Source organism: Emys orbicularis, chromosome 10, assembly GCF_028017835.1.
Source record: "Emys orbicularis isolate rEmyOrb1 chromosome 10, rEmyOrb1.hap1, whole genome shotgun sequence".
Classification (NCBI taxonomy): Eukaryota; Metazoa; Chordata; order Testudines; family Emydidae; genus Emys; species Emys orbicularis.
The window spans coordinates 71,589,818-71,832,183 of record NC_088692.1 but is presented as its reverse complement, the minus strand read 5'-3'; the positions used below and the strand labels follow the sequence as shown (position 1 = coordinate 71,832,183).

The window sequence follows — 242,366 nt, the reverse complement described above, 5'->3', positions numbered from 1 at the left end:
CGGCCCTGGGGATGCTGCCCTGGCTGGGAGAGGCAGAGGCGTGTGGTGTGGGTTCAGCTGGCCCCGGCCAGGCGGGCGGTGACAGCGGCAGGGAGGGGGCAAAACCCCTGTAAAAGCACAACCACGAAGGGGGCTCCCTGCGAGTCTGGCGGGCCGAGGGCATTCGCCGCCCACAGACTTGCTAAGGCGGGGTCGGCGTTGCCAGCCCTCGGTACAGCCGGAGAGCTCCCCCTACGAGTGCCCGCGGACACCGGGCGCGGGTAGTGTGCACCTCACTGTAGCTGTCGACGCTATGCCCCAGAGGGGTTTGCCGAGGCTCAGTCCGTCTAAGCAAAGCCTGCGAGGCCTTGTCTGCCCGTGGATTTGCAGTGAGTTCCCTGTATGGCTGTAAAAACGCACCGCTGAACGTGCGGTGAAGATAGCGCCTGAGCGGTGAACATACTGCACGGACCTCCGCTCCAGAATGAGCCAGTCCTGCTCTCCCCTCTGACTGCTGGACCTCCGCCCCAGGTCCTCAAACTGCTTCTCCCAAAATCTCCTGCCCTTCAAGCCCTGACCCCCAACTACTCTGAGTCTTGAACTCTTGCTACCACAATTGCACCAGTTCCTAGCCCCTATAGCTACCAGGAAAAGATACCTGAATCACAGGGTTATGTTGCTTTTTTTGAGAGAGAGAAGTGGGTGATCTTTTATTGGACCAACTTCTGTTGGTGAGAGAAAAGCTTTTGAGCGACACAGAACTCTTCAGGTCTGGAATAAAGGTACTTAGCGTGTCACAGCAAAATAGAAGGTGGAACAGATTATTAAGCATAAATAGTTAACACACAAGAGACCATTCAAGGTGAAGTCTCCTGTTAACACCTATAAAATCAGAACAAAAAAGGGGGAATTAATGGGTTACAGGTTGTTGTAATAAACTATAAATCCAGTGTCGTTATTAAGGATTTATAGTGGCTAGAAAAATTATGAATTTAAGCTCCCACGATCATCTTTTGAAGGTATTGTGCAGGTTTCCTTTGAAGATGAGGCCTGACGTCAGGTCTACACTTGAAACGCTGCATCAGCACAGCTGCACTGATGCAGCTGTGTCTCTGTAGCACTTAAGTGAAGATGCTCCTACGCTGATGTGAGAGCTTCTGTCAGCATAGTTAATCCATCTCCCTGAGAGGAGGTAGCTATGTTGATGGGAGCAGCTCTCCCATAGTGCTGTCTATGCGGTAGGGCTGGGTTGATATAACTATGTTGCTTAGAGGTATGGATTTTTTCACACCCCTGAGTGTGATAGTTATACCAATATAGGTCTAGTGTAGACCTGGCCTGAGAAGTCAGCTATGGAGTGATAATTTTGTGAAAAGTGTTTGCCACTTTATTTTTTTTTATTTTTGTAGCCATTAATAATAACTAGATTTCCTTTGTTAAAAGATCATCTTTTTATTGGAATTATAATAATATTTTTCAGAGTGGTCTTTCTTTTGTTCTATAAATTGCCTCGGACACTTCAGGGAAAAGTACAAATCATCATCATCCAAAGATCTGAAATCGCCTCAGAAACGTTAATGAATTAAACTTCACTATGCCTCTGTGAAATACTGTAGGTCAGTTTAGTATCCCCATTTTACAGATGAGGAACTATATTACAGAGAAAATAAGGGAGTTGCCTTACTGGCAGATGTGCAAACAAAACCCAAGGGCCTTGCCTAAGCATATTATGCTCAGACCACTACACCATACTGTCAGACTTGCACATTTCCTGCCTGCGGAGTCCTCCACACTTATCTTAAAACCCCATGAATCCCATTTTACTAGGGTTACCATACGTCCGTTTTTTCCCGGACATGTCCGGCTTTTCGGCAATCAAACCCCCGTCGGGGGGAATTGCCAAAAAGCCGAACATGTCCGGGAAAATGCCGGCCGGGCACTTCCCCTCCCGCGGCTGCTCTGCTCCTCCCCTGACTCTTCGGCTCTGTTTAAGAGCCGAGCTGCCTGAGCGCTATGGGCTTCAGGCAGCCCCCTTGCCTCCGGACCCCAGCCGCCGGCCGGGCACTTCCCCTCCCGGGCTCCGGCGGCGCAGGGTCCGGAGGCATGGGGGCTGCCCGAAGCCGGTAGCGCTCGGGCAGCTCGGCTCTTAAACAGAGCCGAAGAGTCAGGGGAGGAGCAGAGCCTCCGGCCGCGGCGGCTCTGCTCCTCCCCGACTCTTCGGCTCTGTTTAAGAGCCGAGCGCTACGGGCTTCGGGCAGCCCCCTTGCCTCCGGACCCCAGCCGCCGGCCGGGCACTTCCCCTCCCGGGCTCCGGCGGCGCAGGGTCCGGAGGCATGGGGGCTGCCCGAAGCCGGTAGCGCTCGGGCAGCTCGGCTCTTAAACAGAGCCGAAGAGTCAGGGGAGGAGCAGAGCCTCCGGCCGCGGCGGCTCTGCTCCTCCCCGACTCTTCGGCTCTGTTTAAGAGCCGAGCGCTACGGGCTTCGGGCAGCCCCCATGCCTCTGGACCCTGCGCCGCCGGAGCCCGGGAGGGGAAGTGCCCGGCCGGGGGCGCAGGGTCCGGAGGCATGGGGGCTGCCCGAAGCCCGAGCGCTACCGGCTTCACGGTTTGCCGGGCAGCCTCCAGACCCTGCGCCCCCGGCTGGGCGCTTCCCCTCCCGGGCTCCGCTGCGCTGGGGAAGCGCCGGCCGGGGGCGCAGGGTCTGGGGGCTGCCCGGCAAACCGTGAAGCCGGTAGCGCTCGGGCAGCCCTTTTCGCGTGGCTGGAAGTGGGAGGGAGGAGGGGGCGGAGTTGGGGCGGGGAAGGGGCGGGGCTGGGGGTGGGAAATGGGCGGGGCCAGGGCCCCATGGAGGGTCCTCTTTTTTTATTTGTTTAATATGGTAACCCTACATTTTACTCCACCACATTCAAAGGCCTTCCATTGTGTTGACACTCATTCTGATGAAAGAGGACCCAGTTGCTTGTCTTTCTAGAGCTCATCAGTGCTGCTCCAGGCATCTGCCAGAAGGGGTCACTACAAAGCAACATGAGATACCCCCTTCCTTTTGGGGGGTTGCAATGCTTGCAAGCAGAATGAGGAAACAACAGGTCCAACCTTAATTGAATTTTTAAACTAAGGGCTGAGGGAAAGCTGACAGGTACGGAAAAACACACGGTTCAGATGGAGACATCCCTTAGGGTTGAATTTATTAAAGAGGGAACTTTATATCCTAGTATAGAGGATAGGAAAGAAATTGGTAAAGTACAGATAGGAGCTAGCAAGGGACAGTCAAACACTAAAGAGTCCCATTTAAACAAAACATGAAGGCATGCAATTAAATATTGACAAAATGTACAAGTTCTTATATACAAATGCTAGAAGTCTAAATGGTAAGATGGGTGAACTAGACTGCTTGGCATTAAATGAGGATATTAATATGATAAGCATCACAGAAATTTGTGGAATGAGGATACTCAATAGGACACAGTAATACCATGGTACAAAATATATAGGAATGACAGAGTAGGTCATGCTGGTGGGGAGTTGCACTATATGCTAAAAAAAGCATAGAGTCAATAAGATGAAAATCTTAAATGTATCAAAAACTATACCATAGAATCTCTATGGATAGAAATTCCATGCTTCAATAATCAGAGTATAGCAGTAGGAGTATATTACTGACCGCCTGACCAGGATGGTGAGAGTGATTGTTAAATGCTAACAGAGGTTAGAGAGGCTACAAAATCCAGCAATAATGGGTGATTTCAACTATCCTCATATCGACTGGATAAATGTCACCTCAGGATGTGATGCACAGATATAAATGACCCTTGGAGCAGCTAGTTCTGGAACCTACAAGGGGAGAGGCAACTCTTGATTTAGTTCTAAGTGCAACACAGGATTTGATCCAAGAGGTAAGTATAGCTGAACCGCTCAGAAATATGACCATGAAGTAATTAAATTTAGCATCCTTGAGGGGGGGAGAGTCAATACCAAAAGGGGTAACTACACAAGAATGAGGACACTAGACAGAAATTAAAAAGAGCAGTCACAAGGGTAAAATGTGTGCAAGTAGCATGGAGACTACTTCAAAACACCTTAGTAGAGGCTCAGACAAAATGTATACCCCAAATCAAAAAAGACAGTAGGAGGACCAAAAGAATGCCACCATCATTACTCTGCTAGAGACCAAAAATCATGGACTGAACAGAGGTAGTGGATTTATGGTGTCTTCTTAGCGTATGCGCAATGTGCCTCATGTGATTTATGGCTTATTACAGCAATCTGTAATCCACTAACCCCCTCTTTTTATCCTATGACTGCAGAGGTGTTAACAGGCCACTCTACCTTGAATAGTCCTTTACAATATGTGCTAACTACTTACGGTAAACGATCTGTTCCACCTTGCATTTTGCTGTGTTGCTAGGAGTTCCTTTCCCAGATATGAAGAGCCATGTGTAGCTCAAAAACTTGTCTCTCTCACCAACTGAAGTTGGTCCAATAACCAGGGCCGGCGCAACCCATTAGGCGACCTAGGTAGGGCCTAGGGCACTACAATTTGGGGGGCGGCGACCGCGGCGGTATTTCAGCGGTGGGACCTTCCGCCGCCTCTGTGGGGGGAGGCATTTCGGGGCGGGACCTTCCGCCGCCTAGGGCGGCAGAAAAGCTGGCAGCGCTCCTGCCAATAACAGATATTACCTCACCCACCTTGTCCCTCTAATATCCTGGGACTGACAGGGCTACAGCTACGCTTCACACAACCATGGCTAAACAGCAGAGCAATGGAGGCCATTAGAGGCAGAAAGGGCTCGAAAGGAGATCCTGGCAATTACAGGCTAGTGAGCCTAACTTCAGTACTGGGCAAATTGGTAGAAACTATAGTAAAGAAAAGATAAACATGATTTGTTGGGGAAGAGTCAACGTGGCTTTTGTAACGGAAAGTCATGCCTCACCAATCTAATAAAATTCTTTGAGGGAGTCAAGAAGCATGTGGCTAAGGGTGATCCAGTAGATATAGTGTACTTGGATTTTCAGAAAGCCTTGGACAAAGTCCCTCACTTAAGGAAACTCAGGGCTTGGCTACACTTGCAAGTTAGAGCGCATTAAAGCAGCCCCGGGTGCCCTAACTCATGACACATTCACACTGGCAAGGCACGTAGAGTGCCTGGACTCCACGGCTGGAGCGCTCCTGGTAATCCACCTCCACGAGAAGCATAATGCTTGCTGCGCCACAGCTGGAGCGCCACGGCGCCAGTGTGGACGCCCTGGTCTATTAATGCACTCTGATCGGCCTCCAGAAGTGTCCCACAATGCCTGTTCTAGCCACTCTGGTCATCACTTTGAACTCTACTGCCCTGGCCTCAGGTGACCAACCGTGAGACCCGCCCATTAAATTCTCTGGGAATTTTGAAAATCCCCTTCCTGTTTGCTCAGCAAGGCATGGAGTGCTCTCAGCGAATCTTTCCAGGTGACCGTGCCTCCACGCGCCAGGCGATCCCCAGTATGGAGCAATGGTGAGGTGCTGGACCTCATCAGTGTTTGAGGGGAGGAAGCTGTCCAGTCCCAGCTGCGCTCCAGCCATAGGAATTACGATAGCTTCGGGCAGATATCAAGGGACATGATGGAAAGGGGCCATGACTGGGATGCAGTGCAGTGCAGGGTTAAAGTGAAGGATCTGCGGAATGCATACCGCAAAGCGTGCGAGGCAAACTACCGCTCCGGTGCTGCCCCCGCGACTGCTGTTTCTACGAAGAGCTGGACGCAATACTTGGGGGCAACCCCATCTCCACTCAGAAGACCACCATGGACACTTCAGAGCCCAGTTCAACAAGACAGCAGGAGGAGGAAAGCAGGAGCCAGGGTGCTGAGGAGGAGGGAGTCAGCCCGGCATCCCTAGATGCATGCAGCCAGGAGCTGTTTTCAAGCCAGGAGGAAGGTAGCCAGTTGCAGCGGACGGTGCTTGGGGAAGAACAAACACCAGAGGAGGTGCCCGGTAAGCGGCTTTTATTTTGGGGAGGAAGTTGTTCGGTGCGGGCTCTTGGGGTGAGGACGGTTAAGGCTGCATGCATGCCTAGATGTAGAATAGGGCACTGATGTGCTCTCTCACATCATGGTAATCAGCCTCAGTGATCTCTTCAAAGGTCTCATGCAGAAGCTGGGAAATCCGCTTGCACAGGTTCCTTGGCAGAGCTACTGTGCTCCTTGTCCCAGAAAGGCTAACGTGTCCACGCCACTGTGCCATGACGGGCGGGGGGACCATTGCTGCACACAGGCAAGCTGCATATGGGCCAGGGGCCCAGGGCGGAAGCCACATTGTAGTAGAAGGCCCTCCCTTGCTTCCCAGGTCACCCTCAGCAGCGAGATATCTTCCAGGATGAACTCATCCTGTGAAAAATGTGGGGACAGTGTTCAGTATGGAGCCCCTGCAGCTGTTGGCTCTCCCCAAGGCACAGAACCCCAGAGGACAGTACGGCCGTGAAACAATCAGTCCCTCTTGCCCCTGTGCTTACTCACCATTTTGGGGCTCCTGTGGGTTATGTGCACTCACTTTGGGACGGGCAATTTCTGCTATTGTGTACACTGTACTTGTCTTTAAGTATGGCTGAATCATTGCTCTGCCTGGTGTGAACAATGCTGCCTCTGTTAAGTGTTGCATTTTGGCTTTACAGATGCAACCTTGAGATCCCACCCTTCCTTGTTATCAATGGCAGAAAGACTCCAAAGAATCAGGAAGTGTCCACGAAGAAGCAAAGAGGACATGCTGCATGAAATCATGCAGCAGTCCCTTAATGAAAATCAAAAAGTACAGAAGTGGCGGGAGAGTGAAAGGAGGGCCCGCCAGCAGAATGCTGATCACCGGCACCAAAGCACAGAGCGACTGCTAAGCATCATGGAGCACCAAGCAGACTCGATACAGGCACTCATAGCAATGCAGGCGGAGCACTTCCACGCCCGCCCCGTAGCCCTTGTCCCCAAACTCTTTCCCTTGTGCCCCCATGTCACCTCCAACCCACTTTCCCCAACATCCGGGTTCTTATCGCCACCAGCTGTCTCCAACACCTGTAGCTTCACCACCCAGCCCTGCAAACTACGACCCTTCCCCACTACACTCAACCCGCATCACCATGCGTTTTAGCCAGCCTGAAGTGCAGCACTCATTGCACAGCACTCCAGACAGGAAGGCTGAGTATGATAACAGGCCATACGCAAATCTGTGATTGTCCTGTTCCCCACCCCACCCCCTTCCCTTGTCCCAAACAGTACAGATGTGTCATGCCCTTTCTGTTTCCCAACCAGTTGTGTTTCTTTTCAATAAATTAATTTTATTTTCAATAAATGAATTTTTAGGCTTTGAAAACATTCTTTATTATTGCATTAAGTAAAAGATACTGTAGCCCAGGAAAGCAACAAGCACTGCAAGTCAGTGCATCATACGTAGCAAACACAGATTCCTACTAACATTGGAACCACTGCACTTCACTCCCGTGCAGGGCACCAAACATTACTGGTGGCTTTCAGCATCAAATTGCTCCCTCAAGGCATCCCTAATCCTTGCAGCCCTGCACTGGACCCCTCTAATAGCCCTGCTCTCTGGCTGTTCAAATTCAGCCTCCAGGTGTTGAACCTCCAAGGTCCATGCCTGAGTGAATCTTTCACCCTTCCCTTCACAAATGTTCTGGAGGGTACAGCACGTGGGTATAACCGTGGGGATGTTGTCATCGGCCAGGTCCAGCTTCCCATACAGACAGCGCCAGCGGCCCTTTAAACAGCCAAAAGCACACTCCACAGTCATTCTGACCAACTCAGCCTGTTGTTGAACCGCTCCTTGCTGCTCTCAAGGGTTTCATGAGCCATGGCATTAAAGGGTAAGCAGGGTTTCCAATGATCACAATGGGCATTTCGACTTCCCCTACGGTGATCTTTTGGTCTGGGAAAAAAAGTCCCGGCTTGCAGCTTCCTGAACAGGCCTGTGTTCCGAAAGATTCATGCACCTTTCTGGACCAGCCTGCATTAATGTCAATGAAACGCCCACGGTGATCCACGAGCGCCTAGAGAACCATAGAGAAATACCCCTTCCGATTTATGTACTCGGAGGCTAGGTGGTCTGGTGCCAGAATTGGAATATGCGTCCCATCTATCGCCCCTCTGCAGTTAGGGAAACCCATTTGTGCAAAACCAGCCACAATGTCATGCACGTTACCCAAAGTCACGGTTCTTCTGAGCTGGATGCGATTAATGGCCCTGCAAACTTGCATCAACACGATTACAATGGTCGACTTTCCCACTCCAAACTGGTTAGCGACCGATCGGTAGCTGTCTGGAGTTGCCAGCTTCCAGATTGCAATAGCCACCCACTTCTCCACCGGCAGGGCAGCTCTCAATCTCGTGTCCTTGTGCCGCAGGGTGGGGGCGAGCTCCTCACACAGTCCCATGAAAGTGTCTTTTCTCATCTGAAAGTTCTGCAGCCACTGCTCGTCATCCCAGACTTGCATGGCGATGTGATCCCACCACTCAGTGCTTGTTTCCCGAGCCCAAAAGCGGCGTTCCACTGTGGTGAGCATGCCCATGAATGCCACAAGCAATCTTGTGTCGTAAGCATTATGCGAGTCAACATCATCATTGGCCTCCTCACTGTCAGTTTGTAGCTTTAGGAGTAGCTCGACTGCAATTCGTGACATGCTGGCGAGATGCATCCTCATATTCCTCAGCAGTTCGGAATCCATTCCCACAGACTGAAAGGGAAGAGAGAGCGCGCAGTACAAAAACCGTTGAAAGATGGCACCAAATGTGGACGGAAGCACAGGGATTGCTGGGATTCGAAGCGATGCATCACGGGGCATTGGGACAGGACCCAGAATGCCCCGCCCCCGCGCCTCCTTCCCACAAGTCACAGCGCCAGAATGGGAAGAGGTGCTCTGTGGGATAGCTGCCCATAATGCACCGCTCCCAATGCTGTTGCAAGTGCCGCAAATGTGGCCACGGCAGTGCGCTTGCAGCTGACAGTGTGAACACACGGCAGCGCTTTCCCTGCTGCGGTCTCCAAGGGCTGGTTTAATTCACAGCGCTCTACATCTGCAAGTGTAGCCATGCCCTAAGTAGCCATGGGATAAGAGGGCAGGTTCTTTCATGGATCAGTAACTGGTTAAAAGATAGGAAACAAAGGGTAGGGCTAAATGGGCAGTTTTAACAACGAAGAGAGGTGAACAGCAGGATCACCCATGGATCTGTTCTGGAACCTGTGCTGTGCAACATATTCATAAATCATCTGGAAAAGGGGATGAATAATAAAGTGGCAAAGTTTGCAGATGATACAAAATTATTCAAGACAGTTAAGTCCAAAGCAGACTGTGAGGAGATACAGAGGGATCTCACAAAACTAGGTGACTGGACAACAAAATGGCAGATGAAATTCAACATTGGTTGTGTAAAGTAATGCACATCGGAAAAAATAATCCCAACTATACATATGCAATGATGGGTTCTAAATTAGCTGTTACTACCCAAGAAAGAGTCACTGTGGATAGTTCTTTGAAAACTTCCATTCAAGTGCAGCAGCAGTCAAAAAGAATGATAGGAACTATTAGGAAGGGGATAGAAAATAATACAGAAAATATCCTAATGCCACCATATAAATCCATGGTGTGCCCACACCTTGAATACTATGGCCAGTTCTGGTTGCCCTATCTCAAAAAAGATATAGTGGAATGGGGAAAGGTTCAGAGAAGGGCAACAAAGATGATCACAGGAATAGAACGGCTTCCATACAAAGAGAGACTGAAAAGACTGAGTCTGTTCAGCTTGGAAAGGAGACAACTAATGGGGGCTACGATAGAGGTTTATACCAGTGTATCCCAAACTTGGGACGCCGCTTGTGTAGGGAAAGCCCCTGGCAGGCTGGGCCGGTTTGTTTACCTGCCGCGTCCGCAGGTTCGGCCGATCGCGGCTCCCACTGGCCGCGGTTCGCTGCTCCAGGCCAATGGGGCTGCTGGAAGCGGCGCGGGCTGAGGGACGTACTGGCCCCCGCTTCCAGAAACTATATCGGGGTAGAGGTGTATGTAATATATTCCCTACTGAAATTATGCAAATCTTTGAGGATTTGATTACATCCCCATTTTATTCAACTGAGCAGGGGAGTAAATGGGAACAAGCCACTTACCCCACCCAAGTATGATCTATCACTAGCTTGGGTCTGGTGTGGAGCAAAGCCCCTGATCCCAGGATACTTCTCCTGTGAGCAAATGAGTGAGGCGAGATGGAGAGGAGGTGGAGCTTTGGCCCATCCGCCACCATATAGTGACTGGCCATGCATGAATGGGGGAAGTAAGCTTCACCTTTTCAAGGGGTGTAGTAAGTTACAGCCACTCCCCACTCCAAATACATACTCCCTGGAACAAGAGGAAGAATTATGTATCAGAAGGTTTCTCTGGGACTACACCTAGGACGATGCTATTTACACACTAACCTTGGTCAGGGATAAAGACATAACCTAAGCTTGACTGCCAAGTCAGTATTATTTTTTCAAAATAGAACAGCTGTTATTCAGAATACACATTGTTCTAGCTGAGAGGAAAATGTTTGTCTGTAAAACATCTAGTACATTTTGGCTCTTTATAAATACTAAATTTCAAATGATCTGGTCAACAAAGAAGTTGCTACAGAAAGGGAAGAGGCTTTTAGTGCATAAACTGGACATCTTTGCCTGCCTCAGTCGAAATATGGACATGAAGAAATTGTGGGTGAATGTTAAGACTCTTTCCTCTCCATGCCCATGTAATAATTCAGACCTAAATCTAAAATAAAAGATACAAATAGAAATAAATACAAAACTGAGAAAAGGTTGAGAATAGCAAGTTTCCGCACAATTCAGCAGGCTGAATCTTGCTAGTCTATGGCGGTTCTTTTTTTCCATGAAGATCATTCTATTAATAAATTAACTAGAATATATTCTAGTAAAAAGCACTCTTTGTTCTCTAACTTTCTATACTCTCTACTCGGTTATTTTTTTTAATGTTATATTTTCAGGGCTGCAATACATTAACATTCTTATAACACAATTTGTCACTGCTATACAGACAACACCAAAGCATGTTATAACACAGTCAGGATATTACCATGTTTTAACAGATCACCCCACATGGTAAAATTAATTATATAGACAGGTTGTAACATAAGTCCATAACTTGGTTTGGTCATGTCCGTGCAAGCAAGACCAAACTATTTTATATCACAACTCACAATCCCTCTATATGGTAACATTTTCTGTGTAGATGGGCTCTCTTACCCTCTTTAATAAATTTATTTATTTGTAAAATTAGCATATTATTTCCAGAGATACTATAAAGCTTAATTTGTGTTTTTAATGTGCTTTGTGATCCTTGGATGAGGAATGTTAAATAGCTGCATTTTATTATATTGTTGCTGTCATAACACAGGAGTATTAATTTAATTCAGCACCATAAGTAATGATGTTTGTGGTTCCCATAAAACTTTGTAATGGATGACCTCAGTTTGAAAAAGTCCTGCTTCTAATCCTGTTCTGTTATCTCTATTTGGGGATAGATTATGCCCTGCCCTTTCTCCACCTTGCAGTAAGGAAAGACAGAGAGAGAGAGTAAAGAATCCCCTCCACCAACACCCTTGGCACAACACACATTAGGGCAACCTGAAATCATAGCCTCTGCATTCAGCTGGGGTACACAAAGCCTATGCCCTACTTAAACTATCAAAACAGGGCTTAAGTGGGATTTATGTGGTGTGCAGCCTTATGCTATTCCTCTGACATTGGTGACCGTCACCCATAATGCATACTAGCCCTCAATTAGCAGTGAAGCAGGCTCAAGAAGCAAGTGTAAAGGAAGGCGATAGACTGAAGCAGCAAGAATACTACAGCAACTGACCTCACTGCACAGGGTGTCACTCACTGCAAATGTTAGGGAACACCAGTTCCCTTTGATGTTTGGTAGCATGCTGTGTATACCAAGAAGCTGAAGGTAAACACTATAGGCACTCTAAGCATTAGGCTCTCCAGGCTCTAGCCCTTAGTAGGTTCCTTTAAAGAACTGCACATTTTGAGTAACACACAATTTCACTAGTGCTGCTAGACTCAAAAAGGTGCAAATACGTTCAGCACAATTACTTTAATGATTACAACAAAAAGATTAAAACAACAGTTTCCAGATCAGGCCCTAAATGCAGTCCAGGATAGAGGTATGAAGTTAGGACTACATGGGCCTAGTGCTAGGGGTACTTCCTCCAGCCTACCCTTCTCCCTCGGCCTACCCTTCTCCCGCTTTTGTTCATAACCCATGGCCTTGTTCAGGTCTAGCCACATGATCCTATTGCAAGCCACTCCCAGGTATCTGCTTGGCTTGCTTCTCTGCCTGGCTTTCAACATTTAGCCCTAGCTCCCAAGCTGTTACCTCCAGCCCACTGCTTTCCTCCTGTGCAGCCTTTGGCTCTCTCCCGGTTCCCTCTGACTTGAAATTGTTACTTGCCTTTTCTGTACAGGAGGGATTATGGAGCCAGAGGTAATGAGCCAGCAGTTTCATTATGGTATTTCGTGTTTCAAAATTAATATTATTTTGGAAGCACGGCTGCTCCAATACCCAAAATGGAATGGGAGTGGGGCAGGAGTGGGAAGAGGTGGGGCCTCATGGAAGGGGTGGAGTGGGGGTGGGGCTGGGGGCAGAGGGGATCAAGCACCCACGGGAAAGAGGGGAAGTCAGCGCCTATGGTCAAACTGGCTTTTTTCTTTAAATAACCAGTCAAAGCAGTATTTCCTTCTTTCTCCCCAAATGTGGAAGTTCCCCCCTAACTCGTCCCCACCAATCACACTGGTCCAAGGCAGGCAATATTCAGTCTTGTACCAGTGACAAATGTAAGGTTCAGTACTTAGGACCCATCAGGCATAGAAATGAAAGTTTTCTATTATTGGAAAGGAGAGTTCTTCTTCGAGTGGTGTCCCTGTGGTGTTCCACTTCAGGTGTCGGTGCGTCCCTGCGCCATTGATCGGAGATCTTCAGTAGCAGTGCCTGGTCGGGATGCATGTGCACAGTTGGTGTCTTGCGGCGTCATAGGAGTCTGTTTGGCGCACGCGCATTCCGACCCCCTCAGTTCCTTCTCAACCGTCCTCAGCTGAAGACTGAACTCGGGGCAGTGCTGAACCTCTTCCCCTATTTTGAGAGAAAATTAGTTTTAGTTAGATAAAAACTCCCCTATAAACCTTTAAATAGTTGCATATAGTTCGTTTAAAAACAAAAACAAAAAACTAGTTTTTTCTTAACCCATTTTCCCTCTTTGGGAGTAAACCCCACTAAGGTCTCGTTCTTAAACCTTCTTGAGTGGGTCACATTAAAGATGCTGGGGTCTCCTGGTTTTAAAAAATGCGACTCTTGCAAGGACCCCACACCACGCTCAGACATTCCCAGTGTGTCAAATGCCTCGGTGAGATGCACATCCCAACTAAGTGCGTCCACTGCAATAATCTAAAAGCCAGAGCTCACCGTGACCGAGACCTGCGTTTAAAGATGATTCTTATGGAGAAATCCCCCCAACCTGATTTGGAGACGGGTAGAACAAAACCCTCTCCTAGGTGCTCTCCGACCAGGCCGGAACTGACCAAGAGCAGGGCTCCACCCTCTCATGAGAAGAGGAAGAGAGCCTCAACCTCCCCACACAGGGAACCGGGCAAAAAGAAACGGTTCCCAGTGAGGTCCTTGCCAGCAGTACCGACTGCTTTAAGGGTAAGAACTCATTCCACTCAAGCTATGTCAACATCGGTAGTGTTCCTACAAAACGTACCCATTATTGACATATGCAAAGCGGCTACATGGTCATCAGACCATACGTTTGGCAAACAGTACTCCATCATACAAGACACCAGAGTGGACACTATAGTAGGTCATACAGTACTGTCTGCCACTGCCAAACCCACAACTCCAAAGTCTCCCCAACCATAGCAGGTACTACTCTACATTCACCTGAAGTGGCGCACCCACAGGGACACCACTCGAAGAAGAGAAGTTTACTCAGCCTGTGCAGTAACTGAGGTTCTTCGAGATATGTGTCCCTGTGGATGCTCCACTAGCCACCCTTCCAGGGCCGCCCAGAGGATTCAGGGGGCCTGGGGCAAAGCAATTTTGGGGGCCCCTTCCATTAAAAAAAAGTTGCAATACCATAGAATACTATATTCTCGTGGGGGCTCCTGTGGGGCCCCGAGCAAATGGCCCCCCTTGCCCCCCCCCCGGGAGGCCCTGCACCCTCCTCCCCTCTACTTTGGAGTTTGACTTAAAGGACTCTATGGTGGAGATGGAACTGTGGGGGTCAGAACGCATGCACGCCAAGCAGACTCGAATGACGCCGCGAGACACCAACTGCGCACGTGCATCCCGACCGGGCACTGCTACCGAAGATCTCCAATGGATGGCGCCAGGACACACCGACACAGGGTGAGTAACCTTCTCTTTCATAGCTTTTCAGTGGGATACAACTGAATTTTCCACAGTGAAGAATTGCTTCTGTGTAGGGGAACTCTCTATGAGCAGAAAGCTGGCAGAGGCATCTCAGGCCTCTACTACCTCCTGTGACAGCTGCATGCCCACCCAGGCATGGGAGGCGGGATGGGAACTTGGGATAGTTGATTTATCTTATGCCTTTCCTCCACAGATATAAGGTCCCTGGGGAACTTTCTGCCAGTGCGTAAGTAGAGCTGCAGGGGAGCAGCTGTAAACTTGCACTAGGGCCAGGCTGAGCCCCCCACACTTGGAAAGAGCAGAGAATAATTTCAATGTTTTAATAGTCATATACACAATGAAGCCAATATATCTACAGACACTTAACTTCCTTCTTTGGTAGGCATGAGGCCTTGCAAAGTAATAAGTGCTACAAAGTGCACAGAAGTATAAACAGCAGTCAGTGGCGGTGAGAATTGAATTCATGGTATCCTGGCTCTAAGATCAGTGCATCTTCCCCTATGGTAAAGGGTGTTGTGAGTGTGGAGGTAAGGAGAGAACCCCACCCCTACCCCAATCACAATTGCCTGATTTGTCACTGCGGAACAGGTGGCCCAATTCTATTCAGCTGAAATGCTGGATGTCCCAGAAAAAAATGGTACATTTTAGAGCACTGTCTTTTAGCTATTTTGCTTTGGGAACATAAGCAGCTGGAAAACCAGGTGAAATAGCTACCTGGGGATTCCCCCTTTGAAGGGGAACCCCTGAATGGTGCAGAACTGGCATAGTGGTTCTATGGCAACCCTCCTTTCACCTGTAGTTTGACAGGAGTACCTAGGACAAAGGGAGCATGACCAGAGTGCTCTGGCAATCCTGCGTTGCTAACCAAATTAGGGAGGGAGTACAAAGGTGGCATAAGGCATAAAAAGACCTTTGCCCCTACACCTTCTCAGTTGCACTAAATGTATCCTCATGGGTGAAAAGCTAGCCCAAAGAATCCAATTTGTGGTATCTGACTTGTCTTGAGGTGATCTACTGATTTTCCACAAGCATGAGCGGGCTCAGGCAGCTGTGCTAGGGCAGCAGGCATGAAACAAAATTGCTGCATATATAAAAGGTCACACAAGGAGTGATGTTCTCTTTACTGTAATTCAGAAGTCCAAGTTGGCAATACAGTCAAAATATCTTGACTCCTAGTGCCGAACTCTGACCGAACTCCCTCAATATGGCTACACTGCATATTATGCCCAGGTCTGCGTGACTTGGGCTTGTGGACTTGGTGTTTATAAGCCAATGCTTGTGTGTCCACAGTGCATTGCAAATGGTTTACAATTGCTAGACGTGGGTCTCACAGCTGTGCTAACACGTCCATATTGCCCTACACAGACCTCCTGACTCAAGTCTGTGGCTTGAGCTGTGTCCACACTGAAAAATGACAAGGTTCGGACTTGAGTCACAGTTGGACTCGGGCTCTGATCCACTCCTCTAGCAGGGTCCTTAGTGCTTCCTAAGCCAAGTTGGGCTGTGTGCGGACGGAAGGGGGCTTTGTGCTCAAATCTGAGCCATGGACAACTTAGTGTGCAGTGTAAACATACACCACCCCCTGAGTCTGGAATCCTGAGTCCTAGTGCTCAGTTCTGACCAGGCGCCTTCCTACAGCCTGGTACAAGGCCCGGATCATTGGGCTAGACTAGCTCTGACAGCCTGACTCGCTCCGCCACACGCCTTCCCACAGCCTGGTACAAGGCCCGGATCATTGGGCTAGACTAGCTCTGACAGCCTGACTCGCTCCGCCACACGCCTTCCCACAGCCTGGCGCAGAGCCCAGGCCTCCTGACTCCTGCTCTCTCCAGATCAGCGCACGCTCCTTCCCACACGTCCTAGGGTCGCAACCCAGGGTCCTGACGCTGGTACCTGGCTGGTTCACCGGCCCCTAGCTTAGCCCGGGAGTGTCTCCCCGCCCTCGGGGGATGTGCCCCGGCTAGGCTGCCCGAGAGCGCCCGCCCTCGCAGGGGGAGTGGGAGGAGCCCACTCGAGTTCCGCCTCAGCAGTTATGGCCGCGTAGAGTCTCCTCAGCGGTAGTGCTCGGACATGGGCCTGCCCCGGGCCGGCAGCTTGAGGCAGCGAGTCTCTTCGGCGGTGAGTACGGATCCGGCCGCCCGCCTGCCTGGGCCTGGCGGCCGGGCTCGAGGGCAGAAAGCGAGTGAGAGGCCCGGATGGGAGACGGCCTCTTCCTCCGGCCGTAGAGCCGCTCGGACCACGGTGCGGACTCGGCTGTGAGGGCTGCAGGGCTCCCTTCTCAGCAGCCGGAGGCAGGTCCTGGCTCGGGGGCAGCCCATCGCGTACCCCGACTCCTGAGGCGATCCGAGGTCGGGGGCTGCCCAGGCCGGGCTGTGCAGGACAGTCGTGCGGGCTGGTGAGGGACAGGGGCTCAGTGTGGGCGCATGGGGGACAGCGGGGCTGGTCGGGGACCAGGAGGAGAGAATGGCTGGAGGCCCTTCAGGACAGGAGAGGGTGGTGGGGGTATTGGTTAGCGCAGGGGACTGGAATCCAGGCCTGTTCCTGACAGCCAGTAACTTGCTTGTGTGACCTTGTCACTTAATCCTCTTCAGCCTCAGTTTACCAGTAGGTAAAATGGAAATGGCTCTAGGCACCTGATCAGGAGGCTTAATATTTGTAAAGCACTGTAAGAGCTTCAGGTGAAGAGTACTGTGGAAACAGGTTATGATTTTATTTTGATAGTTTAACAAGCATTATGAATGTTTCATGCTGGGTGAAGTATGCAGATTCATAGTTTTGGGAGCTGCCATGGTGTGGTGTCTATTTTGAAGGGTTTGGGTGCCCACAGCTATATCAAAAGGAAACTGTCTGGTTAAAAAACAAAAATTAAAGTAGCCTTGTATTACCACTTTAGTGATTAAAAACCAAAACAGCTTACAATAAGTGGTAGAAAGTTAGATTTTATTGATTGATTTATGGCACCTCACGCAATTTGGATAAATATACAAGTTAGCCAGTTTCACTTTCTGGTTCTCTTATTTTTACAGTAACTTGTTTGGATTGAATTACTTTTCACTGAACTCCCCCCCTCCTTTTTTTTTTTTTTTAAAGTCACTAACTTTTTTAGTAGTTTGGTTTTGTAAACTATTGTTGTGTACACAAATCTAATTTTCTGGCCTAAACTACCTGACATGTATTCATCTAGCAGTCAAGTAAAGGGCTTCCTCAAAAGTGCTAGCGTGCTTTTGAACAGTTGATAGACATGAGCCCTGATCCTGCAATCTGAAATCTTTTCATGCGGATCAGTGGGACTCTGCACTGAAGGACCATATACCCATGTGGAGTTCCATTGGAATCAGTCTCTGTGACTCAGATTGCATGACTGTCCCTAAAACTGTAAAACGTTAATCTTGAAAATTTTAGGAGTAGATTCACAAATCTAATTCTAACGAAACAAGATCAAATATTTGCATGCAGAATGTAGGCAGTAAACTTCTTTTAAAATTGGGAGAAACCTGTCTCCCACTTACTGAATTCTTGGACATTAAATATGTATAAAAAGATTAATTCTTCACTACCTACCAGAACATGGTGTGCAATACTTGGCATGTCAATCTAGGTCAAAAAGACAGCACAGAGGGAGTCATGTTGCAAGTAGCATATTCCATTATTTCCACTGGTTATTCTAGTCACTGCTTACTCATATCCTCTGTAAATACAATCATGTTAATTAGCTATGTAAAAGATCTTTTACACGTAGGTTATTTAGTCTAGAGCTTGGGGTTGGGGTGGGAGGAGTCCACTTGAGTTCCGCCTCAGCAACTATGGCCACGTAGAGTCTCCTCAGCGGTACTGTTCGGACATGGGCCTGCCCCGGGTCAGCAGCCTGAGGCAGTGAGTCCCCTTGGAGGTGAGTACAGACCCTATCCTCCTAACTCTGTCAGTGCAGCATAGCTTCTGGGGGTGTTGTGCTATACTAGGGGAATCTTGGAGGAGCTAGTCAGTCTAGCAGATGTTCTGACATCTGCCAAATGGAGACCAAGGTCCTCCTTGGATGTTGAGCATCACTTCCTGTCTCGTTGAAAGGAACTTTTGGGGAACTTCAGTGAGGTGAACCTTGCCCAATTATGCTTTAAATATTTCCATTAGTAATACCCAAGCAAATTTTCCTGAGGTTTTGAGGTGAAGGGCCTGATCTTGGGATGTATTAAGTACCTGTATCACCCATTGACATCCATTCCTTGGATCTCAGTACCTCTTGGGATCAAGATCTAGATTAACAATCCTCAGGTGTGGAATTGGAGTACAATGTAATGCTCCATCTCCAAATTAATAAGTAAATAAAATAAAATGACTTGTTGAGAGCCATTTTTACTGAAAGTTCTAAAAATTCACAATCAACCTAAAGAAGTAAAAAAATAAATAAGTAAAAGTGGATTCAAATATTGCACTGGCTCCTGAGTTGTCCTGCTTTTCTTTGTGGTTTTGCAATCTCACGTTCCTTTCTTTAAAAAGAAAAAAAGTGTCTACTTTGTGGATGTGTGAAAAACCGAGACAAATGATTCTAAGTCCTTTGGGTTGTGGAGGGGAGCAAGAGAGTAAAGAGGCAGAAGAGGAAAGGCGCATGCACCCACCTTCATAAGAGCAGAGCGACTCCATGCACTCAGGTCTCTGCTATGTTGGGATCTAACAGCCATTCTGCCCAGCATGCTCTCCTCCCAACCTGGTGGGAGATTTCACTTAGCATTTAATATCTGTCTAAAAATGTAACATCTGTTTGAAAAATCAAGTAAAAATGCTTTTATTAGCAAATTGCTTTTGAACTGCACTGCCCACCACTAGGCGGATTGGCACTAGTACAGCAGAAATGGCCAAGACAGCAGAGCTTCTGGGGGTGTCGTGCTACAATAGGGGAATCTTGGAGGAGCTAGTCAGTCTAGCAGATGTTCTGACATCTGCCAAATGGAGACCAAGGTCCTCCTTGGATGTTGAGCATCACTTTCTGTCTCATTGAAAGGAACTTTTGGGGAACATCAGTGAGGTGAACTTTGTAGAGTTTCTAGAGGGTGTCTCAGCCATGCTTGGCCTTTACCATTAGAGCCAAGGATAGAATGTGACCTTTTAGTTTTAGTGGAGTGGTTAAATCAAAATTTAGTTTCCTGGTCATAACAGATTAAATGCTATTTACAAAATGAAGTGAAAACAGTATTCTATGAAAATGTTTGTTTACAAAAAAGTCCCATGCATTTCTTTGTTAACTATCCCCCTAGTTTTTGTAGTATTCAGATGCAGTAATATGGAAATTTGACAACAGCTCAGGTAAATGTTTAAAAAAAGGAGTGTTACTTGCATTAAATATTAAAATAAGATCAATACAGCTCCTGTATATATTATTATTTTAAATTCAGTTTTACTCTGCCCCTAAATTTTCAATATGCTGCAGTAACAACAACACAGAACTGCATTGTCAAAGTTGAAAGAGGGAAGTTTTAGCAAGTAGAGGCCCAATCCTAAAAGAGACGTTCACATGTTATTATTTATATTATTATTATTTTATTTTATTATTATATTATTTTATTATATTATCATGTTTAACTTTACTACTGGGAATAATCCCTTTGAAATCATTGGAACTACTCATGGTAGTAACAATAGGCACATGTGTAAATCTTTGCAGGATTGGGGCCTAAGTAGGCTCTTGGCACTTGGGATGACATTGGAGGGGGCTTAGGATAAACAAACACTAATTGGTTATCTTGTTAAGATGACAAGCAATTAAATAGTTAAAATGGACACTTGTTTTTCTTCAGTATTAACACCTATGATGAGTAGAGTAGTTTACAGCTCTTAGATCTATTGTTTTATACTGTCTGCAGACTCAGGAAGACACTTTACTGATTTAAGTCTAGTCTACATTCAGAGGGTTTTGCTGGTTTAACTATATCAGCGTAGTTAAATCAGTAAAAGCCTTCTAGTGTAGATGCAGATTATTGGTATTAGAGTGCTTATACTGCTGTCACTTATACTTTTATCATATCTCTTTTGACAAATAAAAGTCACACCCCTTACAGACATAACTATGCCTGCAAAACTTTAGAGTGGTAGTAGTGTTGATGTAATATTCTTAGACTTCTATAAGACGTTTGACTTGGTACTGCATGACATTTTAAATAAAAATCTAGAATATAAAATTAACATAGCACACATTAAATGAATTAAAAACTGACTAATTGATAGGTCTCAAGGTAACTAAACAGGGAATCGTCATTGTGTGGGGTGTGTTTCCAGGGAGGTCCTGCAGGGATTTAACATTTTAATCAATACTCTGGAAGAAAACATAAAATCATCACTAATAAAGTATTCAAATGACACAAATTGGGGACGTGGTAAATAATGAAGAGGACAGGTGATTGATTCAGAGCAATTTGGATTGCTTGGTAAACTGGGTGCAAGCAAACAATATGTATTTTAACATGGCTAAATGTAAATGTATACATCTAGGAACAAAGAATGTAGGCCATACTTACAGGATGGTGGACTATCCCAGAAAGCAGTGATTCTGAAAAAGATTTGGGAGTTAAGGTGGATAATCAGCTGAACACGAGTTCACAGTGTGATGCTGTGGCCAAAAAAGGTGCTAATGCAATCCTGGGATGCATAAACGGGAATCTCGAGTAGGAGTAGAGAGGTTATTTTACATCTGTATTTGGCACTGGTGCGACCACTGCTAGAGTCCAGTTCTGGTGCCCACAATTTTAGAAGGATGTTGATAAGTCAGAGGGTTCAGAAAAGAGCCACTGGAATAAGTAGAGAATTAGAGAATGTGTTTTATAGTGATAAACTAATAGATTGAGCTCCCTGAGTCTAACAAAGAGAAGGTTAAGGGGTGACTTGACTACAGAATACAGTAAAAACTATGTTATCCGGCCCTGTACCAACTCCTTCCCAGAGCCTGCACTCCGCACCCCCTCCCATGCCCCAACCCCATGCCCTCAATCTCACTCCCTCTTAGTTAACTGGCATTTTTCACTTACCGGCACCCCCCAGTCCCCCAACATGTCAGATGAACAAAGCTTGTACTGTATAAGTATCTACGTAGGGAACAAATATTTAATAATGGGCTCTTCAATCTAGCAGAGAAAGGTATTACATGATCCTATGGCTGGAAGTTGAAGCTAGACAAATTCAGACTGATAATAAGACACAAATTTTTAATGGGGAGTGTAATTAACACTGGAACAATTTAGCAAGGGTCATGGTGGATTCTCCATCACCAACAATTTTTAAATCAAGATTGGATGTTTTTCTTAAAGATATGCTCTAGGAATTATTTTTGGGAAGCTTTATGGCCTGTGCCATATAGGTGGTCAGACTAGATAATCACAGTGGCCCCTTCTGGCCTTAGAATCTATGCAGCTAATGTACACTGGCTCTTACACTCGGTTCAAAAAATTGTGTTTTTTTGCAACTATAATATCTGGAAACAATTTTCTTAGTGAATGCTTAGACTCTGGAGATCAGTTATGCAGCAAGTGGTGTCTTCTGCGGCAAACTGTCTGTAGACAGGGACCCATGTATCCTGTAATTCCACAAAGGAATTTTGTAAGGGGAATAGCTAGGTCAGGGATTTGGTAATGGGTTATTCAGTTCTTCCCCTGTAGGCTATTAACGCAAATCTAGGATGGGTTGAAGCAGCAGAGTGGCACAAGTACCACTAGTGTTTTAATTGAAGTGGAGGTGGTGAGCTAGGAGTGATTGGGTGAAAGAGTGGGGAAGACACTGAGGGGAAATATTTTAAAAGTAGGAGACTGAAGGAGAGAAAAATTTTAGGAGAGGAGGTAGCATGGCTTGTCATGTTTCCACTCCTGAATGCCAAGCTGAATGCTCTTGTAACTGATCATAAATCAATTTTTCCCTCTGAGGGGATAGTAGCACCCTACCTAGTAACAGTAGTTAGGTAAGACAAGCTTCCGTAGCCAGCCCAATGGAGGGAAGGGAGCCAGTGAGACTTGTCAGCAGTCTGAATTAAATGGTTGACTTTGGGAGCACAGGGTGTGGTAGTGGTTCAGTTTGTCTGAAGAATTGCTGCTAGTCAAAGCAGCAGAGGAATAAATTGCGAACTCTAAACTGTACTGACATATTCCTCAGAGGTATGTAATCACAGGTGACTCTTTTGCAGGAGTGTCTTTCTTGTCACTTAGCTTTTTCTTGAAACTAGAACAAAATTTGAACTCCTTTCTCCAGTAAAGAGCCAATGACTGTTTTTAATCCCTGAAAAGAAGTGTTAAATTTAGGGCTGTCAAGCGATTAAAACAATTAATCATGATTAATCACGCAATTAATCGCACTGTTAAACAATAGAATACCATTTATTTAAATATTTTTGGATGTTTTCTACATTTTCAAATATATTGATTTAAATTACAACACAGAATACAAAGTGTACAGTGCTCACTTTATATTTTTGATTACAAGTATTTGCACTGTAAAAAACAGAAGAAATAGTATTTTTCAATTCACCTAATGCAAGTACTGTAGTGCAATCTCTTTATCATGTAAGTTGAACTTACAAATGTAGAATTATGTACAAAAAAAATTGCATTCAAAAATAAAACAATGTAAAATTTTAGATCCAGCAAGTCCACCGAGTACTACTACTTGTTCAGCCAAACAAGTTTGTTTACATTTGCAGGAGATAATGCTACCCACTTCCTGTTTACAATGTCACCTGAAAGTGAGAACAGGCATTCGCATGGCATTGTTGTAGCTGGTGTCACAAGATATTTACGTGCCAGATGCACTAAAGATTCAGACGTCCCTTCATGCATCAGCCACCATTCCAGAGGACATGCGTCCATACTGATGATGGGTTCTGCTCAATAATAATCCAAAGCAGTGCGAACCGACATGTTCATTTTCATTATCTGAGTCAGATGCCACCAGCAGAAGGTAGTGGTTTTCTTTTTTGGTGGTTCGAGTTCTGTAGTTTCTGCATCGGAGTGTTGCTCTTTTAAGACTTCTGAAAGCATGCGCCACATCTCGTCCCACTCAGATTTTGGAAGGCACTTCAGATTCTTAAACCTTGGGTCGAGTGCTGCGGCTATCTTTAGAAATCTCACATTAATACCTTCTTTGCAGTTTGTCAAATCTGCAGTGAAAGTGTTCTTAAAATGAACAAGATGTGCTGGGTCATCATCTGAGACTGCTATGACATGAAATATATGGCAGAATGTGGGTAAAACTGAGCAAGGGATGTACAATTCTCCCCCAAGGAGTTCAGTCACAAATTTAATTAACACATTTTTTTAACAAGCGTCATCAGCATGGAAGCACGTCCCCTGGAATGGTGGCGGAAGCATGAAGGGGCATACAAATGTTTAGCATATCTGGCATGTAAATACCTTGCATTGCCAGCTACAAAAGTGCCATGCAAATGCCTGTTCTCACTTTCTGGTGACATTGTAAATAAGAAGATGGCAGCATTATCTCCTGTAAATGTAAACAAACTTGTTTCTCTTAGTGATTGGCTGAACAAGAAGTAGGACTGAGTGGACTTGTAGGCTCTAAAGTTTTAAATCGTTTTGTTTGAGTGCAGTTATGTAACAAACAAACAAAAAAATCTACATTTGTAAGTTGTACTTTCACGATAGTGAAAGTCTTAAACCAGTGCCCCATGTACAGATAGAATCAAAGCCATTAATTGTTTGGCAACTAATTTACTCTTAAAAACATCTTGAAAAAAGATAAGGGGAGTGAAGAAACATTTCTGATAGGAAAAGAAAACTAAATCTAGCACTGTGGTGTACATGGCATGATCTTGAGGCTCATAACCACAGCAGAAGAATAGTAAAATCTGGGGAAACATTTGCTTCACTACTGAGAAATTGTACAAATGAATAAGTGGCTCGACTGCTACTCACCTTATTTTCTCATAAAAAACTCTTTAGAATAATTGTGGACCAGATAGAACTCTATATTTATGTAGATTAGATCCCAAATAGAAATTCTAATGTCAATTATTGGGAGATTTTATTAGCATCTTTCCCATTTTACAAATAATTGTCTATTTTCCATATTGTTGTTTTCTAGACTAGGGTTGTTTTCATACCAGTGTCAGAATTCACACTTAAAGTTATAATACTTGTAAGACAGTTTATAATACTCAATTACCTGCTACTGCTAAGAGTTTCAGAGAACATAAAAGTTATGTAACATATTGAACCTTGAAGGTATATTTAGAAAGGACTTAAAGCTTCAGGGAAATGAAGTCTTTATTTACAGTCTTTAGAAAAAAACAGAAGCCAGCTAAGGCTGTCCTCTGAAGATGGATTGAACAAGTAATTTGAAAATCCTATTAAAAAGAGAATGAAATCTTCTCACGTAACTGCAGCATTACCCAAAATTTGCTCCACCCTGTGCAGAAAAGGCTGTTACCTTGCAAGAAGTACTTTTGTGTGTGTGGTATCCAAACCTATCACATTCTTTCAAAGCAATATTTTAAAAGTATTGAATATCTCTGCATCTCTGCATATGCCTTTTAGGGGAAGGTTCTTATTTCTGTATTTCACTTAAACTAAACATTTGATGGATTCTTAAATTTTGATGCCTTCAAATCAAAACTGGATGCCTTTGGGAAGTTATGCTTTAGCCAAACACAAATTATACTTAGTCAAACACAAATTGTTCAAAACAAGGGTAATTGGGTGAAGTTTTATAGCCTCTACAGTATATACAGGAGTTCAGACTAGGTGATTTAATGATCCTTTCTGGCTTTAAACCCTATGAATTTTTGTTGTCGTTAGTGAAATGTGCTCGTTTGAGAACACAGGCATCTGAAGTCTTCCATTTATCCACATCTGAGAATGAGGGGGTAGTTCATTCTCCTTTCCCATTCAATCTTAAGATCACTGCTAAGACTTACAATTGGGGCTTTTAATGTTGTTAGTTTTCTGATATAAGCATCTGACTACTAGGAAATGGGTTGAGACCATCAACTAATTTCACATAGGCCATGAAACAGCCAGATGTGGTAACTACCATAGAACTCTTTATATCACATGATCATAACAATGAAGTAATTTCTGTTGATCACCAAGAGAAGTCAGGCTTTTAACTGACTTATTACTCAATTTTGATAGTAGCCATTCCTAAATTATGGCTGTAAGTTTGAAGAGATCAGTAACAAAGCTTCTTCCTGATGCCAGACCTTGAGGTGTTAAGGTACGTCCTTAACTATATTAAAGATGAATTTAAGCATTGCTTCAGATGACTGTCAGATTATCAAATCAGGAAATAAAAGCAAGAATGTGAAATTACCTCAAAATGATAATACTTAGCACAGAGCAATTTAGGAGATTTGTTTATTCCTTATACAGGGCTAACTAGTTTTCTTTTCTTGATAGTTAATTTTTATGCCCAGACCAGTGTAAGGGCAAGTTTTTAAGATTGGCCCCTTCTGAACCAGTATTCTCTGTGGTTAAATTAGCAAGTCAAGTTCTCCCCCCCGCTTCTTCTTTTTGAGTAAAGAAAAGATACCCTTAAAAAAAAAAAAGTATCGATCCGTATTTTCTCTTTCCATGAAAATTGAACAGTCTGATTTAATTCACAATAAAACAAATCATATTTACTGTAAAATACTAATACCGGATAAGGTGGACATGTGCAAGATGCCCAGCTGTTACGGTGATGGCTGCCTGGAGGAATCTTCCATATGAAAAACATAAAAGCAATTATGTCTAAGCTAGTTATTAATACCTAGAGAGGTGTGGCAAAGATGTTGCAAATTTATGGATTATTGCAGCTTGCCTTCTCTTGGTGTGAGCTCTCTCTGCTACCTGTGTATTACCAGTCACCTTTCTTGGGCAATGTCTATGTGCAGAGGTCAGCCATAAGCAAGTCATAAATCAATTATCCTTTTAAGATTATGAATACATAAAAAGTCAATTTCTTTCTGATATACTTACTGGCTTTACATTAAAATGAATCTTTGCAGGATAAAGTAGATTTTTCTCCTCCTAAATTTCAGAATTACTTTCTCTCTCCTCCTGTTGTGCCATGGAGACATCAGATTGCTCCCATTCCCAATTATTTTCCTAGAATTATATTTTAATAACTCCCCCATCATTTTTTGAGGGATTTATTTATATTCATACAAAAATTCAAATAAATCTGTCTGGCATTGGTAGCACATAAGACTAGTAACAGGACTCTGAGGCAATTAACATTTAAATGGTTATATCCTAAACTTCTATGGTAATGTTCCTCCTCTTCTGGAAGAGTATTAAAGCTCAGGGCAATACCAGACAAATTAACAAATCTCCTATTACAGATACAAAATGTAAAAGTATGATAGCTTCCTGTAGTACATGACAATTTGTTTTTTAAATTAAGAAAAAGCTTTTCTATGTAATTAGTAATTTAGTATTAATATTTTATTTAACAGGTTACACTTAACACTATTAAAATAATATAGATAAGTGTTAAAAAATAGCAGTGCCACAATTTTGTCAATTCTTTCCAATTCTATAATTGACAGATTAGGCACTACAGTTCTGTTTCATAAAATCCAAGTATGCCCAATGATTCAATTAAGTTAAAAACTGTGCTTTTACATTTCATTAGGTTTTCTTTATTGCATAATTTCCAGAGGGTTCTATTACTAATAAGCTCTTCATTTGAAGTTGAGCAAATCTGTATGTTAAGCTAATTAATCATGTAGATTTATTGCATTTAACTCCTTATGCTTCATGTTAAAAACCTATATTTTAAAAATCAGTTGAAGACATTAACAGAATGTGTTCAATAATATCCTCTTTTTCTATTTTCAGAAAAACATCAATATTGGAGACATTTAAACAGCCATACTATCCTTGAAGGGACATAAGTAACCATACATTAACATGCCTGCTGTGGCTTCTGTACCTAAGGAACTGTACCTCTGTACTTCACTGAAAGATCTTAACAAGAAAACAGAAATAAAAGCAGAGAAGACCAGTACAAAAAAGTATGTGAATTTCCTTGTTTAATTGGCTTTGTATTAATTGTTCAAATTCCACAGCTAAGTAACAAGTGATGCAGTGTTTAATACTCTTCTATACGGATGGTGATAATGTAGACCAGTTTTCTAAGTAAGCATTAACTCATTAAGTAGCAATGCTGCACTTCTGGCCAAATTCCAGCTCAGGTTGTGTACATAAATTCCCTCTGGAGTTTCAATTCAATAGCATAGCTTCCCTCAGTCCTATATAGTGTTGCTCTGGATTGTCAAACTAAATATGGAGAGATCATCCAAGAGATAATGTTTCAACAGTGAAGTGAACATGACATTTGTGAAAGATTTTAAAGTGCATTAGGATTCTTCGAGACAACAAGCTATATTAATGCAAGTTATTAACATCAGTTGAAAAATTCAGCCATCACATGGGAATAGAAACAGCCTAACTTTGGAATTTGTAGACTGAATCTTCATGCACTTCATTGTATGTTTTCATAGGACTAGTGCTTTAAAAGAACCAGTCCACTCTGCATTCTAGAGAGAAGTGGTTCTGAACAGTCCCTCTGTAGATGGGTTCTTGTTTGAAATGTTTTAAACTGCCATTTAATTTATTACTGAATAATTTCTTTTCAGTACTTTAATTAGCAAGCTAATAAACAATAGCAAAGAGAAATATAATTCAGGGGGGAAAAAGTAGCTGTGATTTATTTTAACTGTAAAGCTTGGATAGTGATGCCAAAGGGATGTTTAAACTACATGGGCACAGAATGTGAACATTTAAGTCAAGAATTCATTACACAACTAACTGTTCTTTTGAAAACTAGGTCAACAATTGTGGGTTTTTTTTAATTGACCCTTTCCCTCCAATTTCAAGTTATGTGCAGAGTGCCCTTAAGATCTTCAAGGCAGCGGAGGAATGCAGGTTGGACAGAGATGAAGAAAAGGCCTACGTCCTATATATGAAATATGTGACTGTATATAATCTTATTAAAAAAAGACCCGATTTCAAGCAACAACAGGTATATATCTTTCTGACTGCATTTTTTATATTGGTAGAAGTAAGAGAAGTACTTCGAATCAGTTGAGCTTTATATCTGAAGATTTTAGGGGCAGTTGAAAGAATTACATGTGTGCGCACTACTGAAACAGTAATTTCAGTAAAGGAATTATATTTATTTAAATAAACTTTTGTAGTTTGTGTTGATAAGTGAGGCGGTCCATTATTGTAAGCCTCCTTTATTACTTTCTAGTACAGTACACTTTGCTAATTACATTGGCATATCATCTACTGGACATTAAATAGTATGAGCCCCGTTGCTATCTTTCCAGTCCTTTTTCTGGTACAAAACTAAATTGCGTATTATTTATTCCTTTAATTAAGATAACCTTAGTTAAAAAGTGGATAAAATGTTTTTTTTACTCTCCCAACCTTGTGACCAGAGCTTGTTAACATTATAAAAATTAAATATTAACATACATATGAATATTTGCCTTGTTTATAAATAGTGTGGTATTTTTCTTAAAATATTTGAGAAGAACATCTCACTTTATTTACAGAGTAACTATGGCAATAATATAAAATTAGTTTTAGATTATTTTTCCCTTCAGTAGGTAAACTTTAGTGTGCTGTAAACTAGGTGCTAAATGTTGTTCTTGGTAGTGTCTGCAGAAGTATTCTATCCTGTATGCACATTGGACAGTATTAACTGTATGCTGGGGTGGTTCTTGTTGTTGTTTTAGGATTACTTTCATTCTATACTGGGACCTACAAACATAAAAAAAGCTATTGAAGAAGCTGAAAGACTCTCAGAGAGTCTGAAACTGAGGTATGTGCAACATTTTTTACAAAGCAATATGTAAATATTGCTGAATATCTGAAATTTGCGCATCTGGTGCTATAGTTTTGCCTTTGTTTAGACATTGTTTGCAGTAGTTGCTGATACCTGTAATCCAGAAAGATTAAACTTTCCGATTGAGCCTTTTATTCAAACTGGATTTCATTTGCCATCATTCATCCCAGTCACTTCAAACCCATGTGCTTAGACCTACCTTCAGTGTCTCTCTAACTTTTAAGTTTCTCTAACTTAATACCATCAACAAATGTCAGCTGTTGTTTTTCCATTAATGTATACACAAATCAGAGGCTCCAATGAAAACCTCTAGATAATTGCTGTTAGTCACTCTATTAAAAGTCCTTCCCTAGTATTCTTTCCTGTCACGTGATCATATTAAGGCCAAGTGTATGCCACAAGCATTTTGCCAGTATAGATCTACCAGTATATTATTCTGGGAAAGTGCTCCTAGTGTGGATGCAGTTTTTAGCAGGAAAACTGCACTTTTGCTCAAAGGCAGTGTTTTTGAAAGCTGCTTTTTTGGTAGCTTATGGATTGTCTCAAAGGAACAAAGTTTGAGGGTTGATACAGTGACTAATTATTTCAAGTGTATTGTGCAAATATGTACTTGAGCAATTAAAATATGTATTGACATGTTTAAAGATACTTAAAAAGAAAAAGCTCCCGTACGGTCACAGAAGCCACTTTACAATAAGTATATGAACCAATTTACTTTACTATTTTTCTGGCATAATTTTTTTTCTAGAGAGTAGTTAATTACCAAATTTAAAACTCTGGGAGGTTCAGGTAGTAAAACACCATTTGCCTTGAAGTAAGAGAATCCCAATATGGATAATCCAATTTGCACATCATAGAAGCAGTAGAAAAATTTGACTTAATTCACTTTGTAAGAATTGTATTCATATTTTTAAGTGGTGGCTAGACATTCAGTATTGCTGAGATTCAATAAAGCACTTAAGCATGTGTTTAAGTCTCACTTGAAGTTAAGGGGGCTGAAGCGTGTGCTTATGTGCTGTCTCAAATAGGGATGCTTCCTGAATCAGTGCTTGTGTCACTAACTAGAAAGTTACATAGAAACATCAGATTCTAAACTTGCAGCCTCATCCCTATGGAATGTCCATTACACTGATAGTGAACCAGGATGTGACAGGTACATTTCACATCAGTGATGTAGTTTACTAATTGAATGTCCCTGATTTGACTTGGGACAGTTCAGTGGTTGAATTGATGACTTTCAAGAAGTCCTAATTAGCTAACATCTCATTAAGGTAAATGGTCATTCATATGACTACTTCTTTACAATACTAGAGCTATCTTTACAATGAGAGGTAAAAAACTTCATATTTAAAAAAAATAGGTTAGGCCAAATGTCCAAAAAAAAAAAGCACCTAAATAACTGACCTGTTTGTTTGTTTGTTTTTTTCCAGAAGTCCTGAGTACCCAGTAACTCTTACTGATTTTATTGGAACTCCAGTGTTTGAATTCTTTAACGATGGCTACTGGGTGCTCAAAACGGTTGGAAAAAAAATCAGTCCATTTATTTAGGTACCTGATGCACATAATTAGTTGTGATTTTCTGATGCAGTCAGTCTTAAAAATATACTGACTAAAGACTAGGCTGAAGACTTATCTGGCTGAGAAAATATAGAAAACTATAGGTTCAGTTATTCTTACAGTAATTAGCTATTAGTGATACTGTTACTTATTAGATGCCAGAGTAGATTTTCTTAGCAAGAATGTGCCCAGGGAGAATGACTAATACATTTGGGTATCAACATTACTTAAATCTTATAAGTAAATCTTTACATGTAGTTGTACTTTGTACAAATGCAGAAGAGGGTGGGAAATTTAACATTTTCGGTGATGCCAGAGCAGAAGTATTTTACATAAACAGCTGAGGTTGAGGGAAAGAAATTGTAAGCCTCGAGAAGGGCAGAGGACATCAGTTGGTCCCAAAAAAACAAGGTTAGTTATGAAATGCAAGAAGCACAGAGAGGAATAATATCAAGCAGCTACTGAGGAAAATAGGAAGAATTTGGGAAGTCAGGAATTAAGTGTTGAGACCTCAACATTTAAATGTTTGGGGGGGAAATTGCACAAAGTTACTGAAGCACAAGTTAAAAACGTTTTTGAAAATGGACTTTTTCCTACTAGATATGAGGAAGCTGAAGTTCGGAAAAGGCTTGAAGAAAAAGAGAGACAAGAAGAGCAGCAGAAAAAGCAAGAAGTAAAAGATGATGGAAAGGCTTTAGCCAAACACACTTCAGAAAATGCAGTAGATTCCAAAGGAAAAAAACAAAGGGTAATGGAGGGAATATTTACAGACATGATAGTAAATCTGTAAATGCATGATGTTTAAATGGGCACTTCATTAAATCAACTGTTAATATGAGGCCACTTATTTTATTGAAGAAACTGAGTTAACTAGTAACATTGCACCCATGACTAGATTGTTTACCTTGTAGAAAGTTAAACATTATCATTTAAAGATAACCATTTTAAGTTTACTTCTACCATTTTTGGTAAAAGGCTTTATATTTTTTATGGCATAATATGAAACTTTTGAAAGATATGAATTTTTATTAAACAATTTTTGTCATAGACCTTTGTGGACATATTTGATACCTGCGGAACTCCACAAAACTCTTAAAGCTCAACAGAATAGACCTCAATTCTTCCGTAAAGCTCAATTTTTTTCCTTAAATTAAAAATTGTTATTCATTAGTGTATAACACTTGTGCCTTCATATACTTTGAGGTTTAGTGGTAACAAAATTGAGCAAGTTCAAGTGAAAGCTGTGTTCCGTCCTTCAAGTCCTCTTAAAGGCAGGCTACTGGCTCTCCACCTGGCTGATGATGACACCATCAAATGGCTGGGCACATTGCCCATGTGCAGAGAGAGAGTCAGTCCTCTTATGTCTGGATAAATGCATGAGTGGACATTGTTTTTGCTGCTCTGTCTAGATATTACAAGCTTTCATGATGAATTCCTTTGCTTTATCATTTTATGTCAGATTGTTATTTAAACACAGTGAATGGAATTGTATCCCTGGCTTTGTGCATGGAAATGATCCTCCATGCTGCAGATCTTATGCTTCTTGTTTGAGAGGGTGCTGGCAATCTATGGACAAATTTCAGTTGGGCCTGGAATCTGTGATTTGAGTGGGCAAAAGTAGTGTCCCAGGGAGTCATGCATCATTTCTCTCCCCTGCCTTCCTCCCCCAAAAATCACCCAGCAGCAACTCCACCTAACAAGCATTGCAGTCCTAGGCTGTGTTACATCTTCCACAACTCCCCTCTGTTATGGGCAACTGCCCTCCTATCCTCTTTCTTGGGACTTCTGGACATCTGACAGCAGATCTTTGTAGCGATTTCCCTCTAGTGGGTCCCTTCCTGTTGTATTCATGTTTTGCGAGTCAGGGTCACTTACTGAACTTGTTACTTTATATTAGAAAATAAAAACAGCAACTTAACACTTTTTTATAATAATATAGATCAATGGTGAGAAGAAGGGTTCAGTGGAAAGAAAAGATCAAGTTGACAGATTGAGTGGTAAGTGATGCAATGTTTCACAGGAAAAGTCTTCATTGTTTAACTGGAAACAAAGCTTCATACAATTTAGTTAAACAGTGAGAGTAACTAACCATTGGAACAACTTACATAGAGGCATCATGGATTTTCCATTATTGGCCATTTTTAAATTGTGATTGCATATTTTTCTAAAACATAGTCTCCAGAAATTATTTTTGGGACGTTTTATGGCCTGTTTTATGCAGACTAGACAAGAGGTTCTTAAACTGGGGGAATTTCTTTGGGAGGAGGTGGGGGGCGGCCTGAGAAACGTTAGGAGAGCAGCGGCTACTGTCCAAGTACCCAGCTCTGAAGGCAGCGCCACCGCCACAGCAGAGAAGTAAGGGTGGCATGGTATAGTATTACCACCCTTACTTCTGTGCTGCTGGCAGCGGCGCTGCCTTCCGAGCCGGCCAGCAGCCGCCACTCTCCACTCTGCCTTCATAGCTGGGTGGCCATAGATGTACTTGTGTAGCAGAAGCACAGGAGAGAGGGACATAAACAACCACAGACACAAGAAGGAGGGTGCGGTCTAATAGGTTTGAGAACCCCTGGACTAGACGGATTCTCTGATAGCTTCCTTCACTTCCCCCTGTTATGATTTCCTCTCTTTAAAATCAAAATTAGTGCACCATCTTAATTTAGCATTGTACTTGTTAATTATGACACTTTAGTATATCAGTTGAGCCTCCCCAGTCTGCTTTTTTGTTAAAATTACATTTGACACTGAGGTTTTTTATGATGACTTTGCTCACTTCCCCATGACTTTCATAAAAGTTGTCTTCAATTTATGTGTCATCAGGTGATTTGGTAATGGTTACTTTTAGGAATTACTGAATTTTGATCATTACACAATATTTCAAATGTAAACTGAACTAACCGTGGCATGGTCAAACAGGACAAAAAAAAAAAGAAGTCACCAGCTACAACTGGTATGAAATATTCAAGGCATATTTCTCAGAGACTTTTGTAAGAAAATTTTGATTTAAATAAAGGACCCTTTTCCCCAGGCTCCATTTCTACACTGTACAAATGTGAAATTCTTCTCCTGAATTCTCCTTCAAACTATAAACCAGTGCAGACTAGTGTGACAATACTGATCATTTTAAGCTGATGGTTTTTAAATATTGTATAAAATCAAAGAACAGCTACTGACTGTTACAGTGGAAGCCAAGAGCTGTAGATATTCATATCGGATGTCCCACCTTCACGATTTTGTGGGCAGAATTTCACATGGGAGATGAGCCTCAATGTTCAAATTCAGTTTTTCCTGAAACTATATTATTCTGTGGTCTTATTTATTTGCAAACAAGAGTCTTGACCTCTCCCATGAGATATTATCACAAATGATTTCTGTTTCTCTTTGTAATATATTTTTGCATATAATAGTTCCTGTATCTCAAGGAGCAATCACTGCTGAGAAACTGTTTCCAATGATGATGGACAAAAACATCGAATTGCTCATAATGGATGCTCGAAGCTTGAAAGATTATCAGGAATCCTGTATTCCAAATTCCATCAGTGTTCCAGAAGAGGCTATCAGTCCTGGGTATGGAATAACCTTTGTGTGGTAGAATCTTGTGACTATGCACTGATATTAATGAACTCTAACCATTTGGTGGAAGAGAAATAAAATATATTTCTCCGGTTTACTTACTATATTCCATTTTAGGCTGACTGAAAACCATTTCCTTATACAAGAGTTATGAACAACTTGTTAAAGTGAAGTAAGCTTGTGCTTTCAGTTTCAGAAAGTAACTAGCATGAGTGAATGAATGAGTTGTGAACATTTGGCCAGTTTAAGCTTCTAGGTGCACTAATATAAGAACAGATCTAGGTTCATTGTTTTTTTGATATATGTATTGCATATAATCATATCTTTATCATCTATACACAGTCTAAAAAATGTTTTTAGGCATTCTTGGACAAAATGTCGTGTTTGTACTCAAACACATTTTCCTATATTCCAGAGTCACTGCTAATTGGATTGAAGCTAAACTCCCAGATAGTTCTAAAGATCCATGGAAGAAGAGGGGACATGTTGATTATGTTGTACTGCTTGACTGGTTTAGTTCTGCAAGAGACTTGCAGCTAGGAACAACTCTACAGAGCCTGAAAGATGCACTTTTTAAGGTACACAAGTTTGGCATTTTATTTGTCTAACTTTATTATCCTGGTTGATGAGAAGTGGTTTTTAAGTAACTGTAATTCTAAAATGCAGGAAAAACAGATAAAACATTCTTAGCATCTCTTCCTATGGTTTTCAACGAGACTGTGTGGTTTTGATACCACAAATGTGTGTCTAACATTTTTCGCTTGCTTCCTCTTTCTGGTTGAAGACAACATAGCTAACTGTGTGGGGAGGGTAAGTGTAATAAATGTTGTGAACCATCTCTTTAAAAATTCTTATCTGCCTGACCTACAGATCATTTGGGGAAGTGGCTGTCCTTGTATTAGTACATGGGTGGGCAAACTTTTTGGCCCAAGGGCCACATCTGGAAATAGAAATTGTATGGCAGGCCATGAATGCTCACAAAATTGGGGTTGGGGTACAGGAGGGGGTGAGGGCTCTGGTTGGGGGTGTGGGCTGGAGTGGGGCTGGGGATGAGGAATTTGTGGTGCAGGAGGGTGCTCTGGGCTGGGATTCAGGGGTTCAGAGGGTGGGAGAAGGATAAGGGATGGGGCAGGGGGTTGGGGCGCAGGGAGAGGCTCAGGGGTGCAGGCTCCAGATGGTGCTTACCTCAAGTGGCTCCCAGAAGCAGCAGCATGTCCCCTCTCCGGCTCCTATGCAGAGGCGCGGCCAGGCAGCTCTGCGCACTGCCCCGTCCACAGGCACCGCCCCCACAGATCCCATTGGCTGCGGTTCCCGGCCAATAGGAGCTGCGGGGGCAGCGTGCAGAGCAGAGCCCCCTCGCTGCCTCTACGCATAGGAGCAGGAGTGGGGACATGCCACTGCTTCCGGGAGCCACGTGGAGTGGCCCCCGATCCTGCATCCCAACTGGAGTGCCAGAGCACCGAAGTGGGGCAAGCCCCAGACCCTGCTCCCAAGCAGGAGCTTGAGGGCTGAATTAAAACGGCTGGCGGGCCGGATTCGGCCCCCGGGCCGTAGTTTGCCCACCCCTGTATTAGTATGTCAAGGACACGTTCAGTCAGTCTCTCTCCTCTCTCTTGCTAACTCATAATAAATACATCATTCCTTGGAGCTCTGGGAAGTGGTCCACTACCAAATGTCTAATGAGGCAATCCATGGCTGCCAAAGTGGAGGTAAATCTCTGTGAGCCAGAAGCCTCCAAGATTGGAGGAGTTGGGAGAAAGTGAGAAGCCCCCCACCCATCAACACTCTTGGCCATCTTCTCTGGTTCTATTTACTGGGGGAGCACAGATTAGATTGGCTTGAGTTTCAGCTACAATAAGAGTTTAGAAATTGAACAGTTCTATTTTAAAATGGTTCAATGGTGAAAGATAAACTTGATAGAATTTACATACTACAATTTTAAGTGTTTCCCCTCTCTGCTTTCTTGAAATAGATTGAGATTGTAAAAGGACTCTTGTGCACACAACACTTTCTGTCACCTAAAGCTGCACAGTTAGAAGGACTGAGAATTAGTGCCGGCATAGCTTGTTTTCTATATGTATTGCTACACACGTTTCGTGAACCCCACAAAGCTCTCTGGTCATACTAGTGAGCTCAGGACTGGATGGCAGGCTCAAGTCTGAAATTCTGGGCTTTTGTTTTGTTGATGGCAGATTTTTAAAATGTTAAAGCTAATACACCTATTCACAGAACAAAGTTAACCCATGAGGCATTAGCAAGCATATGCTTACTATAAATGGCATACTTTCAGAATTCAAGGGTTGCTGCTAATACTAGTAAGTATTTATATTATGGTGGTGCCTAAAGGCTCCAGTTGGGATTAGAGCCCCATTGTGCTGGGTGCTGTACAAAGATAGGAGAGAGAATCTTTTCACTAAAGGGTTTGTGTTAGGGGGCTTATTCCTTCACCCTCTCACTTCCCTGGTCCTTCTCGCATGAACAGAGAGCAACAATACCCAAAGTCCAAAGGCACAAACAATTCGATGTTTATTGGGGTGAACTTCCAGCAAGCATGATTCCAGTTTCCTTCCTCAGTGTCCCCCTTCCCAGCTCTGACACCACAGAGCCATCCCTGTTCCCATTCCCTGTTCCCATTCCCCCCTTAGCAAAACATAATTCCAATTTCCCCACCCCCAGTCCCCATTCCCCCCCCTTACTTCCTGATTGACTGCAGACTATATACTTAAAAAACTTAAGTTCTGCTTAGCTATACCTTAACCAATTATTTTACTAAAATTTAACTAACCAATTCTAACATACTGTAATATGGTTATTTAACCAATTATATTCCACCACCTTAATTGGTTTACACCCAACAAAATTAATTACACAGCAGACAAACAATTACAGAACCAGACAGAGACCAGGCAAATAAACATACAAAACAATACAGAAGTCAGGATTTTACAACTACATCTATAAGACATAAGGGTTTTACAACTACATCTATACAGACATAAGGGTTTTCCAGCTGTGTCTATTAATAAGTAAGTTCTTACCAGACAGGAAATTTAGTTTGATAGTTTTCTTTTACATGTTCTAGGCTTTTCTCTTTATCTGGAGGTGATAAATCGGATCACCTCCCTAACAGCCCCAGATTCCAAACTACTCACATTAAAATAAGGCAATGTGAGGATGTGACCGTTCACTTCGCAGCTTATGGCTGCCTCTGCTGCTTAGCCAAAGGCCTTACTTAGCCTAAGAACAGAGCCTCAGACTGTCCCTTACACATGCAAAGAGTAATTTTGATTCTTTCTTTCTTTCCTCTATAACTAGCTAAGTGATAAAAATATACCTAAATTCTTAAAGTATAGGTCTTTGCAGACAGGCCTGAATATCTATATCCTAACAGTTTGCAATCTAAATAATAACGATTTTACTGATTGATTGTCAATCTGAACAATACATTTTAGCAGACAAGTTAACAGCCAGGCATGTAAGTTTTTTCAGCATAATTGGAGTTGTAATTTAAAGGCTCTGTTGCTACATTCAGAATGTCTGTCTCATTTTAACTTTTTCCAGTGGGAAAGTAAAACTATACTGCGGAGTGAGCCTTTAGTCTTAGAAGGAGGTTATGAGACCTGGCTTCTTTGCTATCCCCAACACACCACAAATGCTAAAGTAACTCCACCCCCACGTGGCAAGAGTGAAGCTGTGTCTGTCTCTTGTAAGTATAAGGAAGACATTTTAAATACATTTAAAAGAATAAATAAGCAATCTAAGATTATATACAGTAATTTAAATATATATTAAATTTAAGTCTGCTCCTGCTTTTGCTTTAGATTAGGATGCTAATTACATACATAATCTGTTTTTGTTTTTAAAAAAGCACTATATTTCTGTGCTTTTCAGTGAATTTTACTTATCCCTCTCTGGAAGAGCCAGCTCCTCCTCCACCACCTATTGTCCACGTAAAGCCCACTCCAGTAGAAGTGACTGAGAATGATGAAATGGGAAGTAATCAAGAGGGGAGGACAGGATCGCATAACACACCAACTCCAAGTGCACCAGTTGCTACCCCTCAAACTGATGGTTCACATGTAGTCCACCCAGTATATGCGGTGATAAATATCCCACAGGTAAGATATGTTCTTTCTTGTTGAAGCTTTTATTTAAAAGAAAACTTATATGTAGCTCTGTATTGTCCATGTTAATTATATTTTATTAAAAAGAGACCTGTAAATGGGAAAAGTCTAGTTTTACTGTTTCCTCACAGCTTTCTGCATTTGATTGAGCATTGCTGACTTAATACAATTAAATTCCCAATTACTCTGATCAAACAGCCTGTGGTGAACTTTAGCAGTTTGGTTCACGTCAGGGCATGGCTTACCTCTTAGTTATCTCAAACCTCAGTTTCCCAGTTGCCATGCCTCTGGAGCCTGTCTTCCCAGGCTATTAAGGTGCCTTAGTAGTCTGTGTGCCTTGGTCTTCTAACTGAAGCAAGAATGTTCCCCATATGGACAATCAAAAATAAAAAGCACTGATTTGCTCTTCTCACTGCAGGGGGCTCACAAGGTTCTTTGCTTTCCTGTTGTCACAGCCCTTTCTCCTGGTTCTCTACTTTCTCCTCTTTTGGCAGGAGCTTACAGCAGTCCTGTTCCCCCTTCATCACAGGAGCATTAGCTTCCTTCTCCTGGCAATGTAGTTGAGGCATAAGGGGAAACTGGGTCTTCCCTCTAATTTAGACTTCAACCCAGGAACCCTAAACCATGAAATGGCTCTCACTTTTTCTTTTCCCTAGGCTACTTTCTATACTTTGCTCATAGCCTCAAGGGTCTTCCCTAGGCAGCCATGAAAAGACTCCTCAGACACTCTGTTCTTCCCTTAGTCTCTCCCTGGTCTGAGCCACATGCAGCTCTTAAATACCTGCTCCCCCACTCAGTCACATGCTCTGTCACATGGTCAAAAGAAAGGGAAGAATATGCCCAAGTCAGAGCTGGGGCTTAACCACCTTAAAGGTCCAGCTCACCTTGTGACAATTTGAGAACTAGGGTTGAGTTCTAATAATAATCAGTTTTAACCCTACTTACCTTCAAAGTGCTGTACAAACTGTTAATGCTCACCTAATATCCTAGTTTTATTAATGGGTAAACTGAAACACGCATGGTGTGTGATTTGCCTGAGGCCACTCAAAACTCTTAACACTGAGTTCTCTGCTCTAGTCCTGTTCCCCAACTACTAAACAACATTGCCTTCTGGTTTCTGGTGGAATATGCAGGTCAAGAAGAATTATGCAAAACCATTTAAAAATCAAATGGATGGTCAAACAAAATGGATGACACAACAGTCTGCTTGCTTCCATCATGTTTGTTTTATCTGGCAGAAGTAGACTTTTTTAAGTTGTCTTTCAGTATTGCCCTTTCACATATCTTTCCTTAAACAATTTTTTTTTTTACATTGAAGAAACATTATTATTTTGATTTCTATTCAGGGCTTTCTACTGAACGCTTCATTATTATAAATCTAAAGCATAGCAGCCAAGATGTTAAAAGTGAGGAGTACAAATCTAAGGTGGGTTCCCCCACCCTTGAAAATGTCTCCTTCAGCCCTCAAGGAATATTAATAAAGACCAGGAGTAACTGAAGTCTGCACAGAACTTTGATGGAACATTTTTCACTAATAGGTTCCATAAATGGAAGTTTTGAAAAGCAAGATGGCTAAAACAATGTGGTAGGCTTTACTCATACAAGTCCAAAGGCAGTTTAGTTAAAGAAGGTAGTGTTGCTAGAGGATCCTAGTGCTATGTGATATTAGGGACTGTAACAAATGTTTCTAGTTGACATTTTATTCTCATTTTATACTTCGTTTTTATTATTTCAGATTGATCGTACTAAAAAGCCTTCAGCAAAATTTCTTGATGATGATGATAATAGTCCAAAATCTGAAGGTACAACTCTTGACAAACATCCTATTCAGAATGGAAGAATGATTCCAGATCGTTCCACAAAGCCACCGTTTGAAGCAAAGCCCATGCTGACAGAAGAAGAGAAAAGCCTCATACACGCAGAAACAGCTTCCATGTTGGAGAAGAGCAAACGGGAAAAAGAATTGCGGGAAAGACAACAAGAGAAACAAAGAGATAAGCTCAAATTGGAGAAGCAGGAACAGGAAGAAAAGGAGCACCGAGAAAAGCTACAGCAAGCAAAAGAAGAGAGAGAAAGGAGACAGGAGGAAGATCAGGCAATTAGGGAACAAAAGGAAAAGGAAGAGCAAGAGAGAGCGTGCAAAGAAGTATTAGAAGCAAAAAGACAAAATAAAACTGAACATGAAAACACTGCTGCAAAAAAATCTGAGCTTGATAAAGTATCCGCGGAAGAAAGAGAAAAGGGGACTCGAACACCAGAAATGCAGAGGCGTGCGTTAGGAGATACATCTGTGACAGGGGTGTCAGTCTCAAGCAAGGTTAGTAAACGAGCAGTTCAACAGCCACAAAATGAAAATAGAGTAATCATTTGGCACAGTTTTGTCAGTGTGTATCAGATTGCTTACATTGGGAAAATGCCAGCGCTGAGGGATTTAACTGCAAGTAACTGGGTTTTGTTTGGGACCTGACATTTTTAATTTAAAACTAGTGGAAAAATGCAAAACAAACCCCAAAGGGGCAGATCCTCATTCCCACTTTGTGCTATTTGAGCAACATAAAATGGCCAGATTCTGCCCAGAGCTGGGCAGCAGGGAATGCCCTTTGGGGCTGGGGAAATCCCTGCTGATATAGAGCCAATAGAACTGACTCATGTTCTGTCTATCCTTTCATCCCCAGCATAGGCGGCATTTCAGAGGCATGGTGGCACTCTACTCTGTTATACCAATCCTCTATTTACTGCTGTAACTTGTGCTGGGGAAGGACAGAATCACAGCCATAATTGGTTCCCAAATGCCCCAGGTTAGACAGAACTCTTGCAGGAGAGGATAAAGGTCATAGTATTGTTAACAAGTGTGGGAAGGACAAGTAGTCTACTACCCCCATCCAGTGTTCTGTTTGAGAGCAGGGCTCCCCACTCCCTCTTCTGGCATCATATCTCCTTCCTTTATCCCACTAAAGCCTAAGAAAAGTGAACAAGATCAGTCACATTTACTCTCCTGTGGTCATAAAATAGAATCAGCTAATCGGAAGATCTGAAGAAATAGGTTGGGCTTCACCGCAGATTAATAGCCACATTTACAGCTTGAAAATGCACCATAAAAAGATGTTGAAATTTTCTCTAAACTTCAGATTAGGGGGGAGTGGAATTCATGCCTAACATCAGTGATATTAATGCAAAGGAAGTCTTTAATCACTCAGAAGCTCCATAAACTCAGATGAACAAATCTAGTGTCTTTTAATTTTGACATACATTTTGCGCAGCTCTAATAACAGTGGGATGTTAGAAGTAAACATTTCTACTTTTTATATAGAAATATAAAACCCCCTACTTTTAAACTTTCTATACCATATTAAATGAAAGCAATTAGTCCATCAGATCCCTTTTTGTTTATCCTTTTTTTCTTTATCAATATTGTGAAGGTGTGCTTGCAGCTCCATAATTAGACTTGCGCCATGATTTTGTCTTAGATGGGACAAGAAGCAATGGGCTTAAATTGCAACAAGGGATGTTTAGGTTAGACATTAGGAAAAACTTCTTAATTGTCAGGGTAGTTCGGCAATGGAACAGATTGCCTGGGGAGGTTGTGGGATCTCCGTCACTGGAGGTTTTTTAAGAACAGGTTAGACAAACACCTGTCAGGAATGGTCTAGTTCAGGGATCGGCAACCTTTGGCATGCAGCCCATTAGGGAAAGCTGCTGGCGGGCCGGGCCGGTTTGTTTACCTGCAGTGTCCGCAGGTTCGGCCGATCGCAGCTCCCACTGGCTGCGGTTTGCCGTCCCAGGCCAATGGGGGCTGCGGAAAGCAGCGCGGGCCGAGGGATGTGCTGGCTGCTGACCTATTGAGGTTCTGTCCAGTCCTACATTTCTATGATTCTCTATTTCATGCTTTGTATGGAATATATCATAATTATATGACAGGAGTGAATATGGGGGTTCCAGGGTGCTGATTTGAGGTACAGAGTGCCACAGTATGTATCTGTTGTAGTCACTGAAACAAACTGAGGTTTACCCTTCAATCTTTTGCTATAGCGTAATTTAGGGAACACTTCCTATAGCGAAGTGCCACTCACTCACTGACACTCAGTAATTCCATATGAAAATTGAAAGTCTCTTTTCAAAATCTTTTACAGCACACTGGGGTTAAAGGACAACCAGAAAGTGGAGCTCAAAGAGAGGATACTGAACAAGATACTGAAAGACTTAAAGTAAATACAGAGTGTTGTATGTAGCTGAAAGAAACCCAGAGCAGATGTCATATTGTTGTAATTTTATCTCATGTTAAATTCCACCTCATTTATTTTTAAGATCTTCTCTTTAGGAGGAATCTGTGCTGTGTTCTGCAGCTGTTTGTGTTACTTTACATACATTTTTCATTTTTTCCTGTAAAAAGCAAAACATATTTAACACTTTCAAGTGAAAGTACCTTTTATTTCCTATGGGATTAACAAGTGTTTCATGACTTATTTTGTTATCCCACTGTTTTCCTTTTTTTCCTTTTTGTGGTGGAGGTTTTTTTTTTGCTTTTGGTTTTTTTGGGGTTTTTTTTGAGGAGTGGGAGAGTCATTCATAAATATTTAGTGAGAACACACAAACACACACATACCTAAAGTGATTTTGATAATAAAGGAATTGGAGAATCAAATTGTTTTATATGTGCAATTAGATGGATTTGCATTATTTTGGTGTGTGACAATAAATGTCATTCATTTAGATCAATTGATGCTAAATAATAGAAACATACTATCAGTTTTCTGCCCTAGACAAAAAAAAAATATCCAAATTTCTACTTAGAACACTAGTGGTTCTTATTGAATTGTTCTATGTGTAACCTTTTAGCTACATGGAGAATTTACAGAATACTAAAGACAAACTAGACATGCTGCTCTGCATAACAATAACTTCATGTGCCTTTATATTTTAATTGTATTGTATTAGTCCCAGCGGGAGCCGTTGATGAGAGCACGAAGTGAGGAAATGGGGAGGATAGTACCAGGATTGCCTGCAGGCTGGGCAAAGGTAATTATAATTTCCAAAAATCTAGACACCCCAGGGCCGCCCAGAGGATTCAGGGGGCCTGGGGCAAAGCAATTTCGGGGGCCCCTTCCATAAAAAAAAGTTGCAATACCATAGAATACTATATTCTCGTGGGGGCCCCTGTGGGGCCTGGGGTAATTTGCCCCACTTGCGCCCCCCCCCCCCCCCCGGGCGGCCCTGAGTCACCCACCTGAATGTGGTAATGGCTTTTATTTGCACATTCATTATAAAATAGTTTTGGGTTGACTTCCCCCCCCTTTAAATTTCTACGTGATTGTTCTTATTTTCTAAACTTTAAGATTATTGTTAATGAAATGACTGGAGCTTTATCAGCAATATTTAATGCATACTTTGGGAAGAATGATGCTATTCACTAGATATTGAGATCAAGTCACATTACTGTAGTCTGCAATCTCTTCATATTAGAATTATTCTGGCCAGTAGTTTTAGTAGTTTAATAGTATTAATCAACTAGTCTATTGAGGGATTTTACACCGTTTTTAAACTTTAATTTTTATCACCCAAGTTTCTGGATCCAATCACTGGAACCTTTCGTTATTACCACTCGCCAACAAATACTGTTCAGCTGTATCCCCCGGAAATGGCTCCTTCATCCACCCTTCCATCCACTCCACCAACTCATAAAGCCAAGCCACAGGTGACTTCTGAACGGGACAGAGAACACTCCAAATTGAAGCGATCCTACTCTTCACCAGACATAACCCAAGCCATTCAGGAGGAAGAGAAGAAAAAAATTCCTGTAACTCCTGCAATCAGTCGTGAAAATAAGTATGTTTGATAAATTAAGTCAAAACATCACAGCTAGTACAATATTATAGGGTCTCGAGTTTGCCCACCTGAATTCTATTAACTCTTTCCCATTGGTTTACATGGAACGTTTCTGATAGATTGAAACTACATAGCTGCAGAGCTCAAAGCTGAACACCGTATACAGTGATCCCCATTGCACAGTGATTTCTCCTTGTTTACCAACAATAACATATAGAGATTTTAGACACCATTATGTGGGGAGCGTTGGTAAATGCTGACTTTTAAAAGGCAGCCGTTTGTTTGTCTGCGTGCTGTCAGGCCTTAGGCTGCTGTTTATTGTGAAATGGGAAGATGTTCCATTTCTAAATTATAGTAGGTTTAATTCCTTGACCCAACCGTTTGGAAACATTGATCTAGTCTATCCCTGTGCATCACTGCAGGCCAGTATTTATAAATTGCTACAGAATCTCCCATGATTCCCTTGTCTAGTCTTGAATACCTTAAATGATGGCATTTTATGGCTTCCTCAGGGAGGATATTTTATTTCTTAGTGAGGAGGGTGGGTCTGTTGATATTCTATGTGCTTTGAGCATACGGATCTGCATCTCTGGCCAAGGACCGGTATCTCTTCAGAGCTAGTCAGTACCACGTGGTTGGAGAAGTCTGTTAAATGATATGAGGCACACTGTTTAACTCAGGGGTGGCCAAACGTTTTGGGCCGAGGGCCACATCTGGGTGGGGAAATTGTATGGAGGGCCGGGGCGGGGGGTTGGGGTGTGGGAGCGGGTGCAGTGTGCAGGAAGGGGCTCAGGGCAAGGGATTAGGGCAGAGGAGGGGTGTCGGTATATGAGGGGGCTCAGGGAAGGGGGTTGGGGTACAGGAGGGGTGTGGACTGTGGGAGGGGACTCAGGGCAGGGGGTTGGGGTGCAGGAGGTGTGTGGGGTGCGGCAGGGGGCTCAGGGCAGGGAGTTGGGGCGCAGGAGGGCTTCGGGCTCTAGCCCGGCGCCGCTTACCTAAAGCGGCTCCGGAGTGGCAGCGGTGCTCACCGGGGCCAGGGCAGGCTCCCTACATGCCTGCCCTGCCCTGTCCCGGGCCCGCACCTGCGGCCCCTGGGGGAGGGCGGGTGGAGGGCTTAGCGTGCACTGCCCTTGCCGTGCTTCCAGGTACCTCCCCCAAAGCTCCCCTTGGCAGCAGTTCCCCGTTCCCGGCCAATGGGAGCTGCGGGGGCGGTGCCTGGAGGCAAACGCAATGCACGGAGCCCTCCCCCAGCCCGGGGGCCGCAGGGACGTGGTGCCAGCCACTTTTGAGAGCGGCGCCCGCAGCGCCACAGGGGGCATTCCCGCAGGCCGGATCCAAAGCCCTGAGGGCCCGGATCCGGCCCGCGGGCCATAGTTTGCCCACTCCTGGTTTAACTGCAAGGGCTAAAACTCACTGGCTTCTCAGAGCTCCCAATTTATTCTGACCTACGATATGAGGGAAGGATAGGGTGCCCGCATGACAGAACGGAGCATTATGATAGGCCATAAGGCAAGCGTAGTAATAAGAATAGAAAACTCCAGTTTGCTAACAACAGTTTCTTCCTTACAGACCATTATGTTACACTAAAGCTGAAATCTCAAGGCTCTCTGCACCACAGATTCGTAATCTTAACCCTGTGTTTGGGGGATCGGGACCAGCTCTCACGGGGCTTCGTAATTTAGGGAACACTTGCTATATGAACTCCATATTACAGTGTCTCTGCAATGCACCACTTCTGGCTGATTATTTCAATAGAAATTTGTATCAGGATGACATTAACAGGTAATAAATATTCTTCTTCTATCTTGGATTATTTTAATTAATCCATGGCCGAATTCCAAATGTGTATTTACCACTGTTACTATTTTTCATTCAAAACATAGAAAATGGGGCCATTATGTTTTTAAAGCCTCAGTCATATTAAAAGTAACAAATGTTATAAATTTGTGAGGGTTTTTCGAACATTTGGATATGTGAGTATGCGCTTTGCCAGGAACTTTCTATTGCACCCACCATCTCGGTGCCTGGGTGTATTGCAGAGATTAAAAAGAGCAAGTCTTGCTAACAGTTGGTACAAATCAGAGAAGTGGAAAATTGCCGCATCTACCTCCAATGAACCCTCTGGCTGTGAGCAGCAAAATGTCAAAGTAAATAAAAGTTTTAACTGCTTCAGCCTGGTGTACTTAAACTGTATCACATAAGCCTCTCAGTAAGACCCCAGTCCAGCAAACATTTGTCTGTGTGCGTGTAAAGTTAAACATATGCATGAGGGTTTGCAGGATCGAGACATAAGTGATTGTCTAATCTTGGGAAAATTTACTTCATCTTCACACAATCTTGGATTAAAAAAAGGAAATTAATATTTTGTCTTGTTTTAATGGCTTAATATAATATTTAGTATTTCTATTTAACTGTGTAGGTTAAATCTCTTGGGGCATAAAGGCGAAGTGGCAGAAGAGTTTGGCATCATAATGAAAGCATTGTGGACAGGACAATACCGATATATCAGTCCAAAAGATTTTAAAATTACAATTGGGAAGATCAATGACCAGTTTTCGGGATACAGTCAGCAAGACTCCCAAGAATTGCTCCTGTTCTTAATGGACGGACTGCATGAAGACCTAAATAAAGTAAGTAATCCCCTGCTGATAAATCACACATCTCAGTCAGATTGTAGAACAGAAATATAAAATGTTTAGTGGCAGAAGTTTTGTGCTATTATGAAGATGGAAATAGGTGGTACACCTCTACCTCGATATAACGTGACCCAATATAACACAAATTCGGATATAACGCGGTAAAGCAATGCTCCGGGGGGGCGGGGCTGCGCACTCCAGTGGATCAAAGCAAGTTCAATATAACGCGGTTTCACCTATAACGCAGTAAGATTTTTTGGCTCCCGTTCTATCGAGGTAGAGGTGTACAATGTAAGGACTCGATTGAAAAATTTCTATGTATGCAATTGCATACCTGCTTTATGCACACGGGGCTCAAATTCTCTGCTGTGCTGAGTTTACACTTGACTCGGGTGGGTGGGTGTTTTGTTTTGTTGTTGTTTTTTTTCAAAGCCACCTTTCCCATCCCCTGATCTTGGGCTGCCCGAGCTGTATCCAGACACTGTGTGCCCTGCCCCGGGCCCACCTCCTGTATAGAGCAGATGGGACAGGTGGTGTAGAGTCAGCTACGCTAGCTTTGCGCTACCAAGAACTCCCTTGTATCGGGGGAATCCTGAGCTGCCCTGTTAGGGGTAGCTTTTTGGCTGCTTTAGGACAAAGTAGCTGGAGGAGGAGCCAAGAATTGAGCCTAAAGATACTGCAATTGAGAGGTTAAATGAGTAATTAGACACACGAATGGCCATTTAGATACAAGTGGCAATTTGCATATTGTTACCCAGGTGTAGCATGAGCCCATTTGTAATTTTAAGAAGAGTGTTTCCATGATTTAAAAATGGTGATCTCTCCAAGAGCCTTATTTGATTAAAGTGAAGTCCTTTGAAAAATGTTGTCTTTTCTCACACTTAAAAAGGATATTGTTTAAGATAATTATGGATCATTTTCTTTTTTATACTTTTTCCCTACACTTGTTTTTTCCTGAGTTAAATGTATAATAAAGCCAGCAATACAGTAATATGTATTCAGATGTTTCTTCATTTTAAAGTGTTGTCTTCAGTCTGTCTTTTTTACTTATTTTTATGGCCCATTAGGAAGTAAGTAAATTGCAGCATAATACTTGTTCCTTTGTGTGTCTAGTGATGTTTATACATTCTCCATATCATGATCGTGAGTTAAACTACTTTACCTCATCTTATTTTAAATTAATATCCCTGTTTTCAGAATTTTGTTGTTGCATTTAAATCTATATGTCTCCCACACCCGACCCCACCCACGCAGATATTGGAGGCATAGGTTGCCAGAAAGGGAGACATTTTCATGCAATAATTATTGGCTTTTGGGGGAAAACGATGATTTGTTGCTCCTAATTGGATTCCATCACAGTTGATATTCACAATGGGGATGTTGTAAATCTTTTTAAAGTATATAAACCAGAATGTTTCAAATATATTATCTGTACGGCAAATTATTTGTGCAAGAATCCTTCAGTAAACTCCTGAAATACAGGTTAACTATCTAAATCAACTTCCATTTTATGCACTTGTGCTAATATTGAAGCATGTGCTGCCATTGGTTATGGGGTGTTCTACAGGTGGCAGTAAAATGAGGGGTGAAATCCCAACAATAAGTGTTTATCCTGGTACTAAAGAGGACAACACAGAAATATGACCAGATACCAATTATATAGCTTGTTGGCATGCTTAAAATTTTTTGCATAGTGTATAAAACCTTATCATACAGCTTCCCATCTTTGTACTTACATATAAAGTGATGCTATATGGTGATAAGATATTTTAATTTTATAATATCCAGGCTGACAATCGGAAGAGGTATAAGGAAGAAAATAATGATCATCTTGATGACTTCAAAGCAGCAGAACTAGCCTGGCACAAACACAAGCAGCTCAATGAATCTATTATTGTGGCACTTTTTCAAGGCCAGTTCAAATCTACAGTGCAATGTCTTACGTGTCACAAAAAGTCCCGAACGTTTGAGGCTTTCATGTATTTGTCATTGCCACTTGCATCCACTAGTAAATGTACACTACAGGTAAGTTAGTAATAGAGAGGGAATGTGTGCTTTTACTGCAATCCAAATAATTACGCTTTAGGGTTTTTGTATGGTGCTACTTCTGCTTCAGCCTTTTTGGTTGGGGGTATGTCAATCTGGCCAGTGTAACTTGCTCTAGGATGAACCATGGTATATATGGTTGTCTTTTTCTTTCAATTATTTTTATTTGGGAAGGATTTAAAAAAAAATCAATTTTACATATATGACTACACTGACAGATGTAGGTGCCTTTTGTGCTACTGTAGTTTAAACAACTTTTTTGTAGTAACTAAACTCTTGATTGCAGGTCATAGTAGGATACTTGCTTTTTTTATTATTATTAACAAAGCAGTAGCAACATTTCGAAACATAACTACTACCTATGTGGAGTAAAAGTTATTTTCATGAATAGATTCATGAACTAAAGTTTCCTAATTATTCTTATGAAACATGGTGCACATGTAGCTCCTGTACAATAGCAGACAGGTATTTGAGCTACATCTTTATTTTTATAAACACCAGGCTTTTAAGTGTGTTTTCTATGTTTTGTCCTAGGAATGCCTTAGATTATTCTCCAAAGAGGAGAAACTTACAGATAACAACAGATTTTACTGTAGCCATTGCAAAACACGAAGGGATTCTTTGAAAAAATTAGAGATTTGGAAACTGCCACCCGTTCTTCTGGTGCACTTGAAACGGTAAGACAATACGTTGTGAACATGTATCTATAAATGCAGTTAACTTGGCCTTAATGGAGACTTTAGGGGTAGTAAAGCCACAGACTTTTTAAAAATACAGAATGTTATACAGACAACCTGAGCCCATGGATATCAAGAATTTACATCTAGTTTTCATCTGCTTCCTATTTTCTTAGGCCCCCATTCTGGAAACGCTGATATGAGTTGTCACATGTGTGTGTGTAACTTTACCTACTGAACTCAATGGAAGTATTTGCAGTATTGCAGCCTTAAATTGTAAGGTATCCCTGACACTCTGCTTAGCTGTGAAACTTACTGTTTAGTCTTATTTAGCTCAGCTCCCAGTTAAAATTAGTGAGTAAGAAATAATTATAAACATGGAATCAATTTGGGACATCTCTTGAAGCATTGCTCTGGCTAGTGCTGATTTGTGCTCTCTCTAGATTCTCCTATGATGGAAGGTGGAAGCAAAAGCTACAAACATCTGTAGATTTCCCTTTGGAAAGTCTTGACCTGTCACAATATGTTATTGGGCCAAAGAGTAATTTGAAGAGATACAACCTATTTTCAGTATCGGTAAGTAACCACAGCCAACTTTAAAACTTAGCGGTAAATCCATCTTGTTTAAAAAACGTTTATCTGTATGTCCAGTATTACAAGGTCACTTTGAGTCACGTGGATTTCTATGCCTCCTGCCTGGATACAAATTAAACTGTAGAAAAAAGGAAGGAGAGCGAGTCTGATATTTACTGCAATGGGATTTCATGTTGGTCAAAGTATGGCATTCAAGTTTATTATTCTAGCTAAGGGCAGAAGTGGTAGCAAAGCACAGATTGGTTAAATCATGAAGCAGGCTACAAGAGAGGCTCTTGCCAAAAAGTAGTAGTATTCTTTTAATCTCTTTCCACTTTTTTTCTCCCCCCAGAATCATTATGGAGGGTTGGATGGAGGGCACTACACCGCTTACTGCAGAAATGCTACAAAACAGCGCTGGTATAAGTTTGATGATCATGAAGTATCTGAGATCTCAGGATCCTCTGTGAAGTCCTCAGCTGCATATATTCTCTTTTACACTTCTATTGAACTGCGAGGAGCAGATATAGCCACATAAAGTGTTTTGAGTGAAGAAAATTGGTTCTCTTTATAAATGTACAACACAGGTATTGAAATGCATATTAATATGCAAAACAGTGACAAATATATAGCCACTTAGTAAGGTTGCAGCAGCTTCTCTGCAACAGGGTCTTTCTGGTCAGTGCTATTGCTTAAGTCAGAAGACTGATTGATAATGCTTTTGGTAACAGCAACTTCTATGAACCCATAACAACAAGCATACTTAAGTTATAGCTTATTTCAGAATTATATTTTTAGTCTGCTCCAAAATGAAATTCTAGCTTAATTAGCAAGTAAATGTCCTAAAAAATCCCACCGCGTATCTTGATTTGTTTTCTTTTCTATCACTGTTATGGCCTTTTCACATTTCTAATCTTACGCTTGATTCTACTGTGAATACTCTAGAATGATGGAAACAGTTAGGAATGTAAGTGTACATATTGATTGCATACTTGCACATCAGAGCTATGTATATAATAAAATGTGGTCCTTTTGTGAAAATCTCTAGAACTCAGAGGATTGCTTTTATTTGCCAGTTCTAAATAACTGCAATACTTTTAATTCTTATAGGTATAGAAAAAGCAGAGCTGTATTTTTGTTAGCCTTTGTGAATATTTCTGCATTTAAAATTACTTCTAAAGAAATGAGATTTTCTTTAATTTTTTAATACAAGATTTCATGTACACATGCATTAAGAATATTAACAAAGAAATTATTTAAAATACACTATCCTGTTAAATGTTTGTTTGGGGGATTTGTTTTTTCTTGGACATCTACAAAATTTGATTATCAGTGGCAACATTTTGTACTCTTCCACAGAGTCCAGGCGCGCCACCTGGAAGGACAACCATCTGCTCAGAGTGAATTAGTTTAGGAGCCATTTTTGGTTCAATTCTACACATTTCCATTATCTGGCAACAGTTCATAGTTTCCACTCCTGATTTGCATTGGTCTTGGAAGTCTGTCCTCTGTAGTGAGCTTTTATCAATATATGTCACTCTGGTTTATTTAAGAGCAGGTTTGACTCTTGTCCAAAAGTTAGGGACCGGTAGCTTCTGGGATGAGTTCAAGTGCTAACACAGCAGCACAGTACTAGGGAATACCACTCTCTTACCTGTTGATGGGGTTGTAAACACTTCCAAAGAGTAGGGGATAAACTGGTGCTCTGGTCAACATTGCCACCATTTTTACTGAGAAAGGCAATGACTTAAGGCTGTTTGAGAGCAAACAGTTGAGTGAACCAGGGAAACGCAATTTTACAGATGCTAAACTACTGTCTACAGTGTGTTTGGCAAGCTGAACTCTGCATTCCACAGGTGCATACGTGAGGTTAGTCATGAAAAAATGTTAAGGCAATGTTAACGTTCAATCAAGCACCCAAAACCCAGGCAATGTAGAATTAAGGTTGAAAACTGACTTAATTGTGCCTTCGGCCTTGATACAACTTCATAACGTATCCATGTTAAACCTGCATAAGATATCAAAAAGGGTTCTTTTGCTGAATCCAGCCTAGGAGACCTTCAGCCAGCATTAGCAAGGAGTGATTGCCCTAAGGAAAGGCAGTTAATGTTTTTCATGTTTACTCCAGCCAGGCTAATTAAGCTTTAATTGCTTGTTTCTCCTGTTTGATGCTGTTCTGACTCTGACAGGGCACAAGCACACACATGGCATGAGCACGATCTATCCTGCCCTAATGCTGAGAGTGCCTCCAAGTACTTAACTTTGCAACATTTAAAGAATAAATCCTCCTTCTAAGCTCTTAGCAGAATAAGCAAAGTCTTTGAGGCAAACAGGGACCAAGAGTAGAGAGAAGGGCTTTGTGTCAGATGCTACCCTAGTCATGCTTCTGCACCTCACTTGACACAAAGAGGATGCCGGATGCCACCCTGTCACAGGCACTACTGTGCTCTTTAATTTTGTACAATGCTGAGATATTACACTGATGGTGGGCTGTGTGGACTCCATATGTCCTGCTGCAACTTAAATTATTCCAGCACCATGAAATACCCTTCATTTCATGCCTTCCCACCCGCTCCAGCCGATCTTTCCACCTCGCAAGGTACAAGCATTAATGGAACATGAATTCAGTGAAAATGACCTCTGATTCTCTCTATATGAAATAGTGAGACTGCTAGGGGACCATGGTGAGCGTACCCAAAAAAGTAGCTATGCTATTGTGGGACTTCCAGGCAAAGTTGCATTGTGTTTAAAGGCACAGTCTCAATAACAGATGCCTCTGTCAAACTCACATACTTGCTCCCATTGTATAGTCTGCAAGTGTTGGTATTTCACCTGACATGACCACAGGGAGACTGAAATCTTCTATATCATGACAATGTCTGTCGTATTTAACTTCTGTGCTATTAAACCTCTGAATAAGCATATTAATAGTAATAATAATAATAAATATTCACATTTTAAAAGGGTCATAGTCAGGCTTCATCATTTACAACCAGTGATGAATTGGGAAGTTCAGATCACTGCGACCATCTAAATCTCTCTAGCCACAGCTCCAGAAAGACAACACAGCATATGTTCACATGTGGCAGGCTTCCTTCACACCTACAGGGGCTAGAAACAATTTTAAAACAAAGTTAAAATTTTGCATAAATCGGGGAGAGGGAGGCATATAGACCCTGGATTCTGTGCCCCAACATTAACTATTGAGCCATTGGAATTGTCCATTAAATGTACCAGTTAGCTGGAATTAGGTTATTTCAACATTTTTCATTTGAATGTAGACTTGGAACACTTCACTCTGTTTTCCGGTGGGGGAAGCATGGAGACAGCAATAATAAACCTAGGCAAGAGGCCGTAGTAAAAACATTCTTGTCAGTTCGATGCGTAGTTTAGGCACTGGCTTCTGTGGGGTTATTTTTATTATTTTCATTTGATAAAGTGCAACTAGCTATATAAAAAAAGAATACGTACCATCCCAGTACAACTCAGGTGCTTCTCCCCAGCCATCTGCTGCATTCATGCTTTTTATGCAGGACCCGAGTGAGAAAAAAAGCAGTCGGCGGGGGAGAGGGAAATGGCTTTTTCTTGGAGTGAGCCCACCTTGGAGTTCTGGTGCTCTGTGCCACTAATGGACAATTTTATGCTGCATAGGGGAAGGGACTAGGGAGTGAAAGCAGTAGGGGACAAGTGAGGCCATGTGTGGGCTCTTGTTCCTACACACACACAACTACAAAGAGGAAGTAGGGCGGGGGGTAGAGCAACGAGTGTAGGACAGGGGTGAGGCCATGTGAGCTCTTTCCTCAAGGGAGCCCCCTGCCTTTAAACACTGTCATTAATATCAGCACTATCAACTGGCTGTTGTTTTTGCCCATAGGCTTTCATACTGAACCTGCTCCAAATGCTATGGGGTGGGCAGGGTGGAAGGAGGATATATTTGGGAAACTACGGCAGAGCAAATGGACTGGGGCACCTGGAGAGTAGAGAAGAGGGAGGGAAGAGCTTATCTGGAGGAAGCTATCATATATTTGATTTGTCTTGTCCATATAGATTGAAGGGTCTCTAAGCAAGCTCCATATCTCCCCTATGTTTAGAATGGGTGCTGCCGTAGTGCAAACCAAAATAATAATAATGGTGCTAAGAATATTAGTGAGAGGCTTTTTAGAAATAACTTAATAGAGGGAAGTGATGGGCTTTGTAGAGGGACACTCTGCCGCTTATTACACTGAAAGTTGTGCTGCAGAAGTCAACTTTCAGATTTCTCCCTTGAAATCAATTCCTAAGCATAATCAGAAAGATCTCAATAGACAGTCAAGCAATGCAGATGCACTAGTTTAATGGCAAAACAGGACTTAGCTACCATTGTCAGTGAATTCTAATAATTGGACTGTTCTCACAGAGACATTTTCCTAGTACTTATGGGTTTTGGTAGGTACAGAGAAGGCTTTACAGCTGTAGAATAGGAGATAAGCTGCAGCAGTCTGCACTGAGGCTTGTGGAATCTCGCTGACCTGTGCGTCATCGAAGCTGTACCAGTTCTGGGTGAGCGTGTGCTTGCAGAATGCCGTATAATGGCCACAATCCACATAACCAAAATGGTTCTACAACAACAAAGTTGAGAGAGAGAGAGATCACTTTCAATTTTAGCAAAGACTCAAAGCCAGGAATCTGGTGATCATTTTCATTTGCACTCAGCTATGACAATGATGGGGAAAAATAAGATTCCAGTTTCCCTTTACCCCAAAGAAACACTTGAAATAGGTAGAGCTCTGTGGCAGGAAGAGCAAGTAAATGCTGTCTGGACAATAATTACATTTTTTTTCACGTTGGGGGATCAAACTTACAGCCCAGCTAGCAGCTCGGACCTGGCAATCCATCTCCCAGCAAAACTCACATTGACCAGGCCCAGAAACTGCACGTTGTTTACCCACACTCAACAGCTGGAGGAGCTGTTCTTGTGTTTAGAAGCTTTCAGGTGGAAGCACTTTCAATCAGAGTGAGGAAAAGACAAAGGGTCCTTGAATGAAGGGCATTTACTAAACAGCCTGCATCAAGTGTTGGACAAAAATGTGCAATTAGCTTGAAGGGATCACTGACCTGTTCTCTCTTTCAGTGTTTGCCCTGTATTTAATTATTTCATTGGCTTGACACAGGATCTATCTACCCAGGAATTGGCACGCTGAGGGGCACTGCATAATAATACAATAGTACCATGCCCGAATAATAAAATAGATTTGATATCACTGTACAAGTAGTACTAAATTGTGTTAATCATTGTACAGACCTGTAACACAATTATAAACCAGTAACAGTTAAAGAACAAAAACAACGAGGAATCCTTGTGGCACCTTAGAGGCTTTTGTGGGCTTGTTTTTGCTGATACAGACTAACACGGCTACCACTCTGAAACCAGTTAAAGAGCAATTTGGCTCCATCTACATCAGGGGTGGGCAAACGTTTTGGGCCGAGGGCCACATCTGGGTGGGGAAATTGTATGCAGGGCCAGGACAGGGGGTTGGGGTGCAGGAGGGAGTGTGGTGTGCAGGAAGGGGCTCAGGGCAAGGGATTGGGCGGAGGAGCGGTGCGGGGTGTATGAGGGGGCTCAGGGAAGGGGGTTGGGGTGCAGGAGGGGGCTCAGGTCAGGGGTGCAGACTGCGGGAGGGGGCTCAGGGCAGGGGTTGGGGTGCAGGAGGGGTGCAAGGTGCAGGTAGGGGGCTTAGGGCAGGGAGTTGGGGGCCAGGGTGCAGGAGGCATTCGGGCTCCGGGGTGGCAGTGGCGCGCACTGGGACCAGGACAGGCTCCCTGCATGCCTGCCCTGGCCCTGCACCGCTCCAGGAAGCGCTGCGGCCCCTGGGGAAGTTGGGGGCGGAGGGCTCTGCATGTGCTGCCCTTGCCACGCCTCCAGGTACCTCCCCCAAAGCTCCCATTGGCCAGGGTTCCCCATTCCCGGCCAATGGGAGCTGTGGAGGGGGGCGGTGCCTGGAGGCAAAGGCAACGCACGTGGAGCCCTCTGCCACCCGCCCGAGGGCCACTTCTGAGAACGGCGCCAGGCCTGCAGCGCCATGGGAGGCAATCCCACGGGCCAGATCCAAAGCCCTGAGGGCCCGGATCCGGCCCGCAGTTTGCCCACCCCTGATCTACACAGACAAAACCAAGCCATGTTATAACAGGGTTGGGGACTAGTGTGTTACAATTTGAGTATCAGGGCATCATGGAATGTATCTGTGTACAGGCCTGTAACTATAATTCAATCCTGACAGCCAGATAATTTTCAGTCGCGGTACCCTGCCATCTTCCATTAGCCAATGAAAAATGTGTTAATGGGTTAGTTGAGGAGGCATCTCCTAACTCTGAAATGCCAGCTGTGTATAAGTCAGTGATGGTTGTATCTGTACCATTTTTTTTTCCTGTTCTGTAAACTTTGGGTGCTGAGTCAGAGGTGACTGTTGCCTGCTTAGGACCAAGATCAATCACTGATTTCATTCAAACAACCATTCATAGTATTACCAATAAAGCTAGGCTATAACTTTGCATCCAACTTACCACCACAGCACACAAGTTGTATTTTGGATTCTTCCGAAAGAGTGGATAAATATAAGGCGAAAGATCCAAGTTGCTTAGTGGATAGTATATGTTAGTCCCCAGTTTCCTTTTGTAGCTGCCTTGATAGTCAAACCTGAAAATAAAACATTTTGAGACAGTATTTTCCACTACAAATGCTTTCCGTTATTGTAATGCTGCATTTGCTTACCTTCACATGGGCCTGCACAGTTCTTTGAAATGTAAAGTGCTCTCTTAATGCTAAGTATTATTGTAAATTACTGCCCCGAACAAAGATTAAACAAACAGACTGCAAGAGACATTTTGCAGTAAGAACAAGCAGGTCCTTGCTTTGTGTTGGGAGTGAAAGGAAGGCCCCAATGAGTGCACGGTCAATCTGTCACAAGATGCATGCTCAACAGGGGACGCTAAATCCATCTTTAGCACTAAAGCTGATTCTGGCCATTGCAGCACTAACCATGCCAGAGTAATACTAGCTGAGGAGCTAGTGAGAAGAACGGAAGGAGTAAGATGGATACATGGAAGGAGTAGGAAATGATCACTTTAAAAAAATAATTGATACATGATCAAACTTAACAAGAAGTGCTGGGCACTGAAGTAAGGCAACTATGAAGTTGTAGAGCCTACTTGCAGATTCCTTGATTTCCTCACCCGCTTCCACTGTTGAGTGCAAAATGGCTACAGAACACATCATTTTAAAATCTTGGGCTCAAATGCAATTGTAGATCTCTGAGCTTTGTAAAGGGATGGGTAGAGGAATAATGCCCTATCTGCATTGTTGATGTGGCAGAACACTATTCTCTATTTTTGTCCATCACAGTCGTTAGTAGCTCTGTAAGTAGCTAACAGGACTAGCATCATCTGTACTGTAAAATTCCATTTATTAGTGTGATCCAGTTTTACAACAAACACCCTTCTTTCTTAATTTATTCCACAATTCTATCACTTTCCCCTCTATGACCAACCCCTCCCCTTTCAGAATTGCCTCTATTGCAGAGGGAGAAGCGGTACAAAAATGCACTGAGAGTGCAAATTGATGGCTTGGATAAAGTAACACATTCTCTGGGTTGATCAGGAGTCTGACTCACATGCTTTTCCTGTTTTGTAACTATCCAGGTACTGTATGTGCAAAAAAACTACGTGCACTGATTTTCCTTTGCGTCTGAATGCAAGTGACCTTCCTACATCCCATGTAAATCAGAGGAGATGTAGCTGTCCTACCAGATGCAGGCTGTACCTCTTTAAGTGAAAAATAACCATCTTTGGCGCCTTGCCTATGTTGGCCTTTACTGCAGCATCTTGCTTAGTTCCACAGAAGGAGCAGTGAATTTGATTGTTCCATGTCAGTGTGTCTTGTTGAAAGAAACATTCAAGACAGTCCTGTGAAAGGAAAACATGTTTGGTAAAACAAACACCATACCTCTGTATAGAGAGGTGAATTTCTGACCACTAAGCCGGGTTAGGGAGGGTCTCTCAATAAGCCTGTGTGCGGAAGTGCAACTTGTGTTTGTACACCACAGAGGAAATTGTGCCACATGATTCAGTGAGGTTGTGACATGATGAGTGCACAGGGCCATAACTAGGGCAGGGCAAGCGGGGCAGCCGCCCATGAAGCAGAGCCACCAAGGGTGCAAAAATGGGGTGGCCCACAGGATCGGGCCCAGCAGCATCCGGTCGGAGCCCAGGGCCCCCCCTCCCTGTAGGACTGCAGGTCCAGTGACCCCTGATGGAGCAGGCTCCCAGCACTAGGCCCCTGGTGGGGCAGGTGCTGAGTGCTGATTGGCTCCCGTTGAGCATGCTCATTGCTCAGTAACATCTGCTGAAGCTGCTGCCCTCACTGGGGATTTAAAAGGTTAAAGGGGGCAAATTGGGGGGGGGCAGTGGGCAGGCTCTGAGCAAGGGGTGGAAACTGACTGTGCGGGGAAGGGGGTCAAACAGCTGGAGGCAGGGGCAGGAGAGGGACCAAGGAGCCAGGGGTGAGGCACTGCCAGATGGCGGTAGAGGGCAAAGCCCCAGCACAGAGAGGGGCAGAAAGGGTAACAGTTATCCTAATGGGATGAGCCACCTGCCCTGTTTGCAAAAATATTGGTGGGGGGGGGGGCAGCAAAGGGACTTCCATGCTTAGGAGGAAGTGTTCAGAGAGGAAAATGAAGACGGCCTGGGCTGCTTGTGATTTACAGTTGGGGGAAGCAACAGTAGAAACAAAGAAAGTTAACATTGCCCAAGTAAAACAGGCCTTTTTAGTCAACACTCAGTAGGGGTAAAACACGCCCTGCTCCCGCCTTTAGCTGTTTTTCTGTTACTGTGACTGACCCTGACTTGTTGCTGCCCAGCCTGATTCAGACTTTATTACAGAGAACAGAATAAGGAGCCTCCCTCTGATCCACTTGTCACAATGCTCCATTCACTGGCCAGCAATTGCACTCACACATCGGGGAATTGACACCTTCAGGGCAGACTGGCCCAGGATGCTGAACATACCTTGGCTCTTTCTTTTAAAAGGCCTCTAATTTTGGGCTAGGGACAATTTTCAGTTGCCCAGACAGGTAAAAACACAGGCCATTTACGATACAGGGGAAGAGACCAATAGGGAAATGTGCATTGGGTGCAGATCTGGAGTGGGGCTGCTGGTGAGATATGCACTGGCAAAGAAACATGTCAGCTGTGACCTGTGCTTGTAGCATTCTGGACTGTGACCCAGCTAGTCTGTTCCTGACTCCCTTCTCTACGAGACCAGGGCCATCACTTCGCTGTATGTCCATCTAGCCACTATAACCATGGCATTGGCATTGTCTCACACTAAAGCACAGTGTAATCTGATTTCAGTCACCACAGCCCTATACTTTCTTCTGTCTCCACACTTAGGCCTTGTCTACACCGCAAAGTTTTGTTGGCAAAAGGCAGCTTTTGGCGGCAAAACGGTGGAGGCCTAAACACTGCAATGCCACTTTCGGCGACAAAACTCCACTGTTTTGCCGACAAAATAAAACCACCTCTATGAGAGGCGTAGAGCGTTTTGAGGCAAAGTTAAAGAGACAAAGCGTCAGTGTAAACGCTGCCGTTCGTTATATCAACAGAACTGGCCTCCCCCAGTATCCCACAATGCCCACCGTGACCACTCTGCTCATTGTTTTGAACTCGGCTGCCCTGCAGGCATGCATCTCTCCCTTTTCAGAGCTCCGGGAAGCTTTGCCATTTTGCAGCCTGGAGAGCTCACAGAGCTGCTGAGGATGCTGCTCCCGCTCCCGGCAGCTGAGGAGGCTGTGAGAGAACTGGGAGGGAATCACAGAACCATTAATGTGGAATGCAGGTAGGCAGAGCGGGCTGCTGCTGCGCGGGCGGGTTAGGGGGTGGAGATACTGTGCAAGCTGCTGTCTGAATTTAAAGAGACAGCATGCCGTGCCAATGCACACTTCCCCAACGTACATTCTGTCTCTCTCACATATACACCCCCCCAAAGCCTCTCACACACTTCTGCAACACAAACAGTCTCTCCCCCCACCCCACACACACACCCTCTGTCACACACTCTCCCTGTCCCCTGCACACACACTTCAGTTGAAAAGTGGCTGGCAATCTACTAGGACAAGGGTGGGGCAAACTACGGCCCAAGGGCTGCATCCAGCCCTCCAGACATTTTAATCCAGCCCTCGAGCTCCTGCTGGGGAGCGGGCTCCGGGGCTTGCCCCGTTCCAGCTCTCCAGCCGGGGAGCGGGGTTGGGGGCTTGCCCCACTCCGCACGGCTCCCAGAAGCAGTGGCATGTCCCCCCTCTGGCTCCTACACGTAGGGGCAGCCAAGGGGCTCCGCACACTGCCTCCGCCCCAAGCGCTGCCCCCACAGCTCCCATTGGCCGGGAACCAAGGCCAATGGGAGCTGCCGGGGCGGCCCCTGTGGACAGGGCAGGGTGCAGAGCCACCTGGCCGTGCCTCCGCATAGCAGCCGAAAGGGGACATGCCGCTGCTTCTGCGAGCTGCTTGTGGTAAGCGCCACCCAGAGTCTTCACCCCTGACCCCTTCCCACATCCCAACCCCCTGCCCCAGCCCTGATCCCCCCTCCTGCCCTCTGAACCCGCACAGCCAGCTGGAACCCTCACCCCCTCCCACACCCCAACCCCCAATTTCGTGAGCATTCATGGCCTGCCATACAATTTCCATACCCAGATGTGGCCCTTGGGCCAAAAAGTTTGCCCTCCCCTGTACTAGGATGCCCCTGGAACGATGCAATTGAGAAACTGCATCGTGGGATGTTGTACCTGCCCCACGAGGCATTGCAAACCTTTCCCAAAGCATCCTGCAGCCAGTTGCACAGTGGGATAACTACCCACAGTGCACTGCTCTCTGTGTCGATGCAAGAGCTGCTAGTGCGGATGCGCTCTGCCAACACAAGGAACATAGTGTGGACATGCACCAGCAGTTTATTTAAAGCGTCTTAATTAAACATTTGTCAACAAAACTCTGCAGTGTAGTAGACAAAGCCCTAGGTGTGCGTTGCCTCGCCTGGCCAGAAGTCAAATGTCATACAACCACAGAGTTAAAAGGGACCACAAGGGTCATCTAGTCTAACCCCCTGCCAAGATGCAGGATGTGTCGTGCCTCTTATGAACTATGACAACATAGCTTCCCCAACTGAATGCTACTTCCCACACTGGCCTTATACAAACAAGCCATGCTGCTATCATCCTTCACCTTTAAAGGGGATAATCACAATTTGCTTGGCAGGATTCAGCAGGAGAAATGATCAGGTATAAGCCAATCATAATATTATACCAGGGAGCAATAATCAATACTCTTAGAAAAATACAATCACAATGCAAAAGGTAAAAGACAGAAATCTTACAACCCCCCGCCCATCCCCCATAGCTGTTTTCCTTATATAAAGGCCAGAAAAAGGATGGCTTCTGCTTATACAGAGTCAGATGCTATCGTGGTAATTCAATCGCTAGATAATCCACCTCCATGGTAAATTCATTCTTTGTTTACTTTTGAGTCCCTTTTATTCTCCATTGAGAGAGGTGGCTGTTTATTCTAGCCACAGTCTCACTGTGGGATGGAAAACCATCAGTATCACTTCTTTTTATATAAACAGAAATACAAGTTTATGTCTTTCTGAATATGTTTTATGCCATTAAGTCATTGCAGTATCCATATTTAAGGTACGGTTATTTTCAGTCCATTTTATTTTCAGTACCTATCGAGTTTACTTCTTAAAGGTTGTATAGAAGGAGACTATAGAGATGTTAAAGGATTGTGTGAAAATTAATGTGGCACCTAAAAGAATCAGGCAGTAGCTTTTATTGTCTACGTATTGTACCAATATGCAAAAATAAATGCATTATCATTACTCGACAATATCCTAACTCATATCATCTAAAAAAAACAGTAGGGGGCATAAATATGCTAGGGTGCCAAAATGCCTAGCTACAGCTCTGTGAGTGCACTTAGACTACAAAGCAACTAAAATTTAATGTGTTTTCCTCTAAGGAAGCATTTTGATAAGTGAGAATTTGAAAGAAAATGCCTCACAGTTGCTTTCTATACAATACAAAATAAAATAGACATGTCTCTGGCCATCCCTCACTCCACAGCAATTCAGGGGCATTTCCAAACAACACAAGCTACACGAATTAACAGCCAAAAGGACAATGTAAGTCTGATCTAGCATCTCCTCTAGCCCTAGGGCCAAATTCTCTACTGAAAAGAATGTATCCCTTTTAGATGATGCCCTGGAACTGGCGGGCGCTGGGAACGTATTTCCGTAAGATGGTCTATTAACATAAACCTTCCACCACTATACTGAACAGAGACCACCAAAAGCTGGGCGGAGCTCTTAGAAACCCTACCTGTAGAGAGCAGGCACTCTCAGAAGGGATGGGAAGAGAAAGAACTGTAAAGACCTCGTTCTTATCGGTGGTGGTCTGACACGCCAGGCATGTAATGTCATAACTGAGCTGCCCCTCAAATAGTTGGGTGATGATTGATGTTTCACTGCCAGTTCCCCTATCTTCCCTAGAAGTGGATGTGTTCCCATAGCATCTCCTTTTGCATGACTGTAAGGAAAAAAAAAAAAAAACCTAACAAACTACTGACACCAACCCTTACAAAAACATCTAAACATGCTTTGTACCGGTTGTCAAGGAAGCACACATGATCCCAGGTGGCAGTAAAAACATATTATTTATAATAATCCATTATTTATTCTGCTTCTTTATAAGACATTGCATTCCATATTTATAAGTAGGGCCCTAGTTGAATAGTGATTCATGAATAAAAGCATCTCTGTCGAGTTCACTCTGACTCTTGGGGAGAGATTAGTTAAATTGTGAGAATTCCATTAACAAATTCCAAAGTTTTCATGAGTTTTAGCATGAAGTTGTCTGAAAAGCCAAACCAGAAGTTTATTAGTCATATGTTTAAAAAAATCTTCAGTCATTCATTCAGGAAGCAGAAGCTAGATCAGTCACATAAACACAAATAATGAACAGTTGAGGTCAACAGTTTGGGAAGAGCTTATCGACAGAAAATTATTCTTCAGAACTTCTAGCAAATACTTACAGATGAGAAAATACCTTCCTGGAATGAGGACTGGTTTGTAAAGGATGAGCTAATCAAGAAAGGGGGAATATTTGTAATGAATACTATTTGAAATGTATGGTTCAGCCAGCTCCATTTATCAGCACCTCCAGCCATCAGCCCATCGCCGTTTGAAGCCTTTATTAGGCCAAGTCATAAGCAAGCGCTTAACATTGTACACTGAGTAGCGCCACTGACATCAATAGGGCTACTCATGGTGCGTAGAGTTGAGCAAATGCCTAAGTCTTTGCAGGGTCAAGGCCTTGTTAAGATCTCTTTAGCTACAGCCATGCATTGTTTTCTTTTGTAAAAATTTCAAACACCTCCCCAGTCTCATGTGCCAAACACCCCGCCCCTCTCTTCCTTCCAATAGTGCTTCCCTGGGAGGCATATTCTTTTATTTTCTCTGCATGAAGGAACCACTCTCTATTTGCTTCTCACAATAGGGTCCAGCATTGAGCACTCCCTTGTTCCACCACCTTCAGGATTCTCAACCCCAGAGCAAACAATGAAGGTGCCAATTCTAAACTGGAGCTCTAGGGCTGAGCTAACTGAACTGACCCCCCTGCCCGAGCCTCACATAGCAGGGATCGAATCCAGAGACTGTCAAAGTTTTCCTGAACTGCAGTAACACTTGACGTCGCCATGGACTTTCTAGCTTCTAACTTGCTGTCCGAGCTAAGTAATCACAGTGCTGAGATGCCTAACCTGGAATTGTAAATGGGGTAAGAAAAATCATCTGATTTCCCCTCTACGATCATTCTAAAGCAGAGCTTTGGTACACAGATAACTTCTGTGAGAGCACTTGGTGCATTTACAAATCAGATTGCCTGGCAATTGGCTACATAAGTTAGCATTTGGTATTAATGATGATTTAAAATGATGTATAGAACCCTGTTACTATGCAGCACTTTATATATCCACAGTAAGCCATGCCCCCATCGCAAAGGGCACAGAACCAAAGGGAGATGAGAAACCGCTGCACAGTGCTCAGAGCAGATAGGTTGGAGGGACTTATTGCTGGTAGAGTGGTTTAAGGAAGGATTTGAAGGAAGAGAGAAGCAGAGGTGGATCTGGGCAGACAAGATTCTTGGCACAGGGAGGAAGCATGATAGGGAAGAATATAGAAACTAGAGGGTGAGGAGGAGGAAATGACAGCAGAGGTGTAGATGGGGGATTAGGTAGGGCCTTGGTGATGTAGATACGGAGCTTGAATGGGATGTGGTAACAGGAAGCTAATGAAGGGGTTAAAGGTTGCACTGTGTAGTAGTTGGAGAAAATGGAGAGGAGGATGATTTTACAGCACCATTTTGTACAGTATGGAGGGAGAAAAGAGACAATTATTGTATTCCATGCTATGCAGTAATGAACTCAGAGAGGAGACAGATGTGCACTGACACTTCGCAGCCCCAGAAGGCCATAGCTGCAGTCTTACCTTCTTAAGCGCCTCATGTAATTCGTTCAGTACATAAATCAGAAACTCCTGGGCATCCTGCTGAGTCTTCTTGGTAAAAGCCGGGCATAAGTCGCCGATGACTGAACGAAACACCTCTGGTGAGACGCACTCAAACTCTCCCAGCCACATATCGGTCATCAAATAGGCAAAGGCGGTAGCAACCTCACCGTTTTCCCTGAAGTAGCATAAAAGGGGCTTTAGTTGGAGTACAAAGATGTGGTGGCGGTGCTTAAAATGTGAACACAAAAGCCAAGCTGAATGGGCAGAAGAAACATTGTGAGGAGACCATAGCCACAGTGCAGACTCTGTTTGTTGAAGGGTCACACTCACAATAGGCTATTTCAGTCTGTAGTCTAGGAGTACTCTTGGATTCCTCGCTGATGCGAAGCTCTCACTTAGCAGCATCCATGAGTAATTCTTTCTATCGTCTGGTTCACTAGGAGACTCCATCCTTTGCTGGCGAATGACCTAACCTCAGTTATTCATGCCTTGGTCCCTTCTCAGCTGGACTACAGCAATGCCACATACCTGGGCATGAAGTCTTCAGCACTCAGGAAACTCCGGTTAGTACAGAACGCTGCAGCCAGTCTCCTCATTAACACCTCAGACCTGCCCTCAGCTCTCTACACTGGTTTTCCATAGAATAGCAAATCAAAGACAAGGTCTCGATCCTTATCTTTGCAGTGCTCCATGGCCTGGCCCCAGGATATCTGAAAGATGGTCTTAAGCTCTGGGACCAAGACCCTGGTCAACAACTTCACTCTTTTGGCATGACAGAACTCTCCACGGGAAGGGACAGCTCATTTGTGCTGGAGACAGAACTTTCTCAGGGGCCAGTCTAAGACTGTGGAACGAACTCCCCCAGGAACTAAGAATTATTATAAACCTCACCACCTTCCAAAGCTCCAAGTGTAAGTTGCATTGCTTTGACCGCAGTAGCACGTATATTCATACCAAACCAACCAACCAAAACCAACTGCCTCCAATAAATACATAAGTAAATAAATAAACAGAACGCAATGCACTGCACATGCTTCACCCCAGTGGAGGGGATGAGAGAACAAATGGGTGACACGTTAGTCACATTGCTTACTGCACCACAGAAAGGCACTCAGATCCTACGAGTGTGGTATAAAAGCCCACATAGGACAGAAAAGAGGGAATTCAGAGAGAAGCCAGAAGGTGAACATTGGCTAGGAAAAGCAAGTTGAGGCAGAGGCAGAGATGGTGTGTGGGGCCTGGGAAGTCAGAGCAAAGTGTGCTGCTTTTGGTTTCCTTGTACAGAGGAGTATTTCTGTGCTTTCTAATGCCAGGCTCCAATTGAAACTTCATTTCTTTTGGAAAAACTTTAAATATTGAGACAGAAAAATACATCCCAAATATTTTGCTTGTAAGCGGCTTGGCACCTGCACAGTCTTTTTGTTCTGTGTTTGTACAGCACCTGGCACAATGGGGTCCTGGTCCATGACTCCTCAGGACACTGCCAGGCCTTTCCTTGCCTTCCAGGGAACTCTTAGTGCACCTACTTCCCAAACCCTCAAATAATGAATAGTAATAAGAAAACAGAGAGCAAATAAATCAACTTACTTGTGTAGGGCAGTTACATACTTCCCTGAGAGAAAATACTCCACCAATGGGGATATACTGCAGAGGCACTGCAAAACTGCATTCATGTAGCAAGTGTTCCCCAAGTTGCGCAGGCCAGTGAGGCCTTGGTACGGTTGGCTTGTCTCATTGTTGGATTCCTCACTAGAATCCTTTGAATGCTCCAGGTGCACCGTTTCAGAGCTGCATTTCCAACAAGAACAAAATCCAAAATTGTATTTGCGTCACCTAAAATGCAACAGTCTCTTTATTATCACATTCAAATCAGCCTTATCTCAAAGAAAGCCATTTCCTGCTGTGTCCAGGTCTCTTTTGCAAGAATACTCAGTCATAGTCATAACTGTGGTTTATTTATTGAATCTAATAATAGCACCATACGTCCACTGATCACACGCAAAATAAAACTGGCAAATTCAGAGCAAGTCGAGTAGTTGCTACCAAATGTATTGGACAGATCAGCACTGAACGTTGTGCATATTGTTATATCTGCAAAATTAACACAAGTTGGGGACCAAGGCTATGCTTACGTTGTCTCTGTCTTCTTGGAATGTTAAATTGGGATGTTAGTGACCCAACCTCAGCTTGGAAGGGATTCAGATAATTCGTTTGCAATTATCTGTTTTACTTGCCATTACTCTCAACCTTGCACACCCTCTACTCCTGGAGCTCCCACTGACATTACTAGGAGTTTGCAGGAGACTTGAAGGATCAAGCTCACTGTTTGGAGCACCCTGCTAGAATTTTGGAAATACATTTTTTCATATCAATTTTCCCCTCTGCTTTGGCAGGTGGATAGACATTTCCCCATGTGATTCCCATGAAGCTTGGCATTGGGCATTTTAGGGTTTGTTTTTTGTTGTTTTATTTTTTTGGTTACTTCTTTGTTGGGGCACCAGTGTTACTAATGACAAGTCCTATTGGATGAGGGATCGATCACCCGCTGGACAGTACTGACTGCACCTTTCAGGATTGGGCATAGAGGGTGGCAGCAGGGCCTGCCTCTACCATCTATCTGCTCCACATTTCTCCCACCAGGTCATCCTATCCCCTGCCTTCCACATTCAGTGCCCAGGGCCATGTTTCTCCCTGCCTCTGATTACTTGTCTCTATCCCTGTTCCCTGCCCAGTTTCACATGTGTCTCTAGTCTCTGAGCACAACTAGCACTGTGGGTTGGGTTGGATATGGCTGATCAGGGCTAGCGGGTAGTAACATGAGTGGAGAGAGCAAATCCATCATTAATGAGGGATGTGCTGACAGGGACCTAACAACATCCAGGGCAGCTCAATGTTGGTGGAACAGGACTACAGTTATTTCCATTTCAACCCAGCTAGACACACACGGTACTTGTGTCAGTTTGGCAGAGGTGGGGAAGTCCGGCCCTCCTCCTCACCCAAATGCCAGTGGGATGCCGCAGCCAAACCTTATTTCCGTCCCTTCCCACACAGTCAAAATGGAGGACTCGTTCGCTAGAGCAACTCAGTCAGTTCACACAAAAGGTAGAATAGAAGCACTCAGACATTACCAACCTGGGAGGGCGTGTGGGTCGCGCTAGGAAGTGCCTAGATCGGATGTAAGGAAACACAGGTCAGCATCAAATACTTGCAGGTGTCAAATCCTGTAAAAATGTAGGGACCGTGTTTGGCCTGCTCTATAATTGAGGAGAGGAGATGCTGGAGAATCACATTAGAGCCAAGAATGTCTGATTTGAGGGGTACTTCCACAGAAGAGAAAAACATGGCCCATCTGCTTTCAGAGAGAAATTGAGGCCCTTCTGGTTAAAGTCCTAGATTCTAAGGCCAGAAGGGACCAGTGTGTTAGTCTAGTCTGGCTTCCTATATCACACAGGCCATTGAGCTTCCCCAGAATAATTCCTACAGCAGATCTTTTGGAAACGCATCCAATCTTGATTGAAAACTCACCAGTGGTGGAGAATCTACCACAACCCTTCGCAATAAAACCAACAGCAAGCGCAGCAACTGGTGTTGAGAATGCAGCAGATGAAGGAGACTGAGATGGTGACTAGGGTTGCCAACTTTCTAATAGCACAGAACCGAACACCCCTGACCCTTCCCCACCCCTGAGGCCCCGCCCCTACCCCACTCCTTCTACGAGGCTCCGCCCCCCCTCGCTCCATCCCCCCTCCCTCCGTCGCTCATTCTCCCCCACCCTCATTCACTTTCACCAGGCTGAAGCAGGGGTTGGGTTGTGGGAGGGGAGGGAGGGCTCTCACTGGGGGTGTGGGCTCTGGGGTGAGGCCAGGGATGAGAGGTTTGGGGTGTGGGAAAGGGCTCTGTACTGGGACAGGAGATTGGAGTGCAGGGGACGGGGTATGGGCTCTGGGCTGGGGGTGCAGACTCCAGATGGGGCCAGAAATTAGGGGTTCCGAGTGTGGGAGAGGGATACGGGCTGGGGCAGAGGGTTGGGGTGTAGGGTGGTGAGGGCGAGGGCTGGGGGTACAGGCTCTGGGGTGGGTCCCAGGGATGAATGGTTTGGGGTGCAGGAGGGGCCTCAGGCTGGGGCCAAGGGTTTCAGAGTGCAGGAGGGGTTGCGGGCTCTGGGGTGGGGCCAGGGATGAGGGGTTTGGGGTGCAGAAGCTCAGGGCTGGGGCAGGAGGTTGTGGTGTGGGGGGTGAGGGCTCTGGCTGGGGGTGTGGGCTCTAGGGTGGGGCCAGGGATGAGGGCTTTGGGGTATAGGAGCAGGCTCAGGGCTGGGACAGGGGGTTGTGGGGTGCGGTCTCCGGGAGGGAGTTGCAGTGCAGGAGGGGACTCCAGGCTGGAGCAGGAGGTTGGGGTGTGTGTGTGGGGGGGTGAGGGCTCCAGGGTAGGGCCGGGGATGAGGGGTTTGGAGTGCAGGTGGGGGCTGAGGCAGGAGGTATTGGGGGGGGTGCAGGCTCCATGAGGGAGTTTGGGTGCAGGAGAGGACTCTAGGCTGGGGCAGGGTTTCAGGGTCCCGGCAGTGCTTACCGCGGCACCCAGGAAGGGGTCACCAGGTCCCTACAGTGCAGCCCAGAGGCACATTGGCGGCCAGTGAGGCTCCGCCCGCTGCCCTCCTGTCTGCAGGCGCTGCCCCCGCAGCTCCCTTTGGTTGCAGTTCCCAGTCAATAGGAGCTGCTTAGCTAGCACTGGGGGCGGGCGCAGCGCACGGAGCCTCCCTGGCCCCCCATGCGCCTGGGGGCTGCAGGGTCCCTGCTGTGCCGCCCACCAGACTTTTAATGGCTGATAACCGGATGCCTCGCACTCCTTGGTGATGACAGAATAATCTTAAGGTTGATCATTAAAAATGCTATGGGGTGAAGGGGGGTCAGTGCTGTGCCCCCCGCCCCACCCCAATTGGGGCTACATGTGAAGTCTCACACTTTCACAGCTGGCTAACCAGGGAAAAGTCTTCCAAGCCAGTTAGCAGTAAGCTGCCCCTAGGCGGATCTATATACTTAGCTGGGCCCAGCTCTCACCTCCCGCTAGCTACTCACACAACTGATTCTGAATCAAAGCGTTAGAACAAATAGCAAGAAAGAGCCTGAACAGCCCCCCCTACCTCCACCCCAAGCAAGCTCTGAAAGCAGATTGCAACCTCACCATGAATGGCAAACAGGGTATCCTAGGGAGGCTACTCCATGCCATGCTATGGAGAGCTAACATGGGACCATCGATGGAGGTCTTGTTGGGCTAATATCAGAGGGGGACGATCATTCTCCTGGCTCACCTTTCTGTGCAGCCCTGCAAGGGACTGAGCACCCTCAACTCCCGTTGACTTTAACGGGAGTGGCGGGTGCCTCATAGCTCACAGGAGACCTCAGCAGCACCTTGTGTGGTTAGCCCTGAGGGATAAAGAGCCTAATGTGTTTCCCACAGGCTTGGTTTGTTGTGTCACCTGGGACGGCTCCTGCATGCTTCTTCCATGTCCATTCATGACATCTGCCTCCAAGGCTCCTAGAGACCATTTTCCAGGAGAGCGGATGGGTTCCCCTCTCTCCTGCTCTGTGGCAGGGCCCTTCCCTCCACATTATGGACCCTCTGTTGATTCTCTGCATTTTCCAGGCCTGAGCCCAGTGCTTTGTTTTTGTTAATGAATGAATGTTAGTCTTATCGTTTTACCCTAGGATACTCTCTGTGTTACTCCTACAGACAAGCCCAGCGGCAGCAGCATTGCTCAGGGTTTCCCTTCCATATTAGTCTGGTTCACAGTCAAAAGTTCCCACAATACTGTGGCAATCCTCTATCTGTTTTCTCTAGGATGCCTGCACGGAGACCTATGCAGGGTCATAGAAGTGCAAGAACGATAGCACATCTCCCTGGTGCCTCCTCTCACTTCCTCTCCATTTGGGAATGGTGCTACTTTAGCAGGGGTAGATAGAGGGGAATAACAAAGGAGTTTGGGAGCTTGTTTCCCTTGCTTTTGTTCTGTTAGCTCTATCCCCTTGCTCCTCTCCTCCCCCCACCTCCCAGCCAGTCCCAGGAGAGTAACTGATGTATCATTAAACGGTAACATACTAAAATGTGGGGTCTTGCCCTGACTCCATTTTATGTAATTCACTTGCTCTTTGAAGCCACATATGATGGAAAACCACCACTAGCTGGGACTGGTCGTACTGAACTTTCCTACAAACATATTTATTTCTAATACTATAGAATGTGTATTCTATCTTGTTACCTTAGCAATGTGGCACATACACATTTTTTTCCCCCCAAAACCTCCTCAAGCACACCAATACTCACAAACTGCTCTCGCATTTTTAAAAAATTCAATAACAAATGAGAAAATTGTTACCATTTTCTAATCAGCTCTGCCCATCGCCCCAGCTCCTTTTAAAATGCTCAGATGAATTCCATCTACTCTATTCAATGACAGTTCATCACTTCCTTCACAGATTAGGTTATAAAATGCAGACTCACAGGGAATAAAATATATTGAAATCATCAGGTGTCGATGTTGATTGGGAAGCCATCTCTTGGCTTGCAAAAGAGCTTGTTACTTCCACTGGCTTTGGGAAGCTACCTCTTACCCTCTTCTCTTCATTTCACCACCTCTTTTCTTTCCCTTTTCATACAGTCATTCCCTTATTTCATAGCATTTCTAGTACAATTGCGCAAAAGTATGTACTTCCCCTAGAGTTCTCATTGTACTTACCCTACAATTCCAGTTTGGATTCTTCTGGCATCATAAGACAACATTCTACCTTGTTGCTATGTGATGCTGCTGAGTTCCCATGAGTTCTAGTTAAGGTCAGAAAAATGACTATATTGCACGTTTGTTCACATGTATCTTCCAGTTCAGAGCTGCCGGTGGGTGGGTTGGGGTGGGTGGGTGGGTGTGTGTTTCAATCTTGTTCTCACAGATATGAATAGTAAAACTCCCTTTGGCTTTAATGTACGTAAGACCCAGCCCTGGTTTGTTAGCCCAAACTTTTTCACCCTGACAAAACTACTCACTGCGTTCTGATTGAAGAATTGTGCTGGTTGTTGTAAGTAGGAGGAAAAACAGAGCTTGGTTTTCAAACACCATTTTAGAGGATCTCTGAGGGTTAAGAAAAAATAACTGGTTTTTAAAACTGTTTATTAAAGTCACAATAAAACGTTAACATAGTACGTCCTGCAGGATCAGGTTAACATTCAAGAACCTGCCTAAAGAGTCTGGCTTGCTGGCTGGGGAGCCTCCTCCTCCGAGTAAACCACAAAGAGTGACACGCAGACTAAACTTTGGGATGTTCAAAATTCAATTTAGATATGAATTTTGTAAATGATCTGTAATTTTGTAATGGACAGAACCAAAACCTTCAGATGTTGGAAATCTAGATCCAAATTTTGCAAGTTAAGCCATCTTCTTCAATAGATATATGTAGTTGTAAATAAACACACACATTCTCATGTGCATTCACACTTTGTTTACACTTATTTTTTAAAAAATATTTCAAAAAGACAAACTAACATGGACTTCCTTCATCTGTAAAAACTGTTCTGTTCAAATGTGCAAAAATGGAGGGTTGACTGAAGTAAAATGCATTCATTCCCCAAGGCAGAGATTTTGTGAACTCACCAAGAGATCCTTTCCTAGAAGACTGGGACAGATGCAGAGAATACAGAAGACAAACATTGATGCAAACAATGTGGATGAGAAGCCAAAAGGCCTGCAGGTAAATGAATGGAGAGGCATCTTTTCCTTTGGATAATGGAAATACTGCAGGCATGTCCAGCCCTTCAGCTGATCTGCAGCTGAAGAATGTTCATACATTCTATAGTTATCCCTGTGTAGATTACGTCCTGGAGATGATACATACCCAGAGTTATGAGGGTCTTCCCAATAGACAGTAAACAGCAATCTTATATCACAGGCAGAACATTCCTCTCTTATTCCCTTAATGGAAGCAGAACTCTCCAACTTCACAACATATCTCTTATAGTAATAAGCTGCAAGAAGTTTGAGTAGGACATAAATCAGGGGGATATTTCCCTCCATAGTAAGTAAATATGTAACAGAATAAATACAGATATTTCATATATACCCAGTTTCCAGATCGAGAGCCAGGTGCAAGTCACTATAGGACTGTTTACCACTCATCTGCACTGGGCATTTTTTGACACACAGGGTCTATGCACAAGTGTAGACTTTCTGGAAATTCCTTGTAAGCCTGGCTTGCAGTAGGTGGATTTCTTGAAACACCTTTACATCAGCATCTTTCCGATTCATCTCACACAGATGGTGCAGAATGTCCTGATAGCAGACCCTGGGAAAACTTTTCCACTCTAGCTTGGAAAGACGCAAGAACCATAGCCTCTCGTGGACTTCCTTGGAAGTCTTCAGACAAGGCACATTGAAGAATAATGTCAATTCAAGCAAGAAGTTCCTTTCATTCAACTGCCTTCCAAATTACTGGGCCCTTTTTATGTGAGCTTTACTATTAATCTTCTTCCTAACTTTATCCAGTATTAAAATCATCTACCAGTAGTAAGTAGTACTCTCTCTTCATTAGCTTCTGATGAGAGTTAGGCCCGGGTTTTGCATTAAAATGTTCTACTTCCCTGAAAGCTGCTGCTTTCACTTTATTGGTCTTAAAAGTAATGAACTTGGCATAGAAATTCCCTAAGTCAGGCATCATTTCGACACCTTGACACTCCTCAGGGACCCACTGCACCTCCTGGATTGTTACAAATGCAGTGTCCATATTAGGACCAGCATAGTTTTATTGCCTGTGAACCAGGTCCCAACCTTTCAGCAGTGTCACAAAAGTTACTGCACATTTATACTAACTAAACCACAGTAGCAACTGTTCATTGAAAGAATCATGTGCATCCGTTGACTCCCAACTATACAAATAATGACTAAGCTAGTTTAGACTAACATGATCCGGAGTACAACACCTTACACACCACAGGATCAAAGCATGAGCCCTAGAACTCATCAACAAAAGAGCAAATCCAAACAAGGGAAAAGAACCCCTTCATAATGAGTAATAAATGGTCATTGAGCATGATAGGTTCATTCTTTCTTATACAATTCATAAATATCTGACAAAAATTGGCACTTTCTAGTAATCATAGAATATCAGGGTTGGAAGGGACCTCAGGAGGTCATCTAGTCCAACCCCGTGCTCAAAGCAGGACCAATCCCCAGACAGATTTTTGCCCCCGATCCCTAAATGGCCCCCTCAAGGTTGAACTCAGAACCCTGGGTTTAATAGGCCAATGCTCAAACCATATGAAAGGCATAAATATTTCACATTTATCCATTGTGCTAGATGCTGTACAAACCTAGGAAGAGATGGTCCCTGTATCAAAGAGCTGTCTCAGTGTCATGTTAGCAGTATCTGGTCATTGGCTCTTCTTAGAGTATGTCTACACTGCAGCTGGGAGTGAGCTTCCCAGCCTGGGTAGACAGACTCATACTAATAGGGCTTGTGCATGCTAAAAATAGCAATGTGGCCCTTGCTGAGTCCAAGCTTGGGTGGCTAGCCCGAGCCTCTGCTGGTGCAGCAACATTGACACTGCTATTTTTTAGCCTGCTAGCTCAAGCTCCACTTGTGCAAGTCTGTCTACCCAGGCTTCATCCTTGCTGCAGTGTAGACATACCAGTAGAGGGCAGAATACTGGGGAGGACAGATGGACAGGCACTCAGTAGAATCCTCAGGTGTCTTTTGCAGGCGTTGTTTTATCTTGGCTATTTGTGCCAGCTCATTTTTTTCTGCATCAGATATTTCCTTCCTAATTTTTTTATATTATGGTAGCGCATAACCCCAGTCAAGGTTCAGGGTCCCATTGCAACAACAAAAGACAATGACTGCCCAGACAGCTTACGGTCTAGGTATCAGATAAAACAGGATAGGTGGATGAAACAAAAGTAGGGCACGGATGATCCACCTTTCATACCCCCTGTGACTGGGGTCCTAGTGGGGGCCAGCTGTGATCACTCAATTAGGATGAACTGCAAAGAATGGGGCAGCTAAACCCCAAAAACCTGGTGGATATTCCAATACTTAGATTTACCAAGCCAGCATAAAACAGCTTCTTTATTACCTTACTGGTTACTCAGAAGCCCAAACAACACAGTTCCCTTAAAGTGATCCAACCTCAAGCTCCATCCAGGTACCCGTGTCAAATATGATGAAAATTTCTGTAAATCTTATTTCATCATGTAAAAGAAAAGGTTCTACCAATCCCAAAGGATCGGACACATTACCTCCCAGGTTAATGAATGTTTCCGATCTTACTGTTCTGTGAACTCCTATCAGGCTTGACACACTTACTACACCTAACACACTACTGTATAGTATTTATCTGTAAAGCTGTCATGTGTAGTATCAAATAAAAGCTGGTGATATCTGGTCAATAATATCATTGTGTGATGTATGTATGGATGCTCACTGGAGGACATCACCGTCTGAACGCCCGTGGGTCAACTTGACTCTTGAAATGAAGACTTTTGGAGAATATAAGGAAAAGAAAAAGGGCATCTCGTTCCCCATCACTTAGGGAACAAAGAGGTCAGCGCTCTTTGCATCTATGAACTTTGCAGCTATGAGGGTTGGTGATGCTAAAAAAGGGACTGTAGAGGTGAGAAAACTGCTTCAGACTTGGAGCCTGCTAAGGCTCCAAGTAAGTTCTTAGAAGTGTGTTATTCTTTGGTTTGATTTACCAGTTTCTGTGTCTATGATCTCTGCTTAGTATCACTTAAATCTCTGTCTTTATTAATGAACTTCTCGTTGGTTTATTATAAATTCCACTCAGTGCTGTTTTACTAAAGCAAGGCGGGCATCCTTCGCTGAGCCAGCAGACTGGTTTCTCTGCTGTCTCTTTGAGACAGCGGACTTGGTATTCTGTGGCCATCCAGTGCCGGGGCTGGATGCTGCAGAGGAATGCTCTTCCAGAGGGTTTGGGAAGTAGGTGCACTACGAGTTCCCTGCAAGGCAAGGAAAGGCCTGGCAGTGTCCTGAGGAGTTTGTTGGATGCCAACACCCAGTCTAGCTGCAGCAAATCTCTCTCTCGCTTAGGCCGAAGGGTAACAAGGTGACTTATCATTCTGGACAACTCAATAAAACATCACAAGGACACTACGTAGAAACAGAAGTTACCGAGTGGAAGATAAATAATGAAGTTATAAGGAGAGTCACCTCTCAGCTGCTGGCAGGTAGGGCCAGGATTGAGCCTAAAGGACACTCATAATGCCAGATTCAAGGAAAAGTCGAAGTAAAATTCTGGTAGTTGAATTCCAACAGCATAAAAATCTTTCATGTAGTGAACCTCCTTTCTGTTTCATTTTATTGGGAGTTGTGCTGTTGTGTGATCAAACTGCACAAGCACCTCTCTCCGCCCCCCCACCCTGCCCCCAAGAATGACATGAAAGCCATCACTTTACTGGGTTATGTAGCTGTGCCGACAAAAACCTTAACAAATCGGAAAACTGCCCCTAACAATGGGTCTATTTACCCTCACATAAATCACAGATCCCTTCAGAGCACTGGTAAATTTTTTGTTGATGTTCCTGCTGTTTTTGTTTTGTTTTAAACACAAAAGCAGAAATGGAAGATATTCCTAATTATCTGACCTGAGAATAATGATTTTGAAGTGTGAAAAAATGTGCTAGGCCCTTGTCACAACAACATGTGAAAAACGATGCCTTATCTTGGATTGGTAAAATAAACATTGTAATTTGTTGTGAGATTTGTTTGAATGCAGAGAATGTACCATGAGGATTGATTCTTTAAGTTAACTTGGAGATATGGTTTAAAAGTATCAGGATTTGATGTTTATTTAACAGCCTAAAAACCATTAATCTTTGTAGCCAGAAGTCTGAGTACAGTTTCAAGCAGCCATTTATGTATGGTTATTGTGACATTGCACTCTATATGATTTTATGAAAGTATGCTGATGAGTGTGAACATAATGTAACTAAAATATGCTTTGTGCAAAAGGTCTCTTGTAAGGTATCATTACAAAGCTTATAATCTACTGAGTGTGGTCATCCTATTTGTATAAATGTATCACTCTTGTATCTGAAACTAGAAATATGAACTATAACTCTGAGGGCCTATTGTAGTTATGCAAAGTGTGGGCCATTCATGGTGGTTTGGAATCTTGATGGCTCCCATCAACCAGGACAATTGACTGTAGATGGCTGTGTTTTACTTGTAAGTCTTCCTGTATACGTGTGTGCTGGCAAGTGGGTAATGAAGTCTTACAGTGACATGTGATCATGTCACCTGAACTGGAATCCATCTTTAACTTGCTGCTTTTCCATTGAGAAGGAGGGGGTGGGAACCCAGAGAGGGACAAAGGATTCCCACCTTATGCAAAAGATATATAAGTGGGTGGAACAGAACAAAGGAGGAGCCATCATGAGAAACCCCCTAGCTACCACCTGAGCTGTAACAAGGGCTGTACTAGGGGAAAGGATTGTGCCCAGTCTGTGAAAGAAACTTATTGAAACATCTCTGAGGGTTAGATTTTATCTATATTCAGTTTCATTACTGTACTAAGCTTAGATTTGTGTGTTTTATTTTATTTTACTTGGTAATCCACTTTATGTCATGTCTGTTACTACTTGGAACCACTTAAATCCTACTTTCTGTAGTTAATAAAATCACTTTTTACTTATTAATTAACCCAGAGTATGTATTAATACCTGGGGGGGGGGGGGAGAGAGGGAGAAAAGGGCCGTGCATAGCTCTCTATCAGTGTTATAGAGGGCGAACAATTTATGAGTTTACCCTGTATAAGCTTTATACAGGGTAAAACTGATTTATTTGGGGTTTGGACCCCATTGGGAGTTGGGCATCTGAGTGTTAAAGACAGGAACACTTCTTAAGTTGCTTTCAGTTAAGTCTGCAGCTTTGGGGCACATGGTTCAGACCCTGGGTCTGTGTTGGAGCAGACTGGTGTGTCTGGTTCAACAAGACAGGTTGCTGGAGTCCCAAGTTGGGAGGGAAAGCAGGGGCAGAAGTAGTCTTGGCACATCAGTTGGCAGTTCCCAAGGGGATTTCTGTGATCGAAACCCATCACAGTTATTCTTTGCTAAAAAAATTGTCTGTCTATTTTGGTTTTGCTTTCTTCACACTAGAGCAGGTTTCCTGAATCCTGGATAACTAAAAATCCAGGATTTTTATTATGGAAGTCAGTTTGATGGTGATGTAGAGTTACATTTCCTGCTTCGTCACCCAATGATTGCTATATTTTTAAGCAAATGGAGGAAAATTCTACCAATCAGTCCCATATGAAAGTCACATCACACTGCATGAAAGAGGTCACTGTAATAACGATGGACTTTTCCAGAACACATTTACCAGTGCACTTCCTTTAGGTGTCATCTCAATGACACAGGATATACAGCAATTGTTCTGGGGAACCAGAGGAGTGATGCTTCAGATGACTCAATGCCCTACTGCTAGACAACTCAAGAGCAGTCAGTCAGGGGAGAGCAACCTCGTAAGATACCTGAATCAAGAACGCCTCAGAATAAAGAAGAATTTTGCAAGTTAATATCAGGTTTGTACAGGATAAGCTAGAGGGGCGTTCATCTGTGCTCTGCAATTGACTGGGCTGGGCAACTTATTAAAAGAGAGGGAATAGAATGCCCTAGACACCCACTGCTCATCCAGGAGCTTAGTTTGTAAAGTTCTATGGCAGTATCCGTTGCTGCTGCTCCTGACACTAGATAAGTAGAAACTATATATTCATTTCAATGTCCCTTACTAAACTACAAGATGGAAGGCTTTCCCTTAAGTAATATGCAAAGCCCCATCTGTTCCATGATTCTGTGACTGCACAATTTGCCACAAATTTCACTGCCAGCCACAGTCCTGTGCTTCAGAATCTAAGGTTTTAGTTAAAAAAATAAATAAATAAAATAAAATTAAAAAAAAAAAGTTTCAGCCCTCATGGTTGTGAAGAAAATATTGAAAAAATGAATAAAGTGTAACTAAGGCAGATGTTGTCTTCCTGAGCCTGCAAACTGTTGGAAGCAATAGCTCCAAGAGGTGTGAATTTCCTCATTCATCTCAGTGGGTTAATGCAATGATGACAATCTAAATATTAACACTTAGCTATCTCACTGCTGATCAGTCTTCATTTTAGCAAGAACATCCACTTAATACGATTAAACAATTCCAAACTGCCTCCCCAAATGCCAAAACTCCAACATGTCCCTTCCCAGTTGCCAAAAAATACAGCTTGTCCTCAGTGGCTTACATGATGCAAATCTGAATTGTCAGGATATAAGTCTACATGATACTGAAATAAGAAAGGGGGGTGAGGAGAGTGTAAAACTAAACTGAATTTAGTATCAAGATAAATAGGCGCTACTGATCCTACTGTATTATTCACCCTCACATTTAACTGCTTTAAAAAAGCACTTTCTAACATTTATCTGGAGCTGCTACATAATTTTGAGTCTGCCACACCAGAATGCTGCAGAATCCAGAGGCCCTGCCACAGAATTCTGGTCCAGCTTGCTGGAGTGTGCTCATGCCTTGGCTACGTAGAGTAAAAGGTGGCTCTTTTTAACAGCATCTACTGGATTTCTTACTAAGCATTTCTAGAAAATGTATTCTCTACAATTATGTCGTATGTAAATATTCTGAATAATTCTGTCACCAGTTCTAAACAAATCAGGAGAATTGGGGTTTTTTAAAATTAAATTAGACTAAAATATGCAGTTCTCCAGTTGCCTGTAAGCCTGACTTCAGTACCAGGCAAACTGGTTGAAATAATAAGGAACAATATTGTCAGATATATAGATGAACATAATTTGTTGAAGAAGAGTCAACATAGTTTTAGTAAAAGGAAATCATGCCTCACCAATCTATTAGAATTTTTTGAGGGGGTCAACAAGCATGTGGACCAAGGGGATCCAGTGGATATAAGTGTACTTAGATTTTCAGAAAGCCTTTGACAAAGTCCCTCACCAAAGGCTCTTACGCAAAGTAAGCTGCCACGGGATAAGAGGAAAGGTGCTCTCATGGATTGGTAACTGGTTAAAAGATAGGAAACAAAGGGTAGGTATAAATGGTCAGTTTTCAGAATGGAGAGTGGTGTCCCCCATGGGACCAGTCCTATTCAACATATTCATAAATGATCTGGAAAAAGGGGTAAACAGTGAGGTGGCAAAATTTGCAGATGATACAAAATTACTAAAGATAGTTAAGTCCCAGGCAGACTGCAAAGAGCTACAAAAAGATCTCTCAAAACTGGGTGACTGGGCAACAAAATTTAATGTTGATAAATTCAAAGTAATTGCACATTGGAAAGCATAATCCCAACTATAAATATAAAATGATGGGGTCTAAATGACCTGTTACCACTCAAGAAAAAGATCTTGGTGTCATTGTGGATAGTTTCTGAAAACATCCACTCAATGTGCAGTGGCAGTCAAAAAAGGAAACAGAATGCTGGGAATAATTAAGAAAGGGATAGATAATAGGATAGAAAATATCATGTTGCCTCTATATAAATCCATGGTACGCCTACATCTTGAATACTGTGTGCAGATATGGTCGCCCCATCTCAAAAAAGCTATATTGGAATTGGAAAAGGTTCAGAAAAGGGCAACAAAAATGATTAGAGGTATGGAACAGCTTCCGTATGAGGAGAGATTAATAAGATTGGGACTTTTCAGCTTGGAAAAGAGACTGCTAAGGGGAGATATGATTGAGGTCTATAAAATCATGACTGGTGTAGAGAAAGTAGAAAAAGAAGTTTGTTTACTACTTCTCATAACACAAGAACTAGGGGCCCCCAAATGAAATTAATAGGCAGCAGGTTTAAAACAAATAAAAGGAAGTATTTCTTCACACAACGTACAGTCAACCTGTGGAACTCCTTGCCAGAGGATGTTGTGAAGGCCAAGACCATAACAGGGTTAAAAAAAGAACTAGATAATTCATGGAGGATAGGTCCATCAATGGCTATTAGCCAGGATAGGCAGGAACGGTGTCCCTAGCCTCCGTTTGCCAGAAGCTTGGAATGAGCAACAGAGGAATGGATCACTTGATGATTACCTGTTCTGTTTATTCCCTCTGGGGCACCTGGCACTGGCCACTGTCAGAAGACAGGATACTGGGCTAGATGGACCTTTGGTCTGACCCAGTACGGCCGTTCTTATGCTTGCGGTATCTGGTGATCCTGATGTGAATAATTTTAAGATACAAGAGGCACCTGAGTCCCTAATTGGCTCTTCTACCTTAATGTCACACCTGCTGGCTCTGCTTTTGGAAATGAGAAATTTCATTTAGGACTGTAACTACTGACGTATGAACTTGTAAAACAACCAACATTGGACTTCACTTTCAGGAAGAGAGATTAAAAAAAAAAAAAAAAAAAAGACTTGCCATATCTGTAAATGGGAAAACCTGTTGCACAATAGCGCTTAACTCCATGAACTCCTTCAACATGCATTCCTTTCTATGCAAACATACTAGAGTGCAGGCATCACCAGATATGTGACTGCTCTAGCATAAGGTTCTCGAATTGTCTGCAGTGCTTTGATTTAAGTTAAGCACAGCCATGGAGCATCTCAGTGATCAGGGAATCTATGATGGAGCCATCCACTCTCAGTGACAATCACAGTTCAGTTTGTCTGTTTCTCCCATTATCTGTGATTATCCCTTTAATCTCCTTGCAAATTAAGCCCACTGAAATAAAACAACAAGCTTCTGAGAGCAATGCATAGTATAGGAATGCTATACATAATATAGCCGTTCAAGCAGTAATTAGGGTAAACAAACGTTAAGGGAAAAAACCACAGGTGGAAATAAAATTGCAAAGAACTCATTTCTCTTTATTGTAGTTCAGTAAGACACACTTGAGCTCTGCATCCCAGGGAACAGTTTCTTGGTTTTTTCCTGATTTTTATCATCTTTTTGACAAAAACAGTCATTAAAAGAATCTATTCCCAACTTGGAATCCAGGTGCCATTTCCAGTGGTTTAAATTCCGTGGTTCCTTCTACTGAAGGATGCAAATTTTTTTGTTCCTTATGATCTTCTCACAGCTTCCTCCATCCCTAATTTTTTTGACTGCTTCCACAATCTAAAAATCAAACCAAGGCAGTAATACATCAGAATCAAAACTGCTATAGTTTTAGTGACGGGGTGGGAAGCCCCCACGTCGTCGGGCAGGAAGGGGTTAATGAACTGCCATGAGTTCCAGAAATTAGACTAGCCCCGGCTTCATTTACTGAAGTTCCTTTGGAATTAAGATATCTATGAATATTCTAAAACATTGCTCTCCATTTGGATTCCAGGGACTTTTCCCACCATTACTATCTAATTCACCTGCCTACACACCTGCCAATGCGCTTAGCGGTCCTAATCTGGGCCTCCTCTCCCCTCACTGTGATGGAATCCCTTGAAGACACTTCTGGTTCAGTGTAACAGCACACAGCGTTGACAGCTTAATGCATCAAGTGCTAAGTAGCAGCACTATTTTTTAAATCTCACCTTATAAAACATCCTTTCTTCTTCAGCCTGGGACTAAGGTGTATACAGCATTTTGTGATGTATGCATAATAAAAATAACTACTTATTGTGATTGGCCAGGAGACAATTAGAGCTAGCTGCTAAGCTGAATGCTACTGGTAGGGGCAGGAATGGCAGTGAGAAGAGCACGTGGTGTAGCTGACACTGGGAAGGAGGCTGTGCACAGGCTATGGTGGGAGGTGAAGTAGCCACCATCAAATGCTGCCGGGGGGAAGGACAGAACTCTGCTGAAAGGGAGGGGAAAGCAGCCTGCAACATCTGGTTTGAGGAGATTGGCTGCTCAGCTGCAACAGGAGTGTGGAACAGGAAAAGGCCTGCTTCTGCCTGGTAACATCTTTTAGGGGTGGCCACCAGTGCTTGTCAAAAGCACTGGAATTTACTGATGGTAACCCCCTCCTAGAAAGGGTGGGCTGCCATTGGCTAAGGGCTGCTGACACCCTTGCATGCAGGAATATGACTAACCCTTCTAGCGTCCCCCCACAATCTGGGCCCTTTATCTGTGACCATATTTTTTTTTTGGCAGTGGGTCAGTCAAGCTGCTGTCTTTCTGTGGGGTGATGCACAGGCACATTTGCTATCCGAGACCGTAGTATGCAGTCTAACACCAACATTCAGAACTTACATCTTCTGAAAAAGGAAAGCCAGAGGTTTCGATCTTAGAAAATATCAGCTTGCCATTTATCTTCACTTCAAAGCTTCCTGCAAGAGAGAGATTTTCAGGTGCTATTCTAACAACATTTGTTGGACCCATTTCTAATTAATAATGGTCTACCTCAATTGAAACCCCACCTCCCTGCCCAAAGTTTTGGGGAAAATCAGCTTTTGCATGTGAATCTGAACTCTGGGTTGGATCCGATCTTTCATACTACTAATACATTTTCCATGTGACCATCAGCAACTCTTACATGTTAACACACTAATGATGATGCAGCATTATGGCATAAACAGCAAAAGGCAAGATCAGGACTTCCCTATGTTTAATATACAGTTTAACTGAAACTCCAATTGACGATAGTGCTTATACATTTAGTAGCACTTAGTACTATTAATAAAGCCTGTGTATTATTGCAATATCTTACCTTTCCTGCCCACTTCATCTGAAATCTCCGCATCAGGAACTTGCTCCTTGATTTTCTTGGCAAGCTCCTGATAACGGGCTGCGTACCCTCATCCTCCACTATAAAACCAAAGAGACAAAAAAGGTTTAGCATCTATAAATTGCTAATTAGCTTTAGGTTGGCAATTATAGTTATATTGGAATTTCTAGCATAAATTTACAAAGTGAAATTCTGGCCCAGTTGAAGTCAGTGGCAAAACTTGCATCAACTTCAGTGGGGCCAGGATTTTACCCAAGTCTTTTCTTACAGTGAGATTATCATCTATGGTCAGTCACACTCTAGGATCAGCAATGTTGCTGTGCTACTAAACAGCACACTACTAAACGGATTTGGGAATTTCTAGTGCTGTATTTCTCCAGGGAGACACTTCTGTAAGCACAGACTGGTGATTACAAACCTGTAAATTTACCAGTAATCTGTAGGTTTAAGGTTCCTTTATTGTTGCAGGCTGTTATGTGCTAACTTACTAATTAATACAGCCCTTCTCAGATATTTCTTAAAACTACTTATAAATTCCCCTCCGGTAGGATTAAGTTTTATTTTTAAAGAGTGTGGGAGTAAATTATTTTCTTCACTATGAAAAAAGGTGTGGTTTTAAAATAAGCTAATTAACATGTGTTAAAACCCTACTGTGTTACGGCAATTTGTATTTTAACACATTCACCAGGTTTCTTGGAAACAGAGACTGCTTCATAAAAGGAGGAAATCTTAAATATGTTTCCAAACTGGTCTTCTGGAATTTGCGTATGAGCCTTCTTTTGTGGTGACCAGTTTAAGAGGTTTTCTGATTGCCTACTCCAATTCAAGAGTCATTGCTGGCTAAAAGAACAGGAGTACTTGTCTGTTCTTCCAGAGTACTGGCGTCTGATGAAGTGGGCATTCACCCCCGAAAGCTTATGCTCCAATACTTCTGTTAGTCTTAAAGGTGCCACAGGACTCTCTGTTGCTTTTTACAGGAGTACTTGTGGCACCTTAGAGACTAACAAATTTATTTGAGCATAAGCTTTTGGCTGTAGCCCACGAAAGCTTATACTCAAATAAATTTGTTAGTCTCTAAGGTGCCACAAGTACTCCTGTTCTTTTTGCGGATACAGACTAACACGGCTGCTACTCTGAAACCTGTCATTGCTGGCTGTCTTCTAAATTTTTGTGATTCTAGTCTAACAGGGGCAAAGATCTGAATATAGCAACGATGTTGCTCCTACTGCAACTTCTTGGGCAGGATATCAGGAGAGCCCAAAATTACATTGGTTATGGTTACCTTGTAATTGCCACACAAAATGCACTCTAATTTAGGGCAGTCTATTTCTGAGGTTCTCAAGAACCTCTCCCAAACAAGACATGCATGAGAAGAGTTACATAGGCAGGAATAAGCTGAGATAGACAAGAACAAGGACAAAACACAAAATGGGCAGAGGGAAGAGAAATGGAAAAGGGAAGGTGTTTTTAAACCACGTAGGATACACCTTAAATATAATACTTAGCATTAGCAGATCTGTTAACAAGTGATGTACCTACCAACTCTGATTCATCTTCAGAACGGTTCTGCTGAGATAGTTACGTGCTATAACTTCCATATTACAAATAGGGAAACTGAGGGAAAGAAGTGAAGTGATTTGGGACTAAGGGGCAGAGTGGGATTTTAACTCAGGATTTCCTGACTCCCATTCCTGTTTATTCCTCTAGCCCACACTGACACCACCTACATTTACATCAACCAAGCATGCAACATTATAGTGCAATTCTGGAGATATGCACAAAGTGACATGTTTTATTCAGCGTCTGCATTCCACACAAAAAGTATAGTCCTTTTATAGAGAGTCAAACACCCTGTTATTCATACTATATTCACACAATGACTCATGGCAGCCATAAAAACAAGGCATAGGGAGGAAGCAGAAATTAAGAGCGATACTGAAAGTTACTGTAGATTAAAAACTTTAAAATATGATTTTGTTCCTTGTACAAACTAGCAGAAGTCTTATTTCACATTCTTCTCAATGAACTGCTGCAAAATATATACTTTAAAAAAAATACAGCTAATATATATATATTGATAAATCAAAATTCTCATTGGCTGGTACTAATCTGAGATACTAAAATGTACAGAACCAGCATACATATTAATGTTAGATGTTTAACCCTATTTTGTGAAATCCAAACTAAGGCCCAGATCCAATCAATAGCATCTGGGCAGACAACAGAGCATGGGAGCAGCAAGTCCACCTCTATGCTGAAACCGACTGTTAATTTTCCACACAAAAAACTCATAAAAAGGAACAAACGTTAACTATAAAAAGAGAAACAGTTGCATAATATCCAGAAGCCTCTCCAGAAGTGTCATTAGTACAATACATTTTAAAAATCTAAGTGATATCTTACCAGTATTCAACATGCACTGTTACTCCCATGCTTTCTGTTAAAATCTCTTTTTCCTCTTGCGGTTATAAATTGTGTGGTACTGATTTAGAAACAACCAGAAAAAACTGGGTAGCTGTGGAAAAGTGCAGTCACAGGCTGAAAAACAAGTGCCGCTCCTCTCCCAGGTCACATGGCTGCTCATCGGTAGCTAGGGAACCAGCCCTCTCGGTGGACTCACCTTTTATGTACTTTCGTGACAGTGCAGTTAGATTGTTTAGCACTGACATACATCAGCACCTAAATACTGCAAGGGAACAGTCCTTAATACCTTCTGTTGCATTTGGCTGATTGTTTTATTTTAAATTAACAAATTAGTAACATTAAAAGGTTCTGGATGAAAGTGATATTGATGGCTGAAGAAGTGAGATTGCACTTTATTTTACAGGAAGTTGAGTCAACAGCAAAGAAAATGCCTAGTCATTTTATGATCACATTTTATGCAGATTAGTCCATCAGAATACTTTTAAAAAAATAAACAATGAAAAAATATTGGAAAATCTAGCTGAATGTGTCAGCTAAAGAATATATTCTGGGGAAAATATTTCTTTAATTGTGTCAACAACAAATGCTCCTTCAGTATGAAGATCAATTCAGGGTTCCATATTTTCATTATAAAGGAAAAGGGAAAATTTTAATACTTATATTTTAACAATAGTTTAAGAACATACTAAAATCAGTTAATTGCCATTTGTTTTCAGATGGTTCAGAACAGTTCTCCTGAATTATTGGAATAGATTTTAATCTTTTATTTTCAAAAATGTAGAAACTTGTTGAAAATATGGACTTTCAGTATTGTACCTATTTCTCCTATCTGATATTTTAAAGTATGCAGTGGATGGTTTAAAGCAGCGGCCTGAAACCTGAGGTAAAGGCACCAACTATGGTGAATTGTGAATCTGTTTTCGGGTATAGGGAAAGGATGTTGAATATACTTTGCTGAATCCTCTATTCAGTCATGGAGAAAAAGCAAACTTTACACACTTAAATTTAAACCTAGTCATTTTCCTAAGTTATGATCCTGATCTCCGCCCCCCCCTCTCTAAATTTAGCCCAAACCAAACCAATTAGCACGGAATATCATGCACGTTTCAACGGGGAGAATTAGGTTAGATAATTTGATGTTAGTGAGACAATGCATTTGGCACTTAAGAGTATTAAAAATTAAGGGCTATTCACTTTTGAAAAAGTCCTGCTATTTTTTCACCACATCTCAAACAGCTTGGGAAACAGTTTGCATTTAATTTTTGTTGTTGTTGTTGATCTCAATTAGCGCCTTAAGGACTATTTTTGAAATTGTGATTTTCTTTTCTTAATTCTGGAATTGGAGCCCCAGGCCCCGCGCTTCGGGACGCAGGGTCCAAGGCGGCCTAGGGAGTTAGCGGGGGACCTGGCGCCAGCAGCAGTGAGTGACCCGGCCCCACCCTGCCGGCTCCCGGTGTCGCTCGGGGGAGGGGGTAGAAGCCAGAAAGAGGCGGGGCGGGGGCTTGGGGGAAAGGGTGGAATGGGGGCGGGGAGGGGGCAGAGGGTGGGGTTGCCCCAGGCCCCACACCCTTCTAGGGATGGCCCTGTCTGGATTATTTTATATTTTATCTGGCACTTAGAAACCTGTAAATCTTATGACACAAATGTGTTCTCAAGCTGGCAATGTACGTGGGGTTAGACTCACCCACAGCTCAGTACTCAAACTCCTGCAGGGAATTCCAAGTCCTGCACATAACTTGCAAGCTCTGTGGGAGTCCTGGTCCTAATGCTTTCTCTGCTCCACAGTGGAGTGGCTATCTACTGTCACACATCAAGGTTTCAAAAGTTCAAAAATGGGTTTCAAAAAATAAATTCACTAGTTAAGTTGGTAAGAATAAAAACTCCATATTGTCAAATGTTTGTGTCGAACTCTCCTAGCCTGCAAATTTTGCGTGTACACATATGGACACACATACCCACAGTTCTATTACATTTTTTTCCCTGTAGTAACTGAAATGTTTTTATAATCTTGCTTCTATTATATATCCTTACAGGCCCTTGATCGTATCCCTGAAGAATTGCCTGTGGTAGACACTCCCTCTGAACTCTGAAAACGTCCTTATCTAGTCCATTAAATGTTAGTTTTGTTTGACTAAGAATATAATGATACAGGAATTAAAGTTGAAAGACTAGATTTACATATTAAAACTCGTCTTCCAGTTTACTTAACAGCAATAAGACAGAACTGCAATCATACCCACTGCTCAAACTACCCCATAATTTTATATTCATATAACTCTAATTAAAGGAATGTGTTCCTAATTCTAAATAAACATTTTAATTAGCTTAAAATTTTTATACTCATGTTTATTCATTACACAAGTTATTACATAGTTGTCCAATAGGGAAGTTTTTACACTCTCTTCAAGCTTCTGGCATTAGCCACCTTTGAACAAGGATACCTGACTAGATGGATCACTCGCCTGATCTAATATGGCAATTTCTATGCTCCTGCATAAACTCATATTTGCCCCAAGAAACTTTAAGACATCCCTTTCAGATAAGTACAGCAGAAGTCTGTAAACAAGAATAAATTTATTTTAGATTTAAAGATTTAATGATATACAAAATGTATACAGTATTGTATCTTTAATACACTTTACCTTTCCCCCATCAACATAAAACACGATTTAAACAGCTATTGTGTTCGTGCCTTAGGTCTGTATCTATAAGATACACTACTGAATAAAAAAAAAATTTAGAGAGCTTTATATTGCCCTTCAATTAAAAATTAAAAATTAGTACCTATGTAACAAACAAAATAAAAATCGCAGCATGAAACTTCAGTTGGACAACAGGTTTTTCTTGTTGAATACTCAACAAGACTTGGGACAGTTAAATTACATTTTATTGGCATAAAGTTGCATTGCAATCTCCCGTACTTTACATAATGCTAAACCAATCCTAGTCTTTTTTTAAATAAGTACCACAAACAACATAACATTAAAGATGTTTCTATACAATTTTAAATACATTTAAAAGTTCATGTGTACATTCTGCTTTGATATACTGGTTTTATGAGATTTTTGGAAGGCATAACTTCAGAAGCAGTCATTACAAGAAAAGCACTTCCCCGACTTGTTTCTTTTTTTTTTTCAACAAGGCAACTTCTTGTTTGGACCAGTATGTACTCTTTTCTACTATATGATGTAATTATACCAGTCTATCCTGGCTTTATTTGTTACTATTTGACAATGACTTGATAAAACTGAAATGTATAAAAACAAGAAATTTCATTACACAATTAAGGCTCTATTCCATAAAAACTGGCTTCACACCTGTGAAGCTGAATCCTGATTCAGGAGACAAACTCTTTATTGGAATAGATCCATTTCTGACTTCAACCTCAGCATACTGGCATGATATACACAGATCCTTTGGATCTGTTCCCTTCCAAAGGCCAGATGAAACTACATGGCATCTAATAAGATGGAACACTTCTGACAAAGCCCAGGGAAACCTCTGACAATGAAGAAGGATGCAGTCTCCCATTTCTCTAGCTGGCTGACAGTAAACCAGCTGCCAAACAGACACTTTGCCTTAAAACATCCAAAAAAGAGTCCTTTTAGTCAAGAGCCTATTGCACCACAGGATTAGAGGATTAGACGAACCTCCATTGGACAAAAGCAAAACTAAAAATAACCTTCTTCTAAAAAGACCCTTTAAAAACATTTCATAAATTCTTGTCATTCAACCCTTAAAATAATCAGCTGCCAGCTCATCTCTGTAGATGGTTACCACAAGTTGTTAGGTCCTTAGATTATGGACCAGACATCAACATTCCACTTATAACACTTGGTTCTTTGTTTTGATCTCTCTTTCATTTGATTTTAGTGGAAGACTGATAATCTACAACTTAGTGACACTGTGTAAAGCCAATGTTTGCTCATGTCATTACAGCATCAGATGAATAGAACTAGTTGATTCTGATTCTTTGGTGCAGCTTCCAGGCTGAATTGTCAATTCTGGAGAATCATCCTGAGGAAATATAATTTTGTCAGGCGTATAATCATTTCTCTTCAGATCTACATTGACAAAAGAAAAGACACAACAACAACAAAATGAATGTTAATATTTCTTGGTTTGGTAAAATGAAAGGGCCATTAAAATCTTTAAAACACATTTAAAGATCTATGTATGCTTATAACACAAACATCTCCCACCAGGCCCTCAATGTAAAAAAGGGAGTATAAAAATGGTTTGTTAACTGTTTAGGCTACATTAAGGAAACTCAGTTTTAAAGTCATTTTCAGAACCTCTCACTTCCTTTCTCTTCTGAACCCATTATATTATAGCAGAGTGCCAGCTATCATTAAGGTTAAGAGCAGCTTTTCTTTTCTAGCTTGACTCTTCCAAGTGCTCTAAAATCTACATGGTTACTTGGATTGCCCTGACATTTGGTATGCCTCATGCTGTGGTGGGGTTCTGTTAGTGACGCAAATTTGGGACCATTTGATACCATCCCTATAGAAAAAACAGCTTTTCTTAAAACTGACATGTTTTGGCAACCAATTTTTGCACAGAGATAGAGATCAACCAGGGCTGAAATCATCACACCAGAGTCTCAAACACCTTCAAGCAGAAATCTGGAAAACGTTGGAGGGCACATTGCTAAAATCTGTCTGTCAAGGTTTTATTATTATTTTGTACACAAAATAATGCTTGCTAGCATGGAAGAGGCACATTACAGGGTAGAGGAGTTGGAGGGAATAGGGGTTAGAGGGGGCTTGGGGCTGCACTGAGGGGAAGGGGGTTTATGGGAAAGGTGATTACAGGCAATGGGTGGTAGGAAAGGTGAAAGGGTTGTGGGGCTCACAGGGGCAGGGACACTAGGAAAGGAACATGGGGGTAAGTGACAGGGGGAGAATAGGAACAGTGACACCTGTCAGAACCACATTCTTCCCTTCTGTGATTGTGCCAGGATCTGCCCCCCCATCCCGCTATGCAGGATCTGAACCCCTCTTCATGCCCCCCATCATGGGATCTTGGAGGCCTTGCCTCTCGGGGGGGGGGGGGTATCTGAGCCCTACTCCTCCCCTTTCTCCTCCCTGTGAGAGCCAGGTTCTGGGGTCTTGTCTTTCTGGGTGGGTGTCTGAGTCCCTCTCCCTGTCACCCCCAGATCTTAGTTCACGTGAGGGAATGAGCCCATTGCCCTGCCTGTTCCCCCCCCCCCCGCAAAATGTGAGCTTGGGGAAGCTCTGCCCCTCTGGTGGAGAGCTTTGAACAATCATGCTCAGTCCATGCACCTGGAACACACTGCTGAGACTGAGGTGAGGAGTTGAGAATGGGTATGTAAGATACATACCACAAACTCTCCAGAACTGGGGAGGAGGAATGGGAACATCCACTGACAAAAATGAATTAGCTCACCCATCTCAGAGCTATTGTTTTAGGCTGTATGCACCTCTATAGAGTGTTCTCATTCATCTGAGACCATCACATTGAGATGAATGGTCCACTTCAGACCTCTTTGAGCCGCCTATGCCTTCAGGATTATCCTGTGCTGGATATCTGCATATTGCAAAGCAGCTGCTGCTGAATTATTTTATACAATATTATAGTGGAGCACTAGTTCTGCTACAGTTAAGATTGAGAAGATTTTTCTGTTTAAATAATTATTTTTCTAAGTGTTCCAAAATCCACACACACATCCTGATAGTCTTGAAATTTGTTGTGCCTTATAGGGGCTCAGGATAGGGTTAATGATCCAAATTTGGGGACATTTGCACAAGATTATTTTGTGGGAATGTAATCCAAGTATTTTTGATTACAAGAGATCCCTCCTCTCCCTGAAACTCCCCTTCCCCCCCCCCCCAGCTTTTCTTAAAATTCACAGATTCTACCAACTTTGTGTGCGCACACTTGGCTTCAAAAATGTTAATGGTTTAATGGGACAGGAAGGGGAGAGTGAGCTGGAAATGGTGGATGGATGAGGGAGGCGGAGAGACACCAGTCTTCTCTCACATGCTTAAAGTGACTGTAATCACCATGTAACAAAACAATCAAATACTGGAGACATAGACCGTCTGACCACATAGACCATGTCTACACTACCTGCCGGATCGGTGGGCACCTATTGATCCAGTGGGGATCGATTTATCGCATCTAGTCTAGAAGCGATAAATCGACCCCCGAGCGCTCTCCTGTCGACTCCTGTACTCCAGCGCCGCGAGAGGCACAGGCAGAGTCGACGGGGGAGCAGCAGCAGTTGACTCACCGCGGTGAAGACGCCACGGTAAGTCGATCTAAGTACGTCGACTTCAGCTACGTTATTCGCGTAGCTGAAGTTGCGTAACTTAGATCAAACCCCCTCGCCCCCCCCCCCCCCCAGTGTAGACCAGGGCTAAGATTTCTCTCATTGGCTATGTAAACAACTACACGCTCCAAACATTTCAAAATAAGAGTATTATTCCCATTCCACTTAAACAACAAAGCGTACCTGGGGGGTGGAGTGTGTGTGTGTTTGATGAGTGGGGGTACATTTAGGAACCACATAGCAACCATGTGACCTAATGGAGAAAAACAGTGAACTGGGAGCTCTATTCCTTGCTTGGTGACTGGCCAAGGCACGTCAGTGCTCTGTACCTCAGCTTCCCCATCTCTACAAGGGGAATAATGATGTGTCGCTCCTTGAGATCTACTGAAGACCTATGTAAGAGCTAGGTATTATTACCTGTTCACAGGAGCATCTGAACTTCACTCCTCCATGCCTAAATGACCACTAACGCCTACCAACATTTATCTTTCTAGTAAAAAACTAGGAAATTAAATGGCAAAAAACTCTTTGTTAATACAGCATTACGGTTGTCTGGCAATAGTTTGTGCCCTTCCAGAAGGTCAAGTTCAGCAAAACTCAAAGTTGTGAAAACCTGGAAATACAGAGTTAAGGTACATAGCCATGCAACCTTAATTCTGTCCTCTCTGAGTAATGGCCAATACACTCATTGCACACACACTCACATTCTGCCTTTGTCCTGTACTGAAGAGGAGTTCCCTACACTCATACACTTAGATTGCTCCACAGTAAAAACATCACCTTACTTATTTTTACAACTCCTTCAGCCTTTTACTACCTCTTCACCCTTATGCACACGATGCATAACACTTTCACTTATCCTTCATAAAACCCTCAGACCACACTAATCTCCCACCTATGACATCACAATCCACACAACAAGAAGACCCCTATGCAACACAGTACTGAAATGAGGCATACTGGATCTCTCAAGGTACACATGAACCTTTTTCCTTTGATCACACACTCAGGGAGAGGGGCTCTCATACGCCGCAGAAAGCCACAGCACCCCAGTTCATCTCAGATCACAATCACAGCTCTTCCACCATTCTAGCTACATTTAACACAGTGAAAGCAGGTGGAGTTCATGTAGATAATTCCCAGTGGCTGTTGCCAGCTCTGGGGAGGCAGAGTTATGGTTGCTTGGGTGTGTACCGTAACTCTGTATTTCCTGGTTTTCACAAGTTTGAGTTTTGCTGAATTCAACGTTCTAAAAGGGTGCAAGCTATCGCCGGATAACCTTAACTCTGCAGTAACAAAGTTTTGTGCCACTTAAAAATATTAACACAGCTGTTGGTGTCACTAGGCATCACCCTACGTAACTCGGGGGGTTGGAAGACCCGAGAGTCGATGAAGCCCCCCCGCTCTAGGCCACTAGGTAACTCGGGGGGTTGGAAGACCCGAGAGTCGATGAAGCCCCCCCGCTCTAGGCCAAAGTGAATCAAAGCCCCTGCATGTTAAACTTTACTAACCTCACAGGCCAGCAGCTGGGAAGCAGTAGTGCTAAGGGAAACCTACATGCTTCTAGCTAAAGGACAAGATTACTTGCAGAAAGAAACAGTGAGAACAAGCTGCACAGCCAAGGTCGTGTAATGTAGCCAGAGGGAGAAAGGGGGAGAGGTGGGAATGGAGGAGGGGGGGTGAGAAAGGGCAGGGGAAGAAGGGAAAGGCTAGCTGCAAACTGTATAAAAGATAAAGGCCGCTTATGTTGGTGTGCTTGATTTGAGACGTGCCAGTCTCCTTGCACCACTTTGAAATCTCAAATAAACTTTGATTGCTTCTCCACCCTGGTGTGTTTATTGGCGTGACGCACACCGGGCAACGGACCCCGCTGTTGCTGTCCTCGGGCACTCTGTGCCGGCAACACAGCCATTCTACTATGGAAATTGACTCCTTCTGTTGCCAATTACAGTATATGATATTAAAAGTTTCAGGACAAGCCTAGAAGGCAGAACTGAGATTTATCGGTTGCTAAAGTTTTCTAATTACCTGTAAAAGACATACAATACAGGCAGCAGTAGTGCAATCTTTCCTTCATTGCTTTACCAACCCTGACATGGAAGGACCATGTCTAGGATTGAGGACAGTTTAGATTCTATATCCATTTAATCCAAGACATGTCTATTGTGATAGTTGACAAAAGGAGTAAATTAGTTCCAATTATGGATGTGGGTTTTTTTGTGATATGGTCACCACTTCAGTACAAACTAGATAAGGAACACCAACTCATTTTACATAAGTCATCAAAACTGCTATTAGGCAGTGGTAGCTTTCAGTCACTACAAACTTAGACTGGATTTGAACTGGCAAATGAGACATGAAAGACTCCATTACACTATTACCCCAAACTGAATCTTTGTAGAATTAGAATACTTACGAATTAAAATAACTCCACCACCTAGTTTAACATGCCATAAGTTTTTGTGCTGATCTTATGCTACTTTTCCTGACTTTATACCTTCCCACAACCTTTCCCAATAATTTGTTTTTGCCAGACACTTCCTTTTACATGACCCAAGCTGGAGTGGGAAGGGGAAGAAGAGAGTCGGTCCCACAGGAACACATTCATCTCCAAAGCCTGAAATGGAACCCAAGATTCCTGAGTCTCACCATTCCTCTGCCATTAGCAAATATCTGTGAAACCCACTGGCAAAGGGTGTGTCTCATCCTCTTACTGCTCATCCACATAGAAGATGACAACCTGCTATTGTGATCAGTTATTCAATTACTTCCTGTGAAAGAGGTCTATGCAGTGGATCTAAGGTTTCCAATCCTGCTGATGAACCACGTGGGTGTCAATATGATGCCACATGGAGAGAATGGTTACTTACCCTACAGTAAATGTGTTTCTTTGAGATGTTGCAGCCAATATGGAGCTCCCTGTAGGTCCGCATGCACTTCTTGTGTACAAGATTGTTTTTTGAATAGCAGTGTGCACGTGGGCCATGCATGCCCCATGTCTCCTCATGCTCCTATACAAGGGCATAAAGGATGGGTCAGCCATGACCCTGCCTCAGTTCTCTCATAATTCAAAGCCTGGGGTAGCAGGGGACTGCAAAAAGCATAGATGGAGGGCAGGTCACGGGATCCATGCTGATTCTTTGAGTATGTGTCAGTGTAGGAGACCGACAAGCAGCATCTCTTCAGAATGGTGGGAATGAGAAGTTTCAGCTGCATCAGCTGAATGATGATTGTAGGACTAATATCTCAAATTTAGCATTAGATCTGGCAGCTAAATCTAATGAATAATACTTGACAAAGGTCAGTTGGTTACTCCACAATAACACCACCTTGCAGATCTCAGAATGTGACACATTTCTGAGGGAGGTAGAGGATGTTTCTTGAGCTCTAGTGGAGTGAGCCTTGCCAATTGTTAACACAAAAAGATATATTGCATTATCCATTTCAATGTCCTCTGAGAGATGGCTTCACCTTTAGGAATGCCCAGCCATGGCTATAAAACAGACAGGGAAACAGTCTGCTTTATTACATTGATAGCACCAAATCATTCAAAGTCTTGGATACACCTAGTGTGTAATTTCTTTTCTCCAGTCCAGAGTGTGACTTCATGAAGAAGACAGGCAAGCTAATCCACTTGGTTTAGATGAAATTCTGACACTATCTTCCAAATGAACTATAGGTGAGATCCACCATGTTCCTACTGAACGTAATATAAGGAGGCTCGGCCATAGGTGCCTGAAACTCTCTCTCTTGGCTGAAGTAATAGTCACTAGAAAGCCTGTCTTCAGTGTAAGTGATGCTGGGAGCAGTCCAACAGAGGTTTGAATGGAGGTTCCATTAGTTTCAGGAGGACCAGACTGAGGTCCCAGGCAGCGGTAGGTTCTCTGACTGGTGGGTAAACATGCAATAGTCCTTTGAGAAACTTTGATATTGTGGGGAGCAAAGACTGAACATGACTGTACTGGCAGATGGCAAGCTGAGACTGTTGTGAGGCAGACCTTAAGAGAGCTGAACAAGGGGCCAGCCTGTTTTAAGTGCAATAGGTAGTTGAGAATCTGTGGTATCTTGGCCTGGACCAGATCCAGACCATGTTGGGATACCCTTTTCAAGAACCACTTGCATTTAGATTAATACATTCTTCTGGAAGATGTCTTCCTGCTCCGTACTAAGATTTCCTGGACCTGCAGGGAGTGATCTGTGTCCATGTTACTCAGCCACCCAAATAGCCACATAGGTGCAGCAACTTCATGTCTGGATAGAGTATCTGACTATGGTATTGAGAGATCAGGTCTGGGTAGTCTGGGAGTTGGATTGGAGGCTGGGTGCACATTTGTAGTAGGTCTGTCAACCAAAACTGTCTCAGCCAATACACAGCTACAAGAATGATCATGATTCTGTCTCCTTTGATTTTGGAAATCACCCTGAGGAATCTGTGAAAAGGTACATAGAAGGCCTTGAGCCCACTGGAAGAAGGCAGGCACCAGTAACAACCTAGATTCAGAACTGCTCTGGATCAAAACCTCTTGCACTTGGTACTGATACTGGTGATCAACAGATCTATTACCAATATCCTCCAATGTAGGAATATTTGCTTTATGATGGATTTCTGCAACGACCCCTCATGAGTGGTGACGCTTTGCTCAGGAAATCTGCTAAGGTTGTTGATGACATTCGGGAGGTGAAGTACAATCAGGGTTATCCCATGTTCGTGGCACAATGTCCATTAGTTTGATGGCTTCTAGGCAGAGGGTAGATGCACATGCATTTCCTTGCCTGTTCATGTAGTGCGTTGTGGAGGTGTTTGTCAGGACCTGCACTGAAGAGTTTTGAAGAACTGGTAGGAAGGCCATGCAGGCTAGACTGATGGCTCTGAGTTCCAGAGCATAGATGTGAAGCCCCATGTCCTCTGGGGCCTAAGTCTCTTGCATTTGTAGGTGATCCAGATGGACTCCCCAGCCTGTTCCTGATGTGTCCATGTTAAGGTCTTTGTTAGGGAGGGGCTAGAGAACAGTCCCCCTCCACACACATTTCCAGGTTTCTTTCACCAGCTCAGTACTGTGACATGAGGTGAGACCACCACTTTCTTGTTCATCTGGTGTCTTGTTGGAGAACAAACTGAATTGGAACGATTGTGGGTAAAATCTGGCAAGAAGTGTCACATACGTGCACACCAACATATGGCCTAGCAGCTCCAGACACAGCCATACCGTCATAGTCAGGTTCGAGTCTATCTCACACACTAGCGACTGCATCAACAGGAACCTGTCTTTGGGAAGAACACTCTTGCTGAACGGGAGTCAATCAGGGCTCTGAACTCTATCATCTGTGATGGGATGAGACACTATTTTTTGTAGTTCACTAGGAAGCCTAATTGGGTGAAAATGGAAAGGGTAAAATTTGCAGCCTCCTGCTGGGATCTGCCCTGATGAACCAATTGTCCAGGTAATGATAAAAATGAATGCCTAAAAAGAAAAAGAAAAAAAAGTGTTCTGCTACCAACTCTAGGCATTTTTTGTGCCATGGAAAGTCCAGATGTCAGTACCTTGTACTGGCAATAGCTGGGTCCCACTATGAATCCTAGGTACTCCCTGTGGGCCAGATGGATGGCTGTGTGGAAATATGAATCTTGCGAGTTGAGACCCACGAGCCAATCTTGAGCTTGCAGATATGGAATGATGGAGGCAAGCATTACCATCCTGAATCTGAAGAAATATATATATTTGTTCAGTCTCCTCAGGTCTAGGATAGGAGAACCACCCCTTTCTTCTTTGGGATAAGGAATCATGGGGAGTGGAAGCATTTTCCCCATATACTCCCACAGTACTACTTCTATGGCTTCCAGATGAAGAGGTTATTTCTGTTTGTAACAGGCTCTCATGGATAGGGTCCCTAAGAAGGGTTGATGAGGGGGGCACGTAGGGAGTAGTAAATTAAACTATACAGGGTAGCCTTGAGTGGTCATGTCTAATGCCCATTTGTTGGCTGTGCTAGCAGCCCAGGCTCGGTGGAACATGGCAAGGCAGTTCCTGAAGATAGGTGTAGGCTTCTGATACCCAAAGTTGCTGATATTTTGGCTATGTCTACACTACGAAATTAGGTTGATTTTATAGAAGTCGATTTTTAGAAATCAATTTTATACAGTCGATTGCGTATGTCCACACTAAGCGCATTAAGTCGGCGGAGTGTGTCCTCACTACCGTGGCTAGCATCGACTTACGGAGCAGTGCACTGTGGGTAGCTATCCCACAGGTCTCCGCCGCCCATTGGAATTCTGAATTAAGCTCCCAATGCCTGATGGGGCAAAAACATTGTCGCGGGTGGTTTTGGGCACATGTCGTCAGTCGCCCCTCCCTCTGTGAAAGCAACGGCAGACAATCGTTTCACGCCTTTTTTTCTGGGTTACCCGTGCAGACACCATACCACGGCAAGCATGGAGCCCGCTCAGTTCAACTATAGGGTGAGCAAGTGCAGAATGTGCCTTTGGACATTTCAAAGCTCACTGGTGCTGCTGGTCAGACGTCAGCGCAACCAACATTCCCATTGTTATTGCTGCTTGCTGTATGCTCCATAATATCTGTGAGAGTAAGGGGGAGACGTTTATGGCAGGGTGGGAGGTTGAGGCAAATCACCTGGCATCCAATTTTGAGCAGCCAGACACCAGGGCAATTAGAAGAGCACAGCAAGGCGCACTGCACATCAGAAAGGCTTTGAAAACCAGTTTCATGACTGGCCAGGCTTCGGTGTGACAGTTGTGTGTGTTTCTCCTTGATGCAAACCCATCTCCTTTGTTGTTTTTAATTGCCTGTAAGCCAACCACCCTCCCCCCTTCGAAATAATGTAACTATTGTTTTGAAACCATGCATTCTTTCTTTATTAATTAAAAAAAAAAAAAAAGAGATAACAGACAAGGTAGCCCGGGTGGGGTGGGGGAGGAGGGAAGGACAAGGCCACATTGCTTATTGTAGCCACACTAAAAATCAAACTGTTTGAATGGCAGCCTTCTGTTGCTTGGGCCATCCTCTGGAGTGGAGTGGCTGGGTGCCCGGAGCCTCCCCCCACCCCACGTTCTTGGGCGTCTGTATGAGGCGGCTATGGAACATGGGGAGAGGGGAGGCGGTTATACAGTGGATGCAGCGGGGGGTCTGTGGTCTTGTTGGCTTTCCTGCAGCTCCAACAGACGCTTCATCATGTCCGTTTGTCCCCCGTTAGCCTCAGCATCGCGTCCTGCCTCCGCTCTTCGCGCTCACTTAATTCTTTCCAGGCCTCTGCCACTGAATGCCTCCATGCATTAAGCTGTGCCCTATCAGTGCGGGAGGACTGCATGAGCTCGGAAAACATGTCATCACGAGTGCGTTTTTTTCACCTTCTAATCTGCGATAACCTCAGGGACGGAGATGATAGGGGGACGATTCTGGGGGGACTGCATGGTCACCTGTGGTGCTGAGTTCACCATGCTGACCAAACAGGAAATGAAATTCAAAAGTTCCCGGGCCTTTTCCTGTGTACCTGGCTAGTGCATAGGAGTTCAAAGTGCTGTCCAGAGCGGTCACAATGGAGCACTCTGGGATAGCTCCCGGAGGCCAATACCGTCAATTTGCGTCCGCACTACCCCAAATTCGACCCAGCAAGATCGATTTTAGCATACTCCCCTCGCCGGAGAGAAGTACAGAAGTCGATTTTAAGAGCCCTTTAGGTTGACGGAACGGGGTTTGTTGTGTGAACGCAGTCATTTTTAAATTGACCTAATGTGGCTAAATTCGACCTAACCCTGTAGTGTAGACCAGTCCTAAGCCAATCACCTGAGGAATAAGATGGCATCCGCTGCCTTACAGGGATTGATATTTATAAGGCTTCCTGTAGAGACAGATAGACAGACCTGTGTAAATTCCTGGGGATCTTAATATAGCCCCTTGAGTCCTTGAGGGAATGGAGCACTTAATCTGTTTTCTGGCTAAAGAGCTCCATTCCCTTGAAAGGCAGGTCTTCTATTGTGGCCTGTACTTGACATGTTATACCTGTTGCCTGGAGCCATGAGACTGGTCTCATAGCAATGGCCATGGCCTTTGATCTTGCGGCCATATCAGAAGCATCCATGGCTGACTGCAGTGATGTTCTCAAAGCACGTGCCTCTCCTTGATGATACCTTCCATTTCATCCCTGCCATCCTGCAGGATTTTTGAAAGGAAGAGTGATGCTGTCCCACATGGGGTAATTGTATTTGGAAAACAGTGCTTGGTAGACCACCACACAAAGCAGCATGAGAATGATAAATATGAGTTTCGCCCATACAGGTCTTAATTTTTAGGGTCCTTATCCTAAGGATTGCCTTAAGTGGACTTCAGTTGCTCTTGTGCTGCAAAGATGACCAAAAACCCTGGGTTTGGGGGATTCAATCTTTCTGCAGCACCAGATATCTTTTTCTCCGCCTGTTTGGGGGAGGAAGAGTGGCCAGGGTCTGTCTGCCTTGGTCCTTTGGATAGTCCAACAATGCTTTCATTTTTCGGGGGAGCAATTCTGGCCTGTGTCATCATGCTCAGGACATCAAAGAGCTTATGAGACTTTTCCTGAATAAATATAATATTAATTTCAGCAATTTGGGACAGGAAGTCCTGGAAGATTTTAAAGTTGTCTATTGCTGGAACAGGTGCTAGTGTTACTGCCTGGCCCAGTGATAAGGAGGATCACTGGGAAGAGACTGGAGTTGTCCCTCTATTGACTCCTGTTCCTGTCGGCCCACATCCAGTTCCAGTGCAAGTGGTCTTGCCAGTGAAGCTGAACAATTTTTTTCTAGACATGTGGGAGGATGATCTGCTACTCAACAGATGGGAGGATGGTCCCCAGTAAGGTCAATATGGCCATAGTAGCATGCCATATGTGTATTAACCTGGTTGAGGCTGGCCAGCCCAGTGACACTCCCACACTGATACTCAATGCTGGCAACAAGTAGTATTTTAGTGATAGTGAGGAGCAAAGTATCTCCTCGTGGAAGGGCTGATATCCATCCACCTTTTTGGTACTGGCAACGTCGCTAGAGGTGATATGGAAGCTTCTACAACATATCTGAGTTTCTTGCTCAGCTCAGTCAGTAATGAGTCTATTGTTCTGCCCAAATGCTATGGGGCTTTGTGTTTTGAGGAGTGGTGTCTCAAGTCCGTCCTCCAGGAGCTACCTGCAGTCTTGGACCTACGCTTGTGTTTGGACTGACTATATAAATTGGTCTCCCCTTTACGGGACGGTGCAGGTGCTGGCTTTATAGTCTGTGGGTGGAGCAGTCTGTACAGGAACTGGAGTTATCTGCATCAGGTCTATGGTGCCAAGGTAATCAGTGCTGGACTGCTGACATTGAAGGGGCTGGTGCCGAGATTACTGGCACCAAGATCTTATGCATTGGTGACTTTGCTGATGTTAAGGTGGTCAGCATTGATGGTGCTGACTCTGCTCACGTACTCATCACCTTCTTTCCACTGCCTGATTCTGGAGTATGAAGAGAGCTTGAGGGATTAGTGGTCAATACTCATTCATCTGGCCTTGCTCTAGTCATAACTATCACCTTTGGGTCTGAAGTGATCCACATGGATCACTACAGTAGATGTACTTTGATCCTAACATACCTGAACTTGTGTGTACTGGCAGAGAAAAACTTGCACACAAAGCACTTATCCAGGATATGGCTCCCTCCTAGATAGGAGAAGCATTGGTTGTGCCCATTCTTTATGGGGATCAGTCCATTGCAGGATGGGCAGGATTTGAACTCAGAGTTTGGACTGCCATGCAGTGTGGTGGTTGGCACAAAGTGCCTCACCTCACTATATCGGGGGTGGGGGGCAGGATGAAGTTTGACAACCCTCTTGCAATCTATTTTCTTATTTTTAGAATGGTCCTTATACGTGAAATGTGAAGATAAGATTTCCTCACCAGGGATCGTAGTTTTCTGTGATTAAAAAAACCCCCTGAAATTCTCTGATAAAAAAACCCATAAAAATCCTTTTTTCCCCATGATTAAAATGAAACGCTGAACTTGAGTTTCCCTAGCCATAATATATATAGCTATCAGTTGAACACGTTTTATTGATATATTTACAATTTTTAAACAAGTTCAAAGCCTGCCAGTGCCAATCAGAATAATAAAATAAAATTAATAAACTGATCAAGTCACAGTGCAATTTTTTTACTGTTGTCGATGGCCATGCTGTTTCAGCCTCTTGTTTTCATTGCTTTTCATTCGGTTAATGTTTAGTGCTTTCAAGGTGTTCTACAATTGTCTGCCTTCAAACGTAATCTAAAGCCTTGCTGCATACAGTACAAAACAGCACATTACCATCAATGCGAAATTTGTCCTTGCCAAGTTCAGCAACACGGTCTTTAGAGGTGATTTTTAAAGTTTTCGGCATCTTTTCGTAACTTTAATTACTCACTTCTAGAGGCTGAAGTGAAATTTGAGATGCATTAAAACACGAACCCCTATACACCATTGAGAACCTCTATACCGGGGTGGGCAAACTTTTTGGCCTGAGGGCCACATTGGGGTTCCGAAACTGTATGGAGGGCCTGTAGTGTACTAAATTGCTCCCTGTAGGAATGTGCTACTTACGGCTGCCAGTCCTGGTGCTCTGAGTGGCATGGTAAGGGGGCGGGGAGTGGATAAGGGGCAGGGGGTCCCGGGAGGCAAAGCCTTCCCTACCCGTGAGTAGTGTATTAAATTACTCCCTGTAGGAATGTGCTACTTACGGTGTACTACTTACAGCTTCCAGTGCTGGTTCTCCCTAAGTAGCACATTCCTACGGGGAGCAATTTAATACAATGCTCTCGCAGCTGCGCTGCCCGGCAGGAGTTCGCAGCCCCACTGCCCAGAGCGCTGGGGCACGGCGAGTTGAGGCTGCGGGGGGATGGGGGGAGTGGGGACAGTGGGGAATGGGCCAGGGGATAACCTCCCGGGCCGGGAGCTCAAGGGCCGGGCAAGACAGTTCCGCGGGCCGCATGTGGCCCACGGACCGTAGTTTGCCCACCTTTGCTCTATACACTGGAAACAGTTGATTGGAGTATGTTTAGCTATGTAAATTTGAAGCACGTTCAAAAATAAACCACAAGAGGAGGAGGTTGCACACATTGAATAAGTAACACTGGTACTTTCACTAAAATTTAGTTAATAGTTAAGGCTAAGATTTGGGTCACAGAAGTCACGGATGTCACAGAATCTGTGACTTCCAGAGACCTCTGTGACTTCAGCCTCCGGTGGTCGGGAGCTGCAGGGTCCCCTGCCACCCGTGGGGGCAGGGAGCTGCGGAGTACATAAGAATGGCCATACTGGGTCAGACCAAAGATCCATCTAGCCCAGTATTCTGTCTTCCGACAGTGGCCAATGCCAGGTGCCCTAGAGGGAACAAACAGAACAGGTAATCATCAAGTGATCCACCCCGTTGCCCATTCCCAGCTTCTGGCAAACAGAGGCTAGGGACATGCCTGTCCATCCTGGCTAATAGCCATTGATGGACCTATCCTCCATGAATTTATCTAGCTCTTTTTTGAACCCTGTTATAGTCTTGGCTTTCACAACACCCACTTGAAAGGAGTTCCACAGGGTGACTGTGTGTTGTGTTAAAAAATACTTCCTTTTGTTTGTTTTAAATCTGCTGCCTATTAATTTCATCCCTAGTTCTTGTGTTATGAGGAGTAAATAACACTTCCTTATTTACTTTCCCCACACCAGTCATGATTTTATAAACCTCTATCATATCCACCCTTAGTCATCTCTTTCCCAAGCTGAAGAGTCCCAGTCTAAATTAATCTCTCCTCACATGGAAGCTGTTCCATACCCCTAATCATTTTTGTTGCCCTTTTCTGAACCTTTTCCAATTCCAATATATCTTTTTTGAGATGGGGCGACCACATCTGCACGCAGTATTCAAGATGTGGGCGTACCATGGATTTATATAGTCAATATGACATATTTTCTGTCTTATTATCTATCCCTTTCTTAATGATTCCCAACATTCTGTTTGCTTTTTTGACTGCCGCTGCACATTGAGTGGATGTTTTCAGAGAACTATCCGTGACTCCAAGATCTCTGTCTTGAGTGGTAACAGTGAATTTAGATCCCACCATTTTATACGTATAGTTGGGAATATGTTTTCCAATGTGAATTACTTTGCATTTATCAACACTGAATTTCATCTGCCATTTTATTGCCCAGTTTTGAGAGATCCTTTTGTAGCTCTTTGCAGTCTGCCTGGGACTTAACTATCTTGAGCAGTTTTGTATCATCTGCAAATTTTGCCACCTTACTGTTTACCCCTTTTTCCAGATAATTTATGAATATGTTGAATAGGACTTGGCCCAGTACAGACCCCTGGGGGACAACTATTTACCTCTCTCCATTCTGAAAACTGACCATTTATTCCTATCCTTGGTTTCCAATCTTTTAATCAGTTACCAATCCGTAAGAGGACCTTCCCTGTTATCTCATGACAGCTTAGCTTGCTTAAGAGCCTTTGGTGAGGGAACTTTTCAAAGGCTTTCTGAAAAATCTAAGTACACTATATCCACTGGATCCCCCCGTCCACATGCTTTTTGACCCCCTTCAAACAATTCCAGTAGATTGATGAGGCATGATTTCCCTTTACAAAAACCATGTTGACTCTTCCCCAACAAATTATGTCCATCTATATGTCTGACAGTTTTGTTCTTTACTATAGTTTCAACCAGTCTGCCTGGTACTGAAGTCAGGTTTATCAGCCTGCAATTGCCGGGATTACCTCTGGAGCCCTTTTTAAAAATTGGGTCACATTAGCTATCCTCCAGTCATTTGGTATAGAAGCTGATTTAAATGATAGGTTACAGACTAGTTAGTAGTTCTGCAATTTCACATTTGAGTTCCTTCAAAACTCTTGGGTGAATACCATCTGGTCCTGGTGACTTATTACTATTTAGTTTATCAATTTGTTCCAAAACCTCCTCTAATCTGTGACAGTTCCTCAGATTTGTCACCTAAAAAGAATGGCTCAGGTTTAGGAATCTCCCTCATATCCTCAGCCATGAAGACCGATGCAAAGAATTCATTTAGTTTCTCCGCAATGGCCTTATTGTCCTTGAGTGCTCCTTTAGCATCTCGATCATCCAGTGGCCCCACTGGTTGTTTATAGGAGGCTTCCTGCTTCTGACATACTTAAAAAATTTTTTGCTATTACTTTTTGAGTCTTTGGCTAGTTGTTGTTCAAATTTTTTCTTGGCCTTCCTAATAATATTTTTACACTTCATTTGCCAGAGTTTATGCTCCTTTCTATTTTCCTCACTAGGATTTAACATCCACTTTTTAAAGGATGCTTTTTTGCCTATCAATGCTTCTTTTACTTTGTTGTTTAGCCACGGTGGCACTTTTTTGGTTATTTTACTACATTTTTTTAATTTTGGGTATGCAAGTTGAGCCTCTACTATGGTGTCTTTAAGAAGTTTCCATGCAGCTTGCAAGGATTTCACTTTTTGCACCTGCAGCTCCTGGCCACCGTGGGCGCTGGGGTACCCCGCAGGTCCTGGCCGCTGTGGGAATCCTGAGACCTACCGTCCGCCACTGGTGGCGGGTGAACCCCATAGCCCTCAGCCACCGGAGGAACCCCCGAGGCTCCGCGGGTGTCGGGGGAACCCCCTGAGCTGCAGATTTTGTCAGGGATATTGTTAGTAAAAGTCACGGACAGGTCACGGTTTCCGTGAATTTTTCTTTTTTGCCTGTGACCTGTCCGTGAATTTTACTAACAATATCCCTGACAAAATCTTAGCCTTATTAACAGTTAACGTGTTTTTATTTTTTCAAAAAATGTAAAAACTAAAGATTCTCTGTAAAAATGCAAAATTCCGTATTTTTCTGCATTTTTCCATAGCAAAAGGATTTCTAGGATCCCTGATCATCACCAAATAGCTTGAAAAAGAACCAGTTTAGGGTCTCTGAAGAGAGTGGGTTGGACATTTGCTGTGTTCCATCTCACTGCCATGGGTGGCAAGAGGTAACTGAGGGACAGTCCAGGCTGCCCGAGCCTTTATGGCCTTGTATGGGAGCATAAGGAGACCTTGACACTGCTATTCAAAAAAATTCACTGTTGTGCTCATGAGGTGCATTCACACCTACATTGGGATCCATGAACTGACACATGCTTGAAGAATTTGTTTTTTCATTTTTGTTTTTTTTAAACCTAGGACATAACACACAAACTTGCATTACAAAATTACTATGGTGAAATGCTAGAATTAACGTTACTATTTCCCATATTCTTTAAATATTCAACTTGTGACATAGCTACACACAATTTAATGAATAGTAAGGGTAAAAAAACAAAACACAAACAAAACACACAACCTCCCCCCCCCCACATACCAGGAAGTTTAAGTTTCCTACAGCAAGAATTGCAATGGTGCTTAGCTCTGAAGTTTTTGATTGCATCTTCTCCTAAGTTGGCGGGACCAAACACCATATCATATGACCTTTAAAATAAAGCATACAAAAGAATGGTATGTATTTGTCCAAGTCAAACATTAAATACAAGTTAATTTTTCATAACAAAACCCATTAATCTTACCTTTTTTCTCCAGCTTTTATCACAGAGGGATCTGTCAAATTTTCACCCACACCTTCACACAAAATATAAGAGTTAAACTGGATACAGTACATGAATAAATTAACACTGTAAACCAGAATCCCTCAGCAGTAAGGATTTCCAAATTTGTCATCAAGAACATAAATCAAGATAGAAAGTCAAAATTTACAGGATGATATTCACTCCTGTACAGATGGCTCCCTCCCAAACTCTATGCACCACTTAAATCCCATTCGAGCCCTATTTTGAAATCTTAAGTGGTTCCTGAACAGCATGCAAGCCCACTACACAAGGTGAATTTTGCCCAGAGAGAATAAGATTCCTACATCTTAGCTGTGAGTGTTTTCATGTCTGATGGACACTTGAGGATAAATTAAGATACTACAGATATGGACTGAAGATGCCAACACATACATGTTAGCATTTTTTATTGTACACACCCTAAGAAAGAAAATAAGAATTCAACTTTTGTCCTAAGTTTTTCCTATAGCATTGTAATGGCATATCAACTAAGCCCACTGCTCATTCAAGTAAAGTGGACCAAAATTATTATGTAATGCTATGAACACTATTCACAATCATTCATTAAGGTGCTATTGTAAAGAGAATGTAAAGAGAATTGCCCCTAATCCCAATTTCAAAATAAGTATATTACCTTGCAGGTCAAGTACCAGCAACTCCCCTCTTGTATATTCATAAGTCCAGTGGCTGAATGCTAGCATGACCTCTTCTAGCATGTTAGTTGGAATTATTTCATCACCGTTGTTATTGTTGTATTTTCTAAATTCTCCAGTCATGCACTCCTCAACTGCAAACCACTGTCCAGCTGAGTGGCAATATAACAGGAAAACTTCCAGGAACCTTATAAAGAATATATTTCAGAATTATTACTAAAACCAATAAGATAAGGCAATTATGCAGTTGCTGCCTGATAAATCTTTTGGTTTGACAAACTTATTTTTAAATCTGGCTAGGTTCTAAAATACAAGTTAAGTCTAGTCCTTGTTAAGTACCAACAGGAAATATTCTTCCCCAAGGCAGTGGCTGAAGGTTTGCATGTTGACACTTCTTAAATAGTGTTTTTGCAAAGTGTACTGAATCCGAGGACACATTTTTTTCAAATGGTAATATGCATAAAAGTATACTTGGCTAGTAGAAAGTGTGCAGTGTCATGAATAATTTAACACCCTTACCTTGGAGAATATGGAATGGATTTAGGTTTCATTTGATTGAAAGCAAACGTGAGCTTCTGTGCTGCCCTCTGCTGTTGAATTTCCTACAATTGAAAGCCCATACTTCAGTAATGCATTAAATAATGTAGGGGAAAATTTGGGGAATAAAATATCAGCAAGAAGGTTAATGTCTATCCTTTTACTCTCTGTCAGAAGTTGTGTACAACTATACAACTGCTTTAATTCCTTCTGTGTCAAGAGATTGAACTATTTGACACAAAATAAAAATCTATTGAACAAGAAATATTTAAATTGGCCTTTGATTTGTGTAGAACATTAGAAGCATCAAAACTTCGTTGTATACTAGTTACTGAAAATGTATTTTTAATATTTTTGCCTGTCAATGTCTAATAATTGTCAAGAATAAAACTTACTCTCAAACAGAGGTGCAACACTGTCTCCTCTTTGTAAATGCTTGACCAAGTATTCACAACTTCAGGAAGAAAAGATTTGATGATATAAAGATGTCCTGATTTCAGGATATCATATTCTGACCATGTGCATGCTACTTTAACGGCTCGACGTAATCCACCTCCCATCTCCTCTTTACTTAAAAATTCAATTTTAGCACAGAGTCCTAGCTGTGACCAGGAAGACATGCTATTGTTCAAGATGTTGGGAGAACTTTCTTCAAGGCGATACACAGTGACTGGCTCACCTGTAACATCACAGTACAGAAATGTTAATTGTAATAAACTCTGAAAAGAAATATACTAACAAGGCTGCAAATATTTAAATATGTTTTAGACATGGATAAATCAAGCTGTTAAATTGCTAATGCAATTGGGAGCTCGTAACAGATTGGAAGAACCCTCTCTAATCTCTTTCTTAAACCAGCAGGGGACCATGATGTTTTTGCTTCTCTTATTGGAAGTATTAATCACTCAGTTTAAATCAAGCAAAGCATGCCTAGTTACCACAATGATGGAAACCTTATAAAATAAGCATAACAAGGCAGAAAAAAGGCAGTTTGAAGAGCTTTTCCACACAATTTACATAATGCTTTTCAGAGAAGTTTTATAACTAAGAAGAGTACTAGAATTAAGTCATACAGTTTCCTTTACGCAAACAAGCTGCATTAGTAAAGATGTGATATTATAATATTCTATGATTCTATGATAATTGAAGTCTGCATTTTGTGAGTGTCTTGTGAGATAATGATACTAGACTTCTATTTATTGTCCTGTAATCTATTTTTGAGATGCTGCCAAAATGGTTGATCAAGTTTGGTCTGCCCATTCTGTATTAAAAATAATTGAGCAATTTTTTAAAGTTTGCCAGAGTTCTTAATGAACCAACATTAAACCCTCATTCTGACCTCTCTTCTACCTACTCCAATTAAAAAGATTAAGCTTCTTACCTCTTGGAGGCACAGGAGTGAATGGAATGCTCTGTGATAATCTCATCAAGTTATTTCTTTCCACAGCTGTAGAGGAAAGTTATAGAAATCATGAACTCTCAGACCTAATAAAAAGAAATGCGAATTTTTAAACTTAAACTATTAGTTTTATGATACTGACCTGAGTAGTAGTAAGTGGTGTCCATGATCGGCTTGAAAGGAGAAGCAATACCTACAAAAGTCAAGAAAGATAAGAGATGCTGTATACTGCACGAGCGTGTGCTAAATCTTCATACGTGCAAAGGGTGCATTTCTTCTACTTTTTGCTTCCTATGTTCTCACAGTGAATACTGAGCTAAAAAAAAAAAAGTTGCTTTGCAAATCTCAGATATTACATTTAGTTCTTGAATATCTGATAAATTATGAAGCCTGTATGTGCAATATGAATGATTTTTTAAACCTTATGACAGTTATGGATTGTATTAGTCACTTATGTCTATAACTGAGGATAACTATTTAACACTCACTTTTACGCTTTCAAAAATACAAAAGAGCACACATTCCACAAGCAGAAAACAAAGAAATAGTTCTCTCACTAATTACTGCTTTCAAAATCCATAATTTACATTTTTTTTCTAGCACTCTAAAATAAAAGTCACTTTCTGTTTGGTTTTCACCTTCATTCATTTTCATATCCTATCATCTTATAATTCCTTTCTGCTACCAAATGTTAAATATATTCTCATATTAGAATATGCAGTACATGTGTTGTGTTTGTTGAAAATGTTCCTCCGCTTGTTTGCATTAAGGCAAAAAAAACTTACCATTCAAGGCATCTTCTTCAGAAGGCCTGTAAAAGAGAGAAAGAGAGTGTGACATACAAAAGTATTAGATGTCACTTGTAAGATAGCCACTTTTTTTTTTAATTCTTTATGATTTTGATACAGCAGCCTGGAGTCACTTTGTGGAGCTTGCAATATTGTTTTACTACTTTACTTTTCAAGGACAGTAGAAAGTTTCTTAATTATTAAAACACACACACCCCTACCCCCACCCTGATTAGGTATTTGTATGTTGTCAAAGCCTTACTATAAACTCCTCATGTATGACAGCATATCAACTTTTCATTACAAGAGCTAAATCCCATAGAGGTGTTGAATTGAAAACTACCTGTTCAGTTTCTATTTCAATTATCAGATTATTAAATCTATGGCTTTATTAAACAGTTAACTAAATGGAATCAATTACTAATGAATGTAATAACTGTGTAGTTTCAGGGGAGGATTCACAATAAAAAGGTAGGTTAAGGATCCAGAAAGCTAAAAATATATAGTTAAAAACACATTCACTAACTAGTGTCAAATTAGACCATGTATGCAGTGTAGTTGTAGCCCTTTCAGTCCCAGGATATTAGAGAGACACACAGAGATGTGACTCGAAAGCTTGTCACTCTCACCAATAGAAGTTGGTCCAATAAAAGATGTTACCTCACCACCCTGTCTCTCTAAATTAGACCATTTCATTTAGATGCAGATTCTACCCTCAGATGTGCATGTGTGGCTCCATTAACTTAAATAGAACTTGTCAATGCATTTCAATGAATAAAATTAGTCATTTATTAGGAAAAAAGGCCACAGGCCAGATCTTTTATTTAACTTACATATACACCTGTCATTCAAATAAAACAAATCATGTTTGTAAACAGTTTAATGAAAACATAATTTACTCGCTTTTTCACTTTATTTTGTTTAATTATTGCTCATTGAGTTGAAAGGAGCTGCTCTCCAGTGGCATATAAAAAATTTAAAAAAATATTAATGCAAGACTATTGTAAGACTTGATCTACTGCAAAATAGTTGACTATTTACAATATGGTGTTCCAGTTCTCCCTTTGATTTTTAAAATGCCTACCATTTTCTAGTTTTTAGAGATTACACTTCAGAGATTCATGCTCTCATATTCATTTTTTAAGTCAACTAGAATGTTTCAGAACCACTGCCATAATAACTTAAATGCCAAAATTAAAAACCAAAGCCCTAAAGAAAGATAACAGTGCATCAGAAAATATTTGGACAATTCTACCATCACTGATTAGAAAACTTACTTACATTTGATTGCTACTTGAAGGTCTACCTTGTAACCAATCCTTTAAATCAAAAAGAAAGAAAAAAAAATCACAAGTATTTTCCCCCAATACTGAAAGCAGAATGAGTTTACTTAACCTCTTTGTATAGTCTATGTTAAGATATGAAAATAAAAGGTACTACTAGCAGTATTTCTCAGGACTGTATTGATAAAGTAGTTGAAGTGAAAGATTCAAATATAGTGGAAGGATATCATAACATACTGCAAGGATAATATATTAAGATATACAAGAACAAATAACTGATTAACACAATAGAAAAGGTGATTATATCCATTATGATTATTTAGTGGATTATTTAAACCCTTTTACTCCTAAGTGAGAACATTCTTTATAAAAACAGTAAAGTATCACAAGTTAATGCTTATCCTCACAGAACTGTACTGAAGACAAATACACTAATCTTCAACTCCTTATCCTTCCTCCCACTCAAAACAGGACCTCTGCTGTTTCCTCCTGAACCTACTGGAGAACACCCCAAACTGAGCTTTACTCTTTCCATGTAGCCCATCTATTTTTCTCTCTCTGTACATCATCGTGGTTCAGCTTCATACTGATTTCCTAACAGTCATATGTTTCTAGCATTCCCATGATGATTTTTGACCAACTGTTGAGTATCAGTGGGGAATCTAGTTCTGCAGGGAGCATGTGTCCAGAGATTGGGGCAATGATGGATACAGTCAGATCTGGATTCCTTTCCTTTCACTCTCTATCAAAAGCCCTCTTTGAAATCCTGCACTGTATCTCTTACTGAGCATAATCTCCTCAGAAGACAGACAGATCCCAGTTTTATAGAGGTACATTTCTTTATTTTAACTAGGCAAGCAAGTTCACAGTGAATACCACCACTGGATGTCAATTGGTCTAAATCTGAAGTAAGTATTAAACTGTATCTTAATAAAATGTTTTATTTTAGTTATAATTTTATAGAAATTCTTTGAGAAATCTGATAAAACTGTCAACTGGTGTATACAAACCGTGAGCAATGCAGCCTTAGAGTCTACTTGCTGAGTATCTTCAGCTGATGCTCTTCTACTCTTGTTGTGAACTAGAAAAGAAATGAATTTACAAGCTTACAAGAGAATCAGACAAGTATGTGTTTACCAAAATAATCTTTCCTAACAAAGTGAGCAACTGAGCCATTTAATCTAGCCCCTAATAAAAGAATTTAAACACTCACAAAATTTACTTTGTGTTACTTGGCATGTCTTCCAAGAGGACAAAAAAAAAATGGTTTGAAACATATATTTAAAGTAAGTTTAAAAGGAAACACCCTCATGTTCAAATCTAGTAATTTGTAAGTAGAAGAATTATTAGTTTCAAGTAGTAACATCTATATCTCCCTGTAATTTTTGTCATTTTAAAGTAACATTTTCCATTTTTTATAAAAAACTTGATTCTCTCCTCTGTGTAACTATGTGAAAAAGCACATGAACAGGGGAACCTGACTATCTTGGAAAAAACAGTACAACTGACCAAACAAATGGACAAAGTTAAAAACCTTTAGAATATACAGAAGATTCTTCCCTACTCTCAGTTAAGAGTACTCTGGTGTTTCGGGTAACAGCAGGTTAAATGTATATTCAGAGACAAGTTTGATTTTTATGTTGATGCACCTTTGAAATAATGATGAAGTATTATGCATAATTTATAAAATTCAGAGATAACATTGGACTACCAGAAAAATTAGCACTTACATTGTTCTGAATGAATTGCCAAAGAGTTTTTGTGATATTCTGTAAATCCATCACAAGAATTAACCTGTCTTAGGTTGCCCTGTATTATAAACACATAGATTGTTATGAGTCATCATTCCTGAAGTACTTTGCCAAGCTGCAAGAGGGGGAATCTGCTTAGTGTTCAGCATATAACTATTATCTCTCTCTCTAGTACCATCTTTCAAATTTACAGCATAAATACATTTTAAGGGTACCTTTACAGCTTGCTAAATTCACAAATACTTTCTCGTTAATTCAGTACAAATTTTAAAGATGAACACCTACTTACAGCTATCTTGAGTCTAATAATTTTAGAATAAGTAATAAAAACTAGATATACGTTTGAGGAGAAATAAAGAGAGCTACAGTAAACAAAGATAACTGAAAAATATATTAAACATCTCACACCTTTAGAAATACTAAGTTCTGCTACTCATATCTGTACATATACGGTAATATTAATAGACTATTCAAGTATAATTTAATTATGGTACAATTTATAAGTTAATTAGCATTGTATTTTTCAAATTCTAACTCTTAAGATCTGTAAAATTAAACCAGGTTACATTTTGAAAGGAAATATGAATTTAGGATTTACTACCCCAGATTCTGAATATTTACTATTAAAGAAAAGTAAATTGACACTGATATTTCACTGCTGTAAATATACTGTAGCCATATGTGAAAATTGAATTATTAGCTCCCATTGTATAATTTAGTGTTACAAATTGAAGCTAATTTTCAAAGACATCAATAAGTCATTTAAATATTCTAAGTCATCTTCTCTAAAAAGCTAGAAAATCTTAACACTACTTCTCTACCTCTAATATGACAATTTAGAGGCTGCATATGTTTAACACATTTGATCACCAAGTAACAAGCAAAGAGAGGGTTAAAAAAAGCTTAAAATGGAATGAAAAGGAATATGCAAACTGGTTCTTAGTAGACCAAAGTGGAGGCATTTATTTGGGTTGATTACTAGAAAGTTTGGCATTGATCAATCCAATTGTTTAAATACCTTCTCCAGCAAAGACTAAAGGCTTGTGCTTCATCTTAAGGATGTGAGCAGTCCCACTATTCACATTACATCTTTGCAGCATCATGGCCTACGCAGGGAGTAAGTTCATCCTCAGTTTGTACAGGTGGTAGGTTTTAGAGATAATTAAATACTTCCTGAACACATGCAGAGCCACAGCCAGCCCTCAAAACAATACTCAACTTAAAGTTTTGTTTTTCTAGCAAAAATTAGAGATACAACCTAATCACAGAATATACTCATATATATTCATGCATTTCCGATCTAGAGCACACTACCAGCCACCTGAAAGCCAAAAATTACTTGAATAAAATCCACAGATCCATGATTCTAAAGAGCAGAGGCACAGAAGTTGAAAGGCTGTGAATTCGACTGATTTTCAGGCCTATGACTGTTGGGAAGTTGTAAGCCTTTTTAAAACCAGTTCTACTGCTAAGTTTGGCTTGACAAAGATGATTTCTTTCATATTCCTAAACAGAAATTTTATGTATGCACTCAGAGGGGGAATTGAGTGTCATCCATAGCTCCAGTCTCACTGCAGTATCTAGGCTTCAATTACTCACTATCATCATCATGTCATTTGGTGTCTTGCAGCCATAGCTTTGCAGTGCTTACATTAGAATTAGGAACCCATCTCCCAGTCAATCAAGCAAAGGGTAACTATTTTAAGTGTCCTGAAAATGCTGGTATGCTTAAAAAGGCAGCCATAGTACATGTCCTGATTCTACTGATATTGGAAACGCTCAGAACTGTCAATGTCAAGAAGTTGTTCAGTGGTGTTTGATTCCAGAAAACAGGTGTCCCTAGTTAAGTTCCTTCTAAGCTGCGCAGCAGCCTATCAAGGGCCACACAGGTGCTCACCTCTCCCCAAGTCCCGGAGCTGCCATGGCCGGGAGAAGCGGGGAGAGACACTCTCCCCCAGCCCTGGAGCTGCTGTGGTCGGGGAGAGGCACCTCTCCCAACCCCAGCCCAGGTGCTGCTGCGGTGAGAGAGGGCTGGGGGGAGTCCTCTCACCGTGCCGTGGCCCTGGGGAAGCCTGCAACCCAAATCCCTCATCCCCGGCCCCAGCCCAGAGCCTGCACCCCCAGCTGGAGCCCTCACCCCCCCCCACCTCAACCGTTTGCCCCAGCCCTGAGCCCCCTCCCGCACCCCAAGCTCCTCATCCCCGGCCCCAGCCCAGAGCCCGCACCCCCAGCTGGAGCCCTCCCTCCTTGCACTCCAACCCTTGGCCCCACCCTCGAGCCCCCTCCTGCACCCTGATCCCCTCATCCCCAGCCCCACCTCTGAGGCCACACCACCAGCCCGGAGCCCTCACCCCCCCGCACCCCAACCCTGAGCCCCCTTCCACACTTTGAATCCCTCGGCCCCACCCCCGCCACACATCACCTCCATATTGGTGCACATAACAAAACTCATTCCACACATGCATGGGAAAAATTAGAGGGAACATTGGTTCCTAGAGACTTGCAACTAGAGTGCTCCAGCCTGATGTGCTGAGCGGACTTTGGCGCCTCCAAAGGTGAAGAGGCAGCATTTGCCCACAGATAGAGCAGATGGAAACCAGCTTCAAGCACTTATACAGAATCTGTTGTCTATTTCCAGGCAGCCTCTGTTATTCAATATGCCCACAACTGCAGGCCCTCCTTCACCAAGGTAGAAGTTGTGCGCATCCAATCACCTGTGGTGCTTAAGAACCTCTAGTACTGCAGAGGACTTGCTAGCTCCCGGCTTTACAAAACTTGCTAGATTGCTGGGCCAGCTAAAATTCTCCAATGCTCCCAACAACAGTAAAGCCTGCAAGAGAAGGGATTCCCTCCTGAAGACAATCTAAGGGTCAGGGGTGTCAGGCACCTAACATCCTACTTGCAATTAAACATTAACTTTTAATTAGCTTGCCTGAGATCTGGCCTTGGTCAGTAAAACTTGAGATTAATTTATATCCTTTCAGATTTTTTGATTGTATATGGCAAACAATAATTAGAAGAATTTGCTAATTTTGGTTAAGTTTTTTTTTTTTTTTTTTAATAAAGGGCATAATAATTTATGAACAGTTTGTCAGATTAACTTCAAATTTGGTGGGGAAATTCTCGGTTGGTCATAGATCAGACTCCTATCTGAGGGGGTGTAAGGATTTGGGGTTTTTAAGGGGGAAGAAAGGGGAAAGGAAGTGGGAGTATTCAGAATGGAGTTATAATGGAAAGAAATTCAACCTTAACTATGGTGCAACTGCTACTAGCAATTGCGGGGAGTGGGTCTATGGACATGCAAATCAAAAAAGTGATTCACTCAGATAAGTATCAACGTGCTTCTGCTCTCTGGTGTAACCTCCACTATATCTCCAAAGTTTTCCTTTTCACACAAGGGATTTTTGAGGTTCTCTCATACTTCATTTTAGAACTCATGCATGAAAGAGTACCAAGCCAGATGCAATGGTTCCTCAACTGTAACAAAATCAAATGCTTCCCATATACCTGATGTTTGGTCATCTCCATGCCCTCCAGAATAGCTTTCTTAAAGTCCTCTTGTTGCTCCTGCGGAAGAAAGTGAAATAATGGACTGAGTTACACAAATTAAAAGGCTTCAAGGTCACATATTGTATTAATTGAGCGCTTCAGAAAAAAAAAAACTTTCAGAATTCCAGTTTTCTCGAAGTGTTATGAATGTACCCTAAACTGGAATTCTCCCAACTACGTATCTAAAGCCTCACCTCATCTATTTGAGAATCTGTTGACATAACTGCAAGTGGTACCCTATTCTCTCTCTGCTACAATGAGCAAGCTGGATCTTCCACATTATAGTAGCTGTAGATTAAGATATCCCTCCCATATCCACCTCTTACTTTCAGTGGAAATTCAAATTACCGTATATACCTCGTTCATAAGCCAAATATTTTTGGTAAAAAAATGACATCAAAGAGCAGGGGTCGGCTTATAAACGGGTCTACACCAAAATTTGATGATTTTAAACTCTATGGAATCATTGAATTGAATATCTAATACGTTGTCGTTTTGTTTACCTGGAGCGTCTGCAGGCATGGAGCCCCTGATCTCCATTATTTCACTGTGGCTGCAGTTCACCGTTCCCAGCCAATGGGAGCTGCGGGAAGTGGCGCGCCATTGACTGGGAACGGCAAACCGCCGACACTGGGAGCTGAGGGGCTCCGTGCCTGTGAACGCTCCAGGTATACAAAACATCCAGGCCCGCTAGCGGCTTACCCTAACGGGCCAGGAGCCAAAGTTTGCCAACCCCTGAAATATACGGTTGGCTTATGAAAGAGTCATACAGTTTTTGCTATATTTACCTAACCATCTTGGTGGGTCGGCTTATAAACAAACGGGCTAATGAACGAGTATATACGGTATGTCTTGAGTCTTGACTATTTAAAGTGGACATTTCCAGTACCATAAACAGATGCATACTTTATATCAGCATTCAGTGCAATCTTTTAGTAATACTCTTGGCTAGCTCAGTGCAAAGTACATCATCTATTCATGCTCTAACAGCAAGGGTCCATCACAAGGTTGGTCACAGATAACCATCTAATCTTGAAGTTAATTCAGAAGTAAGATTTTTCTCCTTGGAATTAGGTGTGAACAATTTAAAAAGAAACTGTCTGCCAGAGGAAGTGAATTACACTATGTCATCTTATTTTATAAGTTGTAAGACACGAAGACAAATAATGAATTTCAATCTTAAATACTGCAGTTTGCTTTTAAGTTATGAATTTCAAATTGGTAATGTTTCATTTTATAGCAATGTTGATAATGTAAATAAATCATGATTGGATGTTTTTCTAAAAGATGTAACTTCCCCAAAACAATCCCTAGAGTGTATGGCCTGTATTATACAGGGGTAAGAACAGATGATCACAGCAGTCCCTTCTGCCCTTGGAATCTATATTATTATTCTAATTAAAGTCAAGTATCATTTTTAATTTACTTTAATGGCTAGACTAATGTTGGCCTCTGTGAGGTTATATACTATCAAATCCTGTTAAATATTTACTAGTTTCATATTTTGCAGCAACAGTAGTTCCTCCATAGTTAAGGTTGCATTGTTACTGATTGTTAGTAAATTTCTTTTCATATTAGTTTTGCAAAAATCTATTCTTACATTTTCAAAAATCTACTGTAAGCTATACATGAAAAAGATGTCTATGTCCACATTAAACTACTGATTTGCAATTTGAAAGTAAAAATTTCAGTCTTACCTCAATATTAGCATTTTTTTCTTTAATTTTAATTGCTGACTCCTTAAATTGTTGTAACTCCATGCTGTCTCTGTGACCTTTGACCCAGTAAATTGAAAAATATAAAGTATTCAGTATCAAAGATAACACTGAAAAAATTTGGAACATGCCAGATATTGTTATTATGATGGGGACAAACTGTAATAAATGCTGCCAGTGTTTTCATTGAGAAAGACTTATAATGAAGAACTCTGAAGTAAATGGATATAAATGATAGGTTAGTAAAGATAAGGAACTGTTGCTTTTCCTATATTAAAACTAGTAGAACACCACCACAATAAAATTCATACAATTTAAAAATATTACTCCTTCAAGAAAATAAATTAGATTAGTTCCATATACCATTTTATTTGATATTCTGAGTCTCACTATTTTTACATAAATGTGCAAAGTATAGAAAAAGCAGAGTTTCCTGTGGTAGGTTTTTAAAATATACACTTCATCCTAATAGTTACAGGAAATATTTTCAGAATTCCACCAATGTGCATGGTTTTATAATGAAAACAAACATAATTGATTGACAACATATAGCTGCACCGCATCTGAATTTCTATAAAACATGTATATTATGGATGAAGAGTATATTCTAAATTCCAGAAGAGAAAGGACCATATAACGAAGGCATGGCTCAAGTAAAATAAGTATACTTAATACTTAACTTTATTAGTGCTGTGGTTAATTAAAGACCTGACTGAGCTATACAGTCAGATTTCAAATGCTTTGTGTTTTCTGCTTTAAAAAAACCAAACTAATAAAGTATAAATGTTTTTCTGTATTATAATGAGCCCTGTTAATGATTACACAATTAAATGGCTTGCCATCCCCCCTACAAGTCAAAAAAATATTACTTTTTGAGCACCTAAACATCATGGCATCAGAACAAAACTCTTGTCTAAATTTAAACTTAACTTTAAATAGTAAATATCACTTGGAAAATATGTTTTGGGATTCCCCTACACAATTGCTTTTGCAAGATAACACTTGCACAGGTGCCTGACAGATTAAGACTGTGATCCTCCACCTGTATTTGGGTCTAATTTAAAGTATTTGGTCTCTAATTTACGGTATTTAGTTAGTAAAACAACACCTACTTTCGAAATGAATCTGCCACTGTTTTATTAATCAAAGAGTGTCTAAAGAGTCTAATAAAAAACATGTACCTTTTTACTGTTATGCAAAAGTTGAAGAAGCATGTAACATTAGATTAAAAAAGGACTTTGGAAAGTTTTTAAAATATTACTGCACTACTACAGTATTACTGTAGGTAACAGTGGTAGATCCTGGTCACAGAAGTGTTGAGGAGGATAGCATAGTAAGGATCCCTGAGCTTGACACAGATACCACAAAGATATTTATTCATGATTCCATTAGCCAAAACAAGTCTTCCGCAATTTCTCAAAAAATAGACAATATTTTTTGCATGGGCAAAAAGTACGACCTTAAAATTAGTCCTTCTAGAGTTCACCTGAGCTGTAGAGCTGCTAACATTATTAAGAAGCTGTCATTTGTCAATAGCTATCTAATGTTTGTCTGAAAAATATTGTCTATGTGACAGAATTATAAAGAAATGATAATTTTAAAGTTAAAAAACATCCATACAGTTTAGAGAAAATAGAAAGGTTTAAAGCAAAATAGCAAAGCACAATGGTAGAATAAAGTCACCTGCAACCAGAATAAACCCAAAATACCATACAATTCTTGGTAAATCAAACCTTGTGGTTTCGATTTGGTCCACAGTTTTTGAAGTAGTCCTGTAATGATGTTAGAACTTAAATCTCTATTTGGTGGTTCCATTGCTTGAACATGCTGGCTTTTGGAAACTTCATCTTTAATATTCAATTTTTCACGTGAACCACCACTTGGGTCACAGTTTACTGTTGATGCTTGGTTGCTGGATGACAGAGGTAGCTTCTTTTGGATACTGTTCTCAGAGGACTGCTCATCAAATGTATCAACTCTGCTTCTGCAGTTGTAATCATTAGTGTCATCTTCATCATGAATAAAACCACAATTAACGTATCCTCCACTTTCAACACAAGGCTGGGTGAAAGCAAGGCAAGCAGAGCCAGAAGCAAGAGGATAAGAGCAGCTACTAATGACTTCAGGACATTCACAATCTACTTTGTTATACTTACCCACAAATGCACCAAATTCTACGTTACTATCTCCTTCTGTAGCCTTAGACAAAATTGCTGCTTCATTGTTTGCTGTAGATTCCAACTGACTTCTGCAACTCGGCTGAGATGGAGTGCTAACAAATAATTTAGCTGTTGGGGATGTTAGACGTGGCATGCTGTTCGATGAATTGCCTAATTTTTTATTTTTATTAATGGATTTTGAGATCTCTGAACCCTGTAATCTTTGTCGAAGTTCTGGAGGAGAAACAGCACTTGGAAAAAAGGCACTGCCTGAGGAACCTGCCTCTTGAAAGTTTAGTTCTTCCCCCCTGGAAACTGGAGCTAAATCCTGGCCAATTGTCTTATGTTGAATATCTCTTTCACTGTGCATAGAAATGTTACATAATAAAGCATTACTACTCTCGAGGTCTCCTTGTGGAAAAGAAGAACCAAACACATTTCCAATGTTGTGTTTTTTCCATACTGAAGATCTCAGAGAACCATCATCAATAAGGTTTTGTGCCAAATGTTTTGAAATGCTTAACTCCCGGGTAATTTCATTATGGACTTTGCTGGCTTCCGAAGCTTTTTGTGCAGTTAGTGTTTTTAGAGTATCCACAGTGAGAGCAGAGAGATCCTGTAGGTGGCCAATCTGAGAATCTAAAGAGTTCAATGACCGTTTGATGTAGTTGACTCGATCACCAACTTCTTTTATCTGAATGCACATTTGTTCAACCCTAAAAAATAATTTAAAAAGGATAAACTTTTTGTTCTCAAAAACTGTAAAGAAGAAACACTTTTGCTATACTTCTTTTTGCCAATTTGAGAAAGGAAAATGTATTATTTGTAATTTTAAAAGGCTTAGGGTGACAGTTGATTTCACTGGATTGTTGTAGAAAAAGGGATACTTGTACATACTTCGGCAACAAGGAACAAATGTACATCAGTGAACTACTGACAGTACTGTTTAACACCCATTCCAATACATTTGAGAAGACCTCTTTAAAGAGACTAAAAGTCTCAGTCTGCTATGCACTATTAAGTGTCAGGAGCTCTTCTACAACTCAAATACAGACAGCATAAAACAGTCTGTAATAATTTTTATGTAGCTAAGAAAGTGTCATGCAACATTGTCATGAATACTTTGTACAAGCAACTATATGCACTGTACCTTTTCCTGATAACAGGTTTTAATAAGTAAAAGGTTTTATTTAAATTTTTAAGTTTCTACATAAATTTTCTACCGTTCAAATGTGACTCGAATTCTCTCTTCACTTCCAGAGTGGAATTTATCATCTTTTTCATTGAAATACATCTCAACACACAACTCTTCAAAGTCATGAAGTTTCTTTTGGTCTTCTTCTGTTAGGAAGAGTTCTAATGAAAGAGAAAGCAACAATTCAGGAGATTAGTAGGCTACGCTACATCACAAGTGCTTGAAATAAGTAGCCACATTGATCAATGAGATGGGGTAAATGAGGATGCTCTCTAGAGCTGGTTGAAAAATGGGTTTTACCCATGGTGGAAAACTTCAACTTTTTAACAGGGGGGAAAAAGTTGAAATCTGAAAATTTTCAGCAAAAAACATTTTTTGGCTGGAGACCAAAAGTTTCAATTAGGAAATACCACTGAGGTTCCTCATGGGAGTTGTAGTTTGGGTACCTCATGTTGCCATTCCCTTCTTTTGGTTGGGCTCCCTGGCTAGACTATATCTCCCACAATACCATGGTCTCTGCTATTGCTGAGCCTCTGTCCACAGTGCATCATGGTAAATTCATTTTCTGTTTCTTGGGTGTTTTTATTTTTTAAAAAAAGTTGAAGTTTTCCAAGGAAATCAGTTACTATTCATGAAAAAATGTGTTTAACTGAAAACCCACACAGTTTCGATACAAAAAAAAAAAAAAAATTCAGCCAACCCTAAAAAAAAAGTAAGATGTCTTTGCAAGATTTATTTAAATCTAAATGGAATTAAAGCAGAGTGTAGAAATATAGCATTGTATAAAGTCAATATTTTTAAAACTACTTTAAAACAGGAAAACTGGACCAGTGCTTACAAGGAACTACTACTAGCAAAATGAAACAGGAGTGTGAAAAGACAGTAAATAATGAAATATATGAAAATAATCAGTAAACAAGATGGAAAAAAAAAAAAAAGATTGACCCTCATCAGAAAATTGGACACACTGATAAATAGGGCAAGGGACTATTTTATTTTACCTACACACAGTGTCATGCAAATAGGCAGCTATTTTCTCCAAGTTGTCCACTGCATTTACATTCAGTTTTAAAATAATGGGACTCTAGTGCTCAATTTACCAATATTAACTCCAAATGCTATAACAGAAGGATTATTTTAATTGATAAGGGACAGAACTGAAATCTGAGGCTTGGCATCGAATGTTACTGGTAACATGGCAGTAGAAATTGACAGATAGAATAGTTGTGGTTCAGTCCCATAAAACAAGACTTACAAACTAAGTTCTTTTAAGGTATTTGTTTTATCAGAATGCAGGAGTGCTCAACCACTTTCAATTAGTTAAATCGGTGTTTCCCAAATTTGGGACACTGCTTGTGTAGGTTTGTTTACCTGCCGCGTCCGCAGGTCTGGCCTATCGCAGCTCCCACTGGCCGCGGTTCGCTGCTTCAGGCCAATGGGAGCTGCAGGAAGCGGCGGCCAGTACGTCCCTCGGCCCACGTCGCTTCCAGCAGCTCCCATTGGCCTGGAGCAGCGAACCGCGGCCAGTGGGAGCCACGATCGGCTGGACCTGCGGACGCGGCAGGTAAACAAACCGGCCCAGCCCGCCAAAGGCTTTCCCTACACAAGTGGCGTCCCAAGTTTGGGAAACACTGAGTTAAATGATAATAAAATATACACAAGTTACCTGCTTCATTATTAATTAATTAAACATTATATTGTGCTCTCTGTGCATTATAATGAAGAGTAGTAACCAAACAGTAATTACCACTTTCTTGATAACTTATTTTAATAACAGAAAAACAAGAAAAACTAATAATTGCTTGGATAAAATTTGTTCTTACTTGGTCCATCTGAAGTCTTGTCTTTCTTTCTTCTTTTACATATACAACAACATAAGGAAGCCATGTGACTAAGAATAATAAGAGGTGGAGGCAGGACAGGTTTTTCATGGTAGGCCATAATGAAATGATAGCGCTGATACTTCCATACGATGTTTGAAATTGCCTTTACTTGTAAATACACATTGCTGAAGGGAGGAAAACGTAAAAATGTTTTAACACAAAGATTTTAGACGTTAGTTACTATCCGACGCAATTTTACTGCCTTCTGAATTTTACAAAGGCATAAATGTAGAGAAATGTACAGATTGTACATAACTGTATTTTCACTTTACAGAAGAAGTAACTCATTACATTTTTAAATGGGATTTAGAAGTGCATCAAGGGAAGGCTATATCAATATGGCAAGAAAGAATTATACTCCTCTCACACTCAGGTTCATTTGTGATAAACCATAACATTAACACTGTAGTAATTTCAGATTAAAATGACAGGAAAGTTGGCCCTATAAATGAGAGATTTCTTCTCTCTCACAAAGTTTGTTTTTTAAATAAAAACTTTGTGCATGTATTGGTTTTAATATGAAAACTTTGGAAGAGCAACAGGGATCCTCTCCAAAGCAGATGAACTGTTAGACCAGAGACTACGATTTCTTGATATATATTGCTAGGGATAAATGTGTCCTTTTTGTTACATTGCAACTCGATTGCAATTTTATCATTGTTTTAGAAGACCTATTTTTAACCTAATATCCTACATCCTGATGGTAGAGTTGTTCTTTCAGCTTATAGAATATTACAGTAAAAGCTTTTATATCTGGCATGTTGGGGGAATGGCAGGTGCCAGTAAGTGAAAAATTCCAGTTACTAAGAGGGAGGAAGTTTGGGTGGGGGGGGCTCTCGGAAGGAGTTTGGGTGTAGGAGGGGGCTTGGGGCAGGGGGTTGGGCCATGGGAGGGGGACAGGGTTCCAGATCTGTGCGATGCTCACCTCAGGCAGCTCCCCGCAAGCAGCGACATGACCAAGCTGTTCCTAGGCAGCTCTGTGCGCTGCCTCCGCCCACAGGCGCCGCCCCCGCAGCTCCCACTGGCCACAGTTCCCGGTCAATGGGAGCTGCGGAGCCCACGCTCAGGAAAGGGGCAGCGCACAGAGCCGCCTAGCTGCACCTCCGCCTAGGAGCTGCTGGGACACGTTGCCACTTGCGGTGAGCTGCCTGAAGTGAGCGTCACCCGGATCTGGCACTCCGAAACCCTTCCCGTGCCCCCAACCCCCTGTTCCGAGCCCCCTCCCATGCCCAAACTCCCTCCCAGAGCCCACGTCCTGCACCCCCACTCCTGCACTCCAAACCCCTCGAAGCTGTTCCTCCACCTAGGAGCAGCAGTGACATGTCGCTACTTCCGGGGACCCACACAGACCAGACTATAACCTGGACTTTCAATGAAGATCAGAAATGCCGGTTTATAGAGCTTTACGATTGGTAAAGTGCTGGATAACACAGCTTTTCGTGTATTTGGGAATGGTGTTCAGGATATTAATAATCACATGATTTTGCCTATTGGTTATTTGTTTGTGTAGACTGAGCTGATAGTGATGAAGTCATCAGGATCTGACTTCACTGCCCTATGGTTGTTTTCATTCTGTTCCTTATGGACAACTCTAACCACCAAAATTCGCAACTATGTTAGCAGTCTCATAAATGCTAAGGTCTGAAGCAGTGGAGAGAACACAGCAGGGGGCATATGTTTAGCCTCTCATCTCTAGGATCCCTTCTGTAATGTACTAAGAATAAGTCTATTGTGCAAATTTAAGTATCATAACATAACTGGTGATCACTGGGAAAGGAATAGCTATCTAGTCATAGTTACAATAATTATTTGCCAGTTGTTTGAGGCATTACAGAACTAGCTGCAGCAGTTTTGTAACTGCAAGGCAAAAATGCACATATGTTGGCATGCATATTTGTTGTGACTGTATGTGCAAACTAGATTAAACACACAATCAGTTAAATGTTTAACTAGCCAGTTGCACATGCAATCATCCTGTCTGCATGCACAAGTGCAGTTCACGGCGTGCACACACATACAATATCCCTGTAATTTGTGCAAATCTGGCCCCATAAACGTAATCATTGCTTGTAGTAGTTACTGTAGTAAGAGCACAATCTGAACCACCTAAAGCACACCTGCCCTTTATTTAAAAAAAGAAAGAAAGAAAGAAAACATCTAATCTTATTTCTTAAATTTGCAGCATGCAGTTTCTTAACAGGTATAAATAAAGCTCAATTTTTATGATTAAAAATACTGTCGGAACACTTTTATTGACTGAGAAAATGCCAGTTTTCATTATAAAAGTCTGCATTCTGTTCTTGAACTAAAATAGATGCAAAAAGCCTAAAGTGAAATAAGTTTGACAAATCAAACTTTTTTTGTAATGTTAGGTATGCAGATTGAGATGTAAAGTCAGAAATGTAAAACTTGTAGAGATTTGTTTCATGTGTAGGCATAAACTAGCAACAATGACTTGTTACAGATAAGTGTTTCTGCAAAAGTACAGCAGGACGTTACTAATCCATACATGTTACACAAAAATGGCACTCTTTTTGCACTTTCTAGTAACACAAGAACACAAAACAATGCTATTAAATCTTTGCTGAGACTTCATTGTATACTAGTAAACTTAGTATATTTGGAAAACTAATGAAGAATAAAATTGAACTAAGCTTATCAAGTTAAATTTAATGACATTACAGTTTACCATCTTTGCTTTTTATTAATTTTGATTGCTAATTAAACTGCATTAATTTACAACAGGTTCCCCGGTCAGTGTTAAAGTAAGAAATTTATAAGTAATATTTAAGTAGGAATTTTTTTTTTAAATTTACCTTTTATTTAGTATAGATCATATTTCTTAAAGTACTACACAGGGCACCATGCCCTGCCACCCGGTAAAAACAAGAATACAAGAAACTACATTAAAACATCAATGTGACTCTAAGGCACTTCCGTTATATTTGTAGTTCACTGTGCCTTCAGATATGTCAATTCAGTGAAAGAATTACAATTTCCCTGTAACATGCTATTCAAGTTATTAGTAATATAGATTTGCTTCATGCCTCCAGATAGAGTTAGTGCAAATTGTACTCCCCTGTGTTTGCAAGGTCAGCTGTGCCAGCAATTTTTACCTGTAGGCAGGACAGAATATTGCACCTCCTGGCATTCTGTCAGAGAAGAGCAGCTTTTAAACTTCAGCCAGGACTCCACAAGAGTCCTGCCAGTGGAGGATCCCAGACAGATGCACTGAATCAGCCCATCTCCCTCACCAGACCTATATACTTTCTGCGTAAAGCTAGCTGGTTCCAGGCCCAACAGTGAGACCAGGATTGTGGAGATCTTGCACTGTGGTGTATTGCCTGGTTTGCAGTTAAGGGGGGCAAGGGAAATCATTTCTCCTATTCCGCTTGGTCCCTTCCATCAGAAGGAAGTTCACTTAGGTCAAATTTCATGTTTTCAAATTAAAATTACTGGCTGAATTTAATGTGGTCTGGTATACTAACCCCCCTAATTATTGCAAATTGGGAGCAGGCCCACCAATCATGGATTAAGCAAGTCTTCAGTTTTAAATGAGCTGTGTACTATTATAAATGCTTTTTCAAAATAGTTTTTAATGGATTAGAAAGATAAACAAAATTTGATTTTAAACTTCTCTATAGCTATCCCTAGCCAAGCTCTTTATTTAAAAAAACAAAAACAAAAAACAAACAAACAAAAAAATAACGTTTGCACTTTCGAATAACATTCTGATATGAAGTTATGCCAGTGGAGCAATAAACACAAGAACCAATTTTGTTCTTTTTTATTTTTGAAAGGAGAGGAGGAAGGCAGGGATGCCCTCAAATTCTCCCTCCCTTAGCTTTCCCTCTGTTACATTTAGCCTCTCTGCAATTCTGGGCTGGACACGGTGCCTTCAGAAAGCATAGCATCATGGCAGGGTGTATCACAATCCCTCTGCCCTAGGAGCTGGGCAGACTGTCCCTACAGTGCTGAAGAGTAATGGATCAAGATTAGCACCTGAAGAACACACAGCCACCAAACAGCAGTGCCTTCCACTGCCATCAGGCCATCAAACTATTTTTAGTTAGTTTATTCACGTTAGATATGTACTTATCACCAGATTAACAATTATCTGAAAGTAACAATATACTTACTTGAAAAATGCAATAAGGAGATTAACCATAATAATGTACTGTACAAAGAGGTAGACAGCTTGAAGAAATGGGGTCAGCCATGTTCCAGGTCCACAGAGATGGCCAACTTGTGAATCATTTGCACATACTTTGGTGAGAAAACACAGAGACCATATTTTCTTTTAGAGAGGACTTTTAATACTTATAGCAGATATAGATGCTGAAAGAATCACTCAAAGATTGTGCAATAACTAGCTGTATGCATCTATCCTGTAATTTGTTCTTTTAAAAAAATACCATTAGGAACAGTTTTTAAAAAGTTACAGGAGAGAGAGGCATCCTGTAGTTACTGAGTGGTCTTTATCAGTTAAGTAAAATGCTTTTTCAGCTCACAGCAACAAAATCTTGGCACGATGGCTGCATATGCGATAAATACAGCTCTAGGATTAGCCCAATTGGAAGACACTTCCCCTTTTGGCCAAAAAAGGAACAAAAGTTCTCATTCTAGGTCATGTTTAAGCTTTTTTCAGCATAAGCAAGACAAAGGGTTCCCTACATTTGGACATCTGGGACTTAAATGGGTATACCTCAAGAAGAAAAGGTAATTCAATACAACTAACTAAATTCGTGTTTCATCAACACACCTCAATCTATCAGCATCTGGAAAAAAAATATCCTTAATCCTTGAGAGTCTCCATAAATTGTTCTAAAATTGCATCATCTTACCATCAATTTCATATGCATAAACTTCACCAAAAATCATCCAGTATGGATGAAACACAATATCTCTAGCAAGAGTCCAAGATGGTGCTTCATTAGGATAGAGTATTGCCTTCCTGGGAACACCAAAACTAAGCAGTACAAGTGCCATAATCACTACAATGTAGAACATGTTGGCGACCTGTTTAAAAAAAGTTCAAGTTAAGAAAACTCAAAAAGTTCACCAAATAAAAGCTTTGGCAATTATGGTTTCAAAACACTTGTGTAATTACTCTATCTCCAAAATGTATTAATATTTAACTTTGTGTGTTTCTATATCTATATAGATCAACAGATTTGGGGGTTAGCAAACTGAGGATAAGAATTTATTATACTTACTCCTTAAACTAAAAAGAATAAAACATACAATTCAGTTTTGCAGCAGTCTGACATGCTATTTTAATTCTTTTTATTTTTAAAGTACTGTATTAACCAGCACTGAAGTATACCCAGCTTCCATTTGATTAAAGCAAGCTTTTATACAGTTATAGCAGCAATTTCTAGTGCAAGCTTAAGGAATTTTGTGCATTTTGCAATTTTAAGCAGTTTTTGAGGAATTTATAATGGGGTTAGAGGATTCAGCCAGCTAAAATTCAGCACAAGACCACAAACCGTCATCTTCAGTTTTTCCTCCCACCAAACTATTGTATGCTCTTACAGCTTGGAACGCTGATTTACTGTACCCACCATTCTTTAGGAACGTGATATACTCCTTCTCCCTCCTACACTCTCTGTGAGGCTAAGCACAGTATAAGTAGTTTTCCCAAGCTCGGAAATTGAGTGTGACACAGAAATAGAACCAGGGCATACATCTTACTCCCCTAGTTCCTATTTTATCATCAATCAGTTCATATATCTCACAGCGAGATGATTTTATTTCCATTATTCACTATGGCAGAGTTATTTAGATGATCTTCATAACTCCTAACACTCTGTGCAAGTTCCAGATGTTATAGAAGAGGGAATGTATTGAAAAATTCAGTTTATGCTGTCTGATCAGGAGGAAGGAAATCTGCTTTGAGACGTGATTATTTGGGGAAACTGCCTATGCACAGTTTATGACTCATATTTGAGATTATGAACTTTGTATATTTGTATATTTATCTTTATCAAGCTGCAAACTCCATTTTGAGTATAAGGTTCTGTTTTTGCCTTCCTGCTGCCTTTTTACCCCCATCTTGGCTAAAATTCCAAAGAGTGGTGTTGCAAAGGGCTAACAATGGAAGGACACTAAACTTGGATGATTATCCGTTTAAATGGAGCACTCTTGGACAAATAGAAGGCTGCCATCCAGGGTAAACCAGTTTTCAAATCTGAACTTGAGGGGGTGATAACTAAGTAACAGAGCACCTGGTAGAGGTCTCTGATCACCTGATAAGGCTGATCAGCGAGTCACCTGACAAGGGGGCTGGAGGCTATAAAAGAAAGGGTTTCTCATCAATCATCTGAGAGACAAAGGGAGAACATGAACAGAAGGGTACTGACTATGTGGGTCTCCCTCTCTGACCTCATGTTTCAGAGGAGAAGCCATGAGAAGCAGGAGAAAGGGGCTTGGGCATTGCCTTCAGCCCCAGCAAGTCTAATGCCAGCCCTAGCGACCCTATTAGAACACGGTTGTGACCCACTTTGGGGTCGCGACCCACAGTTTGAGAACCGCTGATTTAAATCCTTTCGATTCCATAAATAAATTGAAAGTCTCTTTCCTTTAAGGAATAAGATCAGTAAGGCAGTTAGCAATAGAGCAGAGATTCCCACACTGTGGCTCACAACCACCTTGCCCCCTTCCCATATTGATAAGTACATGGGAGGTTCTGGTATGGAACAAGAACTACTGCATTAAAACAGTGTAGGGACAGAATATACAGATTTCCAAGAAACCCCAAAAGAATAAGAGTAATATCATCCTAACCCTACAAAAGAAAAAAAAAAGAAGCTAGATGGAAGGACTGCTGCCTTTTCTTCAGTTCTGAGAGATGTTTGTAAAAGAAGAGCAATAATAGCACCTATTCAACAAAATGGATTTTCTATATATCAGAAGGGCAGATATCACAGACTATAACCAAATGTTTGGGAAGCAACTCTCACCCCCCACTGTTCTGAGGATCTGTGAACAGAAATTATATCTTAATTAACCCATTTGCACATTTTGATTTGTGGAAAATTACCTCAGAGGTATGTTTTCAATAAAACAAAACTTACCATTTTGCCAATCATCATGACATAAGGGCCAGCCTGTTGATTTACAGCTAAAATATCCAGTAATCGCACATACCAAAATATAATATTTAGACAGTATGTTATTCTTCCAGCAACAAAAACATAATTTTCTCTGTAAGTATTGTCACCAAAGTTCCCTTTTGCTCCAAATCTTAGTGCAAACCCAATGAAGAAAGTAACAATGGCAATTGTATCACTGATGTTGAAGTAATCACTGAACCACACTTTAATCTTCTGATTAATTTTCCCAGCCTCTGACATAAAGATCTACATTAAGACGAAGAAGAAGAAAAAAAAAACAGTTATCTTCATATTTATCTCGTATCAAGACCATTGAACCATTTGAACATTTTATCAGTAAACAAAATTTTTATCCGCATGTTTGAGCATGCTTCCATGTTAAATTGATAAACTCTAATATAAAAATATTTAAAGGTCCAGATTTTTAGATTTACATATGTGATTACCATAACTGCATGTACAAACACAATTCCACATTAAAATGTATCAGTTTGATGGCTAACTGGTCATTTGTGTGTACTTTTATTGAGAGTCTATGCACAATACCATGCACATTTTTTAAAATCTCAGCTCTGCTCTGAGGTTACCACTTGCAGAACAAATGTGTTTCAGGACCAATGCTAAAAGACCATTCATTTTCACGTTTTAATGGTACTTCCGTATGACTGCTTAAAATATACCACATCCAAATCCATTAGCCTTTTTTGAATGACGAGGGATTTGATTATTGTAGTAAATTATTTGTTATATAAAAAGGAGATATTCATAATGCCTTTAATAGGATAAAATAGCTTAAAATGCAGATTTTAATCAGTGCACTATAATACTTTTAATCTGTATCACTTACATCAGAGGTCGGCAACCTATGGCACACGTGCCAAACACGGCACGCAAGCCGATTTTGAGTGGCACGCTGCTGCCTGCCGCGGTTCCGGCCCCCAGCCCCACTCAGCTCCCCCGCCCACTGCTCTCCCTCTGCCCTGACCCCTGAACCCCCCCCACACACAGCCTTCTGCCCTGCACCTCCACACACCCCCAGCCCTCTGCCCTGACCCCTGAACTCCCCCCAGACCCCCAGCCTTCTGCTCTGCACCCCCACACACCCCCAGCCCTCTGCCCTGACCCCCCCACACACCCAGCCTTCTGCCCTACACCCCCCACATTCCCACTGCCCTGACCCCTGAACCTCCCCCACCACCCAGCCTTCTGCCCTGCATCCCCCCCCACACACCTAGGCCTCTGCCCTGACCCCTGAACCCCCCCACACTCCCAGGCCTCTGCCCTGACCCCTGAACCCCCCCCCACACCCAGCCTTCTGCCCTGCACCCCCACAGCCCCCATCCCTCTGCCCTGACCCCTGAACCCCACACACACCCAGCCTTCTGCCCTGCACCCCCTACACACCCTCAGCCCTCTGCCCTGACCCCCGAACCCCCACACACACCCTCAGCCCTCTGCCCTGACCCCTGAACCCCCCCACACACCCAGCCCTCTGCCCTGACCCCTGAACCCCCCCCCCCCCCAGGTCTGGGGTCCCAGCTGCCAGCCCCTTGCCAGCCGGCGTCACGGCTGCAGGCCCCGCTCAGCCCGCTGCTGGCCTAGGTGAACAGAACCCCAGGCTGGCAGCGGGCTGAGCAGGCTGGTGGCATAAGATCAGCATTTTAAATGAAGCTTCTTAAACATTTTGAAAACCTTGTTTACTTTACATACAACAATAGTTTAGTTATATAATATAGACTTATAGAGAGAGACCTTCTAAAAAACGTTAAAATGTATTACCGGCACGCGAAACCTTAAATTAAAGTGAATAAATGAAGACTTGGCACACCACTTCTGAAAGGTTGCCTACCCCTGACTTACATTATCTTTTGATAAAGATCATTTAAAGCATACTGCTCTACTTGACATTAGTGAAGTAATTTAGAACACAAGTGAGATTACAAACATACCTCACGAATCTTCTCAATAGCTGATGTAAAAATATAAGCTATAACAATCCATTCTTGAACTGATGGTATTTCTTCCATTTTTACAAGGACTACAAATGTGTAAAGCATCAGAAATCCTAAGTATGCCAACTAAAAAAAAAAGCAAGTAAGCAAAAAAGTTAATTTTATATAGTTACACATCTTATTTTCAAGCGTGCGTGGATTATTTTTGATAATCTGATCGGATATAGTGTGCACCAAAACAGTAAGTAGGATAGCAGCACTTGCTTACAGGGACAAGGGTAGTAAATGCCAATAAATGGGAAAAATATTGTATATTGGCTTTATATATCCCTCAAGAGTGAAAGAAAAAAAGTAACAATAATCTACAATAATTTAGAATGTTAAATACAAATTTGTGTAAATTATCTAAAATGAATTACACACAACTTCGTCTAAATATGTTAGACTAATGAACAATTACGTAAGGTCTGCTAAACTGGATGAGGCAAAATAATACACCAAGATAAAAGAAATCTGAGTGCTAAGTATCCATCCCAAGTTACCTTGCAGGAGAACAACATATCAGGACAAATAGGCCGAAGTGCAAGTATGATATATTTTGCACACTGTGCATGCACTAGCCAGATTCTAAGACTCCAGTGATTCTCATTTCTTAGGAAGATAGTTTTAGAAGGACAAGAGCAGTTCAACTCTGGTGTTATTTATAACAACTGTATGCTGGCCAAAGAACCAGCCATAAATATGGACTATTTTTGAAAAGAGTTCTTGAGCATAAGTCATTTTACACAGCTTTTCTTCAAAAACTCACCGTATTGAACCAGAACTTCACAATTGGCGCATGATAGAATGCATAAAACTTTCGTGTAATTGGAAGTCGCTTAGGTTTTGTTGGCATCTCCATGTCATGTTTTCCTTCAGTACTGTCCAAGACCCTTACTTCTTTAAATACTTCCTAACATAAAAAGGATAGGTTATGAATTTATGTATAGAAATACTTCTTTGTTCTTTGGGTTTTTGTTTGTTTGTTTTATGTTACCATGGGTATCTCTTCTGCTGTATTCTGGAAGTTGTTTTCACTGTCTTCCATTGTCATCTGGTGTGCATCTTGAGACTGTGGAATATGGGACATTTCTGCCTTGGTTTTATATTCCAGCATTAGTATGGCAGGGGGTAGTAAGATGCTCAGTATCACCTACAAGAATTGAAGATGAGCAATTTTAAAAGTGTACTTCCACTTAACGTCAGCATATTAAAGTGTCAGACATATTGGTACACAGACTATCCCCTGTAAAAATATAATTTTATAATCCAAATTGTCCTTGTCAGGTAGTTAGTAGGAAAAAAATGGGGGTGGGGAGAGAAGATTTTTTGTTATTTATACATGTAACTTACAGGCCAAGTGTGAGCATATAAAGAATGTTTCATGAAATTCTTGGGGGGAAAAAAAAATCAGTGGGTTCCAAAACTAAGCATCACTGGACAGAATGTATTCCAAGATTAAATAACGGAGAGCTACAGCTTAACTGAATTCATAGGTCATTTCTTCTTCCCCTAATTTTGGCAAGAACATGGCTGTGGTCTTAGAGACAGGGCATGTTTAACTATATATGCGTCCGTTTTTCTAGTCATGGTAGAAAAATCATGAAGTCTGAAACATGTATAAAAAGTACTAGATCAAATAGCTGTTTATTGAAGTTAGACCACTGCAAGGCAAGAAAGGTCAACAGATAAGTTGGCGTGTAAGATTTTAGTAGGTCACATAGTAGATGATGCTTGCAGAAGTTTTGTATGAAAGTTGCACTTTTTAGGTGATTTTCCCTTTGTTACTCCAAATAATGGAGTAAATTTTCAGTGTGATGTCCATAATAGATATGCACTCTTGCAATTGTTAATTAGAACTGCATGACTTATTTTAGTGCACTGTTCTGAAAACTTACACCAACTGATCCTACAGATTTGTGTGCCAGTGTTCCACTGTATGCCCTCCATTTGTTCATCTTGGGCTTCCGAAATGAAAGCAAAAGCTTATTTCTACATCAAGTTTTACTTACTGCCTGTAGAAGGCAGAAGCATATGAAATTGTATTCTTACAGTGGATTTTCTGTTGTTAATTTTTTTCACCACTATAATTTTTAGTAGTGGATTAGTATTCACAGTAATCTACATATGCCTCTGATTAAGGGCTACTTGCCTGTTTTCTGCCTTCTACATTTCTGTACCTTATTTAAAAAGATAATAGAGCATCAAAAGAAGAGTTTATAATAACATGTCCAGACTTGATTAAGTTAAAAAAGTTACAGTAGAACAGTTTCACAACTTTTATTAAGGTAAATAAGGGTTACAGTGATACAAGTTTTATAGGAATAGTACTTTGTATACAACATGCTTTTCTTCCACTTCAGCATAAACACAATAAATAAGAATGGCAAGCAGGATTAACACTAATGGTGAATTGTAAGGATGTTTACCTTGTACCATGAATTCTTCCTCATGTTTAGTCTTCCCATCCACATATCAGACAACAACATCTGTGTACAAGTATGAGCTACGAATGGGCGGAGTCTTGAAGACACTGCTAGCTTAAGACAGGTTGAATTACTCCAGTTTTTCAGCTCATACATTAATAACTTCATAGCCATGGTTTCATCTTGTCGGAAGGACTGTTCTAGTAGTTCAACTGCGAGTTGTCCAAACTCACTAGAAAAAGGGGGAAAAAAACAAAAATATGGACTTACCAAGTTTAGGTTCTAGAGTTTCTTCTTTCATACACAATATCAGGGATTTTGAGGGGAGTTCCCTGCTTCCACTGCAACAACTGGGATATGTGATGGAGTGTTCAATTCACACCATCCTGGAAGTGGTTAATGAGGCTAAGAGGCCAATTAACCAGTTAGGCCACCTAATTCCCCTCAGATGTGCCCTAAATAATTCCCTGAATGATAGCACCCAGCTGAGAAGAAACAAGCAGGTACAATAAAGACAAGAAGTTGGCAGCAGAAAAGGGGGTGCCGGGAGATAATCTGCAGTCACTCCTTGGGAGCAGGGAGTTGTAGTCGAGGCTAATGAGTTCAGTAGTCTGCAGTTACTCCCCAGGAAGAGGGAGTTTGAGCTGGGACATCTAGAGAGAGGAGGAGCAAGAAGCTGTAGGAAGGAGTCCAGGGAAAGACAATAGGGTCTGAGGGAAAGCAGACCACAGTAGCCAGGTATAGGGTCCCTGGACTGGAACCCAGACTAGTGGAAAGGCCTAGGTTCCCCTACCAGCCACCGGGGGAAGTGGTACCATCAGGGCAATGCACAAGAAGATTGCCTTAGACCACTGGTATGGAAAGTCTTAGATATCCCAGAAGGGGAAGACTTTAATGACCTGGCTGGAAAGCCAAGCCACAAAGACAGAGTACCCTGAGTCACAGTGAGCGAGACAGATGGCAGGGCATACAGAAGGGGGCATCCATTTGGAGCCACAAGGAGGAGCCCCTAGAGGTGAATAGAGCACCCAGTGTCATGGTTATCCCTGGATCAAGTGACTATATCCCATATGATCAAATTCTTGTGAGCGCAAGAGGATGGGCTATACTGGGCATTGTTGGAATTTCAATCTGCCCTGTCATCTGATAGGTGTGCTTACATTATCTAATGCACACAAATTCACATAGTACATATGGCTTTCCTTAAAATGTATGAAGACTACATACGTAATACAATGAGTTTAGGGTAAAAACATCTCTGTCAAGGTGCTCAAAGTTCTTTTAATATAAACACCAGGTTTGCCAATTGCAATATAAGTAATGTGATGACATGCATCTTGTATTAGAATACAATCTAAACTTTGAGAAGATCTCTTTTCTTCAAGCATGCTAAGTAAACAAGTAGCAGAAAGGGGAAAGATGTTTTCTATTCATGTCTACTTTGCTAATGTTATAAGAAGGATTATAAGAAAGATTTAACAAAGATGAAAAGTAGATTACTTGGAGTACTGTTTCAGTTCTTCTGAGGTATCATCAACAAGGTCACTTTGTTTTGCCTCATGTGCCATTGAACGATACACCTTGCAGGCAACTAAGGCTTTAGCCATGGACTCTTCACCATGCTGCCAGAAGAAGAGGGCCATTTTCTGTCTTTTCATTAATACTGCCCAAAGTAAGAGTTCATTAAGAGGATAAGGAAAGCGTCTAGTTTCAGGATCATCAATGTCTACGACTTCATCTTTGGTTCTTTTCTTTTTTCCTTCTTCTGCACTTGTATCCATCTTTAAAAAACAAAGGAAAGGTTAGAAAATTACATTTTATCAGAACAAATTTAGATTTAAAGTATTGTTGACAGTGATAGAGCACCAATCACCATTTCTAGCTGTATAACACATTTGTAAGTCAGCTGGATTTTCCTTTTAAAACTCAAGTTAAATCTTGCTAATTCATGCTTACATCTGGGACACATTGCCCATATGTTTTGCAAATTATTGGACAAAGAAGCAATGAACAAAAAGATTCCTAAAGTAGGATAAAGAAACTCATTGATAACAGTTTTTTTTTTTACTAACCTAGAGTCAAATCCTGCTCACTTTACTAATGCAAGTAGTTTCAATGGGTCATATTCATCTCTGTTGTAACTGAGTTCAGTGATGTTACACCAAGGATGAGTTTTTCGCCCTTAAATACCACTGCTTATAAATGATATTTAAAATAAAATAAATGCATTATTTATATAGCCCTTGCAATGTGCTAAGCATTTTACAGAAAAGTATGAAGTCAGAGGATCTATTGACTATATTTTGCCACTAATTTCAGTGAGGCCAGGATTTCACTCCATGTTCTTACCTTGAAGAATTTATAATAAAAAAATGGTGAAATCCTATGACACAAACATACCTTTGGTTTGTAAGGCTGTGCAGTTTTGATGAAATGATTATGTCGCATTTTCTCTTTTTTATCTGCCCTGTTCCCAAAAGGCTCATGGCTTTTACGCAGTTGAGGAGTATTATTTGAAGGATTACGTCCAGATCTCTGGAAGTTAAAAAAAATAAAAATAAAAAAGAAGCTAAATGTTGTTTTTAAGTTTCTTAACACATTTGGATAAAAACACTATACAAGAAAGTTATAAAAAGCCGAATGTATGACTATTTAACTGAAAAATTATGTAACTGAAATGGTTATCATTGATTATAAATTTGATCTCCAAATGGTAGCTAAAAGCCTTAAATAGTAAAATATTTTTCACATGAGTAATTCTTAATCACACAGCTAGTCCCATTGCTCTTAATGGATTCAGTCCTGTAACAAAGATTTACAAGACTGGGCTATAATTTTCACAGGCAGTCAAGTGTTGTTTGTGTTTAGACATTTTAAAAACATGTTTTCCTAAATGTAAAGCATTTTAAGCAATTTCTCATTATCAAACTCCACATACCCGACTGTTCCCACTGAGACTGTTGTATATGACTCTAAAGCGTTTTCGCGTATAGGTGCATCTGTAGGTTCCTCCCATCAAATATTCAATAACAAGCCCTACGTCAATCAGGTTGATTTTATATCCTGGAGGAAGGTTTCCCTAGAAATATAAAACTGCTCTTAGCTTTGCAGATATATTACAACATAGTTAAACTTATTTATAGCACTTTCACATGTATGTCAATTCTAGATAACGAGTGAGTTAAGCCTTCTATTCTAAAAACCTGTTTGAGGTTGAATATATTAAACTATTTCAAAGCAGAGTAGATTGTACTTTGTCAGATACAGTAATTTTCCATCTGGAGGTTGTATGTGTTTTTTTGGTTTTGTAACTCAAGTGCTATTAACCTATTTTCATTTAAACAGCCAAAATAAGTTAAAACTGAAAACCTAAGGTTTTGTGGAGGACGAAACAGAAAATACTCTTTTTAAAAAGATCATTTTTGGATTCAAGCAGCTGCTTTCGGACAACAATTCAAGCTGTCTGACAATGAGACATGACTGATACAACTGCAGACTTTGGAAGGACAGGAGCTTGCTAGAGTGGCTCTATTCTTTCTTGCCAAGAGGATCCAAACATCATTTGTTTGCTTCAATAAGCCTTTGCATTGCGAGTGTATCTCACATCTTTATCGTTGTCTAGAATCCATTTATATTCCTCACAATACTCAGCAATTTTCTTCCAAATTCTGGAACTTGAACACAAAGTGTTTTCCCATGGAAGTTCCATTAACATTTGTTTTGGGTTGGCTTTTTTGTGGGGGTGAGATTAGAAAAGAAGGTGTTGGGGATGAATATGGGTGATGGTATCTTTTCTGCCCCTCTATGGCTTGAAGTGGAAGATTCCCCAAGTGCTGCTCTAGTCTCGCCTTCCCTCAGCAGGCTGTGAACTAGGGTGGAATAGGAATACATCATGTACTAGTCTCCTATTCGTGACCTTGCCCGACCAATTAGAAACCCTGTGTTAGGCCCTCCTGCTTCCCCCCTACATTGGTTTCACTGCCTACTGAGTCTTCAAAATTGCTAGAGATTATACATATAAGGGAAGGATAAGGATAAGTAGGACTTGCCCCAAAAGATCAGTGCCTTTATCTTATTGTTATGCTAGTTCTCAAGATCCTCATTTACACTACATCAGGGATACCATGTGTGTTGGCCAGCTAGAGCCAAGTTATACTTCTAATGAGACTCCATGGATTAAGTTAAGGCTATGGAAGACCCTTACCTCACAATGAAACATCTATTAACTTCAGTGGGAATTCTGGGGGCAATAGATCAGAATTCTCATTGCGCATCCCATGAGTACCCAGGTCATAATGGGGAAACGAATGATCCAACAGTGGACTGCATTCAAAGTCCTTTCTAGGGCTGAATCTCTGTCATTTATAAGCCAACTTTCCTATTGCAATTCCTCCTCCTCTCCCCCAATGTTTGAGACATTGGGCTAGCCCTGAGAGTATTGCAGTTCAACGTTGAGGGATTGTCAGCAGCCAAATGCAGCATTATCAGCTATTTATCCTGTCATCACACTGACATCATCTGCCTACAAGAGATGCACATCGCCACTGCAAGATGCTTCAAGATAATCAGTTTTGACCTGCTGTGCCACACCCCACATACCAAACACACCCGCACCATTTATATCCAGTGAAACACCGCAGATGCAGCTCCACTTATATCTACTATGATATGATTCAGGTGAGAGGTTTTCAAATCGCAAATGTTTACAAGCCAGTGAATGTTAACTGGGGCCAGCAAGTTCTGCCAAAACTAGCACACCCAGGTGTCTAAGTAGGTGACTTCAACAGCCACCATCCTGACGGGGGATACCCGGCATAGGGTGACCAGATGTCCCTATTTTATAGGGACAGTCCCAATATTTGGGGCTTTTTCTTATATAGCCGCCTATTACTCCCCAACCCCGTCCTGATTTTTCACACTTGCTGTCTGGTCACCCTAACCCAGCATCAGACACTAATGAAGACCAACTGGCAGTGTGGGCATCTAACAATGATCTTGCCCTCATCCATGATGCAAAGCAGTGAGGCACCTTTCACTCAGCCAGATGGTCTCATGAATATTTTCCTGATGTGAACTGGGTGTCATCTGTGGATAGTCACTCCCAACCTGTATCATGTCTGGTCTTGGAAGACTTCCCACATAGCCAACACAAAGCTTCCATTATCCACATAGGCACATCCACAACTCCCAATCATTAGATCCTTTAACAAATAGAAACAGAACTCCAGGAAGGCAGACTGGAAGAAGTACACAGATGCTCTAGTAAAAAGCGTCATCTCCATACCATCACACATCATCCTGGTCAATGAAGCTTTCGGTTGATTCCAAAAAGACATCTTCAAGCCGCCTGCATGTCCATAGTAGGTGGCCACCATCCAGTCTACATGCCATGCCTCGATGCTGAATGTGCTAAACTGCTCAGTCATTGTGAATCCTGTGGCAATCCAGATATTGCTGATCACCTAATCAGGTCACTGGATGCTGCCAGATGGGCACAACGGGAAGAGATGATTTGGAATTTAAACATCACTCAAACTGGAAACGCTGGAATTTGATTTGTCATCTTGGGACAGATCAGCAGCCAGTAGCCCTAAGCTGAACCACCTGTCACACCAAACCAAGCTGCCAGCCATCTGGTGAATGTGTCAAACAACCCAAATAAGAAGCATGTCATACAACAAGTCCATGACAATTAGCATCAAGTCCATTGGAGTAACATCACTAAGCAACACAGAGTTGTCCACAGCCACAGAGTTAGACAAAATTCTGATATTAGGAGCAGCACTGCTGCTGGCTATGACAACATATCGCCAGAGCTTCTAAACATGAGTACCAAGGTGCTTCATCAGTGGCTGGCACAGTTCTTCACAAGAATGGTCAACGGAGAGTAACTTATGAAGACATGGTGAATGTCAAAAGTCACTGCTCTCCTGAAGCCGGGGAAAGACCCCAATGTTGCAAGATATTGAACTATATCCCTGTTGACTGTGACATTCAGAGAGCTGGAGCGTCTTACTCTTCAGTGCAACTCTCCAGAAGTGGAGTCAATACTCAGCATTGAGCAAGCAGGCTTTCAGAAGGGGAAGAGCACCTGCAATCAAGTGCTAGCTTTGACAACATTCACTGAAAACAGTTTTAAGAAAAATCTGAAGCTGGGAGTTGTATTTCTGCACCTGAAAGCAGTATATGACAGAGTCTGGCACATAGTACTCTTAGTCAAATTGTCAAGAGTACTCCTAGCATGGGTAGTCAACATTGTTGACCTTCTAATCCGCGACAGATGTTCCCAGTATATATGGAAGACAGAGAAAGTGCTTGGAAAAGACAAACCAACCATCTACCCCAAGGTTCTGTGCTGGCCCCGACACTTTTCAACCTGTACACAAACAACCTTCTGTATACCCAGTCCTGCAAGTTCACATACCAGATGGCATTTGCCTTAAGTGTCCAAGCCGTTGCCAGTACTTGAACACGCCCTAAACACTGACTTGATTAAGATGGCCAAACACTGTAGCGGTTGGCATATACAACCAACAACATAAGAACAGCTATGCTGGGTCAGACCAATGGTCGATCTAGCCCAGTATCTTGTCTTCAGACAGCGGCCAATGCCAGGTGCTTCAGAGGGAATGAACAGAACAGCTAATAATCAAGTGATCCATCCCATCGTCCATCCCAGCTTCTGGCAAACAGAGGCTAGGGACGCCATTGATTGACCTATCCTCCATGTGTGACCAAGACACTTTTCAGTATGTTCCATCTTTACAACACCAGAGCAGTCCCAGAACTGAATATCTTTCTCAATGGATGCCACTTGAAACACAAATCCCACCTGGTCTACCTCGGAGTAACCCTACATAGATCTCTCACATATCCTAACCATCTGAGCATAACTATGACTAAGGTGAGGTAGCATAACAACCTTCCAAGCAAATTGGCTGGCACTTCACTGGGAGCAAATGCTCAAATGCTTTATCTGTTTTAGCCTTCTGTTACTCTGTAGCAGAATACAATGCTCCGGTCTGGCTCGATCCGTCTCACATCAAGTTGGCTGACACACAACTACACTTAACCATGTGCATTGTAACTGGGACGATTTGACCCACACCAGTACCATGGCTCCCTGTGTTAAGCAATGTCACTCCCCCACACATTCATCATGAGGATACTATGGCCAGAATGGTTGAGAAGATGAGGGCAAACCTGAGCCTACCACTATACACAGATCTCTTTGACCATCCAAGAGCACACTTGTTGTTGAGGCACCAGCGTGGGCCCATTTACCCTGTCCAGATTTCTCTGGGAAACTAATGATCCAACCAGTGGACTGCAGCTGACATCAGAAACTTGTCTCCATGCCGCTCATGGGCTCTTCTGAACTGATTTCAAAAAAGACCTGGGTCAATGTGCAGCCAGATTTCATACCTGGGGCCAACAAGAAGATCCCACATGCAGCTCTGGCCAAAGACAGACAATGTCACACATCACTGATGACTGCCCTCTGACCAGATTTGATGGTGGTCTAAGGGACTGCACTCCACTGATGAGGTTGCTGCAAATGACGTTGGCAAGCTCCACATCTGACAAGAAGAATGGGAGCTCTGCCTAATAGAACATGCTCCTTGGATACTAGCTTTACTACTGGTCCAATACACAGTGACTCTGTATGCAGAACTCTTACTGAGATCAATGGAGTTCTTCCCAGACATTTTACAAGACTGGGCCCTATTTAACTATTGGTGTAATTCAATCTCTGGGGGAAGAAAAATTGAACACTAAAGTACTACATACCAAGGGTAACAGACTAGGAACAGTCAGTCTTCTTTTGCCCAAAACTCTCTGAAGATGGTGCTTACTGCAAATGGAAACTGACTAATGTAGTTTGTAGTACTAGTATCTTCTCTTTTGGGAACAGAATCTTACAGAACAAAAACTAATCCTATTTCAGTTTCCTCTTTCATCAGGCTCAAAACTCTTTTAAACAAGGAGATGGCTGAAGCAGGTAGCTGACTAGGATGATCCTCATCCATTTTCCATTGCATATAGCTCTAGAATACCATTTCAGCCACTACTGCTGCTGTAATGGCAGGCGAGTCTTAAGTCTTAATACAATGACCACATGGCATAAGGCCTGTGGCTCTGGAGTTTTGCTTGGACTAAAATTTTATTATCCCACTGATTTTTACTTTAAGCGCTTTTGAAAATTTTACTCTTGATCTTTAATTATAGGTACACACCTACTAACTTATCACCACAGATCATCCTTCCAAAACGGTTGTGAAAATGCTTTTAGTATGGCCACAGTAATATCATCTACTTCTCAGAATCAATTCTCCCATCCTACCTGACTGTATGAGGTGCTCTTTCAAAATCTGGGTTTAAGATACTCATATGTAATTAATAAAATTAGGATTGGCTAACTGTTGTTGATATTAAAATAAACCTAACAGTCTAAAACACTAAGACTTAAATTGCTAGCAAAACATCTTATTTCATAGTTGTTTGATACAAGTTTAAAGCATACCTGTTTGACATCCCGAACAAGGTGAAAGAGTGTTGGGTTAGTTGGGCCTTGTTTCTTTACACACACACAAAGAAAAGAAAACACAGAATTTTGGACAGTTAAATTATAAGTGATCTTAAATATGCAAGATTGACATGAGAACATGGAAGCAAAAGCAAAAACTTGATATTTGCATATTGACCTTAATGAAAGACGTTCTCTCTCTAAACTGTGAGCAACCATCAGATACAAATATTCCACCATCTAGCAATACTATGTGCTAAGCATTTCCCCTTTGTTTCTGGTTTTCCTTTCTGATCTTGTAATCCTGAGATCAGACGTGAGAGAGAGAGAGAGAGAGAGCGTGTGTGTGTGTGTGAGAGAGAGAGAGAGAGAGATCAGGTCAATGTACTGTAGCTCTTGTCTCACACAAACAGAATGGAACACCACATTGATCAATGTATGGATTCATGTAAAATTTTATGTATCATTTTACTTTTTAGTTCTTTTAAACCACAGAAATCAATTCCATTCATATTTACAGAATTTAAAAATGAAAACAATTGAGTAAAGAATTTGTCATGTGGTAAGTTACTAAGTAAAAGTAGTTTTTACTTTGATACAAGAGTCTTCCTTTTCTAAACAGCTGTGTAGTATTGCTGTTAAAACATTTGCCATGCTCCATCCCAGAAGCGGCTGTACATCAGCAGTGTATGAAATCATCTCTGTACAATTCACTTAAAAGTGTGAAATGCTATATATTAAATATTTAAACATATTAAAAAATATTAATCGTTAACCATTTATTTACATATGGCAATAGTATATTGCCTAGGGTTACCATATTTAACAAATAAAAAAAGAGGACCCTCCACGGGGCCCTGGCCCCGCACATTTCCCCACCCCCAACTCCGCCCCTTCCCCGCCCCAACCCCGCCCCCTCCTCCCTCCCACTCCCAGCCACGCGAAAAGGGCTGCCCGAGCGCTACCGGCTTCACGGTTTGCCGGGCAGCCCCCAGACCCTGCGCCCCCGGCCAGCGCTTCCCCAGCGCAGTGGAGCCCGGGAGGGGAAGCGCCCAGCCGGGGGCGCAGGGTCTGGAGGCTGCCCGGCAAACCGTGAAGCCGGTAGCACTCGGGCTTCGGGCAGCCCCCATGCCTCCGGACCCTGCGCCCCCGGCCGGGCACTTCCCCTCCCGGGCTCCAGCGGCGCAGGGTCCGGAGGCATGGGGGCTGCCCGAAGCCCGTAGCGCTCGGCTCTTAAACAGAGCCGAAGAGTCGGGGAGGAGAAGAGCCGCCGCGGCCGAGCTGCCCGAGCGCTACAGGCTTCGGGCAGCCCCCATGCCTCCGGACCCTGCGCCGCCGGAGCCCGGGAGGGGAAGTGCCCGGCCGGCGGCTGGGGTCCGGAGGCAAGGGGGCTGCCTGAAGCCCATAGCGCTCGGGCGGCTCAGCTCTTAAACAGAGCCGAAGAGTCAGGGGAGGAGCAGAGCAGCTGCGGGAGGGGAAGTGCCCGGCCGGCATTTTCCCCAGACATGTTCGGCTTTTTGGCAATTCCCCCCGGACGGGGGTTTGATTGCCGAAAAGCTGGACATGTCCGGGAAAAACCGGACGTATGGTAACCCTAATATTGCCTTTATATAGTAACTTTTAGTTTGAAAGTGCTTTCTAAAGATAAATATTGTTCACATTTTACAGATGAGGAAACTGGGTACAGACAGATTAACTGATTTGTCCAAAAAAATAAAACAAAATTATTTACAGAATGGGGTGTAGAACCTGGTTTCCTAGTTCCTAATCCTTTGCTTTAATCACTAGACCACACCTCTCACTTACAGAAAAAGATTATTTTTGTGCTTTCTAAAACAAAATTCACATTATTTATACCCTCTAATTTCCCTTGAAAGATCCAAAAGTAACTGTCATACAGTTACCATACTGTTTGTAAAAACACTCTGAAGATGTAAAGCACATTAACTGCTAAAAAGCATAAAACATTGTTTCTTTCATTAGGTAGCTGTCCTCCATGGATGCCTCATCTTGGGTCACAGGGACTCCTGCACGCAACTTTGATAACAAGTGAGTTTCAAGGCTTCTTGTACTGATTAGTTGTCAAATGCTGACATTCAGAATGTTCTCATCTCCTTCAGTGCATGCCTAAAACTTTAGTTCTTTTATAATGGATCACCACAGAAATACATGGTTATATGTTGCACCTACTGTTCTGTATGATCACCTAGTAAAGTAGTTAAATATATGGAATAAATGCCCATGAAAACAACGTTTCTAGGTAATCTTTAAAAATAAGTACGTATACAAACCAGGAGTTTTCTACCAACTATTTTTACAAATTTTTCTAATTATGACAAGTTTACAGCTGTGACTTTATAAATTGAATACAGTATATAATATTATCTACAACTGTCATTAACTTACTGTGTTGTAAAGCTCTTCCAGCCTGGGAATTGTAAGGAACTTGTGCATGCTTACTCCATTTTCAATAAGAAGTTTCACAAATGCAACTCGATCCATCACAAGGGCATCTAACATAGCCTGTTCCAGGGATCCAACCTGAAGGGAGGGAAAGGAGGAGAAGGTGGTAAACTAATTACTTATTCAAAGACTATTACTGAGATAAATGTACCTCTACTTATCAAGCAGAACTAAATTAAAACACAGTCTCATTTATATACAGCAATAAAGTAAGCAAGGAAATAGTGAGAGGGTATTTAACAACTTTTAACAAGTTGCTTCAAAAACAAACAAGGTCAGAACTGCCATTATTCCAACAATGTCCCTGTGCTTTGACTGCAAAGTACTGTAAGGTTATTTTATTAATGGAAAAAGGAAAACCAAAATCTGAACCTTAGTACCCATGCCAATTTACAAGCCACAGACAATAGAAGAAAAAAAAGACGCTGCTGTTTAATACCCCATATATGTTTCTTCCAACTGACAGCAACAAGAATCTGTTCCACTGGCTTCTTTTTAAAGAGCTTTATAAGATCATGTAATATGAAAGCAGAAGAAGCCAATGAGTTGTGGTATCTTTAGATGTTACAGCTCCTGATAAATAAGAGAGTTAAGTTTTAATCTTTTGTATTGAATTTTTTCCCCTGGTACTTGGAACATTTAGCACATATCTAAAATTATTGGGTTTATTTTTTTAAGTAAACAAACAAAGTAGCCAACACAGCAGCTAAATGTCCAGAAATTGCTCTCCTAAAAATGTCAGTATTCTACTATTTCTACAGAATCAAAAAGTTCATTCTTTGCAATAATTTAGCTTCTGTTCTGTAAAATACCACTATGTTTAATCTAGAATATTTACATACCAGCCACTGTTGTCCATAAACAAAAACATGATTTTTGGCAATATCAACTCGGTCCCATGCCAGTGTAAGGACAAGCTGGTCAAATGCAGAAGCATTTGTACCTAAATCAAACAAACAAAGAATGTACATTTAGAATTTAAGTTGCTCATAAAATGAATCCTTATTTCACAAATTTTCAAATTTTAAGGTGGGATATTACACATTAAGACACCCCAAAACTGTTTGAAACAAATATTTTTACCTCAAAGAAAACACACAAATGTATAATATATTTTTTATTATTTAACACCATATATCCATGTCATAAGTAAGTAGCTGTAACAGAACAATTACTCACTTTGGAAAAAATTTAAACAAAAAATACATAAATATCACTCTACTATATAAACTGTTACATTTTCCCTCATATTGTGCAATTTTGGGGTTATTAAATGCCCTTAAATTTAAAACCTCACCTTTTAGCAGCGCTGTAAGTATTGCAACATCAATATCTTGATGTTCATCTGACCCAATATGGAATACGGTAATCTGTTTTATAAAAAAAAACAGCATAATACTGAAATAAGTATTCCATCTCACTTTTAAAAACAGTATCTCCCCTATATTTTGTAGCACAAGGGATAAGCCTTTCACCATAAAGAATATAAAAATCTAAAATCAGTTTGAGTTTATGAGAACTTTGTTAGCTCATGTGTTCAAATACTGACACAAGATTGGGATTAGAGTATGGGATGCTACTACTTGCCCTGATCCAGAAAAATACTTAAATATGTACTTAAACCCATCCTATTCAGTAAAGCAGTTTTCAAAACACCACCCCATAAGCAAAATGCCTAAATCCCATTGACTTCAATAGGAGTTTATGTTTGTGCTTAAAATTAAGAATGTGCTCAATTATCCTGCTGATTAGGGAATACTTTCCTGAATCATGGTCACTAAGACTAAACATTTTACCGTAATACTGACCAAATAACATTAAAAAATTATTTCAGTTTTTGGGCCTCTCTGAAGCAACAATATACTACTTTAATTACAACTTCTTGGGTTCATTTTATATTGTAAAGTATCTTTTATTACACCATTTTGTGTTGATGAAAGAGAAGCTATCAAGCTTACAACAAGCTCTTCTACACATCTTGTTACAAAAACATCATTGATCATCAGCTGTAATCACAGTAAGCAAAATCACTTGACCAAAGGTAAGAAAAATGAACAAGAAAATTGGAGTTTGACTTTTATTTGGGACCATTCTATCTTCCCAGTTGTTCAGATTCCATCCCATAAAGATAAACCCTGATTGATACAAACAATCTGAGATGAATCTAAAATTAGATCTTACAAGTGCACATGCTTGAAATAAAAGGCTTCCAATGCTGAAATCCACTTACAAGCTCTTTTTTTTTCATGCATTCCAACAACGTCTGAAACAGATGAACTGCCTCACTCTGACCGAAGTTAAATGTCTTTTTGATGGTTGAAATGATTTCAGGTTCTGCTCCATCAGGAATATTTCTAAGATTACAAAAACAATCAAAAGCCCATATTGTTATACATGAACTGTAAGCACGTCAATAAATATATTTCAAATGGTCTAAGACAGGGATCAGCAACCTTTCAGAAGTCTTCATTTATTCACTCTAATTTAAGGTTTCGTGTGCCAGTAATACATTTTAACATTTTTAGAAGGTCTCTTTCTATAAGTCTATAATATATAACTAAACTATTGTTGTATGTAAAGTAAATAAGGTTTTTAAAATGTTTAAGCAGCTTCATTTAAAATTAAATTAAAATGCAGAGCCCCCCAGACCGGTGGCCAGGATCTGGGCAGCATGAGTGCCACTGAAAATCAGCTCGCGTGCCGCCTTCGGCACGCGTGCCATAGGTTGCCTACCCCTGGTCTAAGACATTCCTATCCAAAAGCTCTGGGTACAAGTAGGAGCTTTACCAATATAATTATAACAATTGTCCAAAACTAAAGTAAGTTTCCCTTCTTCCTAAGGGCCATACAAACTAGGACTTTTCCCACAATCTCCGAAACCAGCTGAGCACCTCCACCACCCAATAACCTCCAGTAAAATCCTAAGAGAACAGCTAGGCTCCGTAGCATGACCAGATGATAAAATCTGGGCTTTGGCAGATCAACAGGACCAAAGTGAACGCAAAAATGGAACTCCCTCTCTCTGAGTATGTCCTGCCTCCTATCTCCTTCACAATTAAAACTAGCGGGCTCTTAGCTTTAGCACCTCAGCTCATCTCTACTGCCTCAGAATCACAATAGGAAAGGCAGTCTCTGACAAAGCATTAAATATGTAGGGTCCTATTTATGTATACCTGAAAACTAACTGGAAGCCAGTGAAGCTCATGGAACACAAATGAATTGTCTTTCCTGTATGGAACATCACTTCACAAGTAGGCAGCCACATCCCACACCATCAGAATAGTCTTAAAGTGACAACTGTTTTCAAACAAACAGTTTATACAGAATCATTTCCTCTCTCTCTTCAGTCAAGCTCTTACTATACATACAGCTCGTTAAATGAAACGGTCTGACAGCTAAAATACTTTCAAGTGGTATTTTCAGGTAGCTTGGTAACATAGTGGGACTACATTAGTCTTGTGTCTCTGAGAATTCTGGGTCAGTTCTGATTTCAGTCACAAGCAAAAATGAGTTTGAGAACTTCATCCTACTATCTCCTTGGAAGCATTACAAAAGCACCACACAATTTACAAAATCTGGCACGACTGGCAGTCTCTGCTCAGGAGGAATCCAGAAGCAAAACCGTGTGGCAGCTCAGAATTGAGGTTTACCGGTACAGCTGTGTGGGAAGTTTGGACAGAATGCATGATTGAAGTTATTGCTTGTAACCTCTGACTTTCATGGACACAAGGCTCCTACACAAGTTTGTTAATGGAAAGTGCTCGCAAACAAGTCTAGCACTATTAGTCAAAGTGTTAATCATATGTAGGCTTACCCTCCCTCTTCTGTTTGCTTATGAACATATGCCAGTATGTCTGCAGCTCTCCCAGTTCCCTCACATACTACTACTGGCACAGGAGGACTTTCTTGAAGGTATTCCAAAACTGTGAGGATAACATTGGGACCACCTTCAAATATCAGTGCTACCACAGGGACACCCTGGCCAATTCCTACAAAAAGGTAAAAAACATCAAATAAATATTGAAGCCAAAATTAATCTTCCTTTAAAAAAAATATTTCATGTTCTTTGATCCAAGCTTTACCAATATGCTGTGATGCAAACTTTTCCAAGTTTACTTCAGGTCAACAAGTAACATGAAAAAGTTACTACATCTCACATAAAATTGCTTTGCTACAGCAGTTGAGATCATTATGATATTTGTATGTGAATATACAGCCAACAAATTACACAGTGCATGAACACATCATATTAACGCCCACAGTCTTGCCTCACAGTATATCACACCACTTGTTAAAACAATAAGATTAGAAGATGAACCATAATCCTTTTCTGCATCACAAAAGCACATTGTCACTATGAAAAAACTGCATTATTTTGTAACAAGCTAATTTTTAAAAGATTAGTAACGAGTACAGGCACTATGTTTTTAATAAAGTACGGATTGTTTTGTCATTATATATAAGGAATATGGCATGATGTAAAAACTGTCGGGAATTCTTCAGAGAGGGAAAGATGTCAAAAACCAGAACAACATTTTCAGGGCCTTCAAGTACATTCTTATCAGTAATGGTTACATCACCAATGGTGCAGATCAGTCTTCATGTGACTAAGGATTATGAGTAGGGCTGCGAGTCTGTCACGGAAGTCACAGGTGACATGACTTTCCGAGACCTCCATGACTTCTGCACCTAAGATTTAGTCAGGAGTATTTATAGTACAAGTCATGGACAGGTGAGGGGCCCATGAATTTTTGTTTATTGCCCGTGACCTGTCCATGACTTTTACTAAAAATACCCATAACTAAATCTTAGCCTTAATTATGAGGCACTAACTACAGAAATATTCTTAAAGGACAGATACCGTTATGTTAATTTAATACAGGAGAGTGCAGATCAGTGCAAAATGCCTGGGCTTCCTTCCCTCAAATGGCAGTGACCCTTAATTCAAATTTCCCAGTCATCTCCTACCATGAAACTACAAGTGATCAACTTCAGAGGCAATGGCTAATCAGATCAGTGAGGGCTACCCGTACTTGTGGGGCAAGACATACAACCTATTCACTCCAAAGCCTTAAGTGATACATCCTGGCTTGATCTAGTGATGCTACACTGCCAATTCTAGAACTCGCAGGTGGCTAGTGCCAGCCCCAGAGGGCCATGAAAGAATCCTCCTAGCTGCAGCAGGGTCAGTAATACTCCATAAGCAGTGCCCAGGGTTCAAGGCAGCAGCTGAAGTGATGTCCAGAAAGGCCAAGACATGGATTTTGCATGGGCAACTGGGTTCCTGAAAGTGGCTTAAATTCAGGGCTTGTTTACACACATAAGTTGCACCAGTTTAACTTAGATCAGTTTAAAAACCAGTTTTGTTAAACTGGTGCGTATTCTTGTGTGGGGACATAGTTTAAAACTGGTTATATAGGTTTTGCTTGCACCTTTAAGTTTCCTTCGAGAGGGATCTTTGGTTTCCACTTTGGTTCAGTTAGATCAATTTATCAGACACAGTAATGGCTGTGAAGTAGGATACATTTTTAGAAAAAGTTAAAGAGGGGAGCTTAGCCTCAGGTGTTTCATTATACATGGAACTGGCGGCAGCACCACCTATTGGGGGCTTATAATGGGAATTGTTGGGCAACCTTGTTTGCAGTTGCTTACACCTTTGCCTAACTTCAACTGTTTGGGCTAAAATGTTCTATGCCAGGTGTCCACATCAGAATGATGATTGGGGGGGTGGGAAGAGAAGAGGGTATTTCAGCCAAAGGAGTTCAGCTATTTCTAACAGCCTTTTCTTTAAGACGCTTTAACGTCCCCATACTTTGGAAGCAGACCTGAAATTTTGCATGGATGGGCTTTGTGTGTGATGGTGTGTTTCTAATTTTCTGGATGCATGACTTGAGATTCTGCAGTCTGATTTGCAGAGGCAGGGCACTCACAACTACAAGTGAAATCAGTGGGAATTGTGTTTTCAACATATAAAGTACAGTACAATGTTATGTATTCTGAAAAATCAAGTCCTAAATGCCTCAAACTGGATACCAAAAATTAGCAGTTTGTTACAGATTTGGAAATATTTTAATTTATGAATACTGTATGTTGACCTAGCTATTGGGATGTTTACTATATGAATACAGTAGAACCTCAGAGTTATGAACACCAGAGTTTCGAACTGACCAGTCAACAACACACCTCATTTGGAACCAGAAGCACGCAATCAGGCAGCAGCAGAGAGAGAAAAAAAAAGGCAAATGCAGTACAGTACTGTGTTAAACGTAAACTACTAAAAAATAAAGGGAAAGCAGCATTTTTCTTCTGAACCCCACAACCTTAATAATGTGGGGGGGTTTTAAACCATAGTTTGTGTGCATGTAATATTTTTTTAATAGAACAGAGAAACATTAGTCATTGCCAGGACATTATGATCACTTACTTGCATGGATCCGCTGCAAATTGATATTTTTTTCCAGTTCTCTTCGCAAGTTAACTTCTGCTCCATACTTTCCAACTGTTCCATCATCCACCAGTATGAAATGGGAATGGAGATTATTTAGGACATTTAGTTTACTTAGAGGGTTTAACAGAGTTTGATATGGAGCAACAACCTAAAAAACAACAAACAACAGGCATGATTTGCCAAGTGCCAGACTGATCACCACAATTTTAGCTATTTGGTCTGGTTAAAAGTAAAAGGGACACCACTGAAAGCCAGCAGACCTAAAATGATACCTGCCAGCACACATGTCTTCACCCAGCAGCTCTGCCTACAGGCTGCATTCTTGCAGGAAAGTGGGTTACTGTACAACACAATAATTCTTCTCTAAAGTGCTATAGAGAGGAGGCCTCTAGCAAATTCAAACCCTGACTGCAGAAAAGAACAAAACAGACAGCAAAAAGTATATGCCTGAATCCATGAAGACATCTACCAAACTCTCCGTGTTATAGCTGCAGACAAATTGAAATATCATTTTCAGAGTTGAGTCTCAAGATGTAGGAGGACAATTTTAAAAAGTAGTTTACACAATGTCTGACTTTCCACTTAAAGTTACAACAGTGCAGTGGTGATTAGGCAGTTATGAAGGGGGAGAAAGAACTTTCATTCTGCGCAACTCATTCTCCATCCTGCCAAAACTCTACTCAGGCAATGGAGGGGGTGAAGAGCTCTAATCGGGGAGTCGCTCCCTCTCTGAATCCTGAGCTGCATGGCCCTGGCCCAAGCTAGAGCTGCAAGGAACTAGTTTATGCCAGGGAGAGGATCAGGCAAAGGGGTGCTCTGCTTTGCTGTGTCCATTCCCCACCTTGCTCCCCGAATCCTGTACCAAGTGTGAGGTGGGCAGCTAGCACAGGAGGCAGAAGAGCCACCTCTGCCAGTAGAGAGTTCCCCCACGTGGAAAGGGCTGGCCATTGACACTGGCCATTTCCCACTGCTTTAAGTCCACTTTGCTCCCTAATTAAAAGAATGGAGAGTCCAACCCTAAATCCCTAGATACTTGAAAAAACCCCTAAAGAGTTTAGGAAGACACGTTTCATTTACTTTCTATGGGACTTGTGCTCTTATATCTCTTTGCTACTTTTGAAGATCTCCCTACTACGGTATTGTCAGGTTTTGTAGCTTTTTGGAAACTTTTCCATAGACCTATAATTTCTTATGCTTGTTCTCAGATCACAGAGTAAGTTTTCTGGAAATTCTGTGGCTACTCTAACCTGTTCTTTGGGGCCATACAAGTGTACAACAGTCTATTCTATTGAATTAGCATTTATTAATTTCTTACAGCAGTACTCCTCTGTAAATCACAACAGATGTCCCTATATCTCCCAGAACAAAGATAGAAGTACCCAGTATCACAAAAGGCAGTGAGACCGCAAACCTGAGCAGATTATTAAAACACAAATACAAAAGATCATGCAGTTAAAAGTTATTTCAACTGGATAAGCCCATTCTTACATCTCTTCCAACAAGGTCATTTCTGTTTTCAATCACTCCCCATGGAGCTATCCCAATAGTGCAAATCTTTCGAGATGATCTGGAAGCATGTTCTCTCAGGGCGTCACCAACATGTTTTGCAACACCTGTTCATACACAAGAAAACATTCTATATATTGAAACTACATCCTATTAGCATTAACCTCCCCAATTACTGTGAAGATTAGAGAACTCATTTAGTTGACAGTATAAAGGAAGACCTACTGTGCACAAAACATACATTAACAGTAACAAAGTACTGAGAATTTCTAGTAACTTTACAACATATATGCCAGCCAGTCTTCTACGCTGACAAGACAAGTTGCACTATAGTACTGCATATTTTGAAGCAACTTACACTTTTTGCACAATTTACATGTTCTATATTATTACATAATATCACAAGATTTAAGTTCATATGCTCAAGATAAAATTCATGAACATTCATTTGTTTAATTGTAAAGTCAGTCAAACTTTAGACAGTATTTTAGAGATACAAATATTTTGTTCCTCCAACTAGACAGTCATTCTGGAATCTGCATACCTTTATTTAAGAACTAGAATGTGAGTAAACTGTGCACATGAGTCTGTACTGTTATTTGAAGGTTTATATTATATAAAATTTATACTTTATTTATTTACCTGTGTTCACTCCTCCAGTTATAATCCAAGCACCTGTTGTTACTGCAGCTTTAATAAGACCTTTGCCAAGCAATTGTTTGATGCGTGGATGAAGTTCAAATTTCTGCATCCCCCCATGTACAGAGATAACAAGTCTGGGCAGCTCCATTTGCCATTCTTTAAGAAGAAGTTGTAGAATGGCTTCAGGCTTAGTGTCATATGACAATCGCACATACTAAGACAAAAAAAAAGTTGTGAGGGTTAGTAGGTTCCTATAATAAACCATTACATAATTGATAAGGAAGATCCATGAGAAGAAATACTATTGAATCCTGAGCTACAGAAAACTATGCATCTGTCATACTTTATGAACAATGGATTTTAAGACCTGGTACAAGTATTTGCAGGTTCTCCAAAAATTCAAGTAGACAATGGCAATAAGATTTTGAAGCACTGACGAAGGCTGTAGGTAGATTACATGTAGGCCCATTCACAATAACATTGTGTTCTACAAAAAACTTTTGTGACAATTTCATGAGCATTTCTAAATTTGAGGATACACCTCTACCTCGATATAACGCTGTCCGCGGGAGCCAAAAAATCTTACCGCGTTATAGGTGAAACCGCGTTATATCAAACTTGCTTTGATCCACCGGAGTGCGCAGCCCCCCCCACCCCCCCTCCGGAGGGCTGCTTTACTGTGTTATATCAGAATTCGTGTTATATTGGGTCGCGTTATATCGGGGTAGAGGTGTATTAATGAAAATCTAGAATATTGCCAAAATAGGACCAGTTCAATTGCTGAGGCTGAATGTATTTTCTGTCTGTATATCCCATGTAAAAAGATACTCCAATTGTGGGGAAAAAAAAAAACAAAAAAACAAAAAAAACCCACAAAATTCTCCCCCTTCCCTTCCCCCACCATTACGCCCACGCCCTCCAGAGAGGAGGTGGGGGTAATGGAGTTAAGAATGATGCTACGTCCCTAACATAGGCCATACAGGGAAGAGGGAGCAAATGGGCAGAAGTGAAATCTTACTCAGACTAATTCCCAGTGGGCAGGGGTCCACACTAACACCACCATCACCACAATTGGTACTAATTAGTTGGCAGTCTCAGCAGAGGTGCCAAATAATGAAAGAACATGGAGACTGAACTATTTTTTCACTCCTAGAAGTGCTTCCTCCAGGACAGGGTTGAGGTACACTGCAAGCCAGGGAGAGGGAAACTTGCAGTGCTGTTATCCATGCTGTAGCTGTTTCTGTGGGTAAATGGAGTACTTCCGTCTCCATGACTTTCAATCCAGCACAAGCATTAACAGAAGAAATTTAGCAAAAGTTAATCATACCTTTCACAAAAAGAGAAAAATATGGTCTTTCTAGTAACCAACATCTGTGCACTCAGACTTTTCTTTTTTAAAGTTTCAGTTTACTTTGAGGCTTAGTTAGCAGATTTGAGACCTCATTAGCAGATTTGTTCAAAGGTTTGTTAAACAAAAACAAGCATGTTTCCCACTAACCCACAACGCCAAGTGGAGGTCACTTTTATGGCACAGTTTGAAAAGTGTTTAAATACAGGCTTTAGAATGGATGTGTTACAAAAATGTAACTATGATAGTGAGTGGCACAACCATAAGTAAATCAGATTTTCATTATGATTTACACAATTGGGAAGGGTGACGAACTAGGGACCTCACTTTCGTGAGTTTCAGAGTTGCAGCCGTGTTAGTCTGTATTCGCAAAAAGAACAGGAGTACTTGTGGCACCTTAGAGGCTAACACATTTATTTGAGCATAAGCTTTCATGGGCTACAGCCCACTTCATCTGATGCATGCAGTGGAAAATACAGTAGGAAGATACACACACACACACACACACACACACACACACACACACAGAACATGAAACAATGGGTGTTACCATACACACTATAAGGAGAGTGATCAGTTAAGGTGAGCTATTATCAGCAGGAGAGAAAAAGAACTGTTTGTAGTGGTAATGAAAATGGCCCATTTCCAGCAATTGACAAGAAGATGTGAGGAACCTTGGGGGGGGGGGGGGGGAGGCGGGAGGGGAAGGCATGGGGAAATTGTTTTACTTTGTGTAATGGCCCATCCACTCACAGTCTTTATTCAAGCCTAATTTAATGGTGTCCAGTTTGCAAATTAATTCCAATTCAGCAGTCTCTCGTTGGAGCCTGTTTTTGAAGTTTTTTTGTTGTAATATTGCAACTTTTAGGTCTGAAATCGAGTGGCCAGGGAGATTGAAGTGTTCTCCAACTGGTTTTTGAGTGTTATAATTCTTGACGTCTGATTTGTGTCCATTTATTCTTTTGCTTAGAGATTGTCCGGTTTGGCCAATGTACATGGCAGAGGGGCATTGCTGGCACATGATGGCATATATCACATTGGTAGATGTGCAGGTGAATGAGCCTCTGATAGTGTGGCTGATGTGATTAGGTCCTATGATGGTATCCCCTGAATAGATATGTGGACAGAGTTGGCAACGGGCTTTGTTGCAAGGATAAGTTCCAGGGTTAGTGTTTTTGTTGTGTGATTGCTGGTGAGTATTTGCTTCAGGTTTGGGGGCTGTCTGTAAGCAAGGACTGGCCTGTCTCCCAAGATCTGAGAGAGTGATGGATTGTCCTTCAGGATAGGTTGTAGATCCTTGATGATGCGCTGGAGAGGTTTTAGTTGGGGGCTGAAGGTGATGGCTAGTGGCGTTCTGTTACTTTTTTTGTTGGGCCTGTCCTGTAGTAGGTGACTTCTGGGTACTCTTCTGGCTCTGTCAATCTGTTTCTTCACTTCAGCAGGTGGGTATTGTAGTTGTAACGCTTGATAGAGATTTTGTAGGTGTTTGTCTCTGTCTGAGGGGTTGAAGCAAATGCGATTGTATCATAGAGCTTGGCTGTAGACAATGGATCGAGTGGTGTGGTCTGGAGGCATGTAGGTAAGTATAGCGGTCAGTAGGTTTCTGGTATAGGGTGGTGTTTATGTGGCCATCGTTTATTAGTACTGTAGTGTCCAAGAAGTGGCTCTCTTGTGTGGACTGGTCCAGGCTGAGGTTGATAGTGGGGTGGAAATTGTTGAAATCATGACGGAATTCCTCAAGGGCTTCTTTTCCATGGGTCCAGATGATGATGATGTCATCAGTGTAGCGCAAGTAGAGTAGGGGGAGATTTCACACACAAAAGGCTCAGACTATATAACGTTTTTTGTTTTTTTTCCCCTAAACCTACCAGCATTTGCTTATTTGCAGTGAAGACTTCACATGAAGCTAGCCAGCCTTTTGGTAAATCACATGGGTTGTCTTTGGTTTAAAAATTACTGACTAGAGCAGTAGTCCCCAGACTGTGGGGCATGCCCCCCTTCGGGGGGCGCGGAAGATCATCCAGGGTGTGCATGCAGTAGGGACCGGGCCAGCCCCCATGGGAGGCAGGGAGAGAGTGCCACCCAGCTCCGCTCTGCCTCCAGCCCAGCTCTGGCCCCAGCTGCAGCTCCACTCCGCCTCCCCAGCCCAGCTCTGCCCTCATTCCCTCTCTTCCCCCAGGCCAGCTCCGCCTCTAGCCCCAGCCCCTTCCCCACCCCCAGTTCTGCAGTCAGCCCAAGCTCCTCTGTGCAGTAATGGAGATGGGGCACAGATTGATTCCATTACTGGTAAGGGGGGGTGGAGGGGACGACAGGAAAAGTTTGGACACCACTGGACTAAAGAGAAGTCAACATTTGGGATAATACGACTCCTACTGATAGTAGGGAAGCTACTATCTCACAACACAGGTATAGGCATTTCATCTTTTTGCCAAACCTTTCATTTCAAGATTTAAATGGAGTATCCAAACATCTTTGGCAATGGGTCAAGGGAAGGGGAAGTAGTCTTTTGTACATACCTTTGCTCTGCACGAATGAGAGCCACCTTGAAAGTTAATGACACCATAAGCATCAGTTGAACTCTGTTCTGTGTGTTTTTCCACTGACCAGTCTTCTATTTCCTGATTAAAATTTTCACCCAGTTTGACATCTGTATATTTCATGGCAAGACTTGCAGTAAAGCAAGCATGTTGCCTGACCAAGCGACCACAGCAGCACCTGTACAAGATTATATATTACATTTTATTTTTACATTTGTAGTCATTAATTTCATTGTACTTGGATGCATGGAGTAATTAAAGGGGACAAACCTGTTTACAGCAGAGTCAGCGGAAAAAAGTTAGTTCATTTATAGGCATGGAAATTCTATCTGAACCTCAGTTACACCTTTCTAGGGTTATGTCTACATTAGCACATTTGTCGGTAAAACTTTTGTTGATCAGAGTGTGAAAAAAGCACACACCCCTCGACCAACAAACGTTTCATCGACAGAAGCACCCTTGTGAACAGCGCTACGTCGGCGGGACAGCATCTCCCTCTGACACAGGTACCGTTGGGGGTGGTTTAATTATGCCAGCAGGAGAGCTCTCTCCCGCCAGCATAGAGCCGCTACACAGGAGACCTTACAGTGGCACAGCTGCAGCGGTACAGCTGTGCCGCTGTAAGGTCTGTAGTGTCGAATGAGGAAGTATAGGAAAACCTTTGGATGAGTAACTCCTATCAAAAGGCTGGCAGGCTGATGTAATCAAACCTGGCGAGAGATTTTGGCACTTAGCACTAATTCCCCACCTATTTTCTTTAGCTTTCCAAAGACAAAAGTTCCCATAACATTCAGAGCAAAGTTATACAGATGATTCATAATTATGTCAAATACTGATGGCTCTTATTCAAAGCTAAAGAGTGCAGTGAATTGGAAGCCAAAACACATTAAGAGTAGCCAGCAGACTAGCAGTGTCCAGAAAGGTTTGATTATTTAAGTTACTTTTTCCTAAGTATTATAGGTAGGGCTGGTAGCGCTGCCTATTATTAAGGTTGCCCAACACTTTCCATTATAAGACCCTGTTTCCAGTTGCCTATATCTTTGCCACGTTAACCATTTGGACTGAAATTTTACATGCCAGCTGAAAGATTCAGCCAAAATGTCTCAGCCATTTCCAATAATGACCCCATGCCGGGGGCAGTGCTTGGACTTTGTTCAGACTTGGGAGCATCATGAATCAGTGATTAGAGCCCCACAGCAGTCTGGTGAGTATCCAAGAGGGTGGGGCTTGACCAAGTGTGTGACAGGGAGTGGAGAAACAGATTGGATGAAGGGCCTGGAAGGGGAGACGAAACATATTGGATGGAAGCTGGGAGAGGTGGTTGAAAGGGACAGGACAAAAAAGGCTATCCCCACTAAAGCACACTCCCCTCCAACGCCTGAAATGGAATCCCACACCCCCAAGTCTCAGCATTCTTCTGCTGTCAGGAAATATCTGTGAAACCCAATGGCAAAGTGTGTGTCTCATCCCCCTCTAGTGCTCGTCCACAGAGAACGACAACCAACTACTGCTCTCTGTTACTATGTTAACTCAAATGGCAGAGTTCTGTGCTGTGGAACCAAAAGCTCCAAACCTGTTGATGAAACTTCAGTGTCAATATAATACCACATCCTGGAATTTGTTTTTTTTAGTTCACTTTTATCAAAACCTAGGCAATTACACACAAAAAACTATGTTAAAAGAACATTATTAAGGTTGCAAAGTCAAGCATTCAACAGTTAGAAAATGCCAGAAATAAAGGTTGCCTTGTGTGCAGGGACATCCCTAGGGGGGTCCGGGGCAGAAGTGACAGATGCGTCTCCTCTGGGACCGACCACACTGCCCAATCGCACCGGCCTGCAGGGCCTCCCAAAGCGCGTGGCCTGGAGCGGTTGCCCCGACTCGCCTACCCAAGGGACAGCTCTGCTTGTATGTATGCATTATGATAGAGTCTTTAATTATGTAATCACATACTATTTTTTTTCCACATGATCCCTGCCTCATTCAGTGCACAGGATAGACCTGCGCTGGGAATGAACCAGATTGTGTAATGAAAGAGACTGTTGTCTTTAGGACCCTTACCTTATTTGTGGCAGAAGTTCAATGGGGCAGGAGATGGCAGGAAGACAGAGGATGGCCTCAAGGTTAAGGCAATTGAATGCTGCCCTGGCAAACTGGATTCTATCCCTGCCTCTTCCACAGAGTTCTTATGTGATGCTATTCAAGTTGCTTGAACAAAACTTTTCATGGGTGGCCACTAATGGTGTGTTCCTCATTTTCTGGGTACCTGATTTGATACCCTCAGATCTAATCTGCAGAAGTGCTGAGCACTCACAGCTGCAACTGAAGTCAATGGGATTTGTGCTTTCAATGTACACTGCTATGTAATGGTAAGTACTCTGAACAAAAAACAAAAAAACAAAAAACAAAAAAATCAGGTCCTAGTCATCTCAACTTTGTCACCCAGAATTAGTGAAAGCTTTTGACCTTGTTCTCTGTGCCTCAGCTCCCCACTGAAAATGGAAATACCACCACCTGACCTCACAGGGGGGTTGCAAAAAGAAATTAACACTTTTGAAGCACTCAGACACTGTCGTGATAAGCACCATAGAAGAGCCCATGAGGAAATTGATAATTCTGTTTTCAGAGTAGGGTTTGAATAGCATGTAGTAACATAAGAACAGTCATACTGGGTCAAACGAAAGGTCCATCTAGCGCAATATCCTGTCTTCTGCCAATGCCAGGTGTCCCACAGGGAATGACAGAACAGGTAATCATCAAGTGATCCATCCCCTGTCACCCATTCCCAGCTTTTGAAAAACAGAGGCTAGGGAGTCCATCCTGGCTAATAGCCATTGATGGACTTAACCTCCATGAACTTATCTAGTTCTTTTTTGAACCCTGTTATATAGTCTTGGCCTTCACAACATCCTCTGGCAAGGAGTTCCACAGGTTGACTGTACAGTGTGTGAAAAAATACTTCCTTTTGTTTGTTTTAAACCTGCTGCCTATTAATTTCATTTGGTGACCCCTAGTTCTTGTGTTATGAGAAAGAGTAAATAACACTTCCTTATTTACTTTCTCCACAGCAGTCATGATTTTATAGACCTTAATCATATCCCCCCTTAGTTGTCTCTTTTCCAAGCTGAAAAGTCGCAGTCTTATTAATCTCTACTCACATGGCAGCAGTTTCATATCCCTAATCATTTTTGTTGCCCTTTTCTGAACATTTTCCAATTCTAATATAATATAACTTATAATATAATAGTAAAGAGGGTTGAGGCCAGATGTTGAGCAACAAAGATTGAACAAAATATCGAATAGCTGCTCATAAAGTGAGCACAATCCATTCTGTACACTGAATGAGAAAGGGAAAAAATAATATGATCATGTAATTAAAGACTGCATCATAATGCATATGCATACAGTGGCTTTAATTCTGGTATTCTCTAACCGTTGAGGGTTTGACTTTCCAACCTTAATAATGTTTTTAATGTAATTGTATACAATATCTACCCCATAGTTAGGGCCCTACCAAATTCATGCTCCATTTTGGTCAATTTCATGGTCATAGGATTTTTTTTTTTTAATAAATTTCATGATTTCAGCTATTTAAAACTGAAATTTCATGGTGTTGTATTTGTAAGGGTCCTGACCCAAAAAGGAGGTGTGGTGGGGGGGGGGAGTGGGGGGGTGTCGCAAGGTACGAGGGGCTGTGGTACTGCTACCCTTACTTCTGCGCTGTTGCTGACGTTGGCGCTGCTTTCAGAGCTGGGCAGCTGGAGAGCGGCAGCTGCTGGCCGGGATCCCAGCTCTGAAGGCAGAGCCACTGCCAGCAGCAGCGCAGAAGTAAAGATGGCAAGGTATGGCATTGCCACCCTTACTTCTGCACTGCTGCCTGCAGAGCTGGGCCCTCAGTCAGCAGTTGTCACTCTCCAGCCACCCCCCTCTGATGGCAGCAACGCAGAAGTAAGGGTGGCAATACCGCGGCCCCCCTAAAATAACCTTGCGACCCCCCTGCAACTCCCTTTTGGGTCAGAATCCCCAGTTTAAGAAACGCTGGTCTCCCCCCTTAAATCTGTGTAGTGTAGGGTAAAAGCACACAAAAGGCCAGACTTCATGGGGGGAGACCAGATTTCACAGTCCGTGATGCGTTTTTCATAAACCGTGAATTTGGTAGGGCCCTACCCCTAGTGCATACAACTTCCATATAATTCTGTATATTTTACACAATCTTCTATTTCTAGTCTTTTGCTGGCTGGTCATTTTGTAATATTAAAATTCTTTAAAAAATGTTAAATATTTATTCAGAGACTTATTGTAACAAGCCAAAGTCATAATAATTATCACTAAAAATAAAGAGTTGCTTACCTGACAAGTTGTTGACAAATCTGACATCCTGGAAGGCATCTATGAAAAAGATTACACAGGTAAAGACAAGTTTAACATTTTTTGTACACTTCATATGTATACAGAACAAAGATTATTGAACAAAAAAAAAAACCCAGATCTATAATGATACGGAAAATGGGTACCTAACCTTTCACCAAATATATACGTTTCAAGCTTTTCTTCATTTATTTCTCTGATTAATATTAATATAGTAAAGCATGGCAACACAGGGATGGTTAGCACAAAAAATATATTCTCCACATCTATTTGTTAAGCTACAAAAGTCAACTTCTATTCAAAAAGTTTCTACCTGCACTCATTGAAACAATTATAAACAAACTGAGACCTTGTCTACATTACATAGTTTCATCGACAAAACGGTTGAGGTGTACACACAATGCTCCTTTGCTGATTTAACTCTCTTGCTACGCTGACATAAAACCACCTTGATGAGCCGCATAAAGCTTTTTGCAACAAAGTTAGAGCAACACAGTGTCAGTGTAGACCAGAGGAGGGCAAAACTTTCAATCTGGCCCACGGGATTGCCAGCCCTGTGGCGCAGCGGGACTAAGGCAGGCTCCCTGCCTGCCCGGGCCCCGCACCGCTCCCAGAAGCGGCTGGCACCAAGTCCCTGCGGCCCCTGGGGAATGGAGGGGGGCAGAGAGCTCCGTGCGCTGCCCTTGCCTGCAGGCATCGCCCCCCACAGCTCCCATTGGCTGGGAACAGGGAACCACAGCCAATGGGAGCTTTTGGAGTGGTACCCACAGATGAGGGGAGTGCGCAGCGGAGCCTCCTGCCCCACCTCACCCCACCCCCAGGAGCCACTGCTGGACAAGCTGGCCACTTCCGGGAGCAGCACGGGGCCAGGGCAGCCAGGGAGCTTGCCTTAGCCCCTCTGCCACCCTGGAGCTGCTCGAGGTAAGCGGCGTTGGGCCCCCGCACCCCAACCCTCTGCCCTGAGCCCCCTCCTGCACCCCAACCCCCTGCCCCAGCCTTACATTCATATGGCCCTGCGTACAATTTCTCCACCCAGATGTGGCCCTCGGGCCAAAAAGTTTGCCCACCCCTGGTATAGACGTTGCACTTGCTTATGTTTCCCTAAGTGGCCTCTAGGTGGTGTCCTAAAATGCCCATCATGACTGCTCTGCTAAGCAGTTTCTATTCTGCTGCCCTGCAGACAGGTACACAGGCATGCACCCCTCCCCCTTTAAAGCCCTAGGAATTTTTGAAATTCCACTTCCTGTTTGCTCAGCTTGGACAGCTCACATTGCATCTTCCCAGCTGACCGTGCCAGCTTTCCACACCAAACGGGCTCCCACGTGGAGTACTCCAGAGTTGCTGGATCTGTTGGGTCTGTGGGGGAGAGGAGGCTGTGCAGTTGCAGCTCGTAGGAACTCTGACACCTACAAGCAGATTGCTCGTGGCATGGATGAGAAGGGGCACAAAAGGGACATGCTGCAGTGCTGTGCGAAGATAATGGAGCTGAGACAGGCTACCAGAAGACAAAGGAGGCCAACCGTCACTCTGGTGTAGTACCAAAAATATGCCACTTCTACAAGGAGCTATATGCTATCCTCAGTGGTGACCCCACCTCCACTGCCAAGAGCCCTGTGGATACTTCGGGGGGGACTGAAGGCAGTACTCAGCAGAGTCAACCCGAGAACAAAGTAGTGGATGAGGAGGGTGAATTGGAGGAGGATGTGCGACAGGCAACAGGCTCGTCTGGTGGTGTAGCAAGCCAGGACCTCTTTCTGACTCAGGAGGGGGTCTAGCCAGTCCCAGAAGCAGTCCGGCAAAGGTGTGCCTGAAGCAGGAGAGGGGAGCTCCAGTAAGTACTCATTTTTCTTTGATAATTCATGGTTACATGAGGTAGAGGTGTCTTTTATTTTGTTTCATGGTGCATGTGGGAGAAGGGGTCAAAATTAACACTATTAGGTACTATTTGCATCTGCTTCGCATTTCCCTGTGCAGCTACATAATGGGGGCCCTGTGGAAAAGTTTGTTGATGCACACCGAGATCTTCTAAGAATCCTCCATAGAGAGCTCTACGAAACTTTCCTGCAGATACTCAGCAATCCTCCGCTGAAGGTTCCTTGGCAGAGCTACTTTGTTCCTTCCTCCATTGTAGGAAATTTTGGTGCGCCAATCAGCAGTTACTTCTGGAGGAATCAAAGCATCACACAGGCGAGCAACATATGGTACCGATCTGAAGTGATACATATGTAGGAGATGCACCCTTGCATCTTCAGTTACCCTCAATAGTATGATTTCAGCTTCGATCGCCCCCCACCTGTGGAAAACGGTGCTAGTATTCAGAATAATGTCTCAGGACACTTGTACTGATCCCCTTCTGAAACCACCCAGACCCTTTGTCCTGTCTTGCACCTTCTTCCCCCCCCACCCCCACCCCCAGGGCCAAACTCACCATGTTTAGTGCTCTGACCGTGCTGTGTGCTTAATAAGGGAAAGTGAGAAAGAGGTATATGTAACTTTTATGATTTAAGACTGAGTGCACATACAATAATTACTCTATGTATTGTTTCTTTTGCTTCTGCAGATGTGTCCTTAAGGGTCAGCTCCTACAAACCAGCGGAGCACCTCCATCAGATAAGGAGGTGAACAAGGAAGAGTAAGGAGGATATGTTTCGGGAATTGCTGCAATCATCAGATCAGGCCAATAGCAAGCACAGAACGTTGAGATAGACAAATGAGAAACTAGAGGAGAGGAGACAAAGTCAAGAGTGGGTAATAAAGTTCATGGAGGACCAAACAGAGATCCTGAGGTCCCTGATTGCTCTGCAAGCAGAACACGTGAGTGCTCGACTCCCCCTTACTCCTGGGGGAATTCTGCATCACTGAGCGTGTGCAGAATTAATGTCCCCCGCAGATTTCTTTGCTTCCCCACAGAAAAATGACTTCTGATGGAAGGCACAAGAGCAGTCATGTACGCCTCCCTGACAGCACAGGCAGGTTGGTTCGGGCGCCTGGAGCAGCTGGCAGAGACGTAAATGAGATGGTGATGGCCAGTCATGCATGTGAGAGAGAGAGAGAGAGAGAGAGAGAAGCTCTGTCCCTCTCGTTCGCTATTGCAGCATGGTTGGCGTGGAGGGGCAGGGCTTTGGGGTGTTTCTGAAGAGGTAGGCTTGGGCCAGGCTCTGTCCCCTCAGTTAGAGCAAAATGTAGCAGCCTGTCTGCTTAGTAATTGTTCCCATTGTCTTTGTGAATTCCTCCAGGAGCATAAAACAGGTGTAAAACTTTTAAGGCTCCTTTATATTGCCAGAGTTGTGTAAAGGACATGTGGCCTTATAAATGCTACGGTTACTTTAGTGATTAGAACTGATCTAAATTTTTGGACTTAAAAAAATTTCCTATCAAAATGTGCTCCATGAACTGTCTGCTACTAACCTTTCTGGAGATGGTCAGTAGCCAATATAAATTATGGGTTTGATTCCCCAGCTTCACTTGCCTATGATGTAACACTGAGCACATGACTGCATATATTTGTTGACTAATAATTAGAAATAAAGGGTGAAACCTAGCTACATTACTATAAGGCAAGGTGGGTTGGGGATTTCCTCCAATGCTTCCCACTCCCATTCTCCATCCACTGTATTGTAGTTTAAATAAATCACCAAAATAACTGAAACCAGCGTGATTATATTGTGTTAGTTTGACAAATAAAACATGTGGAATTTTGTAGATTTTTAAAATATTGTGCACAGAATTTTTAGGCGCAGAATTCCCCCAGGAATATCCTCCTGCAGCCCGTACAGAACTGTATTCCTTGCCCTCCCCAAACTCCCCACACACATTCCTGACCCGTAGCAGTACCCCTTGCACTCCACTGCAAGTACACCTTACACTCCACTGCAAGGGACATTTTCCATAATGACAGCTAGCCTTTCTGAAGTGAGGATCTCACAGCTACGTGTGAGTGCTGTTCACTGTCAGGTCTCTTGTAAGAAATATTAATCTGTGTATTACCTTTAATAAAAATTGAGTTTTACAAAGACAGTGCTTCTTTCTTTGTGACTTACACAGGATGGTTGCAACAGAAATTCAAACAGTGGCAACTGCCACATTTGCAGACTACAATTAATGCTCAGGCACAAATCATTACAGGGGTCACTCAAGGTGGCAAGTAAACAATGCCTGGCTTAATTCATTACAGAAAGACACATTACTGGGGCTCATTGTCAAAATGCTGCTTCAAAGCCTCCCTGATTCAAATAGCCCCCCATTGAGCCCCTCTAGTAACCCTGCTGTCTGGCTGCTCAAAATCAGCCACCTGGCAATCCACCTCATCGCTCCACCCCTGGGGAAACTTTTCTCTCTTAGCTTCATAAATGTTATACAGTGCACTGAGGTCTAACCTGCCAAAAAGGCAGTGCCAGCAACCCTTTAATCTGCCAAAGGCACATTCTACGGTCATTCTGTACTTGCTGAGCCTGTTATTGAAGTGCTCCTTGTTGCTGTCAAGATTTCAGGTGTATGGATTCATGAACCACAGGAGTGAGGGGTAGGTTGGGTCTCCCAGGATCACTATGGGCATTTCCACATCCTCTATTGGAAAGTCCCTACTTGTGGCTTTCTGTACAGGCGAGGGTTCGTGAAGATACATGTGTCATGCAACTTCCCTGACCACCTTGTGTTGATGTCAGTGACACGACCCTGGTGATCCACCAGCGCCTGCACTAGCATAGATAAGTAGCCCTTTCTGTTGATGTACTCTGTCGCAAGATGGTCTGGGGCCAAAATTGGGATGTGTGCGCCATCTATAGTCCTGCCGCAGTTAGGGAATCCCATTGCCGCACTAGCACAGATAAGTAGCCCTTTCTGTTGATGTACTCTGTCGCAAGATGGTCTGGGGCCAAAATTGGGATGTGTGCGCCATCTATAGCCCTGCCGCAGTTAGGGAATCCCATTGCCACAATGGCATCCACTATTTCCTGCACACTGCCCAGAATCACAGTCTTTCGTAGCAGGAGGTGATTCATGGCCCTGCACACTTGCATCAGCGCAACCCCCCCCTCCCCCCGTGGACTTCCCAACTCCAAACTGATTCATGACGGACCGGTAGCAGTCTGGAGTTGCCCACTTCCACACAGCAATCACCACTCGCTTTTCCACCATTAGGGCAGCTTTCATTTCTGTGTTCTGGCACCGGAGGGCAGGGGCGAGCTCCACATACAGTTCAAAGAAGGTGGCTTTGCACATACAAAAGTTCTGCAGCCACTGCTCATCATGCCATACCTGCATCACAATCTGATCCCACCACTCGGTGCTTGTTTCCCGAGCCCAATAGTGACGGTCCACCTTGTGCAGCTGCTTTGTGAATGCCAAATCAATTTTGAATTGTTTCTTTCCATGGCACACAGTAGTGCAGGCAGCACAGATGCCTGTTCAGATTAGCAATTTATGAAATACTGAAGGTCAGCCACATTGTGTTCATAATACTTATCAAAGACTGGTGAGCAGTGCAGGATCCATGCTTTCAGGCAGAGAGGGAAGGCACAAGGTTTACAGGGGCAGTTGAAAACGGTGCAAAACCCAGTCAGAAGCCCTTGGAATTATGGGATGGAGAAAACTGCATCAGAGGGGCGGTGATTTCGCCCCCATGATGCACTACGATCCATTCCTAGAACTCCTAACGGGAGGTGGAAGCGATTCGCACAGGGGGATAGCTACCAATGGTGCATACTCTCTTTGTCAGTGCTACAGCATCACCTGTGGACAAGTTCTACCGACACAAGGAGCATTGTGCGAAAATGCACAAGCAATGTAATTACAGCGGTTTATGATCATTGACGTAACTTAAGTCGACTTAACTCTATAGTGTAGACATGGCCTAAATTATATTTTTAGGCCCTGATTCATCAAAGTACTTAAGCACATGCATAGTCCTGTTGAAGTTAAATAATGGTCTTTATTCACCATTAACTTCAATGGGATTATTCACACTGTTTCAGGTTAAACCCATGCTTAAATGTTTGGTAAACTGGGGTCTTAAACTAGATAGTATGAAGCTTTTATATTTTTCTTCAACTCTTGGGAGGGGGGGTAATATGCTGTCTTTTTCTTTGACTCCATAGTTTAAATACTGTGGCATCTCTCCCTCAGAGTTGATCCTTCTCATTCCTGTGTCTTGTTGGGATTTTTTGCTTTGGGGTGAAGGTTATTTTGCCCTTCATGTGCATAAGGCTAAGCTGGGTCCTAATGAACTTGTACAATGTTCTATTAATTCAATTAATTCATTGTGAAACGATGCAGAAATTCTAATTCCATCTCCTTCCAAATCTCATTTTACACAGCTTTTCTTCTTTGTCTTTGCCTCTTACTTTCCCCTTCTGTATTTGCATCACAGTTTTCTGTAACTTTCATCATAAACAATTAACTAACCTGTATTATTCAAGTCCATAATAAATTTTGGTATAATTGTACAAAAATACACTATCTAAAATAAAATTATATTGTATATTCACATTTTATAACTATGCTGAAAATAAATTAAAGCATAAAGCAAGCTCTTTAAATTGTAGTTATTTTAGCCTTTTTTGAAGCTACATTAAGTTATAAATCTTCTGGATATTTAATATGAAACTAGATTTCAATAATTGCCAAACTAGGTTTTTAACTATAGATCACAACTTATGCTAAACAAAATTATTCTGCAAAACATCTAAAAAATGTTTTTTTCTCTTCTATATTTGATTCCTTCATGCATATTTCAGGAACTACAGTAAGATAAAATCTAAGGAATGGATTGGCCAAATGTGAAACTTCATTTGTAGGCTACAAATGGATTAAACTTAAAAAGACAAGTGTTGAAAGATTGTTTTGTTCCCTGGGAAATGCTCTGGAAATTTTAACAGCTTCCTAATTACTCTGCTTGCATTTGCAAGCTTTCCATGTGTTTCAATTGGATCGTGGCAGTAAATTTTAAAACCTTCTCAGGGTCCTATGGTTTCAAGGAATTTAATGAATCATTTGTGATACATTTCACAGACTAGAGCTCAGACTAGAGCTTTATTCTGCCTGAAACAAATTCTCAAAAGAAACTAATATTAGTCTGAATTTAGCAAAGTTATACAAGGGTTCTATGTGCAGGACTTGAACTAGCAGCTTTATGGATCTGAAAAGCAGAAGTTTAATTCTAAAAGTCATTGAAACTGTGTAACACTTAACTTGGGGCTGTAGAGGCAGTTAAATTGCAACTAGTATTTCTAATTTTAGCAATTTTTTTAATTGCCATGTAACATGAAGTAACAATAGATTTAATCTCATTTGTGATTGGAGGTGGGTTTATATCAGCAAGATGCTACAACATGTATAAATTAAATCCTGTTAAGAATCCTGTTAATTTATATCTGAATGACTTCTAGAACCAGTGAAATCCACAAACTAACTAGATGCTTGAGAGGTCATATTTCTAAGTTGACTGCACATTTTAATTTCACATCATCTTGTTTGGGTATTGTGAAAGACTAAGTTAAAAGCAGTATTTAATCAATTTTATTACACCCTGTATCGTTTCATATGCCTAAAGTCAGGTCTCTTACTCAATGCTTACTAAGCAAAATACTAATATTTGCAGATTTTCATCATACTTAATGCCCTCCAAAGTTGTAACCATTTTCAATGCCCTTTCTGACCTTTCCTCGTCTTTTCACACTGTTGTTTTTCCCCCCAAAGGTTTTGAATGATGAGGATGGAGTGGGGGGGAGGGGGAAAAGGGAGGGGAGGTATCACATGCCACATCCTGATATCAGAATTGAGTTTTCTGAAAACACAACTTTCCTCCACCTTTGAGTCTGTATGGCCCGTGTCAATTTTGGCTCTCTTGGATTTCTCTCTTTTCTCTTTCCATTGGATTCTTCATCTCTTTCTGCATCACACTCTCACATTTATTTCTCCCTATCTCCTTAATGTCAACTCTTCAGCATGAAAGGAAATGTATTTCTTGCAGGCTCACAGTCTTCTTTCCTCTACCAGTCTCTATATGAAGTGCATCTTTACAGTGCTTTCTGATCTAAAGAAATGTGCAACAAGAAGCATTGTAGATAGTTATGCCCACTACAGGGACTAGTAGAAAAAGGAAGAGGCAACATACTCAAATGAATAGGCATCTGTGGTATGTTGAGGGACTTTCAATGAAGTCAGAGAAACCTTACAGACACAGTTGTGATGCTTAGGCACTAAGGAGTGAACTAAAGGCAGAGAGTTTCATTTTATATAGATTAAAAAAATTGAGTTTACATGAATGTTTTAAGAACAGCAGTTACTGTACCAATCTATTTTATACCAATTTAATTAAGAAGTACTAAGGAAGCCATGCATAAAATTTCTAGTTACCTGTGAGGGTCCTTTGAACTTGGTATAATATACACACATTCCCTCTTGGTAAAAGTGTTTTCTATCCAGGATTTCTGGGACTGTAAAAATAAGAGTTATACAAGAATTATATTATAAAATTATCATATAAATCACTGTCAATATTCTTTAAAAAAAGAAAACTGTATGATACAATAGCCAAAAGTAGGCATTAAAGAAATATAATTCCCCATTTAAATATATTTCTATTTTTCATTGATGAAAGCATATATCTGCAGTATTGACAAGGACAAACAGTAAGGCCAAGATATTCAAAAGCAAGAGTGATTTTGAATGCCCATGTGAAGAGGTCTGATTGTCAATAAGAGCTTTCTCTCTGAAAATCAGGCCCCTTTAAAGTGCCTCATATTGGGCACCTAAAATTTGAAGCAACCAGAATCACTAGTCACTTTTTATGTATCCGGGGAGCCGTGTTAGTCTGTATCCACAAAAATAACAAGGAGTCCGGTGGCACCTTAAAGACTAGTCACTTTTCAAAAGTCTAAATGTTTTGATTAACTACATTCTGAAGTTAGTTTTGCAACAATCAGTTACTTATTATGAAAAAAAAAAATGATGTAACAAAAGAAGAAATATCCACTAGTGAAAAACAGATTACAACTACAGGTAATTTGGCCTAAATTATTGTCTGTTGCTAAAAGCTCTATCAAACTGCATTAACAAAACATCAAAAGATTATAAACTCTGTTATATTTTAATGATTACATAAAAAGAATAGGTTATAATTTTGAAAATCAGATAAGTGCGCTTACAGCATTTTCATGAAACTCTTTACTGTATATTCCAGATTGCAAGAGTATTTTGCACTTAACGATAGCACGCATTTTAAATGACACACACAAAACATGCAAATTGAGAAGCAAGATCATGCAAGCAAACATTCTGAAATAGTTCACTAAAGTGTGACCAAAATAGTTGCTATATGGTATTTTGAAGTTACAAAATATTCACTATTTATTTCATGAAGCTAGTTGGAAATTTATCACTGTTTCACTTATGTTTTAACTATTCTATTATAAAGTTGTCAGTCATTGATAATGGCAATAAAATAGGATAACTCTAGTTCTTTGTCAAGTAGCAAATCCTACCTTTTATTTCCACTTTTGATAAACAATTTAATGAGCATCCGCAAGAGATATTCCAAACTGAGTTCAAAATGTGCTTGAAAATCTTAAATTAGATGTTGACTTCCTTAAATGTTTACCTATTTTAATTGCTAGCCAAGATTCTGTTTAGCTTGCTTTAAAACAGGGACATAACATTATCTTACAGATCCAAACTTTACTTTTGCCAAGTGACTTGGATGATGCAGAGTCAGCCTGTCATTTCTGCTATTTGCTGGGAAGAGATTCAATTCAGTAGAATCTCAAGAAGTATATCCAGAAACAATATGCAACCTATGTTTCTTCTGTATTCTATGCAATATCATTATAAACCTTAATTAAATTAAGATGCTATTCTGATACTAAGTGAAATGCGTTGGAAATATTAGTATCATGTCCAGTTTTGGTCTGCATCTATTGAAGTCAATATAAGAAAAAAAAGTTAGCCATGCTTCCTTAGAAATGCTTTGTTAGGATGGAATGCTTCCTTCACTGGAAAAGGGGAGAAAATGGACCCTGAAGTATATTGCTGCTTTAGGATACCTACCTGAGTTCACTCAGAGTCTTTGCAGAAATGCTATTTTTCTTGACTTCTGGAAATAGAGGCCAGGAATACAGATACTTAAATTAAAGATGGTTTAGCTTCATTGATCAAAATTCCAATTTACTAGGAATCATACAACAAGCAAGTTACTACAAACAGTACTGTACAAGTTAATTCTCATGACTCATCTACCACTTCTTGTCCACCTCTTTCAAAGCCACATCTAAAATTGTTTTTCCTGTACATCTTTCCTACTTCAGTCTTCACAAGCACACCAGAGTCTTTTGTGTTGGCTGTATTTGATTGTGAGCTTGACAACACAGGGACTCTTTACTCTGTTAACTGCCATCCTCATTTTGGGCAATTTATAAATAGTTGGGGGGTTTTTTCTCAAAAAAAAAAAAAAAAAAAAAGAATATCCTGAAGCCACTTTGTGATGTGATCCTATCAGCTTTTACAGATTAGACAGGGCTGGGCTGGTTAATGATTGAATGGGAGGCATCTAAGAAACAAATAGATCTGGGGTACCCAACCTTTAAGGCATGCACACATCCCCAAAGGGGCACCAGGCTCCTCCAGAGGGCATTGGAAGCTGCAAGATTGCCACCATGGAACACATAAACCACTCTTCCTAATGGTGGCAGGGGATGGGGAGAGGAAAGAATGTATTCCTTACAGCAGAAACAGGTAAAGACCAGTATAAAGTAAGGGAGGGAGCGAGGGAATGGAGAAAGAACTAGGGGAAGTGAGATGGGAGGAATAGAAAAATAAGACAGAGTTGATGAGAACTGGGGAAAACAAACAGTGAAAAGAAAACGGTGGGGAAAAAAGGCAGAACTAGAATTGAGCAGAAGAAGTTAAAACCCAGAAGAGAGAGAAAAAAAAACCATTCAGAAGAGAGAAATAGAAGCCACAAGAAAGAATGATGAGGGAGACACAAGATGGGAGCCCAACCACTTATTTACAGTGCTTTCTGATCTAAAGAAATGTGCAACCAGAAGCAGTGTAGATAGTTATGCCCTCTACAGGGATTAGTAGAAGGTATTGAACCAATGACCTTTCTTGGTTGGCCCTTCAATTCCTCCCCCTCACAACAGAGTTAATTCTACTCCAAGTGGGAAACGGGAAACGGCCTGCCAAGAAAGATCAGTAGTTTCCAACCTAGGTGCTGAAAATAAGTGGTATCTGAGATAAAGAAGCATAGTGCTAGGAACTCAGTGAATCTGCTGTCCCAGGAAAGGAAAGGGCAAGAGAAGCATACAGCTGTCTCTTAGCAGCAGATGCTAAACATTCATTCAGTTAGCAGTGAACTTTATAGTGCTGCTATTCAAGAGACTATTAAACAAACTATGAAATCCAAAACAAGTGTTGCTTACAGTTTTTATTTAAATGAAATAAAATTACAAGTAATATTATGAAAAAGATATGCCAATCTTTACTGTGAATTTTATTTCATTTTCCTTTCACACTTGCAACTTGGTGAAATAAGACTGACCCATTGAAATAGCATGGAGAGTTAAACAATCTGAAGTTCTCAGACTAGGGAAATGCCCAAAGATTTACATGGGAAATACTCCTAGCAAGTATTAGTAGGATGAACCCTTCACTGACATACTGCACATTTTGCTCTACATTGACTTTTTTTCCTATTAAACTTTTCCAGATAAAGACCTCACATCTAGAGCCACCATACAAGATAAGATATACCTTGTGAAAGTAAAGACGTTTCAGCAGCACACAGATTCCTAATGCTCTAGTGGGCAAGATTGTTTTAATCTACTTCTTAACTCTCAGAGGATTATGCAATATACTGTATGTTTGCTGTGTACAAGGAATTTCAAGAATAGTGAAAAGACACAATGAGCCTTCATTATCAGTAGAGAAATTATTAAAACTATACGAAAAGTGACCTGGATTCTTTATGATTCAGTAAAGAAGTGTACTGGTATGTTCACACCATGACTCATTAAAAGATTTATTTGAAATATTCTCACAATTAGTGCTTTCTGAAAAATGTTACACAAACTAAAGATAGAAAGAGTCATAGAACAAACTACTACTAAATAGCATACACAAGTATTTTCTAAACCTTAATCTTAGAATATTTATCTTAACTGAAGCTTACATAGCTGTACGGTATTTCCAGACTGTAAAAAGTGTGTGTCAGTGCCAAAAAAGTGTGTTTTTTTAAAACAGGTGTGTAGCGGGGCAGTCACCCCGCTCCATTTTGGAAGGGGTTAAAACCAGGTCTGGGAAAGGGCTGCCCCGAGGAGCCAATCAGGCTCTGGGAAACCCAAGAGGGACTATGGGAGGTGCAGTGAGCCCTCCAAAAGCAGGTAGGGCAGATGGCAAGGGAGCAGCAGGCCCTGGTAAGATGCCTGAGAGGGGAGTTCAAGAAGAGTCACTGAGAGCGTGAGGGGAAACCGAGCGCCAGGGCCAGGAGGCCCTGGGCAGAGTGCAGGGCTTGTTACACCTGTGGGAGGCGGGGACATTTGAGAGGGGACTGTCCCTACTGGGCTGGGGGCAAGGAGCCTCACCCAGAACAGAGGAAGGGACAAAACCCTGGGAAGGCCCATTGGGTGAAGAAACCCAAGAGGGGACGGACATGTTGGGCCTGTGGGCAGTGAGGGCACCTATGGAGGGATTGCCCGGACCAAGGGAACACGGCCAGGGAACACAGGCAGCCCAGGGAGGGCTAGACCCAGGAAGGAGTTTGAAAGGCCTGAGGCTGGGAGGAGGCAAGGAGTTTGCTTCTTGTGCCAGGAGAGGGGCCATATTAAGAGACACCGCCCCCTCAAGGAACAAGGGGTGCAGGAAGAGATACTTCAGGACCCCAGGTGGTCGAAGGCGAGCAGGGTCGACGCTGCAGTAGACCTGCCAGGGAGCCCTGCCCAATGAAAGGTATCCGACAGAGGTACTGGGACAGAGGGGGCCCACCAGGAAGCTGGGACCCAGACTGTCGGGGAGCAGGCTGCAATGGGAACCCAGACCCTGAAGTTAGAGGGTCTGGAGGACGTTAGCCTATGTATGCGACTGGCGGCTGTGGAACAGGCCCGCTGGATGGTGGAGGTGGAGCTGCAGAAATCCCACAAGGAGAAGGAAGACCTGGCCCTGAAGTTGAATGAAAGTGAAGAGAAGCAAGTGTGACTGGCGGGACATCTCCAGGTCACACAGGCTAGAGAACCCCCCTACCCCAGGCATGGGATTTTGGGGGGAGGGAGGGTGGTGTAGCAGGGCGGTCACCCCGCTCCAGTTTGGAAGGAGTTAAAACAAGCTCTGGGAAAGGCCTACCCCGAGGAGCCAATCCGGCAAAGGCAGGTAGCAGCCAATCCAGGCCCAGTAGGGCTGGTATAAAAAGGGCTGTGAGCTAGGAGGCAGGGGGTCTCACTCCAGCCTTGGGGGTGGGAAGAACCTGGTTGCCTGGGAGCACAGGGTACCTTCAACAGAGCAGTGCTGGGGAAGGGGCAGGCTTAGCTGGGGAGCTCAGACCTGGCGACCTCCCAGGCTGAGGCCTGACAGGAAGGCCTTAGGAGGTACTGGGGCTGCAGGAAAAGACAACAGGTCCAACGCCATAGCCAATGATGAGTGGCCACTTCAGACTGCAGTTTGCTCCTTATTTTATCTTCAGTGAAATCCATGATGGACACTACTAGCAGGTTTCTTTGCGGAACCAATCTTATAACAGTTAACTTTAATTTAAGGTGTTGAAGATAGCAGGTTACAACAAGAAACCACTGCCAAAGTGCAGTATGAAATCAGGTCTCAAATTAAAAAAAAAAAAAAAAAAAGTCTTCATTTAACATAATATGGAACCTATAAATACTTTTATTTACCACACTATAACAGAGAGAAACATACTTTTGACAAATTCTATATCCTGCTTCATTGATAAAAAGCAGTATTTCATCATGCCAACATGGAATTCTTCAGAATTAGTGAACAAACTGTCTGGACTACTTTCCACATAAAAAGCTTTCCTATTCCACAAGATCCCTTAACAAAAATTAGTATTAATAAGTAATCTGTATAAAATTTTTTACAAAACAGCAAATTATATGTTTAATTTGGCTATATATTTTAAGACTACCAAAAAAATTGTTTTTTGCTATTTGTTTACTAGTTTTCTGAAGTACACAGCAGGATTCCAGTTTATTCTGCTTGACCTTTCATTTACTAATGATGTTACATGTTACTGCAGGCTTTCAAACTCTTAAATAAAACGATAACAAAATTAAGATTCTTCCCCAAGAACATTAGAGGATTAAGCCGTCTGTGCATTTATTTTTTAGTAAACTGCAGATTACATATTTTTGGAATGAATGTAAACAACTACTTTCAATATAGAAAATGCTTCTCAGTGTCAAGCACATAAAACATATTTAACATTTATTTATACAGAAAACATATTTAACTATACATAGGGTGAACAAGTGTCTGGTTTTCGACCAGAACCCCCGGTCGAAAAGGGACCCTGGGGACTCCGGTCAGCACCGAAGTCCGGGCAGTGGTACTGCAGAGATAAGGCAGGTTAGTCCCTACCTGTCCTGGCTCTGCGCTGCGCCTCAGAAGTGGCCAGCAGGTCCGGCTCCTAGGCAGGGGGGCCACAGGGCTCTGCATTCTGACCCCACCCCGAGCACCGGCTCCGCACTCCGCGGCCAATGGGAGCTGCAAGGACGGTGCCTGCGGGTGGGAACAGTGCGCAGAGCCGCCTGCCGTGCCTCTGCCTAGCAGCGCAGAGTCAGCACAGGCAGGAAGCCTGCCTTAGCCCCCCTGCTGCACCGCTGACCGGGAACCCCTGGAGGAAAGCCCGCACCCCAACCCCGAGCCCCTGCCCCAGCCCTGAGCCCCCGTCCAAAACCTGGAGTCCCCTCCTGCACCCCCAAACCCCTCATCCCCAGCCCCACCCCAGAGCCTCCATCCCCAGAGAGAGCTCTCACTCCCCCTGCACCCACCTCCAACACCCTGAACCCCCCAGCCCCACCCCAGAGCCTGCACCCCCAGATGGAGTCATCACCCCCTCCTGCAGCACTCTGCATCTGCCTTGATACACATTGACAGTTCATTAATGCTCTTTGATCTAGTCCTGTTTCAAAGACGACTAGATCCAATTGCATTAACAAACTATTATTGAGTAAGGCTGTGAGTTTGTCACAGAGATCCTGGAAGTCACGGATTCCGTGACTTTCTCGGACCTCTGTGACTTCTGCAGCGGCCGGTGTGGCTGGCCCAGGTGCTGCCTAACTCATGCAGCCTCTTGGCCAGTCACACTCGCCGCTGGTGGGGCAGTCCCAGGCCACTGCGCCCCACTCCCCCAGCAGCAGCAGGTGATTTGAGTGTGGGAGAGCGCTCAGGGCAGCGTTTACCTTGGGGGGCTCCCTGGAAGCAGCAACATCCCTCGGCTCCTACACAGAGGAGTGGTCAGGTGGCTCTGCATACTACCCCCGCCCACAAGCACCACCCCCGCAGTTCCCATTGGCCACGGTTCCTGGCGAATGGGAGCCGTGGAGCTAGCTCTCGGGGCAGAAGCAGCAAGTGGAGCCATCTGACCAGACCTCCACCTAGGAGGTGCAGGGGCATGTCGCCGCTTCCGGGAGCCACACAGAGCTGCTGGGTAGGGAGCTGCCAGCCCCAGCAAACCCACCCACCCCCACCAGCACAAGCAGGGGTCCTGGACCACCCTTCCCTCCCCTGAACATCTGAGCTGCCCCCTGAAGCTTCCCCCCCCGCCCCAAGATTTAGTCACGGGTATATAGTAGGGCTGCCAAGCGATTAAAAAAAAAAATATTCTGTTAAACAATAATAGAATACCATTTATTTAAATATTTTTTGGAGGTTTTCTACATTTTCAAATATATTGATTTCATTTACAAACACAGAATATAAAGTGAGCACTGTACACTTTGTATTTATTTTTTATTACAAATATTTGCACTGTAAAAAAAATACTATTTTTCAATTCACCTAATACAAGTACTGTAGTGCAATCTCTTTATCAGCAAAGTTGAAATTACAAATGTAGAATTATGTACAAAAAACCCCCTGCATTCAAAAATAAAACAATGTAAAACCTCAAGGCTTACAAGTCCAATCAGTCCTACTTCTTGTTCAGCCAATCGCTCATACAAACAAGTTTGTTTACATTTGCAGAAGATAATGTTGCCTGCTTCTTCTTTACAGTGTCACCTGAAAGTGAGAACAAACGTTTGCATGGCACTATTGTAGCCAGCGTCACAAGATATTTAAATGCCAGATATGCTAAAGCTTCATATGTCCCTGATGCTTCAACCACCATTCCGGAGGACATGCGTCCATGCTAATGATGGGTTCTCTTCGATAACAATCCAAAGCAGTGTGGATCGAAGCATGTTCATTTTCATTATGTGAGTCAGATGCCAACAGCAGAAGGCTGATTTTCTTTTTTGGTGGTTTGGGTTCTGTAGTTCCCACATCAGAGTGTTGCGCTTTTCAGACTTCTGAAAGCAAGCGCCACATCTCGTCTCTCTCAGATTTTGGAAGGCACTTCAGATTCTTAAATCTTAGGTCGAGTGCTGTAGCTATCTTTAGAAATTTCACATTGGCATCTTCTTTGAATTTTGTCAAATTTGCAGTGAAAGTGTTCTTAAAACGAACATGTGCTGGGTCATCATCCGAGACTGCTAGAACATGAAATATATGGCAGAATGTGGGTAAAACAGAGCAGGAGACATACAATTCTCCCCCAAGGAGTTCAGTCACAAATTTAATGAACGCATTTTTTTTTAAACGAGCATTATCCAGCATGGAAGTTTGTCCTCTGGAATGATGGCTGAAGTATAAAGAAGCACATGAATCTTTAGTGCATCTGGCACGTAAATATCTTGCAATGCCATCTACAACAGTGCCATGTGAACACCTGTTCTCACTTTCAGGTGACATTGTAAACAAGAAGCGGGCAGCATTATCTCCTGCAAATGTAAACTCACTTGTTTCTCTTAGCGATTGGCTGAACAAGAAGTAGGACTGAGTGGACTTGTAGGCTCTAAAGTTTTACTTTTTGTTTTGTTTTGAGTGCAGTTATGGAACAAACTACATTTGTAAGTTGTACTTTCATGATAAAGAGATTACACTACAGTACTTGTATGAGGTGAATTGAAAAATACTATTTCTTTTGATTGGAAATATTTGCACTGTAAAAATGATAATCAAAAATAATATAAAGTGAGCACTCTACACTTTGTATTATGTTGTAATTGAAATTAATATATCTGAACATGTAGAAAAACATCCAAAAACATTAAACAATAGAATACCAATTGAAATTAATCAGTGCGATTAATCACGATTAATTTTTTTATCGCAATTAATTGTTTTGAATTAATCGCGTGAGTTAACTGTGATTAATCGACAGCCCTAGTATATAGTACAAGTCATGTACAGGTCACGGGCCAAGAATTTTTGTTTACTGCCCGTGACCTGTTCATGACTTTTACTAAAAATACCCGTGACTAAAACGTAACCTTATTAATGAGCGTAAGCATGGTGTACATAGACAGTCTCTGCTCTGCAGCTTCATGCTTGGTTCCAAGGTGGAAAGTGAAATCCATCTCTCCAGCCTCAGTTTATCTATCACTCAAAATCCAATTACTCTAGTTTTACACCAAGTAGTAACTTTCAAAATTCAGTTGTTTAGATTGTATGGATGTTCAATCCATACAATGATTTCTTATATAGTGGGAAAGTAATTCTCTCCCCATTCTCCTCTTTCAGAAGCAGAAACCATTCCCCTCCTCACATACCCCAGCTTTCCAAGATGATTTTGCCTTAGGGCAGAGACCAAGTACAAAAAATTTCAGCAAGCTATGAAAGACGAAAACGGGGTTATAATGTAAACTGTTTCAACATGACTGTAGCAGTCAATACCATGCACCTACTATAATTCTCTTTCTTGTGTAAGACTTCTACAACTGAATATTGCAAGCTGATCTGTATCTGTTCTGTACAGAGTGTTTTTAAAAGTATCCAGTAGCTTGGCTCACAAGTTACTACTTTGTCTATACTCACGTATTTCCACTATTTACGAGATGTTGTCTGATCTAAGAAAGCAGTTTTCATTAGCCAAACATGTGCTATATCATGGGACTAAACCGTGATCCCTGCCCAGTTGACTGTAACACATCATGTACACCAGACTCCTGGAGCAATAGCCGAAAGGCAGAAATTCCAAATAAATCTCTATCTTCCATCACCATTTATATCCAATGAACCTCATTAAAAAAATGAACAGCCAGTTCAGACATACAAAGCAGCTTACTAGTCTTACAATGTATTTCTCTCCTCTGTTCACAAAAAAAAAGAAAAGAAAAAAAAAGAAGTATACATTTCATATATTTTTCTGCAAGTTCCAGACAAAACTTTAACAGTATTCTAAGTACTTAGGTGCCAAGGACAAGGTGGTAAAATCCTGTTGTCTGGCAAAAGTAGCCTAACTTGTCCTTAGTCCAAGTTAACCACAAAGTGTTCAATGTGGCCGTCCCAATAGAAAATGAACTATTTTTAAACAAAAAAGTTTTATATTAGGTGACAACTTATTTGGTTTGTTTGGAGGATAGTTTTACTTCCCAGGGACAATGCAGACCTTTTACATTTTATTAAAAAAAAATCCCAGACTGTGGACCACCACCCACCCCAAAAGGAAAACATTATTTCACATTAGTCATGTTATAAGAGTTAGAAAGTTAGAGATTTGTTTTTTGTTTGTTTATTTAGCTGTGGAGGAGGGAAGTAGCTGGGGGAAGAAAGGGAAGGTAGGAAGTTTGATACTATATATTTTCTAAAGTTGCTCAAAAGTCTTGGCTCCAGCAAACCCCACCAGACATTTAATTCACTTGCTTTCATTGCAATTTAAAACTGCATACCTCTATAACTACCAGCTTTTAGACAGGACAAAAGTTAGTCAGCTACTATTACAAGATATATTTAAAATCTCTCTCCAAATTTACTGCTGAAGGACTGCACAAGTGTCCAAGGAGCACCACCAAAAATTAGTTTTCAAAGAGTGTCATTAAACCAGACAAAGCCTTGTTATGAATACAGTAACTCCTCACTTAACGTTGTAGTTATGTTCCTGAAAAATGCAACTTTAAGCGAAACAATGTTAAGCGAATCCAATTTCCCCATAAGAATTAATGTAAATGAGGGGGTTAGGTTCCAGGGAATTTTTTTTTTACCAGACAAAAGACTATATTATACATACATACATACATACATACACAGTATAAGTTTTAAACAAACAATTTAATACTGGTACACAGTGATGATGATTGTGAAGCTTGGTTGAGGTAGAGGAGTCAGAGTGTGGGATATTTCCCTTACTGCTAAATGATGAACTAGCAATTGTCTGAGCCCTCAAGGGTTAACTCTCACTCTGCAAGGCAGCAGGAATGGAGGGAGATATGCGCATTTCCCTTAAGTACACTGCCTTGTTAATTAGATCAGCTTGCTGAGACCGCAGCTGCTGCAAGCTCCTTCAGTCCTGAGCCCTGCTCTATGGAAGATGGGGTAAGTGGGGTGCAGGAGCAGAGGGGAGGGGGACACCCTGACATTAGTTCCCCCTCTTCCTTCCCTCCCCCCGGCACAGCAAGCAGGAGTCTCGGGGAGCAGCTCCAAGGCAGAGGGCAGGAGCAGCACATGACAGTGGGGGGAGGGACACAGCTGAACTGCAGGCAGCTGCTGCACAGGGAACTTAGGGGAGCGGGGAGCTGATAGGGAGCTGCCAGTCCACCCTGGTTCCAAGCCCCCACCAGCTAGCTCCCACGGGCTGCTCTTCCTGCAACCAGTGGACTAAGCAGGTGGCTGCCAAACGATGTTAGAAGGGAGCATTGCACAACTTTAAACGAGCATGTTCCCTATTTGATCAGCTACGTAGCAACGAAACAACGTTAACCGAGACGACTTTAAGTGAGGAGTTACTGTACCTACAATTCAAATGGATGTGTCTAGTACTAGAAAAAGCTATGTTAAACAGTGACACCATCATTATATGATACTGTATTTATACACAGTGCTTCAGTGTAACCATACTGTAAAACCATCATACTTTGTTTCCATAGAGTGGTGGGGTTCACTGCCTGAATAAATATCAACTATGCATGATTAGATAACACAGGGGTCGGCAACCTTTCAGAAGTGGTGTGCCGAGTCTTCATTTATTCACTCTAATTTAAGGTTTTGCGTGCCAGTCATACATTGTAACGTTTTTAGAAGGTCTCTTTCTAGAAGTCTATAATATATAACTAAACTATTGTTGTATGTAAAGTTAATAAGATTTCAAAATGTTTAAGAAGCTTCATTTAAAATTAAATTAAAATGCAGAGCCCCCCGGACCGGTGGCCAGGACCCAGGCAGTGTGAGTGCCACTGAAAATCAGCTCACGTGCCGTCTTCGGCACCTGTGCCATAGGTTGCCTACCCCTGAGATAACAAATATCTCACTAACTCACCTAAAAACAAATGTGTAATATACACTCAGCGCTACTGGCTCGAGTCTCTATTTTAAGAGATCTGGTTCATTTGATTGTTTCATTGATCAAGGCTCAACCTTTTAAACACTTTTTCTTTATTCTGGGGACAAGTACTATGCAGATGAACAAACATATACCTAACTGTCAGCAGCAAAAAGAGTACAAATAATTCACGTATAGATAGACTATAGAAAAATCTCCATGCATGTACATAAATCATTCAGTTAAAATAAATAAAGTCAGTTAACTGATCCTATGTTTTCTTTCATAATAGAAATGATGCAAAGGACATCACATTTTGAAGGAAGACACATTGGCAGAAATAAGCGAACAATAGAGATAATAGCAGAATATTGCAACTCTGGATCTTTCACAGTCAAACTCAAACAGTTCTTAGACCATAATGAAAATATGGGTTGTAGTCAATATCTGGTGAAAGATCACAAATGAAGTATGACTGATTTGTGTTATTTCCAGCAACAGTGAATTTCATTTAATGAGCATGTACACACACAGTGTTGTGTGTCAGTTAAATTTGCTCTACACTTTATACTTTGTTCTTTAAATGAAGTTAAGGTTTCCAACAGTACATTTCCTCTGCCAAAGGCACACACACCTCATTACTAGCACACATCCATCACATACCATAATCTGAACTCTGCCCTAGTAGGGATGCCAGCCTTCCAGTGACCCCTAACCCAAAATAAGTCCACCCACCTCTACCACAAACCAGACCAGACTCCTTCCCTCTCCACCCTCACTGTCCCTTACAAACAAGCACAAGTTTACAAGGTTTTGCAGGTTTGGGCAATGAGGTGCTGGGAAGCCTACCAACACTACTTGGGTAGAGCTATGTTTGTGGTCTGCAGTGTATGGTGATTATGCTTGTGTTAAGGTGTGTGTCTCTGGGGAAGGGAGTAGATCAAACTGAAGTTGACAGCCTTAACTTTTAATTTCCTTGCTTTTTAGTTTTGTATGTGCGGTGCTGTGTGGTTTTTTTTTTAAATTTCCCAACTCCTGACTAGTTATTTCTTTTATAGAGAACAGAACCATTGGCCTCATCTACACAAGAAAATTGTACCAGCTTTACGTTAAAACTTAATCATTTTTTTTAAAATAGTCACATTTTAAGTTAAACCAGTGCCACTTTCGTGTTTAGACAAGACTTTTATCCAAGAACCCGACTGGTTCAGGAGCAAATGAAGATTCTGTCCTGCATGAAAGGAGCCATTGCTATGTTGAAGACTCTGTTCTTCATTAAACTGTACACAATTGGCTTAAGACTTCTGCTCATGAATCAACAGACCAGTGCAGCTGGTTTTTCACATAAAAATATTTTCCATCAAAAAACGGCCTTGCTCCTGAAACAGAATTTTCACAATTAGTTTTTTTCAATGTTCTCATTAAAAAGTCATTTTAAGAAAGGGGGGGGGGAAAAAGGAAAATTTTCAACCCCTTCTACTGTTCAACTGATTCACAGGCAGAGCTCACTCCAAATGAACAATTTAACCAAGACCGGGATCTTCAACATCACAACGGTTCCTTTAAACACAGAAAAGAATCTTTGTCAAAGCAACAGTGAATGGTTTGTTGACAAACCTGTTCTTCAGAAAACTGTTAAGGCCGGTTCAAGAGATTTGGTGAAGAACAGTTTCACAGAGATCCTGGCCTTTGACAAAAGTAACCATTATTTTGTCAAACATTTTCTCTGATGCAACACCCAAGTGCCACTTGACTTTGAGAAAAATACATCAGAAGGCAGTTTTATATTAATCTCCTAAACCATTTTAAAAAGCTTCTGCTACTGCATTAGTGAGCTGAAGTAGTTGTTGTGGAAAGTATTCTCCAGTTAATCACAGTGCATAAAATTCAGTTGTGACTAGGGCTGTTGATTAATCACAGTTAACTCATGCGATTAACTCAAAAAAATTAATCACAATTAATCGCAGTTTTAATCACACTGTTAACTAGAATACCAACTGAAATTTATTAAAATTTCATATATATTGTATTCTGTGTTGTAATTGAAATGAAAGTAAATATTATAAATATTTGCACTGTAAAAATGATGGAGAAATAGTATTTTTCAATTCACCTCATACAAATACTGTAGTGTAATCTCTATCATGAAAGTGAAACTTACAAATGTAGATTTTTTTTCTTACATAACTGCACTCAAAAACAAAACAATGTAAAACTTCAGAGCCTACAAGTCCACTCAGTCCTACTTCTTGTTCAGCCAATCGCTCAGACAAACAAGTGTGTTTGCATTTACAGGAAATAATGTTGCCCTCTTCTTGTTTACAATGTCGCCTGAAAGCAAGAACAGGCATTTGCTTCACACTTTTGTAGCCGGTATTGCAAGGTATTTACGTGCCAGATATGCTAAACGTTCGTATGCCCTTTCATGCTTTGGCCACCATTCCAGAGGACATGCTTCTATGATGATGGCACTCGTTAAAAAATAATGCGTTAATTAAATTTGTTACTGAACTCCTTGGGGGAGAATTGTATGTCCCCTGCTCTGTTTTACCTGCATTCTACCATATATTTCATGTTATAGCAGTCTCGGATGATGACCCAGCACATGTTGTTCATTTTAAGAACGCTTTCACTGCAGATTTGAAAAAACGCAAAGAAGGTACCAATGTGAGATTTCTAAAGATAGCTACAGCACTTGACCCAAGGTTTAAGAATCTGAAGTGCCTTCCAAAATCTGAGAGGGACGAGGTACAGCGCATGTTTTCAGAAGTCTGAAAAGAGCAACACTCCGATGCGGAAACTGCAGAACCCAAACCACCAAAAAAGAAAATCAACCTTCTGCTGTTGGCATCTGACTCACATAACGAAAATGAACATGCTTCGATCCGCACTGCTTTGGACTGTTATCGAACAGAACCCGCCATTAGCATGGACGAATGTCCCCTGGAATTATGGTTGAAGCATGAAGGGACATATGAATCTTTAGTGCATCTGGCACGTAAATATCTTGCTACGCCGGCTACAACAGTGCCATGCGAAAGCCTGTTCTCACTTTCAGGTGACACTGTAAACAAGAAGTGGGCAGCATTATCTCCTACAAATGTAAACAAACTTGTTTGTCTGAGTGATTGTCTGAACAAGAAGTAGGACTGAGTGGACTTGCAGGCTCTAAAATTTTACATTGTTTTATTTTTAAATGCAGGTTTTGGGGTTTTTTTACATAATTCTACATTTGTAAGTTCAACTTTGATGATTGATAAAGAGATTGCACTACAGTACTTGTATTAGGTGAATTGAAAAACACTATTTCTTTTGTTTTTTACAGTGCAAATATTTGTAATAAAAAATAAATACAAAGTGTACAGTGCTCACTTTATATTCTGTGTTGTAATAGAAATCAATATATTTGAAAATGTAGAAAATATCCAAAATATTTAAATAAATGGTATTCTATTATTGTTTAACACTGCAATTAACTGCGATTAATTTTTTTAATCGCTTGACAGCCTTAGTTGTGACACATAACGTGACTAATTTTATTTAAAAGTTTTACAGTTTGTAGTTTAAGATTGAAGGGGGGGGAGGGAATCAGACTCAGTGAATTTTTTACCCAATTTTTAATTGGATTAGAATTCAAACTATCCCAGCTATTATTTTTATATTCCTCAAAATTAAAGTTTAACTTAGATTGTGGGCAGATCCACTGCATTTTTCATTTATGAGACTGAACTTCCACTTGATGTTAAAAACAGAATGTAACCTTAACTATGGCATTGCAGTGGCTCCACCATAGTGAGAAGAGTCATGCTTCCAATATTAATCTTAATGAGTATGCCACCCATTAAATAGTTGTAGGGAACTAAAGTTTTAAAAGAGCTTTATAGACCACTTTCATAATTGAGCTCATACTATGAGATAAGACTTTCTGGGGTCACACAAAGTAAGTTGTTCGATGATTCCAGAAGGACAAGTGTTGGATGAACAAAATTCCAAAATGGCCATTAATTTGGATTTTTCAGGGTTTTTTTTTTTTTTTTCTTTCTAATAGTCAAAAAAATGTCAACGTTAAATGATCAAAACTTTAGTAACTAACAGCTTCATTAAAAATGAAGAGCCCTTAGATTACTCAGCAAGTTAAACAATAGCAGCTATAGAATTGCTTCTCTAAGGCTAATTATTTCCCTAAAACTGAGTTTTGTTTGCTATGTTTTTACCTTTTATTTCAGAGGGCATGTCTACACCATGAATTTTTGCCAACACAAGTTACAATCGGCATAAAGCTGCTGCAGTTGGTATGTCATTTGCACGCATGCATACTTTGCTCCTTGCTTTGACGCTGTGCATATTCACGGCAGTGAATATGTCAATGCATGGTGCAGGTATCCCAGAGTGCAACCATCGCTGTCCAACACACTATATTTTGGGAATTTTTGGCAATGCATGGTAGGACAGAAACAAGTCATGCAGGAATGATGGGCAGCAAAGGGTCAAATTCCCAGCATGCAATTCTTTCCATCCCCTAATGTGATCTATATCCCATAATTTTCACGACTTTTTTAGAAATCCCACAAACCCACACAGCTTTCTTTACTGTCCTTCATTTCTGTCAGAATCATGGAGCCTGCACAGGTCTGCACTCTTGTCACAAGCACTGCAGGCACAGGATGCACGCTCCTTCAGTATCTGCAGAGTTGTACGAAGAAACGAATCAGCATGGAACATGACAATTTCTTGGAGAGCAAATTGCTGTAGGACATTACAGGAACCAATTCAAGGGTGTTGGCAGTGTTCATGGAGCGGCTGCAGATGTTGGAGTGCTGCTTCTGGGTCCCAGAAATGAACCCTGACTGGTGGGATTGCATCATAATGCAAGCTTGGGATGACAAGAAGGTGGCTGCAAAACTTTCGGACGTGCAAGGCCATATTCCTAGATCTGTGGTGCTAAGCTCACCCGAATCCTCCTGCATAGGGACACCAACATAGAGCTGCACCAACAGTGGAGAAGCGAGTGGCAATTGAACTGTGGAAAGTTGCAACGCTGGATTGTTACCAGTCAGTAGGAAGTCATTTTGGAGTTGCAAAATCCACTATGGAGGCTATTGTCATGCAAGCGTTCAGGGCTGTTAATCTCCTGCTACACGGGACTGTGACTCTCAGCAATGTGCAAGACAGGACAGATTGATTTGCCGTAATGGGTTTCCTGAATTGCAGTGCAGCAAGAGATGCCAGACATATCCCTATTTTGGCACCAGACTGCTTTGCCACAGAGTACATTAACAGAAAAGGTTACTTTTCTATGGTTATTCAAGTGTTGGAGGATCACCTGGGACACTTCACCAACATCAATTTTGGCTGGGGAAGGTGCATGACACTTGCATCTTTAAGAACAAAGGACTGTTCAGAAAGCTACAAGCAGGGACTTTCTTTCACAACCGGCGGATTACCATCGGCAATGTTAAAATTGTTAAAAGTGACCTAGCCTAACCCTTGCTCCCATGGCTCATGAAATTGTACACTGGCCACCTCGACAGCACCAAGAAAAGATTCAACTACTGGTTCAGCAGGTGCAGAATAACAGCTGAATGTGCTTTTGATAGTTTGAAGGGACGCTGTCATCGTTTATTCACAAGATTGGGATGCTTTTTTTCCTCGGAGATCCAATGGTTATAGCTGCCTGCTGTGTCCCACATATCATCTGTGAAGCAAAGGGGGAAAAGTTGCCGCCAGACTAGAGGGCAGAGGTGGATCGGCTATCTGCTGAGTTTGAACAGCCAGACACAAAGGCTATTAGAAGAGCTCAATGTGGAGTTATACAGCTCAGGGAGGCTTCAAAAGACCACTTAAACAGTGAGCCACAGTAATTCATGGTGACGTACTGTGCTCCACCTGGCCCTGCTGTTTTGGGACCTGTTAGGAATTGTGTGGTGCTTGGTGCACATTATGAATATAACACTGTCATTGCACCTATTAATTTTGTGGTGCTTGCTGTATATTTATGATTATTACACTGTTTGTCACTGATCCTATGAGTTGAGTCACACTGTACAGTAACAAATAAGGGGGTGCTTTCTGAACAGCTAAGCACTCTGCAGCATATGTTGTGAAGTAGTAACGATGGCTCAGGTATGCCAAGTGTGTAGAGGTTGAACCCCGCAAGGCTGCAAGAGCAGCAGATAAAACACACAGAGGTACCATTGTCAGTATAATCACAACAGAAAGTTTAAGTTAAGATTCACAACTCCCTTCCCTTGCTCCCCTAAATTTTAAACAAGACATGCTTATTGACACTTCTGCTTCAGAGTGCATGTATATGGTGTCACTCACAGGACTAGTGAATATGGCCTGCCAGGGGTGAGAAAAATGAGGAGGGAACTGCTCAGTTGCATGAACTATGAGTATAGGGCAATGGCATTGAATACCAGCACCATTTTCTACAGGCAGTGGGATTTTAGCCCATCTTTCAGTTATGAAGGTAACAAAGGTAGAGAGAGCACAGCTGCTGCTGGCGTCCCGAAGCTGCCTGGAACCATATGCTGCTACCCTGTGCTCTGCAATGGTGTCTGCTGAAGTTATCAATGACCGGCATGGGAAAGCATCCTACCATGGAGGAAGAAATAAGGCTGCCATCCCTAGAAACTTTCAGGAGAGATTGCAGAGTACCTCCATGAAAGTTTCATAGAGATCTCTCAGGAGGATTCAAGGGACAGTCCTGTGTATGTAAACAAACTGCTCCACATGCCCCTCCCCCTTTGCCTAATTCTACACGGGAACAAAAAGCAAACAACAACACTACCTCTCTTTGTTATACCGCTACCTCTTCTAGTACAAATAAATTAATGAAAGGTCAATAGCTGTGCCCTGTTAACTTGGGGGTGCCATCAATACATCATTGTAATGGGAAATACAATTACACACTTACCCAAGGTTTCTTCCCTTGCATTGGATTCGCCCATGCTCAAATACCAGAATGTACTGGACTATGGCAGAATCTCAAACAGGTCCTAGATTGTGGCATTAGAGGACCCCCCACGCTGCCCTCCAGGTCACATGTTTCTCCATTCTCCTCCACCTTCTCCTCATCCTTGCTCTTCATGCCAGGGGCCTGTGACTCAAGCTCCTTGGAGGTATCCACAGTGGTCTGCAGGGTAGTACTGGGGTTTCCACAAAATGGACCTCTTTATAAAAGCGGCAAGTCTGTGCCTCAGCACCGGATCAACTGTTGGCGTCCCTGGCCTTCTGAAGTGCCTGATGCAGTTGCTTCACTTTCACACAGCACTGCTGTTGTTTCCCTGTCATATTCCTTCTCTTGCATCCCCCATGCAATCTACTCATAAATATCCACATTTCTATGGCTGGTCCGTAGCTGTGCTTGCAGGCCCAGGAGATCCAATGTCTCCTGTCTACTCCAAGCTGGAGAGCATCTGGAGCATGTAGTCAGCATGGTCATCTGGGCACACAACAATGGAGAACTGCTAGGTGGTCTCTGTGACCTCTGAGCAGAGGAGTTCACAATTGTGACCAGAGCGGTCAGTGTTGGGCACTGTGGAACAGCTGCTGGAGGACTGCTAGGGTCAACCTAAGTAACGCAGTGTGAGCGCTGCATCAAACTCACATCAACTGTGGCTTAACACAGCTCGGGGAAGTGGCGTAACAGGTCACGGTATGTTGGTGGGTGACAAATGTAAGTGTAGACACATGCTCAATGCAAGGCGGCTTACCTTGACCTAACTTGGTAGCGTAGGCCACACCAGACCCTTGATCATCAATAGTAAAAGTGGAGTGGTGGAGAAGCAAACAGGAAAAATTAAGTTCTTGACCACTCAGTTTCTTATCTCCAGATTACCAAGACAAAGTATTAAGTTAAAAAAATTCAGACTTTCCAAAAATTCTTTTGCTTGTTTTATAGGGGCTCCTGGATCAAATTCAAGCCTCTCATTTATGACTTCTAGGCTCTCCGTGGCTTATTCTTTATTATTATAGTAATATCTACAGGCCCAGATTCAGGGATCAAGACCCGTTGTGCTAAGCACTGTAAAGACACAAAGTAACATACATTCCTTGCCCCAAAGAGCTCACAATCTTCATTTGTGACAAAACTGATGAAAAAGATTAAAGGGGAGGATGATGTAACAATGAAACAAGCAAGTTTTGCCTGATAAACAGTAGTCACACTTTACCATTTATTTAGCCATAATCCCTAACTCTCAACTCTACACTCCCGTACTCTTTGCTCAACCCAAGCTGTTTGACTATACCCTTCATATTCATTTCCTACTGCCTCCTCTGTGCCCTCTTTCATTTACTGTATCACTCCCTGAGTAGCCTTCCTGCTTGCGTCTGCCATGCTTCCACACTCTTAAGTCCTTTTTCAAAACCCACCTGTTCAATGAGGCTTTCAGTCAAGTTTCAACTAAAACCCCAAAATTATGTAACCTTCATGACATGGGCACTACTTCCTACATCCTCACCCCAACTGCTATTATCTTATATCTTCATCCTCATCTTCTCTTAACCCCAGTGCTCTGTTCTTGCAGTCTACTCTTGGCCTGGTCTTAATTTTGGCCCCAATCCAGCAAAGATTTAAGCACATCCTTAACTTTACACATTGCCACTCACAGTGCATAAAGGTAAGGACATGCTTAAATCTTTGTAGAACTGAGGTTTTAATGTATAAACTCTTTACCACAGGGACTCCATTTTTGTTTTGTAGAATGTCATGCACATCTACAGTGCTAAATAATAATGGACATAGTCTGTCGAAACACTAGTAATAGAAGAGCAAGTTGTAGGAGTTAACTTAGTCCAATTTTAGTTAGAGACATCTCAGGGGGCTCCACTTGCGGATTTAAAAAAAAAGAAAAGAAAAGAAAAGGCCTTCTCTATCTCCACAGTGAGGAATTTGGTGTCTGCTGACTTGAGCAGATTATTAACTGTCAACAAGGGAATGGAAATAGAAACGTGTTATCATTAAGGCATTAATGTTTGGCATGCCTATCACAAGAGCACTATTTGAATACTTTTGAAGCTATAAATGTAAAATACCTAATATTCATCCTCTGATGCTCATGTCTAAGTTACTGCAAGTTGATTCAGATCCTCCACTTATCTGCCATGACCCAAGTTCTACATTTCTCACAGTAGAGTTGATAACATCAGCAACTGCTAAATAGTTCTCTGCTTACAGTGTGCTACCAGAGATCCCCATGGTCCTAATTTCCGGTTTCAGATGGTACACTATACTTATTTTCTTTCAAGTGTATTTACTAAACCTCTGCACATTCTAAAGGATTTAACGTTAAAAGCACATATAAAACAGCTGATTATAGGCCATGACAGATATGCCAATGAATATTTGGTTTGCAACTGGAGGTGGGCACCTAACTCACTAAAGTGCTTTTGAAATCCCACCATCTGTTTCTAAAGGGGATAAACCCCTGGCAATTTTTCTTCTTCAACTTTATTGGATTTCTCATAAGGATAATTGAGATTGGGTACAAGGTTATCTAAACAAGCATTTGATGTCTATCATGACTTGTAACTGGCTGTTTGAAATATGCTTTTAAAATTAACTTTCCCATTCAGAAATAATTTTGAAAGTCTCACCCACTGTATTGTCCTCTTCTCCTCTTGAAAATAGGCATTAACTTAAAAATAAATGTACAGCCCTAGCAATAAAACCCATATAACGCATGCCATACTGCATGTAGCTCAATGCCATTCATTTGATCCTCAATCCAAGACTAAGGGCACGTCTTCACTACCCGCCGGATCGGCGGGTAGCAATCGATCTATTGGGGATCGACTTATCGCGTCTAGTGAAGACGCGATAAAATCGATCCCCGATGGCTCTGCCGTCGACTCCGGAAATCCACCGCGGCAAGAGGCGGAAGCAGAGTGGACGGCGGCGCGGCAGCAGTTGACTCGCCACCGTCCTCACAGCCAGGTAAGTCGACCTAAAATACGCAACTTCAGCTACGCTATTCACATAGCTGAAGTTGCGTATCTTAGGTCAACCCCGCCCCCGTAGTGTAGACCTAGCCTTTGTCAGTTGCATAGAAATAAAGCTATCATCTTGCTAAACAGATAGCAACAAAAAGACAAAATAGCTTGACACCTCCCTGAACAAACTCTGACTCAGGGACCCCAGATTGCCACAGATCTTGCCTGCCATGCCCAGTGGTACCCGAAGCAGCAGATCCTGCAGTGGGGCTGGCTAGGGTTGGCTCCCGGCTCCATGCGTTGTAATCTCCAGGGTTCCAATACCGTTCAGGTTTGACAAGGCCCCCTAATGGGGGAGTGTAGTTAGCCGGTGTGGCGCCCCTCCGTCCCACATAGGGCCGAACTTCCCCTAACCCCAACATGGGCGGAGCCACCGGGTCCGGCACCCGCCCCTCCAAGGTCACGGCCCCGACCCGGAAGTATAAAAGCCCGCCGGCAGAGCTCAGTGGAGCCCAGGCCGGCAGAGAGAGCAGACGTCCCGGGCTGAGCTCCCGCTTGGGAGACAGCCGCAGGCCGCCTGCTACCCCACCGCGCCGGTCGAGCCTACCTCTCGCCAGGTACCCGGAGGAGGACTAGCCAAGCCTGCCCCGGACCAGCTATCCTGAGGAGGACTGGCCAAGCCTGCCCCGGGCCAGCTACCCCGACGAGGACTGGCCAAGCCTGCCCCGGGCCAGCTACCCTGGTGGAGAGCTGCCGGACCGGCCCCCAAGCCCCGCACCCGAGGAACCGATGCTGCTGGACTGGCCCGAACCCGGCGTCGCCAACGAGGTAGGCCCCGAGGGGGGACACGGAAGTAGCCCGGGGGTAGCCGACCCCGGTCAGGCTGCAGAGACCTGTGAGCCGATGTCAGTGTGTTTCGGTCAGGACACCCCACTGACCAACAGCGGCAGTAACCGCTGCTAGGGCCCCGGGCTGGGACGCAGTGGAGTGGGTGGGCCTGCGTCCCCCCCTGCCACCCCCACTCACGGGTGGCAGGCTTCCCCCTCACCCAACGCCCTAATCCAGGGCCTGGGCCTACTTAAACTGCTGGTTATTGCTCAACCCCTGCCCCCAAAGGGCTTGAGCTGTGACTGTTTGTGCCCCGCCCTGATCCAGGGCCTGGGCCTGCTTAAACTGCTGGTTATTGCTCAACCCCAGCCCCAAAGGGCTTGAGCTGTGACTGTTTGTGCCCCGCCCTGATCCAGGGCCTGGGCCTACTTAAACTGTTGATTATTGCTCAACCCCTGCCCCAAAGGGCTTGAGCTGTGACTGTGCCCCGCCCTGATCCAGAGCCTGGGCCTGCTTAAACTGCTGGTTATTGCTCAACCCCTGCCCCAAAGGGCTTGAGCTGTGACTGTTTGTGCCCCGCCCGTATCCAGGGCCTGGGCCTGCTTAAACTGTTGATTATTGCTCAACCCCTGCCCCAAAGGGCTTGAGCTGTGACTGTTTGTGCCCCGCCCTGATCCAGGGCCTGGGCCTGCTTAAACTGTTGATTATTGCTCAACCCCTGCCCCAAAGGGCTTGAGCTGTGACTGTTTGTGCCCGGCCCTGATCCAGAGCCTGGGCCTGCTTAAACTGCTGGTTATTGCTCAACCCCTGCCCCAAAGGGCTTGAGCTGTGACTGTTTGTGCCCCGCCCTGATCCAGGGCCTGGGCCTGCTTAAACTGCTGGTTATTGCTCAACCCCTGCCCCAAAGGGCTTGAGCTGTGACTGTTTGTGCCCCGCCCTGATCCAGGGCCTGGGCCTGCTTAAACTGTGGACTATTGCTCAACCCCTGCCCCAGAGGGCTTGAGCTGTGACTGTTTGTGCCCAGCCCTGATCCAGGGCCTGGGCCTACTTAAACTGTTGATTATTGCTCAACCCCTGCCCCAAAGGGCTTGAGCTGTGACTGTTTGTGCCCCGCCCTGATCCAGGGCCTGGGCCTGCTTAAACTGCTGGTTATTGCTCAACCCCTGCCCCAAAGGGCTTGAGCTGTGACTGTTTGTGCCCCACCCTGATCCAGGGCCTGGGCCTGCTTAAACTGTGGACTATTGCTCAACCCCTGCCCCAAAGGGCTTGAGCTGTGACTGTTTGTGCCCCGCCCTGATCCAGGGCCTGGGCCTACTTAAACTGTTGATTATTGCTCAACCCCTGCCCCAAAGGGCTTGAGCTGTGACTGTTTGTGCCCCGCCCTGATCCAGGGCCTGGGCCTGCTTAAACTGCTGGTTATTGCTCAACCCCTGCCCCAAAGGGCTTGAGCTGTGACTGTTTGTGCCCCACCCTGATCCAGGGCCTGGGCCTGCTTAAACTGTGGACTATTGCTCAACCCCTGCCCCAAAGGGCTTGAGCTGTGACTGTTTGTGCCCCGCCCGGATCCAGGGCCTGGGCCTGCTTAAACCGTTGATTAGTGCTCAGCCCCTGCGTAAAGGGGCCCGAGCTTTGACTGTCTGTGCTATAGTGAGCCGGTGTGGCGCCCCTCCGTCCCGGAGGGTGGAGCCCTGGCGCGACCCTACTACACGTGGTACCAGAAGTGGGGATCTCTTGCCCAGAATGTGGGCACGAGCCCTAGACCCCTGTGAGAAGGGGTACGGGGGGGAGCGGTCCCCCACAGGAGACATGGATTTGAGAAAGCTTTTCACGCTCCTGACGGAGAGCCAGGAGCAACAGCAGACGGCCCAACTTCAGCAGCAGCAGGCAGCCCAACTGCAACAGCAGCAGCAGCTCGTCCAGCAGCTGGGAGCCCAACAGCAGCAGCTGATACAGGACCTGAAAACCCGGGATTTCCAACAACAGTGTCTACAGCAGCTGGCGACCACTCTGCCCCGGCCCGCGGGCCCCCCGCTAGGAGACCCGGACGGGGCTCCCCGTTCCACCCTGCCGGTAAGGCTGACTAAGATGGGACCCCAGGATGACCCTGAGGCCTTCCTAGTGACTTTCGAAAGAGTCGCACACGTTGCCGGGTGGGCGCCGGACCAGTGGGCTACCCTCCTGGCCCCATACCTGACAGGGACGGCACAAACCGTCTACCGGGGATTGTCCACGGAGGAGGCGCGAGATTATGTCCAGGTAAAGGCGGCGATATTAGACGCCTTAGACATTAGCCCCGAAACCTTCCGACAGCGGTTCCGGGCTCTGTCCTACACCCCGGGCGCCCGGCCTCGGTTGGTGGCCCAGGAGCTGAGGGACCTGTGCCAGCGGTGGCTACAACCCGAGAGGCGGAGCCCCGAGGAGCTCGCCGAGCAAGTTCTCTTGGAACAGTTCGTTCATATCCTCCCGTCCCGGGGGAGGGCTTGGGTCCTCCGCCACCGGCCTCCAACTGTAGCAGCTGCCGTCACCCTCATGGAGGACTTCCTGGCGGCAGAAACCCCGGTGGGGCCGGGTATGCGGAGTCACCCTCCAGGACTCGATCGCCCCAACCCCGAGAGACGGACGAACCCCCAAATCGAACCACGGAATCCCCCGGGGGGTCAGGAGCCCCGGTATCGACGTCCCGTGGGACCTGAGAGCGGGACTGGCCGTGGCCCGCGGAGTCCCCCTAAGAACCCAGTGCGGGGCCCAGCCCGACCCGGGCGACCAGAGATTGGACCCTGTTTCTCCTGTGGGAAGCGTGGGCATCTCCAACGCGACTGCACTGAGATGGACTGCAGCTTTGGGCACGTCTGCGCCGGCGAGAACCGTGCTCGACCCCCGCAGGCCGCCTAGGTCACCGTGCCCGTCGTTGTTGGAGATTGCCAGACCCGAGCCCTGGTTGACTCGGGCTGTGGACAGACCCTAGTCCGCCAAAGCCTGGGCTTCCCCGAAGACCCCCAGCTGGGGAACATCCTCCTGCAATGCATCCATGGGGACGTTCGCCCTTATGCCAGTGCCCGAGTCCCACTGACCGTTGGCGGGGTCACGCGGACCATGGTGGTGGGCCTGGCCCCGCGACTCGCCTACCCCGTGATCTTGGGGCGGGACTGGCCAGAGTTCCCGAGCGTCCTAGGCTCCCATGCGCAGGAGACTCCCGATATCACCCCCGCCTTGGAAGGGGATTGCCGCGAGGACCCTCCGGAGGAGACTGACGAGGCGGGACGTCGGAGCCAGGAAGAAGAGCCTAAAGACCTCCCACTAATGCCGACAGACGACCCTCAGATCACTACTGACTTCTGCCGCGACCAGAGGGAGGATCCCACCCTGAGCAGGGCCTATGAACAGTTGGCCATGGTAGATGATGCGCTGATTGACCCCGCCCGGGCCAAGGGATGGCCCCGGTTCGAACTACGACGCGACCGCCTCTATCGGGTCGACCGAGATTCCCGCACCGGGGAGGTCCAGAGGCAACTGATGGTGCCCCGGTGCCACCGTCGGGCGGTGTTGAAGCTCGCCCACGACGTCCCCGCGGCCAGGCACCTGGGTCAAGAGAAAACCCTCGCACGGATTCTGTCCCGGTTCTTCTGGCCGGGAGTGCACCAAGAGGTGTGAAACTCCTGTAGCTCCTGTCCAGAGTGCCAGCTGGCTGCTCCCCCACGGACAGCCCCGGCCCCACTAGTCCCTATGCCCATTATGGAGACCCCGTTTGAGCGGGTGGCCATGGACTTGGTGGGACCCCTCCCGAGGAGCCGGGCCGGGTTTCTGTATATCCTGGTCATAGTGGACTACGCGACCCGTTTTCCAGAGGCCGTCCCGCTCCGGAGTATCACCGCAAGGGCCATTGCCGACTAACTCGTCAAGGTCTTTGCCCGCGTGGGCTTGCCCCGGGAGATCCTCACCGACCAGGGCACCAATTTTACCTCCCAGTTACTACGACAGGTCTGCCGGCTCCTTGGGATTAAACAGCTGCGCACCTCTGTATACCACCCGCAAACCGACGGCCTAGTCGAGCGGTTCAACCGCACCCTGAAGGACATGCTGCGCAAGTTCTCCCCTGAGGACCTGCGCCGATGGGACCAATTGATCCCGCCATTGCTCCTGGCCGTCCGTGAGGTACCCCAAGCATCCACCAAATTCTCTCCCTTCGAGCTGTTATACGGCCGTCGGCCGAGGGGACTGCTGGATCTCATGAGAGAAACCTGGGAACAAGCCCCGTCACCCACTCAGGGCCTTCTCCAATATGTTCTCCAGCTACAGGGACGCCTAGCACAAGCTGGAACTCTCGCTCGAGATAATCTGAAGGCCGCGCAGGAAGCCCAGGCCCAAACCTATAACCGAGAGGCCCGAGTCCGCGAGTTCCAGCCGGGCAACCAGGTTCTCCTTCTCTTACCCTCCAGTGAGTCCAAACTCCTGGCACGGTGGCAGGGGCCATATGCAGTGATCCGGAAGATTGGGCCGGTCACCTATGAGATCAACCAGCCCGGCCGCCGAAAAAAAGTCCAGCGGTATCACATCAACCTCTTGAAACCCTGGAGGGAACGGGAAGGCCTCCTGATTAATCCCTGTCCACCCGACCCCGAGTTAGGGCCTCGGGTTACACCGGCCGAGGACGTCTGCACGCCGCAGCTCGGAGAGTCCTTGACTGTGGAGCAGCGGAAACAGACTGAGTGCCTCCTGCGGGCGTTCTGCGGGACGTTCACCGACCAGCTGGGTTACACGACCCTCGTGTACCATAACATTCAGACGGAGCCGGGGGTCGTAATCCGCGAGTCAACGAGACCCCTTCCCTATCGTATGCGGCAGGTCGTCAAGGAGGAAGTACGAGTGATGCTAGAGCTGGGCGTCATTGAACCGTCCCAGAGCGAGTGGCGCAGCCCAGTAGTCCTGGTTCCCAAACCGGACAGCACACAGCGCTTTTGCATCGATTTCCGCCGGGTTAATTCCATCTCGAAGTTCGATGCCTACCCCATGCCCCGGGTAGATGAGCTGCTGGACCGGTTGGGCAAGGCCCGCTTCCTCACGACCCTGGATCTATGCAAAGTGTATTGGCAGATTCCCCTTGACCCCACGTCACAGGAGAAAACTGCTTTTGCCACCGCCACCGGCCTCTACCAGTTCACCCGGATGCCCTTCGGTCTCCATGGTGCCCCTGCGACGTTCCAGCAACTCATGGACCGCCTCCTGCTTCCTCACCGGGAATACGCGGCTGCATACCTGGACGATGTAGTCATTTATAGTGACCGGTGGGAGAGCCACCTGGAGCGGGTAGCAGCTGTCCTGAGGTCCCTACGAGCTGCCGGGTTAACCGCCAACCCAAAGAAATGCCGTATCGGGTGGCAGGAGACCACCTACCTAGGCTACACGATTGGAGGAGGACAAGTGAAGCCGCTTGTCGGAAAGGTTCAAGCCCTGGCAGCATGCCCACCACCCACTACGAAGCGCCATGTACGCCAGTTTCTGGAACTGGCGGGCTATTACCGGAGGTTCATCCCCGATTTTGCCTCCATTGCGGCTCCCTTAACAGAGCTCCTCACCAAAACCAGTCCCAGACGGGTGGAATGGACCCCGGAGTGTGACAGCGCCTTCCGGGCCCTCAAAGACTGTCTCTGCCACGAACCCGTCCTGTACAGCCCCGACTTTGACCGAGGGTTCGTCCTCCAGACCGACGCTTCGGAGGTAGGACTAGGGGCGGTCCTGTCTCAGGAGGTGGATGGGGAAGAGCACCCTGTTATATATCTCAGCCGAAAATTATTCCCGCGGGAAAGACACTACGCGGTAATAGAGGAGGCGGCCCTGGCGGTAAAATGGGCCTGTGACGCCCTATGTTATTACATCCTGGGGGCCCCCTTTATACTAGTTACGGACCATGCCGCGCTTCGGTGGTTGGCCCGAATGAAGAACAATAATATGCGGTTAACGCGGTGGTACCTGGCGTTACAGCCCTATGCTTATAACCATCCGCCATAGGGCCGGTAAGGACCACGCCAACGCGGACTTTCTGTCCTGCATGGGAGAGTTAGACGGGTCCGGCCCCGAGGGACGGGAGCCGGCCTTGGGGGGTGGGGGGGTGTAGTGAGCCGGTGTGGCGCCCCTCCGTCCCACATAGGGCCGAACTTCCCCTAACCCCAACATGGGCAGAGCCACCGGGTCCATCACCCGCGCCTCCAAGGTCACAGCCCCGACCCGGAAGTATAAAAGCCCGCCGGTAGAGCTCAGTGGAGCCCAGGCCGGCAGAGAGAGCAAACGTCCCGGGCCGAGCTCCCGCTTGGGAGACAGCCGCAGGCCGCCTGCTACCCCACCGCGCCGGTCGAGCCTACCTCTCGCCAGGTACCCCGAGGAGGACTGGCCAAGCCTGCCCCGGGCCAGCTACCCCGAGGAGGAGCCAAGCCTGCCCCGGGCCAGCTACCCTGGTGGAGAGCTGCCGGACCGGCCCCCAAGCCCCGCACCCGAGGAACCGATGCTGCTGGACTGGCCCGAACCCGGCGTCGCCAACGAGGTAGGCCCCGAGGGGGGACACGGAAGTAGCCCGGGGGTAGCCGACCCCGGTCAGGCTGCAGAGACCTGTGAGCCGATGTCAGTGTGTTTCGGTCAGGACACCCCACTGACCAACAGCGGCAGTAACCGCTGCTAGGGCCCCGGGCTGGGATGCAGTGGAGTGGGTGGGCCTGCGTCCCCCCCTGCCACCCCCACTCATGGGTGGCAGGCTTCCCCCTCACCCAACGCCCTGATCCAGGGCCTGGGCCTACTTAAACTGTTGATTATTGCTCAACCCCGGCCCCAAAGGGCTTGAGCTGTGACTGTTTGTGCCCCGCCCTGATCCAGGGCCTGGGCCTGCTTAAACTGTGAACTATTGCTCAACCCCTGCCCCAAAGGGCTTGAGCTGTGACTGTTTGTGCCCCGCCCTGATCCAGGGCCTGGGCCTGCTTAAACTGTTGATTATTGCTCAACCCCTGCCCCAAAGGGCTTGAGCTGTGACTGTTTGTGCCCCGCCCTGATCCAGGGCCTGGGCCTGCTTAAACTGCTGGTTATTGCTCAACCCCTGCCCCAAAGGGCTTGAGCTGTGACTGTTTGTGCCCCGCCCTGATCCAGGGCCTGGGCCTGCTTAAACTGCTGGTTATTGCTCAACCCCTGCCCCAAAGGGCTTGAGCTGTGACTGTTTGTGCCCCGCCCGGATCCAGGGCCTGGGCCTGCTTAAACCGTTGATTAGTGCTCAGCCCCTGCGTAAAGGGGCCCGAGCTTTGACTGTCTGTGCTATAGTGAGCCGGTGTGGCGCCCCTCTGTCCCGGAGGGTGGAGCCCCGGCGCGACCCTACTACAGGGAGCCAGCCAGGCCAAATTTATGAGTGGCATTGCAATCTGGTGGATAGGGTTCCAGTGCCACTTACCCAAATCTGGCCCAGTCAGCACCCTCATATCATGACGGAGGAGTGGCTGGGCCAAACCTGAGTGGTGCTGTGACCCTTGTGCCAGGTTGCAATGCCCAGAGAAGGGAGCTGAGCCCAGACAGCCATGCGGGACTGGAGCTGCAGCTGAGTGTGGGGCAGGCTCACTTTGCAACCAACTCAGGGGTCAGGATACAACCCATACTCCCTTGGGCCTCTCTTCCACCTACCCCTGGGGGCAAGTCTCAACACACACACACAAACCCCGGGCATCCCATCTCCCCCACCCGGGGGTGCGTGCCATGGAAAAAATTTCTGGGGGTGCCCCTAGTTATGCCTGTATTGGACAACTGTCTGCCCTGGCAGCATACAAATGCATAGCAGCTGGCCTATGTGCTGGTACTGATACCCCATGGCTACCCCCACTTCTGTCCCAACTCACCCCCTCCCAGCCCAGGGGCTACCATTGCACTATAGGAGTTCCAAGGGAAAGTGAGAAAGATGTGCTTGTTACTTATCTGGATCAAGAGTATAAGTGCACTGACAAAAACACCTGTCTTTTGTTTCTTTAGCAGCTGTAGGTGTGCCCTTGATAGTCTCCCACACAGCAGTGGAGCACCTCACTCAGATAAGGAAAAGAAACTTGAGGAGTAAGGCAGACATGTTCAAGGAGGTGCTGCAGTCATCCAAATAGCTCCCTGTTGAGCCCCTTTTGCAGCCCAGGTCTCTGGCTGCTCAAAAGCAGCAGACAGCCACTCCAACTCCACCCCTGGAGAAACTTCTCCCTCTTTGATTCATATACACCTCTACCCAGATATAACGTGACCCGATATAACATGAATTCGGATATAACGCAGTAAAGCAGTGCTCCGTGGGGGCGGGGCTGCGCACTCCGGTGGATCAAAGCACGTTCGATATAACAGTTTCACCTATAACGCAGTAAGATTTTTTGGCTCCCGAGGACAGCGTTATATCGGGGGTAGAGGTATATATGAAGGGTACAGTCGGCAGCTATAACCATGAGGATATTTTTCTCACTGAGGTCCAACCTGCTGAGAAGACAGTGCCAGAGCCCCTTTAAGCAGCCAAAGGCACATTCAACAGTCATTCTGCACCTGCTGAGCCTGTTGTTGAAGCACTCCTTGCTGATGTCAAGGTGGCAGGTGTAAGGCTTCATGAGCCACAGGAACAAGGGGAAGGCTGGGTCTCCCAGGATCACCATTGGCATTTCCACATCCACAATGATAATCCTCTGGTCTGGAAAGAAAGTCCCTGCTTGCAGCTTTCTGTACAGGCCTGTGATTCTAAAGATGTGTGCGTCACGCACTTTCCCTGACCAGCCTGTATTGATGTCGGTGAAACAACCCCAGTGATCCACTAGCGCTTGCAATACCATAGAAAAGTAGCCCATTCTGTTGTTATACTCCATCGCAAGGTGGTCTGGGGCCAAAATGGGAATAGGCATGCCATCTATCGCTCCACTGTGGTTAGGGAATCCTATTACTGCAAAACCATTCACCATTTCACACACATGGCCCAGAGTCACAGTCCTTGGTAGCAGGAAGCAATTAATGGTCCTGCTCACTTGTGCAACCCCCACAGTGGATTTCCCTGCTCCAAACTGATTTCTGACTGAGCGGCAGCAGCTTCCAAACAGCGATCGCCACTCACTTCTCCACTGTTAATGCAGCTCTCATTTCGGTGTTCCTGCGCTGGAGAACTGGGGTGAGCTCCATACACAGTTCCAGGAAAGCGGCTTTGCGCATCCAAAAGTTCTGCAGCCACTGCTTGTCATCCCATACCTGCATAATGATGCAATCCCACCAATCAGTCCTTGTTTCTCAAGCCCAGAACCGACGATCCACCATGTGCAGCTGCTCCATGAATGCCAGCAGCAATCTTGAATTGTTTCTGTCCATGGCACACAGCAGGGCAGACACCAGCATCAAAGTCTCAGCTCATAAAATACAATACTGCAGAATCAGGCACACATGCATCATGGGACGCTGAGCCTACCACCATAAGGCATTGCAAACCTTTCCCAGAACACTGCAGCAGACGATGGCCACTTGCACAGTGGAATAGCTATCCATGGTGCACTGCTCTCTGTGTTGATGCAAGAGTTGCTAATGTGGATGTATTCCGCAGACATAAGGAACGTAGCGTGGACATGCCCCGGCAATTTAATTACAGCAGTGGCTGTATGTCGACGTAACTTAAGTCGACTTAAATTTGTAGTGCAGACGTGCCCAAAGTTTCAACATGATATAGGTACCTTAACCTTGACTTAATAATTAGTCTACTTGTTAATAGGCATCAGGTAAAATTTTCAAGGGCTGAAAATTAAGTAGTTAATGGCATTCCTCTCCATCCCTCCCTAAATTTGGCTTCAATATTTACTCCTGAGGGAATTCTGCACCAAAAAATTATGTGCATAATATTTTAAAATTCTGCTAATTTTGTCAATGTGGCTCCAGCATGGCAGTGGGGAGCACAGGCCACTGACTGCATTGAGGTGGAAGATCACCATGAAGCCCCCACCTCCTCCGTACAGGGACTCGGCATGAGGCTGGACCTGACCCTGACAGTGCAAGGGCTGGGCCTGCCCCAGAAACATCCTGGGGCCCATCCCCTCTGCGCCAGGTGCACCAGGTGTGGGTAGGAAGGCTCAGCCCAGCAGGATCCAAGTGGGGAGAGGTTTAGTGTGGGCAGATCTAGGTGTGGGGTGAGAGATTTCTGTGTGGGGCAACCTGGGTGTGGACAGCTCAGTGGGAGACCTGTATGCACAGGGGCTCGCTGGGGGGTTCCAGGTGCAGGGGCAATGGGACTCTGTAGGGGATCCAGGTGAAGGTGGTTGGGGCTCAGCAGGAGGAGTCTGGGGGGCTCAGTGGGGAGGTGCGAGTGCTGGGGCTTGATGGGGTGGGAGTCCAGGTACAGCTGGTTGGGGATCAGTGGGGGGGGGGCGCTCAGAGGGGTAGGGCTGGTCAGGGTGAGGGTTTGATGGGTCTGCTTAATTGGGGAGCCCCAGCTGCTGCCGAGGGGATGCTGCATGCCGGGCTCCCCCTTTCCCCCACAATTCCCCTATCCTTTTTTCTTCTCCATCCTCCTCCCCTCACTCCCACATTCCCTTCCCCCTGCCCTATTCCACCCCCTTCCTTTCCCCCACCCTCTCACCCCCCCTTCCTTCATTTCCTCCCCACCCTTCCCCAGCCTCACCCTAGGCACTCACTGTTGCACAGAAAACAGGAAGGCTCCCAGCACACAGTAGGGGAGCACAACTGGCACTGGGACCAAGAGGCGGCGTTCAGCTGCAGAGTCAGTGGAGCCAAGAAGTAGGCTCCTTCAGCTGGGCAGCTCTGCGCTTGCAGAAACTGGGGGGCAAGGGGAGCAGTGGCACGTAACCCTGTGTGCCCCCCCACCTCACCTGTGTTTTGGGGGGGGTTGCCTCCCTCCAAACTGCACCCATAGTCATCCCCCCGCACGGCTTCCCTTTGCTTCCCTGCTGTTTTCTGCAGGGAAGCACAGGAATTCTGCAGGGGTGCATTTTCTACAGGTGCGCAGTCACGCAGAATCCTCCCAGGAGTAAATATTGGAGAAAGTGTGAGTAACCAAGTAAGGGAGAAAAAATAAAAATCTTACAAAACTCCATATCATAAAAGTACTTCTTCCAAGTAGTTTTCAAACTTGCATACTATGTATTTATTAGGCCCCTCTGATTATATCACATTATGCACTTGTACAAAAGAAGTTCATGTGACCTAAAATATCAGCTTACTGCCTTTATTAATTAGACAATCTGCTGAAGAAAAGGACACAAAAGAATAGTCATAAGAACAACAGCCCTTTCACACTTTTAAAATTACTAATGTTATTACCATCCCCTTCTCAGAAAGGCATGCAATGGAGTATTATGTATATGTTCACTTACCTGTGTGTTTCCTAAGCCAGCAGCAAATGAGATTTAATGAACAAGTACAAAAACAAGACTTCCACAGAACAAAACAACCTGTTTTGATATCCACAACTGAAAACCTTTATGAATGTTTACTTAAAAACCTGACAGATACATCCTGGACATTTCATAATATATACATAGAGTATGGTTTTTAACTTAGAGGAACTGTAAAGTTACCGGAGCTACATTTTTCTAGAGATATGTATGTCAACAGAACAGAGTTTGGATCAAAGCTCCACACACACACACCCTGCTGCTACTCCCCTCCAAACCCCCCACCCACACCCACCCACACCCACACAGTTTGATACAGGAATACAGTTAGTCCCATTCACACATTTTTAGTCATGAGATCTATTCAGGTCATCTGGCGCCATTAGATGTAATTAATGGTCAAAAATTAAACAGGGTGGCACCATGCACATTAAGGAGGAATGGAAGAGAAGCGAGAACAACAAAGGTAGACCAGCCAAACAAGCTGATTATAGAACATCAGAGGGGAAGGAGAGAGTAAAGAGTTCATCATGTCTTTTCTATGTGAGGGAGGCACTAGCTATGTTAGATAGAAAAGTGAAACTGCTTCTGGTACAATAAGGGCTGGTCTGGTGACCTAACAGAGTTGAAAACTGCACTGGGGTTTAATGCAATGTATTTCTGCAATGCCCACTTTCCTCTAGCCACACCCTCCAGGCCTGAAGCTTTGGGAGGAGTAGGAGCATCTGTGCAACAGAAGATCCTCGTCACTTTAGAGTAATGCTCCCAGTGCTGAACAGAGCAGCCAAATTCCAGTTCAAAACCCAATTTTATACGCCAAGGATAAAGTGTCAATAAGGATAAAGAATTCATATTTAATATAAGCTAGCTGTATCTATAAAGGTTGTGTAAATATTTTTGTCCAAAGTCTGGACATTTTGTAGACAGCAAGAGCTGCTAAAGACAAGTTTCCTATCAGGACAGCTACAGAGATTATTGTTTAAAACAGGAATTCTTGCCCTTATAAATTCCTGCGTTTTTCCAAGAAGTGCAGATTTGACAAGAAGCGATTCTCTCCTTGTAGTATTTGCACAATGATTTGTTTTTTAAAGGAAGAAAAAAGCAGATCTTGGATTTCAGCTGTCAAGCATACAAGAAATCCTAAAAAATGCATCAAGCACTTACAAGCCGACTATACAATGACAGCAGCAGCAAGTTCCTCCATCACCTCTAGATATATTTTGGCATTAATACCAAACAAGATGGAAGTATGACAGGAGTGACTGCAGAAAATCTAGAAGCCGAGGAAACAACCAACCATTTGGGCAGGGAAAGGTAAGAAGAACTACGGCATGATATCAAATTCAAGCTATCACACTTGCCATTTTGATTTTGACTGAGTTAGGTGAACATATTTTTTCCACTGTGAAAAAGTGCATATTTACCATATTAAACCAGGACTAGCAGTGTTCATGGAGAAAGGCATAAGTCTATGAGTTATCCTACCTATAACTATAATTGAAAAGAAATTTACATGAATGAATTCCTGCTTGTGTCAAAAATCACAAGAATGTGATGTTACATTACCCTTACAAAAGTGTAAGAAAGAAAGACAAGGAGCTACTTTAGAATAGCAGCAAGTGGCATCAGTTTGTCCTTTATTTAGGACAGGGGTTCTCAAACTGGGGGTCGGGACCCCTCAGGGGGTCACAAGGTTATTATATGGGGGGGGTCGCAAGCTATCAGCCTCCACCCCAAACCCCGTTTTGCCTCCAGCATTTATAATGGTGTTAAATATAATAAAAAGTGTTTTTAAATTTATAAGGGGAGGGAGGTCGCACTCAGAGGCTTGCTATGTGAAAGGGGTCACCAGTACAAAAGTTTGAGAACCACTGATTTAGGACTTATAAATGAGCTAGTCTTTGAGGAAAAACTTTTGAAATTACATGGTACATATTTCAATGATATTATTCCCTAAATAAAATTAACATGCAAGTAATGTATAATTTTTCCAGACCTAATTCATAATTTGACACTTAGCTTCAGTAACGTGCAAGAGGCAACTGTTACTGCTACTATAGCAGTTTATCTATGTTAGGTCCTAGACCCTGAGAAAACTTATACATGTGAGATAAGTTTTACACACACACACACACACACACACACAGTTTTTCTTCCATTGGTTTCATTCAAAGAAAACCTTGTCTAGTTTTGATATCATATCGGTGTCAAATAATTTTAATATTTTTGTATATAAAAACAGCGTGTGAAAAACCAGAAAAAGCTACCTATAATAAAATGTCACAGTTTAATGCGAGTTCACTGGGAAGACAGAGGTAGACAAATATAATTAAGACATTTCACCAAAAATATTAAAAAGTGTTTTAATCTCAGTACATTATTATTAATGTAATAGAGAATTCTCAAAATTTTAAGAAAGCACTCTAGTTTTCAGAGCCAGGACTGGAACCCTGGACCACTAGTTCCAATACATATAGGCCTCCATTACTTGAGACAATTAACAGATGTATCAGCCATGTTGGCACCCATACTTTTTTCATGCTGTTGCCAATCAGTAGAGGGCACCATGCTCACAAACTGTGCCCAATCCTTTTCCTACTGAAATCAATGTCAAATAAAACAAGAAAACCTCATATTGAAGTCAATGGAAACAGGACTGGACTCAAAAACTATCCATAACTACAACCTATTTTTTTCACATATATACAGTGTGCAAGTTGAAGACATTTGAGTATGCAAAAAGTTTGAAAGGGTAGTAGTAAGCTTTTTAAAAACAAGGTCAGGCAAAGACCATTAAAACAAAATCATTTTCAAATTAGAGGGTTTTTTTAAGTGACTTGAAACAAGTCAAACTTTGCAGAAACATTGTCAGAGTAAAAAGAACAGGAGTACTTGTGGCACCTTAGAGACTAACAAATTTATTAGAGCATAAGCTTTCGTGGGCTACAACCCACTTCTTCGGATGCATATAGAGTGAAACATATATTGAAGAGATATATATACACACACATACAGAGAGCATGAACAGGTGGGAGTTGTCTTACCAACTCTGAGAGGCCAATTAAGTAAGAGAAAAAAAACTTTTGAAGTGATAATCAAGATGGCTCAGTACAGACAGTTTGATAAGAAGCAAGTGTGAAAATATTTACAAGGGGAGATAGATTCAATGTTTGTAATGGCTCAGCCATTCCCAGTCTTTATTTAATCCTGTGTTGATTGTGTCTAGTTTGCATATCAATTCCAGCTCAGCAGTCTCTCGTTGGAGTCTGTTTTTGAAGTTTTTCTGTTTTAAGATAGCCACCCGCAGGTCTGTCATAGAATGGCCAGAGTAAATCTGGCAGTTTACAGGCCATACCAGTCTTGGGGATAAAATAGGATTTTATAATGGAACCTGGCTGCTCAGCATGGATGCCAAGACCCTGAGTAAGTTAAGATTTCCTGTAGATCTATAGAAATAGAGCTACAACAAGCACTTTAAAACTGTGTAAACCCCTCTGATCATGCAGTGAATTCAAAGCCCTAAACAAAGAAGGTATGCTACTAGTGCTACAAAGGTGCTATTCACACTACTAGAAGTATGTCAGCGCCTTCATAAATATCTGTATTTTTCAAAGTTAACCAGAAAGTAAATCAACTAGCAATTTTGTGTGCATACTTCTGTTGATATCCAAACCCAGTCATTTTTCCTAATGAGTAGGCGACAGAATCAATTCTGCCATTTTAAGATTTTAGATGCCTTTTTGTACACCTGTTTTAAAAAAACCATTCAGTTTAAACATTAAAAAGACGGGAGAGAATAAACCTTAGCAAAATTACCTTGAGTATATACTGTACCTATATTTCCATAAAGTATTATCATGGTAGCACATGACCTAATTATGTAACGTGCACAGGATGCTGGAACTAATCCAAGTGAACCCTTTGTTTTATCTGACCCATAAAGTATGATTCTCCAACCACAACTACAGATTTAGTCAAGAGAGTAACATCTATTCTGGTCCATCTGGTATATAATGCACATTTTATAGCCTCATGTGAGAGACTGGGGGAGGGGGTTAAAATAAAAGCTACATAATAATGCCAAGCTCCTGTGACAAACCAGTAAGACCCATGTCTATGGTGTACATTTTTGAATAGTGATGTTATTCAAAAATCATGAGCCATATTTAGAAATTCCTTGATTTTTCAATTTTTTATGACCTTAACGTTATTTAAAACAGTTTGTGTTTGGGGGATGGAGGTATTAAGCACAGACACTGATGAGCAGGAAATAATCAGTTTCTTGTCAGTTTACACCTAAATTCACTCTTCCAAATAAATAAATGCAAGGCTAGTGTACACAAAGTCCCAAACAGTTGTTAATTTATATAGAACAGCGGTTCTCAAAACTGTGGGTTGGGACTTGGACTTAGACTTGCTGGCTTAGACTTGCTACAGCCCGGGGCTGAAGCCTGAGCCCCACTGCCCAGTGCCAAAGCTGAAGCTCAAGGGCTTCAGTCCTGGGTGGCAGAGCTCAGGTTACAGGCCTCTGCCTGGGGCTGAAACCCTTGGACTTCAGCTTTGCCCCTCATCCCCCTTCCAGAGTGGTGGGGCTCTGGCTTTGCCCGCCCACCCACCCACCCAAGACAGTGGGGCTCAGGCTTTGGTCCCCCCTCCTGGGGTTGTGTAGTAATTTTTGTTGTCAGAAAGGGGTCGCAGTGCAATGAAGTTTGAGAACCCCTGATATAGAACTTTTTACTTCACAAACTAATTATAAATCAAAATAATGTGTCACTCGGGGGGTGAGCGACGTAGCTTACATTGACCTAGCGCGGTGTCTACACCATGCTATGTTGATGGGAGATGCTCTCCTGCCGACTTAGCTTCCACCTCTCAGGGAAGTAGAGTACTGAAGTTGACAGGAGAGCATTCTCCTATCAACTTATCGCGTCTTCACCAGACTCATTAAATCGCCAATTTAGCGGGATAGGGTAGAAAAGCCCTAAGAGACAAACAAGTGGGCTGAGCTGGGGCGCACTGGAGGCAAGGTAAAAAATACAACAGGATGTGCATAATTCTCAGCCATTCGGCAGCAGTGATCACAACTTTCCATTTGCCCAGTTGCTACCTCATTTGAATTTCTGTATGTATTGCAGCAGAGGTGAATTTTAGGAGGGAGCTGAAGCAGATTAAGGTGGTGGCTTCTTGGATTTTGACTGGGAGTTTTTCCCCACTCATGAGGCGCACACTAAGAGTAAGTGCATAAGTGCTTGTCAGAAAAATAGGTGGTCAAGGCTGGCATCTTTAGCAGAGCAAAAGTGAGTCAACCTTGCCACAACACAACAGGCTGGATAGAAAGGAGAAGTTTATGTTTGGTACAATGGAGGAGGGTAGCCAATGAAAGGACTTGGGAGGAGGAGCATCACAGCAACAAGCCAAGAAGATTATTTTAGCAGTCACATTTTGAATGGACTTGTGGGGAGGCAAGGTTGCAGGCATCCAAGCCAGAGAAAGAGACTACAGTGGTAAAGTAACAAGACGCACAGATGTAGTAAGCTGCCTGGTACTCAATTTATCTACTCAAAAGTTGGCTGCCTGGATTTGAACCAGCGGTCTTAAGGCAAATAAGTATTTTTAACAGTACTTCAGCATCTACCTAGATACCCAAACCACTTAAATGTGTGCCATCCTGAGATATGTTACTAAGCAAAGAGTTGCAAAATTACTTAATATTCACGTTATTCTAAATAAACTAAATATTCAATAATGTTTCAAATTATTTTAATACGTGAGAGGCACAAATATAAAAGCCGAATCAAAGCCCCCCATCAAAAAAAAATAAAATAAAATAAAAAGATTGTGCACAGTGAAAGTTTTTAAAAAATTATTTCAAACACTGGTCACTGCAAGATTGGAGAAAACATATCCAGGCATTGCATCTTGTTTTGTTTTCTTGCTGTCGACTAGAAAATATGACAGCTTTCCTAAGTAGCATTAGCTACACCTTTTCTTGTAATTTTAAGCAGATATTCACCCCACTGCTCAACTCCCCCCCCCCCCCCTTAGAAGAGAATTATTTAAACTGGAAATTGGATACATTATCTCAAAGACAATAAGTTATTCCGGACAACATGCACCATTTTACTGCCAACTTGCATTACTAACTCTACTTCAGACTTGCAACAATAAACAAAAAAGTTAATGTTTCACCAGATCAATACAGCATGCAAATACTATAATAAAAGTAGACAGCACTGAAGCAAAGAAGAGATTTCAAAAGAAATAAATTCATCAGTAAAATATATCCTTTTTTGGGTAAAATATACTAAAGGATCATTTCCTTGCCTTCCTCTTTCAAATTTTAAAGCAGAATTCACAAATACCAAACCTCTCTGTTCAATACTGAATTAGTATCCGCATCTTGTAGTCACAATCTAAACTATATTCAAATATTGCTTAAAGGGACACAGTCAGAGTATAAGTGTTCTTCCCTCCCACTGATTTATATAATAGTCTTTCCATCAAGGAGAAAGAAACAAAACTGACTACAGTAGAACCTCAGAGTTATGAGCAACAGAGTTTCAAACTGACAAGTCAACCACACACCTCATTTGGAACCGGAAGTACGCAATCAGGCAGCAGAGACAAAAAACAGTGCAGTACTGTGTTAAATGTAAGTACTAAAAAAAATAAAGGGAAAGCAGCATTTTTCTCTGCATAATAAAGTTTCAAAGCTATATTAAGTCAATGTTCAGGTGTAAACTTTTGAAAGAACCACCATAATGTTTTGTTCAGTTACAAACAACCATCATTCCCGAGGTGTTAGTAACTCTGAGGTTCTACTGTATACAAAGTGCTGTCACAAATTACCTATAAATTGTAAACAAAGTGAATATATCGAGGGGGTTTTTTAAACCACACTTCTTAGCAAGCCACAGGTGCTATTTGCAACAACAGAGGTACAATGTTTTCAAACAAATGTGGTCATCAAGCTGATTGTTTCATTTTAATAAAAACATAAAACCACCATTAATAATCTTACCCTTTGAAACAAATAGGTGTGGGACATTCTTTTGTTTTAAATAATGTGGAATTGGAGTATTCCATGTTCGTCTGTTTATTTACTGAGCACAAAGAAATACACATCCTCTGTCTTTGCCTCAAAAAGTTTACAATCTAAGTGACACAACACAATGAAGGGAAAACAAAACAGTAGAGTGGGGAAGGAGAGAAAGTAAACACAGCAACAAGATTACATAATTACTCAACAAAAGCGTATGTATGAACTCCTTATGCTGTTAGGTCCCAGGTTCAATACCCACAGGCTAGTTGTAACCCAAAAACATAAACCTCTACTCCTCAAGCCAAAGGACCAGGTCTGTTAACTGAGGCTATGTCTACACTGCAGCTTATGTCAGCATAATATATGTCACTCAGGGGTGTGAATAAACTACCCCCCCGAGCAACGTAAGTTACATTGACAGCTACTGCCACTCTCGCAGGGGCTGAAGTAGCTAAGCTAAGCTGCTGTAAACTCTCTGAGGCTACAGCTACACTAGAAAGTAACAAGATTCAACACCTCTCTCTTTATATTTATGTGTCTAGTCTCTCTACTAGAGGGGCACAAAAAGCCACATTGTGTTAGCATTACAATATAGGTGGGTTTTAAGAAGGACTCTGAAGGAGAAGAGGGATGCGGATTTGTACTGCATCAGTTTAAGGAAGGGAAGGCAAGGTACCGAAAAACAGTAAAGATGATTGTGGAAGAAGCAGATGAACGGGGCATCCAGGTTTGTTATCATTAGTGGAGCAGAGAAGTCAGGGCCAACATGATAAGAAACAAAGTTGGATAAGCAGACAGAGGGAATTATGCAGAGTCTCAAAGACCAGGACAAGAAGCTTAAATTGAAATGTGACAGACTAGACCAGGGGTCGGCAACATTCGGCACGCGGCTCGCCAGGGTAAGCACCCTGGCGGGCCGGGCCAGGTCAGGTTTATTTACCTGCTGACGCGGCAGGTTCGGCCGATCGCGGCCCCCACTGGCCGCGGTTCGCCGTCCCGGGCCAATGGGGGCGGCGAGAAGTGGCGCAGGCGAGCGATGTGCTGGCCATGGCGTCTCGCCGCCCCCATTGGCCCGGGACGGCAAACCGCGGCCAGTGGGGGCCGCGATCGGCCGAACCTGCCGCGTCAGCAGGTAAATAAAATTGGCCCGGCCCGCCAGGGTGCTTACCCTGGCGAGCCGCGTGCCGAACGTTGCCGACCGCTGGACTAGACAGAGCCAGTGGAGAGGTCCATAGAGGGAGGAGAATTACATGGTCAGATTTTAAAATAAACATTTTCACTTACACTACTTTGTCATATCTCCCTGCCGAATGAGAAGTCACATGTTAAACTGCCTTCAGACATTTCCAGTTTAATGAGAATTATGAAAACAAGAACAGCAAAAGATAAAAGGAGCAGATGAACATCCAACCTGAAGCCTGCTAATACAACAAAATAGCCCCCCCGCCCTTGCACAACAGATTAGAAAGTGTCCCAAACTGAAACAAATTTAACTGAAAACACTTAAGCACTTGAATAACTGTAGTCATGGAGTAATCATATTGATTTCTAACTTACTCATCAATTTAAGTGTTTTCACGATCAGGGCCTAAATACATACCAAGTTTTTCTAGTATTAACTCTTCAGAAATTTAAAATATTCTATAAAGGATTTGGCTGTTTAAGAACATCTTGAATTTAGCACAAAATATTTTTTTAAATAAAACATTCTGTGCAAATTAACTTGTAAAATATTTTTTTCTGAATATAATGAAAGATTTGACAAACACCAACGAAAGCAGAAGGTATAAGATACTATAATGTATCTACTACACTGCCAGAAAATAAATAAGTCAGCTAATGCTAATTCAACCCAGAAACCTGTGACAGTTAAGGATCAATTTGCTGTACAGTCACAGTATGTAACAGGAATAACAAATACAGGATGAAACTTTGTGATGCAATCTCTCAACTCATCAAATCTAGGTCCCAATATTTAAAAGAGAGAAGTCTAATTTTCAGCATCTGTCCTAGAATTTCTAAGTCTTACATTTGTACTAGTAAGAGAGGCATAACATTTGTGTATAGAAATGTACAATATACTAGGTGAGAATCAACATGGTTTCACACAATAAGTCACGTTATAAAACATTTTTTAAATTAAAAACATTGGTCTAGATAGTGGTAAACAATAGATTTAATATTCTATTTGGATTTTCGAAATGCTTTTGAAACAGTTCCACATGATGGATTACTGTATCAACTCTAAGTATCAGCTACGCAATTAACAGATTAGTAATTAAAAACAGAAGGTTCAAATTAAAATTGTGTATTCTTTGCAGAAGGCTGTAAGTAGCAATATCTTACTAGAGTGCAGGTCCTAATATAGAGCCCTGTATTTTTATTATTTACATAAAGTTATGACATGTAAGAATTAAATAGGGAGGAAAAATTAAAATGGAGGAATGGTTAAGTCTCAGAAAGATATAGCTGTGTACAAAATAATTCTGATTGACTAGGCAAATGATTAAAGGGGTACATTATTAAAGATCATGTGTCACAATGGAGTAATATCCTTGAATAGAAACAAGACCCAAACAAGCAGTTTGAGAAAAGGGGTTGAACTGATAGACCCAAGATTCAAATTCTTAGTACGGTATGCAGCAATAATACAACGTTGGCTTATATCAAGAGGAACATGTGATTAGGCTTGGCAGAATTCAATTTTCATAATTTTGACAGATATTATCAATGTTTATGTTTAAGTTTTTTTATTAACATTTTCAGTTGTGCAAAATTATGGGTTTTAAGCATTTTTTCCAATTTATAGCTATTTAAGTTTTCACAGTTGCAACAAAGGGGAGGGGCGAAAATTATTATTTAATGACAGTAGATGTTAAGATTTAAGAAGTTAAAGCTTCAGAACCTTTACAAACACAAACTGTCAACATCACATGTTAAAATATACAAATCAAACTCCAAGATGATCTCAAGCAGCATTTTTCTTTCGATTCCTATTGATGAAAATGTTTGTCATTGGTTTGTGTGGGTATGGAGAAATTGACGCTTACAAAGCCTTCCAAGCAAGCCTACATACGATAAACGCCAGAAAATACTGTGCAACGGCAAGCTCTTGCCTATCTGAAGTATGACGACACCTGGATTATTTAGTCCCCAGAGAGGAGAACGAGACAACACAAATACTGAAAACTAGCAGAGGGTTATTCTGAAACCAAACTCGCTCTGTTTGAGGGCGCAGGGCTAAGGGAGACACCGTCAGCTCCAGGAAACGAAACGTGCAGTCACCTCTCGGAGAGCTGTGCGCCCCTCAGGGCGAGCAGACACCCGGGCGCATCACGACAGAAACACCTGACCCCGTCACTAGCGCGCATCTGACAGCGCGTTGTGAGGCGTCAGTACCCCCCCCCCCCATACCGAACAGCCCCGGGAGCCGGGGGGGGGGGCGGGTTACCTCCATGGGCTAGCCCCATGCCCCGCCAAGGGGGCGGGCGGAAGCGGCCCTGGCCGGCTCGGGCTCGGAGCAGCCGGCGAGGACCGGTTCGCTCCAAGCCGGCGAGCCCACTGCGGTTCCCGGGGCCGAGTCGGAGCTGCGGTGGGACAAGACAAGCCCAGCCCCCCCTCACCATTCTCCTCAGGGTCGGGCTGGGTCTCGGCGCCGGCTCTGGCTCTCCTCGGGCCGGGCTGCTCCTGCTCGTGCTTCGGCGGTGGCGGGGCCTGTCTCCATCTATCGGGGCTGAGCTCGGCGGCTGCGGGGGGCTGGGCAGGGAGAGGCGGGGAGAGGGCAGCGCTCCAGGGACGAGGAGGAGAGCGGGGCGGCTCGAGCTCGGCTCTGCTCCGGGACCCAACGCTGGCGGCGGCGGTCTTGGCCCGGCGGCTCCTTCTCATAATTGTGCGACTCCCCTAGGCCGAGGGCAGCAGCGCTGCCGCGTCAGCGCGCACCGCCCCCGGGGGGAGGGAGACGCCGGGCTTCCTCCCTCCCTCCGCCTGAGCTGCCGCTGGTCCCCCCCCCCCCCCCCGCGTCTCTTCGCGGCCCCCAACGCCCCTGCCCAGCCCCCTCAGCTCTCCGCACTGCCCGGGCCTCAGGGCTAAGCTCGGCTCGGGCCAGGGTCACCTGAGGGACAAAGACCCACCATGAGGGAAACGCTGCTGCAGCAAATCTGCCCCGCTGGGCTGCTGCCCTGCCGCGTGACTAACTCTCCTGCCAACGTCGCTCATTTCCACTGGGGAAAGTGCTGGGGCACGACGGGCCTTGGGACTAGACTGTGGGTCATTTGAAAGACGCGCCTCGGCTCCAAGACGGAGAAGGTTGTTCCGTGCGTGCCGCGGAGACAGCTGTAGCTGTTCCCAAGCGGCCGCCTCTGCCCAACTCAATGTCCGTGGTGACCCTTACAGCGAGGATCGCAGCCCACCTCTTATCTTCACTACCAAGAAGGGTTTTCCAGCAGAGAGGACAGATCCCAGCGTATGATTGTGGCATGTTGATCTGAGTGTGTTGTGCAGAGTTATTCGCTGCTGTGTATGGGATGAGGAATCATAACAGAATTAGAGATACTTAACAGGTCAGCTGTTCCATCCCACAGAATTGACACTGCTCGGCCTGCAACACTCAGAAGTTCCCCTGGTTAGTGCAGTTGCCTAAAGCCAGCTGTAGTGAGCCCTCTTATTGGGGGGGGGAACCTACAGGGACAGTCCAGCTGGCTTGTACCTTACACTGCTCTTGGAAAGATCAGATGTCAGGTCCCATGTTTCCCCAGTAGCAAGGACTGAGAGGCTAGCTCTCAACTGCTGGAGTGAGGAAATGTCTTGCATCAGCCTTAGCAACTTAACTTACCCTATACAGCATAGCTGGGTCTCAAAGAAGCATTTTAAAACTAAAAAGAAGCTTTTAAAGCTAGCACAGGGATTTGCCAGTTCTCCAACATGGCAACAGTAGGCCCCTCTCAAAGTTTGTTAGAAACCAGTTTAACTGGAACCATATTATTCAAAGGCAAGTCGCTTAACTCCGTTCCTGCTGGGGACCTACAATGCCTATCTCTTAAAATGTTTAAGATTTTTCATGCAAAAACAGTACTAGCTTTGGGGAATGGGTGAGAAGTTTTAGGGCTGATCCCTTGAGGCATCGGTGGCATGCAGAAAGTAGCTGTTCTCAACTCTATTGAAGTTGCTGGGAAATGAGGGTGTTTAGCACCTCAAGGAAGTGATCACTCAGTACATCAAAGAATCAAACCCTAACTGCTGTTTTTCTCAATGTTGATACAAGTGCCTCCATAAAAACCGGTCACTAATATGCACCCAGAAGTTCATAAAGCACCTTACAGTTGGTGTATTTCAAAAGTGAGCGGTGGTATTCAACTTATTTAAATTATGTTTAAAAAAATCTAGTAATCACTGAAGCTTTCCCTGCAGGTTACACCCATATGCTTAGATAAGGGAGAGAATTCTTCATTAACACTATGTTAAAGTGTATGTCACGTGTGTTGGACAAAATTTGCAGAAAAATGTTATTAAGATGATAAAAAAAGTGAACGGTACAGAGTTTAAGCATAGAAGTTTCTGGTTATCAGGGAATAACATACAGATTATCGAGGGTGCAAAGTTTGGTTTAAAATCGGGTAGCATAAAGAATACATAATCTGCAATACTATAGTTGGAACTGATCGCTTTTGTCGGTAATAAGCCCTGTCCCGTTTGTATTGTAAACTCCTCAGGGCAGGAACCTTGTCTTATAGACAAAAAATAAAACTAGCATACTTTGGAATCTATGCCATTAATTTAAAATAAGCAGAATTTCATTATGGATTTTCATGGTAAATCCTCTGTAACAAATCTCAAACTGGAATAATCTGCAGTTTGTTTCCAGGAGATAGCAAAATTGATTTACTAGGCCCAATGCAAAAACACTGAAGTTATTACAGAAGTAGGGGGAGGAGGGGAATCTCAGACTGAGTTGCAGCTAGCCGAGGACCAGATTTTGCCACCTTTATGTACAATGTGTGGTACATTCAAATCAGTGTGACTCAGCGTGAGTAAGGATAGAAGATTTGGATCCTAAACACTTAAGCATACCTAAATGTAGTAGAGAAAACAAATCAAAATACTTTTTCAGGAAACTGATTCATATTCCATAAGAAACAAGCTCTGATGTAATTATATGGAACTGATCTGCAGATATTTCCCTGCACTGACACTCTTGTAGGAAGGTAATGATTTTTCCATTTAAAGTTCCAGTAACAGAGACAAATATCTGTGAGATTAGCAGTGGATAGCATTGTTGTGACAAATCCAGGGGCTGCAAGCAACAGACAAATTTCTGTAACAGTCACACAAACGGATAGCTGGAACTAACATCCTGGTCCTTCAGCTTCCAAGTCACACATCTCTGCAGGTTGAACTGAAGGATAACCAACTACTCACAGGAGCAGTAGGTCTGATGCTCTCTGTGGGCCAGCCACTTTAGAACATCACTCATTCCTACATGCCAAGTGAGCACATAGTGCTGCACCAGGAACTGGTAGCAAGTTGCAACAGATCTGAATACAAGAAGTGGAAGATTGCACCACCTCAGCTCTTTAGTGCTGTCTCCCCAGCAGAGACAGCTGGGTGACACTGACAAGAATGGTGTCCATTTTATTGTAACCAATATGCTGGGTGAGAAAGCACAAAGACTAGCAGCAGAGGCAATCTTCCAGAGGAGTTTCAAGGGCTTTCCATGGGGAAAAGCAGCAAGAATGTGGAATTCCCACCAATGTGGGATTCCCACCAATGCTGTAAGTACTTTTGACACAGAGTGCCTCTATTCTGTCTCCTCCTCTTCATCTCTCTCTCTCATCTCCACAGGTTATACCAGTCAAGGTTACCAAGTTTTGGTTACGACGATTAGGTCACACTCCTCTTCATAAAGTATCATTTTGGGCCAGTCTGGCTTATTTCCCATGCTTATAGCACTGGAACATAGACTCTTGGGGCTTGATTTAAAGTGCTGAAACCCTCAACTCCATCTAAATGCAAAAGAGACTCAGGGAGTTCAGCACCTCTGAAAATCAGACCCTTAATCTATGCACATCCATTTATTTCCTCCTTGCTCTTTTCCACCTTATCACTTTGTTAGCCAGAGAGTATTTAGTATGAATGAATGCGCTCCCTTTGTCATCCTCCTCCTTCCACTTTAAAATCAGCCTAACAAATCTAGACAGCTTTAGCCCAGGAGACTGGCATCTCATGCTGACTTGAAGACAATACAGTCTCCTCTCTCTGCAGAAGGTACAGGTATTTCAATGTGCTGTAAAGCCAAAAGAATCAAGAGGTAGGTAGCTGGAGGCCAAATTAGAACATTGATTGAGACATTCCTGTACAAGCTATCATTTTAGGAGAACATATCTTGAGGCCAGGAATAAACCACATCTTTGTCCTACTGATTCTGCAAAGTTGCAATTAGATTGACAATCTAGCCCTTTGCTAGTTAAACAGTTTGTGATCAGCTGAGAGTAAGATGGGGCAGCCGCTGCTGGAACAGCCTGGGAAGGAGATTGTAATTAAAGGAGTCAGTCTCCCTTTCTCTTTCACCATTGCTCCGGGGAAGCAAGGTCACCTGTTTGTGCGAGGTAGGGGAATAGCATCTCCGCAGAGCCTACTACTCCCCATGCCATGGAACAGATGGTATGAGGTGCAAGGAAGTACCTTGCCCCCTTTAATCCTTTGAGTTTACAAGCAGGATAGCCCACAAATCAGTAGAGTTAGTCACCTAGAAAGAGTCAATTGTTCATAGATCATATATGAAATATTTTGTTTTTATCCCTGATATTCAGACTTCTTTTTTAGATGCAGGTGGTGAGGAGAAATACATTTTCAGGCATTAAAGTAAACTTCAGAATGCCTTAGAAGGTTACACATTTACTAGTTCTAATTAAGGGTTAATGGCTTTCCAACCATAATGCTCGTTAATTTTAGACACCGTTTTTTTCTTCCATGTGAGATGTCCATCGTCAGTTGTCACCTGTGAATAAAGGGAAAATAATTAAACGTCATTTTATATTCCACTAAATTCCACGTCCTTTAGCTGATGCAGTCTACTCTTATCATTAAATTCAAAACAGATGCTTTATTCCTTTCAATTAAGGTCTTTTTTAATCTCATTCTTACATCTGAAAAGCAAACGAACAACCTGTCACTGACTGTTTATTCTGGGCAATTGTTTATTTTGTAATTACCACGGCTACTAGCGAAGCTGAAATATAGCATCACAGTGATCTAATACTTGCCAGAGATTTAGGAATCTCATGCCTACTAGGATTTACATCTCACTAAACCAGTTGTAACTTGATCTCATTGCAATAAAAAGTGCTAAGAGATAATAAGGAGGCTCTTTAAGAATGCCCCTTGTCCCAGTAATGCAATATAATCAGTAACAGAGCAAGCATACAATATTTGGAAAAAGTTGCTTAACTGCTCTCATGTGCATGCAGAAGAAATACTGAGATTCCCATTGAAAGACAAATGGAAATTCCTTCTTCAATAAAAGAAGTGGGTAATTCATGAAGAAGTCTGGTTTTGGATGCATGACCAGTTATACTCAGTGAGCCTATGGATGTACATTTCAAGTTGTTGAAAGTATGTGCTGGTATGCAAGCAGTTAAGCCAAACACAATTGCTAACTGATAAGGAAATCAGGTTAATACCCCAACCAAGGTCAAATAGATTCTGTGTAGAAACATTTTTTCCCCTTATTAGAGTCATCGATGGCAGAAAAGGGTAATTAACGAACCTCATTTACTTTCTTAACAAGGTGGAGTTTCCAAGCCTTCTCCCCCAAGCACATATTTGTCTCTCTCATTTTATAGGTTGGTCACTTTACAATATGGTTTTTATAGGGCACATGGCTCAGTTTCTAGAGGGATACACACACAGAAGGATCATTCTGTGATCTTCAGTTAATTCAGTCTGATTATTTCCATTATAATTCACTTCAGTTACTTTGAGCCTTTTTCAAAGAAGTGTCTGTGAACAACATTTTATCTTCCAATAGTGATTTATTGTAAAGGTTCCTCTAAAGAGTCCTGCACTTAGGACAGAAGAATACCATGCACTGCTACAGACTAGGGACCGAGTGGCTAGGCAGCAGTTCTGCAGAAAAGGACCTAGGGCAGGGGTCAGCAACCTTTCAGAAGTGGTGTGCCGAGTCTTCATTTATTCACTCTTATTTAAGGTTTCGTGTGCCAGTAATATATTTTAACATTTTTAGAAGGTCTCTTTCTATCAGTCTATAATATATAACTAAACTGTTGTTGTATGTAAAGTAAATAAGGTTTTTAAAATGTTTAAGATGCTTCATTTAAAATTAAATTAAAATGCAGAGCCCCCCGGACTGGTGGCCAGGACTCGGGCAGTGTGGGTGCCAATGAAAATCAGCTTGCGTGCTGCCTTCGGCATGCGTGCCATAGGTTGCCTACCCCTGGGTTAGGGGTTTGTTACAGGAGTGGGTGGGTGAGATTCTGTGGCCTGCGTTGTGCAGGAGGTCAGACTAGATGATCATAATGGTCCCTTCTGACCTTAAAGTCTATGAGTGTCCCTGTCCTGAACTGCTCACTCTTTCATATAAGACAAGACACAACATGGGTATAACTAAGAGTGGGAGGGAGGAAGGACAAAGGACAAAATTCTTTGTCAGTGCTGAAGCTTCTTCTCTTATTATGCATCTCTTTGCAGCTCAGGTAAGAAAATATTTTTTACCCTCTTGTGTGATTGTGTATAACTTCTTTTTTAAAAAAGCAGCACAAAGGAGAAATACCTGTTTGCTGGTTTTCTGCAGCCGATAGCCATAAATCCATAAGGATGAGTTGGTTTCGCAAGATGTCGAATCACCACCTTCTGATAGCACTCTCAAGGGAAAGAATCCTACCTTGTCTCTCACACTAATCAGAATAAACCATAACAAAGCTTCGAAATATAACATAAATAAAGTGCAAAATATATTATTGGTGAGCTTTTAAGTGTACCAAAATCAGGAAAGTCAGTTACAGTTCCTACTGGAAGAGTAACTCAGGCCTCTTTTGTATTTGTAACATGTTTATTGTGTTATTTTATATGACATTAACCTTTATGTCAAATATATGTATGTCTAATGTGGCTGCATCTCAGCTGCTGAGAGAACTGTAACTTTGAATTCCCTGTCTTTTGTGCATTTAAAAATTTCATCATCGCACTGCACTAACATAGGGCCTGATTTGAAAAATTTTAGCCATTCAATTCACCCTTGAAGCCAGTAGGGCTACACACATGAGTAAGGGTTTGTAGAAGATCTGCTACAGCATATTAAAGTATTATTTCTCTGTTTAAAAAAAAAAGTTTAATGAAAAAATAGAGCAGTTGTTTGCATAGTAAAATAAATGTGCTACATGAGTTTATTTGAAGTTAAACATGGTGTTCAGTGCCTCAGTACGTCATTAAAAATTAGCAGAAAGCTTTCTTCACACAGTATAACTTGTCACTTTTAATTTATCAGAAGCATTTATCCTCATTGAGGATTAAGTCCAAAGAAAGGATGAACTATTACAAAATAAGTTGTTTTGGAGTTAGGTGAGTGCAAAGGAGCTCCAGAGGTGATTTGAGCTAGAAAAGAAGAAGCCTGTGCCTTAGGAGTTGTAGCTGTTTTATATGACGTTTCTTGCTCATTTCTGGATGTGTCAGGATTAATTATTCTGTGCTGCTATGGAACGTAAATTCTTTGTGGACTGATCAGTGGTGGTGGAGGTTGAGGAATTGTTTGATGTAATTCATTGCTTTCAGGCAACTGGAAACCCCTCTCTCTCACACACCCCTCCCCATCCCAAGTTGGGCAGATGTGTATTTATTGTTGGGTTTTGGGCTTGACCTGCTGATGGTGCTTTCATTGGAACAAAACAAGGATAAAACTATTTCTAAATGTAATTGGTTACCTTCGGACATTTTGTGTTGACAAGGAGCAAAAAGGAAAAGCAAAGTAATTTATACAGTACATCTAGCAGCTGTTGACTAACTTTTATGGGTCATGACCTGATTAGAAAGCTCCTATGCCTACAAGCTTGCAGCAGAAGCCTCTGAGATTTACAGCTGAGTTACCACAGAGGGGATGTGTCACCTACTGAGAAAGTGAGAGACTATAATCATAGAATATCATGGCCTTGTCTACACTACGGGGGGAGATCGATCTAAGTTATGCAACTTCAGCTAAGTGAATAACGTAGCTGAAGTTGATGTACTTGGATCTACTTACCGTGGGGTCCACACTATGCTAGGGTGACCACATTTCCCTGTGCTGAATACGGGACACCTTGTAAAATTGCTCGTATTCAACAGCAATCAATCAGAACGATGCAGTAGCCCCCCCAACATGCTATAAAAACTCCAGAGCCCAGCAGGGAAAGGGGGGCCTCAGGAGCCGGGGGGGGACACTCAGGCATAGGCGTAGTATGACTTCTATTTTGGGGGGCAGCGGCCAGCAGGGCTCAAGCCAGCTCCACATGGCGGGTCCGGGGAGGGAGTGCCACCTTCACCCCCGACTCACCTCAGGAGGCCACCCAGCCTGTCTTGGTTGTGACGGAAGGGAGGCACAAAAGACGGTTACTTACCTCTCGTAACTGTTGCTCTTTGAGATGTGTTGTTCACGTCCATTACAATTAGGTGTGCGCGCGTTGCGTGCACAGATGTCGGAAACTTTTTCCCTTAACAGCTCCCGTCGGGACAGCAGGGAAGCCCCCTAGAATGGCGCCCTTATGGCGGTGTATATAGTACCCTGCTGGCCTGACCCCCCTTCAGTTCCTTCTTGCCGTTGACTCTGACAGAGGGGAAGGGGGGTGGGTATTGTAATGGATGTGAACAACACATCTCGAAGAACAACAGTTATGAGAGGTAAGTAACCGTCTTTTCTTCTTCGAGTGCTTGTTCACGTCCATTCCAATTAGGTGACTTCAAGCTGACCATCGGTGGTGGGTAGGAGTCAGGGAACGATTGATTCGAGGACAGCTCTGCCAGCCGCTGCATCATCTCTGGCCTGTTGGTTGACGGCATAGTGGGCTGTAAACGTATGCACTGAAGACCAGGTAGCTGCCTTGCAGATCTCCTGGTTGGGATCCTGTGCCAGAAAAGCGGACGAAGACACTTGCGCTCTCGTTGAATGGGCTGTGATTGCTGGGGCTGGGACCTTGGCCAGCGCATAGCACATGCAAATACAGTCTGTGATCCACGAGGATATGCGCTGTGCGGAAACCGGAAGGCCCTTCATTCTATCAGCTATGGCCACGAACAGTTGGGTTGATTTGCGGAAAGACCTCATGCGCTCTATGTAGAACGCTAAGGCTCTTCGAACACCAGCGTGTGTAAGCTGCGGTGCTGTGGGCTCGTGTGGGGCTTTGGAAAGAACACCAGCAGGCAAACATCCTGCCCCATGTGGAATTGGGAGACCACCTTGGGGAGGAATTTAGGGTGCGGTCTAAGCTGTACCTTGTCCTTATGAAACACTGTATAAGGGGGTTTAGAGGTGAGAGCCCTCAGTTCAGTTACCCTCCTTGCTGAGGTAATGGCCACCAAGAACACTACCTTCCATGAGAGGTAAAGGAGGGAACAAGTGGCCAGGGGCTCGAAAGGTGGGCTCATAAGTTTGGAGAGGACCAGGTTCAGATTCCAGGTAGGTACGGATGGATGAGAGTAAGGGTACACCCTCTCCAGACCCTTGAGGAAGCACACAACCATGGGATTTGAGAACACTGAGTGCCCAGATTTCCCTGAATGGAAAGCTGAGATAGCCGCCAGTGCATTCTGACAGAAGAAAGTGACAGGCCTTGGTGCTTGAGGTGCAGCAGGTAGTCCAGAATAACCGGGATAGAAACCTGGAGCGGTAGAAGACGTTTGGGTTCGCACCAGCAGGAGAACCTTTTCCACTTGGCCAGGTAAGTTGCCCTGGTGGAAGGTTTGCTACTACCAAGGGGAATCTGTCTCACTGGCTGAGAGCACTGGCTCTCCATGGTATTTAGCCATGGAGCTTCCAAGCCATGAGGTGCAGAGACTGCAGCTTCAGGTGGAGAAGGCACCTGCGGTCCTGCGTGATCAGGTCTGGGTACAGGGGCAAGGCTATCGGGGCATCTACGGACAGGTCTAGGAGTGTCATGTACCAGTGCTGCCATGGCCATGATGGGGCAATCATGATTACTATCGCCCTGTCCCTGCGAATCTTGAGCAGGCCCCGGTGGATCAGCGGGATTGGAGGGAAGGCGTACTTCAGTCCCTCACCCCATGGTATTAAGAACACATCGGACATCGAGCCCGGGCTGTGGTTTTGAAATGAGCAGAACCGAGGGCACTGTCTGTTGTCCTTGGTGGCGAAGAGATCGACTTGGGGATAACCCCACATTTGGAAAACTGACTGCAGGACGTCCGATCGGATCCACCACTCGTGAGCCTGGTAGTACCTGCTGAGGTGATCCGCCAGCTCGGATCTTACCCGGGGAGGTAAGATGCTTCCAGCTGAATGGACCGGGCTATACAGAAGTCCCACAGAAGAAGAGCCTTGCGGCAGGGCAAGCTCTGCCCTGTTTATGTAAAACATGGTGGTGGTGTTGTCTGTGAGGACTGTCACGCTGTGACCTTACAAAGTGGCGTGAAAGGTTTGACAGGCCAGATGAACCACTCTGAACTCCTTCAAGTTGATATGGAGGGGTATCTCGTCCTGGAACCACAGACCTTGTGTCCTCAGATCCCCTAAGTGTGCACCCCAGCCCAGATCTGACGCGTCTGTTACTAGCGTCAGAGAAGGTTGGGGCGTGGCGAAGGGAACTCCTGCACAGACTACTGGTCGGTCCAGCCACCAACGCAGGGACTCTTGGACTTGCCGAGGTACCGTTACTATCAGGTCCAGGCTGTCTCGGGACAGGCGGTAACATGCTGCGAGCCACGTTTGTATGGGCCTGAGCCTCAGTCTGGAATACTTGACCACATACGTACAGGCTGCCATATGTCCTATTAGCTTCAGGCAACTCCTGACGGTTGTGGTGGGGTACTGTAGCATTGTCCTGGCAATTTGCTCTATGGCCTGAAATCTGGGCTCTGGGAAGCTCGCTTTCCCCTGAGTCCAGGACCGCCCCTATGAACTCTATCCTTTGGGTCAGTATGAGTGACGACTTGTTTACGTTGAGGAGGAGCCCCAATCTGCGAAAGGTGTCCCTGACAAGTATCATATGGGACTGTATCTGATCTTTGGATCGTCCTGTCAGAAGCCAATCGTCGAGGTACAGATACACTCAAATGTGTCTTTTGCGCAAAAAGGCCGCCACCACCGCCATGTACTTGGTGAACACGCGGGGGGCCACGGACAGGCCGAACAGGAGTACCGTGAACTGGTAGTGCTCTTGGTTTATTACAAACTGGAGGAAGCGTCTGTGTGCCAGATGGATGGCAATGTGGAAATAGGCATCCTTCACGTTAAGGGCAGCGTACCAATCTCCTGGATCCAGAGACGGGATGATAGTGCTTAGGGAGACCATGCAGAACTGGAGCTTGATCATGAATTTGTTGAGTCTGCGAAGGTCTAGAATGGGTCGGAGACCCCCCTTTGCCTTGGGGACTAGTAGTATCCCTTTCCCCTTAGCTCCTGGGGAACCTTCCCCTATATCGAGGAGTGAACGGACCTCCTGCATAAGGAGTTGCTCATGAGAGGGATCCCTGAAGAGGGACAGGGAAGGGGGGTGAGAGGGAGGGAAGGAGGAGAACTGGAGGGAGTATCCCACCTGTACCGTGCGTAGGACCCAGCGGTCCGAAGTTATACGGGACCACACATGGTAGAAGTGGGATAGCCGGTTTAAAAACCTGGGGGATGGATCCTGAAACTGGGTTGGTAGGCTGTCCTCATGCGTGCCTTCAAAACCCTTGCTTGTTCCCTGGCTGGGGCTTATTCTGGCCTTGGTTAGGCGTGTTATTGGATGGCCTACGCCTGTTATTTCTGCCTCACCTCCGATACGGGTCTTGTCTGGGGCGAGGTTGGTACTGCCTCTGCTGCGGAGGCTGCAGCCTGAAGGGCTTCTTGTGGGTTGCTGGTGTATGCATCCCCAGTGATTTCATCATGGCTCTGGAATCCTTAAAGCTGTGCAGCCTGGAGTCGGTTTGCTTGGAAAACAGGCCCGAGCCTTCGAAGGGGACGTCTTGCAGGGTGTTTTGGACCTCGGGAGGGAGGCTGGATGCCTGCAGCCATGTTTAACGCCTAATAACCACTCCTGAGGCTATGGTTCTGGCTGCAGAGTCGGCTGAATCAAGGGAGGCTTGCAGCGATGTTTTGGCTACCGCTTTCCCTTCCTCGATTAGCGCGGTGAACTCTGGGTTCGAGTCCTGCGGCAGGCGATCCTTAAACTTGGACATAGTGTTCCAAGAGTTGAAATTGTGTCTGTTAAGGTTGCCTGTTGGTTGGCTATGCGAAGTTGGAGGCCTTCCAACGAGTAGACCTTCCTACCAAAGAGGTCTAAGCGTTTGGCCTCTTTGGCTTTTGGAGCCGAGGCTTGTTGACCTTGGCGTTCCTTCTCGTTTAGAGCTGAAACGACCAGAGAACAGGAAGTAAGGTGAGAGAACAAGAACTCGTAGCCCTTGGATGGAGCGAAATATTTTCTTTCCACCCCCCTGGCTGTCGGTGTGATCAAGGCCGGGGTTTGCCAGATAGTCTTGTAGTTGCTCTGGATGGTCTTAATCAGAGGTAGTGCGACTCTGGAGGGACCTTCTGGAGCCAGGATGTCAACCATGAAATCCTCCGTCTCAACAGTCTCTTCCGCCTGAAGGCCCATGTTGAGGGCAGTTCATCGGAGAAGCTCTTGGTGGGCCCTATGGTCGAGCAGTGGTAGTCCTGAAACCGATGTACCTGCCACTGCTTCATCTGGGGAAGTGGAGGACGTGAGCTGCGGCTGATTGCCATCGTTCTGGCCTTCCTGTAATTCCTCATAGCCCTAGGCAGTGTCGGGGCCTGACAAGGTTACCCCCTCCTGAGACGTAGTCTGCTTCGGCAATGGTGTGGGCAATGGACCTGTTGCTGTAGGCTGCTTCTGGGGATCCGAGGGCAGTCTAGAGAGCATGGCCTCTCTTGTCCTCGAGGTGTGCCTATATGGTGACCTTGAGTGGCATCTCATTGAGTGACCGGATCTAGAAGCTCTAGAAAGGGTGCCCTGTTGTTGGTGGTAGGCCCATGGGGTCCAGAAGGGTCACTGTCATGGAGGGGCCACTGTGGCTGCTACGCCGTGTGGGACTCTTTGCTGGTCATGGTCCGGTGCCTGCTGTAGCTAAAGCGACCGGAATTGGCTTCGGAGCCGGGGGAAGCTGAAGGACAGGACCAAGGTGGTGCTGATCCTTGGGCTGCCGGGGGGTGCTGCAAGGTGCGGGTCAGGGACCAATGCTGAGATGATCGGGACCGCGAACGGTACCGGGTGTCCTGAGACCTGGACCGGTCTCACACATGCAGTGCCGGGGAAGTGGTCAGCACTGAGCCCTGGTGCCGAGCGACCGATGGCGTCGTGGAACGGTGCTGAGTCCTCGATGAGGGTGCCGTGGGCATGTCTGCCTCTGGTGCCATAACCTCATGTTGGGCCGTGGGTGCCAGGGAGTGGTGCTGCGCCGAGCTCAAACAGGAGCAGTGCCGTGAATGGTGCCGGATCAGTGACCTTGAGCAGCGCACCATTGCCGGTTTTCCTCTGGATGGCACCCACCTGGGCGGTGCCGGAGGCTTCTCCCTGCAAGGGAGGGGATTTGGTGCCGACAGTTCGATGAGGTCTTTCGCTGCCTCAAATTTGTCAGGCATGGAGGAGGGTTCCAAGACCTCCTCAAGACACTCATCAGCGCTGGAGTCGCTGGGCACTGGATCCCCACGGAGTCAACGGTGCTGGCTCCTGGAGGGACCCGAGTCCTGTCTCTGAGTGCTAAGAGCCTCTCTGGGCGTTTTGGTCGCTCTTTGAGGGGAGCATCCACTTTCCCCCTTGTTATGGCGCTTGGCCGGTGCCGGAGAGGTCGAGCGGTGCCAGGGCTGGTCGGCCTGTCTCGGTGCCCGTGATTTACAGTGCCTGGGCAGTGCCGAGTCGTACACCGATCAACGAGGAGCTCAGGCCCGGTACCAGGCTGTCAAGGCTGTATCCCTACTTTGAACTTTAGGGTACAAATGTAGGGGCCTGCATGAAAACTTCTAAGCTTATCTACCAGCTTAGCTCTGGTCCGCTGCCACCATCTTAAGAATTCCCTCCCTGGGAAGCCTTGAGAAACCTTTCACCAATTCCCTGGTGAATACAGATCCAAACCCCTTGGATTTTAAACAAGGAGAAATTGACCCTTCCCCCCTCCTTCCTTTCACCAACTCCTGGTGAATACAGATCCAAACCCCCTTTGGATCTTAAAACAAGGAGAAATTAATCAGGTTTTTAAAAAGAAGGCTTTTAATTAAAGCAAAAGGTAAAAATCATCTCTGCAAAATCAGTATGGAAAATAACTTTACAGGGTAATTAAACTTAAAGAGCTCAGAGGAATCCCCTCTGTCTTAGGTTCAAAGTATAGCAAACAAGATAAGCACTTTAGTAAAAGGTACATTTATAAGTTGAGAAAACAAAGTAAATCTAAGACGCCTTGCCTGGCTTTTACTTACAATTTTGAAATAAGAGAGACTTGTTTAGAAAGATGGGGAGAACCTGGATTGATGTCTGGTCCCTCTCAGTCCCAAGAGCGAACAACCCCTTAAATAAAGGACACACACAAAAGCCTTTCCCCCCCCAAGATTTGAAAGTATCTTGTCCCCTTATTGGTCCTTGGGGTCAGGTGTCAGCCAGGTTACCCGAGCTTCTTAACCCTTTACAGGTAAAAGGATTTGGAGTCTCTGGCTAGGAGGGATTCCATAGCACTGTACACAGGAGAGCTGTCACCCTTCCCTTTATAGTTATGACACGCCCCCCAAATCACAGATAGTGTTGGACGTCCGGTTCCACACTGGCTGTGATTTCTTCCTGGAGCTTTAGGAGAAAACAGAGTTAATAAAACACATGTACCTTTAGACATACTACTGATTATATAAAAACTAACAATATGTTTTATTTTAAGAACAATTGTTAACCAGTTAACTCTGGGAAACTTTCCCGGGAGAGTGCATCAGCCACTTTGTTAGAAGCTCCCGAAATGTGTTGTATTTCAAAATCAAAATTTTGGAGAGCTAAACTTCACCGAAGAAGTTTTTTGTTATTTCCCTTGGCGGTATGAAGCCACTGTAGCGCAGCATGGTCTGTTTGTAGTTGGAAGCGCCGTCCCCAAACATATGGGCGTAACTTTTTCAGCGCGTACACAATGGCGTAGCATTTCTTTTCGCTGATTGACCAGTGGCTTTCCCTCTCAGACAGTTTTTTGCTGAGAAACACGACAGGATGGAATTCTTGATCCGGTCCTTCCTGCATTAAAACTGCTCCCACGCCTCGCTCGGAAGCATTTGTGGTTACTAGGAACGGTTTGTCAAAGTCTGGGGCCCTTAGCACAGGGTCAGACATGAGTGTTGCCTTAAGCTGGTTAAAGGCTTTTTGACACTTATCAGTCCACTGAACTGCATTTGGCTGTTTCTTTCTGGTTAGGTCTGTTAGCGGGGCGGCGATTTGGCTGTAGTGTGGTACAAATCGCCTATAATATCCGGCCAAGCCTAAGAAGGATTGGACCTGTTTCTTTGACTTTGGAACCGGCCACTTTTGGATAGCATCCACTTTGGCCTGTAGGGGATTTATAGTTTCTTGACCCACCTGGTGCCCCAGGTATGTCACTCTGTTTTGGCCTATTTGACACTTTTTAGCCTTAACAGTTAGTCCTGCCTGCCGGATGCGCTTGAAGACTTTTTTCAGGTGCTTCAGGTGTTTTGTCCATGAATCAGAAAAAATGGCCACATCATCGAGATAGGCAACGGCAGTTTTTCCCAATCCCGCTAAGAGACCATCTACAAGTCTTTGGAAGGTGGCGGGTGCATTTCGCAACCCGAAAGGGAGTACATTGAATTCATACACCCCTGCCTGGGTGACGAAGGCGGACCTTTCCTTAGCGGGTTTATTTAGTGGTACTTGCCAGTACCCCTTGGTTAAGTCTAAAGTAGAGATGAATTGGGCATGTCCCAATTTTTCCAATAGCTTATCTGTGCGTGGCATTGGATAGTTGTCAGGACGAGTTACAGCATTTAGCTTACGGTAGTCCACGCAAAAGCGTATTTCCCCATCTGGTTTGGGAACTAGAACCACTGGAGATGCCCATGCACTGGTAGAGGGGCGGATTATACCCATCTGTAGCATGTCCTGGATCTCCCTTTGTATAGCCGCTTGGGCATGAGGTGACTCCCGGTAGGGTGGGGTTCTAATTGGGTGAGCATTACCTGTGTCAATGGAGTGGTATGCCCGTTCGGTCCGTCCTGGAGTGGCTGAGAAAATCGGTGCAAAGCTTGTGCACAGCTCCTTTATCTGCTGTCGCTGCAGACGTCCCAGGGTCGTGGAGAGGTTCACCTCTTCCACGCCACCATTCCTTTTTCCTTCATAGTAGACACCTGCAGGCCACTCCGCGTCATCAGTTTCCTGGGCTGTAAACTGGCAAACGTTTAATTCTCTAGAATAAAAGGGCTTAAGAGAATTAACATGGTATACCTTAGGCTTTATGTTGGAGGTGGGGGAGGCTATGAGATAGTTAACAGCTCCTAGGCGCTCCTGGACCGTGAATGGTCCTTCCCACGACGCTTCCATTTTATGGGCCTGGAGCGCCTTTAAGACCATGACTTGGTCTCCTACTTTGAAGGACCGTTCTCTGGAATGTTTATCATACCAGGCCTTTTGCTCTTCCTGAGCATCCTTTAGGTTTTCTTTAGCAAGGGCTAAAGAGTGTCGGAGGGTGTTTTGTAGGTTGCTTACAAAGTCTAGAATGTTAGTTCCTGGAGAAGGCGTAAACCCCTCCCATTGCTGCTTCACCAACTGTAATGGCCCCTTAACCTCGCGGCCATACACAAGTTCAAATGGTGAAAACCCTAAACTGGGATGTGGTACAGCCCTGTAGGCAAAAAGCAACTGCTGCAACACTAGGTCCCAATCATTGGAGTGTTCATTTACGAATTTACGTATCATGGCCCCCAAAGTTCCATTAAACCTCTCCACCAGACCATTGGTTTGATGGTGATGAGGGGTGGCAACCAAGTGATTCACCCCATGAGCTTCCCACAGGTTTTTCATGTTCCCTGCCAGGAAATTAGTTCCCGAATCTGTAAGGATGTCGGAGGGCCACCCTACCCTGGCAAAAATGTCTGCTAATGCCTGGCACACACTTTTAGCCTTGGTGTTGCTTAAAGGTACAGCTTCCGGCCATCGGGTAGCAAAATCCATGAAAGTCAGTACGTACTGCTTTCCTCTGGGTGTCTTCTTTGGGAAAGGACCCAGAATATCCACAGCTACTCACTGAAATGGGACCTCAATTATGGGTAGTGGCTGGAGAGGGGCTTTAACCTGGTCTTGGGGCTTTCCCACTTGTTGGCACACCTCACAAGACCGGACATAATTAGCAACGTCCTTGCCCATTCCCTCCCAGTGGAAGGACTTCCCCAACCGGTCTTTGGTTCTGTTTACCCCAGAATGGCCACTGGGATGATCATGGGCTAAGCTCAAGAGTTTTACCCGATACTTAGTGGGAACTACCAGCTGTCTTTGAGGATGCCAGTCTTCCTGGTGCCCACCAGAAAGAGTCTCCTTGTATAAAAGTCCTTTTTCTACAACAAACCGGGATCGGTTAGAAGAGCTGAGAGGCGGTGGGGTGCTCCGTGCCGCTGCCCAAGCTTTTTGAAGGCTGTCATCTGCTTCCTGCTCGGCCTGGAACTGTTCCCTTGATGCTGGAGACATCAGTTCCTCCTTGGACTGTGGACTGGGGCTTGGTCCCTCTGGAAGCGATGCAGGTGCTGGGGGGCTTTTTTCATTGACTGTGAACCGCTGTCCGCTGGTGCACTATGTGGTATTTCAGTCTCTGGCTGAGCCTCTTGGGTAGGGTTATCTGCTGCTTCCGCCAGTTTAGGCTTGCTGGTGCCCTCTGGCATTGGAGTTGTAGACGGGGTTGCAAGCGCTGGACTCAGTGCTGGCAATGGTTCTGGTGCTGGTTGCGTTGCCAGTTCCAGTTCTGGGACTGGCTTTGGCTGGGTCTCTGGGATTGGATCCACTACGGCTGTTGCAGTCGTTGGCAGGGGATCCGGTTCCACCACCTGTGTTTGGGTCTCCGGTAACACAGACGGGGTCTTGGTGGACGGCTCAGGAACAGGGATGGGGGTGAAAGCTTGCTTAGCCTGGCTGCGGGTGACTATTCCCACCCTCTTGGCTAGCTTCACATGGTTAGCCAAGTCTTCCCCCAGTAGCATGGGAATGGGATAATTGTCATAGACTGCAAAAGTCCACATTCCTGACCAGCCCTTGTACTGGACATGCAACTTGGCTGTAGGCAAGGTTACAGACTGTGACACGAAGGGTTGAATTGTCACTGTAGCCTCCGGGTTGATGAGTTTGGGGTCCACTAGGGATTGGTGAATAGTTGACACTTGTGCCCCAGTGTCCCTCCAAGCGATAACCTTCTTTCCGCCCACTCTCAAGGTTTCCCTTCGCTCCGAGGGTATGAGAGAGGCATCTGGGTCTGGGGTTCTTTGGTGTGATTGGGGTGTAATGAACTGTAATTGGTTGGGGTTCTTGGGGCAGTGAGCCTTTATATGCCCCAGTTCATTACATTTAAAACATCGCCCTGCTAAGGTATCACCGGGGCGATGTTGGTTGATGGAGACTGGTGTGGTGGGGTGAGAAGGCGTCTGGGGTTTCCCTTGGGATGTGGGTGGGGCCTTGGGTTGTCCCCGGTGATAAGGTTTTGTTTCGGCTTGCCCCTTCTGATATTCACTCCAACTGCTACTAGCTTTTTTCTTTTCTGTCACCTCCACCCATTTGGCTCCAATCTCCCCCGCCTCGGTTACAGTTTTGGGCTTCCCATCTAGGATGTACCTTTCTATTTCCTCAGGAACACCCTCTAAAAACTGCTCCATTTTTACTAGGGAAAGCAGATCTTCCAGAGATTTAACATTTGCTCCTGATACCCAGGCATTACAATTTTTGTCAATGTGGTAGGCATGTCGGGTAAATGACACATCAGGTTTCCACCTTAGGGCTCTGAACCGCCGACGGGCATGCTCAGGTGTTAGCCCCATTCTGATTCTGGCCTTGTTTTTAAAAAGTTCATAACTGTTCATGTGTTCCTTAGGCATTTCAGCCGCCACCTCTGCTAAGGGTCCACTGAGCTGCGGCCTCAGCTCTACCATGTACTGGGTTGGAGGGATGTCGTATCCAAGGCAGGCCCTTTCAAAATTTTCTAAGAAGGCCTCAGTATCATCGCCTGCCTTGTAGGTGGGGAATTTCCTGGGATGGGAAGTGGTACCTGGAGAGGAGTTGTTAGGATGGTCTGATGCACCCTGCCTAGTCCTTGCTGCTTCCAGTTCCATCTCTTTTTCTTTCAGCTCCATCTCTCTTTTATGGGTCTCCTGTTTGGCTTTTTCTTCTCTTTCATGGGCCTCCTGTTTGGCTTTCTCTTCTTTGTCATGTTTGGCTTTTTCCAGCTCCATTTTTCTCTTGTGGGCCTCCTCTTTGGCTTCTTTCTCGAGTTTTTTAATTTGAAGTAGTCTCTGATGTTTTTTCTCATTTTCTTCTGCTTCTAGTCTGGCCAGTTCTAGTTTGCTAGCTGCTTCACTGGTAGTCATTTTCCTGCTTTCCTGTGCTGGGCCACACCCCTCTGCAGTTGACTGAAACTGGGATGTACTCAGCTCTGGCTGCTGCTGAGTTAACAGAGACTTTCTAACTAGCTACTCACGAGGATGTAAAAAGAAAAAAAAACAAAAAAAAAAACAAAAAACAATTCAGCTTGTAAATTCCTTTTACCAGTCGTTTGCTCATTAATTGAACCCTTCTCTTAACAAAGGACCTTGTTAAAAAAAACTTAACACCTCTGCCTTCAGGCAAGGAGAGATAAGATATGCATCTACCTTCAGCTCTGCTTTCCAAGCAGCTAGAAGGAAAAAAAATCTTACTGGCTTTTGGGTTTAAAACGATTCCACCGCTGTGCCACCATGTCAAGGCTGTATCCCCACTTTGGACTTTAGGGTACAAATGTAGGGGCCTGCATGAAAACTTCTAAGCTTATCTACCAGCTTAGCTCTGGTCCGCTGCCACCATCTTAAGAATTCCCTCCCTGGGAAGCCTTGAGAAACCTTTCACCAATTCCCTGGTGAATACAGATCCAAACCCCTTGGATTTTAAACAAGGAGAAATTGACCCTTCCCCCCTCCTTCCTTTCACCAACTCCTGGTGAATACAGATCCAAACCCCCTTTGGATCTTAAAACAAGGAGAAATTAATCAGGTTTTTAAAAAGAAGGCTTTTAATTAAAGCAAAAGGTAAAAATCATCTCTGCAAAATCAGTATGGAAAATAACTTTACAGGGTAATTAAACTTAAAGAGCTCAGAGGAATCCCCTCTGTCTTAGGTTCAAAGTATAGCAAACAAGATAAGCACTTTAGTAAAAGGTACATTTACAAGTTAAGAAAACAAAGTAAATCTAAGACGCCTTGCCTGGCTTTTACTTACAATTTTAAAATAAGAGAGACTTGTTTAGAAAGATGGGGAGAACCTGGATTGATGTCTGGTCCCTCTCAGTCCCAAGAGCGAACAACCCCTTAAACAAAGGACACACACAAAAGCCTTTCCCCCCCCAAGATTTGAAAGTATCTTGTCCCCTTATTGGTCCTTGGGGTCAGGTGTCAGCCAGGTTACCCGAGCTTCTTAACCCTTTACAGGTAAAAGGATTTGGAGTCTCTGGCTAGGAGGGATTCCATAGCACTGTACACAGGAGAGCTGTCACCCTTCCCTTTATAGTTATGACACAGGCGGTCTGGGGCAGCTGGTTGCAACTCGGCCTCCTTGAGCAGCTGCTTAAGACGAAAGTCTCTTTCTTTCTTCGTGGCTTGAAAGCCTTGCAGCTTTTGCAGCGCTCAGCTTGATGCGCTTCCCCCAGACAATGAAGGCAGGAGTCGTGGGGGTCGCTGGTGGGCATAGGCTTGCGGCAAGTGGCGCAAGCTTTAAACCCCTGGGCTTGCGGCATTCCCCGCAGCCCAAGGCTGGTGCTGGAACTAACTCCCAGACACCCGTAACTAAAAACTGTATCTAAGAACAACTCTAACTAGAAAGACTAAATTGCTAAGGGATCACTTGCAAGCAAGAGAGCACATTCCAACGCCATCACGGACGGTAAGAAGGAACTGAAGGGGGGTTGGGCCAGCAGGGTACTATATACACCGCCATAAGGGCACCCCTCTGCCATCCCGACGGGAGCTGCTAAGGGGAAAAGTTTCCAACGTCCATGCACACAACGCGCGTACACCTAATTGGAATGGACGTGAACAAGCACTCGAAGAAGAACCAAAAATTATAACTCAAAGGGGATGGGAGGGTTCAGCTCAAAAAGTTTGAAAACAACTCAGGGTGCAGGGAGGGGGCAGCTGGGGGCTGTATGCAGGCAGGGGGTAGCTCAGGGTGCAGAGAGGGGACAGCTGGGGGCTGTGTGTGGGCAGGGGGTAGCTCAGGGTACAGGGAGGGGGATAGCTAGGGCTGTATGCGGGCAGGGGGTAGCTCAGGGTGCAGGGAGGGGACAGCTGGGGGCTGTGTGTGGGCAGGGGGTAGCTCAGGGTACAGGGAGGGGGATAGCTAGGGGCTGTATGCAGGCAGGGGGTAGCTCAGGGTGCAGGGAGGGGACAGCTGGGGGCTGTGTGTGGGCAGGGGGTAGCTCAGGGTACAGGGAGGGGGATAGCTAGGGGCTGTATGCGGGCAGGGGGTAGCTCAGGGTGCAGGGAGGGGACAGCTGGGGGCTGTGTGTGGGCAGGGGGTAGCTCAGGGTACAGGGAGGGGGATAGCTGGGGGCTGTATGCGGGCAGGGGGTAGCTCAGGGTGCAGGGAGGGGACAAGCTGGGGGCTGTGTGTGGGCAGGGGGTAGCTCAGGGTGCAGGGAGGGGACAGCTGGGGGCTGTGTGTGGGCAGGGGGTAGCTCAGGGTGCAGGGAGGGGACAGCTGGGGGCTGTGTGTGGGCAGGGGGTAGCTCAGGGTACAGGGAGGGGGATAGCTAGGGGCTGTATGCGGGCAGGGGGTAGCTCAGGGTGCAGGGAGCAGTCCCTGTTCCCTGAGGACTCTGCCAGCCCCATCCCTACGGCTCTTACCGGCTGCATGAGAAAAGGGGGCTGGGAGCTGAGGCGCAGCCAGCAGGAGAGGAGGGAACACCATGGCTGCCTGTTCCATGGCACCAGCCAGAGGAGCAGTTGCCCCGCACTGCCCGGCTCCAGCTTCCCGCCTCTGAACTGGCCAGAGGGCAGAGAGAGGAGGTGGTGTGTGGGGTGTGGAGCTGCCCCCGGGATACCCCTTCACATGCACTGCAGTTTGGGGTGGCAACATTCCCGGTGCCCCCCACCTCTGCCCATGGGCTCAGGGGGCTTCTGTCCCATGGAGAGCACCAGGGATCCAAGATCTAGCCCCACGGCTCCTGCCTTCAGCCTCACGGAGGTTGCCAGGGCTCAGACATTCAGCCCCGCGGTGGGCGGTAGGAATCAGGGCTTCAGTCCCCCCCTGCAGCTCTGGCTTCAGCCCTGCAGTGGGCACTGGGAATCAGGGTTTTAATCTCCCCTTCTCGTGGCTCCAGCTTCAGCCCCGCAGAAGGTGCCGGGGATCGGGGTTGCAGCCCCACAGGGGGCGCTGGGGCTCAGGCTCTGGGTTTCAGCATCAGTGCCCAGTGACCCCCCCCTGAAAGCACTTGCAGACCCCAATTGAGAACCCCTGCTTAAGGTTTCACATGGTGAGGGGTGACACACACCCCTAACCCCTCACACATGGGGTCTCGTCCTACCTGACGTGTCATCTTCCTGCCTCTCCACCCGGCCTGAAGCCACCACGTGCTCTCACTGACGAGCCACCGCCTGCCTGCACTCACTTGCCAACCACAAACAAGACATGGCAGAGGTGGCACTGACTGACCAGCAGGAAGAGCGGAAAATACAGGACAATTTGTCCGTTTTTAAAAAAAAGGCGGGACACCTGCAATAGGGCTTAAATACGGGTCTGTCCTGTTAAAAATGGGACGGATGGTCACCCTACCCCTTGCGCTTCTCGTTCAGGTAGAGTACAGGAGTCGGCGGGAGAGTGATCTGTGGTCGATTTAGCGGGTCTTCACTAGACTCGCTAAATCAACCGCCGATGCATCGATCGCCATGCATCGATCCCCTGATAAGTGTAGACAAGCTTTGGAAATTCAGTCTTGAGAAATATCACTAAAGTTACATATGGCCAGCAGCAGAATGGAACTGAAGTTAGAAGCCATTAACACCTCAATAAACAGAAAGGAGATTAAATCCATGCATTTAGCACAGACTTTTGATCACTTAAAGGAGCAGAGGGTTGAAAATCAATAGTAGCTATGCTTCAGGCTTAGCTCAGTTCCCTAATGAAGACTGGTCTAATGCAAAACGCAACATCTGCAGAAGGCCTCCACACATTCATAACGGTGGTTAGTAAATTTTCCTGGATTGCTGGATGACAGTAATAATTTAACCCACTTGAGTTATTTACATCATCGCTACAAGTATTTAATATTGCAGAGAACTAGTTTACCCCAGTCACAAAAATCTTAGTGGTCAAACTTCAAGCTTATAACCCAGAAAGATCAGGTTTCCAGGACAAGATGGATTTGAATCAAGCAACTGTACATTTCAGGGGCACCTATTTAAAGCCCTTTGTGTTTAAAAATGAAGAGTAACAGGCTGAGGTACCTTTTTAGGCAGCAGAGCCGAGTGTTGTTCATCCCCCCCCTCCCCCCCCGTTGTTAGAATGACAGCATCTTAAGGAAGATGATTCATAGCCTTCAAAGAAGATATGCCAACCATTCAAGGGGATTTGAGGGTAATATATCCTTACCTGGGTCAGGTTAGATTGATGGGCCTGATTTATGCATTTTATATTGTTTATCTATTGGCCATCTTCCTCCTGGGCAGAGCTCTGAGTAAAAAAATAATAGTAAAACACTAGCTACCTTATCACATGAGACTATTCTTCAAAGGTTTAGAGATTTCTCACTCTATATTTGTTCCCTTATTTTCAGGAGGGAAACTGCCAGGATCATTTTGTTTGTTTATTTTCAATGAAGATTGGTGTGACTTGCTTTTCTCCTGTTTTCTGGTAATGTTCCAGTTTTCCCTTGATTTTTCAAATTATAAGTAGTAGTAAGCTTATCTGCTAAATCTTTTTACTCTAGTATACCTATAACCTGAACTAGACAATCTATGTATGTTGTAATTTTTTTCAAATATTATCTAATTAAAAGCTATTTTGGGACCATACTATGACATCATGAGGCATGCTGCCTAAAATTGTGACAGTGGAGCCTTCTGCTTGAAAATGGATGGATGGTCTTTAATACAGGACATACTCTTCCCTTCATTGTCCAAGCTTTTTCTTTCTTGTTCTTGTTGAAGATAGGTTTTGTTTTTTTAAAAAGGAGTTCAGTATTTGTGACCCAGAGCTCCTAAATGCCAACCGGCAGAGGGCACACCATACCATAACTCACATCAGGCCTGACATACTCATTGCCCGAACTCACTCTTGGCATAATCTGTATTTAACAGGTGCCATGTAAGGTATCACATGCAAACTGATAACACACTGGTCATTGGTATTATTGCATAATGCAAGTATGTCTGGTGTATAAAGAATTAGACATGAGCTTGAAATACGTTCAGTGAGCAATGCATAAACCCAGCATGTCCTAAACAAAGGAACATTGTTTCACCTGCTTGACTGTGTCTCCAATGTAAACTGAGCAAGGAGAGGTCTGAAAAAATGGAAGTATATTTACATAAGGTAAACAAAGCCATCAAACTAGCAAGGGGGGAAGGTGACCACTTAACAATCATGACAGTGGACGGAGGCTTTACCCCACCAGGAAGCCTTCCTGACACTTGAAACAGACAATGGACTTTGGGAAATATAAGCGGAAACAGAAAGCCATTGAGGCATCCATCAGCTGAGAGACAAAAGAGGCCAGAGTTCTTGAAATCTGAGAAAGTTGAATCCTTCAACTAAGGGCACTGAAGTCTCTGGGAACTGACTACAGATGAGAAACCTGCTTAGACAAAGATTGTAACTTGCTGAAGTTAAGTTTTAGTCACAAAAAAACGTGTTTTGTTTTATCTGTAACCTTTCATCTCTTTCACTCTTATTTGAAATCACTTAACCCTATATTCTTTGTTAATAAACTTACTGTTTTATTACAAAGCCATCTCAGTGCTCCCAACTTGAAATGAAGTGTAAGTCTTCAGATAACTTAAAAGGCTGTTGTGTGCTTTGTCTCTTTGGAGGCAGCAAACTTAACTTCTGAGTGTCCATTGAGGAGAACTGGACACTGCAGAAAGATGTCTCTGAGGAACTTGGGAAGTGGGATTCATTCAGTGCTACCTGGCAGAATTCTGAAGAGTTTGCTGGCAAGGCAGGCAAGCTGGTGGGTCAGGAATCTGACACATAACTTAGCAGCAGCCAAGCTCACTCTTGCTGAGGCAAAGTAGTAACACAGTGGCTCACAATTCTGGGTGACCTGAGCAAGCCCTCACAGCATCTCAGCCAATTTTGAGTTAACTGCACCCTGTTTTTTTCCTCTTATCTTCTGCACAAAGGAATTGCAAACTGTTGCACTTAAAATCATCAGAAGAGGTGGTGGTTGTGAAATCCTACAGCACCACAATTAAATACTTCCTTCCCACAGAAGTTATTCAAAATTTTAATTCCTCAGTTTGCTTTCCTGAAATGTTATTGCCCTTGGACTACTGCACTCTAACCACTTATTCTATACCTTGACAAATTTGAATATCCCACATTCAATGGGTCTAGACTTCTCCTCAGCTGCCCAACCAATTATTTTGATATTATCGATTTGATTATCATTTGAAAATTAAGTGCAAATGCCTGATTATGGGAAGTTATCTACATTTTTATACTGCACTCCTCACCGTGACACAAGCCATTTTGGTAGGTTACATAAGTAATCTTTTCAAGGGTAGTTTTAGTTCTGACATTAGGTTTCCACATAATAAGCTCCAAAAAATGAGTTATTTGTTCCCATCTCCCTATTACATGGGTAAGACAGACATTTCTGGAAGAGGCAGGCCTGAGCAACAAAGCTGGGATATACATTTCCCCTAAGTTCAGCCATGTTCTGATACAGCTTATGCTAGAGATAAAGGCCAGGTGCAAAGTTTTGCCGTGAATCCAAACTGCCCCAAAGTTTGGGAGGTTTGCCCCTGGGGTTTCAGGTCAGGTGCAGCATTAGTTAATGATCAGACCTAATCTGAATACGTGAATTACACCCCAACGTTGAGGATTTCACAATTTTGTAGAAATCTATGAATGAGACAGTATTACAGAGTAGCAGCGGAGACAGTATTAGTTATTCAAGTTCAAAAGTTACTCTGGGTATGAA

At 43.4% G+C, this 242,366-nt stretch overlaps 4 protein-coding genes across 4 annotated transcripts; 1 reads left to right on the top strand and 3 right to left on the bottom strand.

The window, feature by feature from the left end:
- Window positions 1–16,440: 16,440 nt before the first annotated feature.
- Window positions 16,441–51,441, top strand: USP8 (ubiquitin specific peptidase 8). The gene is made up of 20 exons (XM_065411640.1): window positions 16,441–16,545; window positions 27,234–27,409; window positions 28,275–28,419; window positions 29,141–29,226; window positions 31,408–31,555; window positions 32,747–32,804; window positions 34,212–34,371; window positions 34,793–34,955; window positions 37,939–38,083; window positions 38,269–38,495; window positions 40,237–40,818; window positions 42,632–42,706; window positions 43,437–43,517; window positions 44,062–44,324; window positions 45,894–46,106; window positions 46,744–46,954; window positions 48,749–48,985; window positions 49,541–49,683; window positions 50,127–50,259; window positions 50,609–51,441. The coding sequence occupies exons 2-20, from the start codon at window positions 27,306–27,308 to the stop codon at window positions 50,792–50,794; spliced, it is 3,360 nt and encodes a 1,119-aa protein (XP_065267712.1). The 5' UTR covers window positions 16,441–16,545; window positions 27,234–27,305; the 3' UTR covers window positions 50,795–51,441.
- A 3,221-nt stretch (window positions 51,442–54,662) lies between these two features.
- USP50 (ubiquitin specific peptidase 50) lies at window positions 54,663–72,899 on the bottom strand. The gene is made up of 7 exons (XM_065412717.1): window positions 72,721–72,899; window positions 66,428–66,628; window positions 64,820–65,015; window positions 62,655–62,861; window positions 58,052–58,194; window positions 56,797–56,929; window positions 54,663–54,854 (listed from the first exon to the last, which is right to left on the bottom strand). Exons 1-7 carry the CDS (start codon window positions 72,897–72,899, stop codon window positions 54,663–54,665), a joined length of 1,251 nt encoding a protein of 416 aa, XP_065268789.1.
- An 8,789-nt stretch (window positions 72,900–81,688) lies between these two features.
- On the bottom strand, window positions 81,689–85,919 carry LOC135885087 (migration and invasion enhancer 1-like). The gene is made up of 4 exons (XM_065412716.1): window positions 85,907–85,919; window positions 83,486–83,572; window positions 83,029–83,105; window positions 81,689–81,957 (listed from the first exon to the last, which is right to left on the bottom strand). Exons 1-4 carry the CDS (start codon window positions 85,917–85,919, stop codon window positions 81,874–81,876), a joined length of 261 nt encoding a protein of 86 aa, XP_065268788.1. The 3' UTR covers window positions 81,689–81,873.
- Window positions 85,920–88,693: 2,774 nt separating this feature from the next.
- Window positions 88,694–216,469, bottom strand: TRPM7 (transient receptor potential cation channel subfamily M member 7). Its single transcript, XM_065412022.1, has 39 exons — window positions 216,431–216,469; window positions 171,464–171,543; window positions 163,091–163,129; window positions 158,720–158,918; window positions 154,856–155,069; window positions 154,196–154,320; window positions 152,684–152,855; window positions 150,074–150,248; window positions 148,490–148,613; window positions 147,557–147,629; window positions 147,102–147,202; window positions 146,203–146,337; window positions 143,794–143,847; window positions 138,208–138,348; window positions 137,670–137,804; window positions 136,770–137,050; window positions 135,273–135,501; window positions 133,841–133,996; window positions 133,613–133,756; window positions 132,802–132,930; window positions 130,814–131,098; window positions 128,582–128,756; window positions 127,877–128,003; window positions 123,678–123,862; window positions 121,883–122,015; window positions 120,657–121,375; window positions 118,483–118,559; window positions 113,216–113,294; window positions 112,496–112,566; window positions 111,484–111,521; window positions 110,200–110,225; window positions 109,557–109,607; window positions 109,397–109,462; window positions 108,411–108,694; window positions 107,998–108,080; window positions 107,460–107,665; window positions 106,787–106,838; window positions 106,585–106,691; window positions 88,694–89,991 (listed from the first exon to the last, which is right to left on the bottom strand). The coding sequence occupies exons 1-39, from the start codon at window positions 216,431–216,433 to the stop codon at window positions 89,861–89,863; spliced, it is 5,604 nt and encodes a 1,867-aa protein (XP_065268094.1). The 5' UTR covers window positions 216,434–216,469; the 3' UTR covers window positions 88,694–89,860.
- Between the last annotated feature and the right edge of the window lie 25,897 nt (window positions 216,470–242,366).

Bases quoted from the DNA above. Each gene is read 5' to 3' on its own strand.
- USP50 (XM_065412717.1), bottom strand. From the start codon at position 72,899: ATGGAGGGAAATATCCCCCTGATTTATGTCCTACTCAAACTTCTTGCA. The intron at 56,930-58,051 runs GTACAGCCTGCA...TTTTATTTTCAG, and splicing joins GTTATTTTTCACTTAAAGAG to GTTTGACTATCAAGGCAGCT. The intron at 54,855-56,796 runs GTAAGTTGGATG...TTGTTGTTGTAG, and splicing joins ACAACTTGTGTGCTGTGGTG to AACCATTTTGGTTATGTGGA.
- LOC135885087 (XM_065412716.1), bottom strand. The intron at 83,106-83,485 runs GTAAGATATTGC...TCTCTCTTGCAG, and splicing joins AGATGAAGTGGGCAGGAAAG to GAAGCTTTGAAGTGAAGATA. The intron at 81,958-83,028 runs GTAAGTTCTGAA...TTTGATTTTTAG, and splicing joins GCTTTCCTTTTTCAGAAGAT to ATTGTGGAAGCAGTCAAAAA.
- USP8 (XM_065411640.1), top strand. From the start codon at position 27,306: ATGCCTGCTGTGGCTTCTGTACCTAAGGAACTGTACCTCTGTACTTCA. The intron at 40,819-42,631 runs GTTAGTAAACGA...AATCTTTTACAG, and splicing joins GGGTGTCAGTCTCAAGCAAG to CACACTGGGGTTAAAGGACA. The intron at 46,107-46,743 runs GTAATAAATATT...TTAACTGTGTAG, and splicing joins TATCAGGATGACATTAACAG to GTTAAATCTCTTGGGGCATA.
- TRPM7 (XM_065412022.1), bottom strand. The intron at 137,051-137,669 runs GTATGTTTGTGT...TGTTTTTTAAAG, and splicing joins CACAGCCTTACAAACCAAAG to ATGGATACAAGTGCAGAAGA. The intron at 131,099-132,801 runs GTATGTTTGTAA...GTCTTAATGTAG, and splicing joins CTATTGAGAAGATTCGTGAG to ATCTTTATGTCAGAGGCTGG.